At 43.2% G+C, this 288358-nt stretch overlaps 3 protein-coding genes across 8 annotated transcripts; 2 read left to right on the top strand and 1 right to left on the bottom strand.

Moving 5' to 3' along the window:
* Positions 1-12899: 12899 nt before the first annotated feature.
* On the top strand, positions 12900-15326 carry FJX1 (four-jointed box kinase 1). The gene has a single exon (XM_048308142.1). It carries the CDS (start codon positions 13012-13014, stop codon positions 14293-14295), a length of 1284 nt encoding a protein of 427 aa, XP_048164099.1. The 5' UTR covers positions 12900-13011; the 3' UTR covers positions 14296-15326.
* A 101567-nt stretch (positions 15327-116893) lies between these two features.
* Positions 116894-237583, top strand: LDLRAD3 (low density lipoprotein receptor class A domain containing 3). 5 transcript variants are annotated; one of them, XM_048307979.1, is made up of 6 exons: positions 116894-116954; positions 164893-165039; positions 183732-183857; positions 186243-186377; positions 230787-231132; positions 232754-237583. In XM_048307979.1, exons 2-6 carry the CDS (start codon positions 164952-164954, stop codon positions 233013-233015), a joined length of 957 nt encoding a protein of 318 aa, XP_048163936.1. In that variant the 5' UTR covers positions 116894-116954; positions 164893-164951; the 3' UTR covers positions 233016-237583. The 5 variants fall into 5 exon arrangements, with proteins under 5 accessions (XP_048163936.1, XP_048163935.1, XP_048163934.1 ...); XM_048307978.1 differs by lacking the exon at positions 116894-116954 and adding an exon at positions 128986-129100 and having other exon boundaries at positions 186246-186377; positions 232757-237583; XM_048307977.1 differs by lacking the exon at positions 116894-116954 and adding an exon at positions 128986-129100 and having other exon boundaries at positions 186246-186377.
* A 23069-nt stretch (positions 237584-260652) lies between these two features.
* Positions 260653-266291, bottom strand: COMMD9 (COMM domain containing 9). 2 transcript variants are annotated; one of them, XM_048307569.1, is made up of 6 exons: positions 266210-266291; positions 266005-266130; positions 265496-265635; positions 264720-264754; positions 262404-262507; positions 260653-261598 (listed from the first exon to the last, which is right to left on the bottom strand). In XM_048307569.1, exons 1-6 carry the CDS (start codon positions 266258-266260, stop codon positions 261458-261460), a joined length of 597 nt encoding a protein of 198 aa, XP_048163526.1. In that variant the 5' UTR covers positions 266261-266291; the 3' UTR covers positions 260653-261457. The 2 variants fall into 2 exon arrangements, with proteins under 2 accessions (XP_048163526.1, XP_048163527.1); XM_048307570.1 differs by lacking the exon at positions 266005-266130 and having other exon boundaries at positions 266210-266279.
* Positions 266292-288358: the final 22067 nt, after the last annotated feature.

The following is a 288358-nucleotide window of genomic DNA, read 5'->3' as shown; positions in this document are numbered from 1 at the left end:
TTGCTAGGATCCATAATGAAGCCTATTAAGCTGCCAAGCAGAAGCACAAGTAACTAGTAAGGACTGACAGGTAAGGTGATGTGGATCTTCTCCTTTTCCAGGTTCCCTGGCTATTAGTGAATGTGCACATTTCTGGGCAAGTCAAATTAGAGCCTGCAGTAAATACCAAGGGAGATGTAAAACCATTTACAAAATCAAGATGTACATTCAAGCAATGCTGTCTGAGGTTGCACAGCAGAGCTACAATTGTGAAAATCAAACCATGGCTTGAGAGGAAAAAAACTCAAGCTGCATCTAAAATCCTTGGGAGGATTTTAAAAGACCCTAAAGAGGATCCTAAATAAAGATCCATACAGGCAGATTTTCACAAAGATTAGAGACGTACAACCACGTATGGAAACTGCACATTGGAAATCCTCATCCCAAGCTTCTTATTAGCACAGGGCTCCTGACTTACCCCTGGTAGGGGCAGGGCCAGCTGTGGATACATCTTCTCTTCCCTGAGCTCCCTTCTGTACATGACATACTAAAAAGGATTTTGTGTTGCTACCTCCTTGCCAGCCAGCCTAATTGCCCACCTAATTGCCCCTCACCAGCCAAGTTAATACACAAGCTAAATTCAATGTTTGAATTTCCACCAACAGAAATATTTTGGAAATTTAATAGCACAACTGTTCTACTAAGGCTGCCTGAAGGGAACTCGTACCAACTTTTCTGGAGCAAAGACTGATTTCGTCTTCTCCTGTTTTATTTTAAAGATCCAGATCCAGATGATGTCATCTTTTTGCCAATTACACTCCTTTCAGCACAGTCAGCTTCATCCAAGAATACAGAATGTCAAAGGCTCTGAGCTCCAAGAAATGTCTCAGCTGGCACTTGACTCCCCTTGGCTTCTGGACACTGTGCACATGTGCACAGAAGGCTTTTGCTATTTCATCTCAAATCTGATATCCCAATTTGTAGAGCTGTCATCACAAGGACTAATTTTGATTGTGTGGTTTTGACTTTCCCACTCACAGTGATAGCCCAAACACAAATGTCCAGAACACAGCTGGACAAACACATCATGTGATGGGTGAGCAGCTGGCTCGCAGGATGGGCACAAAGGGTGACAGAAAATGGGGTGACATTGGACTGGTGACCTGTCACCGGTGGGGTTCCACAGTGCTCCATACTCAGCCCTGTGCTCTTCAACGTCTTCACAAATTACTTGGATGCAGGACTTCCTCATCCAAGGTGAGGAAGAAGTCTCACAGAGACAAGTTTTGAGAGAGCTGAGCTGTTTACTGCTATGGTGATATTCAGACTGTCAAGCCCTACTAAAAACAATAAATCATGGAATAACTTGCATTTAAGTAGAGATTTCTTAGTGATACACTGTCAGTATCTAAATAACTTTGGACATTTCAGAGCATTTGACCATGAGCAGATTTAACCTTGATGTTTGAAGATAATAAAGTAAGTAAGATGGGTGTTGAACATTAAATATTATTTTGTTTCCTGACCAGAATTCATAACATGAGTTCATCTGAGCATGTCACAGCTGTAGTCTAAATCAGAGCCTGAACATCATCCTCACATTGCATATTTAACTCAGTAAATATTGTGTTTTCTTTGGTTTTGGCAGCAGGAGGCAGGAAGTTCTCAAAGTCCTTGTGTGGGCTCCTGAGTGCTTCAGCTCCTGATGAGAGGATATACAGAAGGAAGGTCCAGGGTCTTCGTACAGGCTTTGTCCTTGTCCTTTGTCCTAGCAGGCAGAGAGAGCACCAAAAGTACTTTGAGGTAATTGCTTCAGGTTGCCTGTCCATACACTGGCACAACACTGCAGCACAGAGTGCTGAGGAGGTTCCTGGTGATGCAACCCCTACAAAGCCGAATTGCTCCTTGTTGCTGCTTAATTTGAGAAACCCTGTAAAAAGGTAATTAGAGAAATGCAATGTATTTCTTTACACTTAGCTCTGCCCCAGAATAACGGAGCATCTGGTATAGAGTTTGTAAAGAGACCTGTAATGCCTGTGTCTGCCTCAGTGGTTTCAAAGCCTAATGCAAAACTTAAAGACAATTTTAAGGTAAGGACTGGAAGCCCAGGTGGTCTGAACAGGGAAGCTGACACAGCACACGTGCCCATGCAGTTGCTTTTCCAGCCCAGAAACACCCAGTACCAGCTCAGCTCCTCCCTGACACCAACTTGCCACTTCTTGTGGGGCAGACTACATTAAGCCACATCTCTACTGCCACTCCATATCTGAGGAAGTTCAGATGTCTATTCAAATCTATCTCAAAGCTTAAAAAATATACAATACACAAATATATATATATATATATACTTTCTGTATGGTGCTTTTGTTTTTTTGTGCTGTGTTCTCTCATCTCCCTGGTCTGTTTTCTTGTGACTCAGTTGAAAAACAGCTCTGTGATGCCTAATGAGCAGGAGGAAGAGAGTTCACTCCAGTAACTCATGACTATGTTTATTTTTCTCATCTTTGAGGGATTTGTTTTATGACTCTCACTAAACTGTTTACAGAAAGTTCAACAGCTAGGCAGAAAGTCATTTGCAAGGAAACTGGGCTAAATTAAAACAAAAATGTTGGTCAGCTTCCCAGAGGAAAAAGGTTTTTCTCTGTTATGTCTTTGCCGCTCTTCCTCTCCACCCACATACTGGAGAAGTTCAAATGGGATAAAATGGGGAACCGGGTAGGGATGAAAACTGAAAGAATTGTAGCTGGTCTGGAAGATAGTGAAACTCATTTACCCCTCAAAACTTCTGGTTTTTTCCAGCCTTTAGTTTGAGATCAGTGAGAAGAATACAGACATGCATAAATCAGAAGTTATGTGAAATGACAGCAACAACAAAAAAGATTCTACTGCCTTGATTTTCTTGAGTATCCACCAGCAATTTCTAGCTCTCAAAGAGAACTAAAAGACCTCTTTAGATACTACCAAATAACTTTTATTCACAGCATCCCATTCTGCAAGTGGAGAAACCAAGGCACTGGCTAACTAAATGTCTCACCCGCTGTCACAGAGGAGAAATGCACCGGGCCAACTGTAGAAACAAACACATTCCCTGTCTTGCCAAACTATTGGATGGAGGAAAGGCTAAGGGGGAGACTCGTGCTTTTGCATTTCATTGTTCCTGATGAAAGACACACTTGTGCAGCACGTGGTATGCGCGACACGGAGCTTTTTACACTGCCCGTCAATTGGCTGCCAGGACTCCTAAACCTGCCCCAGGGTTCTGGAGGAGGATGAACGGCATCTCTTTCCCCAGCAAGGTGGAGGAGGCTTATCCTACCAGAGCACATGGAAGACATACAGCCTAACTGCAGCAGAACTATAAATTATCCTTATCTTGCAGTTTTACAGCCCAAAGCTCCAGCCACTCAGCAGCGTTACTCTTCCTGCTGCGCTGTTTAGTGGCAGCCACAGACTTTGCAGCCTGAGGAACCAAGTATTGCTTTGGGCCAGTTAAGCTATGCAGTAAATGAGAGGCTTTCCTGTTTGTAGATAAACTGGATTCCATTTAGTTAAAATGCATTTTGATTCAAAAAAATGCTTTTTAAGTTCATTGAACGCAAAAGAGTTCATGGCATTTAGATATAGGGCAGATTTCGTTCCTGAGTGTAGTCCTTAAAATTAAAAGGGTACTTTCAGAGTTCCTTTTAAATCACATGCAATAACTATTGCTTGCTTCTGACCTTTTACTTATTCCCTGAGAGAATGCTACATAAATACCAGATAAGCAAATATGTAATCAATAAGATATTTATTTAACGTTAATTAGGCTTAGAATTTTAAATGGGTCACACTAAGATGTAGAGGGTGCAATGGAGAAAATTCTCAATGGCACCAACCCTAATCACAGGAAAATCATGAGTTTGGACCTTCAAAACTAGGTCACCTTCATGACGTGTGTGTGTGCGTGTCTTTTGATTTCTGCTTCATGCTCTTTCAGACGTGAGAGTCCTGACAGGGAACATCTCCACTGCACAATGGGCAGTGGTGTATGCAGCACTGAAGCTGCAGAGACACAGACTCCTAAGTCCACCTGAGCCTTAATTTAGGCTAATCCTGAAAGTGTGCTAATAACTGAACCTGGGCTCCTGAGCTCAGACATCATTAATGCAGCTAGACCACATCCAACCTAGCCTTGAAAAATTCCAGGAATGGGCCAGCCACAGCTTCTTTGGGTGACCTCTTCCTGTGCCTCTCCACCCTCACAGTAGAGTATTTCTTTCTTATATCCAATCTAAACCTACCCGCTTTCAGTTTAGAGCCATCATCCCTTTATCCTATTACATGCTCTTGTAAAAGTCCCTCTCCATCTTCCTCATAGGCCTCCTTCAGCTACTGAAGGGCCCCAATAAGGTCACCCCAGAGCCTTCTCTTCTCCAGGTTCAACAATCCAATTGTCTTAGTCCACCTTCACAGGAGGGAATCTAATAATCTTCATGTCTCTCCTTAGGACTCGCTCCAACAGGTCCATGTCTTTCCTGTGATGAAGACCCCAGAGCTGGACATGGCATTCCAGGTGGGGTCTCACAAGAGTAAAGAGGCACAATTACCTCCCTTTACCTGCTGGCCATGCTGCTTTTGATGCAGTCCTGGACATGATTGGCTTTCTGAGCTAAAAATGTCTTCTTACATCCAGGGTCTCATCCACCAGCATGCCCAAGTCCTTCCTGGCAGGGCTGCTCTCAATCTGTTCATCCCCCAGCCTGTGCCGACACAGGCTTGCCCTGATCCAGGTGTAGCACCTTGTACCTCATGAGGCCTTGTTGAGCCTCATGAGGTTCCCATGGGCCCAATTCTTGAGTTTGTCCAGGTTCCTCTGGATGCATCTCATCCCTCAGGCATGTCAACTGCACTGCTCAGATTTCAAGTGTGCTCCAGTGTAGCCGGCGTGTCTCAGAGCCACCGGCTGAGGGCCCTCACTAGCTCCCCATTTCTCTAACCTTGGTGTTTCATGCCACAGTTTGTCATGGGCAAGCCTGGTATTATTATCCCTCTCCCTCTTCAAGTCTAGTTTAAAGCTCTGCCAATGAGCCCCACTAGCTCCTGAGGGAAGACACTCCTCCAGCTTTGAGAACGATGAATCCCACCTGGTGCCAGCAGGCCTGGTGCTGTGTAGGCTATCCCCAAAATCCAATATTTTGGTGGTGACTACAGCCTCAGAGCCATGTATTTCATAAACTGGGCCCATCTGTTTCTTCCAAAGTCACTGCCTGCAAATGGAAAGATAGGTGAGAAGGTAACATCTGTTCCATATTCCCTTATCTGTCCCAAGGCTCTGAAGTCTCTTTTGATCACCCCTGAACTATGTTGTGACTTCATCAACCTGCCACGTGGAAGAGCAGTAAGAGGTAGACCTTATTCTTGTTTGAAGTCTGAGAGTGTCAGTCAATGACTCGATCCTAACAGCTGGAATATGCAGAACAACTATTACAATAGGTATTGCAGCCACAGTCAGTGCTTTCAGCAGAGACATCCACTGGATAGAGTGAGGAGGAGTGGAAATCTCATCATCTGAGTCACTTAAAATTGGATAAAACAAAACCCTAGAGAATGTGGAAAAAGAAGAGCCCTCACGAGTGAGGAGAGAGCCTCAGTGTGGCCTGATACAAAGGACTATACTGTCATCTGAGAAGGAATTGTACCTGTCCCTGAGGTAGAGTTGCTCCCCAAATGTGCCTGGAGGCTGCATCCTACAGCCCACAGGATGCTGTACATGTTAATGTGTACCTGCATGCTGTTGTACAGCCCTAAGTGCCTGAGTGTCAGGCCAGGGATGCCCCTACGGACAAGCTACAGGCTCCCTGGAATGCCTGGTGTGGGTAAGAGGCAAACAGAGCTGAGAAACCCTGCACCATGCTGGTACAGTGTAGAGAAGACTTCCTCTGGCAGGACCTGTGGGCCAAAGGAGAGGGATTGGGACACTGCCTCTCATTTCTTACTGCCTCACCTGACAGCTTCATGTAGGAGCAGAGGACACCTCCAACGAGGGGAAAGGCTGGGGGAAGAAAAGCAAATGTCCAGGGAATTCATACATTTCTTCTGTCTGTGTCTTCCCCCTTCAGCACTCTTGGCAGCCAAAGAGGGTCCTCTGGCCTTGGAAAGAACCCAGCTGCCTCTCCAGGCAGCACATCGGACAGAAGGTATTAGGGGCCTGGAAACTAGGTTTGCTGTTTAAGCTGGTCCTTTTCTCTGCCTCAGAGACAACTGAACATCTGGCTTTCCACTGGCACAGCTGGGGTTTTTACCTTAAGACTAATTAGAACAGTTTCACCAGCAGTGCAAAAGCTGCAGTTTTTTAGGACTTGCTGAAAAGTTTAGAAGTGTCCTGGGTGTGTTTTTGCAGTAGAAGCTGAATGTTATGACCTTTTTTTCCTTCCTTTCTGTGACAATAGTAACTCTACCTTTAGCCTGGCCCTATTTTTCTAGTCAAGTCTGGTCCACTTCAGTCTTTAATTGGGCCCATCACAGGGCTAAGTGCCTGGAGAACACATTAAAGGGATGATATTTTTAATAGTGACGGTATTTAACCCCTGGCACAGCTTACCAGAAGATGATGAACACTCTCTATCTAAAGACAGTACCTTTCCAAACCATACATACTTCACATAAAATCTCAGGGGTTTGCAGGAGGCGTCAGGAAAAAAGAAGGTCTATGGGCTATTACCAGGGTGGTTTGACTTCCTCCCTTCTGGAAAGACACCAAATCTGGAGTTCTCCTCTCTATTCTGTTCTGTTACACCAGGGCAGGTTCCCAGAATTACTGTATTGAATAATAGAGTTGTATTGACCAATATTCTTCACTGAACAATATTCTTCACTCATGTTTTGGCAGCCAGAGGAAGGAGAGAAGAAAAGTTGTTGATATAGCTGACATGAATATTGTAGGCCATGGGGTCTTAGCTTTCAGGATACCCTACTTGAAAGCAGAGGCTAATACCCAATGTGTTATTTATCCTCTCATGGGATAATTACCTTTTCTCTTCCTAAATCACCTCAGCAATTTCACTTCAAGAGGTCTTGAACCTCTTTACTTCTTGATCTTTAAAAAAAAAAAGTATATTTTGTAATGGACACAAATGGCTACTGTGTTTCCCTCCAGAATGAGGTTGTATCCAGTATTTCAGGGTGAGTGGTGACCTCCAGAACTGTTTTAATGTGCACGCTGCAAGTTTCAGTGAGCAGCTCACCACTGTGCAGCTTTGCCAGTTCAGATCAGCCAAGGATTTCCCCCCAAGCCATGAAGAGCAAGGCCATCATGCCTGATATCACTCATGAGAAAAGTCCTCCCAGCTTAATCATCAGCTGTCTGGAGAGGCTGGATTGTATTTGTATAATGGATGCTGCTGACCTATCATTTCAATATATTTCTTTAATGACAGTTCTGCAGAATCTGCTTGTTGGAGACCCTGAGAGTGGCAGTCTGAGCATAACACAAATGTCTTTCCATCTTTTCTGTTCACGTTTGATGAGGGTGAGAACAAATGCCCTAAAAGACTTCACATCACCAGGCACCTGACATATCTTATGAGCACTTTCAAGAGCCAGGCACAAGAGCTCAAGCACTGACTCATTTATTGCTTTGATATTAAAAACAAAGAGTCACAGAGCACAGGGGAGATAGAATCCATTCTGTGTATGGAAATTGCCTGGCTTCATGTTCTGCATGGCACTTCAGACTGAAAAAAAGCCCACAAACAAACAAAACAAAATAAAACAAAGGAAACAAGCAAAAAAACCCCCTCATACAATCCCATGTGTCCAAGAGCTTTACTGTGAAATCAACTATGGAGTCAAAACAATAGAAAAGCTTCCAGATTTCTGTATTCCAGGCTGAGACAAGTTTGTAAATACTTCCAGAAATTGCCAACAAGCCTGCAGGGTAACATCTCTAATGCACACCTCCCTGATACGAAATGCAGAGCACCTTAACTTCTTCAGCCCTCCCCCAGTCACAACCAGCTATAAATCCTGCCCTTCACTTGTTGGAATATCTCATCATAAGGGATGCATTTTTTAGTCTGAGAAATACAAATCCACCTTGACGGAGCCGATCAGGCATATACATGGGCTATGCTGCTGATAGGTTTGTACCAAGCACTCCTAGTGTGAGAATAACTTAGAGTGACCCTAAGCAGGTAACATTTTTGCACACTAACTTGTTGCCAGTATCGTTTACTCCAAACTCCCCACCTTTCCCCCAGAGAAACAAGCTGTATTGGCAGGAGCAGTGTTTTGAAGGTAACCCTGCACCTGTACTAGGTAGCTTTGCAGGCACAACTCTTCACCACTAGCCAGCTAGTCTAAGCAACTTCCTTGCAACAGGAAGAACTGAAACACACAGGCCACACTTGCAAGAGGATCTGAGCCTGAGCTGCCTTTTCTCCAGGAGGCCATGGGTTCAGGCAGTACAGAAGGGCAGCATAAGGTGCTCTCACCACCAAGTAAGCTGGCACCAGAGAGGCTGCATCAGGAGAAACCCACCATCAGCAGAAAAGGAGCCCTGCAAATCAGCCAGTGTAGGTTACTGGGGTGTGGAGAATCAATACTGCCCTGATGGAAGCTCCTGATACCCACATTTACCCTCATCCAGTGACTCAGAACACAAAGAGAGGAAATGTGGAGGGACAGGAATGTGCAGCACTGAGGAAGCAGGGGCATCATTTTGCTCCAGCCTGTCTGCAGCAGCTTTCACATGGCCAGGGCAGTCCTGAGTCCTACCGGTGGAGGCACATTGTTCCATGTATTCAATGCCCCTCTCCTGACAGCAATCTCAAGTGGTCCCTTTAAAAATGGCTCTCACTACTTGGGAGCTCACTGGCACCAGCTCACTGCCAGGAACCAAAGGTGCTAACCAGGGGTGGGAACAAGCTATTCGTGGACAGTTGAGGAAATGCTGGATAGAAACAGAGGTGTTTGGTAACCTGACTGATAAAGAAGAGAGAGTGCAGATAGAGCTGGAGAAGTACTCCAGGTGGGAGCAAGCTGTATAAAAAGTCTTAAGAGGGTGAAATGTAGAAAAAATATGCCGGAGCAGAATAAAAGGACTCTATTCCCATCCCACCCTGGAATCCTGAACCCCAGTTCAGAGTAAATGAAGGGCTTTGTGTGTTGTGCTAGTGAGAGAGATCACCATGAAGCAATAGCTCAGGCTCATCCCCTGCAGTCTCCAGGAAAGGAGCTCACAGCCCTGCAGAGGTTGATGTGGCTGTCACCAGACCCACAGCTTGGCATTGAGGTGTGTTAGGTGTGGCTTTGGGTATGCACTAAAACCAACGTTGAATGGGAAGTGTCTGTCAGTACTCAGTGAAGGGAGAGAACATTTCACGAGCCTGGGAACTACTGGAGGGGACTGACTAATTTTGGTAGTCCAAAACGGTCTGTGCTGGGAAATAACTTCCATGGCAATGCCTCTGAAGTGTGGGGGCGGAGGTGTTGCACTGAAGCCTTGAGCTGTGGGAGAGTATCACACAAAGATATGCAATGCTAGCACAAGCCAGAACTTGCCTGAGCCAGAGGGTGCCTACTCCTGGCTGGGACAGTCCTCCCTGTGGCAGGCTACAGTTGCATCCCCTCTGTCAGCTGCAGCTCCAGCCATGCAGGATGCTCCCTCCTGTCCTGGAGAGCACTGGCACACCTCTGGGAGCTTTGGAGCTGCTAATAGTTGCAGGCTCTGGTGCAATGGAGACTGGCTCTGTGTGTGGTTTGCCAGCCTTCCTTGCCCAGCAGACTGTTAGCTGAGGCAGGGCCACTCAACTCCAGCATAGATACAGTGTCCAGAAAAGTAAAGTCCCCATCTGCTTCCCCGTGATCCTAACCCTGTCAAAGCCCATTAGAGTTTGGCATTTGTCTTGAATGCAAAATAACTTTCACTGCAGGGGAGAAATCTTCAAGTCTCTGTTCAGTTCCTGTTTCTTCTGCCTTTATTGGGAGGAATTGCTGCCTGCAATGAGAGCTACTCCACATCACTGAGAAGCTGGGTACTGGCATGCCAGGAGGGGAATAAGGAGAATAAAACCTTCACTACTCCAAAAAGAGTGTGAAACACCAGCAGTCAGGTATTCTATGAGCCTAGCTTTGCCAGGTAGCTAAAATCAAGTTAATATAAGAAACAACATGGGGAAGCCAGAAATTATTTTGTTATCTTTCTTCTTGCTAGAATTCTGGGTCTGGACAGTGGCCAGCACTCCCTTCCCCAGTGCAGGGCTGTGAAGCCTGGTGACTTTCTGCTTTATCTTTGAGCTGCTCATTGCCATGTCTGCAAAGCACTAACAAGACATCTGACTGACCCAAATATATCAGTGATCACAGTTTCAGGAATGCTTAACCTGCTGTAAATTGAACAGCTTGGCTGATGTTTAACCCTCTACCAATTGTCTGGTTTTAAAAAATATTGCAGCTTGTAAGCAGGACGATTAGCCACAGGGATGGCTCAGCTAAACTCTGGCCTGTACTTCTTTCAAAGAGTGCAGTTAAGAGGTGGAGTATTTGGGGGAGGTGATGTTTTCCCAGCTATTGATCTAAGGGTGTAGTCACAGTATAGCTTGTTGATTAACTGCTTAGCTTACAAGAGGCAAGCTGTAATTGAAATTAATGTCATCCTTAACCTGGAGGTTATATTCACCTTAACACCAGGAAATGTAGTGTCCTTATCCATGGCAATGGTTCTGCTCCAGGGGGGATTCCCAGTGCAGACACTGGCAGCTGGATGCTCACTAGAAGCATAACTCACCTGAAAGAAACACAAATTCATAGAAAGCAAAATACATGTCCAACCTACATATGGAATAAAATTAGTGGTTTTGCTTTCAATAATTTTCCAACAACCTAGGAGTTTTCTTAAACCTATTTCAAGCTACAAAGTGGCAGAGAACAGAGGAAATTCTGTGTCATTTCTTTGGTAAAAATACTGTTGGATAAAAGCCTCCTGCGCAGGGTAACGGTACTGTTCTCATCGACCACTGTGAAGTGTAGCAGCCACCAGCTCCAAATCACACACCCGGTGTTCACCGCGCAGCTCGTGTGGTTTCAAAGGGTGAAAGTGTAAAGCGTCATCTGGCAATAAGGCTTCAGGGTCGGAACAGCACGAGACCCGAATTCTTGGGTAGCAAGAGGAGTGTTTCACAGCTTGTATTGCCTCTGAGGGGAGCCGGGCTGGTCAGTGTCTCTCATTATCATTATTACCGGGGCCGCAGCGCGGAGCCACGAGCGGCAGGAGGTGCTGCTGCGACACGGCCGCGGCCGCACGGAGCGGCGGGGAGGCGCCCGCCGGGCTCTGCCCGGGAATTCGAGGCAGAAGACAGGGAAAAAAGACACCGAATTCAACTTCTGCCTTTTTTCCTTTTTTTTTTTTTTTTTTTTTTTTTGTGTGTGTGTGTTTCGGTTGGTTTGGATTTTTTTCTGCGGGGCTAGGCGTATGTGTGTGTATAAGTGTGAGTCCTTAAGGTGGATTAGGATAGTTTGAATGCTTTTAACAAAATTCTGAAAAAGAACGAATTCCCTAGTTCTTATACTGAAAGTAAACAAACTGTATTCCATCAAACTTGAAAGACTGGGGTGTGGCTGAAAAACTAGGAGTTGTTGTGATACCTCAAGAGAGCAAAGAGTTCAAGAGACGTGAAAGAGAATTTTTTTCTTTTGCAGTATTTAAGATTCTGTGTGCCGTGGTTTTGCTATGCTGATCCAACTCCAATAACTACTTTGGAGGATAGCCACGGCAATGATAGCAGAAGGGAGAGGTGTTTAATCTCGCTCGGCTCACAAACGTGTTCTTCCCAAGAGAGGTCGCCAGTAAAATACCGAAAAAGCAGATCTAAGCTTCTTTGCATTGCGAAGGCAGAAAAATTGAAATGGGGAATAGAGAAATAGCTACTCTTCTAAACACCTCAAAGGGACACAACTTGAAAAGAAAGGCTGGCTGTCGTTCCGTCGGGCAGGATATCCCGCGAGGTGGGTTAAACCCTCTCGAGGGAGTTAAAATGCCAGGAAAAGCTGGTCCGCACACTCCGTAACCTGATATTGAGCACCGCGCACACCCCGGCGTGTAAGGACGCGAAGGGCACTGCCCTCCGTGCAGGCGGGCGCCCACCGGCCGCCACAGAAGGGGGAAGAAGAGGTGATGCTCCGTGAGGTCTCACTACCGCGCCTCGCCCACGGTCACTGGCGGCCCTGCCCGGCAGGGAGCCCCGGCATCACGCCGCGGTGTCCGGGCGTGTCGGGTCCGGTTCCGCTGCCGGGCGGACAGGTGTCTGTCCGGGTGTGTACCGCTCGTGTTTGCAGCGGTCCCTTTGTGCAACCACCTGCCGGCTCCCGGCCCCCGCGCGGCCCCGAGCGCCGGCTGGGGCTGAGGGTGGTGGAGCGGAGGGGGAGCCGCTCTGCCGCTGACCGCGGCGCGACCCCGCCGTGCTGCCGTGGGCGGGAGGCGGCGCGGCCGCGCCCGGGGCTCCGCGGCCGCCCGTGCACCGGCGCGGGGGGCGGCCCCGCTGGCGTGCGTACCGCCTTCCTCTTCCCCTTCCCCCTCCCCGCTTTTCTTCCTCGGTGTGCAGGCTCCTTTGTGCTGCCCGCAGCGGCGAGGAGGAACCGGCGGGCCAAGCGCCCCCGCCGCAGCGCTCTCCCTTCCCGCTGGACGGGCGACCGGCGCGGCTCCCACGCCATCCGCGACCCTTCCGCCTCCTCGACGGGGCGCCCTGCCGTGTGTGGGACCACCGACGTGGCCGCGCGGGCCATCGCCGTTTTAAGCGGAGGGCCACGCCGGGAGACGGGGCGGGCCGGGCGCGCCCCCCCGGCTCCCCCACGTGGTGCGGTGCCCGTGGTCTCCCGGCCGCCGGCGGAGCTGGGCGCACACGGCGTGGGGCAGCCGCCGGGGCTCGCCTGCTCCTGCTGCCGCTCCCCGGGCGGCAGATCCGGCCCGCGGCCATGCGCCAGCGCTGCGCTGAGCGGCCGAGCGGCGGGGCTGTACCGCCGCCGCGTCCCGCGGTAGCGGCGTGAAGCGGCGTGAGGATGAAGCGGGCGAGGCGGGCCGCGCCGGGGCCCCTGCCCGTGCTGGGGCTGCTGCTGCTGGGCGCCCTGCCGGGGCTCTGGACGGTACTGCTGCGGCGGGAGGCGGCGGCGCTGCCGGAGCCGCGCCTGCCCGCCGGGCAGCCCCCGGGGCGATGGGGCTGGGGGCGCTCCTCGGCGGTGCGGGGCGAGTCCAGCGGCGGCGGCGGGCAGAAAACTTTTCGGACGCTGCTGGCGGTGCCGGCGGCGGCGACGGACCGGGAGGAGCGGGACGGCGAGGAGCAGCTCGCTGTAACCGACTCGCAGCCGCCGGCCGACACCGGCTCTCCGGTGGAGCGGGGCATCTTCTGGAGCCGTGAGCTGGAGGAGCAGGTGCCGCCGGGCTTCGCGGCGGAGGAGGCGGCGGCGTGGCTGTCGGCCGCCCGCGCAGCCCGCGTGGCCTCGCTGGAGCGGGGCGGCTGCGGGCGCAGCTCCAACCGGCTGGCGCGGCTGTCGGATGGGAGCCGCGCCTGCGTCCGCTATGGCATCAACCCGGAGCAGATCCAGGGCGAGGCGCTCTCGTATCACCTGGCCGGGGTGCTGGGCATGCAGGAGCGGCTGCCGCCCATGGCCCTCGCCCTGGTGGAAGCCCGCGGGCAGCAGTGGGAGCCGGTGCGCGAGGAGCTGCGCGGCTCGCACTGGGCCGAGGGCGCCGTGGTCAGCCTGACCCGCTGGGTGGACAATCTCACCGCCGTGGTGGCTCCCGCGCCCTGGGGCGCCGAGGCGAGCGCCGGCCGGCGGCTGCAGCCGTTGTCGGCGGGGGAGCTGGTCGGGCTGCCGCCGTCACAGCTGGTGGAGCTGGTGCAGTGGAGCGATCTGATCCTCTTCGACTACCTGACGGCCAACTTCGACCGCCTGGTCAGCAACCTCTTCAGCCTGCAGTGGGACCCACGGGTGATGCGCCGCGCCACCAGCAATCTGCTCCGCGCCCCCGACGGCGGGCTCGTCTTCATGGACAACGAGGCGGGGCTGGTGCACGGCTACCGCCTCCTCGCCATGTGGGACCCCTACAACGAGCCGCTGCTCCGCTCCGTGTGCGTGTTCCGCGAGGGCACGGCCCGCCGGGTGGCCGAGCTGCACCGTCGCCGCAGCGCTGCCGCCGAGCTGCGCCGCCGCTACCGGGCGCGGGAGCCGCTCTGGGCGCGCCTCGGCTTCCTCTCCGAGCGCCAGGCCGAGCTCCTGCAGGCCCGCGTCGACTTCGTGCACCGCCACATCGCCCACTGCCGCGCACAGGCTGCCGTGCTCTGAGGGCCCCGGCGCGGCCGCAGCGCTCCGCCTTGCCTCTGCTCCCGGGCAGCGGGACGTGCTTGCCCCGGCAGCTGCCGCGGGCCGGAGCTGACCCGGCCTGCCACCTCGGTGCCGCGTAGTCGCTGCGACTGCCGGGGGCCGGGGGTGCTGGGGATGGGGAGGGCCGCCGGGAGCGGCGGGAATAATGGGCTACCTGCCTGCCGGGGCTGTCGAGACGAGCGAGTAATTCGCTTTGTCAAGGTCTCTGAAGATGCAGAGCGCAATCGGTATAATTACAGCCCAGTTCCGCTCCAGGACTCTGCCCCCAGAGTTGGAAAAATGAGAGGGTTCAGCATCTTCAGTGCTTTCCTTAACTACCTTGGTGCACTCGCCCTTGTAGGAGACCCCACAGGAAAGCAGTCGTCTTTGTCTGGATTGGGGTTGAGTAACTTTTTTCCTTCCAACGAAGGCAGGCAGAAACATTTTTTATATATTCTTCCTTTTGCAACGGCATATTTAAGTATGAATGTTGATGTTCGTAGACCAAGAACTGATTTCACAGTAGGGGAGCCCCTAACTAGCAAAACTGCCCTATTTATGAAACTTGTTTCCTACCAATTTTCTTTAACAAGAGTGAACCTTTCCACTGATTGTTAAATCTTGTTGATGAGAAGTGTATAGGAAGCCCATATCCCCTTTGCTCTTAGTTTTTTTGTGGATTCATTGGGTTAAATTGTTCTGATTCTTAAGGGTTTGTTTGTAATCATCACCATCATAGTTTCATCTCACCGGTAAAGTAACTGACTAATGGGTGGCACAAGAAGATCTCCCATTTTAAAAATACTGCTATGTGCTAAGACTTTGACACAACAGTTAAAGTGGAGGAAAAACTGTTTCATGCACTTTACTTTGACTTTTAAATTTTTTTTTTATAGAAGACCTTTTTATTTTACAAAGTCTGCTTTTTATGTACATTATATATGTTCATAAACTTTTCTGTAACATACTAAAGAAACCGATATTTCAGTAAAGTGTGTTAATGTTTTGCCTTCTTTGGCCTGGATGTTTGCCTGAGCTTTGACAGGGAAGCATGCATCTCCTCAGTCTTTCCTGATGTGCGATGCAGGCCACCACTTTGCAGCTTCTCACTCCACTGATCAGAATGAACTTTTACTCATTCCTCTGAGGCAAGGAGGGGTAGCTTTCAAACACTACCCTTCTCTCATTCCTAGGTGTCCCTGAAAGAGGAAAAACTCTTCAAGTGCCTGAAGTAGTGTGAGTACTTCAGCTGAATAGACATCTATCTGGTTTTCAAAGGCTGAAATGAACTGCCTCTCTCAGGACTAACCTTGAGATAACTGAAGCAGGTAGTTTCAGCAAACTGATAGCCCACACTGGTGTGGGCTAGCTGCTGTCAGCCTTTCTGGGTGCTGGGACTGGATACCAGCCTGGTACAGGTCATGTCAGCTGTTTCTACTCCAGAGGCATGTCCAGGGATGGCAGTTGCTTTCAGTGGTGTTCATACTGTCTTCTCTTCCCATTTTGGTTATCTTTGCAATGAAGAGATTGAGGCAGAATTGAAGAATAAGAAAGCTTTTTAATCATGCTGAAATAGTTGGTGGGGGTTTTTTTTCCTACACAAGGTCTGTTCTAGGGCGAAGCAGTAGCAGTGGGTGTACAAAATAAAATATTGGCATTTCTTGCTTGCTTCTTTACGTGTACCAGTATTCATAGAAGAGGCCATTGTATGGCTCGAAATAACAGCCAGAATAAGGACAAAGGATAAACTAATCCTTTTTGACCCCAAATGCCAGTATATGTCCTGCTATAATCAAACAGCAGCATAATCTCTTCTACATCTGGACAGACAGCTCTTGATGAAGGCAGCAGCATGGCCCAGTGGCTGCTGTGCAAGTAGGTGCTGTTTTCTGTGTTGAGCAGTAACCCTCCCTTGAGCTCAGGGAGGGCTGTGCATTCCTACCTGCAGGAGGTCTTTGGTCTATTAATATTCATTATTTAGATTAAACTTCATAGAAAGACAATTTTCATTGGCCATTACAGTGTTGTTGGGGGGGGGGGGGGGGTTGGGGGTAGCTTTTTTTAAAAGACAACAGTTTTACAAACAAAATTAATGGTTGATTAATTAGATGTGTTAGATATTGCATCTTTGTGTATGAGTATTTATTTCAAAATGTCCCAGCAGCCTCCAAGACTAGCTTTCATTCCGCTGCTGAACTGTCAAGGCTTTCTATTGAACTTGTATTTATAGTTCACTGCATTTATCTCTATGAACAATGCACAGAATCCCATGTGACATTCCCTTGTCATTTACATGATAATACACAACTTAACTGTAGTTCTTAATTCTTCTTTAGGATTGCTTTGTAACTCAAGTTACAAAAAGCAGCAGTTTCTGTCGCATTCACCTCATGAAAATATATTTAAATAATAAACTGCTGGCTTACATTTTAAACCACTGTGAAGAGCAAACTGCTGTGCCACAAGCATCTAAGGTTTTATTTCTGTTTAAGTACTTCTATAATTATGGCACAACTGTGGCTTTGATGGCTAATGGGAAGTAAATCTCGTTTTCAGTGTCTTTAGAGCCAGAGCCTAGATAATTACCCCTTTCAAGAAGAAACATAATTTCCTCTTTGGTGACTGGTAACTACCTCAAGTTATATATAAGTTACATGTTCAAAAATGGTGTAGTTGTAGGTTGGTGTGAAACTAGAGATGCTGTGCTAGGGAAGCGGTGCCCTGGGAAATGTGTTCATTCAAAAAGGACAGACAAAACTAGCATAGATGGATGATGATATTTCACTTTGTTGCTCTATTTTATCCTTCTGGTGCGGATCATCTGCTTCTGTAAAAGCTTTGAATTATCATTATATTAAGGCAAACTTACTCTTTTCTGTGTCATTTCTTTAAGGCAAACAGTGGTTTGTAAATTAGTGGTCTCATACACTTTTTGCATGCTATTTTAGCAGAACCAAGGGATGAAACTCTCTAAAACTTGAGGTGGTATAATTTTAATGGCACTCATCTAACTCTGCTTACTTCCAGTAGAGTTTCCTTTGAGTCAGAGTAGTCAGACAGGCAAGGAAAACCATTCAGAACAGGAAGACCTGAGGACCTGAAAGTTGTGAGTAGAAGTTTGTTAATAGTATGATAGGCAGGTTCTGGCTGTGCATTGCCAGCAGCTCAGCAGCGCTTTGCCTGAGGCTCAAGGAATTGTCTGCAGAGCCCTATCAGAATGGGGCTGTAGGGCTTTAGATGTCACTCAGCAGAACACTTAAGGATGCACTTCCCACTGCTTTTCACAGGCTTTCCATGAAGTGTGTGCTGACAAGGGAGGCTGCACTGGTGCCCTGGTCAGATGTGGCCTCTTGTACAGATCTGCAGAGGCTGGGTGGGGGTCACAGCCCAGAGGTGGTCTGGGTCTGTCCCAAATGTGAGACAGGAGGTGCTTAACTAAGTAAAGTAGGTAGGAGACCTAGGTGCTTAACTGATAACAGAAGCTTCAGGAAAACAAAACAGAACAAAACAAAACAACCAACCAAAAAAAAAAAAACCCAAAAACCAAACCAAAAAAAAAAAAAAAAAAAAGGAAATATATATAGAGAGGATGTATTTAAATCCCCAGTTAAAATCACAGTGACTCTCCTGATTTTTTCTTTCATTGGAATCTGAGGAGGCTTGTAGAGTTAGGGAGTTGCTGCTACTCCCAGCTTGAGTTCAGTCAGTGAGATATTACCTCCAGACACCACCACAGTGAAGGGAGGACCGGGTTCACAGTTTCTGAGAGCTAAAGGGTATCGAAATTGTGCTTGCAGTGGCTACTGCACCCCCAGGGTGCACTAAACAGCAAAGCATGTGAATTCAGTGGGGTTCCCACTTGGTGACAAAAGCAAGGATGGCATTTGCAGCACGAATCTCCTTTGCTTCTGTTTGCTTGCATCTGAAGTAATTTCCAGTATGGATTTGTTTTCAGTGAGGATTTCCCTTTGAGAATTTCCTTCACAGCTTGGGAAGTTCTTCCCAGGTGCAGAGTTCCCTTACCTCTCACACAAAGCAGCTGCCCCAGGGATAGAACTGTGTTGACCTCTGGTGCCACACTTCACTGCCCTGCTGAGGCTGTGTCAGCCCATTCAAAGGTTGGGGAAATAACTCAGAGCCAGTGGAAGACAGTGAAAATATAGTTAGTAACACTTTGACTCACTGGTCATACAGCATGCTCTTGACATCACCAGCATATTTTTTTGCTTTCCCTTTGAAGTTTGATGCCTTTTTTAATGTTAATAAACTTAGAATTATCTCACTGACATTACTAGGTGGTCCAGGACTGTGAGATATGAGATTATATTAAAACGTAATCCCATTTTGCGTGTTATTCCTACTTTGCAACCACAGCATGAAATTTAATCACTCCTTCAGAGCTGTGTTCCCTGGGTTAAATGTGGCAAAGCTCCCAGGAGAAGGGGCTGGGCTGCACAGTAAGCAGTGCCTGCTGGGCACCCACAGAGCTGCTGTGACTCTCAGTGACCTAGAAAACCTTTTACCTTGCTGGCTTGGGTGCTAATACAGCTCTCCCTTCTGAAGCAATGCGTGCTCATCTGAGCAGAAGTTACTTCCCAACGGGAAGTATTTTATTGTGGATCAACTGGTGTTTTAACAAACATTAGCAGTCCCACACTCAGAGACTGTTTAATCTGAGTGCACTTCGGGTATGGGGCAAGAACAAGGTGTTAAACTTGTGATGTTTTAACACCCTCGTGTGCTGTGGCTTCCATTGCCCGCTCCAGTGCTGGATGAGTTTATGGGAAAGAAGGACATACACAAGGCTGCATGAATCAGGACTGCTGCTGGGTGCAGGTGTGGCAGGAACTGTGCAGGTGAAGGAGACTGATCCCATCTGAAAGGAAACCAGTGCTGTACTGAAGGAAAAGAGTTCTGGCTGGATTATTGGAGGATGAACAACAGCAATAGGACAACAAAGAGGGTCTGATGTTGCAAATGGATTGTCTGGTTTTGTGTGATTCTGCTATTCAGCCAGTTCTTGTGTGGTTTGGCTTCTGGGGGTTTGTGTGTGTGGCACTTTGTTCATTTCTGCGAGAAAACAAACACAAGGGAAGACAGACTGCAAAATGCAGTGATTGCTGCTGCAAGGAAAATTGAGCAGACATCCTGAAGACCCAGACCCTTCCAGTTCCTATCCCAAGGAGGGACATGCAGGTAAGGGGATTTCAGGTGGAATACAAACAGAATGCAAGCTGGTTACAGGGACAATTAAGACAGGGAGATATAAATTGTACTGCCAGGATGTCACCATGCTTGTCTACCGTCTGTCACCTGGGCTTTTTAAAGTGACACACTGTCAAGCCAGTCTTTGGTGTCAGTCCATCAGAATGTGTTTTATAAGAAGTAGTCAAAGGCCTGAAAATTACAAAAAAGAAAAAAAAGATGTTGAGGCACTTTAAAACAGGGAAATTCCATCCCAGATGCTGCGACCAAGCAGCAAACATCCTTTGATGAAATTGGATGGCTGCAGGGATAGTGTGTCTCCCACAGCCCCTTTCTCTACCTTCTGTGACAGGTTTCTTGCAACAGCCTCTGAAATGGGTCATTTTTAGCCAGTCTGTGTCACAGAACAAGGAGAAAAACGTGTACTGGGAGATTTTTGGCACTCCTGGGGACTTGCCCTTTCCATATGTAGACTGTTGACAATTAGTCATCTTGAAAGAATAGGATCATTTTCAAAATCTCTCATTAAATGTTTTTGTTATCTGGTGGATTTCAGCCTGTGTAACATTATGTATCCTCAATGATTTTTGTTGCCTTCAGCATTTTACTCAACCAATTCAATATTATTTGCCAAAACCCATGAAGTACTTTCCCCATTCTGAGTTGTGAGCAGTTCACTAAAAACTCTCTTTTGCTGCCAAAAAATCCATTATATAATTTAATATCCAAGTATGTACAGTTAAGGTTTTCCCAACTATTTGGACTAGATGATGCTGTCAGCCTTGGGGCATCCTCAGATCTTACACCTGCAGGTGTGTGATGGTGAGGATTAAGAGGTTTGGGATCAGTGTGGTTTTGTTTGGGGAGTGAGGCTGGGATGGTCCCCTTGCTGCTGCCACTTGCTGCTCCTTATGTTCCCCAAAAGCATGTGCAGGAGTTAAAATTACAATTGGTCTGTATGGTCTGAGTTGATTTTCCTCTTTTAACTAAAATATAGCTGAAGGGCTTTGTTTCCAATAGTATCTCCCAGAAAGCAAAAGGCAGCTGTTTTAAGTGTCCATGTCCATCATGTCCTGTCCCTCACCAACTACCCCTTCCTTAAACTCCCTCTTCTGCCAAAAGCCTTCTCCCCTCATGGTGGGATTTTAAAAGATGCCTTGCAGTGAAGACAGACAGCACTTACCTCAAGTGACAGCAATGCAGTAATGCCACCCAGTAATGAGGTAAGGAAGAAGCACATTTTTTATCAGTATCTCCAGCCCCAGCACAAAAGAAGGGAGGTGTATTTCTGCATAATGTATATTTCAGTCAGAAAAGACATCATTTTTTAATGTGCCTGTTTTGCCAGTTTCCTTTCTGTGTCCTGCTGTGGGGTAAAGGCCATTAATAAACTATGGTTTCAAGCTGCTGTTGTGAATATTTTTTAGCCATACATGATTTCTTGTAGGCAAGCTAGAAGTCTGCTCCCAGAATTTATTTGTTTAAGTGATTGCAGTTAGTCAATTTGCTTTAGTTTGGCTGGGTCTCTATCACCCCGAAAGTTTTCAATGTCCTTTACTATATTCAAGCTAAGGGGAGCTAATTGCTTCCTTTGCTTTTTTGAAAACATGCAGGATTTGCTCATCAGAAAAAGAGTTACTTTTTATTTTTCAACGGTGCAGCTCAAAGTGAGGTGGTACAGATTATGGATGAACCTGGATGCAAGGATCTGAAGGATATTAATGGTATTATTTCCTTTCACACCAGCTACCCAGCAAAGCAACTGCCTTGTGGAGTTATTCCTGGTTTGATAGCCACCAGAGATCAAAATTAAACCCTCTGCTTGTGATTTGTTAAATGCAAGTAGCATGCTAAAGTATTTTCTGATTTACAGCCCTGCCGGCGTAAGAGCATGAATTTCCCTGCAGTTTGGATGCAAAAACTGCTCATGAGTATATCTACAATGAGTGTTATTTTAGAAACAACAAGGGGGACTGACAGTGGTGCCTCTTGCTGCTTTCTTTGCTGACTAACCCAGCAGACTGCTGGGATCCCAGCTAACCAGAGCCTGTTGTGAGAGTCAGGATGACAGGAGGTTTTAAGACCTCTAGCAAGATACATTTCAGGTTGTGCCAAAAATGAAGCCATTATCTTCTAGCTCATAAAAACAATGAAGATGAGTGGTTGGAGCTGATACAGTTAAACAGATGCTCCTGGGTTGCCTTCTGTTTTTCTTTAATCACAGAATCACAGAATGAATAAGGTAGGAAGGGACCACCGGAAGTCATCTAGTCCAACCTACCTGCTCAGGCAGGGTCCCCTAGAGCATGCTACTCAGGATTGTGTCCAGACAGCTTTTGAATATCTCCAGGGAAGGAGACAGTCTTCTTTAAGGAAAAAAAAGTATAATTTCCCCTCCTTAGGTTTCTATTGGTGCTTCAGGTGATTAAATAAGAAATGTAATTCACTTACTAGTGAATAGTCCAGATAGTTATTTTACTCCTCCCAGTATGTTGCTCCTCCCAGTCAAGGTGCATAAACAAGGCACTTTTTGTCAATAATGAGTCTCCAGGCAGTTTCATTTCCTAGACCTTTCCTACACAATCAGGGCAGTGCAGTAACTACAATTGGTATTCCTTGAAATGAAGCTATACCCATGCAAATAATTAAAATTAATCACATATTTTATAAGAGACAATATTTAGGATATTTTCCTTGTGAATCTTAACAAAGAGGCTACAATTCTTTTCCTCTTTCAGACTGTCAGGTTTAGCTTCTTTATGCTGAAGGCAGAGGAGACAACTGCTTCATGTGACAACATCTTTTTCCTATTAAACAGCACAGCAATCCTATCTGTCTTAGCAGTGCTTTTGGTGACACCAGGAAGGTTGTCTCTGATCAAAGAGGCACAGTAGAGGTAGGCTACTTACTGAAGTATGGATCTAAGGCTTGGCTGCTTCATGGTGATGTACTGATGCTTTGTGAGTGTATGGAGAGTTTAGGTTAGTATGTAGATCACGGATGCATATGCAGCATCAGAAATTGATGGGAATTGTGACAGCAGTGAATTCAAGTGTTAGATAGGCTCTGTTTCACACTGGGAGAAGAAAACCCTCAGATCAGCCCCACCACAACCGTCTCCCTTCCTCCTCCTTTGCCTCCCTCTCTCTTCAGTTGAAAATAGAAGTTTAAGCCACAGAGCAAGCCAGAGCAAATTCAGGCAGGATCAAAACAGGTGGCCCATGAAGCTGCAATGTCTGTGCTAACCCCAGTGTAATCCTGTGTCAGTGGAGTGGCAGCTGGTGCAGAGGGTGGAGCTGGGCTCCTCCAGGAGCAGTCACCCTGTCTGCCACAGCACCATGTCACGGCTCTGTGCTCTGGCTGGCCACATCGCCAGCTGTGCTGGGGACCAGGAACTGGGACAGGCATAGATCTCTTCCTACACAAGAGGGAAACCCGACGCATAATCTCTAGAAGGTACAAAGTGGCAAAAAAAAAAATTGATGTTTCTGTAAATTTGCTAAAGCAAGGTGTCTTCTTGCTCCAGACTTGGTGCTTTTCCCTGCCAGGATCATCCACAGCACTTCAGCAGCTAAGGCTGCTCTTGAGACACAGTTTGACCTCAGAGGTGGGAAGAAAAAATAGAAGGATCCATCAGGAAGAAGGGAGACATATTGCAAGTCAAGGCTTCAGCTGTGAGCTGCTCAGCTGAAGTTTGTGGTCCTTGCCAGTGAAAAGGCTGGAATAGGGCCACTGCCAAAACATAGAGGTGGGATGGCTGCTTCTGCAAGAGGCTCAGCAGAGTCCAACCAGCAGGAAAGAACATGCTTCAGCGAACTCATCTGTTCTGATGGCATTTAAAATGCTGAAATCCATATTATCTGGAAAGAGAACTGGAGTGTACTGACTCCTCACTTTGTTCAAACTGCTCCACTCCTTCTCCTTGACATCCAGGTCATTTTTGCTGCAGTCCACACTTTGCTTCAAGTTCTCAGATGTCACTGATGTTCACATGTGCTGGTGCCTGTTATACCATACACAGACTAGTCTTTCTGCCCCAGGGTCATGCTCCCTCCTCTTTGCTACTCTGCATCAGGAGGACCTACCCACACACATGGTGCCCCAGAAACACCAGCTAGGGCGGTGAGGAACACATGACATGCTCTTTTATGTTGAAATGCAAATAAGTGTTTTCCTCATTGTAATTTTTCAATCTGCTGTCATTTTAATGATACCCATCCATTTCTTTAAATTCCAGCAACTATCAGTATGTTCAGAGTCATCAAGAGAATTTTTTCTCAGAAAGTATACTCACTGAAAACTTTAAAAATTATCCTGCCTGATATGAATTACTCACAAAGCTTGTTAATATTTCAGTTCTCCGTTTGCATAATAGCTGAAAAATATAGGTGTGCCAGATGGAGTCTTTTGTGCATTAGAAATTACAGAAATTTGACTTCTAACATTTCAGATGTGCATACATCTTCCTGAAATTGTTAGGAAAGGGCATATCCAAGAAAAGCATTTCCAACATCTCTGAATAACTGCCAAGAATCTAAGATATAGCATGGATGCATAATAAAGAATAATATTCATGCTTAATGATAATGACATGGACCATTCAGAGACAATAAATACTGCAGTAATATTGATGATGTGCTTTGAACTTTTGCAGAGCATTTCATGATGGATTCAAAGCATTTTATGAAGATGAGTTAGGCATCACAGTGCTCTTGTGGCATGTGTCTTACTGCTCTCTTGTAACAGAGAGAAAACAGGTATAGAGAAACCATGAGAGGATGTTGCATGACACTGGCAGAGCCAGAGCACCTAACTTAGCAGGAAAGCACAGCCAGTGGTGGGTTAGCTCCAGTAAATACTGCACTGAAGGCGGAAGGGAGCAAAGGCAAGCCTTGCATCCGTGCAGCCAAGACTTGGGCACAGAGTTTGTCCTACCAGCCATGCTGTGCAGGCAGCAGCACTCTCTCACTTCAGTGGTGCTGTCGGTGCTGCTGGATAGCAGGAGCCTTCACCACCTGCCATGGGCAGGAGGGGCCCTTGTTTGTGGCCCCTCTAGTGACCCCCTTCCCCAGAGCCGGCAGCTGCCAGGCTCAGGCTGCTCATGTTGCTGCCAGGAGCCAGCAGAAAGCTCACCCCTGCTGCTTGGCTTCCCCCGAACCTCTGCCCAGTGCCGTGTTGCTGCCCTTGATGGAGCAGAACAGCCACACTGAAGAGCTCCCCTTGTTTCCTAAGAACGCCAGGCAGGCTTCAGGATAAAGAAAAGGTGACACAGTCGTGGAATTATAGATACAAGCCTCATCCTTGCATAATGGCATGTAAAAGAAAACTGTGACACCTTTGTCTCATATTTCTCCCAGAGTCCTTTGTGTGACACGTCTTGAAGGGCAGTGATGTGAATTCAATGGAATAACCCAACTACAAGTACTCCTCAGTATCCAGATGAATTATTTCTCTTTCCCCCATATTTAGACCAGATCTTTCTGTTCTTAATGACCACAAACGTGGCATCAATGGCTCACATGCCTACATCTGTAGGCTTCTGGGATCCTGACCCTGGAAAGATGGCTTAATGCACAGCCTTCAAGTATGCTATAAAATCTGTGAGGTTTTACCCAGCAGTGCTGTATTAACTGCATGCATTTTCTGCCAAGACTGTGCTCTTTGTGCCTGCCTTTGCTAGCAGCCAGACAGAGCATCCTTGGATACACTATTAACAAGAGACCAGGCAGAAGCTCTGTGTTGGTGGAGCTGTTCAGGTCAAGCTTTTCCTCTTTATGTACTGTTCACCCAGGAGTGCCAGGTTTGCAATGTGCGGGTTTGCATGGTGGTTTGTCCAATGTGATGCTCTCCTCCCTCTGGGGCTGTCTCTGGGCTTCTTGTAGCAGGCAGTGTCCACACCCACCCACCACTGGCCCGACCCCATACTTGGGTGTCCTTCGCCTCAGCAGGGGGACACGCAGCCCCACAGCACACCTGATTCCGAGTTGTTCCTGGAAGAGCAGAGCTTTAAAGCTGAAATTTGAAAATTTGTGATTGGAGGAGTCAGTGCAACACTATGTATCAGCACAGGCATGTTCACTTACAGGGGGCACGGTAATGACTTGAACAGATTTGGGATTTCAGTGCCCTTTTTTCATGTGGATGTGGATAGACATTCAACTAGGAAATGGTTTTTCCACTGCCTTGCTGTTGGAGTAGGAATTTGCGCTTTGTGTGGATCATAATGACTGTAAAATTAAACCTTACAAGAAATGTATAGTTTTATGCATTTTATTCATACTCTATTTGTGTAAATAAAACCCTAGGGCAAAAGCAGAAGAAAATCAGGCCATTTTATGCTGATGACAACCTAATTTAATCACTGTTCCCAACTTCGGAATAACTGGGTTTGAAAAAAGAACCGAAACCTTTATTAAGACAAAGTAATGAATTTAAATCACTAAACATAGGTGAGGCTTCTGTAGATCATCAGCTATCAAACACAATTTTATCACAAATGTCACCTAGTATTAGCAAAAATTTCCAGGGTTCAGGAACACAGGAAGGACTTTCCTTTGATTTAAACCACTGCAGCTTGAAAACTGATTTTCTAGCTTTCTGCCAGTAGAAGTCAGATCAGAATCAGGTTTAGAATATTATTAGTCCAAAATATAAATGTTTGATAATGCTTGGTAGGTTTTTATGTTGTTGTTTTGTTGTGATTTTTTGTTTGTTTGTTTGTTTATGGGGGACTTTTATTTTGTTTTGGGGTTTTTTGGGTGAGGGGTTTTTTTGAGTGAGTATTGGGCGTTTCTTTCCTATAATTACTTTCTGAGATGAACTTGTTTGAATGTTTGTCTGTTGAGAGCTGCTGATGACTCTGCATTAGACTGTGAGTACTGTCAGCTGAAACAAATCTGGCATTCATATTCTCCTCACAGAGTCTCAAGTTTTGCTCTATCAACACTTTTCTTAAGTTCACTGCATTAAGGATTCAATATGACAGGTTTGCACCTGGAGGCAAAGCCTGTTCCCTTCTGTCCCCTCCTTCCCTGAAACCCCAAGTCTTTAATTTTCCTTTGTTCAGTTTGAAATGATATGTAAAGTATGTGTTGCCATGGTTGCAAAACTGAGAGCCTATTGATCCTCCCCTTTCCAGGTAGATTTCAAGCAGAATATTTAACATCGGAGGGCACTATGGCATGGATTCCCAGACAAAGACAGACTGGGGCAGGAACAAACTACTTGAAAATTGCAGTTCCCATAGCTCAAAAGTATCCTGGTGAATTAAAGCAACTTGTGCCCCCTGGGGAAGCTGCTGGACTTGTTCCCCATGTGCTTGGCAGCATTCCTTTGCCAGCACTCCCTCTCCTCCTCCATGCGTTCCCACCATGCCAGTGACATGGTTCATTCCCATTTCCCCCCCAAACACGCTCAGATTTGAGCTGTGTCCCAGATAAGAAATTTGGTGTGTATGCCACAGATGGAGTAGCAATGGTGTTTTAAATGCCGTGGGAGAGTGCTGTGAAGGTGGATGTCTGTGAGTGCTGCCAGAGGATCCCCAGCTGCTGAATATCCCAGCAGGGTCAAGCTGCTCATGCAGCTAGGGCAAGCAGGTAGGGAGGGTGGAACACACTGCCACTCATGGCTCAGGGACTTCTGGAGACAACACCTCTGCTGCTGTGTTTTTCTCTTGCAGCAGATGAGAGCAAGCACCTGGTTTTTATGCACAGTACACGGGGTAGTGTTGAGCAGCTGTAAGAGGCAATCATCTCACAAGAGTGTTATCATGCCAGAGAGGGACACAGCTGGGTTGTGGTATAAATAAATACATTTCAAAAGTGGTTTACTATTCAACCTTATTTTTTTATACCTATTGTTTTTGCCATGGCTTCATACCCTTTCCTTTCAGGAGCAGCATACTTAACAGAACATCAATTTTCCGTTGCAATTACATTGGACTGTGGCCTCCACAGAACTCCACTAAAATTGTTTTATTTAATTTTGTCTAAAGAGTGTAGTGTTGCCTCCACAGACTTGCACCAAAATTGACTCATTTTACTTCAGATTAATTTTTTCCCCACAAGATTGCATTCTTACAGCCAGCACTTGTTCTTCGTTGCCGTAAGCACACGCTTTCATCCAGCCTGGGTCATGTGTTAAATGCCTTTTCAGGGGGGTTATACTTTTTATTGCTGGGCAAGCTCTAAGTACTCGTGAGCAGAGCACCACCAGAGCCCTGCTCAGCAGTGCCTGGTTCAGAGTGGAGGAGACCAGAGGTGAGCACCAAGCTGAAATTAGCTTCTCATTCAGGCAGCTCAATGTCTCTGTTACTGGGGCAGAGGAAGGTGAGGGCATTTGCAGAAGCACCAGGGACCATTGTTTCCCTTGTTTCCAACAATCACCCCGTTGTAGGGCCCTTGCTCCTTTGTCATTCATAAGAGCCACTGCTGCAGAAAGGCGCTTTCTTTTCTCTTACTGAAAAGGGCTTTAATAAAGCTATTGTATTTGATCACTGGCTGAGGAAACAATAATTTAGCATAATAGAAAAAGATCATTAATGTTCAATGAACCTAACACTCTGCTCCAGTTTTTTGTTGCCCTAGAGAGATGGAGTAAACTCTTCTTCCTTAATTGAAGACTAAATAGAGTACATTTCATTTTTCATTTGCAGCACTTTTTCCAATAGGTTTGTGATGTTCGCTAATGTGTGCTGAAAGGGGTGGACTGCCTGGCAGCAGCAGAGAAATTGGGTAGGAGGGTTTAGAGCACATAAAAACTCACTTGTTCTTCATCAGACAGCTCTCTAGGGCCTTCGACTTCTTTCTTGACAAGCCTAATTTCTAAAGCCCCTAAGGACCGTGCCAAGGAGATGCAGTAGTCCATTACATTACAAAATAGGAACTGAGGACAGTGCTCCTGTCCCCAAATGTCCCACAGCCATCTCTCCACGGGACACCTACATCCAGGGACACTGCTAAAATTGGGGTCTGGGTGGCATTTTGACTGGAAATGCAATTTTGTATGAAACCAAGCAGATAAAAGCTTACAGGCGTAAGGTTTGCACCACTGCAGCTCCGGATTCACATCCAAGGCCCACTCCCAGGAAAGTGCAGCCATTGTACTTTGCACTGGAGACAGCTCAGGGCTGCCTCCATCTCTACAAATCACTTCAAACACTTTAGCATCATTTGCAGTCACCTGCACTCATGTCCCCCTCCAGAGCCACAGCACAGTTCCTGTCCTGAGCGCTCCCCTCACACGTGTGAGAAGGTGCCTCTGTGTCCTTTGTCAGTATTGTTGGCTGCGAGGTTGGCTCTGGCTACTGTGGCTGGTGTGGGAGTGAGCTCTGGCCACGTTCACCTGTGTAAGACGAGGAGGTGAAACACATGGCAGACACTGCTGTTTCAGCTCTGCCCAAGGAGCTTGCTGAGTAAAATGCCTGAGCTCAGCTGTCATGAAACAAGCAACTCCACAGAAAAGCTGTGGCACAGCTAATAGCATCAGTGTAGCCTTTATTTAGTGCAATAAAAAAGGGCACCGCTAAGGACTGGTTTTCCCCTAGAGTTTTCCTTGATGGGTTTTGCCATCAGAGAATGCATCATCCTCATTCCCTGATGTGCAACAGAACTAGAGGACTCAACAATCAGCAGTAAGAAGCAAACTGAAGCAAACGGGGTAGCAGTGCTGCAGCAGGATCTTACCCTAAATAAATAATAAAGGACTTAACAGTGCATGTTGCTACACTGCCTGATGTTCAGGCCAGACATCACTGACAAAAGCCATGCCAATTGCAGTGATAATTAACAACAAGATTAACGATAATTGCTTGTTCCTAAGCCACAGCAAGTCCCTGGTGATGCAGAGCGGGTTTGCTGTCCCTGAAGAGTCTCTGTGTGGGTGCGACTGGGTGTCATTGCAGAACGCCGCATGTTCGGGCTCCCAGGGTGCAATTTCTGGGGGTGTCGGGCTCTGCCGGGCCATGGACTCCCCACAAACTCTAACCACGGATCCCAGCAGGCAGCATTCCCGGGGTAAGGCCTGGAGGGCCATCCTGGCCCTGCGCCGCAGTGGGAGCACCAGGTGTGGGGGATCGCGGTGCCCCGTGGCCCTGAGCGAGGGGGGTCTGAGGCGGAGCGCCGGCCTGTGAGGGAGGCAAGATGTCGCCATCGATGGCAAAGGGTGCTTTCCATGACGGAAACAGCTGGGAGCTCCTGGCGTAACATATTTGTGCCCGTGGATCTTGATAACCATCAAAGTGATTTCCTGGATGTCTCTGCCACCCAGCCGGCCTCTCCTGAGCACCGCCAGCCCCCTGCCATGTCACTGCTGGAGCGGCTGGGCCTGCAGGCCTGCCCTGTCAGGCAGCAGCTTGAGGCCTGTTCCAGGAACGTGCTAGCACAGGGTGCCCTCATAAACCCAGTAGGTACCTCTGTAATGTCTCCCGAGAAGTTGCTTGATGGCTGCTTTCCTGGAAGTCAACTAAAAGGGCAAAGCAGTGGGAGGCTTTTAGACTACTAACTAGACATGGGCAGGGAGGATATTTGGATGAAGCTCCCGGGACTGGAATTTCATTACTCAGCTGACAGTCATGTTGTTCATTAACAGACAAAACAGTGATTGGGAGAAGCTAGCACCGTCTGTGTTCTGCCATGTTCCTTCACTGCTGGATGCTTTGGGAAGCTCCACTTCAATCCAGTGCTAGTGAGGGAGGGGAATGGAATGGTTCAGGGTGGTCTGTTAGCAAAATATCAATCCTCAAGCCTTCAAGTTGCTTCCAACCGTAACGGGCAGCTGCTGCCATGTGATGATTACTATGGGTAGTGCATACACCAAAAGTGTTGCCTCAGCTGGCAGGGTTATCAAAAAGGCTAATGGTGAGGGGTTTTTTTCCAAGTGCTAGATTAAATCATGGTGTGAAGAACATGCTGTTATTACTTAACATATTTTGTATATAAGATTGTGATTTGAGTCTTCAGGATTTATAAGAACAGCTTCTGTTTTGTGCCCAGGGCCCGTTGTGACTCTAGTGGAAATTAGGCATATTCAAGTTTTTCTGAGAAATAAGGGCTGTTATCTAGGGGAATGAAAGAAATGTAACATGAAGTCTTCATCTAGGGAGTAGGCTGTGGTCTTTCCTTAATGCTTCAGGTTACTCCTGAAGATCACAGCTTTTCCTTATTTCTTAAGGAGGCGTCACACCACAGACCTGTTCATACAAGTAAGGTTTCTGCATAACTGTGCATGTTTTTGTTTGTCCATGTCTGCTTTTAGACATTAAGCAAATCAAGAACTCCAGAAAATCAGGGATAAACACAGGGTTGGATTGAGTTTTTTGGAGGGTTTTTTTGGAGGAGGGAAGGATCTCTTGTTATATTTTGTGCTTTGGTTCAAGCTACTACTAAAAGAATGTTAGAGCCTTTGAGACAGCCTCACCTTCTTAAAGTCTTTTCTGGAGTCTGGTTTGGAACAAATTGACCTCTGGCTGGCTTGGTGTTGCAGTAAGATTACTGACAGTCTTTTCTGTCACTGCATTCCCCCCATGCTTCCTGGAAGTTGTTCATAATCTGCCTTTGATCCATGCTCTTACTTATAAAGTACACAGGTTAAATTAATTGAGTGTTACTGATTTATATTTACCCAAATTTAATCATTATCCATCCATCTCCATTACCAACAAGATAAATAGTTGCTAGCTAAAGCTTTAATTTCCTTGGAGTACCATTTTTCTTGAAATGAGTTTGCAAGCTGGTGTTCATCATATGTCCTCTGACACCTTCCCAGGCAATTGGTGCCTGGCTGCACCATCTGTGTGAGATGGGCTGTGGCTGAGGCAACTCACACAGGTAAAATTGCAATGAGTTAGAAGTGCTCTGTAGGACAGCATCCACATCTATGTGTTGGTAGGCTTCTCGCTGTGGAGTGAGGGTGGGTCAGGTGGAGGCCAAATAAGATGGATTAGTCTGTGCTGGAAAGGCTTTAGTGGCTAACATTTTTTAGCACTGGGTAGATTGCAATGTCTGCAATGTGTGTGTATAAGCCTAAAGGACTCATCTCCTGTCCCAGCAGAGAGGCGCCCCTCTATGTTGTCATTGTGCCAACTTATTAGTTTATTAATGCTTCCTTCAGAGAGAACAGTGATGCCAACCAGCTGGGACAGTATCTCATCCTGCAGAAGAGCCTTAGAGCAAGGGAAACCAAGGGTGCAGAGGGTGCCTCATACTGATCAGTGGTCAGAGCTGTGGAGCCAGGTCACAGCTGAAGCTGGACTCAGGTGGAACTTGCACATGAGTCTCTCTGATTTCATTCTCAGTGTCTGCAGTGTCTCTTGAGAAAAGGAAAAATGTCCATGTTTTCTTCCTCTATCAGTCACTTCATGGGGATGTTAATGGACTATTGGGATGCTTCTTGGCTCATTTGAATCATTCTGCCTTCTGTCTTGGGTATTGCCAGTCCCTCAGGATACTTGACACCAATGCTGCTTGGAAAAAAGAGTATCTGTTTGGAAGCCATCCCGCTGGCATACCATCTGTTAGAAGTTTATGGTTTCCTTTGCTTGGCATCTTGGGGCACCTCTGTGAAAACATTGTGGCTTTTGATTTTTATCTCTTGCTGCTATTTACGCTTGTTATGTCACAAGCTGTTTGCTCAAGAGATTATTGTGCTGTCCAAAGTGGAGGATGCAGTATCTAGGAAGTGTAGTGATTGGCACTCCAGAAGCATCATGACACTTAGGGTGAGAAAGGCGGGTGAGGATCAGGGGAAATTCATTCATTTCCATGCACCAAACCCCAAATACATGTGAAATGGGATTTTATTTTGTTTTGTGACTGTCAGGTAAAGGAAGTTTAGAAGGGCTCTTCAGAAGTGGGATGAGTACCATGAAGTCAAAAAGTCTTGAGGTAATGGTAATTGGTGGTATGGCAAGGGGGCATTCACCTGCATCAGAAGGAATTCTGTTAGTGTCAAACAAGGTGCATCCAAAAAAACCCAGATTGTTGGTTCTGTTGTTGGAAGCCATCAGTGCCCTTGGGAGGTGATCTCCTTTCCTGCCTCTCAATGTCTCCAGTGGTACAGTTAGCTCAGCCTGGTCTTTGCCCCACACTCACTTTGTAAAGCTTCTGTACCAGCACTGATTACCCTCATCTGTGCTGTGGTATGCCCCTGGAAGGTTGAAACCATGGGTAGCTATGGCATCTACACCACTTCTTTGTTTCCACTGGGAGTGGAGGTAAGAACCAAAGTGCCTGATAGCAGATGATGCCTGCTCGGTGTAGCAGTTTCTTGTTCCTGGTGGGCCATGGGGGAAGGATAAAGCAAAAATAGCAGCAAGTTGATCTAAAAATCCAGTAGTCTTGTCAATATGTGGTTTCCATTACTAGGCAGAAACACAACGAGGACCTCCAGCATTCTTCCTGCTCTTCAGTGTGTGAACAAGAGGGAGTTTGTCAAGAGTGGTATCTGTGAGGGGCTAGATTTGGAAAGGAGCCTTAAGTGTTACATCTCCCAGCTTTGGAGTTATTAGGCAACTACTGTAATACCAAATGTTCATCTGATTTAGGGCCTAAGCTTCCCCTGTTATGTGTGAGAACAGTTACTGCCTGAGAGGGTGATTTAGGAAACCCAGAATGTGGATCCATGAGGTCGACAGATGCTTAGGAGAAATATATAGTTTAAGCTTTATCCTTTGTCTTCCATGCCAAGGAGAACACCTGTTTCATCTTGGGAAATACGGCAATGAATCTTCTCCCTTTTTTGTATTCCAACCAATCATCTATGCAGAGAGGAGGAGATACTGAGATATTGAGTCCTGCCCCAGAAGGGCCAGCGTACCAAGAGCTGGATCACTTCTCTTGAGAGGACCTGGCTTCAGGTCTGTCAAACAGACAGCATCACTGACCCTGACCCTTGTTGGAATGGTGACGGCTATGAAGGAAAGGCGATCATGAAAGCATTGTTTAAATTTGTGTTACATGTGGCCTGCCTGTGGCAAAGGCAAAAGAATGCCTCAGTGGATGAATTAGATGGGAAACAATGTGCAAGGCTGCTTCCAGGATCTTTGGTCTCTGAGACTTAGGCAGTCTCTTTGCTAGAGGAGGGAAAAAGAATATCTAGAGTATTTTGTTGGTAGACACTAAAATGATTTTAGGATTAGATGGGAGTTGAGGATTGACATTTTGGAAGTCAGCATTTGAATCAATGTTTAGTTATCTAGGCTTCCCTCTAGCAAGGTGTCAGGATGTTTTTTGGATTCTGTTCTGTTAAATGCTGTAGATGAAATCAGAAAATGCTCCTGGAAGACAGCTCCATTAGACTTTGCCTCAACTCTTTCATTTTCCAGCAAGCTGCTGCCTCTCAAATAAGAGCAACAATTTTTTTGCAGGGAGTTGTTGAAGCAAATTAGACAAATATTTCAGGTATTCCTAAAGTGCCTCACATTTCACATTTTCTCTCCTGAAGCATGAATCCTTGATTGCTTCCTTAATTAGTACTTTTTAAATCTCTCTACATTCCCATTTATAAATAAATCAAAATAGATATTCAGAGTATTAATTTATCAGGCACTCAGTGTGCACTCTAGAAAAGCAAATTTAACACCTGTGCATGCAAGAAATAAGTGCCCCCCACAAACTCCTGATCCACTGACTTTGTTGGTGGCAGTGGAGCATCCAGGAGCATCTCTCATAGCCCAGCTTCATTAACAAGGATACAAAAAAGCCATGAGAAAAAAGAATTGTCTGTGCAATTACATTTAATTTTCTTTCTACTAGTTTTCCCAGTTCACTTGGCAGCTATTCTTTCCTCGTTTTTTTTTTTTTTTTTTCTTTTGCCAATTCATGCGTTCTTTCATTTTTTCCCCATTCTTTCTTGGTCCTTTTGACTGAACAAAAGCAGTCCCACAAGGGCAGGCTAATGTATTCATAGTTTTGCTGCAACTTGGCTGATAAAATAAGCTGAAAAAATTGCTGCCTCCTATTGTTTACTGAGAGTCTTTGTTGTGCTTTGTAGAGTTGAAATGAGTGCTGTCTCCTGCCCTCTGCTCCCCATCCTGACAGAACAGAGCCTGTTGTGTGGAACCTGTTCAGGCTGGAGATGGTGGGAAGGCTAAAGTTCAAGTTCACAGACCCAAAAGTAAGTTACAGAAATGATTGCTTGTTTGAGCATTCGCTTGCTTGCTGCTGCCTTTCATTCTCCTTGATCTAAGTGCAGTGTATTGTTAATGCCTATCTGAACATTGCATTAAACTCTAATTAAGCCTGCCAATCAAAAAAACTCAGAAAGCAGCCTTCTAGTGTGTCTAGTAGTAAGTTGTATTTTCACCCTCAATTTTCTGACTATGAACATGTAATGGGTTTTTGAGGGTTTGTTGTTTTGTGTTTTGTTTGTTCATTTTTCTCTGAACTGCAGACAAATACCTAATGAACTTATACCCCAATGTTTGCCTTAATGGCTAAATTTCATTATAAAATGGCTTTGAACAAGCATCACATGAAAGGTCCAGACCTTACCAGGCTGTAGCTAAGGTCACACTGGAGGATCACAGAGAACTCAAAGCTGTTCTTAGCTCTTCATGCAGTGTCAGAAAACATGCTAGTGCTAACGTGATCAGGAGGGGTGAATATGAAAAATCATTCCATAAGGTCCTTTTGTAAATAGGAGAGTATTGGAGTACTGAATCTTCTATGTGACTTTGGAGCAAGAGCCACCAATAGTTACAGTTAGTGTAAATCCTAATTTGCTAACCAAAATCTAAAAGTGGAAGTATCAAATTATGTGGCTTTGGACCTTCCACTGAGGTATCAGGGGAGAGGAAGCTGGAGGTCAAAGCCACCATCTTGTAGTACCATTTTATAAACAACCCTAAAAGAAGAGAGGTGGTTCCTAGTCCACAACATATCTGTCAAATAAAGCATATTGGTAGGCTTGAGATTACAGTATTTGGTACAAGATTTTCCTGACTTTAAGGAAAAACAAATAGGGATCATACATTACAAAAAAAGTCCCAAACCTCAAAGTAAGTAATTTCCTTTCAGAAAGAAGCTTAGCCGCCTTGAGAAAAAGTGAACAGGATAAAACAGTAGCATAAACTAGAGACTAGAGTGAGACCAGGCAAATTACCCCAATAGCTCTTTCCCATCTCTAGCACTCAGCACCTATATTCCTGTGGAGCACAATGGTGGTTTTGGCCCTTTGGAACTGCTGAGTCTCATATTTCAGTGCTTGTGAAGTTTGCATCAAGTGTAGAAGTGGTATAGCAGTTGCAAACCAAAGCTAGGTGTCTGAAAGGCTGTAGAGGAAGGCTGTGTCTGAAAACATGTTGCTCCTAGATAGGTTATCCTGGCTCATGGACCTTAGTGAAAGATCTCAAACTGATTAAACTTTAATACTATTTTTGGGGAAGGCTGACAGCTCTGCTCTAGCCTGACCCATTTCTCAATGTGCTTCTGTGCCTGTCTGATTTTTTTCCCCTTCCTTCCCCTGCTGTAATCCTTATGGAACATCTGCCCCAGTCAGGAACAAACAGACACTTGTTCTCTGGACACCTCGTCCTTGTGTCCCTGTTGGTACACTCAGGTCCTGAAATCCTTCCACCCTTTGTTCCTCTGCTGCTTCCCCCCCACAACTCCTTAAGACTTGATTAAGCCAAATGCTGAGACCCCGCAGGTGCTGTAGTTATTTTTAGCATTAATGTTAAAGCTCTGCAAAGGGTAGAGGAAAGTTGACGATTTTGTCTCCTACAAATCTCATGGCTTTTCCTTTCTCTTCTACAACTTGGATGGATTGCAGCATCCCCCAAAATACTCCAAATTGCCTTTTATTTCTTTAATTAAAGAGCTGTGAAAGCCAGCAGTTTTGCCTCATGACTGTGGGGCAGAGTGAGTCCCTCATCCCTTGTGAAGTTCAGCATGTTGAGTTCTTGTCTGCAGATATTGCAAATCTTCATCCTGGGAAGAGCCTTTTTAGCACCTTCTGTGGTGAGCTGGGAGGAGAAAGGTTGCTTAAGCATCTGAGCAGCACCCAAACACAACTTTCATAGCAGATGCTTGCATTATTTTCTACTTCAACGTTTTCATCCACTCTTCCATTTCCTTGACTTCAGCAAGTTCCCAGTTTGTACTTGTGCAAGAGTGGGGAAAGACTTGTTTTCATTAAGAAATGTCAAGAATTAATTTGTGTCTCTCTTTGCTTGTGCCTTGAATGTTACTCTCCTTCCTGGGCTCTGCACATTCAAGCGTGGCCATGGTGTTTCAGTATGACCAGGATACAGCTCTCTCCATGGATTTTTTTCCCCCAAGTCAGGCATGCCATACACCATAGCTGTTTCCTGGTACGCCTAAGTCTTACATCCCTAACACAAGTTTACACCCCACTTAAAATGAATTTGATGCATCAGGGAGCCAGATGTAATTATCATGTATTTTCCATCATGTGTTTAGCCATGCAGGTGTGTCCACTTGTGCCAGTTGGGAGCTGCTGTTTTCTCTGTGTGCTGCTCTGGCTTGCAGTTGTTGTCCTCCTCCCCATACACAGGGAGGGCTGCATTCCTGGTTTGTGGGGGCACAGAATGTCACTTGATGAAGAATCAAGAAAAGTTATTGCTATCTAAATTATTCTGCTTTTCCAAAAGCAAAATTTCTCTTTGGTGCAATATTTTCTAAAACCTTGATGATTATCAGCAATGCCTAGTAATGTGTCTTTGCAGCAAGGCTGTAGGCTTTGTGAAGTTTGGGGGGTTTTGTGGCTCTGGACACAGGAGTAGTTGCTGTGTTAGAGCACTCCACTTCTTCCTCCACTGAGCAAGGTTTGCAGGGTGGCTGTGCTGCGGTGCCTGCCATTGTAGGACTAACCAGCTAGGAGTGTCTCCAATTATACATTTCCTCATACAAACATGAAATCAATATGCTGAAGCAATTAACTAGACTTCATAAACTTCATCTGGCAAGCTTTCTGGAGTCTGTTCAAAAAGACAGCTGGGTTGCCTGAGATGGAAGTAAGCTCGGGTCATTTCTTTTGTTTAACTGGTGAGGAGGACACAGGCAAGCCAAAAGGGGAGAAGATTTAATTACTTTGCTTCAACCTCAAGTTTAAAAAAAATTTTTAAAAAACCAATTTGAAGATACCTCTATATTTTCAGTGTTATCAGTGGAGAAATTAATCTTTTCAACATCTGAGTAGGATTAAAAATTTGTTCTTACTTCCTACCATCATCAACACCTCTTTTTGGTAGCAATCAGTGAGTTAATTCTGGTAACTTCTGGTTTTGAAAATTGTGGTTCTTTTGCCTGAAGAGCTGAATGAGATGACTGCTGTTTTGACAAGCAGACCAAAGCTGTCAGGCTCCTTTACCCTGTAGGTGACTGTACTTCATATTCCTGGTGCCAGATAGTATTTGACATTTAATTTAGCACCTTCAGTGCCTGCATATAAAGCTTTACTATGATAATAGTGATAAAGTATCTGAGTGTTGGATTTGACAGTCTTTTCCTTCTCCTGGTACATCTCCATGCCCAGTTTGGGCTGAAAGATCTGACTTGAATTGAGGAGGAGACTTAACCCTGAGTATTTTTTTAATTAATTGAGAAGGCCTTACTTGAAGATACATATCTAAATATTAATCTTATTCTGCCTATGAGATCTTTCACTGGCTCACTCCTAAGTTGGCAGGCAGAATTTATTCAGAGGAGATGGAATGGGTGAGGGATCGGGTCAGCAGAAGGACCTTCTGTATGTAATTCATCCAATTACTCATTTTCTTACAAAACAGCACATCCTGCATTGATCAGCAGTGCATTTCCCATAGGAAAAATATAGTGCTAATAGTATCCACAAGGCTGTGTTTGTACTGAGGAGGAGATAACTGGATTTTTTTCTGAAATCATGTTTAGCTGCATCTGCATTGAGGGTGCTTTAGTCTATCCTGCAGGGGAAAGTAGGTCAGGTCAGTAGCTCTCAGAATCAGAGGTCAGTGATGCCATGGCAGCTTGTCCCCTTTGGGGACCAGGGGCTGCACTGTTCTGGAGGGCGTGACAGAGGAGCAAATGACAGGGACAATATGTCTGTCTTTCATCAGCAGACAAACTGGGAAAGAGCTGAGGTGGTAATGCTGGGGCCCACGCTGTGTCAAGTCAGTGGTGCATTGTCCCTGCAGTTCCTCTCCCTGGTGCACTTCCACAGGCTCTCTGCAGCAGCAGGAGTTGAAGATTGTGGTGTCAGTGCCTTAGGATCTTAAACACATGTTATTTTTATGCCTAACACACATGTAGCTGTCCTGCCCTCTGACTGCAGAAGGCTGTTTTACTCAGTGGTCTTTTAGTTGTGCAAAAGGTGGCACAGAAACAATCCTTGTCTCAGGAGATATAGGAACATAATGGAAACAGAGCTCAATTCTTTTCTCCTTTTGCCTTGCACCATTTAAAAATGCCCTTTTATTGGGATCAACACTGATGCTTTGTCACTTGTGTTAGTTGAGCGGTGAGAAAAAGCTGTGGTGAATCATGCTTTTAATGTGCAGATTAAAATATTATTCATTAGTGTGTTGGAGACAGTCCTGGTAGAAAGCAACTGGGAGGTAAATTCCTACAGGAAGATAAAAATTGTTTTACGGAGTGTCTGGAATCTAATGTGCTTCCCCTGAAGAAGTTATGTACCCAGTCCTACAGCAGGGACTAGAAAGAGTAGATGGATAATGTTGGAAGTCTTTTAATTTAAAGTGAGTGGGCATGGCACAGTATGGGGGAATGGATTTTCTCTGAGCAGAATAAACATTCCACATCAGGCTTTCAAAATAGTGCCTGCCTGCATGAAGGCCCCCAGTTCCTTGTGTCACTTCCAACTACCCACTTCCTCTGTAATTGTGTGGAGTGCACTTGTTTCTCTCCAGCTCTCAGCAGTTGACAAGATTACTATTTTAAAAAACCCAGCCAAAACTCAAAACAAACAAACAAACAAAAAGGCCAAACAAAAAATCTCCACTAAAATTGTCCTGTTGTTCTTGGACAATCCTGTGGCTACTTTAGGATATGTGTGATGGAAAAGGTGTGTAGTTGTTTAAGATGTGGTTAAAGCACAGGAGAGACAGCTCACACAGAGGGGCTGAAAGTTCACTGGTGAAACTTCGCTCCAGTGCATACCTGTATCTCTGGGATTGAGAACAGCCAGTGGAGACTAGCCAGGATCCCCACTGCCAGTCCACATCATAAACAGTCTGCAAACATGATGCTTTTGTGTACATTTTTTGTGTCAATGTTGCTTAGCCTACATTCTTATATCTCAGCAGATATACTTGTCTGAGGGATGGCTGGCAGGTCTTGCCTCGCCTTGCTCAAACCTCACTCAGGAGTTGGTTTTAAGCCACCATCACCTCTTTGCTAAGCTGTTGCTTTGCATACTTTGTAGTGCTATGGCAGAATAGCTCTTGACCATGGCTCAGGCTTTTACAGGAGACACACCTCTGTGATAGCAGGAGAGGCTCTAGTGAGAGCAGGAGCTGAGGCAGTGGGGCTCGCAGGTGACTGCAGCAGGTTGTAGCCACTGCCACATCCATCCCACTGTTGCTGCCAGAGCAGAACACAGAAACCCACAAAAAATTCAGATGGAAAGATGTTCCAGGAAGCATCGAAGTCTGCCCTTCCCTCAGGGCAGGATCATTTGTGAAACAGATATTTGTCTAACCTTGTAATGCCAAACCGTCTGCGGTGGTACTCCACAGACTCTTTGAGAAGTCAGTCCAAGTCTGTTACTACCTTGAGCATTAAAAAGCCTTTCCTAATATCTTTTTTAAAATATTCCTTGCTGTAAATTAAACCACTATTATTAGCTCTTGCGTATTCCTACCACTACCACCTTCCATTTTTCATTAAGAATAACTATTGCAAGTACTTATTCCTTATTAATAAGTGGCTTGTTCAGTGTTCCCACTTGCAAAAGTGCTTCATACCAGAAACTCTAACATGAATTTCAGATTAATTCATTAAGTAAAGTGGGGGGAGGGTTGGTGGGATCTGGCTGAAGCGATCTAGAATAATTAGCTATGCTATTAGTATGTCAGGCACATAGAAGCACTATATGATAGTGCCATTTATGAAATGACAAAGCAGAAAGACGACATTTGCCAGTTTTTGGTGGAATTGCACAGACTGCTGTAAGATTTTGCCTTGCCCGAGTGGGACAGCCAAAAGGAGGTGGAGGGGCTGATGAGTTGCAGGAAGAGGAAGCACTGGGAGTGTTACCTTACCTCAGGAACCATAAATGGATCTTAGTTCAACCCTCAAAGAGAAGTCATCAGAGTTCTGGCTATTTGAGAAGCTTGAGTGGGGAAAGCATCTCACTTTTTAGTGAACCTAAGGGTAAATTACAGGAAAATAGACTGGAACTTGGGGAACAAAGGTTAAGTGCCATAAAAGAGTAAATACACTAAAAGCAGGTCCAAAGAAGCAGGAGAGAGGAAAACAGTTGTAAGAAGATGCAGAGGGCACAGAAGTATAGGGACTGTGGGAAAGATACTAGAGACTTTCTCACTAGCATACCAGGAGCCCATGCTTTTGTTGCAGCTGCTGTACAGCAGAGCAGGGAGCAGCAGGGATTAGGTACAGCTAATCCCACACTGCATGGGTTTGGCATGTGCATGTCAATGTTTTGAGTGTTAATTATGACTGGGCAGCATCACACTGCAGGCCTGCTGGGCAGAGCTGTTCTCAGGCCATGTGTTTCTTTATCATTTCCTTATTGAGGTTTATTAATTCACAGCAGAGAAATTAGAACCTGGTTTGGGATGTTAAACAACTAGATATGCTCTAGCAAGACATGAAGTGTCAGCTGAATAAGTAGAAAATGAAGAACTCTTCAGCTGTGTTGAAAAAGGACTGTTGTTCATTATCCCTGCTTTATACTGGCCAATCTACCTGGCCACTCCAAGTGAACGGCCATCAAATGGTAAAGGGCACATTGTGCTAAGGAAATGCTAAGCTCTTGTTAGAGACATGTTTCTGAGGCAACTAAAGTGTATGTTAAACAGATGAACTTGGATATATGCAAAAGACTGTCCCTGAAATTGCTGAGAGGGGGAAATGTGGTTTTAATTGCCTGCTTTATACACTCATGAGTGTCTGGACCAGGAACAGAGAAGTGTGTTTGTCCTATCCTGTCAGCTGCCTGTAAGAGCAGGCGGGCTGCCTCTGCCCTCTCTCAAGGACTGCACAAGGTGCAAAGCAACAGAGGTGTGAGAGCCAGGAGACGTGAACTCAGTGTCTTGTCAGCTGTAAACTTGATCTGATCCTGGACAAATCACCATACCAGGTGCCTGGGTCCTGTTCGGCAGCTCGGCGCTGGTCGTGTCACAGCACCGCTGCTGTGGGGAGGGCCTGTGGATGAGTCCTCCTTAGTCCTGCAGTTGCTTAGTGCAGCTGCTCTGTGTCTCACTCCTTGTATTATGTGACCTGTTGTTCTCAAGTGAAAGATTTCCTTTTGTAAAGTACAGTGGTTGAAGTCTTACATCGTTGCATCTTATTGAGATCCATGAAATTGAGTATAAGCCTCCCTTCGAACAGCAAGATCTTTTTAAAAGCCTAGTAGAATTGTTAGAGCTATGTTTAAAAATACCCAAAACAAACCACTAAAACAAGGTAAGTCAACTGTTCATCTAAATTTTCCTCTTTGAGAACCCAGCAAGTGTACTGCAGGGGTAGTTTTAGAGCAAAGCAGAATTTGATGTCCTGATTGCTTGCTGGTGCTGCTATGTTTTCATTAAGGCTTTACTGTGTTTTCAGGGCTTTTGGACAAAGGCTGAGGTCTTTCTCTCCTCATTAATGCCCTTGTCCACTGAGGGGCTAAGACCCCTTTGACAATTTTATTTGGTACGTGTGGAGACTGTAGACCAGGGTGGATGTGGCATTTAGAATCATGTGTGGATTAAAATACCTCTGTTGTTATCCAGAGAGCAGGAAGGGGACTCTTAGCTGCAGGGGGGAGTACTTCTTCACAGCAGACAATTTTGCCCAAGAAGGGATTCCCAGCATGGGTGATGAACAATGCCAGGTGTGGATCTGGTGGAGAAGGGGAATCTCCTCACCTGCTGCTGGCATCTGCTCCAGTGGTGGGGCACAGAACTGCTTCAGCAGGACAGACCCAGCTCTTTCAAATATTTAGTTTTGTTTTTCCATTCATTTATTACTTGACAAGCTGCCATTGTTTTCTGAGGAACACAAGCAAGAGAAAGCAAGTTGCCTATTTTTTTTTTCTTCTTATAAAGCAATAAAACTTGGGAGGTACTTCAAGAAGTAGAAAAAAGGTGCTTCACTAGCTTGAGGGCTTTCCTCCATGACATGGAAAAGATGGATCCTTTCCAGGAAGGCATCAGTGCCAGACTTTTCCTGACAAAGATTGCGTTTATCTCTCATTCTGGAAAGTCAAATTTAGGCAGCATAACTGGGAAGACTGCCTGCCTTCCTTCTGTGCATTTTGTTGTAGGTGTGAGTACTCTAATTTTCCAAGGCAGTGCTGAATTTAACCATGCAACAGTTGGTGAGTAATGTGGCAGTCAAAAGTTGTTGAAAGTTACAGTAGTTTTGCAGTAGTGTTGGAAGTAGGTAGCTCTAAAGTGTAAGACATGGTGCTGTCACATCGCTACCAATTCCTTGATTTCTCAGGAAGCTGCATATAGTGCCTCCTGCAAGAGAGAAATTAAATTTAAATTCAGATTGGAAATGCATAGTTATTCAGCTATCCCTGTGTGCAGAGGAAATTTTCAGGTATGTGCTACACGATCATCTGCAGCTCCAAAAACAATTAACTGATGGGCTGATACCCAGTGAGTGCCTCTGAGAAATACCTCCACCTGACTTTGTCTCTACTTCTTATTTTTTTCATTCTCCCAAACAAATGAAGAGAAAAGCTGGACTGTGAATAGTGTAAGGATTGCAAATTCTCTCAAGGCATGGCCCTTACTTAGAGTAATCAGCTTTTATTTTGGGAAGAGCTCTGCGCAGAGGGTATTTTTAGCACTTGGTTCCAGTTACCTAATTAAACTTCTCGAAACAACAACAAAATGCATCACCTCTGGAGCAGACCAGAGTTTTGGAAAGCAGCCAGATAAACTGACTGAGAACAAATAGAGAAATTCCTATTCCAAGTTTATAAACTTTAAAATCTCATGGGGTAGGTCTCCAGTGACTTGTTGCTGCTATGCAGACCAGGCAGGACATACTCTGGTAGGAGGATGTCCCCTTTCTCTTTGCTTACCTTTCTCCTTTTCAAAACAGCAGCCATTCAGACAAGTGTCTGAAGTGATGCTTCTGTCTTGATTTTTATTATTATATCTCCACTTTCAATTCCACTGCCCTGGTAAGCTCTTACTGGAAGATACCTTGTGAGCAGTTGTGAAGAGAACTTTCCACACAGGCTTCCACCAGTATCTAACCACTTTAATTAGAAGCAAACCTATAGCAGAGAAAGTTACGTGCTGGTACCAGCCTTGCCCATCAGTCAGGCTTAACCTGTGCCAGTTCAAAGATGCTGCCTGTGGATAGCCATAGCATGACCTATAAAGAACTTTATTTTTCTGTCTCTGTTGCAGTTGCAGTAAGAAATTTTAGTAGTACACCTAATAAGGTCACATCAACACTCTATCCTAAGAAGTTCAAACCAGATTATATTATTACCAAATAACAAGCACTTTGGCTGAATTTTTCTGTCTGAGCTATCTACCTCACCATGTTATTATTTTTAAGTTGTCATCCAGAAAAAAATGTCCAGCCTTTTTCAGCAATGGGACTAGAAGGAGAGCATTGATTTACATTAAAAGAAATGGGCAAACACATCTTGGCAACTGTCTTCTTAGGAGCTAGAGTGTCCTGAAAGCTTGTTAGCCAGTTTTGGGATTTGGGGCAGGACAGCCTGTGCCTGAGAAAGTGTGCCATGTCCTACATGCTCTGGAGAGGAACCCATGACTGCTGTCAGCCAGGATCTCAGCCTGCTCTGCTGCCAGAACTGGCAGCCCAGCTCTCTCTCTCTCTCTCTCTCTTTTGTCATGTTCCTACTGGGCAATCCAGGTAAAATTACCCAAGTTTTCCTGACTCAAGCTGCCTGACCCAACTCCCCATGACATGACATGGCATTTCAAAGGAAGCAGGAGTACAGGATGAGGAGGCTGCACTTCCCTGCAGACACATGTCCTGTAGAACTGGCTGGCAGCTAGTGCACTTGAACTCTACTGGCAGCTTGCTTTATTCCTTCTCCAGCTGATCAATACAAAGGCCAACTACTGTTCCTCCTGTAAGATGATGTGTTTGCCCAAGTAAAGGAGGTCCGTGAAGCAGGTTGGTAGGCAAAGCACTGCCATTGATCTCTGAGGGTGACAATATGAGATCCTTTTCGGGTACTTTTGTTCTGTGGTTTTTTTCAGAATTTCTTCTTGCAGGTAATTTTGATTTTCTACATATAAAACATATGTAGAAAAGATTATTATTGAGACTGCAGGTAGTTTTGACCATGGTAGACCTACTCTGAGATTAATGATGTTAGAGAGGAATGAAAGTTACTGAATCCCTTCATGTTTGTCATAGAGGCCATACTATAAGCAGTGGATGGAATAGGCAAGGAGGAAAAAATCTAATGATATAATTAAGGCAATTACACAAGTTGGTGTAGGGATTTTTTTCTTCTCTCCTCCCCCCGCCTAAAAATCTCAATGGATGCTTGAAAAATATCTCCTGATTATCTTAATTGAAGAAATTCTTATATTTAAACATCATAATCCTCTTTTTACATTTCCAAAGTGCTCAGCCCTCTCAGCAGTTTCTTGGAAGCTCACACAAAGATACCTCTTTCATTTGTGACTCTGTTCTTAAAGAGAGAAGGGGACCCTGTTGGGAGGTTATGTCCTTTCGTCCAGAACACTGAGTCCCAATTTTATTACTCCTTTGTCCTTCTGAATAGACCCTGAACAGATGAGATTTTACCTCTTGTACTCTGCACAGCTCAAGTGCATGTAGGTGAAGGAGGAAATTAGATCAAAGCTTCTGTTTTGCTAAGTCTATGTTCTCTGTATGTACAAGGCACAAAGACAGTCTCTGCCCTGAGGAGCACTGGAAGCCACTCTGAAGAAAGGTCACACCCCTTTTGTCTGCAAATTTTTCCCTGAGTTCAAGTATCTTTGCAAAATTCACAAAACTGTAAGGCTACTGCACTGTGCTCTTTGCGGAGCAACTGCAACTGCACTGAGTGAAAATGGTGGTGCATGTTTCCTTAGGTGTCCATATGGAATACATTGTAACAGGGCCTAGGAGCGGCAGCTTTGAGTTGAGTTCAGAGTAAGTTTTGGCTAAGAGGATTGTGTTAACAGACTTGACAGAAAAAACCTTCTGGGGCTGAATTCCTGGGTTCTGAGATGACTTTTCTTCTACTAATGAGAGAAGTAAGATGTCCATTTTGGCACTGTTGCACTGGAATTGCTGTAGTCATGCTACTTTCTCCCTGACAGTTGCCCAGTTCTGACCAGTGAAATAGAGCAGCTACTCACAAACCTGGTCCCACTGCTTACCTGTGGGTAATGTGGACAGCAGCCTCTCTAAGTTTCAGTTCATTGTCACATCTCACCTCACATCTTATATGAATGTCTTTTGACTGAGAAGTCTGAGGTCACAGGGTCCAGAAGACATTCTGTGGCCTCTGCAAGCTCCTGCTCTTTTTCCAGAGGAGAATCTGAGACTGTGCATTTGTAGGACACGTTGAAATGCCTGCATGAGGAAAGATGAACACAGTATATAGGCACTGGGTGGAAACTCCCCTTTAGGGACTGGGATAAAGGGAAAAAGGTTTCAGAGTGCTCATCATGTTTTGTGCTGAGCGATTTGGGAATATTGGAGTCAATACAGGAACTTAGTTGTAGAAAGAGTATTGGTAATCTTCTTTCTCTGGCAGATTCTCCTTTCCACAGAGAAGAAGAATATTTTGTAGTTTACCCGCAGGATCTTCTGGATCATGAGACTGCCTGTCTCTTCAGGCTTCCTAGGTAACAGTGAAGACCTGTGGGATTTTTGCTTTATTTCTGGGGCTACATCAGGACATGGAGCCTGCATTGCCCCTAAACCTTTGGGGATGGTCCTGGCTACTCATTATAAAATGCTAAATATGTGCTTGTATCTCCCTAGCACGTTTGTGTTGCCATCAAATGCAATTAATTGCTATATCTAAAGGAAATGTTTTACTGTATGAAAATGTTAAGGGGAAAAAAATGCTTCTTGTTCATGTGCCAGTGGTATGTGTGTGGTCTTAGTATCAAGGCCTGAACTTTGAGAACACAGTGATTTTCTTTGCTATGTACATACAGGAATGTGCGGGTAATATTTAATTAATTGAAGTACAAGGGACAAGCCAAAGTGGAAAAATGTGTGGAGAATATTGTATTTTGATGTCTTTCAAAAGATGTCCTATTTGAGAGGTGTGAATTTATGCATTTCATTTCAGGCTCCTGTTCAGAATGAATATTTATCAGGATTAGCAGCCTCTTCTTCATGAGAGGTATCAAACCAGGCTGCCAGCGTTTTGTTCTCTGGTTTAAGACTCATTCTGTCAACTCAATACACTTTTTAATAACTTCCTATTTATTTATGTGATGCCAATTATCTGCTGAGGTCTGTAGACACAGGCTAGATAGAAAAAGATGGTCATTCACTTTACTGTATTCAGGAATGGTTTGATCCTGTAAGCAGAATGACTCCTAATTTGCCTCTGGCATTACAGATTCCCCTCTGTCAATCTAGCAAAAAAGAGTTTTAGTTTGGCATTGACCCCGTGCTTTCATTTCCACAAATACCAGGACAGAAACATATTTCTCAAAGTCCTTTGTTTAGAGATAAAGGCAATAAATTTAAATTATGTTTCCTAGTCTTGAATATTCTGCTTTACATGGGGAGCCGGGAAATAAAGGATAAGAGAAAACTCTTTGTTTATCCATATCAGTCACTCTGATGAAACCAGAAAATCAGTCATGATATTAAACTTCATGTCCCCGGACCTTTGTGACCCTGCATAGAACGTACTCTGACAAGGAGGAGAATCAGTTTAATAAGCTTTACATTTAGGAGCATGCTGAATCTGTAACTGCTATGTAGTTTTTGAACATGATTTGTTTTGTTCATTACTTTTGCTCAGTGTGTTGTCAAAGTTGTGACAATCTAAGGACATCATAAATCCAAAGTCTGTAGAGGTAATGTTTTGCATTAAACCAGCAGATAGAGCTGGAAAAGAAGAGGACGCTTTCAAACACTCAGTCGGCACTTAATTATGACTTGTGTGCCCAAAAGCCTCTCTGCTTCTCCGAGCTCTACTGTTTGGTCTTATCTGAGATTGTCTGTCTGATCACAAACCCTGGTACTTACAGAGCACAGGAATCTTGCTGGTTTTTACTGGCTAAGGTACAGCCCCTGCCTCTGCCCACTCGCTTATTTTTTTCAGGAACAAATGAACAAAATGGATTTTTCACCAAACAATTTTTTGTAGGTAAGGTAGGAAGCCTTGAAGCAGTGAAGGAATGGCACAGTTTTGTTGGGAAAATACTCCTCCACCCTGCTGCTGCAACTGTTTAAAACTACTTTTCACCACGAGCCCATTTTTTAATATTAGTTTTTGAAACCTTCCCGAGTAAAATCAAATTACTTTAATCAAATTTCTTTTTATTATTTGTAGCCAAATTGTTAGTAACTGAGATAAGAAGTTTGGAAATGGCCATTATCTGGTAATTGACCATGTCAGTTTAGTTAAGCCTCTGCAGCTTTAGCTTATCTCACCTCTGTATCCCCCAGTCTCAAGTCATACATTAATTCCTAGATGGTATTTTTTTTCCAGAATATTTTCTTCTTTGCTTCCCAGAATATCCTATAGGACTCTATGTTTGGTGATGTTCCTCTGAGTAGGAACAGAGACGCAGAAGTACCCTGAAGCACTGGTATATTATGGATTCTGTCAGGTTACAGGGGTTTGCATTCTTCTGGGTCTGTTGGCAGATCTGTGCTGTATCCCAGGAACTGTGAGTGCTGCATTCCTAGAGGGTCCTCATCCTTTTTCCAGAGGATGATTCGCCCAAGGAAGGGGAGAATGAGTTTCAGGGTGAAACTCTCCCGTTGAAGGCACAACCCTGTGTGGACTCAGTTCTGAGGCCACGTCCAAGAGTACAGCCAAAGTCCAGTTATGTGTTTCAGCTGCACTTTATCTGCAGCCAGGCAGTCCTTTGAGGACAAACAGTGTAGACTTTATGAAAAGACATTTTTCTTCCTAAGATCTGCAGGTAACCTGGAGAGGCAAAAATCTATATTCAGCAGCAGCAGTATTGATAAACTGTCTGGCAGGAGGACCAGAATGCTTTCCACCTCGAGAACCTGCAGGAAACAGTGGCTCCTGCTTCTCTGTGGTGCTGACTGGATTCCATGTCCCTGTGGCAGATCTGATCAGCAGAAACCTAAGGACAACCCAGCACCTGCCTTCAATGAGCTGGCCTTGCTCAAACCTGAAATAAAAGAACATATGGCTTACTCTTCTTTTGCTTGTATCAGCATTAAATATGTTCATAAATGCCACTAAGTATCCTGGTTGATAAGCCATGACATGAGTAATAATGCAGGAAGTTGTGCAATCACACTTAGATGCCCACATATTGTCAGTGGTTACAAAGGGCGAAAAGCCAAATGTCTTCAGCCACTTAATACACAATTTCTGGTGTATTGTACATAAAATTCTTGAGTGCTGCTGTGAAGGAGTGCTTTATCATCTTTATAACTCAGATGACAAATAGAGACACCCAGCTATTCAATGCTCCCCTATCGTGCAGTATATATATGGCCTCCTGGCTGCCAAGGCATTGTTGACTCATATTCAACTTGCCATCAGCCAGGACCACCACGTCCCTTTGAGTGGTGCTACTCTTCAGTGTCTTGTTCCCCAGTCTGTCCATACATCCTTGGTTGCCCCATCCCTGGTGCAGAATTCAGCAATTGCCCTTGTTAAACTTCATCCAGTTGATGATTGCCCAGAGTGAAGGAATTTTGCAGGGTGCAGCAAGATTAACACCTCCAGCTAACTGGGTTTCTTTTTATTCCTCCAAAATAGGCATGTCACCTAATAACCACCTTCCATTAGTAAACTTGTCCTTAGAGCTAGCACTATATACAAAATCCTGCCATGGCCCAGTGTTGTCCTCAGTTATGTTAAGGTAGGTTTCTGCATCTGTCCTAGAATATGTTTTTCTTTCTGTTTCCTGATGGGGAGATGTTATGCTTTCATACTTTTTTTATTGCCTGCTCACTTTGGTTGTAAGTATTGGGTAGGTAATATTTGAGTTGGATAAACTATCATCCAAAATCCACTTAAAGCTGAATTTTATACTTCATGCACCTGAAGTAAATCTCCTGTGACACCTCTGGTTCTATAGTTTTGGTCTGAATCAAAACCACAAAGATGTTTAAGAGAAACTGTGGTTGTGGGAAGGAGAGGAGAAGCCTATCCAAACATTTTGGAAATGTACAGTTTGTATTTTCCTTGAAAACTTAAAAAACCTGTGATGTGGTTTCTGTGTTTTCTCCCAGACAGCTTTGACTTTTCCACATTAATCATTTTACTCATGAATTTGTTTTCCTTTGTCTTCCCCTCAGCAAAAGCTTAATGAAACCCTTGCTGTTTGTAGTTTCAGTATTTGTTGCAAGGTGAGGAAAATTGCCCCATTTACATCAGAAAGCAGCCCAAGTGCTGGATACACAGGTATGAGTCAGGGCTTCAGGTTTCCAAGCCAGAGCTGTGGAGCCTGTTCTTCACATGGGGCTCCCAAATTTATGTTTAAATTAGTGTTAAACCGCTAAAATGACTGTGCATATGCTTGAATATCTGTAGTCTTAGTGTGGAATTCAAACAAATTTTCATGCAGTCAATTAAATTTCTATAGGCAGGGTAAGTACCTCTTGTGCATAGCACTGTATAGGTGCTTGGGAAGAGAACAAGAGAGTTTGCAGTTCGATATCAGTATTGCCTGAAGGCTTATATATTTCAACTGGAAGCTTATCATCTCAATAGATGTACTTTTAATTCACATAATTCTTTTAACTCGGTCCTCCAAAACTCAGTGCTGCCGAAATTCAGTTCATTGGACATTCAGTTCACTGGTATTACAGCAGTAAAAGTTGTAAGAAACTCAAATTTGAAAGAGCCCAGCAAGCCTGCACCAGAACTTTAACTTTTCTTAATGCTCTAGGGAGAGGTTAATTCTGCTCAATCACCTTTTATTCACCTGCAGCATTAAAGGAACTGCAGACACTTTAGTATCTGAATTGAAAGGTTGTTGAGTCACCATTATATCTCTGTAGTCTTTGTTCGCTTGCTATTTTGCAGCTGCTTTTACCATTATTCACTGAGTTGCCGCAGAAATCTCTGATAGTGGTACTAAGAGATTTTTATTTCTCTAGCAGTGGGAAATAAAGTGCTAATCCAAATCATTACTGCTAGCACCAGGGGGCTTTGCATTTAAAGTGCAGGTTGTACAGCAGAATTTGTAGCAGCAAGTGACTGTCTCCAGGCGTTTGGGAGCATATACTGGGTTATGTGTGTGAAGGTCTCTGCGATTTTGAATCAGACTTTATAGGACTTGCATGAAATATGCCTTGTCTGGGACTTGACCCCTTGACTACTGCCATATTATAAGTCATTAATAACTTGGTAAGTATTTTGTCACAGCTTTACAGTTCTGCTATATGAGCTGAGCTGGATTTCCTCTTATGTGCAAGCTGTAATTTGTGAGTAGCGCCAGATTAAGTTGCACTGTCCTGCTCATCTCTCAGAGGATGTCATGGAAGAGTACTATATATCTCTATGCAGTATATTATATTATATTATATTATATTGTATTTTGTGGAAAGGTATATAAGAAAGGCAAGTATGTCATGGATCCTGAAGTACCTTCTGCACTTTGGAATGGTACACAGACTGGAGTGCCAAGGAAAGCCAGAATAGGTGTTTGTTACCTTTACCATACTACATCTGAGTAGAAACCCCAGGGTCATAGGTTTTGGGTCATGAATGGGTTTGCCATGTGGGCCACTGGGTTTCCAGTACAGAGTCATGGGCTCAGCTCTTCCTATATAATCACATACGCTGCACCAAGGCCCCTATAAATTGCTACACCATAAAAAAAATCAGTAAAATAAAATAGTCTGAGAGGACTTTCCCAGCCTGACTGAAATAGTGAGGACAAGCTTATCCTTTATTCTGTTCTTCTTCCCAGTGTGTATGAAGAGAGGAGCAAACCAGAGCAGCTGTTTGCTACACCAGGTCTCCCAGTTACCTACATGGCTGCAGGGAACCATAGCAGCAGGGTTACACAGTAAGTTCAAAAGATACTTTAAGCCATTTTTTCCTGTTCAGATAAGTAATATTGGATAAAAAAGACACCATTGTGATCTAGGAGTTTGATAATTAGTGTATTTCATCATCACATTTAATTTCATAATCAGTTTGTGCAACTATGAGAGCTCAGAGCATGTTGTGTCAAGTCAGACAGACCTTCTATGACCTGCTTTCTGACAAAGCAGTCAGTGGCTTATACAGGAGGTGGCCTGCTCTTTTCAAAACCAAAGGAGCAAACCAGTACATGCTTTAAATCTAGAGACTCCAGACTAATTCCACCAGTGTCCCACTAACTGGTATGTCAGGAATTTGGATTCCCTCATGCTACCCAGAACAGTTAATCAGCTATTAAGCAAATTTGCACCTGCTGTCTATAAGCAATTAATGATGCACAGGATTACTCTTTTTATTGCTCAAAAGGGAAGGAAAATGATTTTTAGAATGGTTTGTGGGTTTGGAGGAGAGGTAGAAGAAACAAGTATTTTGTGTATTTTCCTCTCCATTCAAGTAAGTCCAGTGATGTGATTCTTGCAATGGTGCTTGCAACTGAAGCTCGAGTGTCTCTGTGAAGAGACTTCACAGAGCAAAGTCAAAGCAATGAAATGGATTGCACAACTGGATCTCACTTGTGCTCTCCTCTGAGTCCAGAATTAAAATGAACTACAAACAAATGTAACAGTGTTTCCCTTATCCATTTTTCCTGTGAGAAAGTGGAATAAGAAAGGCACACAGCATAATAATGAAAAGAAAGCCATGTTTTTAGAATTCTATCAGTCACAGCCAGCAGTCTGGTGAATAGTCTCAGAGAAGGGGGTTGATTTCTAAGAACCCAGCTGGTTTTTCACTTGTCCACGGGCTTTGTGTTTTACTCTGTATCTCAGGTCTTTTGCAAGCCTTTCCCTCCTACAAGGGTGAAAAATAGTAGGGTGAGTGAATCTACACAGCCAGATTTCTGTCCTTGCCATGATGGATGGTGAGAAATCAGCACCAAGAGGAGAAAATAATCTGCATTGTCATAGTTCATGTAAATGCCTGAATAACAATAATAAAATCATCTGTAAGCAAAGGTGTCTTAATGTAATGTCTTTCACACTGCTGCCCACAAGGCTTCAGCGGGCCTAAAAGGTGGTCTGAGCTTGAAGTGATCTGAGCTGTGCTGAGCTATTCTGTACATGTTCAGTTTCTTAGTTATGCAAAGCATGTTAAATTGCATGTCTGCTTTGGTTTATGTGCCATAATCCCTTTCCAGATTGTCCAAGTACTTAGCAATCAATGCCTGCTTAGTGCAGTTCCATCACTCCGTTTTCTGGGTGAAAACAGTGGAGAGCAGGGGAAAAGGTGTTTTTCATGTGTGCTCACTGCAAGAATTCCAGTCTGCACAAATCTTGTCTGCTTGATGCAGTTACCATCACCTGATAAAAGTAATCTTAATTCCTTCTGTAACATATATGGCTTTGGAGAACACTGATTCTCTTCTGATACTTGCTTTAGACCTCTGGTTTTGTTGACTTGACTGGAGTTCGGTCTTATTGCAATGGATTGTGAGAAGAAAGAATTGTCCCTATGTGTTTTGCAGGATTTGCAGTTTAATTTAAACCTGCTATGAAAAAGAAATGGGATCTCTGAAAAGCTTGGTATCATAAAGCTTCTGGTATTTACACACCATCTGCTTCAGTACACAATGGATAGCTGATCAGCTCCTTTCTGTAGCAGCAGGTAACATGGTGCTCCTGAGAATGGATAATATTGGCCCCAGTCCTCGACTAGTCTAAGAGGAAAGAAAACAGGTCTTAGAGAGGGTGTACATGTATACTCATTCTTCCTAAATTGCTGTGATCACATATTGTTGTGCAACCCAAATGCAGTAATAAAAGCATTTGGCCTGTTATCTCCTTCATGACCCAGTCATCTGTAAGGATGATGCCCTCAGCCATCAGACTACTGTAAGATCTTGTGAGCTAATGACAGCAGGAAAGACTATCCTGTTGCTAAGTGTTAGGTTCAGAAAGAATAGTTTTCCAAAGTGCTGAATCTAACACCCTTGACACTCACTCTCTCTCTCTCTCTCTTTTCTCTTCTTTTTTTTTTTCTTTCTGCCTGCAGAGCCAAAATGCAGGCAAGATACTTTTTTCCCCTGCTATTCTATTCTGGCTTTCTTTGATATATGAAATTCAGTTTTTAGAGGAGAAGCTCTTAGAAACTTGTATGGGCCAGTAGGGACTGGTCACAGCAATAATGTTGTAAAACCTTCTAATCCAATTTGTGCCAAAAGATGCATGTTGTTAAAATGCCCAAACACATCTAAAAGCAGGCTGAAATGGTTTGTTCTTAGCATGTGTTATGGATCCACAGGTCCCACTAGTTTTGTCTGGCCCTGTGCTTTGACTTTTGGTTAGTTGGGAACCAGTTTTTACACTACATTCTTTTACACTACATTTTTTTACACTACATTCTAAATGTCAAGCACATTTAGACTGGAGTGGGAAAGAAAGCTTCTCATCCTCAGATGAGATAAGTCCTTTACCAAAAGAGGTGAGAGAACAAGATACCAAAGGGTTCCAACATTGTTGTGTTTATTAAAGGAATTGTGTGCTTGAATCAAGAAGAAGCTGGCAGAGGGAAATATGAACTGGTGGACACAAAGTATTTTAAATGGCTGTGTTATGAAGGAAAAAATAGCAAATAATGTTCTTGAAGTCTTAGGTGTTTGTGGGTATGGGTTCTTCTGTGGGCAGATTTACTCTCAATTTTATAGCTATAAACCTAAGGAAACCCAGCTAGATGGCAACCCATTGGTCACTAGTATTACATATCACCTGTGCTCAGTCTGAGGTATTTTTCCTTAAAAATGAGGAAATTAACAAGCACAAGAATGTGAGAAACATTGTATATGATTCTTCCCACTACTTTCTATTTTTGATCCTTTTTTTTTTTAGTATCTCCATCCTCTTATCTGCTTACAGAATCATATGTGCTCAAGTCCATCTGCTAAGGTTGCATCTGAGAAAAAATGGGGACTCATTTGAAGCACATCTGATGTGTCATTTAGGAATCTTTTCTTCTTGACTAATGTCAGCTCGTCAGCAATATTTAAGCTGCAAGCTTATAAGCTGACCTGCTGAAGGGCTCTTTCTAGTTCTTTTTTCCCCAGATTCCTGCTGGACTTTTAGAATGCCTTGCTGTTCTGCACTGAACAGCCTACTTTGTTCTTAGTTTCCCCAAGGAAACTGGTAGCATTTATAGACCATCAGTCCAGCCTAGACTCAGGAGGGATGCACGCCTTTCTGAGGACCCACTCGCTTCACGTGGATGAAATCTTGGAGATCTTTGACTTGTGGATAGACTGAATTGAATGCTGTGGTGAGAATGAGCTGGGGAAGGTAACCGTGGGATGGAGCAAATGCAGATCTTCCCGCGCTATCCTTGTGGGACTCTTGCTCTGGTACCATATGTTTTAATGCCATTTTGAGACTAGAGCCAGGGAAGAGGAAGGAGTGCTAACTTCTTAGAAGCCAGTGATGGAGTGCTGCCTCCGCAGAGCAGCCCTGCTACACTTGTTGGTGCTAATTAGTTTGTATCTGTTGAGCTTCCTTATGACACAGTCTGTTCTAATTAACACCTCCCCGTAGATTGCTGCTGAACTCCAGAAATCTCATTCATTTGTGACACACATTTCACCATCCCAGGGAGACAAATTTATTTTGTTAACAAAGGTGCTTATAATACTATCAGACTGCAATTTAATGTGTGTCTCAGAGATGGAGAGAGGTGACAAGACAGCCTGAGTGGGAGAATGAGTTAAAAATAACACTCAGAATTGCAGCTGTAGTTTGTCTACCAGGCTGAATTGTTGAGCCCCAGACCATATACTACTTTATTGGCTACAGACAATTATGGTTAGTGTTTATTCCTCTATCTCTGCCTCTTTACTCTACGTAGTAACATAAAAAGATACAATAGATATAATTGCTAGAATGAGAAGCTCAGAAATTATATACATATCCTATGTATATATTTATAGCTAAGCACACTATACACAGATCTCTGTGTCTCTCTATAGTCTATACATACAGTTTGCTTTAAAAAGTACAAAAATCAGGAGCTATACATAAGTTAAATATAAGCCTTGCAAATAGAATACAGCTGAAACTACTGCAAAATTTGGATCAGAGGCAGCAGCACCTAGGGACCTTACAACTGGTTTTAGAAATAATTTGCGACTAAATATATGAGACTTTTTTTACTTGGGCTGTGGCACCTGTCAGTGAGGCTGGCTGCTGCAGCAGAGAAAGGAGTCTGACTCCATATGTACAATGAAACAGCGTTGGACAAGGAGACTTGTGCTATTTCCAACGTAGAAAAGAACTCTGGAAATTCTGGAAAGCCTCCCCCTGCCACCATAACTCCTCCTGCACTCACAGCATAGCCACAGTCTATGCAGGCTGAAGCCTATCTGAAAGTGGGAAGTGCTGGCCAAGTGTGGGGGCATTTGGTTCCTTCTGCTAGGAGGAGGCACCAGCTAGAAGGCACCACCCTTCTAGTTTACATGATCTCCTCTATGTGAAAGTCTGTATTTTATAGTTACAACCACTGAAGTCAGGAGTTTGTATGGCTGTTAGCATGAGTCCTTCCTGAGATTGGCTTTTCCTTCTCTGCATCTTATATTGCTCCCTTCCAAGTGGCTTTATGTTTTACTCCTGTTCTGTAGCATGACAACAGCTCCTCTGGAAATGCAAAAAGCAATTTTTCTCCCTTAATGGCTATCTCAGAATGACTTGACTTTTGCCATTTCTCTTCAATCCTCTCTGCAACATAACAAATAGCTCATCTCATAGCGTGGTTCCCTCTAGCTGTGTTGGCAGTACTCCTGTACTGTCGTATGCCAGAAACTATACTTTCTTACCACATTCTCATTTTCTTGGGTCCAGTTAGTAATTATTCTAAGCATCACATACATCCCTGAGAAGGCTGAAGAGACCAGAGTAAAATTGGCAAGGACAAAACGAGGCCTGAACACCCTGGTGCAACATGTGGTGTAGGAAAGCTTGCATGGAATTCTCTGAATTTTTCTGATATTGATCTCTAATTCTGTTTTTTATGGCCATGGGTCACTTTTGCAGCCCCACTAACAAAGACTTCAATTTTATATATCAAGGATGACCTCTGTTGTTAAAATAACTTCCAAAAGTGACTTTGGGCACCCATTCCAACCTGGACTGCCTTTGGGGAGTCCAAGCCAAGGTAAAGCTGTCTTCCTCACAATAATGAGATGTTAACAGGATCCCAGCAGAAGAATAAATCATGAACCGGAACAATCTGCTCACCTTACACAGACCGGTACTGAGTAAATAGCTTAGCTTTGCCACTGGGGAGTGGTTATCCATTGACTTCCCATCTGCCCATCTTCTGTCTCAGTTTGATTAGCAATGGCTGCAGATATGGGTGGAAATGGAGATTTAACTAATTCTTAGTCAATTTAAAAGAGTTTTTGCAAAGAACACCCTTGAAGAGTGGCTGTTTAAATACGAAGCTTCCTGTTTTGAAGAAACATTTTTCTATTTCTGCTTTTCTCAAGTTTTCTTTCTGTTCAGCTTGGCTTCTGCTTAATCTGAAAGGAAAATGGTAAATTATGGCAAAAGTTATGGAAAAGTCAAGCAGCCCAAACACAAAATCTTCCTGAGACCATGAAAAGGCAAGTGGTTTGCTTGATTTGGCAGGCTAGTACTTACCCTATGTTTTACATCTCAAAAAGCAATATTGCAACTCCACAGATTTATCTCTAAATAAGCAGTTAACAAATCAGATGCACAGAAAACAAGGTACATTCAAAATACTTTTATGCAGCCATGGCAATACAAAGCTGTAAATGCCTCCTGTCCCACACTGAGAATTTGCCCTGAACTGGAGGAATTTGATTCCTCAAACAAAGGGTCTGTACTCAGGTGTGCAGAGAGCTGAAGGCTGTTATTTCTCCTATCCAATCCATAACTGCTGCTAAAGGAAATGAAAATAAGGGCGTGCATCCAGCTTTCCTCCGGTATTCAAATCTTGCTTCAGACCTTGTATTGGCTGAATACAGCCATGCCCAAAATACCTCTGCAGTGTCTTTAAAAAGAAAATATCATCAATGTAAAAAATAAATATTTGCATAACAAATAGCAGTTAACATTGGTGACCCTTTTTTTTTTTTGAGACCTGGGTGATCTTTTCTTGTCCTACTGAATGTATGAGGGCTAGGAAAGTTATCTTTTAAAATCCCAGCCATAATTGTGCAGCACTCCTTGGAGTACATCGACAGCTCCTCAGGATGACTCTCAGAGATGCTGCTGACAGCAAGATATCAAACAGCAGAAGTAAGGAAGTTTGCCCTCTCCCAAAGCTTCAGGGACCGACCCATTAGCAGGGCAAGAAGAGCCAAGTGTGGGCAGCATCTGGGAAGGAAGTGGCATAAGTCACTGCTGAAAGCTTTCCTGATCCCTTGGCTGTAACCTGTCTCACTGGATCACGATCCTGTGGCTGCTGGAGGCCACCTGCTCCCATGCTCACTCAACAAACAGAGGATATATTCCTGTCTTCCTAGCTGAGTTTTTCTTTTCAGCTGCCTCCCAAAGGCTGAGTAGCTCGGGAAAGAGGAAAGTTCATTAGTTTCCCTGTTGGTGCAGAGTTTTCTGCTCTTCCCTCCTCAGGGGCTGTGTTTCACACGTAGAGTAATAAAACAGGATATTGTGGGAGAAGTTAATGGGTGGGTCAGGCCCTCTCAGTGTGAAGCCTTTTTTGATTAAAGGCTGCTGCTGAGAAACCTCTGGACTCTCACTTGCATGTGCCCTCACTAACAACACAATTAGCCCCTGAGAAAAGGGACTATAAAATGAGAGAGGTGGGAGAAAATAGGTTTGGTGTTATGTGTCCCCCAGGACCTGTGTGTCTTCTGTCTCTCCACTTTCTTTCCTAAGAATGGTTGAACTAGAGCTATTTAGCATCCTGCAGTTGATGTGGTGATATGTAGGATTTGAAGTAACTAGTGGCATATATGATACATAAGGATCTTGTGTGGTAACAAGGCAGAGACGCACAGAAGGCTGCCAGCTGCTCAGCTGTAAGACTGTGGGGACCACACTGAGCACTATGATCAGGTCAGTCTGTCATGAGGGTCTCACACAGGGGTCACAATGTAGCCAAGGCTTTGCTGCTTTTTCTTCTTCAGCTGTTGCTCTTACATGGCAAACTCACTTGAGGCTGTTGGCAGAGACCACGGGACACAAAGAGGACATCTGGGTATGTCGCTCTTCTGTGCAGTGGCTTTAAAGCCACACTAGAACACTCCTTCCCTTTTGCCCCTCCTCCTTTCCCTTCCCCTATTTTCTTTCTCCCTTTTGCCAGGATCTCAGTGGTTGGGGATGCCTTTATTCCTTTCCTCTCAGGCAGCTGTCTCAGCGCCCTTACTCCACAGACTTCCCTGCCGGCAAACTTTTTGTTGCTGGGTAAGTTTTCTGTTTTTAACACAACATCTTGTCACTGTTTCCTGTTTTCACCCTCTTAGAAATGAACTAAAAATGCATAATTTGGTTTCTTATTATCTTTCTTCAAATATCTGCTTTCTTAGATTTTTTTTCTCAAGCTCCCACTTTTGCTTGTCCATTAGCAAGTAAGTGCTTATTAGAAATGTGTTCCTTCTTGTGTACTGTTTCCCAGACTTATTGGGATATGTAGTGTCAGAAATATTCTTCAGATACCCATTCTTAGGAGTTGGTTTGTGTCAGCTGAATAACACTTCTGAACTAAAAGCAATTCTCCTCCTCTTAAATTCCCCCAGGATGGGGGGAAAGGGGAAGCCCTCTGTGGTCTGAAAGTGATATACAGTGATAACCACCTGCATTTCTTGCACAAAGCACCTGCCCAATGATTACTGACCCAAAGCTCTTAATATTTTACTGAGGTCCAAATTATGACTCATGCATTTGCATCAAACCTTTTATTGTAAGCCCCGTTTTCTGATAGAGGCTCAGGAAAACCAGTATTTCATTGTCTTAGGATTCTTGGACAAAGCATTATGCTTTTCTTGCAGTTGAAAGTGGAAGGAAAAGTTATGGCTGTATTTTACACAAAGAAGATGCCAGGTTTGGGTTTCTTGTTCACACTTGCCTGTGTGAAAAAGTTTCTTTCTGAAAGATATCTTCAGCTCCCTTTTCCAGATGGAAAGGTAGGAACCTTTGAAATGTATTTAAGACCAAACAGGAATGCCTCAAATTTAAGAAGGGAGCTGAATGCCCTTTCTGAATTCAAGTTGGTGGCAGGACTGCAGGTGCCAGGTCACCACACTGTCATTTGGATACAAATCCTCTTGCTACAGTAGGTATTACTCTTCCTGTGACATCTCACCTCCCACCTCTGTCTAGCAGCATTCTTCTTATCCCTTCCTGTGTCTTCCCTGCTCCCCTGTCTGAAGACGATATTAGACACTCTCTAGGAAGCAGCTTCTCTCGGTCAGGTCTCTGTGTCTTATCTAAAAGATAACAGCTTGTAACTCCCTCCTGTTATTGCCTTGGTCCTTGGCTTAGGGCTGAGTGGAAGGACATGGGTGTCACCTACTGTGCTCCTCCTTCACTGCTCTGGTTTCTCCTCAGCCAGCCCTTTCAGAGTGCAACTGGGCTGGACCCTGTCACCTCTGTGAGACTCGATGGCTCACAGGGAGCGTGGTTTGGCATCATGGGCCGCTGCTGGGGCTGAGATCTACTGCCTCTGCGGTGCCCCAAGGACAGCCTCCCAGATGGTTTGGGCAGGAGAGGTTATGGGGAGGAGATGTGGAAGGTGGGTGTGCCCTAACAAAGCGACCTACTTCTGACCAACATGCCAGCATGTCTGCAACTCCCACTGCTAAAACAACAGACTCCAGCCAGGCAAAGCCTCCCAGAGCTGCTGTTGGGTTTTACTTAATAAGAGGAACTGCCTGGGTTTCTTGCCCCCTCCTCTTCCTGGAGTTTTACTGCTTGAGAAGAAGCTGCTGGAATTTGGAGAAAAGCAATTAACGAAGGAGTTGGGATTTTTGACTGACATAGTAATTACGCTGGAAAATGTAATTTTCCCTGCATATTAGAGATGGGATTATTTCAAGGAGATCTTATTAATGTGCTGTTCACCAACAAAGAGCCCAGTAACCTCTGTCTTAATAAGATTAGCATGGGGGTCATAATGCAGGAGGCTGCTAGGGTGATATATTCAAGGTTTTGTCCAAAAGAAATAAATTATCTCCTCCTGTCTGGTGAGGGCATACAGGAGTTGATTTCATTTAAAAGACATGTACTCATTTTCTGATAGCTAGTGGATAACCTGTGCCCAAATTCCTTTGTCCAGATGCTGTACATCAGCAGCGAAATCCCACGGTTCAGGGGGGAGCCTGGAGCAGAAGTCAGAGCAGCTGAGAATGAGCAGGCAGGTAGATCCTCTGGCATCCCTTCTTAGATCAGTGACTTCCTCCTGTAAGCATGACCCTCTACTGTCTGCTTCTCTTTCTCCCTCTAAAACATGTGGATAATAATTGTCCACAAGTCATCTAAGATTAATGGCTGTTTGTGCAGCGCTCCAGCTCCCATGGAGCAAGGTCTGCACCCCTCGTCACGGACTACAGCTACTGCCATCATGTATGACCTGTTGTGCTCTGAAGGGACAGGAAATGGGAATACAGAGGGATGGAAAGAGGTGCTGTCGGTTTGGTTGTAGTTTGAGCAACATGTGAAAATTCAGGCTTTTCTGGGACACCATGATGCAGATGCTTTTTCTGGTTACACTAGACTTCTTCCACACCCTGCTGATGGCTGTGGGGTGTTTTTGGGTAAGCCAGAGAGTGACACTGCTAAAAGCATTTCCAGGCAGCTTTCTCCTTCCTGACTCTGCTCACATCTGTCCACCATCTGTTTTGATTTTGCCTCTGTTGTGCTACATGTAAACATCCTCTTGAAATGTTCAGGGCACGGAAAGTTTGGGAGTTCCTCCCTCCCAGCATGGGATGTGAGATGCAGCCTCTGGCTGCTGCATTAAACATGGGAGATGCTGCCCAGTGCCATAGAGGAAAACCAGCTGGTATTTATTATTGACACTGTTGGTCTGTGGGAATCTCAGTTATGGGTCAGGGATCCCTGTCACTGGGCTAAATGTGCAAACAACAACAGAGTGCAGTCCATACTGTCCTGTGCTAACCTTTCCATAGCAAGCTCTACCACCATCCAGGAATATTTTTAAAGTTAAAACCACGAGTTAACTCTACCCCAAAAAGGGAGATATGTCAGATGGTAGAGTCTTCAATGTCACTACTGATTTTTACCTGAATGGTACTGATGTATTGTAATAGAGTGCAGTGGTGTTAAACCCCTTGATAGCTTACCTGGGAAACCCAGGACATCTCATGCATACAAGTTGTGTGCTTAACTGCCTTAGCATTCAAATAAATAAATGAAGCGTTGCTTATCCTCTTGATTTCTTGATATCTCATTTACCTTTCAGACAGTATGCAGAAATAGGGGTAGGGAAAGGCTACTTCAAATCTATGTAGGTTGAAAGTTTGCTCAGCCCAGTGTAGTGAGCTGCAGTTGGGAAGTATATTTTGATGCCGTTTCAGTTTGCTTATGAACTAGATAGCGCCAACTTGTAACATTATGCTTATTATTCTTATAAAATCACAGGTGCAATAAATTGCAGAGTCATAAAGCTTTCACTTCTGGGGCATACACTGGTCATGTCCGAAGGTATTTGTGCAAGGGGAAGGTATTTGTACCCAGGGGAAGGGTAGCATGTCTGAGAACATTGCTTTGGTGGACTTGGTGAAAATTTAGAATACAAGGTTGTCCCTATATCAAAGAAATGCTTTTTGAAAGGCATCTTATTTGACTTAAATATCTTACAGTCTAAACAGATAAGCATGTTAGTGATAAGGCAGAAGAGCTCGGAGGGGAGCAGAGGAGGACTGGCAGTGCTCGTTAGTGCCACAGTTACATTTCTTGGGCAAGGGATAGTAATAGGTTCTCTTTTTCCTCAAAACACCTTTCTTAAAGGCCACAATGAGTTATCAATTAAGTGAAGCAGTTGTATAGCTGAAAAACATCAACTCTGTTAAGAGTTTTTTTAATATACTCTGTGTCTCAGTGGAGTTGCAAATAGGATTTTCATATTTCTCGATAGGGAAATCATGGAAAGAGTTCTTCTGGCCACACAGATTACTTTCTTTTAGCCAGTTGCAGGCATAACAGAATCTCAGTTATGCTGTACTATCTGCTCATCCTCTCTTTGTTAAAGCAGACTAAATATAAAAGACTGATGATCAGGGGGTTCATTGGTGATAGTGGAAGGAATTGATAGACAGTACCGTTTCTCACCATTCCTAAACCTCAGTTACAGATTTTGGAGGTTCTCACTTTCTTCCTCCTAAAATATTGCTGTTGTGTCTGTTTTCACAGAAGTCTCACTTGCCAAATGCAATTGCATTTTCAGTGTAGGTAAACCAGGTCAGAGTCAGTATCAGCAGAGATAACACTCCCCTTTAGTAAGTAAACAGAAACACTGAACATGTTTCTTTCCATTGAAAGCTGTATACATTGCTTCATCATCTGCTCAAATACTGGAGTGTTATTTATGTCTTAACTTATGATTTCAATGCTAAGGAAAATTAATTCCCCTGCTCTTTGTTAAGCAATGCTTCTTTAGAATAAAGAGGGTGTAAAGGCTCCACTGGATTGCAATCCTAAGAAGTCAGTAAAAGCGAATAGCATGATTTCAGTGAGCTACCACATGTTAATGTTACGAGGGGCGGCCAGATCATCCTGATGTCCTCAGAAGTCAAAGCTGGGAATTTTATCTGGTGCTGCTGCACTGGACCTTTGTTCAGCCAAGGCATACCTATCCAGCAGGATCTCTGCATGGGACACAGGGTTTGAGATACCTCTTCAAATGCATTCTAGCCTGGTCAGAACCAGAAGAGTGGTTGATTGGTAATGCAGGATGGGAGCGGCTGAACCATCTCGTAAGACAAATGATGTACCGAACTGCCTGACTGCCTTCTGCTCTCAGGGTCCTCTGTGAGTAACACTAGCAGCCACATCACCCTGGTCTCCTTTGGGTTTAACCCTTTTTGGGGCTTTCACAGTATCACTTTTTTGCCTGTCAAGCGCTTTGGAGACAGTACTTCTATCGTCTGTGTCTCGTGTATCGTTGGATGTTCTCCTGTCAGGGTTTTACTGCCTGCTTGTATGCAACAAAGCAGAGGGAAGGCTGTTACTGGAAGGATACATGTTTAGTGTTTAGATTTTTTTTCCACTGGTTTGTTTTACTGTCACAGTGAGACAGATTTGGGGGAAAATGTGCAAAATGTGTACTCAGCTACTGTTGTAGTTGGGTTGTAACATTGTAGAATATTCTTGCGTTTGAAAGACAGAACTTTTCGGACTATTCTAATTTGACATCCAACCTCCATATCTGGCAGGATTTCCAAGTCGACTTTTTTCTTTTTAAAAGTTTCTAATAACTTCCTTTTTAGCAGTTTGACTCTGCAACATTTGCAGTTTTAGTGTGATACGCTACTCTTGGTGCTTGTCTGTGGTGAAGTCTGGCACTGTGCATTTTTTTTTGTTGCACTTAGGAAGGAGCCTCTCTTGCTTGCACTTCGTTTGCCTCAGTAGTGGTGCTGGCCTCTGAAAGAGGGAAAATTGTGTCTTGCAAAGATAGTCTGACCAAAACCCGAGAATATTACAATTCTCCCTTTGCATCCAAAAGCTGGGCACAGACAACAGGAGAAATATATCTCAGTGTGGAAGCCCCACAGTTTGGGTTTAGCTGGGCACATGGGCCATTTCTGGAAAGGTTATGCCTGTTAGCCTCTGCCAAGGTGGAGTGTAAAGTCAGGCTCAGGTTCTTCTCACTGACTTGGGTCTTCAGAAATGGAACAGGGCAGCTTCCTGGCTGTATTTCAGAACACGGTGAGAGAACTGTGTGACTTGTTGTTTTCTTTTATGATGGGTTTGGAAGCCAGCAGAAAAAAACTCAAAGCAGGGTACCCTTCTCATGAATTCACTAGAGCAGTAATTTTGTATATTATTGAGCAATAGCAGCCAGTCCACAGCCTGCAAATGAACTTCTTGGTTGCTTTCTAGCTCCCTTTTTAGAAACATACAACAGTCTTTTTGGGCCTGATATACAGCTTGTGTGGAATGTGACTATTTTTTACAAAACATTTATATTGAAGCAAAGTGAAAGCACAAAAGCAGAGCTTCTGAATGAGAGCCTTTTTTCTATTAGCACATTCTAACAAATATGAGGTGTTTTCAAGCTAGCTTACCAAGTTCTTGTGAAACTGATTGCAAAAGGAATCATATTTTAAAAGCACATAGGAACAATTTCTTCCTTGTCATCTATTTCCAAAAGCAGCTTAAAACACAAACATCACTAGTTTTCATAGAAACTTAACGACACTTGATTACAAAGATTGCTTTTGTGTACGAGAGCTCAAACCTATCTGTTCCTAGCCTCTGAACTTTTAATTTTTTAAATAAAATTTCTGAGGTTATAAATGTTATTGTTGTGAAAGCATTCTCAGGAGGATCATCTTAAGACAGCACCAGCAAATGGTTCTTCTCATTTCAAGTGCAAAAAGTAGAGTTTCTAGATCTTTTTCAGTTTATAGGGCAAGCTTACAATGTAACTCCACCACCCTGCTGTGGCCTGTCTGTGTTAAAAAAGGAGTTTTGTATTACAGGGAGAAGGTAAGAGACAGCATAAGAGGAGTAGGAAAAAGAGATGTTTTACTGTGGATCACAGGTGTTTAATAAACCCAAAGAGGCGCACAGGAGAGCTGACTTCATGTCCTCTGTGGGGAGAGCCACAGAGCTTCTGATTTCCATAATGTGCTGAAGGCACTCAGCCAAAATTAGCACTGATGGCACTGACCAATACAACACCCGTTTTTCAGTAGTGCTGCACTCATTTACTTCAACAACTCCCAGGTGCTCTGCTTCCTGTTGGGCATTTTTGCCCTGAGTTGTTGTGATGAATAGCTAACTACCTGAGATGCTTTCAATCTTCCATCACAGGAATATGGAAAAACAGAATTGCCAAATGCTGACACAACTTCTGCTAGTGGTGTGATTTGGTTACAGCCGTTGCTGACTGTCATAGATATGGCATTTGCATGGGCAGTCTGAATATTTGTCCCAGGAAATATTTCTGGCCTTACTGGTCTGTACATGCACACTTGTACATTCTCTTCTCATTTTTTGCACTTAGGTGAGCTTCATAGTAACCAGTGCTTTGCCTTCAGTGAGATGAATTTGGTCTTTGCTGGATGGTTTGATGTAACAGTAGAAATAAAACTTGCATGCCTTAGGTGTCTTCTAATCCTGATTGTAGATGAACAGAGAAATGAGATTTGGGTTGAGTTACAGGTGCCTGTTCCAACTCTTAACCTTTCTGAGACTGCATAACATTTTCCAAGGGAATGGCTGAAACCTTCTCTTTTCAGATGTCTGAAAATTAGGTCGGATATGGCACTAGCAAGCATCCTGTAGGGAACATTTTGGCACTGTAAAGTGGTCTACATGGCTCAGAATCAGAGACAGAAAAAGATCCATTAAGTACAGAGCAACATTAATTGTGCGGCTGAGGTGCTAAGAACCACAAGCATTTGCATTTCTCTTTTGAGTCTTTGAAGCAGCAGCTTGCCAGTAGCTGAGTTCCTCTTAAATATATGTGACATAGCCATTTCCTTATTATCACTTTTATAGACAAGGGATCCAGTAGCACATTACTTCTTAAATATCCTGCCATTATGAAGGGATTTGCTGCTCATTGTAATAATGCCAATCATGATGAATTCATTTTGCATTCATGTAGATGTCATGAGCACTTTAGATTATTTTCTCCCCTAATTTAAATCAGTAAAGGGACACTTAAAAGCGGTATCCGTACAGCCATTGCTCTGCCAATGAGCAAAGGAAAAGCATGCCTGTAGATTCAGGCTTGCATAATCCCCTGCGCAGCGGGGAAGCTTCCTCCTGGCTAGAAATTAGCAACCAGCCCTTCTGGATTGATTGACTCTTCCTTGTGACAGCATAGACCTTAATCAATTTGTTGCACACACAACGGGCCCATCTGTGCCTGCCGAAGGCATTCCACTGTCATTTAGTGGCTGGCTCAATTTAATGGACCACTTACGTATCAGATACCTGCTTTGAGGGTCTTTTGGAGCTGGGGAAAGGAAGGAACTCTCTGTATTTATCAGAAGAACCATCCTCTTTCTTTTTTTGTAGTGTGCTCTGGGTGCTTCCCCTCACATAAGTGCACTTTATCTGTGAAAGGTTGGCGCTGCCATGATCAGCCTGTTGTCAGTGGATAAACTCTGTAGTTCAGTGATGCAGAATGTGTGCTCAGTGAACTGGGAGAGAGAAATAATTTGGTGGCAGATGTTTGGAGTTCAAACAGCACTGAACTTCCAAGTGCTAATGTGAATTGCAGAGTGTGTGGGGAGGGTACAGGAGGGGAAAAGCACCGGGGGGACTAGAAGGCTTGTGCAGAATGAAGAGGGCCAAAAGGAGGCATTTAAATTACTCCAGAGCTCTCCTATTTAACCCAATTAATCCTATTTAACCTCTACTGGGTCATCACACTGCAAAGGAGAACATGCAAGTTTTTACATACTATACACTCACATAATTTCCTGATTCTCTCTAAGATTTTTGAAGTTCTGAGCGCTTCAGGTGGCTCTGGAAACCCACCAAAGCTATTTTGTGTATCACTGGGCACATAAGTTACTCAAGTTTCCCAACACTCTTGTAAGTCTGCTGAGAAAACAGTGGTGTTGAGGAATTAAGTCATTGAACTGAGGGTCATTGATGAGGTAAGCTGCAGGAAAGATTGGAATGTTGAAGCCTCAGTCCCCAGATTTCTGTCCTAGATTTCCAGTCACCTCTGTTCTTTCCCCATGTCTTGGTTAGCAAGTCTGGTGCCATGTTATTATACCAGAATGGCCCCAACTGGCCCCAAAATATCTGTGACTTCACGCCAGCACTGTAAGGTTCAGGTCTGTGTCCTGAGCACTGAGGCGTCAAATCAAGCACTCACGTATCCAGCTGGCTGGCTTCATTTTCAGAGGCTGAAAGAGGGAAAGGATGGGAAACAAAAGAACAGGAGATGCAGTTTAAACCAGAGCAGCACAAGTAGGGAAAATGCTGAGTAGAAACCCATAGACATTTTTGATAATGCAGTCACGATCTCATCATGAATAAAACAATGTGTTTCACTTGACCACTCCATCTAATAAGGATTCACCTCCACTGGATTCTATCTTTTTCAAAGTAATGAAATCCCTGCATCACCTTGAAAGAGATAATTTGACCTCTGTGTTTATATGCATGTACATGACAACAATTTCTAGGGGCACCCAGTAGGTCCACTGCTACTTACATTTTTGATGCAGGAGAAAGGCTTTTTCTGGTTTATTGGTTCAGACAGCTAGCTGGGAGTCATGGGCTTGAAACCACCAGTCTTCCCCTGCTGTGATCAACACTCTTGTTCCACACCAAGAAGGCTGTCATGTGGTTCAGGCATAATCGCTTCAGACGCTGAACTGCAAGGAGGAATTCTTAATGTGAAAGGGGAGTGTGCAGATGGGGAGTGAAAGTAAAATAGCTGTTGTACTTCAGAAATAGATTCTTAGTTGATTTGGAAATATTCCTTTATGGATAAGCTCTTCCAGGTACAACTACAATTTATTGCTTTTTTTAGGTGGAAATTTATATTGGTTAATATCTGCTGCTTTGTGTCCATGCTAGAAGAGACTGGGAGGGGGGCAATAAACCTGCCCAGGTCCTGTGGTCACTTCGTCATGTAGTCTTAGCATATATGCATCTTAGCATATGGTGCCAAGACTTCCATATACCTTATTTCATAGCTGAATCCAAGGTTTATAATTTTGGGACATTATTCTCTCTGGTTTAGTAGAAATGAAGGGAGCAGATTTAGTTTGGTCATGCCCCTCCTGTTGTGTAAAGTGGCAGAGCTGTGGAGATTCATCACACAAGCTGCCATAGCTTTTGGTCCTGGATCATTTTTTAACCATTCCCAAAAAATGCCAAGTATTTCCAGTACTGAGGATCTAGCATCCTTCCTATCTCATGTTTCAGTAATTACTTCAGTTGAAGTTCAGGTAAGTTACACCTTCAGATGGAGGCTGTAAAAACCTTGATGATTTTTTTCTTGAATAGTTTTTATGGGGGTTTTTTTGGAAGCATCCAAGAATCAAGTCCAAATTAAATTTAGGAACAGCGGCAGACTGTGCAAACATATGTGAAGTTAGAGAGGAAAGCAGTTTGTTGTGAAAGGAGACTTTAGAATTTTTCACCTTTCAGGCAGTTGTGTAGCAGCAGTGCACACTGAACCTCGAGAGATTACTGTGAGTGAGAGTGTGCCTGCGGTGCTCTTTGCTGATGATTTACTTGAGATGCAGAACTCTTTTTGTGTGCAGTGCTACTCTGCTACTCTGCAAGAAAAAAAAAGGAATCCAATAAATAGGCCAATGTTTGCCCCATTATCTCTTAAATTAAGTTGTTCTTTGGCATCAGTACTTACAGGCATGGCATCAAAGTGCCACTCAGAAATGCTTATGGAGATTACAGCTGGGAAATTACATCCTCTCTTAAGACAAGGCCAGTGCTACGTGGGTGAAGGACAATTTCCTAAGTGCAGTGACAGCAGCATAACCATCAGTGCTGCTTCTGCCAGGAGCCACGCGTTGCCCTAGAGGCAAAACTTAATGGTGCTCAAGCCTTGCAAACTACCTCAGTGACCTGGTGGTACCAGACTGTGAAATCTGTGCAGAAGAACATTTATGGTAATTAATCCACTCTGTCCCCAAGCCACTGGTGGCAGACTGTAATATGTTTTTTGTCCAGTTTTAATCACAAGTGGATTGCATGGGAAATGAAAAAGAAGAACTGAAATCTTATATTGGATCATAGACCTGCTCTAGCTACTTCGCAGGGTTTAGTTTCAATTCCTGCCCTGGCTGTGTTCAGATGAGCCCAGTCAAAGTAAGGAGACTGCATTACAAGAGGCCTGGAGACTTTACATTTCACCACTGGAACTGGAGATGGTTTGAGGATGGAGTGTGGGAATCCTGAGCTGGCCAGTCTATCCGGAAGAACAAATGATGATGGTGAAATTAACCTGAAATACCCTGCAGAGTTTCAAGGGAAGTGTTTTTCTAAACACTTTCTAAATGATTCTCAGCTTTTAAGAAATGTGTATTTTGCAAGAAATATGTAGTAGTCACTCTTCGAACAATAAATGTAAATTACCCTCTTTAGTGAAATGCATTTTTGTATAAGAGAGAACGTTTTCCATTTTAAAGCTGCAATTACCCCTTGTTTTATCTGGTATAAAACCTTTGCATTAGCTGGCAGAGTGGCTCATTAAACCTTCTCCAGCTTGAGTGTGTGTGTGTTGGGCAGGCAAGGGCACATTTCACTGTCAGAGGTGAAGAAAACTGTAGTGCTCCAGCTTCTTGGGAATGGCAGTTCCCACTCCAGTCCTCTCTGCCTGGAGCAGGCCTGGAGAAAATTTTGCTTCAGAGGGAGGCTACCACCCTGGTCTCCATGCCAGGATTGTGCCACTGAGTTACAGCATATTATCAAGAAAGGGGGTTTATCTGCTTTAAGACATCTGGATGCTGAGTTCCAATTAAAAATAGAAGGGTAAAGACATCCATATTACCCAGGCAGCTTCTGAAACATCAGTCTTAGTATAAATTCTAATTCATTAGTATTAATTGTAGAAGTGCTTCTAGAAATGACTCAGAGGTCTAAGAGGAAAATAGTCACTCTTTGAAAGACCTTGGTTAGCCATGTTTATACAAGAGTCCACTTGACCGCAGTGGGAATTCTGGTTTGCTTTGTTTGGGTTTTTGGACAAATGTTTGGATTTGGCCAGTACAACAGTAAACTCTTGCCAGAGTTTTTCTGTCAGCTGCTTTTTCCAGCTATGTTGGAGTGCACATGTCTTCTGAGAAGCATAGCTGGTTCCTGCAAGCAGGTATGCTGACCAGCTGTCTCCTGGGACACCTGAGCAGGGCTCCAGTAGACACATGGGCAGCAGGATGAGGCCTGGGTTAACGTGCTGCATCTCAGCTTTGTGCCTGCACACGTGCCAGTACTTCATGTTGGACGTGCCATTTGTGTTGCTCTATTTGGCTGATCTGCAGGCACGCTACCAATTCTGTCCTAGCTACTGTCGCATGTACATGCAGCTCAATTTCAATCAATGATTATTAAAAGTCAATCTGTACCTTTTTCTGGCATCTAATGGCTCTGGGGGTAGGTAATTTTATTGTCTGGTCTAGAAATGGAAAACTATTGCAGTGCTACTTTTTTATTTATGGTCCCAGATGGAAAGCACTCAAGTCCTGAAAAACATCCAGATGTCTCTGTGGCACAGTTTCCCTACTCTTCTGAGGGCGTATGAGAGGGGCAATTCTATCTTTCATTTAGATATAAATGCTACCCATTTTTCTCATTTCTTAAATACTCTTTTTGAGTGCTTAATAATGGAAAAAAGTACTGCTCAGTTTTTCTGCCCTTCTTACTCTATAAAGTGAGTTGTTGGAAGAGACATTTTCTGTTGCAAAATCATCTTCACTAAATTCACTGTTCCAGAGGAGCCTGAAGACGGGCAGGCTGAGAGCCTGGGACACCACGAGGTACAAGACAGTTTAACTGCCCTTGGAGCTGCTGCCCACTGGAAGTGATGGAGAGCTGCCAGAGCTCAGGTTTGCATGGGAGCCCCTCATAGCAGTCATAGAGCCTGTCCCGAGCTCCCTGGCAAAATGGAGGCCTCATCACTCCAGTGCAATGCAGCCTCAGAAACCCTCTGAGAACACGGATTCACTTTGACATAAACACCTCTTTGTCCATTTTGTCCAGTGTATCTGGAAGGGAAATTGCTAATGAGTCATGGTAATGAGTGTGAGTTCCCAAACATTTAAGCAGAGCTAGTGAGCAAGCAATAACAGCAACCTTTTGTCTTCTAGTCTTCCTATCTTTTCCAATGTGTATTTAGTGGGGAAAAATGTTCCTGGTCCTTGTCATCTTTTATTATTGTTGTTCAATAGGTGGGATCCCTGGGAGATATTCCTGTTTTTAATGTGAGTGAATGTACTACTTAACTTATCAGATAATCATGGAGCTCCCCCTTCGTCACTGAGAGGAAGTGGAAGAATTAATTATGGAGACAATCAACTGTTCAACCTCAAAGACTGAAACAGTATCAGACTGTGGTGTCTAATGAGGAGTGAAGTAACATGAATGAGATTTGTTCTGGGAGTTTTGCCTGTTCCTCTCTGTCTTCAGGTCATCTAAGTCAGAAAATTTTTATTCAGGCTGGATGTTTAAACTACAGTGAACATGATTGTTGGACAATCTCAGCCTTAACATTACTCTTCTCCCAAGGGTGATTCCCACTTTTTACATTAAAAATTCTAAAAATTAGAAATAGAATTTTTAGGCCCTAGGTCTAAATTAATGAAGTAGCTTAAATAAGCACAAAAGTTTAAAACTAAGAGGAAAATTACACGTGACTCCCTAGAGAGAAAGAACTGTCAAAAACTAGCTTGAGCTGCACTCAAAGTAAAGGCAAATAAAGCAAATAGAAAAAAGATCTTGCAATCAAATAATTACAAAGCGAGGGAAGAGTGGGGGGATGGAGGGAGATGCACTGTGCAATAAGGGTGGGTTACAATTAAATGTAACATCAGTGAAGCTCCAAAACTAAGAAACTGCATTGCCTTTCTGTTCAGGAAAGATGATTTTGTTGGACCTGATCAAGCCAATACTTTCCCACCCTTGTTCAATACTGGAGTGGACAAAAGGAAAGTGACAGTAGCTCTGAGGTAGAAAGGGGAGACAACTACCTTATTCTAGGTGGTGCAAAACTTTGGGACTTCAGTGGACATGCCTGAGGGGTTGGCTATGTCTTTCCCAGAATCCTGCTACAATTTGTGCATGAAGTCCTGGTGTCAAAGTAAGAATCCTGTGGATTTTTAAAATAAACATGTGAAATCTGAATTTACACCATTTGACTAAACAACAGGAAATCTCAGGGATAGGCTGACATACTAATCTAACCTCAGTTCCTATTCAGGAATATAGAGCAATTTGGGAAGCAGAGAATGACTAAGAATGGATGCAAAGTAGGAAAAAACCGGAAGATTATCCTGATTTGGAAGGGACCCACAAGGACTGACCAGTTGTTGAGTGGTGTGCACTTTGATTCTCCCGCTGCACCAGTGGAATAGCCTCCTGTGGAGAGGCATCCATCCTGTGCACTGCCGTGCCACACCCTGTTCACCAGCAGTCCCCAGGATTACTTAATGTGGCACTGGAGGCATCCACTGTCCGTCCCAATCCCACCTACACCTCTGCAGCCACTCCCCAGGGAGCTGCCAGCTCCCAGCCGGTGTTGGTGCTCTCTGTGGCTCCCCTGGCTCTAGGAACTTGCCTGGTTTGCTGCAATTCCCTGCTCCACGGCAGGACGTGCCTGTGCCAGAGCTGTTATCCTCGGCAAATGACCAAATAAATATAACATAGGGTTTTCAGAGATTGTGCCAAATTTATATGATACCTTTAAGTAATGAAACAACTGATCATCTTGGCAAAGAAATGCAATAAACAGAAATTTTTTGAAGCCACAATTCACAGGGAGTTGAATAAACTGGAGAAGATGGGGATTAGAAAGTAGCAGAAGCAGATGGGTAACAAGGAGATTCCAGGAAGTGATAGGAAGGTTGGAGGGAGGTTATTGAGACTCTTTCAGGGAATGGTTTGGGGACCAATCTTGCTTAATGTTTTTATTAGTGACTTTGGCTCAGAAAGTAGAGATAGTTAATGAAATAGCTTTCTGTTACTGACATGAAGTTGTGAGACACATCGATAAAAGGAAGATCAAGATACTGTGCAAGAAGTATTGGATGACCTTGAAGATTATGCAGTAGAAATGTTGTAAAATGGCATGGTACCAAGTACAAGGTTATTCACCTAAGGATTAAACATAATCCGCTTTGCTGGAAAATGGGCTCATAACTTAGAGAGGAGTGAGGCACTAGTGCTTGTGGCTTGGTCCAGATAAGACTAGCAGCATTTGTTTTGTCAGGAAATTCAATTATTTTATTGCAAAAAGGGGTTAGGTTAATTTGTGCAATATGTTTTTTGAAAACCTGTACTGTATTTTGCAGCATAAGATACCAATTTGATGCAGCTGGGGAAAGGGCAAATGCAATTCTCTCTGTACAGTTGATAGAGAGGGGAATTGCAGCTGTTGTGTTTTTGGAATCAAGAGTGCAGTTCTGGTCACTCATATTCAAAAAGGATGAACTTAAAAATGTGTTCACTGATGGTTTGCTTTAAGGAAAGGTAATAAAAAGGGAGAAGAAGATTTGTGTCACACAGTAAAATGATGGTGAAGAGGCAACAGGGCTTTGCCCTGTGTGTTGGAAAGAATAATTTAAGCTAGCAGTCAGTCTTGGCACAAGAACAGCAGGGCATAGATTATTGAGGAATACATTCAGGCTAGCAATTAGAAGAAAGTTTTTAACTATAGGAAAGTGAGGCTCCAAAGTAGACTTCCACTTAGAGAATTTGGAACAGCACAATTTTGTTCCTGACAAAAAACAAAGGTGAAAATAGATTAGTTCAAGATGGAGCCTAGTCTGGACAGAATGTATTTACCTGTCATAGATGGAAACAGGATGGTTCAGAGAGAATCTTTGTATCCTGGGTTCTTCATTTTATCCCAGGATGAGCGAAGAGTGAATGGAGTTGCCCTGTGTCCCTGCAGATCTCAGTTTTACATATACGTAGTAGGAAACACTCCACAGTTGTGCTAAAGAGTATGGTTTGACCACACTTGGTGGGGCACTTTGAGAGCTTGAGGGGAGAGGAAGCAATTTGGCTGAGATGTTTGGTGAAGCAGGTGAGAGGAGCATGCTAGCAGGTAGGAAACTATGTGGCAGCAACTAAAAGACAGGTTTACAGTGGTCTTTCTAATGAGAGCATTGTTTGAGACCTTGTGAAAGTAGAAGAATACATCATCAATCACTACTCAGCTCTCTCTAGGGAAATGGACATGTGATGAGCCATTGCATCAGTGCATGATGTGGTTTTGATGAGGGCTAGGTGTACTCTAGGGGTTCATCTCACTGTCTTAATTACGTGGATTTTTTTTAATCTTCCTTTTCCCTCTTTCTGTAATTACCCATCTGTCTAGTTATCAGATTGCATCATGAAATTTCTCAGCTCTTCATTTGCTAAGGAATATATTTATAATTCCTATAATTTGTAGGTGTTCAGTTTTGTAAAAAGAGGCACCTGAGCATGAGCCAAGTGCAGCCTAAATAATTTTCTGATCTGAGGAAGTCAGGGGATTGTTGCTGGAAGAAACCCAAATATTTATGATTTAGCAAACAATCGCATTTCTAGGCAAAGGACTTTCAAATTAAAATAATTTTGAGACAAAAATCAACAGCTCAAAGAAATAATGTTCTCAAGTCATGCTTCTTTTGCCATTTTTAAGTACAGCCTTGCTTTAATGTGTCTTTGTTTACCATAAATGACTTCAAACCTAGTGCAGGCACAGCGTCATCTCATACACTGTCATTGCACCATTTTGATGAATCAAGTAGGCTGAAATTTGGTTCAGAAGAACAGTTTGGTCATGTCTCTTCTAGAAATCTAGCAGGGTCCTGGATATTACAGAAACAACAGTATCAAGCAGTCAGTCAGTTAAGTGCCTGCATCTTTCTCTTGAACTTTAGAAATGGACAAAGACAGTGTCTTGTGTAATAATTCATTTTTCTGCTGGCCCCAGTGCCCCTGATCAAAGGCATCATTCCAAGATGCTGAGTACAACATTTGGAACAGCACATTCTTGTTCTTATGAAAAATTGAGCTTGAATGGCAGCGAATGTGTGCATCTTTCATGAGGCAATGAACTGACTGCTTGTCAGCTGCTCCTCACAGGTCACGTCTGTCAGGCAGCAAGAATGAATTGGAACCAGCCTGACATGGAGAGCCTGGTGGAATGCCCCATGGTGCTGTGAGCAGAAACAGCCACTGTGGGAATGGGTGGGGCAGTGGTACAGCTGGGGGCCTTGTGGACTGTCCCGGTCACTCCTCTTTACTTTTGGATGTTTACGTGCATCTGTGATACGAACTAGAGGATTTCATGCTCGTGCTGGAAGTTGGCCTGTTTTAAAGGAAGCTGGTCCTTCAAGATCATTCTGCTGTTGTGAGTGGCACAAAAGATGTTTCACACTGTTAAATGAGGCAGTGGTTCTTGTCCTGTTGCAGCTCCAACACAAATGACTAAAAACACCCCTGCACCAGTTGCATGGGAGGAATGATGGCTTTCACTGGCTCTGAAATCACATTTCTTGTGAGATGCAGTGACAATACAGAAAGGATCAAGTATAGATGTATGGTATGGTTTACATTACAATTCATGTAGTAGTTCACAGAACACAAATAGGAAAGAGGTGAGAGGTCTGCTGTTCAGCCGTATTTTGTAAATACTTTGAAAAGATGGTAGCCAATCTTAATCCAAAAGGCTCTAGTATCCATATTGTTTGCAAAGCTTTACCCAGATCATCTATTTAACTTACAGAAACAATAAAAAATAATGAAAAAAATCAGTATTAGAAACAGAAATGTGGGATTTTGGTTACTTTAGTTCCCTCTGGTCCCCTTGAACAGTGAACACCAGCAGTACAAATCCAGTCTGCTTTCCCTGTAAGGTGTCTTCCAAAAGCTTTTATCAGCTCCCTAGCAAGCCCACCTGAGGCTTCTTTCTGTGTGCAGAGCAGACATTTCATCCCTACTGTCACTATTTGGACACTTCATCATAAAATGATGCTCTGTAGTGCTGTTGGGAAGTCAGCATTCCCAGTCCTGTGATGTCAAGAGGTTTTTCATAAGCCTGTGTTCGCTGGGAATATGAATCACTTCCTCTCAATTTCTCCTGGTCCAGCCTCAGTTTAGTGGTTTGTAATGCTTAGGAGACACTGTCTGCTTCATATTATGAACTATTATTAATGATCCATGCTTTGTTCACTGAGGTTGGAGCTGGTTTCCATAGTTTGGATCACAGCGCACAGTAGAGTGCAAAGCTGTGCTGGCCACTTTACATGCTGGGGTAGGGTCCACTTCTTTCAGTGTCCCTGTTGACAGCTCTTAGGCAGTGCCACATTCATGGCCTTTTGCTGTGGACTAGGGTCTGGATTCTTAAGTCCTGGACCATAAAAATCACTCCCCATGACTCTGAATGGTCCAGCAGTGCTAGGAGTGTACTGCTACTACGGAAGTTTGAGCTGACTTAAAGGGTTAATAAAATCAAACATCCAGCTTGCTGCTTTCTGGCTGTATATTAATCAAATTATAGGGCACAGCTTTCCTGTCCCAGTCCCATTTTGGAAAGTGTAGATTCAGTACACTGGCTGTTATGTTCAAGTTGCATCAAAAGCAGCCAAAACGGATACTAATTGCTTCCTGTGGATATCTATGGTTTTGTTTCTTTTTTACTGTAAGTAGTTGGAATAAAATTTCTTAGTAGAATTTTTGTCCTTTTTCTGAGAAAAATTATATTGTCTCTCAGTCTGTTGCCATGTGCCTCCTATTTCAGCTGATTGCTGTGATGAAGCACCACTTGGGTATGTTCTCAATGCTGATTCCACTGGGAGCAGACCAGAAATCTTATTACAAAATTGCAAAGACTTTGTGAAGCTGAAATGTCTCCTCTAAAACCATTAGTGTCCCTATATAACTTACTTTCCCTGTTCCTTTTTTTGGAGCTGTCAAATATCTTTTTTGGTGTCCTCCTCTCTTTAAAAACTTAAACATGACACTATATAACTACTTATTCTTAGAACAGTGAAACCATTTGCTCTTTCATGAATTTATAAAATGTTTTTAATTATAAATCAAACAATGAGTAATTTCTTTTCCTTGGCAATCCAAAAGAAGAGTCAGTCAATTGACCTCATGTGCTTGGTGAAGCAGCATCCAAAGGAGAAGCAGTACCTTTGGTTTAGACAAGCACCACTGAGCATACTTGAGCAAGTATCTACTGAACCACCAGCCCTTCAGTCAAGAGTGTAACTGAATTTCAGAAGTCATGGTGTCACAAAGATATTGATCTCTATACTCTGCTTTTTTGCCTAAAACTTCCCTCAAAGGAAATGTTTTGTGTGTTAGCAGCAGTGACAATTTTGGTAGAGAATAGTTACAGCTCTTGAATGGCATGTACACTAACCTGTTCAACAGAGGTCTCAACAACTTTGGCTTCCTCTTTGTCCTTCTTCAGTGGGCAGCTCCTCCTCCTCAGCAGCACACTAAAAACAGAATAGACCCACAAAGGCTGATGCAAATAAGCAACCAATTTAATGCAAACAATGTAAGGGGTTAACCAGACTCCAGGGGAATGGGGCTCTACAAATCTTTGTAAACTTTAGGACAAGGAACAAGAGGTTGGTTGCATAAGACGATGTCAGATTAAAATAAGAGGCCATGGTTCCCTCTGGAAGACAGCCTGTTAGCTCTGACTTCTTCCTATGATTCATACGAAAGGAGTCTGTGACATCCTTCTGGTTATCAGTGAGGTGCAAGTGTAAATAATAATAAGAAAGATGTTCTAGCAGACACAGCACAAGGCAAAGTGTAGATGCCTTGTGACACACGAAAAATTCCTCCTGGCCAAGCTGGAGGTGCATTATTGCAAGAGCAATGCAGCTCATGGTTGCTGAGCCTGTGAAATTAATCATTTGGGGACTTTGCCTTTTGTCCTCCCCTCTTTTCTCATTTTCCAATTTTAATTCATTTCATGATATCTACATGCATATCATAGTCTCATCCCATAAACTTGCTGTCCAGCTGTGGGGAGCCTTTAAGATTGTCTGTCTTTATGAGGAAATGGTAGGATTGTGTGTGTGCTCAAATGAGTGCTGCCACATGCCTGTTTCTGCTGCAGCAGCTTACAATGAGGTAGACTTTTGTCATCCATCTGTCTTTCATCAAGGACCTTGCATATCTATTCTTCTCTTTTCCAAAAGGAACTGCAGGCAATTAAAATCATCCCAAGGTCTCCTTGGCATCCTGCTTCTAATCTATATTCTCAAGAATGAAATAAAGCCATGGAGAGGCAATTGTCTTTGGTCCTATAGTTTTTAGAGGCCTGGAGTGGAAGAGCAAGGAAGAAAAGAAATTAGATACATTTATAAACCAAAGACATTCATCAGACAATTCAAGGTCTTATATGAGCACACACACTGATGTAAAGAATAGGTATGTGTGCAGCGTGTCACTTACCCTTCTTTCCTTAATAAGAGGCTACCGTGCTGTAACTGCTACTCCAAGTGACTTTAACATGTTTTTCCTATTTTGCCTTATTCTTTTGCTGCAGTGTTTTGTATGAAGTTGGGGTTTTTTTTGTTAAAGCAAATATTTTTGTCGTTTCTGTCTGAATTAAAATAGGGAAAATGCAATGAAATAAGTTGCTAGTTTAGGCTAATGCAGGTGTGTTTGGTAGGCACTTACCATTTCTGCTGGGCAGGCCCTTACCTCTGAAGGTGAGTGAATGTTAACAAAACCTGGTTTAGGACAATCCACCACTTGAGGTTTTCTTTCTAAATGAAAAGTGGTTCTGGAAATCAGGTTGTCTATGATCATTTGCACTGCTGAATAGCCAACAACAACAGAAAAAGCTAAGGAGGGATGTTCAGGACTGGGGCTTTGGACACAGAGTCTCATCTCTAGACCCCAGTTAACAATTGCAGTCTGTTTTAGCTGTGGAGACTGAAATGTTGCTGCCTTAGCCCTTCTCCTGCCAAAGCTTCTTTGCTAAAACAACTGCTAAATGGAGTACATTTCTAGTTCACAGCCCTTTGTTTCAACACAGATAGAAAGGAAACTGCACAAACCAAAAATAAGCTGCAGCAGCCAAGGACCATACATTGCTCTCAGCCATCCCTGTTCCACTGGCATCAAAGTCTTAGAGAGTGAGATACAGACAGCTGAAATTAGAAATTTTATCCAAAGGCAACTCTGCCTTTGTCTACAGATGCTGTGAAATTGAAATGGCCCTTTTATTGCCCTTTCAGGCTTCTTCTCTGGGCTGTTTGCTAGGAGTCAGGTCTCTGAGTGAAGAACTGTTGTGTATGATGCTTTAATACAGCAGGTCCCAGATCTGGATCCATAAGGGCCCTTCAGCACAACTGTTGAACAAGTTATCCTATTTACAAATACTTGCAGCTGTCTCCTGGGTGAACAAATAGCACTTCTGGACTTTTATGTAAAGTGATGATTAATTTCCAGGGAGCATGCTCATGTGTGCATTATATGTATTTACACAGAGGTGTGTGAGTTATGCATGAAACCAAGATTGCATTTAATCTACAGAATGGGAAGAAGCATTGCTATTTGTGTGCTTTGGTTTGGTTTTTTTTCCCTGAAACTCACTGGAAACTAAAGTAAGGAGGAATTCAGAGGAAATTCAGCAGGCTTCCTTGGTAAATCATGCCTGATACTGTGATCAGGGAAGATGACAGAATCTGAATTTTCCCAAGCAAGTATGAAACCCCTGACAAATGAGAAGGCAGATAATAGTGATGATACAGGGGGCATTAAGAGAGTGATTCATTATTGGCTTGTCCTTGAAGACACCTCTCCCAGCAACAACCCAACAAGTAGCAGACATATCATTCCAGCCATTTTCCCATTTGCGTGCAAGGTGTAGGACAGCTTTGAGAGCTTTGAAGTGTGAACGCACCTACTTGAACCACTCCTCATCTGCTTTCAGACATCTGTGTTTTTGCTGCCTCCAACAGGGTCATACTGAAAATGTCAGATTATTGAGTAGAGAAAGGGAATTACTGAACCTCAGACTTCTCTCTTTCCTACAGGGCCATAAGTACTGCTTGCTTTCTCTGGAAGATAAGCAATATATTATATTCTCTTTTTTGAATATTTCACCTCTTCTTTTTGCTGGTTTGTTTGGGGTTTTTTTGTCTGTAGTCATACTGTACCAAAATCAGGGTGTTTGAACAAAGCCAGAGCTCAGAGATCAAGTGTGTTCAGCACTGCTGCATAAGTATATAGCTGAACCAGTGAGAAAGGTCAGCTTGTCTGACAGAAGTGATTAGTCCTGGATGAGATTTAGCACAAAGCAGTTGGGTAGATTTATTAGGCATAGTCTCCAACGTGAAACTATCATATGAGCTTTGGAAGTGTGCGGCTGGCATGAGAGATTTTGGTTCTGCTTTGGAGTTGCATGTCAACTGAGACTGCACACAAGCTGATGGAAATAAGGCCTGCCACTGAAGGAATGGGGGAATTTCCACTCCAGCTGCCTTAGAGGTGATGGCCCGAGATGCTCTTCCAAAGCTCATAAGACAAAGGCTTCATTCACAAATGACCAGGCTGGCCTTCTGTCTCCCCAGCTGCATTCCCTCCCTCAGCACTGCCCTATCCCCTTTCTCCCTTTCCTTTCTATCCCTGTCCACTGAGGAAGTTGCCCACAGCACTGTCACTGCATCCTCTGCCCTTACCCCCTTGTATGACTCATAAAAGTTGGGTTGAGTGTTTGTGTTTGTTTTCCTGCTCCAGACTTCCCCTTGCCTCTCAGATGATGGATGGGTTGCAAAACAGACACTGAAGAAGATAAATTTGCCAGGGAAATTTTGTGATGTTGTGGAAAGTGGAGATGACTTGCTGAGATTCCCTGGTGGAGCAATGAGTTGCTCTGCTGCTGTTTACCACAACTGCTCGGGACAGGCCTGAAATTTTCCCTCATGACTGCCCTTACTCCCCCTTTAGCCTCAGGTGCTGCCTCAGCACTTGTTATTGCTGCAGTCATGCCAGCAGTGATTGTATGTGCAAAGCACCTGGGCAGCATTGCTGCCACCTTTAAAAGATATGGCTGGCAATAAAAATCTCCATATTAAAGGAGAGAGAAAGGCAACTGAAACAGTAGCCTTGTTATAAAACATATATCCAGACAGTAATTTAAATGCAAGAGGCTTCTGGAAGAAGCTCTGTGTTCTAAACATTAATTTGTTTCAAGTTGAATCTACTTTCTACAGCAGTAGTGACTATAACAAAAGTGGAAAAGCAATGAAAACCTTTCTGTGCACAGAGTTAATAGATATAACTGGTTTTGAATATAGTGGGGAGAATGTACACACAGGTGTGCAATCAGTATTTTCTGCGCACTGTGTGACTGTCCCTTACCCAGAATGTAGTGGGGTGTAGCCCCACATCATCACCCACAGTGGAAAGACACCCCTGGGGTCTTGATCTTCACTGAGCTCTGAAGCTTGCTGACAAGGAGTGAACTGCTTGCTGGGACAGCAGAGCCTGAGCTGTGCCCCTGATACGGTTCTTGGCCTTAGGAGGTCAGTTGATCTCCTGCCACTTTGGTTCCTTTTGCTGCAAAGTAGAAATGAGGGTGCTTGCCCTCTCTCTAGTGCTGTGGTGGGACTTTGCTAATGAGCTCAAGAATCTGCCAAAAGCCCAGCTAGACTGTAAAGATGGAGCTGTCTGGCTTCCATGCCTTGTGTCCCCAGACACCTTGAGGACAGAGTGGATAGGACAGGTTATGGAAACTTGAAGGGCAGGATAGCTGGATGCCTCAGTATCTCACCTTATGTTTTTTAGATACGGGTTTGAAAATACTTTCCTGACAAGACCAGTGTGCTAAGGGAAACTGCTTTGAAGGATTTCATCGTCCCACAAGACCTGGCTTGTTTTACCCACAGCTTGCATGACTGGAAGGGGCTAAAAAACAGACAACTTTTGATTTTTACTATCAAAGTCCCTGGTGGTTTATTAGCACACAGCCATCGTACCAGCACTCTGGGTGATGTTCATTAGCTCTTGGTAGCTGCTCCAGGAAAGACTAAGAACTGAAGGGTCCTGGACATCTGACCCAGCTCTCACCAGCAGGGCTTTCTTGCAGGGTAGGAGATGGTGCCTGTTTTAAGGCTTAATGAGGCATCGCCTTCCAGGGCTGCAACAGCAGCATGTTTCAATGACTCCGAAGTCAGGCATCTAAAGAAGCAAATGAATTAGTCATTACAAATTAGAAATTGATTTCAAGGGTACAAATTGCAACTAAACTTGTAGCACAAAAGTTATGGGCCAGCCCCATCCTCAGTTGTTCATGGGGACTCTGTCCATACAGGCACCTTTCTTCAGTTAGTTTCCATTTTCTCTCCCCTGCATGTTGTAGTTAGTCATTAGATGCATGTAGTTGTGCATGTGTGTTTGCAGCAAAACAGGAACCAGGCTGGTCCGTGGGTTCGCATGGCTGCTGAAGCCAGGATGTGCACTCTGGGAGACTTCTATTGATGCACAGCATCTGTGTGTGCCTACTTTTCTCCTAGTATTTTTTTGCTGCTGAATTATTCCTAGCAGTAATGCAGTATTCTTTATTATCAGCCCACCATCCACTTGTGCTGCTAGTCCTGCTTGTTTATGAAAACAGATTTCTCTGTCTGATCTCCCCCTCAGAGTGAAGGTCCAGTTGCTCTTTATTTCAGTGTACAAGGTGTTACTGTATACGGTGGTTTGGTAGTCCCTGTGCAATGCCCCAGCTTTACTGATGTTTTCAAGAAAGAGGGGAGTGAAAGAGGAAACCAAACTCATTTTAACTGTCTCTTGGAGAAATCACTGGACATCCAGGCTATGTCTTTGAAAGCAAAGGGGCTGCTGAGATTATGAAATTCTCAAGCATTAGCTCAGCACGGCTGAGCCAGGGCATAAGGAGATGTGTGAGCCCATTAATCATTGCAGGGCAGCTGCCAGCTCCCTGACCTTAATTGTGACTTTCTAATATTTACCCTCTTTGGAGGTTTTTAGGTCCTCGTGATAAAGGATTTCATTCCTCTCCCGTGAAACTGTGCAGACAGCAGAGGTGTGAGCTTAATTCAAGGTTGCTGAATGACTTGCAGCTACTGGGGAAAATTATGTTACTCAGCATTGTTTTCCTCCTGAAATTGTTGCCTTGGCAGCATCTCGAGGAATTTTGCATACCTGTCTCTTTAAATTTCCTGTTCTTCAGACTGCTCTATCTTCACAGTTTCCAGTCACTGCATTTTTATTAAAGATCTCCATGGAAGTAAACAGTCTCAGAGGGTGCATCCTTCCAATACCCCTGGCTTGAGAGGAGGAAGCAGGAGTGGAAGTGTTTCTTAACAAGGGGAAGATCGGAAAGTATGCTACTGACAGTGTAATAGGTTGAAACATCATTAATGTGAACTCAGACTACATCTCAAATAATAGACTATAGAAGATTATTATGCTTAAAAGATCTCCTTTCAATCACCATGATGTGTCTGTCTAGGGACACGCCTCAGTGCTCACTTGCAAACCAGCCAAACACAGATTTGTGAGTTTTCAAGCCTGCATGTGCCTCTTTTACCCCCTCCCAGCTGTCACTCACTGCCTTCTTCCCAGCAGGAAAAGTCAGGAATGTTTGTGGGAGGAGAAAGAGCAAAACAGACTCATTCCCCAGTATTTGCAAGGTGGCAATGGCCTACATAAATTCTGCCTTCCATGGGGTGGTGGATGAACTGGGATTTTCATGAGAAGTTTCCTTCCAGCTTCACCCAGCTGCATAACTGCAAATGCAATAAAATAAATTTTCTGGAAACTGCTTTCTCATTTTGCATTTAAAGTGTTGCAAACTTTATTACTGAGCACACACAAAACAATGGAGCTGAATCTGAGTGTATATGCCAATATATCTGCTTTGATTTATGTGGCATTGATTATCTCTTTATAATAGAGTTAATGTGAGGGTGATCTACCCCCCTGAACACAGGTCGATGCTGCATTGCTTTTGCATCCGGTTATTCTATCAGTTCAATGTGCAGCCCTTTGTCGACTCTGAATATCCTTTGTAGGTCAGCTGCCATGCAGGGAGCCTACATGTGTGCAGGGCTTAATTGGTCTCTCAGCTCTTTCCCATTCTCTACTTTGTTTTGCTTACAGAGCTCATCCTTTCCCTTCCATTTCTCTTTCCCAGGAGGAAGGCAAGACAATGATGATGATGCATCCTCCACTAATGGACCCTGCTGAGACAGTGATTTTGGCTGCAAGGGAGACTTTATGGGCATCTTGCACTTCACATACCAACCTTCCTGAGAGAAAAAAGGAAAAGGATCACACAACTTCCACTGATCTGCCTTTTTTCCAGGGACCATTGCTGAAATTCCTCCTGTCCTGGCAATATCTGCAAATCAGCCTGGACTTGGCTTTTACCCTCCAATCCCACAGCATCTCCCACAAAGCCTAAGGCAGTGTAATCAGTCTAGATTGACTCCTCAGAGTTTCACAGCAAAGAAAATAAACATGAAGGTTATTAGCTGCAAGTTATGAAAGATGTTACATTAGCTAGGTTTCTAAACCATTCAGAGCCAAAAGGGATTTTTGGAAGGCACTTACTTCCTCCTAAAAATCTCATCCTTACCTAATACATTCTAGTTCATAGACAATGCTACAGACTTGATATAACTTCATACGATGAACGAGCAAGGGCTCATTGTTAGAGTCTAGGGATAATCTCCTCACTGTGTTTAAGCACCTTACCCTCTCTCACCTTCTGTCATACTCTTTTTGCCATAATAATGATAATAGATCTTCTTAAATTATAATTATGTTGATTCATATCCCCAGAAAAATGCAGCTCAGTCCTAGTTAATTAGTCAGACATTTTAAAATCTGTTTGTATTTTCAATAATAAAAGGAAAGACAAACAATAAGATCTTACTTTATGTCTAATACTAGTGTGGGCTGTGGATGCAGTTCAAACTCTGCAAGGCTTCTGGTGGGAATGTTTCACAAAAGACACTTTGTCTCCTTTGGAACAAATGCCACCAAATAGTGGAATTTATTTCTCAACTATTTTTTCAGGGCCCCTCTATTTCCAGCATGCTCTCAAACACTTCGCATATTTTTTTCTTTGCAATGGCATGAGGGAGAACCAGCAGTGGGGATTTGCTTTCTATGCATGGCATGGTTTGCCTCATCTGCATGAGCTCTTTCTTGTTCCTAGGATACACTAGCTTGACTTAATTTATGGGCTTGCTTTATTATTTTTTCCCTTTGGCTGAGATCTGTTTTGACTTTCCCACTAAGCTCCTTTTGAGCAGGGGCAAAACCAACAACACTGAATTTATTTAAGTGGAATTAAAGGGCAGTCCTTGTGTATGAGGCTGGAGCTGGGCTGCTAAAGCATGCTCAGCCTCCTGAGGTGCTAAAAAACCTCATGTTTCATTCAAAAGCCAACTGCACTGAATAGCAGAGGACCACTTCTGAGAACTGCAGTGGGGCTCTAACACCAGCAGCACAGAATGAAAGATAGGGCTTTAGGAGATGATGGGATATAAATTGAAAAGAGAAAAGAGTTGACCAACCACATTCCATTAAGGTTCCTAGTTTTGTTGCCCCAGAAGCAATTTCTGGAAGATGAAGTACTCCCTCTGCTCTTATGGTGCAATGGTGACTTTTGAAAATGGGTGAGTTAGTTAATGCACATATAAACATTGAGCCACTTTCATTAACAAAGATGAAATTCACCTTCTTCAATAGCATTATGAATTGCAAAGAGGGACATTTCTGTATTGAATCATCAACTGATTGTCCTTGAAAATTCACCCCTACTTTGCATCTGCAGATATTTTTCTTGTTCAAATGTGTGCTGTGTTTTGATTTTCCTTGTCCCCTTTTAAAATGAGAAGCAAACTGAAGCTTTCATCAGAACCACGTAGAAATGCAGTGACTGGACACGAGAGCAGAGTACAAAAACACAGGGTTTTTGTGAGCATACCAAGGGTACTGGGCATGTCAGCAGTACATCTACCCAGCAAAATAAGGGGTTTCTAGTGTTCAGAGAAGCTCTGGTAGCTGGTTCCTCACTGTGAGCCTGATGCAGTAAATGGAAAGCAGTTTTCTGGAAGATTCTCTTTCCATGTAGTGCCCTTTGTATTGGTGGGTGGAGAGAACTGTCCGTGTATATGGGACAAGGTTTATTTCTTTTCTCCTTGTTTTTTCTGCTAAGAAGAGACGGAGCTGGAGTTCAAGAATTCAAGGAAACATGTTTGTGTCTGTTTATCAAATTCAGTCTCTCTGCCAGATGCTAAATGAAAAGGGCAACAGGTAAGGTGAATTACTGAATCGTTCAGCCCTACCCTTGAAGGGCGCAGATAATGGAGGAAATCCAGTAACTCCAGAGAGGCAAAAGATTAAGATTCCTTCTCATACCTGCAGGATGTAGCTGCTAGAACAAAACTGAAGCTGTTGGGAGTGGCAAAAGAGAAAGTTGTTTTTCTTGTCCTGCACTTCTCCTGCTCTGCAGATTGAAATAGCGGTTCAGCCTCAGGGGTGATTACTCCTACATTTCCAGCTGGCACTAGATTAGTTTGAAAAACCAACAGGACCTTTATATAAATCACCTCCAAAATATCCTTCTGGTGGTAGAGGTCCCAGAAAAGTACTTTTCATTGCCACTTTAGTACAACCACATATGCTGAGGGTTAAAAGTTTTTGACCCAATCAGATGTTGGCTGTGTGCAGCTGGGCTTGTGTTTGTCTTTTCTTATTAAAAAGGTTAGAGAGGAATGAGAGACATCATGTAATACATCATTTGTCTTGTAAAGAAAAAAATACAGTGCGGTCTCCAAAGATTTCCCTGCATTTTCTACTTTATCTCTGTTTTCTGAAGTTATTGGTGGTCTTGGGATTTTTACAAGTAATGAAATTGGAAGCACACGTGTAAGAAAGAAACTAGACAGAAAAGGAATTACTCTTGTTGTACTAGGTGGAGGTGAATTTAAAAAGATGATGACTGGATACATTGCTATTCCCTGAGGAAGAAAGCCCATTACTGTGTTTGACTTTGGGATACTGAGGATGTAGTGCTGGGAATTTTACTGTCTCCTCACATGTGCTCCAACCTGAACGCTGGGGATAATTATTCTTGATCATCAGCTGACAGGAATCACATTAGAGAACCTGAGGCCAGTTTCCCTGCAAGGCAGTGCCTGTACCATGAATCTATGAGGTGTCACAGCTAGTGTGCAGGTGTGTCCACACATCAGGGCAGCGGAATGGCTTTGGCACAGGCAGCTGGCCTGGGGAGCAAAAATGAAAATGTAGCATGAGAGGCTTCAGCACCGACTAACAACCAAGGTAAGGACATTGTCTTCCACACACCAGTGCTTCACTGGGCAGTGTGTGCCGTGTTCTTTTACAAAGTCTTTTCTGGTTAGGGAAAAGCAACCAGAGCTGGCAACCCTGTCACAACCAACCCTTTACGTTCCTAAGGAGACTTTTCTAGCTGCCCTGACCAGCTGGCAGGTCAGTAGGGGGCTCTGAAGTGGATTGGGCCACACAGATGACACTCAAAATTTTAACATTCCTGAGTTTAGTTATTGCTCCGGTGTACTGGTGCAGAGGAGTTTGTATGGTAGGTGTCCACCATCTAGACCACTGACAGACCTGGAAAATGGGATTTTCATGACTAAACATCTGTTCTTTGAATCAGAAAAGGTAATGGCAATAGGAGGACTGCAGCACTTAATTGTTAGGAGCCATTGGACAGATGAGGATTATTTTGGGCTGGGGTTATTGGGTGTGTTCTGTGGCTTTGATTAGATGTGATCTTGATTTCTTTATTTAGGAATTTTAGTTGGGAATTCTTGTTATCCTTTTAGTCCATAAACCTTTTTTGCAGAAGATCTCTTTTCCCTTTACAGAAAAAAATCTACTCAGTCTCCTTCTCGTAATGAACACCAGAATAATGTCTTGCACAATGCACACCCTGGCAGGAGAAGTAGATGATATTTCCTCCTGTTGCTTCACTTTGACATGTCTTTGGTTCATCTAGATAACATGATCTTTTTTCCACATATTTCTCCTTCAAGAATTCACTGCTTGTCACACCTTATGATTTATACACTTGTCAAACTTTTTTTTGGTTGATAAATACCCTGCAAAGATAAGGCACTGGCCTTTGAAAATATGGTGCCAGTAATTAAAATGAAGAATGCATTACAGTAAAGGGTAGAAATATGGATCTAAAAGCCAGACTGGTATTTTTAGTGATGGGAGTAATTGAGAGTTGCCTTTTAATAATTCAGTGCAGCTGAAATTAATAAATGGTATGAGGTATAACTGGTCTTTGAAGACCAGGGGTATAGTTAACAATTTATTTTAGTATATCCTGAAAGATGCTGCTGGAATTAGTGCATAATAACTCAACACAGTCCTACAACTTCCAAGTCAGTTTTGTAAAAGGAGGAACACACTTACTGAGTGAGGATTATGCTAAGTGAAGTGGCCCATCTGAGGAGAAGCCACAAAGGCCCCGTGCCCCAGCCATAGCTGCAGCGGGTCACTGCGCATCGCTGTCGGCTCCTGCACAGGCGGCAGCGCAGGGGGGCTGTGTGCAGGACCAAACATCCGCCCGACCGCACGCTGGGGTGAAGTGCCTCCTAATGACATAAGCCCTCCAGGGCAGGCCAGAAGGAAACCCTCTCCTTCTTTTTCAGGGGTAGGTTGGTGCAGAGAGTGGGGGAGAAAATAATCAATGTAGAGGTGAAATGTGACTGGCCAGGGAGCAGTCCCACCTACTATCTCCCACATGACGAGTTGCTAGAGAGAGCACTCCACAGGTGCAAAGTTCTCGGTAGGTGCATTAGCCATGATCACTCTTATCCTCCTTGCTCCATCTCCCAGGAGTCTCAGGAGGTCCCAGGCTGCCTTCCTCCATTAGTGAATAGCTTTTAGGGTAACAGATCAGCTTTCAGTTTGAAGGGATGCTTGTCTCACTGGAGTCCAGCCATGCAAATCTTACTTGCAAACACTGTAAAATGTCTTTCTACACGTGGTCCCATGGGGTTCATTACCTTGTTGTCTTTTCAAGAGCTGTGCCAGAGCGCATTTTCCAGTTGGACCCCTTAGTTCTTATCATGTCCCACTTGCACAGGAACTCTGCCAGTGTAGAAGCTGTGAGCTTCATCTGCTTATGTTCCTTGGCTCAGCAAACCTATTTGAAAGGGTTAGCTCTGTGTAGCCAGCAGAACCACTTGTCAGAATAATTTGTTGTGTGTTCCTTTACGGATCCTTTAAGCATCATGGTTGTGTTTGATGAGTATTTTTCTCTAGTTTATGAAAAGACTAAACCAAATAAATGATTGTGCTCTCTGATTCAGGTGTGAGGCCAAGCAGCGCTGAGCTGTAGCTGGTTGATTCATAATCTTCTGTTTGACTACAGAGTATCTCGTGATCAGGAGCTGGCCCTGGACCTGCCAAAAGGTAGAAACCTCCAACAGCTAAGTCCAGTTTAGATCCAAATGGAACAAGATGCCGTAAGCATCTGAACAGTTGTCGGGGCTTATTTCTGCTCTGGTCTTGACAGGGTTAAACTCAACAGCTTTATCTTGTTACACTCAGACACTGGAAAAACCTTATTTCCTGTCTGTATGTTAGGTGGGTGAGTTACATTGCAGATGTATGTTACAGCTGGGATGCATATGTTGCATTCTGCCCTGACTTTGAAGGGATGATTACACACATGGAAATTATTCAGGCTTTCTCCCATTTGCTTTGCAAGGTATATTTTCTATACCTTGTATATACCCCTAACTTACTGTTTACAGTAATTGATGGGGAGAGACAAACACTGTCCACCTTTTGAAGTCATGAAGTGATCCTACACGAATGGTCAATTGGTTTGCACATAAGGGAGAGTTTAACAACTTTCTATACTTCTATTTCTCATTTCAGTTTCTGGAATAACCTGAAATTACATGGGAATCTTTTAAGGGAGAATCTTCCCCTCTCTTCTTGAAATGCCAGTTTGCACCACAGGCTGTTTGATTTGGTGGGTTTGGTGGTTTTTTCATCATCTGCCTGACTGTAATTTTTTTTTCCTCATTAGGTTTAGCTTTCTGATACCATGATAAATTTCAAAGCAAATAAGGTTTTTCAATCCAGGTTCAAACATCTCAGCTTCCTCTAAATCAAAATTTGTGGAACACTAAAGATTATGATCTGAAAACTCTGTAAAACTCAGTTACCAGTTAAGAGGCATGGCAGTATTCTTAAGAGAGTTTCTAATATTTTTTACAGTTTAATACTGTCTAGGTCATCTGATAAACTGAAAGCAGCAAGTACATTAAATACAGTGCAATGAGTTATACAGACCAAGGCCAGGGTTTCTGGTTTACTCATTTTATTGGTTTAAATCTATGGTAGTTCTCCTGATTGCCACAGCAGGTACCCATAGGCTACACAGTGCCGTCTTAGCTCTTGAGCATGAAAATCACACTGTTTCCATTTTGTTCCTGGACTGTGCTGCTGGTGCATTATTCAGATTTGGACTGAATTATGGTTTGATTTGACCTGGCCTACATTGCACTGCTTGCCAAAACACTGAGTAAGCCAAGGAGGCAGGTAATAGCCTCAAGTGGCCCGCTCTCCTGATCTCAGGATCAATGATCAGCTTTTATTGTTCAGGTTACTGCTGTTATCATAGGCTCAGTAACCCCAGCTGCAGTGTGCTGGAGCTGTGCAAGCACAGGACAGAGCTGTCTGCTGCCCCCAGGAGTCCTCAGCCTGGGCTTAGTGCAAAACAGTGCTCTCTCAGCAGAACAGCCACTGAGCTCCTCTCCACGTTTCTTTGCTTCTCTGCTAGCTCACAGTATAGACAATACCAAGGAGGAGAATCTGAAAGAAAAACAGCGATGCCACTTTTGAAATGGATCTATCTATACCCTCTGTTTGGCACGCAGCAAATAGTGACTCAGCCACTGTTTGTGTGCAGTGCTTCTGGCCCACAGATGGTACCATACACTTTGTTTAGGCATACAGATCTTAGCCATTCCATTATACCATTGCAGTCTCTCATGTAGGTACATACATTTTTGTGTCTCTGCCAAAAAGAGCATTTCTTCTAAATATTGCCATGAAAAACCCACCTTAAACTTGCAAGCATGCTGTGCTCAGTTTGGCTGGGATAGAGTTAATTTTCTTCAGAGTAGCTGGCATGGGGCTATGTTTGGATTTGTGCTGGAAATACTGTTGATAACACAGGGATGTTTTCTTTATTGCTGAGCAGCACTTACACAGGGCCATGGCCTTTTCAGTTTCCCACTCTCTGCCAGTGAGTAGGTACACAAGAACTGCGAGGGAGCATAGCAAGGACAGTGGATATCCATAGGATATTCCATACCATAGAGTGCCATGCTCAGTATATAAAGCTGGGGGAAGAAGAAGGAAGGAGGTGACGTTTGGAGTGACAGTGTTCGTTGTCCCAAGTAACCATTATACATGACAGAGCCCTGCTTTCCTGGAGATGGCTGAACGCTTGCCCATGGGAAGTAGTGAAGCAATTCCTTGTTTCGCTTGTGAGCTTGGCTTTTGCTTTCCCCTTTAAACTGTCTCAACCCACAAGTCTTCTGACTTTTACCCTTCTGATTCTCTACCCCATCCCACCAGGGGAGTGAGCGAGTGGCTGTGTGGGGCTGAATTGCCATTTGGGATTAAACCATAACACATGCATGGAATGGGAACACTACAATGAAGATTTTGACCACCTCTCTGCACACCTTATGAGCCTCTTTGATCATTAAGCTTCTCAGACTGTTGATTTGAACTCAAATTCATTCCTGTAAAGACCACAAATCAAGCCCTGTCATAACCAGAGAGCATGGTGTGTTATCATTATTGCTTACCTCTGAATGAACCTGAAAAGCAAGGTGATCAATACAGACATAATTGCCAGTGTCACCAATTAATTGTTCCTGAGTAACTGAGGGCCTCTTCAACTGGCAGCCTGTCAGTCTCAGAAAAAGCAGCAGTCTCAGGAACAGCAGAGTAATGTGACAGACTTCATGTGGGATGAAAACACCCTTTTGAGCAAATGTCAGTTATTAGCAGTAGGCTCTTCTTTCACTGCTTTGCTGCACATGTCTAACTTCACCATCACCAGATGGGGATGCCCTGTGCAGCCTGTACCTTTCTGTGTGTGGCAAGGATCAACCAATCTTGGTTAAGCCCTGCTTCAGCCATATGCTTAAACAGGTACTTAGGGTAAAGCATGAGATTAAGTCACACTGAATTCAAAATTAGTCAGATACTTAAAGACTTAATTCAAAAACTACCCAAATAAAACTCATCCTTGCTCAGTTCTTAATCACACAGGTTGTATGGAAATCTCATCCAAGCAGCATCTGGGCTGCTAGAAATTAACACATGAAGAACACAGTATATTATTTGTAGAAGGTTCTAAAATATTTTTGACACTTTTTAGAATGAGGGCTGGCCTTAGTAACCATGAAGGTCATTCCAGCTAACTGGAGTTAATTCCAGCACCGATCTCTGTGTCTCTATCAGTGGAAAATGGAACCAAGAACATAAGGGGCTTTTCAGGAAAGCGGTTTCATGGTAAGCCACGTTACCCTCTAAGTTTTTGAGTTGATTCTGCATTTAGCTTTTATCCCTCAATCCATCTGTTGAACACAAATCATTTGTGGCCAAGGCTTATAGAGAGAAGGTCACTTTTTCATAACATGAGTGTTTAAAAAAACCCTCAAGATTTTGTCATGTGGCTTCAGTTTAAATGTAGTTCCCAGCTAATTAGTCTGGTAAAGCATGTATATTTGCAAACAAAGAATAACTATACTATCCCAGTGGAGATCAGCAGAGGAATGTGGGGAATGGAAATGTTGATAATTGCAGTTCCTGTGCTATAGTTAGCTGGAGCAGACAGACGGCTGCCCTTAAGGAGACCTCTCTTGGTGCCAAGAGTGTTACACACAGGACAAAAGGCAGTAGATCAAATTGCAGGATGAAAGGCCAGATTCTGATGTCCTACCTCATTTTATTCAGTCCTTTCTCAAATAAAGTTATCATGGGGCATTTCCTAAAGAGAAACTAGAAAGATTCTCAGGAATCTTAAGCGGATGGAGACCCAGATACCTAATTTCTTTTCTGAGAGGGCGTAATTCTTCTTTCCTTTTTTTCTTTATTTCTTTTTTTTTCAGTCTGTGTCTGGCTTACTAACTACCAATATCAGTTAGGTAATTCTGCCTGATTGCATAGACATTCCTGTGGGTGCACGTAGGTGCTTTTGGCATCCTGAAGAACTATGCATTTTTAACACTTGCCATTCCTCTGGCTTGGAAAATAAAGATAACCTTGTTTCTCTTTAAAAGCAAATAAACATCACTACCATCACCAACTCAACCCCACTGATAGCTACCATTTTGGCTTAGTTTGCATTGAGCTTTCACTTCATAACATAGATTTTGCCAAGCATAGGATGGTTAACATGTCCCAGATGATGAATGGATGAATCAGATGGACTGATTTCAGATGGGGGTGGGGGTGTATGTGTGTGTGTGTGTGTATTTTCTGGCTCTGCATTGAGAACTGTGTGCTGCAGGCTGCTTGTCCAGAGGTGCCAGCTTACAGCTTACTTTGCTTTCTGAACTCAACAGACACTTTGCCGCTGGTGCAAAGTTGAAGATGTATCTGTTCAGGGAGGCAACAAATGAAGTATTCCAGCAGTTAGTCTTGATGACAGAGGTAGAAACAGGGAGAAATACTTCTTGAATAGACCTGGCAATAAGCCTTCAATGTGGCTTAAACACTGCTGCCCCCTTCACAGTCAATTTAATTTGGTTTTTGCTCTTGCAGTCCAAGTGTGCCTGAGCAAGTGGTTTGTCTCAACCTTGTGCTTCTTAATCATCTATTTCATTGGAATGCAAAAAAAGAGCATGCTGTACATTTACTTCATATTGTCATTTCTATAGCAATGGAAGACGGCTTCTCTCTCGCACCCTAGTGCAGCTGAAGCATCCCCACTGGTGCTGATGCCATATGAGGAGTTCACCATGAGCTCAGTGCCCTTGGGTGAGGCTCTGGATCCTGAATTTGCAGTGCTGCAGCACTCACTCGAGCCTGTATGCACTCTTCCAGCTCCCAGGCACTGTCTGCCTCCCCTCCTCTCCCTCCCTCCTTGCCAGGCTTTGGCTATGACCACAATAGGAAGTGACACTCTCCCGATGGCCACATCAAAACTCTTTAAGCACTGGAAGCTGAATGTTAGACAAGAGGGCTCCCCTGGCCAGCAGCCGTCACTCCCTTCTTCCACTAAGCCTTAAATAATGAAATCTTCTGGCAAAACAAAGAGGTTTAAGGATGTAAAGCATCCCTTATTTCCTCCTTCCTTAGAAAGCATTTGCTTGAGGTTGATTTAATGATACAAATGTAAGGTTCTAGTTATCATTTGATACCTCTATAGGCTTTATACATAAAGGGAGACCCAAAGGAAGGATGCAATTGGAGCAGATGCGTGTACACACTGTGTCCCATTTGCCAGTGCTAGTCAGCAAGCACTGCTGGATGGTGGTGCTTCACACACCAGCTCCTGTAAATCAAACTGGCAGGAGGGGGCACAGATAAAGGCTATTTTGTGATAGCTATGTGGTTGCAATTTCCGGTGACTTCTGCCCGTGTGCAGTGAGCAAGAAGATGGTTTGGTTTCTAAAGATGTGAAATGCTTTGCACTGAGAGAGGTGAACATGGGCTGATGAAGAAATGTAGTGATGTGAAAAGATGCCAAAAATGAACACGACAACTCTTAACCCAAAAGCAGCATCATGTCTGAGCCCTGTTTGTACTTGGCATGCCAGAGGGGGAGAAGGAGACAGGAGATGAGGCTCAGGCACAGTGATCAGCCTGCCACGAAGAGCTGTACTGGGAGATTACAGGCTTGCTGGGCACTTCACTGCCTCTGACATCAGCCCCTACTGTATAGCAGGAGGCAGGGATGGTTTTGCTTCGCAGCTCATCAAAGCCCAGCTTCCGTCCCGAGCAGACGGATGGGTCAGCTGGGGCACCATCCTGCCAGCAGGACCTGCGGCTCCAGCTGCTTTGAAGCGAGATGCAGCTGCCTTAAAGGGACGTTTTTTCTACCTCCAGCCTTTGGATGACTTGGAAGACCTGAAGCCTAAGAGCTGATGAACCTTGTCATTTTAACATGGCAGAGCTGCAGATACTGTTCTGAGCCACTTCAAAGCCGGATCTTTGTTTAAAACTTGCCTGCACGCTTTATCTCCCTAATGGCTGCTGGCTCTCACAGGTCACAGAAATCATCTGCTACAGCAGTCGATACCCAGCTTGTGTCTCTAGTGCCTCCAGTGCATCTCGTGCAGCCTGGCAGCAGCTCCCCTCACTCACATCTGCTGTCTGCAAGGCAGGCAGAGAGCTGATCACAGAGGGAGAGCAATGCCAGGCAGAGGAGTCACGCTTGCCTCCACTTCTGTTACAGCCAGCAGGGATAAGAAACATGCTTCTTCCCCTCGGGCAGCCGGAGAAAAAAGAAACCACAGAGGAGCCCAGAACCGTCCCAGTACAACATCTGTGAATACTGCGCACCGCCTCTAGTGGGCCGGCACACAAGCACACGAAGACAACCCTGTGAGGCAACTTTGCATCAGTTGTGCTGTGGTTTGCTTTCACAAGAGAGGAATTAAATGCAAGCTGACACAAGATCAGAGCCAACAAAATTATGTTTTCAAAGGCAGAAAAAACCCCCCACAGAAACAGAACATCTCATAGATGTGTCCCTTCTCACACAGCTTCCACCTCCTTTAATTGCTGGTTCACAAGCACCTTAATTAGTCCTCAAACCGCAAGAGTGCTTGTGTTCTTCGGCCTGAATCTGTAGCCAAGGGAAGGGGATTCAGTTCTTTACCTGTCCTTTCAGTGTCCAGTCACCTAATGCATAAGCACTTCTCTCCTACAGGTGTTTATTTTTGAATGTACTCTTTGCATTGTGCCTGTGTTAGAGCAGCTTCTTGTTGCAGTTAAATGAGTGCTGTTCTCAAATTCTTTATTAAATGTAGCTTCACCTGCTGCTAGAAGGGTTAAATTGTAATATGCTTTAGTACAATCAGTGGTGGAGAGAGGAAGGGGAGCCTGACTGGGCTCCTGCTTTTGCTTGGGATCTGCTCTCTAGAGCACATTCACACTGCACCCAAAAAATGCCAGGCACCCCTGGAAGTTCTCTAAAGGCAGACAGCAGCCTGTGTCACAAGTGCAATTCAGCAAAAGCCAGGGTACACAGCATGCATGTCTCCTGGGTGAATAAATTCACACTGTTTCAGCTTTTCCCAAGACTAAACAAAAGGTTAATAATTGCTTCTCCAAAGCGAAGAAAGAGGTGGGCCTGAGAGGGGGGTTGAGGCAATATCAAATAGCTACTTTTGGAAAGTTGAAATGCGGTTTGGACAGGCAGACAAACAGACGTGATGATGCAAAGTGTCTGAAGGGAAACCTTTGGTTTTTAACATAGGTGCTCAGTGGCTGCCATGCTCCTGGGGAGCCTAGCACAGGCTTTACATTTCAACTGGGAGGCTTTATAAGCAGCTAAGTATTTGCAGATGGATATGCCCAAACCAGTGAAGTCCTGAGCTGCCATGAACTTAGCTCTCATGTGAGCCCTGGGGTGCATGGGTAGGGCTGCAGCACTTGCAGGGCAGCCGTGCACATGGGGCTGACTGCAAAACTAACTGCATGTGCTGGTGCTGCCACTTCTCTTTTCTATCTAATGCTTCTGTTAGTTTGTTAGTCTCTTTCCTGGAGCAATGAGCTTCCTCTACTGCTTCAGAGGGGCTGGCCTGCCCACCTGTAAGACAAATGCTGCAAGCAGCAGCAGCTGGAGGACATTTCAGTGCGGTTGCTGAGGCTTTGTGCTCTCTTTTGGATCAGACCATGCATTTTTGAAGGTACCAAGATGTTATTTCATATGCTACCCTTATTCTCTGTGGTTGTAGTCCAAGAGCTGGTTTGGGAGTTGGTTTTCTTTCTGTTTTCTCCTTACAAAGCTGCCTACCTATGAATAGTTATCTCCCATGGACTCACTGAGGAAGAGACCTGGTTTCAGGGAGGCAGTCCAGGTAGATGAGGTGATGTCTCTGGCTCCAAGACAGGAATTCAGGGTCTAAGCAGCTGGTTGAGTGCCTAAACCAGGCTGAAACAGCCACTGAAGCTGGAGGGAACAGATTTGGGATCCTGCCTAGGAACACATGCATACCCATCTCCTGCTGTTTCCAGACTTGCCAAGTATTCAATCCTCTCTGGGATGGGACTTGAAAAGGTAATATTTGACCTCCTCTGAATGGAAAATGCTCCTGACAGGGTACAACAGAAACAAAATCAAGTTCAAAGAAAGACGAGAATGTGGCTTTCTAGACTTGGAATTAGACAGCATGGATTTATAAAGATGTCTCCCACCCTGCTATTTGATCATCACTGTGTTGCGACGAGTGGTGAAAACCACCTGTGTATGGTCACGTTTTCCTTCTGCAGCACTGGGGCACCTCTCAGCATTGTGTTGGGAGGAACTACAGAACATAGGAAAAGAGATCTCAGACTTTTCAACCTGGACCCATCAGGGTTTAAATGCAAATATTGCTGCTTTAAAACTTGAAATTCCCTTATATTTTGGAGAAGTCCAAATTTGAATATTGTGCTTCAAGCCCTTTATGGTCCTGCAGTGGTCTGAGTGAGGTTAAACAAACAAAAAGAACCAACCCAGCTTTAAAAGAGCAGCAGCACTGAGCAGACCTTGTGTGCAGTGGGTGGCTTTGTCTTTTCTGTACAGCCAAATGTCACAACTGCAGGTAAAAATACTTCTTTCTGTACCACACATGAAGAGACCATGAGGAGTCATGGCATCTCCTTGCTGCTCTCTGTTCAGCTGCTCTGGGGAGGGTAAATACCCTCAGAGTGCAGATGCCCCAGCTCAGGCCATTGAGAGAGAGCCTCCACTCAGAATATTATCTCCTGCCACAAAATCTCATTGTTAACTAATACCAGTTGAGATGTTTCCATAGGGAAGTAAATAAATAAGGGCCTTCCTCCCTTCCCCAGCTTGTTGCAGGGAAACCACCCACGATGTGTTTGAGGAGAAAGAAAAGAAACAAGCTCCCTGATGTGCACTTCCAAAGAAACTGAAAATGATTGATTCCTCCCTGTTGAGGTATAGTGCAAATAAGGGCTTTGTCTCCCAGCTTTAGAAAAGGCAGTGTCTTTAGACCAGGTCCACTTCCTTGTGCCAGAGGGGTTTCAGCAAGGAACTAGGGGGTGAAAGCAAAGCAGCCTCATTGGGGGTGAGGGAGGAGCAGCCCGTGCCCTTCTGTGGCAGAGGGTGAGGCAGGGGATGCTGATGTGGTTCAGGCAGGGCTGGGGAGCTGCCAGAGCCACCTGCTCACACACCCAGGGAGTGCCATGGCCAGGAGGGCAAGGGTGAACACCCAGGGCCACTGAAGCTCTGTCTGCTGTGTGCAGTCTTGCCCTGGTGCTAATGTGAATTTATTGTCTGAACTGGCTCCAAAGCCCTGTTTAATACTAACAGCCAGGTCCTGTGGGGCACCACTGTGTGTGGCCCTGAAGAGACATGCCAGCAGATGGTTCCTATCCCTGAGAGCCATGCAGCAAAGAGGCAAAACATCCCAGAGGAGGCACAGAAATCCTGTGTATTTCTAATCCTGTGTATTCCTAAGTGGGGAAACTGAGGCATGAAGCAGCAGCCACAGCAAAAAACGTGATAAATAAATCCTCTGCCTCCACTGGCAAGGAGATAGGGAGTGCAGCCATGTGCAAGGGAAGGCTGTGGGGAAGCAGCAGCAGTACCGTGAACCTGGGTCTTAGAATCATAGAGTAGTTAAGGTTGGGGAAGACCTCTAAGATCATCGTGCAGTTGTTAACCCAGCACCTCCATGTTCACCAGTAAACCATGTCCCCAAGTGCCACACTCAGATGTTTTTTGAGCACTTCTGGGTATGGTGAGTCAACCACTTCCCTGGACAGCCTGTTCCAATGCCTGATCACCCTTACAGTGAAGAAACTTTTCCTAATATCCAATTTAAACCTGCCCTGGTGCCACTTGACGCCACGTGCTTTTGTGCTATTGCTTGTTAACCGGGAGAAGAGACCAACCCCCTCCGACTACGACCTCCTTTCAGGCAGTTGTGGAGAGTGATCCGGTCTCCCCTGAGCCTCCTTCTCTCCATGTTAAACACCCCCAGTTCCCTCAGCTGCTCCTCACAAGACTTGTGCTCCAGACCCTTCCCCAGCTCCACTGCCCTTCTCTGGACACACTCCAGCACCTCAGTGTCTTTCCTGTAGTGAGGGGCCCAGAACTGGACGCAGGACCTGAGGTGTGTCCTCATCAGTGCCAAGTACAGGGGGACAATCACCGCTGTTACTGTTTGGTTTTTTAACCTCATTGCTCTTTCCAGCAAATTGTTCTATGTCAGCCTGTGATCTCTGCCTGGTGTCACCCACCAGAGGGGAGTAGGGAGGAGCAGTTCACAGTTTTCTTTTTAATGGGAGCACTAAATTGGGTGCACCATTCCTAAACCATGACACAGGGGTTTTATTCTGCTCCCCATCTCAGTTTTCCAGCTCAGGGGGATGGGTACTCCAGGGTTCTGAGATCCCTGTGGGTGGCTGGGGCCACTCTTGATGGTCACTGCTGGGTCTGGCCAGTTCAGCTGCATCAGCCTGGGCATGCAGCATCTGGGAAGTGTTAATGTTTAATCCTCAAGCCTCAGTCCTAGACATGGCCTCGGTGGTTTCCCTGAGTCCACTGTGACCTCTTTGCTGGTGACTCTGGAGATGCTGGGTTCCCACTGCGTGCAGGCAGGTGACGACGGAGAAGAGGGAAGCCTCATGTTGGAGCTTTGAGAGCCCACCCTGTGTACGCCACAGAGGACATTGTTCCCCCCATTGCTCCCCACCATCACATTGTGCTTCCTCATCAGTTTTGCTGGAAAGACCCTGAGAAAGGGAGCAATGTAGAAAGTGTAGCTGAGGACTTACCCTCTCCAATAAAAAACCCACAGTCCTATGGACCCCTCCAGGGCTGAAGAAACAACTGATACATGAGGTCTGCTGATGCACCCCGATATATCTTTAGTGGGAGGCAGGAAAAATAGCAAGGCCCTTCCCAGCAAGGAGAATCAGCTGCCTGCTTGGCTGAAAGCAGGGAAGTGAAGTGATGGATGCTGCAGTTCCTGCTGAGGGAGGTACAGCCATGCAGAGGTGCTAAAAGCACTGGGAGAGGAGGCAAGTGAAACTGGCAGGGCCAGGAGAGGGTGGCTGTACTGACACTCTCAGGGTGCTGCTCTGACGGACACCAGCTCCCTCTGCTGCAGTGGGACTTCTTCCATTTCTGAAGTTGCAGTCATTAGTCGCCAATCTTGATGGCATCTCATCTCTTATATCAATTTCCTGCCCTAGCTGCTGATCCAGGCTATAATCACCTTGTTTTTCCCAGGGCTAGGCAAGAAGTAGAGTGGAAATGAGTTGAGAGCTGAGTATGATCCCCCAAGGAAAAGCATTTCTCAGTTAATGAAGTGTGAACCTAAATAGCAGGGAAGGGATGAAGAGCAGCAAGCCACCATATTCATTAAACCTCTGAGTACTCTGAAACGTAATGAGGGCCACAGCCATCCTGGTCAGGAGCCACAACATGGGGCAAAGTGGCAAGCCTGGTGCAGTGAGATAGCCAGAGGCATCAGGGTCACATGTCTGCCCAGTTCTTGTGTTCCTGTGCTCCTGTTAATTTATTTTCCACTTTAAGAAGAGGCAAGGCAGGAGAAAAGAGGTCATAGATGCCTTTTTCAGGTGGGAATTGCAATGCCACTCTAGGTAGTGTTATGGAGCTGAGGGATGAAATTCCAAAGCCACAAATCCCACTGGCAGGCAGCTGAGTGTTTAATGCTAGGTTTAGATTAGCAAGCTGCAGCTTTCCCTGAGAGTTCAGCGGAGCTGCTTAGGGCAGTGCGAGCATTGTCGCCTTCCCACAGTCCATTTCAGACGGCTCTGCGCTCTTGTTCCGGCACCTCTCAGCTCTACAACACAGTGACGGCAAAGGAGGCGAGAAGGGTCTCCCCATGAGGGTTTCAGAGGACTTTTAATGGTTACATCTTGTCCCAGCAATCCCCAGAGGCAGAGAGACCTCGTGATCCGGGCACAGGGGGGTTTTCTCAGGGGCTCAAGGGCGGTACATGGGCAGAGTTGGGGTACAGAAACCAATAGGGAAGACCCAAGGGAATGGCCAGGGCCAGGGCAAGGAACAGGGGGGGAACAATGTGAAAGGCATTTGAGAAATGAATCAGTGGGAAATACAACACCACAGCTGAGTGTGTGGGAAGAGGTAAGCTGGCAGGCAACTACTCCCCAGTGTCTGTCAGGTTCAGGGTGTCTTTTGTTCTATCAGGGGTCTGACAGCCACACTTTTCACATGCCAGCCCCTAAAAGAAAAATGTGCCACTCATTTTATGGTCAGGAGTAGCCTCTTGATGCAGCACTGCACTCAGATATTATGCATATGCACAATACATATGCATACAAATATTGTGCCCCCTCTCCTAATGGCGAGACCAGCAGTAACTGGTCTCTTAGTCTTTTTGTAGATAAAGTAAATCATGAGATTAATTTCCTCTCCTTTTTTTGGATACCCTTGTCAGCAGTAAAGTATATTAAATACGTCGTAAGCAAAAGCCCTCATGCTACCCTAGAAAATATATTCATTTAGGGAGACACCATGCCAGCAGGTTTTCAGCATGTGTCTTTACTGCTGGCTGGTTCTTTGTAGGCATAGAGATAGGTCATGGCCACTGGCAGATCACCTGAGCTCCATGGAAAAGCTTTTTTCATAAAAAACCAGCATTTTCAAACAGGCAGCATGAACTTACCAACCTTCTCAAAATGTGGAGGACTCTGGGTGTTGAGCCTGGGGCATTGCTGGAGTAGCAGCAGGATCCCAGAGCACCTCGTTTTCCTGGGGTTTTCCCAGGCTGTGTTAGTGTAAAACCCTCTCATCCACCACCAGTTTCAGAGGGAAGAGCCTTGGGAAGGGCAGGGTCCAGGGAGCAGGGTGCATCTGGCACCTTCAGAAGCTCAGCTCTGTCAAGCTCCGACCCATAAAAACCAAAGCTCCTCAAACTGGTAACAAGCTTTGGCAATGCAGTGGCTCTACTCAGAGTTGGAGTAGAGCAATGTCTCGGATGGGATTTCAAGTGCACACCCCGAGGTTTCATCCACTGAGGAACCTCCTTGCTCCCACCTCCTGCCCAGCCTTTGTACTGCTATGGTGGTTTTCACAGCCTTTCTGGCAAGTGGGGTTCTGCCTGTGGACTTCTGCCACCCCTGGGGTGGGAGAGCCATGATGCTGCTCACAGCTTAAAGAGATGATGCCATTCTGAAGGACCAGGGTGAGCAATGGGGAATTATGAGGACAGCAAAGGCAAAACTCACGGCTCTGCTGGGTGGGAGTGAAGTGGGGGTGAAAGGAGAGTCCTGCCAATATAAACCCTGCTTCCTGGAGGCCCAGGAGCTGTGTGGTACATCCTGTCACATGGACAGCTGTCAGCTTTCAAGAGGGCAGGAGAGGTCATTGGCAACACTAAAGAACACAAAGTAAACCCTTCCCATTCCTCTCTGTTCTGGATCTTGTGGGAATATCAGCAAAGGAGAAATAATACATCAGTCAACTGACAGCTCCTACCAAAAAAAAAAAAAAAAGAGAGAGAGAGAAAAAGTAGATTTTCCAGTAAAAAGTGTATTTCTTTGGCTTCTTCCCCATCTGCAGAGCAGACAAGACAAATATGGCCTAGTTTTCACAGGTGCTGGGCACCCATGAATCCCACTAGCTTTAGCAGGTGGTGCAGATGCTTGGTTCCTCCAGAAGACAGAAACCAGGTCATAAATCTCCCTACCTCTACCAGTGTCATCTTCAAACTTTTTAATTAAAAAACTCTGCCTTCTATTGTTTCTGGGATCTGGAAATTAATTGTCATTAATACAGTTTAAGGTTCTGTTGCTCAGATCCTTTTGTCCTTCAGGTGAGTGGTATGACCAGAAATCTGGAACAGACTGTATCCCTGCTGTCTTAAGGGAAAAAATTAATCTGTTTTTGAAATTCATTTTGCAAGAGTTGTGAGCCTCGTTACACTCTGCGCTGCTGCAGCTCCCCTTTGGTGGCAAGTGGTATTTCAGGTGAGCGGGCTGTGTGACTGTATTAGACCCACATCACTACTGCTGCTAAAACAGCTCCTGTGAATGAAGTGGAGAGGGGAGAGAGCAAGTGAAATGAGATTTATCTTCACTTTGTGAACCTGGATGGAAATTTTCCCAGTATTTCATATCCACATTCATATCTTTCTTTTTTCTCTTTTTCTCTTTTTCTTTCCCTATATGTGTGTATATGTCATCTACAGCACTTTCTGCATTGCTTTGCTCCTTCATCTTTGCCTGTCAACACCTCCCAGACAGAGGACTTTCCCCTGACTTCTTTCTCCCCACAGCTAAGTAACCATGAGTAACCACGGCCATGCCTCGTGCACTGTTCCCTGAGCCGTGTGTGGTCTCTTTGGTATGTAGCCCTTAGAGCCTCCTGCATTTGCTCAAAAGCAGCTGGTAAGCAAAGCGCACAACAGCACACGCTGGGCTGCTGGGGCTCTATCTCAGTTTCTCTCCTGATCTTCTGTGCATCATGGGAGGATTTCTTATTTGCGTGTTCCCTACTTTCAGGCGTGCTACGTGTGCACAGACACACATGCTCAAATGAAAGGCAGTCATGTTTAATGCCTTTTCTGCATCTTGATCTGAAATGCAGAGAACAAAAATCTCAAGAGTAAGTGCTTCTTTGGTGTATATTGCACCAGATACAGCTTTTCTTCACCAGCTTTTCCCTGTCACTTTGTTCTGCCATCTTATATCACTACTGCACTGCTCTGTGCCCTTGCAAAAGGGCATCCCATTAAGGATGGAGCTATTATTCATTAATAACTAATACTTTTTGACATTGGCAACATCTGCAGCATGGCAGATGACTTTGATACAGAGAAGAAAAAAGAGAATTTCCCCATAACCTTTGTAGCCTGCTTCCCTCTCTGGGAAACAGAAAAAAAGCTGTCAAGGTTTCTTCTTCATAGTCAAGGTTTGAACACACGAATGTTGAATGGCCCAGATTAACAGAGATGCATTATCATTTTCAGTACCTTGCAGGATCATGTCCACATATCACACTAAAACATATGGACTTGTGTAGCAATCTGATATGCACAATCACACACTTCTTCTGCTCCCTCTGTCGAAGTGCAGCCCTACCTGTGCTCACATGGTGAGCGTTGCTCAGACCGTGGACATCTCTGTCTACCAGGCATGGGCTGTAACGGGGAGCAAGGGCCAAAGAGGAACTGATGCTACACAGCTCCATTTGTTTCTGTCTGACATCAAGGCTGTTGAAGAAAAATGCCTAGATTTGAGCAACAGCTTGAGGTGTCGTCTATCCATGTAAATTTTCTAAAACACTTACAGGAAAGCAATTATCTTACTCCATGGTTTATAGGCAGCAGTACGTAACTCCCACGAGAGAACACTGTCACTTTTGAAAGCTACACATGGGAAGTGTATGAGGGAGGATTACAGAAGACATTTATCTGTAGTTGCAGGAAACTGGCCTTGGTGGTCCATCAAGTCCCTTCCTTACACTCCTAATAATCTTTAAGAAACTTACCTTGTAGCCAGTAAATGTCCCAGCAGCTTGTGAACAATGGAGAAGCAGAATGTGATAGTTGTCCATCTCTGTAGCCAGTGGGCGGGTGGCTCTTCTGGGACTTGGCTGTAAGGCTCTGGGTTGTGTTTTCCTGTTAGTCTTTACTGCAAATGCAATAACCTTATACACACAAATCATAAAAAATACTTCTAAAGCAGAATACTTTTTTTTTCCCCTTAATAACTAAAGTGACTGAAAATGAACAAAATGCAATCCTTGGTTAGGGATACAGCTCAAATCAAACCAACCAAGTCGTGAATTGGCAGCAATATGAAATGAAGTCGACAGCTGATCAAATCATCAAACAAGCACGTACAAGATTTGAGTAATGAAGCCACACAACATATGGTGAATTTTATGAAACAATAAGCACTGGTCCTTCTTACTTCAGTTCCACTTGTCACGTGCCCACACATACTTTTTTTCTCTTTGCCTTCCTTAAAATCTTTGGCATTTTTTCCTAGGAAGTAGCTGAAGAAGGTAACTTTGTTCATTTTAAGACAGCTAACATCACCTGTTGATGGTGGATATATTTGGTGTGAAACCAGCTGAAGAAATACTAAGAGTTTGAAAAATAGGAGTAGTTGGAGTTGATTCTTGTTATTATATGCAATATGATAGTTTTATTAGATAAGCCTATTTTACAAGATGGAGGATCAGAGTTGTTTGGAGAAGCAAGAGAGGAAACCAAGGGAAACTCTCTATCTCCTTGAGAGCTTAGAGAAGATCGTGACCACAACCAACTGACACAACTTTTTCCTTGGCCTAGCTGCAACCCCTGAGCTGCTCTGGTGCACCCAGGGCTGTGTGGGCTGTCCTAGGTGGTGAAGGAGAGACAGCAAAATTCAAGCTGGAACCCAAAAAAAAACCAAGAAAAAGGAAAACCTAGCTGGCATACGTGCTGCAGTTTGACTTGAGGGGTTTGGTGTGGGGACAAAATGAGACATCTCATAGTCATTAAGCTAAAGAAAGTAGATATGTTTCTAGAAGCAAAGATGAGCTGGGTGAATACAACATTCATACAATACATCCTCAGTTAAAGTCAAATTCTTATTGGCCTAACAGCAGCTTGCTGCGATAGTACCTACTTCCCCACTGAAAATTATGTTAGCTGTCTATACATAATGTTTCTTTTCTCATTCTGATGATCAGAACTGCCCTCTGTGTGTGAGAAAGCTCAAGCTCAAGGATTGAAGATTTCTCAGGAAATCCAGAAACATGGCATTTTAGATGCTATATATCCAACGTTGTACTACTTCCATAGTTTGTAGGCTCTTGCTGTCACAATGAAGAACAGTCTTACAGAGGCCCCTCAGCAGTCCTAGTGCCACAGAGGTTTCTTATTCATTCCAATTTGCACATCCTATTTGCTCAATGTGACATATTTATTACTAGCTTCAGTCTTGCATGGTCGACCTACCTTACAGACTGTGCAGTGCAATGCAGGAGAGAAAACTTAATGAAGGCAAGTCAGATGGCACAAGATATTCCTCCAGGCTTTTTCTGGGCTGAGGGAGAGACGTTGAGTGCAATTTTGTTTCCTGTGCAGATGGGCTAAGACCACACCTGCCAGAATTGCTTGCTGAAGAGATGGGCTGACAGCACTTCACCAAAAAGAGGCTGCTGTTATTTACACTAGGAGAGGATTACTCAGATTCTGAGACTTTGTTGGCTACAAGTGCTTCATTCAGTGACAGGATAAAGGAATGAAATTCAGATGAGAAGACAACTCATGGAAACTTTGTGGGGAAGTAGCACTGCTACATTGAGTTGAACCAGGACTGGCATCAATCCTGGCTCTTGCTGTTACTTCACAACGCTGTCAGTGAGCTCAGGGCTCTGGATTGCTTTTGGTGACCATATGTTAATGCAGAGAGCATTTCACCACTGTGTTTTCTGTTAATTAGCTGTAGTGATGCTTCAGTGATTGAGAGAAGCCAGGACTAAGTGGCGGCAGAGTCTTCAGCCCGTAGGCACACCCCAAGGCAATCACCAGCTACTTCCAGGCTGGTCCCTCCCAGGCTGCTAACGCTGTTTACCGAGGTGACCCTGGCAGTTCTCTCCGCTGTCCAAGGAGCTCAAGAGAACTAACAGAGAGCTGCAGTTTGCTTCTTAGTTGCGCAAATGAGAATTTTCCTCTCAAGAAAATTCTTTTTTTCTGTTGTATGATTCAAAGGATTTGATTCCTTTCCAACAGATACAAGAATCCTCAATATGTATATTGACAGTTATTTGGTATACCAGGGAGGTGGAGCTTCAGGACAGAAAGGGAAGCATCTTCCCAAGAAAGTCTGCAGCAGCAATATAATGGAGACAAGTTTCCTCTGTTTTATACCTCACTTGGGAAACAACTGCTCTCATGGCAAATAGTCACTGTAGAACTATGTTAAAGCAGGAGAAAGACATTGCTTCCTCAGTGAGCAACTTTGACAAGGGAGATGACTGCAGAAACTGAAGGAGGAAAGCAGGAGGAAGGAGGTAATCCATACCTCCATGTAGGTGCATTTGCACCCTTCAGCCACTGAGGCTGGGCTGCATCTTGGCTCCTCAATATTTATCCATTCTGATCTATTCTAACACATCTTCTCCGAATTGCTCTTACTTGCAGGCATGAGCTGGCCTTATTCTCCTTCATATTGCTGCTGTCTGAATGAAAACATCAGTGGAGAAACCAAAGCAGCAGAGCAGGCCAGAAAATAAATTGCGTACCATGCGTGTTTTCCCATCCTGAGCTCCCAGGCCATTCTGCTTCAGCTGCACCCTCTGGCCAGCAGGTTATGAGACACTTGTGCGTTGAGCTGTGTCCTGCTGCCTTGCACCAGCCCACTCCCCTACATGTGACAAGGAAAACTCCTGGTGTCAACATGTCCCCAGTGGCTGCATTTCTCCTGTGAGTGAGAAAACAGAGAGATCCCGTGATGAGGTGAGAAGGAGAACCTCTCAGCCCAAACAGTCCAGCTCCACGATATGGTGTTTCAGGCAATTTGGACTCAGGATCAAGGCACACTGAAGCTGAAATAATGTTTTGGTGGTGAGCTTGTCAGCTCAACAGACAGCCAGGGTGAGCACACCTCCTCCCTGACTTGCCTGTGTGGCTCTGGTCCCACACTCTTGTACTGCATGTGGTCTGGGCTGGCAAACCTGCCTCTCTGGATATGCCACTGAGTGCTGGGAGAAGCTGGCTGGAGACAACGAACATCTAAAGCTAAGGCCAAGGGAGCTGCAAAAATAGTGTTAAAGATTTCATTTAGGTGCATCTTGCATCCCTGTCTTATTGCCAATCCCTGCCCACCTGTCTGATGAAATGACATTTCCCCCAGTGTCTTTTTCCCATGAAAAAGAGGTTCTGCTTGTGGGGATCAAATGTGTGAATGAATTCGGGTAGAGGGGCTGAGGGATCATGCTTAGATCTGAGAGGAAATAAGAAGGAAACAGAGGGAAAGAAACAATCTTTGAGCACTGCTTCCTGTAATCAGGCATCGGGGCTAAAGCAGTATCTTTTTCTACCTGCGTGTGATCATTGGATTTACATTTCCTGCCTGAAGTTACAACCAATTTCAGGACACATTTATAAGCTGATGATGCCTGCCTCTTTGAGGTGTGTGCAGGCCATTTCCTCTCCTGTGAGAAGGCAGCCAGCTTTTTCCAGTAGGATGTACACTGCATGCCAGGCAGGAGCTTAGCCAGGCTCTGGCTGCCTGTAAGGGGGCTATGGAGAGGATGGTGGGGTGTGGAAGGTCCTCACCCCGGCGGGCAGGTGGCCAGCACCAGGAGAGCAGCCCTCTCATCTTCCTGGAGGTAATTTCCAACACATTTAAGGCATAATTGCACTACTGAGTACAACATAGACTCAACTCTGGCTGCGAGGAAGACCCACTGTGGTTGCTTCCCTATGCAGGTGCTGCTGCTGCCCCTGTGGTGGGGGAAGAAAAGAGCTGGAGCATCTGCCTGCCAGTGGTTTACTTGAGAAAAATCACCTTTCTGATTTTCCTGCAGCCTTCCTGTGTGACCCTGGCAGCTTGCTCGGCCCCTGAGTGCTACCCAGGTATCGATGGATAAGGCTCTGATGTGATGTGAGCAGCACTGCCACCAGATGAATGCCCATAAGGCCAAGTAGTTCTTTCACTGAAAAGAGGGCTTTTCTTTCTGTTCTATATAAAATCAACCAGAAGATATCTCAGAAGAAAATTCATTTTCCATGAAACACTTGGGACAAACTATTGCCATTTTGGAGTCTGCTAGGATCTGCTCAGGGTCTGGGTTCTTACACTGATGAAAAGTGGCTCAGGAAAAAGCAGAACATCTTTCATCTTTGTCAGCCCAGCACAAACTGCTCTTTGTTTCTCCCCCTCTGCTCTTTTCCTGCTGCACAGGTGTCCTGTTCTTGAGCTGCAAAGGAACAACCAGTTTTGTTTTCTTCTTGCTTTAATTGTGCTTTCCGAGTGTTGTGTATAGCCGAAGGGCAACATGCACCTGCTTGTACAAACTTCAGATAGACCCATTTGCTCTCATTGTTTAAGCAAGAGATTCAAGGGATGTCAAATGTGGGCATCTGTTTCTCAAAGGAAATAGTGGTGTCAGCTTGTCATAATTCACTCCTGCTCCTGCATCCTGTGTAGCAAAGCAGCAACCCACGCACAGCTGGAATCCTTGCCAACAAAAGAGCTACAGCAGGTAGGTGAAATCCACATAGTGCCTCATTTGGGTCTTTGAACTTGCACTCTTAACAGGATTCCGGTGTTGTGTGACCTTTTGCTAGGTTGCCAGGCAGAGGTGAATTTTTCTTTTGTACGAAAGCAAACAAAAAAATCACCTGACTTCAATGGATTCACTGTCAAAATTCTTTCCATGTGTGCAGTATTCTGTTTGTTATTTGCTTTTGTCTTCTGTTCCCAAGGGGTTAATTAAGACATGTATGTTTCCTGGGCTATATTTTTACTGTAGAGAGACTGAAAACACAGATTTGTTTTTATCTATGGCAACGTAGTCATATGTCCTGGATTGCCGCTGGCAGAGCCAGAAGCAGCTTAGGAGAGCAGCCAATATATCTCCCTCCTGATGCAAAGTTCCTCCTTGAAGGGCACTCCTTGTGTTTTAATCAATATGATATATAGGAACTTCGATTACTTCTCTTGCTACTGCCTGTTTCTCTGTTATTCACAAATCCTAGAGTTATGTGGAAACCCTGATGATTTTGACTGGGTTTAGAATTTTGGCAGTCCAATGAAGTCTAATTCTAGTAGCAATTAATGCATATTAAGACTCATACATTCAGATTTGTTTCACCATTTGCTTTTAAATGCTGGAAAGGCTGTGCTCCTCTGCCGCAACATGTCTGCTGGAAAATGAAGGCTTATATCCTTTGAGTTTTATCTCAAACCATGAAGTTCAATATTTTCTGATTCCATAGAAGCCTATATGTTATCTTGCAGCTTATAGAGATGCTGGTGAGCATCTAAATATCCCTGCCTCAAGGCCCTGGCTAGCACAAGGGCTTGTGCAATCTGTTGTATTCACTTAGAGCCTTTCTCTTTAAAGAAACAAAACTAAGAACAGCAAAAGCAGAAGCAAGGGGGGAAAAAAGAGAAATCAAAAAATCCCCAGAAGGGCTGGTGGGTCAGAAAGAGGTAGAGGAAGATGAACTTATGGCCCTAGTCCAGAAGACCAGAAAACTCAGTGGGTTTTGGCTTGAGTGCTGTATGTAGGCCAAACTGTTTGGCCTCTGCTCCAGTGAGGAAAGAAGGCTTTGTCTTGAGGCTAATTTGGCTGCCCTCATTTGTAACACAAGTACTGATTTTGTGGCAGCAAACCCAAACTATGAGGACCTTCAGGTGATGCCAAACGGAAGACCATGGAACAAACCAGAGGCATACCCACTGCCAGCCAGCTCCAGTTCTGGAGATCATCCAGTGAGATGCCATGAGTGTCAGGTTGTTACAGTCCTCCTTGGCAATGGCCTCTTCCTTGCTGGGTCAAGACATATTTTTTTATGTCAAGAGAAGGGGCTGTATCAGGACTACACATGGGAATGTTTCTGTAAAAAGAGCAAAGGCGGGCTGCCATCAAAGGGAGCCCAGTCCATACTGAAATCTTAAAAAGACCCAGCAGAAAGACAATGTCAGTGTAAGGATTTCTGCAGTTCTATATCCAGCCTATAAAGACCATAGGCCCTACTTTCTGGCTCAGTCAGCAACACGGAAGATAAGGGTGTTATATCTCCATTGAAAAGATTAATGTCAAGCATGAGGATTAGTTCTCTACTGCGCAAGAGATTAAGTTTGGATTTTGCAAGCTTTCCTATTATCAGCTTTCTTCCCAGACAGTCCCCACAGGCCTGTACCACCCTCCCTGGACAACACGGAATTTTGGGGAGTGTCTCTCATTCAGCTGTATTTCCTTTTGCTCCAACTCCACATTAAAGAAACCATTGCACTGAAACTGTCCTTCACTGTGCAGATTTACTGGGCCTCTCCCACACCCCCTCAAGGATTAAACCTATGTCCTGTATTAGAAAGAGGAAACGAGCAAGTTTTCTTCTGCCAGGTGGAGGGCTAAGGCTACAAGTCGTGTCGTCAATCCAGCTGTGCCAGTCAGAGGTGGTACCTCCTCCTCTGGCTATAGCCACCACTGTTCATCAGCTCACCTGGCAAACTGGTTTGTGTGAGCACTCCTGGTCCTGTTCCAGGCAAAACCAACCAGAATAACTCACAGCAACCTCTTACATTTCTTAAATTAATCCAGGTCATTTTGCCTGGAATGGATTAAGGGGTGGTCTGACTGGGAAGTCAGGGGGGAAATCAATTTTTCACCCTCTCTGAACCAGCTGAAGGAAAGGCTTCTCCTGTATTCAGACATCTGCACTACCAAGAGCCAGGAGCAAGACACAGGTGTATGCCAGATGGAGAGCCGAGGGGATGTGACAGCGAAGGATGTGCTGACAGCCTTGAAATGTAAAGTGCCTATAGCCTGACTTCACCCAGGAGCGTATGCTCCAGCAGCTGCGGCTGTTTTGGGTAAGCCTGGGTTCAGGAGGTTCCTCAATCTTCTGCTGTTAAGATGATTTCCAGCAGTGTTTTTTGCCTTACTGGTTAAATAGCCCCCACCTGAGGCAAGGCTGGGTGCAAACCTGCCCCTTGCTGGCCAGGGTACAGGGTGCAAAGCCCACGGTGCTGTTATCTCCTATCATTTCGGCATCGTTCTTAGCTTGGTTCTGTTCTTTGTTCTGGGTCTGTGTTCCACTGGCTGAGTAAAGTGCATAGAGGAATGCTTCTTTCTGCTTGTGTTAAATGCTTTAACTTCTTGAGGCAGAGACCCTGAATAGGAGGAGCTCTACCTGTTGGCAAAGCTGTACTTGAAGGAAAATCAGGGCTTTGTTCACGAATCTTTGAGTTGCTTTGATTGCATAGTAAGGCTTCATATCATAATAGGATCAAATACGCTTTACAGACAGTAAAACCAGAGTCACAGAAGAGAAACAGATGTCTAACTTTTCACAGGAACACATGCCAAGGCAGAGAACATGAATCTCGGTGTAGAAAAGGTCAGACTCCCAAAATAATAGAACAATTTAGTTATCTTTTCATTAATTATGTATTTCTGTGCAAACTTGGGAACATTTTTACTCTGCCTTAAATTAATATCTTGGCAAAGGGAAAGTACTTCATGGTGTGAGCTGGGTGATCATCTCTGATTCTGTGCCTCTCTGTTTCATCTGCCTAAGGAACAGCAAGGGAAGAGCACAGTGGCTGCTCTGACTGCCATCAGGAGGTACCACCATTCCAGGGCCCTCCTGCCCACGCTTGCCCTCTTCATCAAAATCCTGTGACTTTCCCTCTAAAAACTGAAGGAAGGGGAAAGAGGAGAGTTTGTATCTTTATTTATCACACTGGCTTCAAAACACAGTCTTTTTTAAATCTTTGTATTTATTACATTGTTATTTCCCATAGCAACTCTACATCAAGGCCCAGCATTTAGGCTGATGCCAGGCAGCCAGGGACATTAGCATGACTGACCTGTGTCTCCTTTCAAATTACATCACTCTCTCTGCATACTTAGTCTGCAGAACCCCACAGATTTGTAACATGACCTGGAGCTGCACTGACACCATACAGTCTATGCACTGTTCCCATTGAGCTGATGATGTAGCAATGAAATCTGACAGCTAAGAAAAATGCATCCCAAATTGAATAATCAAGGAGGTGTCAAAGAAAAGGTTCTGTTTTATTATGACCTATAAAATAGTAGGAAAAGGCCCATGCATTTTTCTCAGTTTTTAATAGATTGCTTAATGGGTTGTGCTGAGGTAAAGATACATGTTTAAAAATGACAGTTTAAAAGTTATTGTGTCCATACAAATGGTCCCTCCCAGTATAAAAAAAAAGAAATAGATTATGTATGAAAATGCAAATACTTCTATATCTTTCTTGTCAGTTTTCATTTTGCACCTTGTGGAAGCTTCATTTAATCTCTAGCAATAACTAATTTCCCTTGGGTTCTTAGCCTTGTCTTTCCTGCCTCTAACACCAGACTGGCAACCCAGTCACAAATAGTTAAAAGCAGTATCATGGGGTGAGTATAATCATGGCCAGTAACTGGGCAACTGCCCGCTTAATCTGATTACTGGCCTGTGACGCACTGTAGCCCGTTAACCTTGTTTTGACCAGCTTCCTGACACTTGTGGCACAAATGAAGTGTGACATGATTAAATGAGACTGATCAGTTTTGCTCACCATGACAATACCCGGCAGCTGCTGTGCTGAGGATTTATAAAGCAGTGAAAGCTTTGAAGTCCCATGATTTAGCTGTTATGATTGCTCTCCTCTGGCTGGAGGGATGGCTGTCCTCTCCAAACACATGTAGTTCAGTGAGGACATGGCGACTTTTCTGTGGTGGTTCCCTGTAGATCTCTGCAGGGCCCAGCTTGTCTCCCAGAAGCACGTCTACAGAGCAGGGGTGGGTTTGGTACATACCTGATGCAACAGGCAGATGATGAACTTAGCACATGAGAGAAAAGTGGGACACTGCAATGGGAGAGACAAAAAGCAAACACAGCTCTAGGAATATATTTGGTATTCCAACTATATTTTAACATGTTTTTGGGGTAGTTTTTGGCCAGGTAGTTTAAAAGTGGAAATATTAGTCATGTAATAATCCAAGTGCTCTGTATTAGGTTGTTTTCTAATGGCTTGAGCTGCATTTAGGGGATAGGCTTTCTGCTCCAAAAGGATTGTTTCCCTTGCTTGAAGCCTTGCATATTTTAAGGCCACAAAGACTTTTGCAGTTGTCCTGATCTTCTGCATAATGTTTTGGACTGTCTCCACTGGGCACTGGACGGCACTGCCTTTGCTGAAGAGCACACTGTGTTGCCTGCTGTTGGTGCTGTTGCAGTATTCTGAGCAGCTACAGATGCTACATGTCCAGTAAATTAACGTGCTGATGTGCCCTTCATAAAGTAAAAAAATAAAAATCTCAGCTAACCTTGCAATCTCTCTTGTTTACTGGAAAGGGCTGGTAAGGAAAAAGGAAGGAGAAACAAAGAGAGGAGCATTAAGTTGGAAAGAAAATAATTACCATGGATGAGATATGAAGTCAAGGAAAGTATTTTCCTCCCTGCCATGGCCATTAATTTTTGCTAATCCATGTGCATGCAGGCACAGCATGTCATGGGACAGGACTAAACACACATGGGAGAGCTCAGTGCTGGCAGGCCAGGGGAAATGATATCTGGGAAGATGGTAGCTCACTCTTCAACTCTGGTGATTTTTATTAAAGATTTCAGGGCCAAACAGGCACATGTTCAGGATTACCTAGCAGAAAATTGTATGACTGTCAGCAAACGGAATGGTTTTGAGTGAAGATGAACAAGGCACGTAAGCTGAGTCAGAGAACTACTGTTAACTTATCACTTGTCTGACCTTAACTGCTCCCTAATTACAGTGTCTGGGTCCCGGGTGCCTTAGATAAATGCTTATAATATAATGCCTGTTAGAGGAGCACTGGCAGTGCTTTGTATGCAGACACGTCAGGTGGAGAAGGGGACTAAGGGCATTAAGACTTCTGAGACAAAGTGCAGGCAGGTCTGGTGCCTGCTGCCAGCTTCTCCTCCCTGCCCACTGCCTGGGGTGTCACTGCCACAGGGCCCATCAGGACTTGGGGGGGGGCACCCCAGCCCCTGCTTACCCTCCTTGCACCCTTCCCCTCTCCCAGGGAATGCTGCCTCAGAAGATAAAGCCTCAGACGGCCCAGGCATGGACGGGAGCACTTCACTGCTCCCATGACACATTTTTAGTGGGCTCTGGAAGTGCAGGGAGCAGGCAGCGGGCCATGAGGCTGTTTTGCTTGGAAGCAGCCACCCCACATTATGGTAGTCTTAATGTGTAAGCACAGTACCGCATCCAGCTGACGTGTGCCAGGCTGCTGGGCACTGCCAACCACAGCATGGATGGGGTGGCCTGGGAAACTGGGATGGAGCCTCGAATCTGTGAAATCCAGCTCAAAGCAGAACCAGTCTGATCTGATGATCCCCTGGTGGGGTATGAAGCCCTGGCAAGCAAACACCAGGCATCAGTCTAAGCTTCTCTTCTGGAAACACTGTAGGGGAAGAAGCCCTGACAGGTATTTAGCCCAGGCTAGAAAAACTAGAGCCTGGAGGCTTCCCAGAGCCTATGCCCCATGGTCCCTTTCCTTCCCTGGGGAGGGACCGGTCTTTGCCATGTTGGTAGGCTTTGGCTACCTGGGCCCTCACACTGAACACCACCTGAGTGCAGCTCTGCCTCCCCAAAACCAGGGAGGTTGTCCCACCACCTAAGGCAAGCAGCCAGGTGCTGCACCACTTGCAAGAACACTGCTATAGCAGCCTTGAACAGAGGTCACAGTCATGGGTGGTGTCTTCCTTGGGCTGAGCACAGAGCCAGCACCTTGGGAAACTGTCATCCAACCAGGTAAAGAGTAGTGGGGAAAACCGCAATGAAACGCTGTTGGCTCACAAAAGGGAACACGGATGGAATAGGATATCCTCTTGGTCAGCTAATACAACTCACACTGGAAATGGATGCCAGCACATCAATACTCTGCCAAGGCAAAGACTTTCTGGGCTAGTTTTACAGTGTGAAATTATTTTTCCATTCCTGGTGTAAGTCCCCATTCTTCTTCTGAATGCAGGTTAAATACAAAGATTTTTTTTCTCTATTTTTAATACCTTTTTTTTTTTCCAGGTGCCTGCTCTTGCATTTCTCTGATGTTTTCCACAGGGATAGTTCTCAGTGATTCTCTACAATGACACTCATGAAGACACACTGTTAAATAGGAATCACAGATGTCATGAAGAATTCTCCGATATCAGTGCCAGAAGGGAGCTGAAGGAGGTAAGAGTTAAGGGCAAGAAGTTTGTTTCAATCCTACATGCTGCAAGAAAGAATTTTTTAAATGTAATTTTGCAATCTTTTGAGAATATCTCTTTCCTGAAAGGATTTCTTGGAAGCTCTTAAGTGCCTTTGTAAGTCTTTGCATTGCATTTAGGCCATACATCTCTGATATGGATGTTCTGAGAACTCTATCTCCTGCTTCAGAACAATCAGGAAGACTCTAAACATTGGTTTAACTCTTTATCTTTTATTTGGGACAGGATTGATGCAAGATCTGTAATAACATGCCAGACAGAAGTTGACTTGACCAGGAGATGTTAGACTGCCTGATGTTAATAGCTGTTTCTTAGCGTTCCTGTTGCCTGGCTTTCCGTTTACTTACCATTTGCTCTAAAGCATCTTAACAGAGCTGATGTGGTATCAATTCATTAACTCCATCTTCGTCTGTACAGAACAGAAGAAAATTGTGTCCTCCTGCCTTAGTGATGAAGACAGGAAATTTGCCGTGAGGGGCTCATGCTATTGCTACGATCTGTCTCAGTCTTGAAGAAATACTTTTACAACTTGTGTTGTTCTTTTAGAGTCTCCAACTCTGCTTGCCATAGGATTCTCCTGATTAATTTTTCTTTACTTATCCATTTTCTATGCTTTACAAGCTTCACTTACTATATAAAACAAAAACTTATACTCAAGTGTGTTTCCAGGCTGGAGCTTTCTTTTTTTTTTCCCATGGAGAAATTTGAGTGTGGACAGCTATCTTTTAAATGACACCTCTCAGCTTGTTTCAGGCCAGCTTAATCTGACTCGCTAAAACTCAGTGTGAGTCACAATTTAGCCACTAAAAAGGTCAAACTTGCAAATAATTGACTGACTCAAAAATAAAGTTTTGAAGAGAGGGTTAATAAAGATAAATCCCATTTTCATGCCCAGCTATTTCAGACACCAGCGTGTCAAACAGTTCTGCTAGGGCCTGCCTTCTGCTAATGTCTGCAAGCTCAGGGGAGCACTCCCTGTGTATATCACTAAATTTTTACAAGCTAACCCAAAGGAATGCCTATACAGTGCTCTAGTCACCCTTAAAGGGCTTCTAACAATACACTGAATAAATAAACACTCAGCTGCTATCAAATAAATCAATCACCCCTCTGGCCATCTTAGTCCAGGACAAGCCCATGCTAAGGATTTGTACAACATCTCATGCACAACTATAAGTGTAACACAAACAGTAATGAAGCTATTTCATGGGCATTAGCAGCAGCTTCTAAAAAATGAACCTTTTTGACTTTGGCTCATTTTGTTTTCAGATCCAGATGTGCACTGGTTTCATATGAAATTTCAAGCCAGTGAAAACTTCATTTTGTTTTCAGTTTAAGTCTGATGCACATCTATGAGACACTTGGCTCAGCAGAGCTGATCCAGATTCACCTGAGCCCAAGCAAGGAGGTTCTCAGAGATCTGAGTACGTGCTGCTGAGTAGGGAAACCCAAACCTTCTCCCGTACAGTTTCTTCCCTTTCTGCACAACCCCTGTTGTTATGCAGCCACGTGTGAAGGAACAGAATCACTCCTGTATTCTGCTATACCCTCTCCTTCACCTTCTGTTAGACTGGTACCTTTCTTCCAGACTTTTGTGCTGAGGTTTGATGGTAAGCCTACATGACAGAAATAGCTTCCCTGATAGCGATTCTGTGGTGTTTCCCTGTTGCCATGAAGTTTGTCCTTTGTCTCTTGAAGTCAGCTGGATAGTCCTTTATCAGATACCTTGCCACCCCCCTGTGTAACATGAGCTTCATGTTACCACGTGTGGGTATGTGGCTTTGCACAGAGCTCTGTTAACTCTGGCTGGAGCATGAGGAAAGATGGCTTCTCTCCTTATCAGTGAGGCTGGAAAGAACATTTCATAAACATAAGCTGTCCTTTACTGTAACTCAAACCTGCCCTTTTTGTTGGACAGAGGAAGAGAGGAGAGGTTTTTTTTGCTGGGGGAGTCCTGTTGGCCAGTGCTGTGCCAGTGGGAATTGCTGGCTGGAGAGTTTCAGGTGAGACTGGAGTTGCTAGGGATCAAATTCTTGTTCTGGTTTGTGGCAAAGTCATTCATTTTGCTCTTGGCCCTGCTGATGCTGCAAGCAGCTTCTGGACCTGAAAAGTCCTTGGTGCTTCTGGCAGGTGAAACAAATACCAATGGATGCATAAGAGAGGTCACTTTGGATTTCCATACAGACAGGTTTTCTTGTTTTTTCCTTTCTTTCTTTCTTTAATGAGATTTCAGGAGAGGGTGAGGGAAGGTGGGTGTTAGAATACTATGATGAAGCTTGTAATTGCTTATACAGCTTTCTGACTTGCCTCTATTAACAAGAGTGTGATGGAAGAGAGGCAAGGGGCCGACTGCTCTCTGTAGAGTGGGGAAGGGCAGGGATGCATGCAGAGGTGGACAAGGGCTCTTCTGACATTGCATGCATAATCTAATCTAGGCCATAATAATTTCCTACTGGCTCAGCATCAGTCACATCATTAGCCTAACGCTGAAATTAGATCTTGCCTGTCACTGACATTTGTTTTCGTGTCTGGACCATCTCTGTACTGCAGTACTTCCTGGCTCAATTCATTTGGGACCAACAATCCCAGTTATGTTGATCCAGACGTAGCAGAAAGCTTTTACTGAGCACTCCCTGCAGACAAGGGAAACCATCAAAGTGAGTGTTTCAATATGCCATTGCTCTCTTGTGTAAAATAAGAGCAACTCCCCATTACAACTTGGGGTCTTATTCCCATCCAACACCCTGCACTGGTCGCAAACAAACAGTCGATAATAAAAATATCACAGAATCATAACCCTTATTGTCCTGGGTTTGGCTAGGAGAGAGTTAATTTTCTTCAGAGTAGCTGGCATGGGGCTATGTTTGGATTTGTGGTGGAAACAGTGTTGACAACACAGGGATGTTTTCCTGACTGCTGAGCAGTGTTTACAGGGAGCCCAAGCTTCCTCTACTCCTCACCCCACCCCACCAATGATGAGTCTGGGGGGGCACAAGAAGCCTTGAGGGGACACATCCGGAACAGCTGATCCCAGCTGACTATGGGGATGTTCCGGACCGTATGACCTCACACTCAGCATAGGGAGCTGGGGAAGTAGAAGGAAGGGGGTACATTCCGAGTGATGGTGTTTATCTTCCCAAGTCACTGTTAGGCAGGACAGAGCCCTGCTTTCCTGGCGGTAGCTCAACACCTGCCCATGAGAAGTGGTGAATGAATTCCTTGGTTTGCTTTGCTTGTGTGCATGGTTTTTGCTTTACATATAGAACTTCATCTCAACTCACAATTTTTTTCACTTCTACCCTTCTGATTCTCTCCGCCATCCCACCAGGGGAGAGTGAGTGAGTGGCTGTGTAGGGCTGAGCTGCTGGCTGAGGTTAAATCACAACACTTGTCTAAATCCATACCATACCTGTGTCTATAGTGTGTGCTGTCAGGCTGAGACGACTGAGCTGGTGGGACGCATTCATTCAGTTATTGCTCCTCTGCCTCCGAAAGTTCCTCTCTAGGAAATAGAGATGCAGTATTTCTGGCCCCTGCATCAGACCTCGGGTCATGCAAGTTTGTGCTGGGATCTTAAATATTAAACATGATTTAGCCATCACATTTCTCAGTTAGGAAGCATCCAAGTGTTCAGAAGCTGGGGCGAGGAAATGGAAGATGTGCTTTTCCCAAATCAGGACTGCTAGAACCACCACACTAAAAATGCTGCAGATACTGAAGTTTTCCTTTTTCCCATGCACCCAAAATTATATTTCATTAAGGGGTTCTTTCAATAACCAGTGAGTTTTTCATCCTTCAGAAAATTAGAGAAACCTGGACAATTTCCTGTGTGAGTCATAAATTTCTACTGAGCCTCCTGTGCTTCCCAGGGTGCAAACTTCTTGCACTAGTGATGGCTGTACCTCAGGGGTGAGAGAACAGATCTGAGCCCCAGTTTAAGCACCCCCTCTTGCCCCAGAAGGGCTGCAGCTCACAGGGTGTTGGCTCTGCATCTGTAAAAGCTCCAGCCATTTCCAGTGCAGTTGTTTCCACTGGAGCCAGACACTGTGGGCTTCTTTCACATTTAATTGAGAGAAATAGACATTTCTGGGGATTTAGCTCATCCTGAAGCAGACATTTAAAAAGCCAGATGAACCCTAGAAGTGCTTAAGAGGACTTTATCTGTGAACAGCTTGAGGAACATTAGCCATTGAAAAGACTGAATCTTGGGCAAACTCCAAATTCCAGATGATGATTTAAAAATAAAACATTTTAAACACACATTTCAATGTAAAAAAACCAACTTACCCTTGTTAGCAAACACAAAATTACTTAATTCATGGTTTTTCAAATACCAGCCAGGTTCCTGGTTAGGAACTGCAAACACCATGTAGGTTATCTTCTTCTGACATCTTGTTGCCTTGTATTTCAGGAGAGCTTTGAAGAGATAAGATGCATTCCTTCCTTCACCTCTTACCTAATCACAAAGTAATTTTGTGATCCAGACCGTTTTAACGGAGTCTGATTTAGAACCTCAGGGTTCAACTCCAAAAGAATTAATTTAAGATCTGGCACTCAGAAAATTCAGTTTTAGCTTAGAGCTTATTATCCTATGAAGTTTTCAGAATCCTGGCTACTCCACTGCCTCCCACCTTGTGTTTTTAATTACTTGCCGGCTTCTGGTTACATTTCCTATACACAAAGGCATCAGTGTGAGATAGCACCAAATATTTTGTGAAAATATTTAGACAAAGATTCCCACATATGCACTTAAAAGGTGGCTTTCATGATGTGATTTTTTTCATGACCTGGAGCAAAAAAGAGGCACTCTACTTCTAAAATAGGCGTTAAACCAGAGGCAGGAGTTAAACTTTCAGACCTTCAGGTGACATAGACATCATAGGAGGTGTAACATTTTACTTTAGCAGGGGATTTACATGCATAATGTAGTTTTAGGTCATTTTGCTGCAAATTACAGCAAATTTTCATTATCTAGATAAATCAGTTTGACTTTTATTATTTATTTGTTAGACTCTCTTTAAGGGACAGCTGGAGCTAAACTGCTGTGGTCCTGCTAGGGGATATATATTGATCCAGGCATTCATTTATTGATTAGCTACTTTACTGCCAAATAATCCCCTCTGTTTACTTGTCTTCATCTACTTCAGATTCTGGAAGCAGCCTGGAAATTTCACACACTGCCCATTACCTCAGTGGAAAGTATTGATATACTGATTGTCCAAGAGGTGACTGGAAGACTTGGGAACAGCATAATCATCTTGTTGTTCTACATACTGTCTGTGATTACTTATTTCAAAATCATTGGCTTAAAATATTGACATGTTAGGTAATGAATAAAACCCACATAACAGAAACTAAATTACATTTTGAATTAAACCCACCCATTTCCCCCTCAAATGCAATGGATTTTTAATGAGTCCCACCAGAAAACACAAGTACTCAGATGATCAAGTGTAATAAAACTGTAACCTGAGTGGGTGAGAGGTGGGGGGTGAGGAGCTTGTAAACAAGGGCTCTGTCTGGCTTTGTAGCTAGAGAATGGTAACTATAGAACTTCCTAATTGATTTCTATATTTATAGATATGTGTCTTGGTTTAACCACAGACAGCAGCCAAGCCCCACACAACCGTTCACTCCCTCCCTTCCAGTGGGATGGGGGAAAGAATCATAAAAGCAGGAAAACTCATGGGTTGAGATAAAGACATTTCATATGGAAAGCAAAAGCCATGCACATAAGCAAAGCAAAACAAGGATTTTATTCACCACTTCCCAAGAGCAGGCAGGAGTTCAGCCATCCCCAGGAGAGCAGGGCCCTCTCACACATAACAGTGACTTGAGAAGACAAATGCCATCACTCTGAATGTCCCCCTTCCATCTTCCCCTGCTTTTTATGCTCAGCATGTCATATGGTCTGGGCTACCCTGTGTCAGCTGAGGTCGGTCGTTCCAGCTGTGCAACCTCAGCCTGCTTGCTGGTAGGGCAATGCAGTAATCAGAAAAGGCTTGACACTGTGCAAGCACTGCTCAGCAATAACAAAAACATCTCTATTACCAATGTTTTCAGCACAAATCCAAAACATAGCCCCATGCTAGCCACTGTGAAGAAAATAACCCCCACCTCTCCAAAACCAGCACAACAGGTAAGATAGAAAGGATGCAATTTTTTGGAAAGTGTTTTTATTTTGCAATTGATTTTGCTAGTGTAGCCCCCGTCACTTCACAGAGTAGGATTAAAAGGTAAAACAGGTATCAGAACTTTCCACCAGCATTTCTGATTTTGAACTTTGTCGTTTGTATCAGAGTAGTTGGAACTTGGAATTTACTCGGCTTGAACAAGGGATGTGGAATAGTATAGACAGACTGGTGCTAGCAAGTATGTGGGGGGTGTGTGTGTGGGTGGCTGGAAGAGGGAAAACTGCTCTGAAAACGATCCAGCTGAAATTTAACATAGCTCAGAGTAAAATAAGGATGAGGAAAACCAGCTGTGTGCCACCTGAGGGATAAAAATTAGGGGTGGGATCCTGCACCTTTTGTGTTACCAGGAATACAGAAATATCAGCCAGTAATACTCCCAGGTTGCCATCACAGTAGGCAGAGTTGTGAGCTAAGCCCCTTTCCCTGCTGTCAGGAAATGCTGCAATTGCCAAGGCATTCCAGCCTCCTACCATGGCTTTGGCAGTATGGGAGAGCTCAAGACCAAAAGCATCCCATTGCATTCTCAGTCCTACATTGCCCATGTTATGGACAAATTGACCTCACCAGACTTTTCATCTCTGGTTTCTGAGTCCCAAACAGGGAGTGTTGCTAGAGCTGCAGCTCAGGCCAAACAGGAGCTGCGCAGCAAAGGGCCCTTTGCAGACTGGGCAAGGAAAGAAATGAAAATGAATGGGCCAAAGCTTCAGGACCTCTCCTTTCCATAGCACTAGAGCAGAAAAGCCAATGGCTACTGAGAGCTATGAGTCTCTAACTTGCTGAGCCCAGAGCCTGGCAGGAGAGGAGGAAGAGGGTTTCACACTTAAGATAGCCTCATTCATACTAGCAGAACATCCCAGATTTGGTCCATCATAACTTACTTTTTCTGGAGGCTCATTAAACCCCTCTTTTGCACACAAAGTATGGAGTAGCTCATATCTCTAGAGCCCAGTCCTAGAATTAAGCATTTGCATGCCTGAGGAAGCTGTGAGGACTGTCCTTCTGGGAGCACAGAGGCAGGCCACGGAGGTTGGGTAGATGCCTGAATCCAAGCCTGGCACTTCTGGAGCTCAAAGGAAGGTGCATGAGTTTGCCCAGGTGCTTCCTGTCACTGCAGGCTCTGGAGCCCAGGGTATGCAGGGGACAGCAGAGGCTTGTCTCACTCACTCTTTGAGCTCCATCCTAGTTCAATTTGCCTTTTTTTTAGAAGGCTATCAATGTAACTGCACATGTCTGGGAACTGTCCATCGCTTTTGATTTGATCCTTATGTTTTAAACTGGCATAGTGATGAGGACCACATCAATGCACACAGTTAATAACCCTTCACATGTTGAGATGAGAGAAGCAAATGAGTCATTTGGGGCAATCTGAATGCCTGGTATTTCTCCTCTTTTAAAAACTGATCTCCAGCTCTGTTTTCCAGAGAGAATACAGCTTCAACAGCCAGGAGAGCTAGAGATCAGAACATTACAAAGCCATAATGAAGATGATTCTAATGGATAGATGGAGATAGGCTAATATACCTGTTTAACTTGATAGATATTAATGCTGATGACAAATTTATAAATGTATTTGGATCTACATTTATCATTTTGCTGAAGTGTGTTAAAAATTTGGTTATTATTATATTGAATCCTTCAAAAAGCTGTTGCAAACCACAGCTCCAAACTCCCAGGCTTGCTAAGTAGCAGTTCAGTCACATACAAAATATTGCAATATATTATTACAAATTTTTATCCTTAATTAAAACAGACTTGACTTTTCATCATTATCAATCCTGTCACTGGGCATTGCATATGTAAATTACTTGTATTAATTTTGTTCAGAGTACTATTTACAGGTTGAAGTCAGCAAATCTAGATTGTACCTAGAGACATTATTGCATTTTGCTCTTTTGTCTCAAACCAATGTGAACTCCCCAAAAAATCAACTCCTACCTTGTAAGAATGATTGTGAAATTAAATATGGGTTGTATACTAAGCTGATTAGAAACAACAAATGAAAAATTTGAGCTTCAGCTTACAACATGCTGAGCACTGGTACTTCTTAGAGAGGTCAGGTTCTCTTGAGGATGCAGATCCTCTGCAATGTACTTAGGAGCAATCATTTGTCCCCCCAGATAAGACCTGGCAGGTCTGCCAATGTAAGCTGGAGACACTCCATGGCCTGCAAAACCTAAAAAGGAACAATTTTATACTCAGGCTTGCTGCTGCCACATCTGGAGCACTGTGTCCAGTCTGGGCTCCACGGTTCAAGAGAGCCGTGGAGCTCCTTGAGCAGGTCCAGTGGAGGGCTGCAAGGATGATTGGGGGACTGGAGCATCTCTTTTACAAGGACTGGAGGAGGGAACTGGGCCTGTTCAGCCTGGAGAAGAGAAGGCTGAGAGGGTATTTCATGAATGTATCTGTACTTATGTATCTGAAGGGGGTTGCCAAGAGAATGGAGCCAGGCTCTCCTTGCTGGCTCCAAGCACTGGGACAAGAGGCAACAGACAGAATCTGCTGCACTGCAAGTTCCACCTGAATATATGGAAGAGCTTTACTATGTGGGTGTCTGAGTACTGGAACAGATTTCCCAGAGAAGTTCTGGAGTCTCTCTCACTGCAGATACTCAAAAGATGTCTGGACACAACCCCGAGTAATGTGTTCTAGGGAAATCCTACTTGAGCGGGGAATTTGGACCAGTCAGTCCCACCAGTGGTGCTTTTGAACCGTACGCCTTCTGTGATTCTGTAATTCTGTGATCTTGTAGAAACACAAATGAGTCTTCTGTGATAAGCTTGTCTCTGAAGAAAATTTCCCTTTCTAGCCTTTAACCACAGTGCACAAAGCTAAAAGATGTGGCTTTCTTGTAATGGATCCTATGACAGCTTGTCATTACTTCAGCATAATTTACTATGAGGCTAATCTCTTTTTCAGAGTATATTCCTTGATTGTCCTGATTATAGGCTGGTACCCTGCATTACTGGTAGCCATTCAGAATCTAGCCACATTCTGAGCAACCTGAAATTATTTATTTATCCTTTATCTTTGTGGTATAGATGGCTGGTAGTTTCATCAAGAGTCAAAGCATGAGTTGACACGAGTGACTTGCTTGAGGCCACACAAAATCTGCAACAGAGCTGGGATCACATCTTGCTTTGAGGGACAAACCCAGAAATCTCCCTTGGTGATATGAAAGCAGTTCATGTGAGAGTAAAGAGAATCAGCGTGTGTTGACCTGAGGCCTGTGGTCTCATTCACTTACAGATACTCAGACTTGTTTGTTGGCTAATCTAGTTTGAAGTTTGCTAGGGTTCACACATATACCCTCAGAAATGATAGTGCAGATAGCTAGAAACAGGATTTAATTAGAATATAGGATAGGCTGCGGTGGTCAAACACAGGGCTCAGCTAGATCTGGCCAGCCCCTTCATCCCCTTTTCCCTTTATTTTCCCACATTTTTTCCTCCTCCATCCACCTCAAAGATTTCCTTCTCCCTTCCTGTGGTCTTTGCCCTAAACATTGTGTGGGAAGGGAAGAACTCGCAGGTTCCCAAAACACTGTTCCCATTACATCCCTCCAGGTGTCCTATACCATAGGCAATAATCACCTTTAATTTGCAAGGTATCTGGGAGACAGTTTCTTGGCAGACTTCACACCAGCTACCAAGGTTTAATCTGTTTTTCCTGATGTGCTTGGGAGCAGCCAGTGTTCTGTGGTCCATTTTCCCTGATAAAGTTACTGAGGTTTCTCTGCCTGTCTTTGTTCTCCCTGCATCTTTGTGTTAACAGGGATTACATTTTTAATCACGTAACTCAACATCCAGAAGGTACGGAGGAATCACACTGGACCCTTTATTCTGTGCTGGTTAAGAAACTGAGGTGTACAAAATGCTTTTACAGATGGAGAGCTTCCCACTTAATCACTCAGCAAACTAGAAGATCCTGCTTTTTGGGAACTGCTAAGGAGGCTCCCACGCACCTTGCTTTGCCTCTGAATCCCAATTGCTGCATGTAGTCAGGGTGAGTTGGCTGGAGCCCACCAGGTGGTGAGATGGTCAGTTTTGGGTGTCACACTGGGACCCCAGGAAGGAAGGGCAGCAGCCAGTGATTGGTGTCCTGGCAGGCAGAGGAAATTCCCACAGCCACATCCCTCAGGAGTCAGAAACCACCCCTCCTTCTCAGACCACCTTCTGGAAACTAATCCCCAAGCTGACTTCAATGTGGGAATTAGCTATCAGGAGTGAAAATAGCACTGAAAAACTAACAGAAGCTAGATCTAAGTATTCAAATAAAAGTCTTATTTTAAATAAAAAATTAATTCATCCTTCCAAATGCTGTGAAATCCTTATCAGTAAATCTTCTCAAGCTCCTTCTGAGTGTGTTAAACATGAATTGTAAGAATTCTGCTTGAAACAGTATTATTCTGCAGATTAGCTGAGCACAGTTTTAGAAATCATTTGGCAGCTTTTTACTGCTATAAACTGGCTTTAATTCTTAGCTAAAATACTTTCTGCACTAAGCCTTCCTCTTCAGCTCTTAAATACATGCTGCAAGCTTTTTAGAGAGTTAAACTTTATTCTGTACACATGCAGATCTACTTATGTATTTGACACACACACAGGGGAATACTTTACAGCCAAAAGGTTTGGTACCACTTAATGAACAGACCATGATTTTTGCATGAAAGCAGAATGGCACACAGTAACGTGGATTTCTTCCTGGTCATCATATACTGAAAAATGTTGTACCTTAAAACAAGGCCCACTTCTCCCACTGAAGCCAAGTAGGGTCAGGATTGGGCCCCTAGATTGAAAATGCAATATAAGTTTCCCAAATGCCGTGTTTCAGAGCTTTACTAGGATAGTAAACCTCACAGGTGGGCTCTGATTTCCCTTTGTAATCGGCACTTTCCCCTGTACTGGGCACTGGTGAGGCCCCACTTCAAGTACTGTGACCAGTTCTGGGCCTCTCAATTCAGGAAGGACATGGAGGTGCTGGAGCATGTCTAGAGAAGGGCAACAAAGCTTGTGAAGGGTCTGGAGCACAAGTCTTGTGAGGAGCCGCTGAGAGAGCTGGGATTGTTTAGCCTGGAGAAAAGGAGACTCAGTGTCACTCTCTACAACCGCCTAAAAGGAGGCTGCAACCAGGTGGGAGTTGGCCTTTCCTCCCAGGCAACCAGTGACAGGATGAGAGGACATCATCTTAAACTGAGCCAGGGGAGGTTTAGGTTGGATATTAGGAGGAATTTCTTCACAGAAGGTGATTAGACATTGGAATGGGCTGCCCAGGGAGGTGGTGGAGTCACTGTTCCTGGAGGTGTTCAAGGAAAGACTGAACGTGGCACTCAGTGCCATGGTCTAGTTGACAAGGTGGTGTTCGGTCATAGGTTGGACTTGATGATCTCAGAGGTCTTTTCCAATGTAATTGATTCTGATTGACTGGCTATGGAAGTACCTCGTCTTCTAGTCAGGGAATGAAGTTTAGAGGAGCATGCATCAGAGGACGTTAAGAAGAGGCTTTTTGAGGGTACGGCGTGTCTGCCGAGGTGCAGCTCTGACCCAAACTCTTCCAGGTATTCCTAAAGGGCTCCTGCCCGCCGCTGCAAGCAAGCGGAGAGTTTGTTGTAAGATACGCTAATGCCACCACAACCGGCCGTCAAAACTGGCCGGAGGTACCTGATGGGGGACAGAGGTGAGGAAGATGGGGCGGCCCCTCAGCCGTGCGGGCCGGGGCGGCGGCAGCCGCGGGTGGGCACGACCGCCCAGCGGGGCGGGGCGGCGGCGGCACCGCCCCCGGGCCCTCCCCCGGGCCGGCCCCCGCACCGCCGCTCCCCGCCGCAGGCTCCGTCGGGCCGGACTGGCGGAGCAGCCCCGAAGTTTGCGGGGCGGCCGGCGCGGGGCCATGTGGCTGCTGTGGCTGCTGCTGGGCTCGGCGGGTGAGTGCGGGCGGGGGCGGCGCCCCGGGGCGCTGCCCGGGGGCGAGGGGGCGGCTCCGCTCGGCGGGGGAGGGCGCCGGGGCCTCCCCGCTACCCCCCGCCTCCCCGCGCGGCTCGTGGCGGGCCGGGGGCGCCGCCGGCCGCCCCTCCCCGGGCTGCTCTCGCCGCTCTCCCCTGCCCGGGCGGGCCGGGCCGGGATGCCCACGGCGGGGGCGCGGCGTGTGCGTCTCGGCCCCTCCGCCCCTCGGGGCGTGCTCGGGCTGGTCCCGACCCCAGCGGGGGTGAGTGGGGCCGGCGTGAGGCGAGGCGCGTGGAGCGGACAGCGGGGCCGGGCCGGCGTTGGGGTCGGACGCCCTTGGGCCGAACCGGGCGTCGAAGTCGCCGCCGGGCCGAAGGGGCCGCGGCTCCGCTGGTGCATCCCGGGGCGGGCCCCCTTCTCCTTTGCGAGGCCGCTTCGGGGCGAGGGAGGCCGTGGCGGGTGCAGGCGACCCTCCGCCGGTGGGCCCGCGGCGGAATATGGCCAAGTGAAGCGCTCGGGTCCTGCCTGGCTTTACTTGGGGTGCGGAAAGGGGATTTCATACTTCTTATTAATATTCGTCTATATAGAAACTCTTTTCCCCCGCCACGGTCGGCATATGCCTGTCAAAATCGGCGAGTTGATGATGTTTTGTGCAGCTTTGCTGCAGGTGTGAATTATTTCTGCAACATGATCTTAGCGGGCGCTTTTCCAGACAGTGTAAGTAGCCTGGCTGCATGCTGCTGTGTCTGTTTCCGAATCACGCCTTGGCGATGAAGTGATGACACACAGTGTGTAAAACTCAGATTATCAAACTGAAATTATTTTCTTTTCTTCTCTTTTAAGAGTGTTTGTTGTCATGAAGAACTCGTAAGTTTCACGGCTTCCATGGTAAAATTCGAGTTTGGTGTAGATGGGTAAGAAGGAGGAGAAGAGTTACAGGACTTGCACTATTTTGAAATTGCACAACTGCAAACTTTGACTGTGACATACATAAAGGTTATGGAGGTTTAGGTGTCTTTGAAAAACTGTTTCTGCTGTTCCTTTTTTGGGAAGCTTCAGATGAAGCTCAGGTTTGTTTATCTGGGTTGTGTTGTCTTCTTCCTTATTAATTTCCATTTTACTGCTGCCAAAATTTCATCTAATTATTCTCACTAAGTTATGTGTTTCCATGTGTTGAATATATTTGCTTGTAATACCACCCTTAGATTAACACGGAGGGTTCCCGTCTACAAGATACTGATCTTTATATCTGAAGGTTTCCCAGCCACCCACACCCCATATTCCTGCTCCACCTTGGCTTGGGGGCAGTGACCAGGACCTGTTTCTTGTGTGGAAGTTGGTACTTCAGCTTTTTGACTGCTGCCATTCTTGCACAACATTCTTGGAGTTACTTAACCAGAGGCTCTGGCTTACTTTGGGGCAGATTCAAAGAAATTTCTGAAACTTTTTTTTCATGTGTTCTGTTTTTCTTTTAAAAAAAAAAGTAGGGGGTCGTCAGGGATTTGGTTTTTAGATGTTGCTTCCTCTGTATATTTTGGCACCCCTGCAAGCTTCCCACAGGGAGCATAAGTTTGTCTCTGCCTGACCTTCACTCTGTTTTGAATTTTACTTCTGGTAACTCCTGAAAGTACTTCTTTTCCTATTGAATCTTTTTTTGGGTACAGATTGGAAACCTTGAAACCCTAGGGATGAATTTCAGTTAACAGAAGATAAACAGCATATAGTCTCCCTGTCTAAACAGTTGTTCTGCTAGCGTGCAGAAGTAAGCAACTATTGACTCTCATTGGCAGTGAATATTTGCAAGGCAAAGTTGGTCTTTTATTTGTATCTTTATTCATAATATTGTAGTTGTATCAAATAGTGTTTTTCATCCTGAGGGAGCTTACCTGCATGGGAAAGGTTTTATGTTGTTGTGATACTTGAATGTGAACTGACACCAGGCTGGTTTAATTTCAGTTGGTAACTAACTGGTAATTGATCAGAAAGAGACTACTGATCTGAAGTTTTAGCCTCTGTTTCCTGTGCTGGAGCTTCCTGATTACCTTCCTTTCCTTTTCTAGTCCCACCTCATTTCAAGTCTCATCAAGCTCTTGGGCAGCGCACACGCCATGCACACCCAGTTTCTTTCATCTCTCGTGCTCTTGCCAGTATAAGCAGGTCAGGCTGAGCTCCGATCCCCTCCTGCTGCCCTGTACATGTCATAGTGTGACCCAGTTTCTGGTCACAGCGCTTTACTTTGGCTCAGTGTCAGCCCAGGAGTTCCTGGATGTAGGTTAGGTCCTGCAAGGATTCCTGTTTCCAGCTCAGACTGTAACAACATTATCGGGTTAAGTTAATATAGAAGAAGGTCTGTTAGTTAGAAAACAGACATCTATGTTTATCTTCTTCTACTGCTTGTATGGAGTAATGCAAGCTGATCTGCACACAGTTACAGTGAGTTTTGGAAAGGATTGTTTCAGAGAATTGCAAGTACACTATAGCTGAAAAACCAATAAAATGTAAACAGTCCCTAACAGAAAAATGAGTTCTGTAATCCTGACTGCCACTGTACTGTGTATTCAAGACAAATTTTTTATTCAAAGAAACCTAAATCTACTGAATATGTTTTGAACATAGATTTATGTATTTTTTTCTTCAACCCGTATATCATCCATTAAGGAGAGAAATGATGGCAGGAGTCACAAACACTCAGGTAAATTAACTGCTTTTAAAAGTACGATTACAAAGTGAGCCGAAAAGGGACATTGTTTTTTCTGACAATTACAGACCTTCCTATAGGTTTTAAAATGTTAGTCTTCAACTGACTGGAGAATCAAAATGCAATGCACGGCTGGAATTTCTGAGTATCATCCCCAGGTGTAACAGTTCAGTATAAGGGCTTTTCTGATACATAAGTCAAATATATAATGTAGCTATTATGCCTCTTACAATCCACTCAACTTGCTCTGTATTAAGGGGAGGCTTCTGTGTCTTATTCCCTCCAGTCTTTTGGTCTAATATTGTTAGAATCAGGACCCCATTCCACAGACAGCATAAACATGAAGGGCCACACGTGCTTTCATTGCATTTTGCAACTTCGCCTCAAAAGCTTGGAAAAAACCAGAATATCCCTAAAATCAAGCAGGGGTAGGAAGTTTGAAGAGTCATGTTACCACATCAGTCTGCACTGTGTAATATCTGTTAGCTTAAAACTTCCACTTGGTGCTAAGGAAGTAGCCATTATTTCCTTACATGGGTCTTCATTTGTACTGACATTCAGGGGAGTTACTAATAGTGGAAATTCTTTGCTGAAAACCTTATGTACGGCATGGCAGGAGTGATTGGCACTGCTGAGTAGTGGTCTTTACTGTTGGATAAGCAGAGAGAGAGGAAAACCACTCTTTACTTGGAGACTCGTGTCTGTACTGTGTATTCAGTAGGTCTGTTCTGTGTTTTTCAGGCAGTCCTCTTAAAAACTCTTAAACTGAGTCTACTGCTTCATAACCAGTGTTTCTCTCTCTTGGTACGTAAGCCAGCTGTGGGCATGGGTAGCACATCAGTGTGGGAGAGGTGAGCAAGGATTCCTGTAGTTGGCAAGTCAAGAATCTTCCAACTTGGGACAGTAATAAATAACAAGCGCTGGATATTTGCTGAAGATGTAAGTCTGCCAGTGGTCATGATGAGAGCAGTCAGGAAATACTCACTTTAATGCAAAGCTCCACAGCCATGCTGAGGAGAATGTGGGATTTCTTGCAGGAGCCAATGCCTATGGACAAGTTGTCTTGAATCAGTTTCTGGTTATTGGACGTTTGATGTTTGAGGTTGTTGTCAGACTTTACTCTTGCAAGTCCATTTCTTTTGCAGGGACTAAAATAAGCAGATGATAATTTGGGGGGGATGTGTCCTTGGCTAGATTTAAACAGGTTTCTGTTGCTTGCTGAATGTGGGGAGTTACAAGGCTCAGGAGCTTCCATCCATCCTGTCTCACTTGGGATAATTGCTGCAAGTAGTCGGCAGCTGCCCAGTGGAGAGGGTGGAAGCATGACTGCAATGTTGCAGTCACATGTTGTGATAGGAAGTGGAGATTGTTATAAAGAATATAGATAGTAGAAATGCACCTTTTGTACAAATGTGAAATAAATTGTTACAGCATGCAGTCAGTCTGTAGTGCCTGATACACTGAGAGCAGCAAGCTCTCTACCTCTTTAGAGGAAAAAGTTTCCTGGTGATACTATAATATTTTTATTGTGACAACAGGAACCTGCATCCTGCTTTCATTTGTATGCTGATTATCTACTGGGTGAGGAATAAAATGGCTCCCTTTGCTGTAAATCTGGTAGACTTTAACAGGGATATGTTGATTTGTTAGGTAGCGGTGATGAATTGAGCTGAGATTCAAGCATCTGTGTTTCAGGGCAGTGTGGGAAGGCCTAATTAAAAATTAATTTGTCACCTGGTGAAAGAATTTGTTTTGGTTTTGTTTTATTTATGTTTTTTAAATTTTAATTTATTTTTCCAAACAGGTTCATTTTACCAGAGTAGTGTCTGTCATATATCCTGTTCTGTGGTTACTCTCTCTGTCTGTGTGAGCAGAAATGCAGTAAAAAAATGCCTAAAAATCTGTAGCATGAGATCTGCTGTGATGGTAGCAGGGCTCTCCATTTCAGTGTCTTGTCTGTTGTGGAAGTTGATGAGTTTTATGAATTGCTAGAAAGCCTTGTAGGCTGTTCAGTTGTCCTGCCTGCTGCAGACTGGAGCTGTGGATATTCTACCTTTGGTACAAGGCACTCTGTGATAACTATTTCAACTGGCATTTTCAGGGTCTGAATTTGAAAACAGTTTCATGATGAGCTGGCAGGTTTTGAGGATGACGAAGGAGAAAGATCTTGGATCTCAGTAGTAGGGTTTTGGTGTTTTTTGTCTTTCAAGTATTAAAACATAACTCTTCTGCTCTGGCAGGATCCCATAGTGCTAAGATGCAGAATGGAATACTTCAAGTGAAAACAGCTTTAATGGTGTATTTTAAGGTAGCTCTCAAGTGAAATACTGCATAACAGACTGCCCTTTGCCTGCAATGTAAATAGATTGTGGCTGGAGATAATTGTATAGTCAGCCATTAGGATAATCAGTTTATCATACATTTACTGACTGCTATAGAATTTTTGAGGAGGACCTCATATATATTAGAAAACCCAAAAAACCCCAATGACAACGACTGAAAATTAAACAAATAGCTTGAGAAAAACAAGCAAACAAAAAACCTTGGCAGATAGCATTTATCTAAATTAGTTATCTCTGATAGTGAAACTTCAGTTTTATATGCTTAATGGGGTTTTGCATATGCATGGACTGAGTGTGTGTCCAGATACTTGCCTGTTTGATGTGCAGAGTTGTAAGCTGCAGTAACTTGATCAGCTGTTTAGTTTCTTTCATGCAGCCTCTTCTGCTAGTGAAACTGTCAGACTAAAAGGCATTTTAGGCCGATCTCACCTTGCATGCAGTGTTGTCTATCAAGACAGAAAAATTCTTTTAGGGGAGAAGGTGGTGTAATGGTAGCTGGCTTGGTGTGTGTGTGTGTTTTAATTTGCACGTGGGAAGTGCTGAGGCAGTGAGATTTCTAAATGGAGCCATTGGTCTCTTTGCTTGTTCTCAGCTGCTTATGCAGATACCCACTTACCCACTTCTTGGTTGCAAAGGAACTTGTGGAATCACATACTTTAGTTTCAGTTTATAGAAATACGTACTCTTTGGAAGTTTGAGAGAAATAATGGGTAGCTCCTGTTTGTGTGAGAAATGTGCGAGAAGGAACGACTGGGGAATCATGTGGGTGGATAATCAAAAGGGCCCAGATGAACAAAATGAAAATGGAAGCAATTTGGGGGGAATGGGGTGGCTGCTGATAACTTTTTCCGCTGTGTTCCTTAAGCCTTCCTCCAGCCATGGGCTGGACAGCTGTGAACTTGTCACAATTAAAACATATCAAGCAAAGCTGCTCTTTGTCAATGTGTAAATGGTTGAGTAAGTTGCTCTGTCACGGTGTGCCACATGTCACAGTGAACAGAGAGCTGGGGTAATGAATGGAAGGTGATGTGGCTGTGAAACTGCTAAAATGTGGGATTATTAAGAATTGGCAGCTAGTGAGCTCCAAGGCCCTGATACCATGTCCTCTTAGCCAAAAGATGTGTTTTAAAATGGCTTTAGTGTCTCTCAAGCAGCCTATGAGGCTTAATTTATTAAAGATTGGGAAGTGTATAAGTTGAATATTGTTGAAGTATGCTGTTGTGTTATGAAATAGCTTGTTTCAATAGGGGCAAAAATACAATTTTTCAGGTTTTAGTGCTATTTTTGTTCTTTAGTAGGGGTTCTGATTAGTTTTTTCCTTTTAAATTAAAGGAGAAATCCCTAAGTGCCACGCCTTGCTATGGATCTCTGGTGGTGTGTTGTTATCTTTCATCTGCTTAGACAGATTCCAGATGGCTCCTAGGGAATGTGATGGAGGAGATTCCTGGTTCAAGGTTCTCTTACTGAAAATTTTAGATGGAAACCAGTTACAATAGATGAGGTAGACTATGTTGGTCTATTTTGAAACAGTTGCATTTGTTGGATGAAGAGTTTGATTTTAAGTAGCATTTGCCTGTGAGGATTTATCTCCATTTTTGATAAAATGCAATAATGTTACTGCAGCAAGTAGGTTATGGTTCCATTAAAAATTAGGATGTGAATTCTGGCTACTGAGTGTCACTTTGTGCTCAGATTCCTTCATTCCTTGGAGTAATTTCTCTTGCTTTATGTATTTTGGATGAATTTATCACTTCAATTGTTAATGAGTCAGATGATGCTTACAGCTCCCGACAGAACACCATTGCCAGCCATATGTATCTGTGTCAACTGAAGACTTGTAGTCTTCTGGGCAAAGCTGTTCAGGGTTTTAGTGCTGCAGGATCTGCTCCAGGTTGTGTTACTGATCAGCAGGATGACTTTGGGCGAGATAGAATTCTTTCCTCACTGTACTCCCTCCCCTTTTACCTGTTTAAACTTTTTTTTTTGGACACCAGCTCTCCTCCCAACTTTCTCTGATGCTGTTAGTGCTACCCTAGTTTTAATCAAGAGCTCTATGCCACAAATACCAGGCATGTCTTTTTACAGTTCAAAATACTGCTTTTTGCCTTTAAGAAATGTTCTGCCTTGCCTGGTATGGATTTGATATGAAGTAAGTAGATTTTTCATGATATGATGATTTTTAGTCAAGTATTGCTGTTTTCTTCTTTCTTTTTGTTGTTGTTAGTGTAAAGACATTAAGATTCCTCAAACACAAGAGCGTTAGGTTTACAAAGATGTGAAGCATGATAGAGACACACTAATTGATATACTTGTGAAAACCCATGTACTTGTCAAGTTGCACTTTCTCTCCCTTTTGTAAGGCAGGTGAGGAGTTGGCAGCTGGAAGTACTGTTGCTTGTCCAGGGTGCTCTGCACAGGTAAGCCGTGGCTCAGTACTGTGCTGAACTCGCTGATAGCGGCTGCTTCGCAGGGAATGCGGTCGTTGCTCGCACACATGGCTGCAGAAGGCAATACTTGAGCTTGCGGGTTTGCGTTTCAAAGCTGTTAATTCAGTCTCAGGACTGGTGTTCTGCTGCTGCTCTCCCAATGTCAGAATAAGTTATGTTAAGGGCTATTAAATGTTTCTGCTGCTCTTTGTATAAGGTTAGCTAAAATTCTGCAGCTAAAGATAGCCATGATTTCTCAGATTGTGAATCCCTTTCTTGTCAGATTCAAACTCCTTTCTTTTTCTTTCTTTGCCTGTACCCTTGTTCTCTTGTTCTGAAGCTGCATGCTGATGACTTAGTCTTTACATGCTTCTTTTCGTAGATGATTTGTGTCACTTCCTTCCTCCTCTCAGTATCCTTTTTTCTTTTTTCCCTTTGTCCCTTATGACCTCACCAGGTTGTACCCATTGATGCATGGAGCTAGCCATGGACTTCCTCATGGTGCCTCCATACTTAAAAAGAAAGATGCTGTTATGTATACTTATTATATCTTTTCCAAACCTGCAGTTAGGAATTGTTATTTTTCCCTTGCCTCTACCCTACTGCAAGTTCTCTGCTTCACTCTGCCACTGGTGCTGTGCTTGTTTTTCTTCTCCCTGTCCTCCCTATCCATTGCTTAGCTGTGCTGTGTGCTAAGGCCCAGCTTTAGGCTGTGTGGGACTTCACTGCTGCTGAGTTTGGAAGGTGGAGTTTAGTAAGAGCAGACTACTTGGGACTTGGTCTTGCTCAGTTTCTGGTACAGTTTGTAAGTGAATTGTGCATCTTAAGCAAATGCTCTGTTTCTCAGGGATCATTTACGAAGGACAGATAATACTTATTTGACACAGTGCAAGGTGTGATGTATAAAGGGCTAAATAGTTAATGAATGCATTGTTAAATATATGCAGTCATAGAGTAGTTACGGTGTTAAATACATAGAGTTGCTTCACCTGCTTATGCACATCACTTCTTCATGAACACATAAATTGGTAGAGTCAGCATGTGTGGCCTTCAAAGGAAACACATTGCAGTCAATGAGTTTCAAGGGCTAAATAAGTCCTCTAACTTGTTAGCCAGCCTCATGCCAATGGCATGAGTTGCTCTTGTGGCTGGGCCCAAAACTGTCAAGTTTTAAAATCTGGGTGGAACTGCACACTCCTAAACTGAATGCATGGTTAACTGGAACCTGGAGTGCATGGTTTTTGTCTTGAGGAGAATGGCTGTCCTCCAGAAGAGTTTGGGGCTCTGATGCTGATCTTGGATGGGGGATCTTGGAGATGCCAAACTAAGTCTTCCATGATCTGATCAACAGTAAAAAACGTGTCTTCTCAAGGCCTTGGCATCATGTGAAATCTGAACATCTGTGCTTGTTTGAGTAACTGGAAAGGCACAGTACAGATGCTGAGATCAAGATCTACTCGGTCTGGCAGAAAGCAGACTGCACTTGTGAAATCCTGGAGTCTGGAAGAACTTACTGCTCAATCACTTTTAAAAGACAAAATCTTTTAAACTAAGTAGGCATAATTCAGAATTGGCTAATGAGGAACCACAGTGTTTGTGGTGATTGCTGTCTTTCAAACTCAAAAAAGGTTTCTTTTTCCTTTCAGCAAGTTTTTGAAAGGTGAAAAGAAGGTGGAGAGGGAGGAAACAATCCGCATGGCTGAATTTCAGTATTTGATTGTGAGTGAAATGAAAGCATGAATGGAGTTACAGGTAGAATTGTAAAAAAAAAAACCTCAAAACATTACATGCTTTTAAATGAAGAGATCATTCATTTTACTGTGTAACCACGGTTCTAGATGTTAAACTTGCCCTCTATTGAATTGAGTCCTGTTGGAATTCTGATTTACATTCTCTAACAAGTGTTTGGTAGCCCTTTCTTAAAAGGTAAGATCTACCTATGCTTTTTAGGCATTTTCAGTCTTGTGAATATAGTGGCTTTGAATATCAGCAAGTGTGAAGGTAAGAAAAAAGTGAATCCCTGTGATATTTCAGCTTACAAGTTCTTAATCAAACCACAAGCATTTGTCCTTTTGCAGTCAGATGGAGGACTTCCCTCTGTTATCTGCAAAAAGTATTTAAATTTCAAGAACCTATTCTTTTTATCTCCTGTGAAAATGGAGCTACCCTGTGCAGTGTACAAATCAGGAATGTACTTCTGTCCAAAGATCAAAGTGGTCTGCCTAGAACATTAACAGAGCACCTGAAAGATAAAAAGGACGTTGATAGTAGAGTTCCTTGGAATATTTACAAACAGTACAAGTTGGCAGTACCAGTTGTACCCTGAAAATCTTCCATGAGGAATGTCAGCTTCTAAATTGTAGGTTTGAAGTAGAGTGTTGTCAGATTTTTTTTTCCCTATAGGGATTTCTGATATCATCACATTTTTTGAAATGTTTTTCATTGCAACCTTTCTTTTCAAAAAAAAGAGTCCAGAACAGTTTCAGTGACCTTATTATTACTTGAATTATATGTCCATTAAGGTTAAGAGCACAATAGCCAATTTTCTTCTTCAAGTTTTCATAAAATGAGAAACGAAATGTTTTGCAGTGTAATTTCCTATTTGCACGCAATTTCAAGTGATTGAAATGCCTGCCCTTTTCAATAACTGAGGTATTAGACATTTCATGGAATACTCCTGAGTCAGAGGTCCTGGATGTAGGCTCTTTTGAGGTAGCATGTAAAAGCGTGTATCTCTTAGTTACATCAACAGAGTCCCCCCAAAAGTGGTGGGTACTCAATGACATTGGTTTGCACAGCTGTACCTTTTCATCAGTCTCACTTCTTTCCGTATAGCAGAGAAAGCATTTACCATTCTTATGCAAAATTGTGCATGTTAGTTACAGAGAAAAGGCCCAGTGTCTCTTCCTGCTGCAGCTTTGATAACTTTCAGGCTTTCAAAGTTAAAGGCTCTTTACTTATTAATGACTTCTACGTGAGATAGATTTCTGTGTCTAATCAGATTGAATATCCTTAAAATTTCTAATGGGATCCTTGAAAATCTGCCAATAGACTATATAGGTTTTCTGATGAATTGTTTTAATTGAGCTCTGCCTTGCTATTTGGTTAACAGTCTTTAGGGTAGCCTCAGGCTGCTTACTTTCCAATTTCCTTGTGTTATCTGTAGATAAATGTCCACCTCATTGGAGCTTAATGGCCAATTAGCTGAATCTGAAAACACAAGAAACAGTGCTGATCATTGGCAGGATATTCGTGTCCTAACTGAGGTTGAATCCAGAGTTGCTGACCTGCTGACTGCCGCTGTTCCTTGTGAGTAGCCTCATGGGGAAACTGTGTTCAGCCTGTAAAGCACAGTTTAGCTAATTTTTCCCTGCAGTGTTGGTGCTTTATTTATTTTCTCATCAGTAGTTGAAAAATTAGGCAGATCACTAATGTGAGCAAGCTTTCCAGTTGAAGAAGCAATCAGTGTAACTCCCTTTGGGCCTATATCAAAGAGACCTCTGTAAGGCCCGTAGATCCTGTTAAAATTAAGCCTACATACAATCATAGACTCATCAAGGTTGGGAAAGCCTTCCGAGATTGAGTCCAGCTTTTGACCAGGCACCACCATGTCAACTAAACTGTAGCACTAAGTGTCGTGTCCAGTCCCTTCTTGAATACTTCCAGGGGTGGTCACTCCACCATCTCCCTGGGCAACCCGTTCCAGTGCTCACCCTTTCAGTGAAAAAACTTCCTAATGTCCAGCATGAACCTCCCCTGATGCAGCTTGAGGCTATGTCCTCTTGTCCTGTCACTGGTTGCCTGGGAGAAGAGGCCAACCCCCACCTGGCTACAACCTCCTTCCAGGCGGTTGTAGAGAGTGATAAGGTCCCCCTGAGCCTCCTTTTCTCCAGGCTGAACAACACCAACTCCCTCAGGACCCATCACTTCACCTTGTTGAGCCTCAAACAGCTGGCTTTGGCACATCGATCCAGCCTGTCCAGCAGATCAACACTCCTGCCCAACTTAGCACTGTACAAACTGGCTGAGAGGACCCGTGATCCTCTCATTCAGGTCATTGATAACAGTGTTAAGCAGGACTGTCCCCAACACTGAGCCCTGGGGAACACCACTTGTGAGCAGCCACCAGCTGGATGTATGTCCATTCCCCGTGCGCCTGACTATTCAGCCAGTTTTCAACCCAGTAAAGAGTGCATGATTTAGACTTCTAAAATATCTGGTGGCTATCTCCATTTTGGAAAGGAAGCATGTCTGATATGGGATGTCTCAAAGGAGCAGTGACATTGAGGAAATGGAACGGTCTTTGCACCTTTGCCAGTCTGGCCCTTGAAGATGGAATAAGTTGGGTGTTTGCAAACACAAGCCTTCCATGCTACTTGGCACATTCCTGTAAGAAAACTAACCTTGGCTAAGATTTAGTTACTGTTCAGTGTTGTTTGCTTCAGTTTAGAAGGACTATAGACGTTGGCCTGTTGTGTTGGAAAAAATGTGTTACTGAAATGCTGTATGTTTTGGTTAGCGAACAGTTTGAGTGAGCTCAACTGTCAAAATTAAACCCTAGGTGTAAGCAGCTGTACCAAGAGCTAGTCGTTGCATGTTTCCAGGGCAGAGTAATTTTTGGATACTTTGGAACCTACAGATTCATAATCTTGGGTCCTGCCCTTGGGGCGCAACAATCCCATGCGGTACTGCAGGCTTGGGAAAAAGTGGCTAGAAAGATGCCCTGTGGAAAAGGACCTGGGGGTGCTGGTTGGCAGCAGCTGAACATGAGCCAGCAGTGCTCAAAGGGCCAAGAAGGCCAATGGCATCCTGGCCTGAATCAGGAATAGTGTGGCCAGCAGGACCAGAGCAACAATTGTCCCCCTGTACTTGGCACAGGTGAGGCCACACATTGAATCCTGTGTTCAGTTTTGGGCCCCTCACTGCAAGAAAGACATTGAGGTAGTGGAATGAGCCCAGAGTAGGGCATTGGAGCTGGTGAAGGGTCTGGAGCACAAGTCTTGTGAGGAACAGCTGAAAGAGCTGGGGTTGTTTAACATGCAGAAAAGGAGGCTCGTGGGGCAATCTTGCTGCTCTCTACAACACCCTGAAAGAAGGTTGTAGTGAGGTGAAGTAGTCAGGGTAACAAGAAATAGGACAGGAGGAAATGGCTTCAAGTTGCACCAGGACAGGTTTAGCTTGGGAATAAAGACAAATTTCTTCACTGAAAGGGTGATCAAGCATTGGAACAGACTGCCCAGCAAAGTGGTGAAATCACAGTCTCTGGAAGTGTTCAAAAATCTTGTGGCTGTGGTCCTTAGAGATAAGGTGTAGTAGTGGACTTGTCAGTGCTGGGTTAATGTTTGGACTCAGTGATCATTGAGGCCTTTTCCCTCCTTAATAATTATATGATACATAGATGGGCTTTAATATTAATAGTTTGCACTTTTTATGGTACTTCTTAAAAAACAGTTTATATATTTGGCAAACAACTGATCAGTATGTATCTTTAGGTACCCATCTTCTCAGCATCCAAGCAGGGTAGAAACATAAATTATGGATGCTGCAAGTATTCCCATGGGATAGGAGAGCATTAGTAGTCATTAACAGATAAGGGAAACTGAAGGCAAGGAAAGCAGAATAATATGATCATGTAAGACATCTGTGGCCGGATTGAACCCTATCTCCGGTCGTCTCAAATTGCACACAGAAAGCTGCCCTTTCCTTAAAGGCATCCTGTCTGCAAGGCTGGACTATGTTGCAGGTACTGACATTAATCTTCCTTCTCCTGAAGCTTATGTCACCAACATTCCTGTTGGAGAGCTGACTAGGAGGCAGCACACTCGCATGTAACCATTGTGGTGTTTGAAGGGGCATCGTGGTGTTTCATGCCAGTTGGATGACATATGGCTGCTAATTTGTAAAGCTGCATCTGTGTCTGCCTCAGCTCTGGCAGCTGCTGTTGAGAGTGAAAGCTCTAGAAATGTGGGAGACTTACCTTTAAGTGCGTGTAGACAATAGCCTGTCTGCTTTATAAGTTTGATGAAAAACTGTGAAGGGGCAGGATAGATAATAATGTGCAGTGAATGGTCATATCCTCCTTTGTCTGTTTGGTTTTTAATGGTATAAATAGATAACGGCATCAGTTGGAAAGCTCAGGTGTGAAGTATGGTAGGAGTAGAGTGAGTTCTCTTTCCTAGATTAGTTTTATGTGTTAGTGATAGGAAATATTCCTGTGTGGCATTACTGACAGCCGTGAGTGGCTGGCAAGAGTGTTTCAAATCCAAGACTGAATTCTTGGCTTTCTTCTGATTTTCTAGTTGAATATATTTGCATTGGCAAAAAAAGTTGGCTGACTTAAAGACATTTTAAGCATAGACTTAAAGTATCTTGAAATAGTAGGGCTTGAATACCTTCTTTGCTTTCTCAAGGGCAAATTCTGCCACTGAACATATGTTGTTGACCACATTTTAAAGTGGTTTTTCCCTGGCTCCAATTTTGCTGCCTTTTACTTTGAGCAGCCTTTTTCTCCCCACCTCTGAAAAGCTAGTAGGACATGGTTACTGAAATTACTGAATTCTGTACATGGTACATTCACTGTGCCTCTCTGAAGCAGGAATATGTTACACGTGGGTAGAGTGGAACACAAATCAAGGTGATGTGTGATCATGTGCAAACAGAACTAAGATAACATGTCAGAGATAACAGTGATCCTCGGCAAGGCATAATGTCGCGGAATTGTTTGCTGTCTGCCTTGCTTTGTGCTGTCTACAAAATGGTGATAACACCTCAGTTTCTTTAGTTTCATAAATGCTGGTAAGTGCTCAGTTCCCCAAAGTAGTGTCATCAATAATTCATTATCACTTAATTGCTGGAGCTGATTTCCGATGGTTTGCTAAGTAAGACACTAGGAAGTGGTAGTTTCCCCTGTCAGTTCCACTGCTCTGCTTTTGCCAATGTTTTATGGGGTTGTTGTACACTTGCCTTTTCCCTTCTCCTCCAGGAATGCTTTGCCCTCGAACCACAAAAAAATTGGAGTAGCTTACAAAAAGAGTGGGGGAAACATCCTAGCATCAGATGAGGTGGTGGATTTCTTTTTGCATCAGCAAAGCAGCAAGTCTAGGAAAGGCCAAACCACAGACAGGCTGAACTTATAGGACTCAGCCCTGCGTGTGTGACACATTGTCACTGTTTGTCACTTCTGCTTCTTTTCTTTGTTCGAATAGGCTGTTCCTAGACTGCTCTTTTCCTCTTGCTGGTGCTCAAAGTGCTTACAGGTCTGCTGCTTTTGTCTGATGCTGTTGTCTATAAGCTTCTGTGAGAAGGCTCTTTCAGTTGTCCCTTTTATATCACTACTTTGAATTACATGTGAGTTATCTCTGATCGTTTTTCATCATAATAGGAATATGTAGTTTTGGAGTGGATAACAGTTGGATATGTTTTGCTTTTTTATGTGAGAAGTCATATCATCATACTTTCAATAGTATCATCAGAGGTGAGGATTTGGAATTGTGCAGGTTCTCCTTCCAATGTTTCTGATAGCAAGAAGTAAGTGCCACCAGTTTTCTAGGGTGGAATATGGCAGATTTCTTTTCTGCATGCTAAAGAGGGGAACTTTAAAATAGATGTCCTGGAAAATATGTGGTGCTTATTTTTATTAGCACAGGGTAGTCTCTGTTCTGTGTAAGATATGAGCTAAAATACAAATGAGGAAGCAGGGCAGTATCACACTCTCATATGTAGAAATGAGAGGTGGGGAAGGAGTATCCATTTATCTGTATAGCTTATCCCCTAGGACACTGCAAGCATGTTTCATCTACTGTCCTGGATGAAGGTCCAAAGATAAATAGCTACAACTGGACTTTAGTCATAGTGTTTTCTGATCACTTTCTTAAAATTGGGACACTGCCTTACCTTGCAGAATTGGAACTGTTTAACACTTGTGCAGGGTTTGGCAATGCCAAATGTTTTTAAAGACTGTACTACATCCTAAAAACCAGTCTGTTGGAGCATGTCTTTCATCTGAGACTGGTTTGCCAAGGCAGCATTAAGGGGAGAGATATAGTTTGTTTTTTTGGGGTGGGTTTTTGGTTTTTTTGTATAAACATACATAGCTTCCAAATTGATTCAGTTCTATCTTAAACACACATCAAGAATGATTTTGTTACTATTTCTATACATTCTTGAGAATTTGCGTCACAATTCTTTAAAAGAACCTACATGGATTTGTTTCAGTGCATTAATTTTTTCCTTTCAACTGCTGTGGGTATAAAAATGAATTGACAACTCACTTCTTGGTGATCACAGAATATCCTTATTTGGAAGGAACCCACAAGGATCATCAAGTCCAAATCTTGGCCCTACACAGGACACCCCAAGAATCACACCATGTGCCTGAGGGCATGGTCCAAATGCTTCTTGAACTCTGTCAGGCTTGGGGCTGTGACCAGTTCTCTGGGTAGCCTGTTCCAGTGCCTGATCACCCTTTGTTGGTTTTGTTTCAGTGTGTTCTGATGTCTTTAAACTTCATTAAAGGGACTGGACTGGAAAGAATGTCAATCAGCTGCTTTGTGGGATTCCTTAAAGACCTACTACATTCTCTCTTCAGTTTTCAGTTACCAAGCTTCCTTTAAAAAGTGCTGGTTTCAAAATGAAATTTCAAATGATGAAATTTCATTAACACTAAAAAGTTAATCTCTTCAGCCTGCCGCACTTTGTTCTGTTTGTAGTCACTCTTGCCTCTCTTCAGGGAAAAAGGAGGATACAAAAGATGCTGCTACTTTTAGTAAATAGTTTTTCACGGAGGAGTTGTCAAAGTGAGAGTTTTGACTTGAATATGTTGCAGCTAGGATGTTTTGCACAGCAATGTACCTGCATTTTGCACAGCAGTGTACCTACATTATGTTCCTAAATCTGTTCTTCCATGTATTAAAAAGAATATTTATTGTTGACCTTTCTAGGCAGCAAATTGAGAAAGGGAAAAGGGTATTTTTTAAGTCTGAGTAAAATGGCTTAAAACTTTACTTTCTACAAACAAAAGTAATCCTTCATTCTGTGCTTTACTCGAGTGAGATTTTAACAGCTTCAGTGGAGCAGCTCTTTTATAAAGGTGCAACAGAAAGAAGAATTAAGACTTGGGCAGATCTATGGGGAAGGAGTAATTGGTTTCCAGTAGAACAATGAATTTTGTGCTTTTGGTTGGGGAATACATGGGGGAAAGAAACTTTTGCTGTCTTACATTTAAAATTTTACTGTGGTTTTGATCTTGCCATACAAATTTTTTTAGTGCTAAGTAAGTGTTTGATCACAAAGCATCTCTGTTAGCATGTGCTTCTTGTTGCCAAGGTGCTTCTGAAACACAGAAGCTATGTGGGCATACTGGAAAAGTTGTGTCGCCACCCGTCTCTGGCAGTCTCTGTGATCAACAGTCTGCTGTGTCTGTGTGTGATGAAGAATGTCAGCAGGGTTATCTGCAATACACTGAAAAATTCATAATGGCCACTCAAATGATGACAATGATGAAACTGCAAAGTTACCTTGTGCTAGCAGTCTCTGTGAGAACATATTCCTGCCTTTGGGGTGAAGCTTCCAGACTGCTGAAGGATACTCTACCATTTCTGATCATATGAATGGACTTGGTGATCAGGTAAGGCACAAGGAAGCAAGAATTTTCATCCTCATCTTAAGGATGTCTGTGTTTGGGGTGCTGTATCATTGGTCATTTTCACATGACTCTCTTTTGAGTTCACACATGGAATGAACAGCTGTTGTTTGGTGGTGGTAACACTTCAGTTAAGTTTGTTTGTGCAGTTGTCAGCTGTAATGCAGTCAAGATTTAGCATATTACTTTCAGATTTATTTCTTGGAAAATCTGGACAAAACACAGCTATAGTTCAAGGAGCTAATAGATAATATAAAGTGCTTCTGGTTCAGCCATGTCATCTGCTTTGTGTATGAAACATAAGAATATGATCTAGGACACTTACAGCTTGAACAAAGTTTCTTGATCCTGGGTGAATTTTAGCACTACATTGTATTTTCTGTGTCAGTTTTTCCTTTAGACTTTCAGATTGTTCACAGAATATGGGTCACTGTACATGGTCAAAAGTAATACTATTTTTGTGTTAACCTCCTGAATCAGAAATATCCATATACAAAACTTGTAGTGAAGCAACAAATGCATAAATATTTCCTTTCTATGTTATGGACTATATTGTGAATGAATATGTGAAAATTAATTGTATAGGAGATGAGGAAGATAGGAAAGACTATAGTAATCACATTCAGCTTTCCTTGAGTGATTAAAAATGAAGTTAAATTAATTCTATTTATTAATTGAGCTTCACACCTTTTTTCTTGTCCAAGGGACTAACCTTTGAACTAAAGAGAAGCACTGTTGCTTAAGTAGAAAGCAAACACAATTCAAGTGCTTTCAATATAACAGACAGCTGTACAGTTAATTTTTCCTGCAGCCACTCCAGTTGCATGGCTGTTAACAGTTAAATTATGAATGAGGTATTCTGAAGGAAGCCTGTCCTGACTGTCAGCTATCCTCTTGTGTTTGTGCTGGTCACCAGGGTCACAGGGGTCTCATTCCACATGAAGCAGTGTGAGATGCAGACAGGCTTTGTTCCAGACTTGAACAGAATGCGACTGAGTTGTCAATGTCATTCATAAAACTCGGTTCTTCTAGGTCTTGAATGCAAGGAGTTCATGTTCTGTTACAATGAATGATGAGCATCCTCGTACATACTGATGAACGAAGGCCTGTCTGGAATGATCCGGGCTGCGAGGCGCTTGCTTGGGGGGTCTCTGGAAACAGAGCAGCCTGATGTCTTGTATAACATATGAGGTCACAGGTTAGCCAGTGATATCACCAGTCTCATGAGGTTGCTTATCCTGTGTCCTAGACAGTATGGCTTATTGTCTTTTTGTGTTGTGTAATGTCTCCTGCTAATAGGATGGCACAGCTATCCTGTTAAATTCAGCATTAGTGATAATAACAATGAAAGCATGGGGGTTTTTTTGGAAGCATTGTGAATGATAGTGACATTTTTTTGTTTGTAATAAAAAGAATATTAAAAGTGGTCCCAAGTTCATGGTCTTTATGATACAAGCCCAGGATTTGTCTTCTCGGCCAAATATTTTTTCTTTGTGAGAGTGATTATTTTGCTAAAGTACTCATCTCCACATACTTCAGTAACTTGCCAGCATTGGGAAATAAAACTGAAGGGAAAATTTAGGGAAGATAATTGTGATAAGTGAAAGCCCCCTCCTACTTGTCTTGTAGGAGGAAAATCTTTGCTCTCTTTAAACTTTTTTTTTCCATTTGCTTTGCATCTTGTCTGATGCAAAGTATGTGAAACCTTTCTGGAGTGTTTAACTAATTTTCCAAAGTTATAGCAGGGTCTGTTATCTCAGAGCTTTGTACCTCACCTGTGAGACCTGTTTTTCTGATGCTAATGGAGTAGCTTCAGAGAATAGGCAAAGCCTCAGTGTATGGATGGTTGCAGTTTACTGGGCTTTCCAGTTGAGAATGTGGGAGCTGTGACTGCTTCAACAGAAGATCTGAACAGAATGTGTCACCTTGACTTTCAAGAAAATTACTGCAGTACCTGGGAATCAAAATTGGAGAAATGAGTCTGTGAAGAATCTCAGGTGCCTTTTTAAGAACTTTGTTGCTCCTACGTGTCTTCAATTCAGGTTTCCCCAGGAGAAAAGTGAGTTTTGAATATTCAGCAAGATTCCTGTTCTTTTAAATATGGACCTATCTTTTTAAAGAGAGGGTATGTGTGACAGGGCTCTGGTGCTGAAAGTCTGACAATCTTAGTAAGTCTGGAGTAAGTCTGCTTAGGTAATTGGTTAGAAAATCTAACCCCAAATGAGCAGAAGCAAGTAAGGACTGCGAGTGGGTTGAGACATTGTTCTGCCAAGGAAGAATCAGAGTTGTCATAACAGCAGTGATGCACTGACACGCTGCCTCGTGGAAATGCAAAGGCTGGAGGCTGCTTTGCTTTTGTTGCTTCTGTTGCACACTTTGTTAAGTAGCAGAAACCTTGGCTAGTGTCTGTAAGCATTACACTGGGTGGTCTCTCTGATGGCAGTGGCTGTCAGTCTAGCACTGTGTATTACCTACCAAAGTAGGTAATTTTAAGTCCTTAAAAATACCTATTATGTACATTATCTTCTGAACTTCTTCTAGTGTGTGATAAGGACAGAAAGGAAGGTGCAAATGTGTATGTGAATAGTAGTGGGAGAGCCACAATTAGAGCTAGCCAGTTGCTGATTTCTTGGGGCTGTGAAAGAAAATTGAACATTGTTCAGAGAAAATACGTTCTGGTTGTCCTTGTATTCCAAAGATGTCTCCTGCTGCTTGTTTTGTCTTACCAAGATTTGATAGCTGCTTGGCAGAAGTCTTGGCATGGCTTGGCACTAGCAATTCTCTGCTCATCAACTTGAAAAAAATGACTGCTGAAACTCAGAGATGCACAGTTTTGAGCTGCACTGTTGTTGTCATTACCAAGTCAATACAGTTTGATTTTTCTTATTTCTTTGTTTCCAGGGATTTGGGGGAAAACCAGAAAAGCTTTCATAAAGTGTGGTATCTTTCTTTTAATTCTTGTTAATTAAATAGTCTCTAGCAGTAAAAACATGATGTGAGACCCACTGTGCTAAATTTACACCCTGCAATTTTCAAACATTAGTTGCTGCTAAATTGGCAGAGTGACTGGAACCAAATATACCTGCTTTGCAATTATATCTGCTGGGTTGGTATTTATGGGAATAGCCAACTGGGCCAACAAGAGTAAAAACTGAAATTAACCCTTAATGGCAGGATGCTGAAACTGCTGTTTCATTACTGTGCTCAGCTAGGTGCTGAAGAACCTCTGTTCTCGCCAGCCTCAGGTGCCACTGCAGTGATAATGCTTATTTTCCAAGAAGCTTGAAAAAAAGATTGGCAAATTTATGAACTTCATGCATCCTAAGTTCCAGTTTGGATTTTGTGTGAAAACAAATGTATCCTGCCTTGGAACCAAGTGGTATGCACATTGAGAATCAAAAATCTATTACTGAGTATGTAGAATCCACATCTTTTGTCTACGCATTTTGAGTTCTCTGAGATACTAAGAGTTTCATTTTGTTGAAAATTTTCATGAGGTTCTTGAGATGTTGTTGGTTTCTTCTGATCCCAGTCTGTGCAGCTCTGCAGGTGATTGCTCAGCTCATGGGTTTGCTCCGCAGCCCTCACAGCATTTGCCGGTTTGGTGCGCTCTGTCTGGACATATCTTCGCCCCAGCTTCTACAGAAAGTACACTTTGTAGCATACATAGATATCATGGGTGCCAGAAGGAATGTGGGGCTTTCTGTTTGTTAAGCCAGGAAAATGATGTGTGGAGTTACAGCATGGGGTTTTAGAGATCTCCTGAGTTTGATTTGGCTCAGTGGAGAAGAATACCTGATGCAAAAAATGTTGAATGAAACCTTAAAAGGCAAGAATGGTTTCGTAGTTAACCGGAAATGTATTCATTTTTGTTTGCTGGGTTTGTCCCCAGGATTGACTCATCTGAATGAAACACATCCGGATTTGGAAGCTGCAAGAGGGCTCAAGTGAGACACCCAAAATATTTGGATTAGGGGCTGAAGTATGTAAATGCTTAATCTTTATTAACTAGAGTGTACTGGGAAGGTTCTTTCCGAGACTTTTTGTCTCATGGGCACTTTGAGTACAGTGGATAACATATTTTTTTCTTTTGAGACCAGGATAGGTATCTAAAAAGCAGGTGCTACTTTTTTCCTTTTTTTTTCCTTTTTTTTTCCTTTTTTTTTCCTTTTTTTTCCTTTTTTTTCCTTTTTTTCCTTTTTTTTCCTTTTTTTTTCCTTTTTTTTCCTTTTTTCCTTTTTTTTCCTTTTTTTTACCTTTTTTTTTCCTTTTTTTTCCCTTTTTTTTCCTTTTTTTTCCTTTTTTTTTCCTTTTTTTTCCTTTTTTTTCCTTTTTTTTCCTTTTTTTCCCTTTTTTTCCCTTTTTTTTCCCTTTTTTTTCCTTTTTTTTCCTTTTTTTTCCTTTTTTTTCCTTTTTTCCTTTTTTTCCTTTTTTCCTTTTTTTCCCTTTTTTTTCCTTTTTTTTTTCCTTTTTTTTCCTTTTTTTTCCTTTTTTTTTCCCTTTTTTTATCCTTTTTTTTCCCTTTTTTTTCCTTTTTTTTCCTTTTTTTTCTTTTTTTCCTTTTTTTTTTCCTTTTTTTTTCCTTTTTTTTTTTTTTTCCTTTTTTTTCCTTTTTTTTCCTTTTTTTCCTTTTTTTTTCCTTTTTTTTCCTTTTTTTTCCTTTTTTTTTCCTTTTTTTTCCTTTTTTTTCCTTTTTTTTCCTTTTTTTTTCCTTTTTTTTCCTTTTTTTTCCTTTTTTCCTTTTTCCTTTTTTTCCCCCTTTTTTTTTTCCCCCCTTTTTTTCCCCTTTTTTTTCCCCCTTTTTTTTCCCCCTTTTTTTCCCCCCTTTTTTTCCCCCTTTTTTTCCCCCTTTTTTTTCCCCCTTTTTTTCCCCCCTTTTTTTCCCCCCTTTTTTTCCCCCTTTTTTTCCCCCTTTTTTTTCCCTTTTTTTCCCTTTTTTTTCCCTTTTTTTCCCTTTTTTTCCCTTTTTTTCCCTTTTTTTCCCTTTTTTTCCCTTTTTTTCCCTTTTTTTCCCTTTTTTTCCCTTTTTTTCCCTTTTTTTCCCTTTTTTTCCTTTTTTTTTCCCTTTTTTTCCCTTTTTTTTCCCTTTTTTTCCCTTTTTTTTCCCTTTTTTTCCCTTTTTTTCCCTTTTTTTCCCTTTTTTTTCCCCTTTTTTCCCTTTTTTTCCCCCTTTTTTTCCCTTTTTTCCCCCTTTTTTTCCCCTTTTTTTTCCCTTTTTTCCCCTTTTTCCTTTTTTCTTTTTTTCCTCTTTTTTCTCCTTTTTTCTTCTTTTTTCTCCTTTTTTTATCTTTTTTTCTCCTTTTTTCTTCTTTTTTTTCTCCTTTCTTTCTCTCCTGTCTTTCTCTCCTCCTGTCTTTCTCTCCTCCTGTCTTTCTCTCCTCCTGTCTTTCTCTCCTCCTTTCTTTCTTTCTCTCCTTTCTTTTTTTTTTTTTTTCCCCTGAGAAACTTTTCAGAGAATTTTAGGAAATAAAGGAAACAACTGTCAGGAAGCAAAAAGTGGGAAAAGGAAGAAAGTTAGTATACCACAGAGACAGAATCTTGGTCTTTTTGTTTTGTGGCCCTTTCCAGAGACACTGTCTACAGTTGCATCCGCTGCTCCTGGGGAAAGTTCATTTTTCTCATGCACTCATGAAGAGCTTCTCTGCTTTTTGCTGAAATCTTCCTCTGTCTACCTTCATTCCAGTATTCTTTACTCTTTGCTGTGCTGTTAAATGCAGCAAGTGTTGAAAAAGCCAAAATGCAAGATTACCTATATTACAGTCAACCCCTGATTTTACTGCCGGCTTGAAAGCAGTCTGGAGTGTGTGGTGTCTGGAATGGTATCTTGCTGTGGCAGTATTTGCTGGAAAGAGTCAGCCACCAGTGCCTTTCAGGAAGATTGCACAGCCCCACTGTGCACCCCGTGTTAATGTCCTGTTGTGTGGAGGCACTCTGTATATTCCTCTACAGGGGAACAACATCATTGCTCTTGGCTGTGGCTTCTGGTACAATGAGTAAGTGAAAGAGATAAGGTGAAACTAAACTCCAGTGAAAAGAATGAGCCCCTCACTTCAGTATAATCCCTGCCATATATCTGCCTAACAGCATGTTTCCTATTGAAAAAATGCAAATGACATTTATTTTTCTGGTTTTGATTTGCTTACAGAAAGCAGCAGCAGTCTAATCCGTGCAGCAAACACTGAGTAACTTTATCTTCTGTATAAATTTTTATTATTGCTGTACAGAGCGCATCAAAGAGCCCAGTTTGAATGGGAGAAAATCACACTTTAAGTAAATGGTTATAAAAGCTGTTATTTTTCACTTGAAGTGATTATCTTCTAGGTTTCTGGTAGTGATTATGGGAAATTTCCAACTTCAGATAAATAACCATGACTCGTATCCATCTGTCATTCCTGAGCCCCATCTTCTGCCCCCACTTAACTGTCTTTGAGGCTTACCTAGTGGAGGGCATGTGACCAAAGCTACAGGAAAAAGCAAATACACAGTCTTGTAGAAAAAGAAACCTCTCAACTCTGAAGGAATGACAAAATCTCTTCCAATAGACTTAGGCCGTGACTTTTGAAAATGCTTGTGTCCTGTGGTTAATTAGACCAGTATGTTAGCATGGGTCTCCAAAATACTGTGAGAGTGGTGAGAGCTCCTGGACAGTCTGAAGGGTGTTGCTGTGGCTGCCCCATGGCGTGTTGTGTTGTCATATATATGGTAGATGAAAATCAGCTGATTATAACCCAGCCTGCTGATACTCTGAACTCAAGGCTCTCTTTCGGCTTGTTTTGTTGAAATTGTTTTTTCTAACAGGGTACAGATCTGCATTATGCACCTGGTGAGGAATGAGTTGCCTTTCTCCTTAAAGATTCAGGGATGTTCTAAGTTCACTTTGCATCATGTTTTGTCACCCAATACACATGGTCTTTATGTATGCCCTCTTTCCAGTCTCACTCTTATCTCTTCGTTAGATTTGCATGTATTGGAAGAGGTTACCATCTATTTCCAGGTGATGCTTCTGTTTCGGAATACTATCCCATCTTCACTGGCTGTGTGCTGTCACCACCACCTAGTACAGTCACTTCCCTTTTCTTAAACCGCTGCCTTTCCTTGACTCTGATTGTCTTCTGGTAATTCTTCTCCTAATTTTAACTGTTGATTCAGTATATTTAGAAAAAAATTCTTGTTCCTCTTCCACATTTTTTAGGAGCCTTAGGAGAGAGGTTTCTGGTCTCCTGGTTTTCTTTTCTTAGGGCAAGACTTCAAAGCAGGAGCTGAGTTGCCTTCCTAGGGTAGAGATGTCTGCAGATCTGTCTCCTGTCTAGATTAAAATCATGGTTATCTGTCATCAATCTCCTCACACTTGAAAATTAGCTCAGTGTTGTTGAGTGAAAGGTTATGAGTTATTTCTTTATTGTTAAGGACATTGTTGATGTTTTGTTTTGTTACTCTGTCTTGCATCCCAGCCTTTCTTGGACTTGGTTCCTCTGTGGAGCCTCATGCCCAGCTGTTTCTTCCAGGCTCTTTTTGAGGTGTGACCTTTTCATGTAGTCTCAGAGCCCAAGTTCTCCCCTCATTACCAGTACCACAGCTTACCTTCTCCTCCTGATGTGCTGTCAGATCCTAAATGCAAACTCTCCAGATGGGAAAGTCCCTCTGCCATCTCCGTCATCAGGAAGATAATCATCACCATTTCATCTTGGTTTGCTTTCTCCACTGTTATTACACAGTGAGTTTGCTTTCAGAGCCCTGCGCTTTTTGTCTCTAGCACACCTTTGAAATTGTCACTCGCCAGTGCCGAGGGATACACTTGGAGCAGGTACTGGCTGTGCAGTTGCAGTGAGAGCTGCAGGTTGTGTCCTGCGTGAGAGAAATGTCGGGAGCCCCAGACAAGGTCGGGGCTGTGACCTGGTGCTGACCCCAGGAACCGGCACTGACCAGGTGACCGGACACTGGCACATAGCAGGAGCCAAGGACTCAGGTATAAAAGCCCAGGGGTTCCGTTGTTCAGGCTCCCTCTCCAGAGGCACCAGATCAAGCTGGTTTTGTGTTATGCATCACGATTAAATGACTTAAAGGAGCCAGAGATTTGGGACTCTACGATGGGAAACCAGGGTTTATCCGGTAAGGAAACCTTGTCTGACTGTGTAAGTGTGGGGTGTGCAGGGAGTCAAGTAGGGCGCCCATCGGGTCACTGTAGCTACCCACTGTGTAGGGGCTTCAGTCCCAGCAGTGAAAGTGTCTGGTCGTAGGAGTGTGACTGCCAGAGTGACTCCTGGGTAGTCAGACAGGAAAGTTTCTGTAGCACCAGTAAGATGTCAGTATGAGAAACCAGCCTTCACCATTTACATGTATGCTGGGACACAGAGTGGCATGTCTGGTTCTGACATGCAGCTTTCCTTACTGGGGAAGACTTGGATATACAGCTACCAAGAAGAAATTTGTGTTCTTCAAAACTTTGGTGCTTAAATAAGCAATCGTGGCATGGTTGTTAAAGACAAACAACTATTATGAGACTGAGTGGTGTCTATTGCAGTTGAAAATGGCAGAAGTATTTGCTTTAGGTTACCTGACTTAGCCTGAGAAAGGCTACAGTCCTTGTTGTGTTCTCAATCTGGTGGGGGCATGTATGTTCCTTTCTCTCTCTTCTGTGATGGCATAAGCTCTTGAAACTTTGTGGTGGGTTGACTCAGACAGCACTGAGAACTACAGCTCTAGGTTAACTTTTTTTAAAGCTTGCTGCTCACCTGTTGGAGTTTATGCAGTAAGAGAAAGACAGGAATTTATAGCCAGGGTTGAAGAAAGATGGGGCTATTTGCTCTGATTTAGATCAGCTTAAAGCCTGTTGAGGACATGTGCCTTTAGGTAATCACAGCCATGTACACAAAGCAGCAGTTAGTTTGATATAGTGCTTCTGCTCCTGACCAGTGATACCATTTCATACCGTCATCATTGCATGGATTTGGACTCTATGAACTCTGTAGGTGCAGAGGTTGTCATTTTGTATGGTTGGGTTTTTTTTTCTCGCTGGCTGAAACACCATTTTGCCTACCAGTTAATACCTGTTTATTGTTTGTTTGGGTTTTTTTTTTCACATAGCTCTTGCTTAAACTGCATTCACTTGCAAAGGTTGATTCTATGTCTGATCCGTGTGGTGAGACGTAAGACTACAGAAATATTAAATATTCTAAAAGTGCTGAGTGATTGATCATTGGAGGAGGGGCAAGATGATACTTCATTAGCATCCTGCTGAAGCATTTTTTCTGCCCTTCTGTTTTCGTACTGCTGCATATTTGGGCATTGTTGTTTTTGTATGCTGGGATATAAAAGAGGGGGGAATGTGTCCTGTATCGGCTACCAACTCCAAAGGACTTTAGTGGGTTTTATGCCTATAAGTTAGAGCATACTTTAACCACTGCCATAGTGAAATGCTCCTAGAGCAACTGACATTATGGAGGTCTTTTTTTCAGAGAATTAACACTTTTACAGCCTCACAGTTAACTTCTGGCAGTCCTTGTGATTACTTCTCATTGGTGCAGCGCTTTGTGATTACTTCTCATTGGTGCAGCGCTTTAAGGGGTTGTCATGTGACACAACAGAACAGCTTGAAGTACCACTTGCCTGTGGGGAAATAACCTAATAGTGAATTCAGTTGTTTTCTCCAGACAGAAAACTGTGGGATTTTTCTTACATCATGTGTAAGGCCTAGATGAATTTGCCCAGCTAGTAAGGCTGAACATCCCAGAGTTTGCACAGCTAACCATCCTCTCTGAAGGCCCTGAAACGTAGGTAATTCAGTACATCTTTTTGAGCAAGAAAATGTGGTTAACAGCAGCTTTTTATGACCCCTTGCATCTGCACAGTGCAAAAAAAGTCCTTGCAGAAACAAGTCTCAAAGAGCAATTAAAAGCTTTTGATCTTTGAAAGTAAATTTTCTGGTTCGGTGATTGGGGAACTTGAACTTAATTGTGGTAGATAGGCTTTTTATTGACATAGAATATCATGCGAGGAAATTGAAACCTTTAAAATTTAGTCCCTGCAATTGTTAGAAAAACAATAAAATAACCATAGTGTTTCTTGTTAAATGGAAGGGGTTTTTTTCATCACTTCTGTTGCTGTTTGCATCACTCCTTTAAATTTGATGCTGAATGAATCAAACTCAGTCTTGCTGCTGTTGCATTTCAGGCATGATCTCAGTATTTTCTGGGCAGAATGTCAGCTTGGCCTGTTTTTTGGGAAATTGGAGTAGTATGATGGATCACATGAGCTTATTATCTTCTTGTTTACCCTTACTCCCCAATTAATTTCTCTTAGGTACATCTGTTTGAGACGAAAACCGATGGCAGGTAATTACAAGTGTATTGTTAAATGAAAGACAGGAATAATGAAATCTAAATTCTGTCCCAAGATTTCTTGTAGGTCTTCTGCATTATTGTGCATAGATCATTTAGTAATTTGTTTTTGGGAAGACAAAAATAATGTTTTCCTCAGGGTGGTGTTACAGCAGCGTGCCATAGAATCATAGAATATGCTGTGTTGGAAGGGACCCATCAGGATCATCAAGTTCAACTCCTGGCCCTGCACAGGCCACCCCGGGAGTCACACCCGAGAGCATTGTCCAAACACTTCTTGAACTCTGTCAAGGCTGGTGCTGTGACCACTTCCCTGGGGAGCCTATTCCAGGGCCCAAACACCCTCTGGGTGAAGAACCTTTGTCTAATACCCAACCTAAAACTGTCCTGATATGGCTTCAGGCCATTCGCTTTGGTCCTGTCACTGGTCACCAGAGAGAAGAGATCAGTGTCTGTCCCTCCTTTTCAACTCCTGGTAAGTTGTAGAGCACAAAGGTCTCCCCTGTCTCCTCCAGGCTGAACAGACCAAGTGCCCTCAGCCCCTCCTCACGTGGCTTCCCCTCAAGGCCCTTCACCATCCTCATGGCCCTCCTTCGGACACTCTCTAACAGCTTTATATCATTTTTATACTGTGGCACCCAAAACTGCCCCAGCACTCGAGGTGAGGCCGCCCCAGTGCAGAGCAGAGCAGGACAATCCCCTCGCTTGCCCGGCTGGCCATGCTGTGCCTGATGTACCCCGGGGCACGGGTGGCCCTCCTGGCTGCCAGGGCACTGCTGACTCAGATTCAACTTGCCAGTGACCAGGACCCCCAGGTCCCTTTCCACAGCGCTGCTCCAGCTTCTCATTCCCTAATCTACACACGCAACCAGTGTTGCCCTGTCCCAGGTGCAGAATCCAGCACTTGCCCTTGTTAAACTTCACACAGTTGGTGTCCTTCAAAGGTATTAAAAATAAAATGTTTTTATCTTTCCTGCTCCTTTAAGGAAGCAGTGTGGATAGCTTTAGCTTGGATAAGAACAGCATAAAATCTCCATTTGACCTTCTTGCTGGGGAATGCTTCGCTTTCGAGGTGCATTAGTTCAGTAATCTAAAGTATTCCTTCCTGCTTATTTCTGCTTCCTTCTTCTGTTTAAACTGTACTAGTTTGGAGCTGTGTTCACTCTGCACTGTTAATGGCCCATAGCCTGTTTCCCTTCCACCACACTAAGTGTGGCGAGAGCCCGCAGACCTGCGGGATGTATTTTTGGTGTGTACTCAAGCAGCTGCACTGCTGCTGAGACAAGCAAATGTGGAAGCTTTAGTGAAATGCCCAGTCCCCCAAATATAGAATCAAGCCACAAAGTCTGCAGGATTAAAGTAAGGCTGTTCACCTTGGCTCACTTCCTGCACATGTTGTTGCAAGGAAAAAGCAAATGGTTGTTTATTAGGGAATGATTTAAAAGATGATATTTAATTAAGGTGCTTGCATGGCTAAGTGCTGAAATGCAGCCACCTACTACAGGGAATGTGCCAATTGCTTTGACTGATGCTGTAAGATAGTTAGAAGAAGATACTCTGTTCTATGGTGGGGACCCTGATGGATTAATTGATCTCCAGTTCAACAAAGGCAGCTTTTGCAGTGAGGAAGTAATGGGTGAATGATGGGCATTGGATAGTAGTCAGTATTCCTTGCCACAGTAGTTTTTCTGTCTAAATTAAAAGAAGCTATTCATTCTAGTGCTCTGAGAGGGTTTTCCCATTGTCTTTGACTTCCCTCAGTAATATTTAGCCTTTAATTTGAAGTTACCGTAGGAGTTTCTGATCTTTTGGCTAGGACTGATCCATTTTAAATCTTGAAAATGCCAGATACCAAATATACCACATCTCATGGATCGTGGTTGGAAAACTGAAGGAGGGAAAGTTGAACCTGATCAATGAGCAGTTGCCTGAGTAATCACTAATTTACCTGCTGCTTCAGTGAAGAAACATTTTTCAGCACTTATATTGCAGTGGGACTATCAATCTGCCTTTACAAATAACCCTCATAACTTCTAATATAGCATAAGCACTGTAAACATCAGGCAGTTTAAATGAGGATAGGGATTAAAACTGTTCAAGGGGATTTGAGTTGTCAGATAATCAGTAGCAGGTGTCCTTTACTTGTGGCAGATGGCTTAGGTGTTGTCAGAGGTTTTACTGCAGAGCAAGAGAGAGCTTGTCTTACTCTTTGCTTCCCAAAGCCAGCCTGAGTATGCACTGGCATGCTTTTCTTCTGTTCTGGCAAGGACCTTTGCAGCAGAGCGTAGGAAAGCAAATCAAACTGAAGACTGGCATTTATGCTGATTTATATGATGCACTTACGAACCTTCAGCTGCAAACAACTTTTTGAGTAATACCAGAAGTGTTTATTTGAGAGATGGAAAGTACACTTCATCTTCTTTGATGTATTTTCCTTACCTTTTTGGTGCTGTTAATGAGCAATCTTTTAATACCCTACATGCTTGAAGTCAGTATGGGCACCTTTGTCTTCAAAACTAGTGCCTTGTTTTTATTTTAACAAGGGGTGAAGTGCATGCAGTAAAGAGGTTGAGCAAGTTTGTTCCACAGTCTCTCTGGGTGGCTGTGAGACTCCTGACTTTCTCCCATAAGCACAGATCATCTCTGCCTTGTGTTTCAGTGCAGTGAGTGTTAAGCCAAGTCTGCCTTAATGCCACTGGTGTTATCTTGCTGACAACATACTTCTATTGCCAGTGAAGTTTGTGCATGCACGTGCAGAACTGAAGTTTATAGGCAAAGCAGTTTCTTCGTGCTTGGCTTTTGAATTCCTCCTCTGAGTGCATCACCTACATTAGTAGGTCTCTGTGAAGAAGACAGGGCATGAGTCAGATGCTTCATGTCAATATAAAGAAGTTGGAAAAGAAACATTTGTGCTGAAGGGCTAAATTTACAGAAGGAAGTGGACCTGAAAGTAAGTGTTTGTAAGTAGTTTGTGTTCTCTGAGGAATCAAATCTTGTAATAGCCTACCAGTCACTTGACACTGCTTATTTGCAGTCTTAAGACCACAGAGGAACATCAAAAAGTGCTTGTTCAAGTCTGCTAATATTGCTCGTTTTTCTTTAGTTGTGATGTGTTTTCCTGGTGATCAAATATTGGCAGGTATTGAAGGTATGTCTTTTTGATGCCATCTTGCTGCAAATTCCAGCGGCTGACTCGCTGTAGTCTCTCTCCTTTAGTTTGTTTATATCAAACCTGGTGTGGATTTGTACCTGGCAAGGGTTTAAGCAGAAATGAAAAATGAGTATGGAGTATAATGTGTGCATGGTGTGACAGGAAAGTATCATTAGTAACCATTCAGCCTCACAGCTACATACCAGCCTGATCAAAATAATGCTCTTCACATATTAAAAGCTTTAAGCAGCAATCCATTGAAAGTATCCAGTGAAGATCCCGTGATTCGCATAAAAGACATGCCAGAGGTTTGGCATTGAAGAGTTCATGCTTCATCCTTGGTGATAGATACTTTTTGCCAAGAGGCTGAAGTTACTGGCATTGTTCATGAGGGCATTGAACACATAAGTGTCTTGTATTTCTTCCTCAAAACCTCCTTGGCCAGGCTGATTGCCTGTTTGTACTGATTATACTTTCTGGTATGGAGCTGTGTGATCAGTAATGATCTGTTCTGTAATGTGCACAATTCTCTGGAGTGCTTTCAGGTAAAGGTGGTTTTGTGAAGGATATCCTTGACTTGCTTTCTTAATACAGTGTGAAGTGCTTGCTCAGTATGACTTGTCCTTTAATTTATTTTTCCCTGATTCTTTTTCAGGAAATATTAAATATTTAGATACCAACATTTTTGGAAGTGGCTGGTAAAACAGATTGATTTTCCTTACTCAGTCCCCTTCAGAGTGAAACATGAGTCCGTTTTTTTTACATTCAGCCCAGATGGTATGCTGCTTAAAGTGAGCAATGTGTTGCAGTGAAAATGGACTACTTTCCCCTTCTTTCCCTCCTCCTTTACTTAACTGAACACATCCATGTAGCTCCTATTTGGGTTGAATTCAAAATTAATCAAAGAGGCTGCAGGGTAAGTATGTCAACTGTTGGAATGCCAGCTCTGCCAGATTGAAGGAGTTTCTGCTCCTGCCAACAGACAGTGCAGCTAGTTGGCTACACAAAACCTGACATCTTTATGGACCTTGTTAGAAAATGGACACGAGGATGTGGTTTGGTCCTTTCTGTGTCTGTCTTGAGTGTATCTGTAACGCTGCCTCTCCTTGTGCGTGCACAGCCCTACATTGGGCTGTGTGCTGAGTGGGCAGGAACGTCGCATTCCTGAGGGCTGGAAGCTGAGGACTGCACTGAGGATTTCTTTGAGGGTTTTTTAAAATCCATTAGGAGAGACTTGCAAAGTATGAGGGAAGCAGAAGGAGTAATACCATTTAAAACAGTTCCACATGTGCCATTGTTTTGACAGTTTTTTATCCACCAATGGATTTTTTGGGCATGGAGTAATGCACGAAACAAGTTTCTAGATGCATTGGCTGTGGCTCTCAAATTGCTCTCTGTAACATGCAACTCTCCTAGGAGCTGATGGAGGTCATGTTTTAAGAGAAGTATTGGTTTCTTTGAAACTGGATTGAGTCAGAGTTCCGTGTTCCCATTTCGGAGCAAAGCTTGGGTAGGGCTATCTGCAAGTATCTTGATTTTCCACTATCTTTTGTTTGTTTGGTGAAAGGGTTATTAATACATCCTTGCTTTAAAAGAATATTTGGGATAAGGTTATTGTATGATAAAGGAAATCCTGTAAACAACTCACTGGGTAACAAAATTTGATACCTGTTCCTGGAATGTTGCTTCAATCTAATAGGATAGAAGTATGGTATTTACTCAAAGGAGTTTTTGAAAGGAAGAGGGACTTGATAGTGCTTTTTTAGGGAGGTTGGTTCTTGTTCGTGCTTTTTGCTTTTTGAAACTCTAAAAATTTCTACAATTAGTTAGCTTGGTCTAAATTTTTTTCATTAAAGGAATATGGAGATCATGGCTAAAACTTTTCAGGCAAGATAACAACAGTAGATCTGATGGGAGCTGAGCTTTGGTTATTCTGCTCAGGAAGTATTACAGTGCATCCAGTTGTTACGTTTTCTCTCAGGAACACCAGGATGCTTCATGGGGAAAAGGCAGTTCTGTAGCTGGGGCGGGTAGCTGTGAGACCTGCTGTTGGTTCTTAGCTAGCAGCTTGCCCACGTGGAGAAGTCTCACTTAAATGCTCACAGAAGGACTTTTCATTTTGAATAGGTGCTACTTCCACGTGGAAGGGAGCAGGGTGGATGAGAGATACAGATATGAGGTTAGATAAGAAGGTAGTGTAGAGCAATGGGGAGAGATGCCGTGAGATTGGCACCTCTTTGTTGTTGCAGCCTAAATGTACTGCCTTAGTTGCTTAGGTTCTGAGAGAGCAAAAGCCTTGGTAATTTCTAGTTCTCTTGTCAAGCTTGAATAAGCTCTGTTTTATAGCAGAGATTTATTCTTAGCCAGGGCATTCCAGTTTTGTAATATCTGAGAACTTGTAAATTCTAGTGAAAGTTATGGATATTACCAGGAAAGTCTTCCAGTAGTACCATACTGACTGGAAAGCTGCTTTTGAGGGGACTGTGGAGAAGGGAGTTAGAGTCTGCTGTTGAAGCTCTTACATACTTTATGACATAGAGTACATGGTATATTGACTGAACTTCTACATTGCAAAGAATACTGAGATATCTCCTTCCTATCTTGATCTGACAATGGCATCCTGTAATTTTGCAATACTGTGGTAGATTTCCTCCAGAGGTGGTGTTCGTGCAGTGGGAGTTGTTTGCTAATAAAAAGTTGTGTAAATGCTGACAGCTTCACTCTGCAGCTCTCTGAGTGTGGTGGTTTTCATTTGGTCATTACTTAGCAAGTACATGTCAGTGATACAAAGACTGATCTGAATGTGTTCAATTACTGTTGTAAGGGGGAAAAACGCCATAAGCAACAACGAAGCCCTCGCTGGTTGAACATAGAAGTGCAGAACTCGGTTAACAGTGATGCTGTAAGGCTGCACTAGCCTGGGGGTGCTTATTGACGAGCACCGTATCCGTTCAGTGCTTCATGGCAGGAGTAGCCAAGGATAAACTGTTGCCATTGCTGCTTTAAATTCAGGGACTCAGGCACAAGGCAAAGTTGGGGTGTAGCATTTCCCCAGGAGCTGCTGGGAGCAGTGAGGGTCCTGCCTGGCTGGGCTGGAGCTGAGCTTGTTCCAGTGTGCTGTAGGCTGTAACAGTGTCGAGAACAAACCTGCTGTTATCTCCGTGGGAAGAACAATGATGCAGGGAATGAAACTGAGGTTTGAATGACACTCCTAAAAGATGTCTAATTACCAGCCACATGCCTGGGCATGCTTCTTGGTGGCCATCACTCTCTCTCTTTAAGGTGCTACAGCAGGAGAGTTACAGGTAGCTCTGGGTGTGTGGACAGTGGCTCAGATTGCCCCGTTGCCTCAGAAGACCTTATTTCCACCTTTTTTTTCTGAACTACATTATCTTTTTAACAGCTCAGGGCAAATTTCCATTAAGGCATCTGCTCTGTGCTGGTACATTCTTGAAACATCCCCAGGAAAGTCAGCCATTTGCAAGAAATAGCCTTTGAAAGGGAATACATTGTTTGAGACAGACATAGGCGTAAAGAGCCTACCTCCCTGAAGCATTCCTCTTGTGTCTTTTGAAGTAGTGATGTGAATCTTAGCAGTTTTGCCTGTGTCATGGATGGAGCATTTTGATATGTTGTGGGGGAGGAAGGGAACTGGCTACATCTGGCTGATTCAGGAGTTTCTGAAAAGCCTCATGCACTAATCATGCTATAAAGCTTATTATTTTGGTACATGTGTTCTCCAAAGATGCCTGTAGAAAGCAAATTCCTCCCAGGGACTTCAGGAATGCTAGGAAGAAGGTCTTACCTGAAACTTCTTATCCTGATAGTTGTGATCTGCTCTGTGCCCTGTGCAGCACTGAAGAATGGGGCACTCTCCATGTTGTGTTCATAATGGTTTTCCTTGCCCTTGGTGTTCAGGCTTTCCTGGGAGAGGAAGGAGTTGGACTCAAAGAGCAACAGGAAGCAACATGGTGTAGGGGTTGGGCAGTAGGTTGGGCAGAACCAACCACAGCTCTTCAGTTCCAAAAACTTCCCCCAGAGTTCCAAAAATAATGTGCTTATTGTCAAAACAGATAAATGATAAGTAAATGGTTAAGCTTTGTGTCAGCTTTGTTTGTTCTTCCTGGTTCTGAACCATGAGGGTATGCAGGTTGGCAGGGAGGATGTTTCTATGACACCTCCATCCTTACCTGGGAAGGTTTGTATTTCCAGGATTTTTGCCTACTCAAGTGCATGTTGCCTGGGACTAGTCTGGACTATGACAAGAAGACAAGGGGAAGGATACTATTTTTCTTACTCTCTGCCTTGTCTTGTAGCTTCCCCCCAGCTCTGTGACAGGTCATGCCATTTTTATGCTTATTAAAGCGTTTGAGTGTCATTATCCTTCCTTCACTGAAGTTTGTGTTTCTGTGATACCTGCATTCCAAAAAACAATGCACAAAGTGAGAAAAAATTTAATCTACAAAGAGTAGATTAAAATGACTGAGTAGTGCTGTGTTTAACGTTGAAGGCAAAGCTCTAGATTTCTTTTTCTCACTGTTCTCTTGATTTCCAGTATCCTGCTACTGGCAGACTCAGTGTGCCAGCTGCCTTACTAGCCTGTGGACAGATGTATGCTAGGGGACTGTATGAACACCAAGAAGCTCAATTCTGACTTTGATCAGCAGCACTGTGTTTAAAACTTAATTGAAAACCTGGTACGAATGTCAGTGTGTTACCTTGTGCACAGCCCTTGGCTAACAAGAACAACAACAAAGTATTCTGCAAGCTAAGAACCGATCTGACAAAAGCATGGGAGGATAGAACTGAGTTCATGGGAGGATGTAGCCTCATCTGTTTTACTTCTGTTTAGACTGACCCTGTGAAGAGGAGAGAATTTTTTTTAAACAAACATTGCTTTGACCTGAGTATACATAGAGGCCGCATGTGTGTTCTTAGAAAGAAAATAGCAAAAGGAAATCTGCAAAATAGAGTGTGAGAATGGAGAACAGATAAAATGAGAATTTAGGAAAAAGAAAGTGCTAGCAAGTACCATACTCGGGATACTGATAGGATAATGACAAAATAACGAGGGTCAGGGTCCATTTGTTTCATCTTCATTCAACTACTGATAAGCATCTCGCTCTGTGCTGCCTTTGTTAAATCCTCAATAAACTTACCTCTCTTTCGTTTGTTGCAGACAGCCAACTGTTGCCTGGGAATAACTTCACGAATGAATGCAACATTCCTGGAAACTTCATGTGCAGTAATGGACGCTGTATCCCCGGGGCCTGGCAGTGTGATGGGCTGCCGGACTGCTTTGATGACAGTGATGAGAAGGAATGCCGTAAGTGACCATTGCTGTGGCCTTATCATGCTTTGTATCACAGGCCTTGGCTAACTAGTGTTACTGCTGTGTTCTGTAGTGTGTGTTAGAGAAGGAGCAAAGCTGCTGCCGCTTTCCTCATTTAGATCTTGTTGAAAAATACACACAGGCTTTATTGTTTCAGGTCTTTAGTGTTCTTCAGTGTCCAATTTTATTACAGCACCTGGGGAGGTGCCCGAACAGATGGATAAATTGAGATGGACTTGACTTACAATTCTTCCAATATAAGAGTGATGCTCTGTGATTTTTAGGGATCCTGCATGTACTGCTTCAGCACACTGGTCTAGTGCTATAAGCTGACCTTCACTGCCATCAAACCTAGTTCCTTTCATTTTAGAATTGTTGACTGTATCCTGTGATTTTTGTTCTCCCCAATCAAAATGAACTCTATGAACTTTAATAATAACTTTCTAAAAAATAGGCTAAAATAATTTGCTAATTGGTGTTTTTAAGTTAGAACTTGTATTCTAGAGAGCTAAAAAAGTCTGACCTGGTTCTCATCTGTTTCATCTTTTTCTTAGCATTAAGTAAGATTTAGTTAATGTTACTCAGCCATAACATGATACTTTCTAGCCTACACGTGTTAACGAGACAGCAAAATTATGCTGTAGCATAATGCTGTGATTTGAAATCCAGTTGAGAGTGAAAGAAGTAAAATTTCATGTGATTCTAGAGCAGCTGAGAAATTTCTGAGACGTTACTGGTTTTCATGTGGCAAATGTGGTTTCTTTATGTGTGTACTTTACAGAGATTTTCATTACACTTAAACTGAATTTATAAGAAGCTTACCTTTCCCAGGATACTTCTAAGACAGCATTAGCCTTGCTTATGGAGCAGAAGGAAAAAATAAGAGCTTTTTTCAAATTATCTGACTAGAGATAGTGTGTTGTTAAATGCTCTTGCTTTTTAAATTTGATTCCTTTTCTTTAACCCCAGTAATCCATCGCCTTTAAATAAAGGGGCTTTAATAACTGTGCTGTGTAAATCTCCATGTGTAGTTTTGCTTTCAGCCAGTGAGCTTTTTCACTTTCTAAAGAATTAAAAGTATCTGTATGAAGCATCTAATGCTTTGCAGTCTTTATAAATCATCAGGCTTGTGTTGCAACATTGAAGACAGGTTAGTTTAATTTTTTTTCACACTTAAATGTTAACATTAAAGGATAGGCCTGTTACAAGGCTTGATCAGTGTCATGCATATCTGTTTAAACCCTAGCAGAAATTATATCAGTGGCAGCTTTGGCAAGAATAAAAATATCTTAAGTTCAGCCTGTACTTTTCAGTGAGATGTTCCTGATGACAACAACTGTGTGACTCAGGTTCCTCGTTACTTTGCTCCTGAGCAGACTGCTGGCATGACTTTTGGTGTGCTTTTTCTACTTCTTAAAACAAGCTGATTGATGGTACTTCTTTGTATTATTAGGATACACACCAGGAGTTTTTGTGTCTCTAAGAATGTTGTCATTGTCTGCCTTGCATAAATTTTCTTTCATTTGATACAATTAGATGATGTTTATGAAGATTTTCTTAATGAAAGCTGGACTGAGTATTTACTCAGGAATCAGTAACAGGAAAATATGCTTTCTGACTCCGTTCAAAAATTTCCTTACCAAAATCAGTTTGGTCTGGTGAATTACAGACAGTAATAAACATAGTAACTGACAATAAAATATAAATAGCTGTAAATGGCAGTTCATAAAAGCTGTTCTTGTCACCACAGACTCAAATAAACCTCAATGATGTAGGCTGTGCTGCAGCTATGAATTTTAAGTTGCTGCGGAACGGTCCTTCCTGGGTTTTTTTCAAGTACTTTTATCCAGCTTGATTGGCTGACAGTTTCTGGAGGAGCATCCTTTTGATCCTGCACAAATTGATGGAGATAATTAGACTGTTCTTTCCTCTTGCCATACATCTATCTGCTATTGGATCGCCCTCACAAATGTAAAATTAGCATACAAAAGAGACTTGCAGGGAGAGCAATCGATTTGAATCCTATGCTGGCCTACTGTTAACAGGTCAGATAAGTCAAAACAGAATGGAGGTAGTGCTCGTTTGAATCTCCACATTTGTAATGTTTCCAACCAGTCTTTTATATTATAAAGTAATCAAAAGTTGGATGGGCTTATACAGACCAAATCTGGGGTCAGATTTGTTCCTAGCTCAGAGAAAAAAGTGTTGAAAAGCAGCCCTATACATACAAAATTTTATTTTTTAAATCATCTTAAGCTAAACTTTGTTACTTTCCTTCCACTGGAATAGGGCTCTACTTCCTAGAGCTTACCTTGCAGCGAAATTAGAGTCCTTTGTTTCTGCTGTGATTTTGCTTTGCAGTAGCTGAGCTGTTGATGGTGAACACAAAGCCATAGGAGTTGCATTAGCAACATGAGGTGGCTAAGTTCCCAGTGTGTCACTACTCACAGCTGTACTTTAAGCTGCTTTGTCTGTGATTCCTCCTCAAGTAACTATTTCACATTGAGAAGTGTTAACCTTGCTTAAAAATGTCTGTGTGTAAGAGTTTGGTTACAGGGTTTGTTTGTTGTGAAGATGAGTACGCTGTGTTTTGGCATGCCCATGAGGAAGTAGTCCTGCAGACGTGTGTGGTTATGTGGAAAGTCTTTCTCTTTTGGTTTGTCTTACTGTTGGACATCCACATTCAACCATAGTTTATCAATTCTGTTGCTGTAGCATCTCATCCTGTCTGTCCCCATTTAAACAGGAAAACTTTGAACTCAGGGTCTGGTTCTCATTTTTTGTGGTCAGCAAGTAGAAAAGTGATGGTCTGGCTGTGAGGAGGAAATAAGATGCAAAGCAGAATTACCTGCACATTGTCCATCCTTGTCTTACCTCTTTCCTGTCTTGCTTTTGTCCCTTTTCTGTCTCCTCTTCTGCAGGACCATCTCTGTTAACCACGTCACTTTGCTTGTGGCCTTTCTCTTCATCTCCCACACTTGTCAGAACCCACGTGCCCACATACCATCTGTCATCTTCCATGCTTCCTCTGTACCCTTACCCTTACCTTAACGCTTCCCATGCCAGCTGTCTTTGTGCTACGTAGTGCACAGAACATTTCTCATACCCTTGCCTTCACTCATGGTGATGTGATGACTGAAAAATGTTACCTGGTTTTATCTGGGCAGGAGGGTCGAGGAAAGGCATGGAAGGGAGGGAATAAGCTGAGACAGTGACTTCTCATTGTTGTAAATAAGAACCACTTCTTGAAGAACAACCTTGCTTTTTTTTTTCCTGCAGGCCAATAATTGAGCTCGAAAAGGATTAGTTTACCATATCAATGTGAATGTTTTGTGAGTACTTCCAGTTCTCTGTAGTTTGAGTAATGTGCTATCATCAGTGTATCTCCCAATGGAGAACTGCTTTGTAGTTAATCCCCTTGTCTTCTGGTTCTCATCGGCTGGATTGCTCCTTAGCCTGTGTAGTCCAGTACCTGTCATGCATGTTTCTTTGAAGTATTGGTATTACTACTGCTTTACACCTGTGTGAATGATTTTTAAAGGAAGCTGAGGCTCTTCTTAACAAACACAGAATCTTAACCAACAGGACTTCCCTGTGAAGCTTGGAGGGATTGCATAGATCCTAAATCCTCCTCTGCTTGCACACCAGGCATTACAGATAGCTGGGGTTAGTGCTTGCCGTGGTCGGGTTGGGAGCTGCATGCTGTCAGCACTCAGTTCTTTCTGTTACCAGATATGGAAGATCCAAAATTTTCCAAAACAGAGAGCCTGAATGGAAGAAGCCTAGAAATATGTGCTTGCATGTTTTGAAACGTTTTGAGGTAAATTAATTATCTCTAGTGCTGACTTTTATACCTACCTGCCAACCTATTCCTTTGAAGCCAAGACCTGCATCTCGCTCTTGGAAGGATTCTCATCTTGAGATTTCAGAGTGCGCTAATATTCTTAGTTAAGCTGCTAATTTACTCTGTTATCTCTGTTTCCTCTTTCCTTTGCTCTTTGTACACCTTTGTATTAGATTATTACAGAGAGAACATTGTGAACACAGAATGGCTTTTGTCACTAATGAGCAGCAGCTAGTGGGGAGATGGCATGTGCTGCCTTTGTCAGCTAACAAGGAGCAGATGGTGGGGATTCGGAGCATGGCACATCATCCACACTAAGTGCCTGGCATGACAGCAGCCAGAATTAGAGACACACCAAGTACCCAGGAGTCTAGATTTTCCTTCATTGCTCTTCTGAGAGATGCCAAATTTGTATGTTCAGCTATGAGCAAATAGTGGCACACAGTGAATCAGTGACTAGCTCTGTTAATCCAAGGGCTAAAGAGTGGGCTAGAAAAAACCTGTATGCAAGGATAGCCTTGGGGCAGTGTGTTCTCATGTCTGAAACCTCTGTCTCTCTTGTTTCTGTTTCCGGTTGTCACCGCTGCTCATTCAATACAAACGTAAAGGTAAAGCAGGTTTCTGAGTCAATGCTAGAAGTTGTGACTGGGTTGTATAGGTGTCTGAACAATGGGGCATCATCCATGCTTGTAAGGATGTGCTGCCAAAACACTCCTGGGCTGGCTAGCAAGAGCTGGTCTCTAGGGACATCCAGAACTGTGGTAATAAAGAGCTCATTTCATCACCAGCAATCCATCGTCATCAAACCTTGCTCTGATCATCCTTCAGACAGAGCAAGTCTCCTCCATGGGGAAGAATGTCTTTATTAAATGAAGTGCTGCGTGAAAATGGTCCATTATAACTAGGATTCCCCAGACAGGTATTGAAGCCACCTGCCAAGCAGGCTTCCACTAAAGGTCAGTTTTGTCTCTTTGCCTGAGACACTTGTGCTTGCAGGGAACCCAGTGCAATCAGAACTGAAAGTTTTATAATACCTGCAGTCCTGAGTTGCACTCAGCATGGTGTGGTGAGCCAAGCTTTTCTGCAGCTTCATAGCAGCAGGCTAACTCTCATGGTCCTGAACACTGTGACTCATATTTGGGCAATCTGAGAAATCTGTTTAATCCAGGTGTCTAGTAGATCTGGTAAGAGCATTTCTGTTTCTGTGTCAGGGAATTGAAGCCCTTGGCACCCCTGCTGAAGCCAGAGTCCTGGTGACAAATACCCTCAGAACTCCTGCACCTGGTAGGCTGAGTGCCATTGTGCAAGGATGAAGGTGTGAGATGGGAATGTTTTCTGGTTATGGTTGCGATCATGCTTCTATTGCTGGTTTTGCCAGCATTTTTAACTGTCTTTGTCAGGTTAGTTGAATAATATTTGAGATAGTCCTGTAATTACTTGTTCATTGCTGATATGTTGGCATATTAATCTTTGATTTAATCTTCTCTTGTGTGTCTCTTAACTATGTTCTTGCTTTTACCCTGTAGATTTGGAACTGTGTGTTTATATATAATAAACACGACCTATTTTGTCACATTCCATTCTGTATCTGTCTTTCTATGTTGAGTATGTTTGCATTTCCATTTAGTCTATCTAAATGCACACAAGGTTTTGTATAAATGCTTATAGTCTCAGAAGATTTTATAAATCTGGTGTCGTCAGGGTGTGGAGTGCTGGGCTGGGAGATGTGGCACAGCTAAGCCTGCATCATTCAAAGTATTTGTATCTGCACACTTGCTCTAAATCTTCGTTGTCTCTGCACTGATGGAGACTCAACCTGGATTAGCAGTATATTGCACTTTGAAATTGCAGCCCACAGTAACCATTTTTAAGTTTCCCTGTGGTTTGCTATACCTTATTTTCCTTATGTTTGACATCTCCAATATAAAGCTTTCTTACCAGAGAGATGTTTACTGCTCCCTCTGGTGTTCACTTGCAACAGGCGTTGGAGCTCCCCCCGCTGAGGAGCGGCGGGGCCGCGGGTTTGTCACGATCAGTTTCACACGGCGGCGGAGGAGAGAGAAAGTCTTTGCAGGGGAGTGCCAGATGAAACTTCCGCTCTGCAATTAGTAGCCCGGGTTTCCTAGATCATGTGAAGAATGTTTTCCTGTGCTCTAAACCCTTTCATCTGGGAAACTGAAACTCTTAGAGAACAAAGACAGATTAGCTAGGTTTTCTTCAGGTGAATTTTGACTGGCTTAATTTTCAGTTTCAGCATTCAGTTTCTACAAAAGAGGTAGTTTTTTAACAACTGCATCTGAGAGCTGTAAAGTATTTAAAAAAAGAAAAAAATCCCACTGAAACCAAAGTCATGTCTGAGGAAGTTGGTCTGTCATTGGAGAAGCTCTTGAGTGCAAGAACTCCTACACTGGCTGGCACGGGCTGCAGTAGGGAGGAGGTGGATTGAGTGGGGACTGCAAGAGCTTCAAAGCCATGTCATATGCTTGGAAGCCTCAAATGAGAGCTGTCAGACTGCCTTGTCCTGCCCTCTTTGATGTAGGGTATATTTCAGGAGGTGGCTTTTAGATTTGTTGCTGTTCAATGCTTTAAAAAAAAAAAAAAAAAAAAAAAAACATAAATCATGGAGTTTGCCCTCAATCGAGATTATGCTTTGAGTCTGCTCTACAGGAAGCTCACAAGTTGATATACTAAGGCACATTAAGTATCCATGCTTTTCACTTTGTAAGTCCCAAAATTATAATGGAGGCAAAGGCAAAATTTATTACTAAAGGGTCATTACTAACAACCTAAATCATTCTGGTGGCAGTCTGAATTTAGATGTGTGTCCTCTCCTTGCATTACAGTTTGCTGTGAGAGCAGTCAAAATCCTAACTTCCACACTGCTAAGAATAAGTAACCAGCTTTAGTAGCCACTTTAAAAGACAGAGAAAAAAGGTCTAGTAGAGACAATGAGTTCTGCAATCTTTATAAGCTATTTAATGCGTGCTTGTTATGATAGTACAGTTATTACAGCTGAAGACATTTTGCTTGGATTTAACCACTCAGCAGGGTCAGTCTAATGAATGGCTTTCGTGTACAGGAGCAAAGAGCACAAAGTAACTCTGGCTCCTATCCTTTCAAATACTAGGCTTTCAGTTCAACAGAGCTCAGTGCACTGAAGAATGAGATGCAGTGTTTTGTTAAAAAGAAATGTCTGCCCAATTCAGAAGGGGTTGTCTAAACCACTTGAGATCTAGAAACACAGCAGTGGGCCAAGACTTGGGCAGGACTAATCCTACCCATCAGTAAAGATTACTGACATGGAATTAATATTCAGTAGCCCCAGAAAATTATTCTGAAGCATCAGTTAAAGCCAGGTGTAGACAAGGGATAATTCTACAGAAAATGAGGGGCAGGGTGATATTTTCAAGAAATGTTTTCAGATTCCTGGGATTAAGATTCAGCCTTGCATACCTGCAACAAGTTTTTGGACTGCCCCATCATGTGTAAAGGTGAAGGCAATCTCAGCTGTTGCAGTCTGTAGCTGCTAGCCAGGTGCATTTTTAGCGTTGAGAAGTCCTCATTGCTGGTAAGTTGTATTCTGTCTTGCTAGTAAACAGCATATAGTAGTGTGAGCTAAATAGCTGTGAAGTGGACTTGTATCAAAACTCACTACATTTTGGAGAAGATAAGTATTCATTAGTTGCTTATTTGCAAGTAAGTGATTTAGTGACCTGGCACTTAAAAAAAACCCTAAATAAACCCAAAAAATCCTAAAAGGGGAACTCCAGCATCAAGACCACTTTTTCACATCTGAAGATTTTGTTACAACCTTATGATTGTAAAACGATTCAAAAGTATTAGACCTGAATTTGTAGTCTTTAGTTCATCAAATCTCTGTTTACTACTTTGGGAAGTGTGGAGTGGCTGTGATAAGGTTCACAGTACTTACCAGAGGTTTAGGTGGCTGTGAGCTTTGGTCATTGTCTGTGTGTAGTTGTGGAGGTGATGACAAGCCTCTGCTGCAAATGGATGTGTCCCAAGACAGATGAAAGGTTGATACAAACAATGAAGCTAGTTGTCAAATACTGATGGATTTGAAGTGCTCTGTAATCCCCTGTAAGCATGAAAGAGGGTGATACAGGCACAATGAGTAAGGTAAAGGCATAAATATAAAAGCAGTACATTAAAATAACTAGTATAATTACAGCAAATTGAATACTTCATAGCTCTGAGTAGTGCTAAAATCTACATGAAAGGTGGAACTGTGAGGCTTGTGGTGTTTTTTGAGAGTATGATCTGGGAGTTTGACTTTCCTTGTAAACAGGACTAACTGTCTACCTTTGTGGTGCCCTGCCTTACACTACATCTCCATCTAGTGCATTTTAAATGCTTACAGAGAAAACAAGATTGTAAGGAATCACAGAATCTCAGTATCACAGAATGATTGGAATTGGAAGGGATTTCTGAAGGTCATAGTCAAACCCCCCGCTATAGCAGGTTCACCTGGAGCCAATTGCACAGGATCATGTTCAGGTGCCTTTTTAATATCTCCAGAGAAGAAGACTTGAGAACTTCTCTGACCAGCACTAGCTCTGGACAGAGTACTCCCAACACAGCTTCACCAGGGCAAGGTAGAGAGGAATTGGCTTTCGTCCAGTCCTCAGGTACCTCTCCTGTTCTCCATGATCTTTCAGAGATGATGGAGAGTGGCTTCACAATAGCGTCTTTCAACATGTGTCGGTGCATCCCATTGGGGCCCATGGATTTGTGGGTGTCAGGTTTGCCTGATCTCTAACCTGTTCTTCCCCAGCCAAGGCAAAGTAAATTTTTCTCCAGACTTTCTCTCTTGCCTCCATGGTTTGGGATTCCCGAGGGCTGGCCTTAGTAAAGACTGAAGCAAAAATGCATTCAGTATCTCAGCTGTCTCTGTGTTCTCTGTCACCAGGGTCTCCACCTCATTCCCAAATGGGGGGGCCCAGATTTTCCCTCATCTTCCTTTTGCTACTGATGTACTTGAAGAAACCCTTCTTGGTGTCCTTGACATCCATTGCCAGTTAATTCTAAATGGACCTTAGCTTTCTTGTCGCTTCCCTGTCTACTCTGACAGTGTTCCTATGTTCCTCCCAAGTGGCTTGTCCCCTTCTCCACCTTCCAGAATATTTCTTTTTGTTTGAAATTTGCCAGAAGCTCCTCGCTTATTCATGCAGGTCTTCTGCCCCCTTTGCTTGATTTTTTTTTATTCATAGGGATGCACCTGCCCCCTTTTGCATCCCTATGAATAAGAAATCAAACAATCTTGAGGTTGAAGGAAACGTTACTTGAGTATTAACCAACTCTCTTGGATCCTCCTACCTTCTAGGGCCATAACTCGTACGATTCTTCCTCCAGATTCCTTTGGCCTTGAGGATGCCAAAGTTAGCTCTCATGTAGTCCAGGCTGTAATTCTAGTTACTGCTGACTTTCTCCACTCAGGATCTTGAATTCCATGGTCTCATGGTCACTGCAGTCAAGGCTGCCCCCAGTCTTCACACCCCCAGCCAGTCCTTCCTTGTTTGTCAGTGCAAGGTCCAGCAGCACACCTCTCCTCGATGGATCCTCCACCACCTGTGTCAAAATGTTACCATCAGTGCTGTGCAGGAACCTCCTGGGCTCCTGTGTGCCCACGAGTTGTTTTTCCAGCAGAGATCAGGGCAGGAGTTCCCCATGAACACCAGAGCCTGTGACTGTGAGGCTGCTTCCAGCTGATGGGAGAATTCCTCATTGACTTCCTCTTCCTGACAGGGTGGCCTCTAGCAAACACCCACAGCAGTGTCACCCACATTGTCCCTGAGCTCTTACCCATCAGCTCTTGTCTTGTTCTTCACCCAGCCTGAGGCAGAGCTCGATAGAGCCCAGCTGCTCTCTCACATAAAGAGCAGTTCCACCACCTCCCCTTGCTGGTCTGTCTCTCCTAAAAAGGTCGTAGCCATCCCTGACAGCGTTCCAGTCATGTGAGCTGTCCCACCATGTCTCTGTAACTGCAGTGACATCGTGCACACAGACCTCTCATTCTGCCTGGTTTTTCCCCATCCTGTGTGTGTTGGTCTACAGGCATTTCAGAGAGGTAGTTATTCCTGCAGGTTTCCCTGGAGGAAGGGGTGCAGGAGGATGTACCAAAGCCACAGACACCCCTGAGATGGTTTTCCTTCTGTATCTCATCTTGGGAGGCAGATAAGGAACATTTTTTGTTGCTGTGGTTGGCCTGGTTTATTCCCCTGCTGGATGTGGTGTAGTGAGTGTTGCCACTTTGAACCTCACACCCTGAGTCCTTCAGTTTAAAGCCTGCTCACTGAGTTGGCCGGTCTTTGCCAAAGATCCCCTTGCCTCTTCTAGATGGATCCCTTCTAGGTGAATCCCTTACAGGACTATACACAGGGATTATTTTTTATATTGGCTACTTTTGGTGGGGGGTGTGTTAATATATGGAAGGAGAAGATTTAACAGCAGGGCTTCAACTTAGGAAGAGAGACACATTCTACCAGAATTAGCATCCTGAAAAGATCATGGCAATGAAAAGCTGCAGTCAAAGTAGATTTTGCGTATTAATGGAGTAAGCATTGTCATGTGCTAGGATTTCAGGCTGTCAGGTGTTGTGCAAACAACAATCATAGAAAACTGTACAAAACCAATCTTTAGGTGTCTCATTCTTACTTATAATCCAGTAACAATTTGTATAAAAATCTAATGACATTAATACCTCTTTTCTTTTTCTAGATAACTAGAATATATAGCAGAAAGCTAGGAATTTCTCAATAAAAGTAGTTGTATGTTTTGTAGTAGTTGCACATCTATACATAGAAAATGTCTGGACTTCTAGTCACATCTCATAATCACTGAGTGCGTTTAAGTCTCCTTCTGTGTTTCTTGCTGCTTCCTGTCATCTCCTGGCTGACCTGGAATATTTCTTGCAGGTAGGTAAAAAACATCAGAATTCTTAAGCAAAGCTGAATATTAAACAATGCATGAAATGAGCATCTGCATTAATTGGGAAGATGCTGCAAGGCAGCTGCTGATCTTTTTGCCACTTACTCCAGTGGCTCTCAAACTTGGAATGTCAAACTGGAATTAGCTCTTGTTTTTACTCGTGATTAAGCAACCAAATACTTAGTAGTTATAATAAGATTTGTAATTAAGTGACCATGGTGAATGTTTCATTTGAAGCTCAATTACACATGAGTAAGGGCAAATGCGATAGCTGCTTATGTTTGATAGCTTTTTATGCAGGGAGATCAAGAGGGTTTGTGGTGCTAATTATTTAATCCTCTTGATGGGGGTCAGTAAATAACCCAGCTGGAGAGCTTGGAATTGGACAGGTTTAACAGTTGGATGGAATCAGTGGCACAACTGAAAGAAAAAGAACAGGTCGGTAGTGTCTCAGAATGGAGTGAGGTATTGTAGCCCATCAGACACACAGATGTTCTGAGGAGCACTGCTACTGAAGTGCCTTAAGCGTGGTACTCTGTCCTGCTTGTTTGCATCCTGAGTAACTTCACAACTCTGAAATTGTGCATACTTTGTCCTTTAGTATGGTGTTATTGTTCAGGTTGTTTAGTGAGTAGTAACTTCTCAAATACTTCTCTTAGTGAGAAACTGCTTCACTGAATGTCTGAAATCCAAGGTTTTTGTCTGTGCTCTCTTCTGACATCTTGTCTGCTTTGTGATGATTTTGAAGGACTAAAACATAGACTCCTAGACCATGAAAGATTACTTTAGGGCCTTACTGTCTGGCAAGAGGTAAAGGCCACTGACTCATAGTAATTCAGCTCTGAAGTGCTTTCTTTTTTCACCCTTTTAGAAGGAAGCCATTTACTCTTCATGGCAGCAGTCTCCCTTGGCTTTTTTTGCTTTAGCATTGGCCTTTTTCTCTGCTAACTGTAGTGTAAATATTACTCTTGTTAATGGGTGATAGTTTATTGTGTTGGAGGCAACCCCTGGTGCTTCCTACTGGGCTAATTTCACTACTTAAAAAACCATAAAATTGCTTCCTTTAAAATAAAGCACATTTTAGGCTCTTTTTCTCTGTGTTTGCATTAGCAGTTTAAGAGTAGCAACTCTTTCACCTGCCTGGTTAAACAGGGAGCAAAGTCACGAGTGACCCAAGGGCTTTTTGTAGGTGGAATGAACACTCTGCAGTTGGCTGTGTTTTGTATCATAACTCATTAAATTAAATAGTTGTTTTGTTTTGAATTGGAGAAGTTCTGGCATAGTGGACTGTTGGGTGTGTTTTATACTGGGAATATAAGTGCCAGCTTTTTTCTTGATAGGAAAAAGCAAGCAGAGGAAGTGAAACTTCTCTGTGTTGTTCTGCAAGATGACCCTGTTCCAGAGCTCTGTGAGCCAACAAATGATGCATTTGCCTTCAGTGCTAATGCAGCTGAGTGACTGCAAGTAACAGTGGCTTTCCCATTGGGAACAGAACTGAAAATACTGTAGGGTCCAAACAGCAGTTAACTAACCCAAAATAACTGTAAGTGTTAACAGGGTTAGGGTTTATATCAGTTCTTGGGGTAAAAGGAATCATATCCTGGTGCCATCCTGCTTGTGTTACATAGTGTTGTCAAATCAATCCTTCTTTGTAAATTAAAGTTAAAACCTTTATCTCCTTTACATAAAGCCTTCACTGAAATGCTGCATCTCGCCATGCAGTCATAAAAAGAATGTGGTTTTACAGTGCTGTCTGATGTGCCTGTGGCATCCCTTACCTAAATTAACAACAGCAGAGAAGTTTAAGGCTGTTGATTATCAAAGTCAGGAAAATACCAATGGCTTTGCAGTAATGCAGCATCTGCACACAGTGGTTTCTGTCTGGAGAGCTGCTCTTGTCGCATGCAAGTAATCAAGTTTTGATTAGCTGAATAAATCATTATCTGTTGTTGAGTTGAGATGTGTAGCTGTGAAGCAGCATAAAGTTACTTTGCTTGATTGCTACTTGGAGAGGTTCTAAGGTAACAATTTGAGTTCAAAGATGCTCAAGTGCTGTGCAGATTACTTCTATCTGTATTTTGTCACAAAATGTCGACTCTTGTATCTGCTACATCCTGTTTCCTCACTTCAGATTTCAAAATAATTGAGAAACATTTTAAAATAGAAATTTTTGTAAAGTTAAAAGAAGGAACTAGGCTTGTCTACTGGCCACATCGTGTGGGGTGCCCATTGTGTGCTCTCTTTGCATGCTGCATGCAGTAATAAGTGCCCAGTTCACTATAGCTGTGAAATGCTTGAGGTGTAGATTAGCTGGCTCAGCAGTAACGCAGTCATAAAATCACAGAATGGTCTGGTTTGGGAGGGACCTTAAAGATCATGTGGTTCCAACCCCCCTGCCATGTGCAGGGACACCTTCAACTAGACCAGATTGCTCAGAACCCCATCCAGCCTGGCCTTGAACACTTCCAGGCATGAGGCATCCACAACTTCTCTGAGCAGCCTGTTCCAGTGCCTCGCTACCCTCACAGTAAAGAATTTCTTCCTTGTATCCAGTCTAAATCTACTACTCTCTTTCAGCTTAAGTCCTATCACCACATGTGCTTGTAAATAGTCCATCTCCAGCTTTCTTGCAGATCCCCTTCAGCTACAGAAAGGTCACAGTAAGGTCACCCCGGAGCCTTCTCTTCTCCAGGCTGAACAACCCTGACTCTCTCGGCCTTGTCTCATAGGAGAGGTGCTCCAGCCCTCTGGTCCATTTTCTGGACTCCCTCTAACAGGTCAATGTCCCTCCTGTGCTGAGAACCCCAGAGCTGGATGCAGCACTCCAGGGGTCTCACAAGGACAGAGTAAAGGGGCAGAATCCCGTCCCTTGCCCTGCTGGCCTCACTGCTTCGAATGCGGTCCAGGATGCATTTGGCTTTCTGGGCCACAAGTACACATTTTGCTGGGTTATGTCCAGTCTCATCCACCAGAATCCCCAAGTCCTTCTTGGCAGGGCTGCTCTCAGTCCATTCACCCTTCAGCCCGGCTTGACACCAGAGTTTTCCTTGACCCAGGTGCAGCACCTTGCACTTGGTCTTGTTAAACTTATAGTTAATACTGTTAATTACAGAATGCGTTTGATGTCTTTGCTGCTCCATCTCTGAAAAGAAAAATCATCTGCCCATCGCAGATCAGTTGTAACCTTCTAGTCAGGTTCCAAGTCATTGTAGCCATGAATATCAAAATTGCTTTTATTCAAGAGGGTTGTCTGTATACAGTATAAGGTTTTACACAGTATGTGCCAAATCTGATTTCTTTTCCCCTGCTATTGTGCCTCTCTGCTGAGAAGTAATAAAATGGATTATACTTTTTTAAAAATAGTACTGTTTCACACTTGGGATCGTAAAGATAGCAAGATGTTTTTCTGTTACTGCTGTAGAGCTGTGCCTGCAAACTGTCACATCCTTTGTGGAGTGTACTGCTGGTCCTGATGGGAAGTTAGTATTTTTTTTAGAGCTTTGAAAGAAGACGGTGGGAGGATTGGTTTCTGTGTAGCATAAGGAGCCACTTCACGCACTCGCACGTACAAGTGCCAAAATAGTATTTTTGAACTTTAGCAAAGCAACCTGGAGGGAACATTTGGCAAGCTTGTACTGTGGCCAGCAGCTCTCTGCCACCATCTTCACCATTTGCTTCATGTTTGAATTTTAAGAGATAAGAATATTTTAGTGAAGAGCAATTTCTTCCCATGGGTAATGGAGTCACAGGAGGCTCCTCAAGTTCATGGTAGTTCACTGACACCTCTTTTTAAATACCATGGAAATTCCCTTTTGTGTAATGTAAGTACAGATTTATGTTAATCTTCCAGTCCTGGGTCACTTCTGCCATGAGTAGGTAGCAAATGAAGGGTGGAACTGGAGTGAATTGATCCTTTCTGCCATAGGCTCGCAAACTGGTTGAATGGCAATTTTTTGGGGTGTTCTTTGTACTTGCTATATTGAATTCAGTCTGCATCTGTATTTGGGTAGCCTTTCTTTAGCCACAGTTTTGTAACTTGCTCTGTGGTTTCTTGCTGTATTTTACCCCTTCCTGTCCAATGTGTGGTCTCTCAGTTTCTTCCTTTCTGGAGACATGGGTTCAGGGGGACTTGCCTGTCCTTTAAAAACAACCAACTTCCTCTGTTCCCTTTCCTGTAGCTGGTTATAATACCTTGGCTAAATAAGGTCAAACCATCCACACGCGCCTGTGTCCTTTTCCACTTCTCTTCTGTCATTTCCTGATATCCCTGTAATTCTTGATTACCCTGAGCCCATTTCAACCAAGCGTAACAAAGAAGAATATAGATTGCAAAGACAGTGCTGTCCTTGAAAGCTTATTGAGGCTGAAATCACCAAAATAGCCAAACAGATAGCTGCTATTAGATAAACATAAAGCTTCTCACATACAGATCTGCCTGAAAACTTGAAACCTGTGCAGTAGAAGACAATGATGAGCAAAGGGGAGGAAAACTCTTTTTGTAACAGTCATGTAATGGGAGTAGGAATTGCAGAGGAATGCTGGGATAGTGCAGCATGTGACTTGAATTTGCTATAGGCTGTCATGATCCTGGTATACATATCTGTTACTTGTTAAGGTGCCAAAGACCTGAAGAAAATGATAGCCCCTTCATATTTAGGGTATTTGCAGAGATCCTGCAGAATGGGAAGGTAAGGTTTCTGCTATGGAAGAAATGATTGTGCTTTCCATAGGAACTTTATGAGCAGTGACCAAAAAACACTTGCTTGAAAACCTTGGGAAAACTATGCCAGAGGACAAGAAGGATGTCAAATTGAAAAGAAAGCTGAAATTCCTCAGTGGAGTTCTCCAGAGTCAGGGGACGTGACTTGGACCAAGCTATTACTGGTTTCTCATTTTTTCTGCATTTATGTACAGCATATGAAAAATGCATTTTGTGGCTGGAATTTTAACTTGGAAAACTAAGTTCTGTTTGGGAGCAAGACTTGAGTCTCGTGACTGACTGAGCGACTAGTCAATCACCATGGTGGTTGAAATGCTCTTTTGTGTTTCTAGGGTCTCTAATGCAAGTGTATGTTTGAATTGGGATTGGTTTGTGTGTATATCATGTCCGTTGCAAATGTAGAGAATTGCATTTGGGTTTTGTTTATTTTTTCCTTCCCTCCAGTTAAAAAAAATAAAATTAGTGGACTGTATGAAAGGGCAACTTAGAAATAATTTGAAGGTGTTTAGTTTCTTGTTTGTTTTTCAGTCTGTGGTTACTAGTATGTGGTTTTTTATAGACAGATATTCTAAAACAGAATTTTCTTGTTCTCTGGCTGCTGTCTCAGGAGGAGGAGGAGAAGATAGGAAAACATCTGGGAATTAAATGTTGAACTAAACATTATATAACTGTCTAAGTAATACTTACATTAAATAATTGTTCTGAGTGGTTTCCCCCTCTTCATCTGTATGAAGAAGGAGTTCATTTTCCAGAACTTGACTTTATTCCTGGTCATTCCAGCATGTTTTTCTTCCAGATGTGGCCAAACACTAAACTTTACTTACGGCGTGGTAAGCTCAAGGTTACTTACTGTGGTAGCTCAAGGTAATGTCCCAGGTGTGCTTTGTACCCTTTGGGGCCTGAGCAGCCGAGGATGTTGTGACCTGTGTCTGTCATACCTGAAACGGGGCTCTTGCAGGCTCACTGCCACTTCTGGCTCTGATTAGGAAAGTGCAGGCACATGACCTCTCCTTTCCAGAGGGCCAGAGGCTCTGGTGTTGATGAGTCACAATCTGAAATCTCTCACGAAGAATAAGGCTACAAGAGTAAGAGAATGGTCCATGTTAGAAGTAAATAATTTTGAAGCCTTAATTTGTCAAGATTTTCAGAGAGGACAAGGAGCACCACTGTCTATGCTTTGCCAGGAAGTTGATAGCCTCTGAATTCAGACCCCAAGTGACTAAAGTAAACCTGCTTGAAGAAATGGGATCCAGTAAATGTTAGCAGAGGCAAAAGCACAGTTGCTTCCCCCTTTTCTTATTTCTTCTCTTTCTTTAAACTCTTGGAACTTCTTCTTTTTCTCCCCTTCTGGAACTGTTCTGGCTCAAAATACACCTCTTAAATAAGAAGTTGTCCGGAAGCAGTCATTTGGCGTGGGGAATGTAAATTCACTGTGTGGTTTCAAAAGGTTGTTACCTTTTATAGAAAGGAAAACAACAATAAAACCACGACATGTGAAGTATTGGGCATCTCTTAACATACGTGTGCTATTACCACCCTCTTCCAGCAGCGTCTTGGCTGGTTTGTTAGTGTATTAATACAGACTGCTTGCTTTGATGACATGGAATGTTGCTGAGGTTGTTTTGCTGCTTTTGTTTAAAGACTGGGAGTATGATGGTGCCTCACACCTTGTGGTTACTGAATTATTTAGCTGAGATCAGTCTGTCTCAGAACTCTAATACAGAAGCTGCTCTTTGAAGATGTGTGAAGAATTGCAGGGGCTCAAATGTCTCTGCTGACGATTTTCTATTTCCAGGGGTGTGAAGCACAGCAGCTACTACAGGGTAATTTATCAGCTGTTTTTCTGCAAAATAATGGCTCACTTTCTTTTCCCCAAGTGGACCTTGGATACTCTTCAGAAAAAAGTGGTAGTTGAATATATGAAATTTAGTGACACATCTTATTTTACGCTTCATCATTCTAATTGAAAATTACTAATATAATGAAGAAAAACATGTAATAGAGGAACTGCAGGAATTTGATTTTGGAGGACACTAAATCAAGTGAGAATTACTGTAGTTGTGGTTTAAAACAATTTATATGCACTCTGTTGAGTGATGGAGGAAGGCTTTGCTACAGTTGTACTTAGTAGTTAATCCTGGAACAGAGGATTCCTTCCAAATTAATGCTGTTTATCCCTACTGGATATACTTTTTTTTGTGTGTACACTGATAGTCCCTGACCGTGTCCTGGCCTTGTAAAACTGTGCAGGTTGGTGTACTGATGTGCCATAGGGCCACATTAAAAAACTTGCCTCTTGCTGTGATACCCAGATCTGTATTTCAAAACCTGTGAGTTGTAAGCACATCTGGTAGATTTGGTATAGGAGTAGGAAACATTTGTTTTAAAGGCTGGCAAGCTCTGGATCTGGCTTCTCTGGTGTTCTCCCATAGGCGGCATTACCACATTGCACCATACACGCCTTCCTGCAGTTACCAGCATACTCTTCCTGCAGATATGGCCTTTGCTTTAGAGTGGACTTTCTGAAGAGTTCAGTGTCCTGTGATGTGGTCCATCAAGTCATGAGATAACTTGAAAAAGCAGAAATGTAATCATTTGTCTTGTAATTTTGCTTTTTATGTTGGGAGTTGTTTTGTTCTAGGCTGGATACCACAGGACTTAACTGGTGCTTGCCTTGAGCATCATGGTGGAACCATCTGCATTACTCTCTGGCTGAGGGCAGTGTTCTCTTCTTGCGATGAAGAGTTGCTGTGCAGTAAAGTAAAAAATGTGTAGTACTTGAGATCATAATTAGATTCTGTAATCATGTGTTACACGCATTTTGAAGCTGTTGTTAGTATTTAATGTTTTATGAATAGCTGTGCTGGTACTATGAAGTAGATGTAGTTTCTGTCATGAATAACTGCAGCAGGAGATACAGTGGTCCTTTTGCACCCAGTTCTATATAAATCATGTTGAATAAAGGCAGTGTTAATTTGAGTTTTCAGCCTGAAAAATATTTCTATGAGGGTGTCTTGTGTTTCTTATTCTCACAAAGACACTAATTCACTTGGAAGACACCTAACATCAGTGCCAACAGCGCTGCATAGAGTGCCCTTAACTGTACTGCTACAACAGGATCTCTAACCATTGTAAATTGTTTCCTTCACCTCTGCCCACTTCTGTCTCTTTTCACAGCAAAAGCCAAATCCAAATGTGGTGCCACGTTCTTCCCCTGTGCCAGTGGGATCCACTGCATCATTGGCCGCTTCCGGTGCAATGGCTTTGAGGACTGTCCCGACGGCAGCGATGAGGAGAATTGCAGTAAGTGGGAGCCTGCTTGCAAGCTAGGTCACTGCTGCTTATTTCAACTAACTGATGCTACTCAGAAAGGAAACATTCGGTAGCCTTCAGCTCCTGAGTCAAATATTCTCTCTGTCATTTATGACCCAGATGAGCCTTGGCTTTTCTCTTCGTTAATGAGTCTGCCAAGGTCCATCTCAGTCTTACTTTGTATATAATGCCTCTATGATACTTCAAGCCAATGAAATGAGTTTTAAGCTGCATGTTTGCTTTGAACATGTTCTCTGTACTCAAATGTAACTCAAATTGGGCAAATATTAACTATCATTTGTATTGTTCCATTTTTATTTTCCTGTTTCTTGTCACTGAAGAACATGATGTGTTTGGTCATCAGCACATCTAGGTTTCTCTGTTTATACATGTTCTCAAACAACAAAAAAAAAGCAAATAATGGCTTATTTAGTGAAACAGGTTCTTGGAAGGAGAGGGAGGTTCTTGAAGCCAGGCATGCCTGCCAATGCACAGCAGTAGGGAAGTTGTAGAAGAGAGATGATCTGAAGTACTGCATGTTTTGGGCTAAACCCTCTGCATGTGGCTGCATAGATCCTTTTGTATCTGTAAGTCTAGCAGGGATATATCATAGCAGTAGGGAAAAGTTATGTTGAATCCAACAGCTCTGTTGTTACTATCGAGCTGGTAAAAGCATGGGTCTCTCTAGGTGAAAGCTTGCTGCAAAATACTTCATTCTCCTGTCAGAGCATGCTGAGGTTTTGTTTTCAATGACTTTTAAAGGTCAGGAGGAGGACAACAGACAGCAGCTTTCAAAGATAACAAAAGGGGCAATCTTCACAGTAATCTATCACTGTCTGCTTCATGGAGGACTTGCCTTTCTTGTTGGTAGTTGGTGTGCTTTCCCCCACAGCATGAACTTCTCTTATGGTGGCATCTGTTGTTAGCCTGGAGAGTCTGGTTTGGGCCCTGCAAGGACTGTGGCAGGGAGTCAGCACTTCTGTGGAGTGAGTGAAGCCATTGAAGCATCGAAGGCTAAGGCAATTACTCTGGGTTACGCTTGAACGGGTGGACTAAAAATAGGTTTTGACAAAAGTGCTTTGAATATCCTTGAGGTGGTGGACTGACAAGCGGGGAGTCTCAACTGAAAGTGCACCAGCTTATGGAGTTCATTAGGAATTACACCATTTCCCATGAGCTTGTAGTGTGTAGCTCCAATGAGACCTTACAGCTGATGATAACCTGATGCTGATCTCCCCTGTTCTATGCCAGTGAAGCACTTGATGCTTTCTAGCATGCCTAAATGTCTAGCCACTGCTTATGAAGAGGAACAACCATGTAGGTTCGAGGGTGACCTTGTAAATCAATGTGGCGTGCAGTTGTGCAGAAGTTTCAAACCAAAGGAACTTTAGCGTGTTCATGCTAAACATGCTCTTGGGGAGCTGGAGGAATTGGGAGCATTTGTTATATGTCCTGCAGGTTATATGCAGGACCGACAAGTTAAGATTGATTGATTGATTGATTGATTTAGTAAAAACTCTTTAAATTTAGCTCTTACTTTAAAGAATAAAAAATGGAAGCCAGTTAGTATTTGGAAACTATAATCCCCTTTGTTGTTGTGGCAGAGAAGCAGTTGGAAGTAGACAAGACATCTAAGCAGCCTTTTAAAGATTTTCAGTAGGAAAGTTGCATTCCGTTTCAGTCACCCCATTACCAAAAACTGCTTGGAGTTCAATGATTAAGGGACAGAGGCTGATTTATGAGTGGGTATTAAAACCAGCTAAATTATGCGTATCTCAGCTAAGTGATGGCTGTGTTGAAAGATAAGAAGGCATGATGTATACGAAGGGTACAAACACTGTTCCTTAAAAAGGAGTTGAAATTCAAACAGTGAGAGGCTGAGAGATTTCAACATTGCTGTTGTATCAATTCAAGATAGTGAGGAGAATGGGGAAGAGAAGCAGAGGTAAATAAACCACTGCCTGGCAGTTCTCAGTCAGAATTGTTGTCTTACGCTATGAAACTTCAGCTAAACTAAGTCTCCTGTAATGGGATTCAACAGGCAGTGTTTATGGTAGGCAGTTCTACCCTCCATATGTCTTCAGCGTGAGCAAATGTGGAACAGTGATCATGATTGGGCTCTCATGAAAATGAACAGAAGGCTTATCACAACTGTGGGTGGGCTAAATCTCTGCTAATTGTGATGAATCTTGCACGAATTAGAAGTTTCAGCTCTCCCTGTTTAGAGAGCCAGGGCAGGTTTGATTGCCACGTTACTCCCACATACCAGCAAACTGACCAGCTGTGGAGTTGTGACCTGTGGTTGATGCTTATCAGTTGTTTAACTGCCTGGGCAAGAAAATTTCTAATGGAAGATCTCACTTTCTCTTTTTGCAGCAGCAAATCCCTTGCTTTGCTCTACTGCCCGATTTCACTGTAAAAATGGTCTTTGCATTGATAAAAGCTTTGTGTGCGACAGTCAAAATAACTGCCAAGACAACAGCGATGAAGAAAGCTGCGAAAGCCCTCAAGGTAGGCACAGGGGTTTTATTCTGTTCTGCAATATTAGACCGACTCAAATTAACACAGGCTCAGCAGAAAATGTGATTCTATTGGCTTGCTCTGTGTTGGCTAGCGCTGCAGATAGTGAGAGTGAAATATGTAGAGAGCGTGCACATGCATGCATTGCATTCTCAGTGCTCAGAAGACTGGTATCTTTCAGGTTGTAAAAACACACTTTTGCAGGAAGTGCTTATAAACTGTGATCCAGTGCTCACCAAAGTTACTGGGAATCCATTTAGTACTTCTGTGAGATGGATTGGACCCGGGGTGATTGAGGTAAAACCTCAGTTGGAAGTGAATCTGTCTATTTACCAGATGAGTAAATCTTGTGTATGCTTAGAGCTTTAGATCTTCATTGCTCAGTTACCTTCTGAAAGACGTGTTTAACTGCAGGACAGGTCTACAGTGAAAGTATTTATTCCTACCCTTCCCCTGAAGACAGGGAAGAAAATTTTTGTTTGAAAATTGTTGTGTATTGAGTTTTGGGAGAATCTCAAAACACAGTCTTTGACATTTTTATTCTTTTTAACCTATCGTGTACGTCTGCAGCTAGTGCTTCTCAGTTTTGTTTTCTGTAACTTAATGCCACAGTATTTTATAAAACATGAAGTATATATTAATGACTTGAGGTTAACAAACAGTGTGTATTGGGCATGTGCTGCTAAACATTGTAATGTCTGCGTTACTGCTGAGAGACCAGGGTAGAAAAAATATGGGAGACAGTGGATATTTTCAAGGGAGATGTGATGTGCTTCAGCCTATAGAAAGCAGGACACATGAAGAGAGATAAAGTAGGGTATGAAGGAAGAAGTAATTAGTGAAATTGAAGGAGAATTACTTTAATATCTACCTGCAGTGATCAATTAATCGTTTGTGGAAAAGAAAATAATCCTGATCTTAAGATGCTGATAAATATTCTTAACAACTCACAGAGGAAGAGGTAAAACACACAACAGCAATGCCAACAAAACAGGGTTTATGGCAATGGTGTCTTCTGTGTCATACCTCTGCCTAACCTACAGGCTCTTTCCTTGGCTCCACATGTAAGGGTTGGAGGGGTCATCTTGGTAACTCTTCCGTGTGCTGAGCTACATCACAGCCTGGGAATGCAGCTCTGCTTGGATCAGAGCCTTGGAGAGGGTCTGCCCTGCCTCAGCTCTGTGTTGGGAGCGGGACGAAAGGGCTGCCACGGGCCCAGCGTGTGCCCAGGGCTGGACTGTTCCTCACTGCAGCTCTAAGGCAGCCTAATCAGATTAATGCGGGTGGTAAGGTTTGGTGTTAGGTTTCTTTTGCTTTCTCTCTTTTTTTTTGCTTCTGAAGCTTAAAGCAGCAGGGCTATTCTCCTAGGTTGGGATGACTGCTTCCTCTGCAGATTAATTGGCTGGATTGCCTCCAGGTTGTTTGTTGTCATGACAATCTGCTTTTGGAACTGACTGTCAGGCTCAAGAGAAGAAAAGAGCTGTATTTCATGAAGCCATTACTATTGTCTTCATATTTGGTCCTTCTGGAAATGTTAGATTAGTAAAAGGGTTAAGCAAAGTAATTCTTTCTTATTATATGTGTGAAAGAGGCCCAAACAAGGAAGAAGGAACTCTCTCCATTAGGACAAGAACAGCCATGGTTGTGGGCTTTCTAATTTAAAAAAAAAAAAAAGTAATCCAAGTATGGGGTTGGGAATGAGGAGTTCCCAAAGTAAAATGCTGGCTATGGGGAGCCTGTGTGATAGGCTTTTCCCTTTGGCAGCTCAGAGCCTTCCTGGATTGCCATTTCACCATCTGTAAGTGGGCAATGTGTGGGTACCTGTCTTTCAAAGCAACGATTAAAACAATGTAATGTGTTCAGCTTCCCATCCGAATGTAAATGATGATTCCCTCTGGAGTTTGCAGCCATGAGCATGTCTGTCCTGGCTTGCAAACACACCAACTGCTTTGTGTTAATTGGGAATTAGAGGCTACTGTGGACAGTCTTTAATTTCTGACAGTTCTTTCTACAGCAGATCTAATTACTGTAATTACAATGTGTTTGTATTAACACAGTACCCAAGAATCCTGGTCATTAACTAGAACTCAAGTGCTCCGGGTACTTAGGGACAGAGCAAGGCAAATCTGTAGGGTGTTACAAAATGAAGATAGAGGGGTTTTTTCCCACTGGCTATGTTATGTCAAATGTGGTAGCTTTAGTTCAGTGTAATTGAGTGTAATCTGACATATGAGATTGTCCTTGTGTGCTGTTTTTCTATCTGTAAATGTGTTGATTTAGAAGTCACTAAGCTTCTGAACCACTGCATGATAGTGTCATTATCGCCATTTAACAGATGGGGAAGAGAGGGCATAGATCACCTAAAGGAAATGCTCCTGGAGTGCCATCCTGGCTGGTAGGAATAGAGCTTCATCCGTGCTTGTCTGCTTCAGGGGCATGTCACTAGACTTAATCAATGTTTGCAAACTGTTTTGAGACACTATGATAACATGGGAAATAGAAGTGTGAATTATTAATTGATACTTTGCTCTCCTTCTGCTCTTGGGTATACTGACAAGCTTTTTGAATTATCACCTCTTCCTGCTCCCATGAACTTCAAAGGCCTCTTTTATCCGGCTGTCATTACTGGAAAGCTCCAGTATCTTTCCAGTTTGGTTTGTGTCAAATACTCCTCCACACATAAGGACCCTTTCAATCAGGAAGGGTCACTCTGCAGATCAGGAAAACAGGAATGTGGCCTCCTACTGAAAAACATACTGACCCAGCTTTGACATGGACCACTTCAAAATGTGCCATCTTAGCTTTGCTAGCATGCTGCAATTTGAGATGAACCTGAAGACATGCATTTCTAAAGATTAATTTTAGTCATAAATAAGATCAGATTCATTTGAGAGGAGGGAGGGCCCCATGACTTAGTTGTGAAAATGAGAGGAAGATCAAATTTCGGAGGGCGTTCCTGCCCTCCTTTCTCCTTACCACTTGTAACTGAGTGTTGTGTATCTTACAAAGGTTTGTATGTCATGGGGAAAGTGTCAGATTAAAAAGCACCAGTTTAGCAGCAAGTCAAAGAATTCTTCTCTAATTCCTGACAGAAGTTGTCTGTAGCTCTTGTCACTGCCATGATAAAATTCAGAGCTATTCTTTTAATCCCACCCCAGCTATACTTCGGTCATCTCAGTTTTCCAGTAGTGAAGTAGCACAGCAAAATATTTCCCTTAATCTGGAATGTGAAGTATTCATCAAAGTATATGCTTGAGTCTTGGGATGGGATGGAGGATATGATTGCTTGGATTATCCACACCAGTCAAATAAATGAATTGCTTATGAATTGTTCTTTCTAGGGCATTACTCCAGGTTTGGCAACACCAGCAGTGATTAGAAATTTCTGCTCCTCTTCTGTGTTTAATTGATCTCAATTCAGAGGAAAATTTCTCTCCCCCACACACTTTTCTCCTATGCCTCTATTTGGCTAACAGTGCTAAACATTCATAGCATCTACTCGGGTGTACTCCTCAGGCCTGTCTGACACTGGGGGGATTGCCTGTTCTGTGGCAGGCATCCACTCAACTGGAAAGGAATTATTCCTTTTCAGTATCTTCCAACAACCGTGTAAATTTGTTCAGCTCTAGGACTGTGTTTAATTTATTCTCTTAATTGGTTTGGGGTTTTTTAATCTGAATGTGTCCTCACAGTGCTTCTTCTCCTCCATTTTGTACTTTTAGTTTAGAAAGCTTTAACACTAACAAAAGCATACTGGGTAGTTTAATTCAAACCCATTTTTCTTTCATGGCCCTTCTTTTCTTTCCATCTAAATTGCTAAATACCTTTACTAGCTTTAACCCTGTTGCCTAGGAAAGGGAGTTGTATTGCTGCTAGTCTGTATTCACTCTGTCTGCTGCTGTAAAGAGAGGCTCTTGACTTCAGTAATATTCCTGAAATTCTAGCTCTGCAGTTGTTTGTAAACACTACCATTGTGGTCAAGTTCTAAACCAAATGTTTTGCAAGTGTTCAGAAGTTAATTCTTGTCCTGTATATTTGGTAATGTCCACTGCTGTACATGTGGATACTTCCTCCTTTTATTTTTTGCTTATCTTTTCATTGAATTTGCACTAGAATTTTTATGTACCCCAGTGTTCTAAAACAGATTTAGAAGCATGTACAGTTTTAGAAGTCTCTGTTCTTTTCTCTGGGGCATTTATAAATTGCTTATATAAAACTTGTCAGCATATTAAAAAATAAAAAATCTGACCCTGTGTTGAGGAAGTGGAAAAGTGTTCAAAATGTTGACTTATTAAAATGAATTTTTTTGTGATAATACGAGCTCTGTAATGATAATTTCTGTGGATTAAGCTATAGGCAGAGCTGGAAGTGGGCTGGCTGTAGAGGTAAGCACTAAGGCCTTTGCTAATGTTTGCATTATTGGGTTGCAATGCAAAGTGGGTTTTAGAACTGACAGCTAAGTGGAACAGACGTACTCTAAATTTCAATGAAACACCACAAAACCTAATTTATGAAACACAAATAGCTCCCAGACCATCCCACTCCGTATGGAGCTTGTAACCAGCCCTTTGCACGTGGTAAATTGAAATTCTGAAATTCCCAAATGCTGTGGTGTCACTTAGACATCCCAAGGCTTTGTAGTCTCATCCTGTCTGTAGGTTTCCTTTTATTGAGTCTCTCTGACTCATTATTATCTCAGTCTGTAAACTGAAGCTCAGCATGCAATTATTGTGCATAATCTGAGCCCAAATTCAGCCTGCAGCCGGAATTTAATACTCAGAGGCAGACTGAGTAGAAGCAGAAACATAAGGAAGGATAGAAATAAAATGCCACTAAATGTTTTATTAAATGAGGGCTTTGCCTGACCGTATTTAGCTCTCTAATATCCTTCTTTTGTAATACTTGCTAGATGGAAATGTTTTTGTTAGCTGTGAACTTTTTCTTTCCTATGTTCCTCTATTCCCTGAATCCACACTTCCTCTTTTTTCCCTTTTTTTCTCCTCAAAAGATTATTCATTTGAGAGGGTTCTTGTCAAGAAAATATGGATCCATCTGCATGGGGACTAACAGGTGAGGTGAGCTGCAGGAGGCAGGTGTTCCTGTAGTTGGTACTGACCTTTCAGGTGACTGGTGAGTTCATCTGCACGTTAATTTCGGCAGCACGTGGACTCCGTGGTCTGTGCTGTCTCCCAGGCCAGACCATCATTTGTAAAATGGATTATTGATCACTTGATAAGAGCAGCTGATAATAACCCTCATTCAGAAACATGGTAGCTTCTGAGTGGGATTGAGAGAGGAACTCTTACTTCACTGTTCATGGAGGCTTTGGAATTAAAGCAGTTTAAAATAGATGTGGGGATCTCAGGAACAGGTCCAGACAGCTGGTACAAGTGGATTTGAGTTGCTACTTCTCTCAGCTCCCTGATCTTGGGAGTATGACAAGGTTTTGTTGCAGAACAGGCAAATGTAGCTGAGGAATAATCTCCTTGTAGACCAGTATGTTGCTTCTACAGGCACTTTGGCCTGTCATTTTGGCAGAATAATAAAAAACATGCTGCCAAAATGTTATTCTGCCCCTGTTTGGAGAGCAGATGCTCTATTAAGAGCAACTATAATGTGGCAATAGACAAGCAATGACTTCAAGTCTTCAAATGGACAACAAACTTACTTAGAAAGGTGTTTCTAGATCTGGGAGGTGTCCAGACTCTTCACCTGATCTCCTACTCAGCCCATCTTTGATGGCTTCAAGCTCAAAGTTACCAGCAGATGATGACTTGACTACTGTAAAAATCAGTTTTATGACCTAGGTCAAATCTTGGATGGGGTGTTGTGTCTGTAGGAGTCACCATGTTTACCAACAGCTTTATCAGGGGTAATAGGGAAGAAAAATAGGATCTGGCAACAATCATCTTGACCTGAAAGCAATTTCTTGAAGATAGTAAGGACGGAGAGCTGACATTGTGCCTCAAGCACGTTCTGTAGATAGATGTACTTCGGGGTGCCTTCCCTCAAGGCACAGCTTACTCCCATCATGGAAGTGCTGGTCTCACTGGAGTGCTTCATTGGACTCTTATTGTAATACCATGATTTTTTTAAATTTTTTTTTTTTGTTGGTTGGTTGGTTTTTTTGTTGCTGGAACTGAAATTACAGTTCTCAGGCTACTTACAAAAACAGGAGGTGCAGGGATTATTAGACACTTTTCTTTTATCAAGTGGATTATGAGAAGATCTGGGAATTGAGCCTGGAAAGGCATGGGGTCTTCTCACTTGTGCAGAGATGAAATATGAGCTCTTAATGATTGTGTCCAGATATTCTTACCTTCGCTTTGTGGCATTTATGTCTAATTAAAAGTTTTAGAAAGAGGTGATAACATGGATATCCAGTTTCATTGCCTGTGCTTCGAAGCTTCAAAAACAAGTTATAAAATGTCACCCTAGAGGAAGACAAGTGTAAAATAAAGGATATTCTTTTTCCCCATTGATCTTGAGGCTCATTAAATTATCTCTTGAGTTCTCATTAGTAAAAATAAATGAATTCCTTTGAAATACATTTTCCATGAGTTTATAACATCATGTAGGTGTCTGAAATACACTGTATGTATTGGCATGTCATGCCATATCCTGACTGCTGAATTGCATTAACTTTTCATAGATGTCTGTTACAATGGGGATTACTGTAACACGCCTATATCAAACCAGGAGTCCCATGGAAAAGAAATATATACGCACAGATTGTTGCTAGATGTTTCAGAGATGTTTATTTCTCCAGCCGCATGGCCGGGGCTCTGCCGAGGAGCCCTCACAGTCCGGCTGAGGGTCCTTGCCCGCGCAGGGGAACACAAAACAACAAATGGGGAACAAGGCTGACCAGGGCCAGGGAAACCCCGTGCCTCCTCCCCAGGGCGCCTCTCCCAGGGCTACATGGTGGGGGGGAGGGACCCCGACAGATGTCAGTGTGATTTAACTGTGCAAAAGGCTCCTGTTGCTGGACTGTAGGTGCCAGACCCAAGTCCTTTTGCTGTCATTGGAGAGAATCCAAATAAAAGGCACAGATGTTAATCTTTGACTTGCTGTAAAACAAAATCAGTTCCAGGTAAGGTGACCAAGTGCATTTTCTACAGTTACTGTACAAAATGATCATAGCATTTGTATTTAAAATTAAACCTTTTGTTAGTGCAGTTTCAGTATAGGGACAACCTCTGGTTTTTGTTGGAAAATGGGAGTTGTCATAGCAAACACGTGTCATGGAAGAGCCTCAACAAAGGTTTCCTGGGTTAAGTACTGACGAGACGCTCTCCCTAGCGGAGTGGGAGTTAGCTTGGCTGTCTCTTCTGTTGCACTTTCTAACCCTCATTCATCAGACTGGCCTGCTCTAACCTGTAATTCTACTTTCAAGCCCAGCTGGGAGCTAGTCTGCATGGCTCTCCCACCACGTCTGGCCCCATCAACTCTGCACTTTTAGTTAAACCTTGTTGTTTAGCCTGATAATTGACATTAATCTCAGATAAGTAAAAATGCTTTACCCTAATCTGGCTTTGAGACCTGTGTCCATTAACCGGGTCAGCAAAAAATGTGAGGTTAATTTATGCTTCAGTGCCTTTGTTAATCTTGGTCTGGCATTGTTGTGTCTGTAACCACTAGTTAGAAATGATTTCCCAAGATGAGCTTTTGGGGATGGTGGCTGCATTCAGCAGTTTGCACTGGGACTTGAGCAGAGAGCACCATCGTCCCTTTCTTTCTTTTTAGGAGTTGGGCTGGTTTTTTTTGTGTGGCAGTGGAATTGGCAGGAAGACCAGTTTTGCTCCTTATACCTGTGTGTGGGGGGAAAACCAGATCCTAGCTACTTGAGTGTCAGACTTTGGGGTAGGTTTTTTATTTTGGTTTGGTTTCATTTTTTCCCCCTGCAACTGCCAGCAGTAAAGTTGGAAGATGTGGCTCCTAAAACATCAGGCTGCAGCTCTGTCCCCAGCTGTAACTAGTTTTGCAAGTGGTTAAAATCTGTATCTTTTCACAGCTTCAGTTATAGCTGGGAATAGTTTGTGACACGTGAGCTCTGCCAGAGCTTGTGTGTGAGATCTTACTCAAAGGTAAAGCCACAAGCAAAGCCAGCATGACCAGGTATAAAAGTGTCTCCATTCAAGTGCTGTAGCAGTTTAGTACATAGCCAATTATGTGACTGACCTAAAGCAGTATGTTATCAGAGCAGTATGTCCCCTAGAGCAGCGTTACCAAGCTCTGTTGAGAAGTTTTGCTGACATTTGCTCAAAAAGATTAAGTACAGTGACTCCGGGTCAACCGGATGTCCCTTTAGATAGACTCTGTGCTGGTGCAGTGCACTTGGTTCATAGGAAGGAGAGCAGGTAGAAATGCAGAATTGCCCTCAGAAGCGTAGGTGATCCCATGAGTGCAGGACCTGAATAGGCCCTGGCAGTTTGTGCCTATTATTTTGAGAAATCCTTGCTTAGAGTAATTCTTGTTTTTCTCTAAGTGGTTTCACTTTACGGTGCTAGCATAGCTGCAGTTTTACTCTGCCTTACAGAAAATATGATTCTATATCATCCTATAGGACAAATAAAGGCATGGAAAACTGAATTGTGGGGGATACCAAATCACTGAGGTGGTATTAATATCAAAGTGTATCTATATCTTTATGCCTACTCCTTCCAAATGCTACTTCCAGCCAGGTCAATGGAAGCAAAGCATTAACTTTCTGCAGCTGAAGCTAAAAGCATTTGTTTTGTTATTGCAGGTCACACTTAAATTGCTATGCCAGTGTGCTGTATTCACTGTGGAGCACAAATTGCTTGAGGGTGATTTTTAAAGCCCAAGCAAATTGCCAGCCGGGGTTCCAGAGAAAGGTATTTCATACTGCCCGATCTAAAGCTAGCAAATGAAACTTGATAAGTAAGTGGATTATCATGAAGAAGGAAGTTTCTTGCCAGGCTTCTGATTAAGCTGAGATTCATCCTCAGCCAAGCATTTCAGTACCTGTAAATGTGTGAAGGATGAGGCTGTTGAAATCTAGATTTTCCTTCTTTGCTGCTCTTGCATTAAAACTTGTGTCCCAGAGTCTGATCAGGCTTCCTAGCAAAGCTGGGAACTGCAGTGGATTTTCTTCTGCCTGCTGAAAATTGTGAAGTGATGAGAGACATCACACCAGTATTTAGTCTTCATGCTGTTCCCTGAGCTTGCCAGAGTAACTCATGCTCCCATCTCACATTACCAGATTTTTGGTGCTAATTTGCTGTAAAGGATTGTGTTAAAAAATCCATATTTATGAGGGTTGTTAAAACATAAAGTAATTATATGGTTTTCAATTGCATAAACATCAACATGCAATGGGAATTAGAAGCTGAATAATAAATTTTCTGTTTATTTGTAATATAGAGTCTATGCAAACAGTAAAACCTGGAGAATGAGCTGGGGGAGGAGTGTGGAGGGTGTGGTGCAATAAAGTGCTTTTAGCATCTCTGTTCAAGTTCAGATGTAAAAACCGGTATGGGCTATTAAGGGAGGTCACAACCTTGTCAGTGGGAAGCGTTGGGTTCAGAACTCCTGTTGATACCTATGCCCTGTGATTAAATAGTGTTTCCATTAATATGACTGAGGGCAGGGACAGTTGAGAGTGCCTGTTCTCATGTCCTGAGCACAGAGGTGGTAGCAGCTGGAGCTGCTTGATGCTCACTGCTACTGGTGTGGTAAATGACCTTGGGCAGTTTGGGTTGTGTGCCTGGTCTCTATTTTGCATGGGAAAAATACCAAACTTTTAACTTTTGAAAGGTTTATGAAAGATTATTAAGTCATTTGAAGAAAATAAATATAATTAATAATTTCTGAATATTGTCAGTCACCTGAAGTGCACCAGCCAGTCACTGTGGGGTCTGGTCATTGGTGCTGAAGTACATCCTCTGAGGCTTCAAAGCAGAAGCTTTCAAAGCTTCATTTATTCTAACAGCGTTATTGTACTACAGTAAATGCAGTCATTACCAACGAGTTCTTAAGTGGAAATAATTTTGAGGATCTGTTGTTTTTGTTAAGAGATTAAGAAATGTGTTACACTGCACTAAAACCTGTGGAAATTAAAAACTAACTTGTTCCATTTGTTCAAGTGTTTTTTCTTAGATTGTCATTTTCTGCTGCCTCCTTCATGCTGAATAGCAAGCAAACACCAACCTTGATTGAGTAATGACTGTTAGGAAAACACTTTTATACTTTTTGAGGTAGGTTTTTCCATGGCAAATAGTGTTTATGGTTCTCTACAGGAGAAGACTTAGGAGGATGCTGCAGCACAGGTTCTAGACCTGAGAGGTTTTCTGAACTAAAACTTGAACTGTTGTGTCAGATAACTTTGAAGTCTCTGGTTGCTGGAGCCTTGCTGACTGGTTTGTGAAGAGGTGGTTTGGACTTAGTTTGAGGGAAAGGGAACATGATGTGCAATTAAAATGGAAGCTCTGCAAGGTATTTTGCACTGATACTTGTAAGAACCCATAGTTGTAGGAATATTGTATGGGAAAGAGAGTGTCCTTACAGTAAGTGACCATCAAATTTAATTTTCTTTTTTCATACTCTAGAATTAGAGAACAGTAAGTATGTGACTTCAGGAATGCAGTGCTGTGAGGGAAGTTGTATCCTTGTTTAGAAACTGGTCAACTGTGATCAACCACAAAAAGGGGAATGAGAAGACCATATGTTCCATTCAAAACTGAACAAATTCCAAGTTGATTTTTTTTATGTTTTTACTTGGTATTGAAGCCGAATTTGTCTGACCAGATTGGAACAGGTGTGTTGGGGATAGGTTAAATAGGGAGGCTCCTCAGAGATGGGCTCAGACAGCAGGGTGGCTACAGCAGGAATGAGAGGATGGAAGCAGCTGTTGGGATAAAAGATAAGGCCTGGTGGCAGTGAGCAGAGCTTACTGTGGAAGTAGCGGCTGCACATCATAGAGGCTTAAGCCATGCTCCTCCTACTTTTTTTTTAACTGCATTTTGTGGAAGGGTCAGTTGGCCATGGTCTCATCAATTGCTGTTGTGTGGGAGGCAGCTCATGTAATTAAGACTGAGATAGTGGTAACCTGCTGTTCATATGCACACACAATCAGTTTTGTGATGAATTAGCTGCCAAGGTTTACAATCCTGAGGCCAAATTCTTGCTTTTTTCATTGAGTTCACAGCACAAGTGTGATCGAATCACTGAATGTTTGTAGAAGCCGCTGCTGGCCTCTCCCTTGTTTTCCAGACTACCTTTTGCACCTCTTGATATGTAGATCCTAGCTGATGGTTAGTTGGCAGCCACATGAGATCAGGTTCTTGCCGTGACTGAAAATTGCAAGAAAATATTCAGAGAGTGCCTTCCTGGCCAAGGTGGATGTAATTCAAGACACTGCATGTGAAGGAGCGCTGGCTGGAGGTGCCTCAGGAAATCTGCAGCCGTGGTGTTGAGAGCCCACATTTTGGAGACATATCCCAACAGATGCCTCTGCAAGCTGTATGGCCTGTCTGAGGTGGAAACCAAGCACATGGAAAAACACTGTGCAATGAGTTAATCTTTGAATAATGAATTTCCCAGCAAGGTACAGGAGTGCTTTTGGTTTGTGCCTTTGTTACCTGTACATCAATAATATGGTCAATCTTTCCAGAGAGCCTGGCATAAATAGAGAGTAGAGGAAACATAGTGAACCTGTTTCTCCTGTTTCTGTGCTCTTTCGTTCATCATCTCACCCTCACCATATGCTCTAATTTCATTTGTTGGAAAAACTCTTCAAGCAAAGAAATTAAGTCAAATTTGTGCTTCCCCCCCCAACTCTTGCTTCTTTTTTTTTTTACATTGCCTTCTTTCCTGTAAGCCATCAGGGGCTTTTTCTTGCTTGTTTCTGTTTGTTTGCTTTCTGGCTTCTTTGTGTCTTCAGTGTTTGCATCTTGCTCTTTTGTCACATGTAGTTTTTTGGCTTTTCTGGAGGTGCCAGACAAGGGGAACTGTGCAGTAAGCCATATGCAGACTTTGCTCTACTACCTCTAGTTAAAACAGCACAAAGTTTCATTGCTCTGTTCAGGTAAATCTCTCCTACTGAATCATTGTTCTCCTATTGTAGTGTTGCCCTGGAGGGGCAGGAGATCATCTAGGCTTAAAACATAAGCAAATCCAAGAAAACCCTCAAAACCCAGGGGCGGGAGAAATCACACATCTCCCTGAGAAGACTGGGTATACGTTCCTTTCTGTTCCATCTCTGGACCACATCTCTTTCTGATGTGATTGCCAGACAGTGGCCCTCTACAAGAGCATTGTCAGCTGGCAGTATTCATAGCAGTGGTGTGTTTCTTTCAGCAGAGATTTAATGTAAGTTTAGTGGTGTCTGCAGTTCACAGTCAGGTGAGGAAAGGAGTCAGTTTCTGCTCTGGTTGTGCTATAGCTGTTAGAGCAGGAATTTCCTTTCTGCCTTTTTTACCATCTTATTTGTACTGCTTATATTTTATGGCTGTGATTTATAGCGTATGTCATGAGTTTCTCTGATGCTGCTAGCAGTTCCCTGCCTGTGGTTTGCTAGGAGGGGGTAGTGTCCTGATGCTTTTGACATAAGGTGTATTTGTTGGCTGCGGTGCATTCCCATTGGACACCAGAACCAAGGCCTTGCAGTGGAAGAAGGTGGTGGGGGGGGCGTGTCTTGAAAGAGGTTACTGTATTAAACATCTGCTAGAGGCAGAAGTTTCCACAATAAGTGGGTTAATAGTCCACTTCTGGAGTGTAAGCTGGAGGCAAGCCTTTGGGCAGCCCCAGCCATGTGCAGCACACAGCAACAAACGTGGCTTGCAGAGGCTGGGGTGCAGAGCAGGAACTGTTCCCTGCTCATACATTAAAAGGGAGGAGAGAGAGGAAGCCTTTGCAGCTGGGTTGAGTGCAGGCTGCTGCCAGCAGTTGGCTAGAAGCATTCCTCACTGCTTTCGAGTTCTGTGAGTGATGCTTCAGAGAAAAATCTCCCCTGACTTTTTTCAACCACACGTCTTTGTTATGGGTAACAGGGTGAAGTTCTCTGCTCCACTCTTCCCCAAGTTTTTCAGCTGTGGGATATAGGGGAGGGAAAAAATGTAATCAGACTTCTTAAATTTGTTACTTTCCAGGGGCTGCAGGGACTGCGTCTCCAAAACCATTACTTTACTCTTATGGCAGTTGCCTCTGGAATTGCAGTCACATCATACTCTGTCTCTTCTCCTGGTAGTTAGGATGGGCTTCTTTAGCTTCTTCCTTTTTCTTTCTTTTCTCTTTCATACCCTTTTGCCTTCTACTTTTACCATGCAGTGAGAGAGCCAGGGAAATGAAGAGGGTGCTGCACGCCTCTGCCCTTTACACATTGAGGAAGGAATGTGTCTCTCTTATGGGTGCTATGGCTCTATCCCAACAAAAAAGGCAAAAACTGTGAAGTGGATTTTTTTCCAAAGCACATGTTTAGATGCACAAGTAAGGTCAACTTCTAGTAGGTTCTGTACTCTTAGGCAAATTTGTAAAGATCACCCTTTTTATATAATGTCAGTGTGGGTTTTCTTTAAACAAAGTAAATAATGAAGCACCAAAGATAACTTAATACAAGCAAGGCTTCCCCCTGCTTGAAAAAATGCTGACTGGAGCAGATATCCGAGTCCTTTTTTCCACCTATTTCCTTGTTAGATGCTTCAAAAAGGATCACCATATCCTGACAATTCAGTTTGCCCTGTCCTGCAGCACTCTCCTATGTTTTGTTCAGTCCGAGTTTCAACACCTCAGGCTGTGAGGATTTAGTTACTGTTTCTGGGGGATTCTTGTAACTGCAGCTCTCACAGGTTTTCCTGTTCTAGCTTCACCTCTGCTCTAAAGCCAAGGAATGCTCAAGTGTTCCATAACCTGTGGTTTTGGGGCTTCTACAAGCCTGTACTACAGAATACTCTTAAGTTTAACCTTTCCTTTGACTTTTGCATCCAGAACAAACTCTCTAGATCTTTGATTTCCTTAATAGGGTAGTGAATTTATCTCAGTTGTTTTGGGTGAGCTGAGATTAGTGATCTTTGCCCTACGCTGGACTGCTTCCAGTCTTTCTGTGACTTGTACATTAAATGTGCTCCCTCCTTTTAATGAACACTCCATCCCAGCTGCATTTTTCTGTTAAGACTTGGTGGACCAGTTCTTGCTGAGTCTTGCTAAATAACTCTTTAAAGAAGATTCTCATTGTCCAGAGGTAGGATCATGTAGCGCTGAGCTTGTCTTTTAGCTTGTTATTTTTCCAGTGGTTAGATCAGCTGCATTTAGGCCCATTTTGTCAATAGGAAGTTATGAAACTGCTGCCCTGTGGCTTCATCTTCAGACACTGACCTTTCTATTGCCGTTTTGTGCATGATTCAACCTGTCCTGATCTCATTCTGTCCTCTGCATTCTGTTAGAAGGTTTTTGCCCTGCTAGTCTCATGTGTTTGCATAGGTGCTTCATTTCAGAGGAGTACAGGAGGGATACAGATGTTACGACTTCATTTTTTATTATTTATTATACTGTTTGGGCTTTTTTGATCTCTGGAACTCAAAACAATGATCAAACAAGGATTCTCTTTCATTTTTCTTGGCACTAGTTTCTCTCTCCATGGATGGAAGTGACTGAGGTTGATTTTCAGAGTCAGTGACTGGTAAATCACATGAATCCATCCTCAGTCCAGCTGAATTTATTACCTATTTATGTTTTTGCTAGATCTCAATTTCTAAACCTTTCTTTTGCCCTATGTAGTTTCCATTTAGTGTTTCAGACTGAAAGTGTATCTTGTGAGCTGGGGGGTAAATGCATGGGAGATTCTCCCTCCCTTGGTTCCTTGAATTTAGCTTGTTCCTTGGGCAAGATGCAGTTCCAGGCCCTTGTCCCCTGGCTGGCCTAGGGAATGGACAGGGCTGGTTGCAGGGAGGGAGCTCTGCCTGGTGTCCAGCTGCTATGGGGGAAAGGTAGCTCTGCTAGAGCCTCAGCAAGTGCTCAACAGCATCTGTTTTTTTAGGCACTTTCAAGCTGTATGAAAATGATTTCAGGCAGCAGAAAAGTGTTCTACTTGCCAAGTATTGCATGAAACCTCCAGAAAACAGACCTGGTTAGGAGACCTTCCATGGGAGGGTAGGAGGAGAAGAGGAAGAAAAGAATAGAAACTGTCAGAGGGAATTCAGTGAGGTAGAAAGGGGGATCTCTTTGGCCATAATAGTGAAGTCTATGAGTCCCTCTTTTCCTTTCTTCTGCCCCACCAGTATCTCTTAAAACTTCCAGTTGTTGCTGCTGCTGCTGCTTGTTAAAAGGTGTTTTCCTTCTGTCATTCCTTGCTCCATCTCACATTCATTCAGTGTCAGTGCTGCACCAGCCCCTGTCTCACCACTGCTGGTGAGAATCCTTTCCTTTGCCCTTCAGGCAGAGTGCCTGGAAGGGCAGGTGGATGTTCAGTGGTTTTCATTTACTGAGACAGGGGTGCTCTGCTGAAATGAAGGAGTATGTTGTTACCCACTGTAAAACAGAAAAAGGAGTGGTTATTGCTTGTGTTGGTTATTCTGAAGGCGCTCCATTCTCTCTAATTGGAGAAAATTCTCTGGTGTCCCCCACACCAGCTTATTTGGCATTTTCTGGTGAATCTGAAAGGGATGCTGCCTGTTGGACAGTGTCTCTTAGTGACATGAGAAGCTCTAGGTTTTTCTGCTGAGCCTTGTGGCGTTGGCAGTTTGGTGTCACCCTTGCCCTGGGCAGTTTTCCACCTCTGGCAGTAAATGGTGTGTGCAACGGCTGCTGTTTGGCTGATGCGGTTTTAGTCCTGTTGGTGGAGAAGTGGTAGTGGGAAAGGTGCAAAAGTCGGTGTAAGTGAAAGACAAGGTCCTTTATCACTATGCAGTGTAAGAAAGGAGAGGGAGAGGTCTGTTCTCTGACAGTAAAGTGTGAGTGGGAGCATTTTCAGAAGAGATTATCAACCTGTCTTTTCCCTCTTGATTTCAGGCTGCACCTTAGCCATATGTTCTGTCAGGCCTGGAGAAAGCTGCTGCTTTCTCTAGTTTCACTTGCTTAGCCAAGCTTATGAACGTTCAGTCCTTGCAAGGACAAAACTCCTGTCTGTTGTCATTTAAAAGCATTTACTATTATGAATTCCAATGCCACCCATGTTCTGCCCAAGTGGGCTTTTAAATGAAGCACAGGTTTGGTTCATTGAGGGACAACTGTCACTGCAGCAGGAGTGCTTCGTGCTGGTATAGTTCTTGTTCCTACAGGACAGAGGGAATTTCCCACTCTACAGACTCACTATCATTTCTTACAGCTTATCACTGTATCTTATGCTGTGTTACCTAAAATAAACGTCTTTAAAATGCTTCCAAATAGGCTTCCAAAGCTCAGGTTGTTCAGTCTGTCTTCTTTTAGGTACATCCTACTGTCAGTTTTTCCTTGCACAGTAGCAGTAGCTAAATTCGTTGCAAGAGCTTTCTTAGAAGAGACGTGTTCAGAGAAGTCCAGAAGGCAAAGTGGGAGTCCTGAGAGCTCGCAGGGAGGAACTGCTTTGCTTTCTGTGAACACTCTGTGCTGTGGGAGTGGCACTTGTGGGGTTTTTTTCCCTTTCCAGAGGAATTGCATTGAGGGTGATGGAGTACAGACTAAAGGAAGTTGTAATCTGAGTCCTGTGAAAAAATGCCAATAAACTGCAAATCAGGTATTGACACTTAAAATACAGTCCTGTATTTCAGTGAGAATCTTCTGCTTTATCTGAGACAAAGCCTTGAATATTGTGAATCTTCTAGCATGGTGGTGGGGCAGTGTTCCTGATAAATGTGAGAGTTTCACTTGCTGAATTCCTATTTTTTTACCGTTGGCAGTAGCTTTTTTCTTCCCTTTTTTCCTGTCTTGTATTGTCACAGGCATCTCAGGAAACTCATTTACCCTAATCCTGTGTTTGACTTATGAGACCCAATGAGCTAATAGCTTGAGAATAAATTGCTGTAGCAATTGCATTCATAAATATAATGAACAGCCTCCTTAAAGTGGTGTTTGATTACTTGAGACAAAGCTTTCAAAACATTAAAACAGTTTAAAATAATCACTTGGCTAAAGCAATAAAATTCTGTGGATGCGTTTCATTTTTCATAACCCTCTATTTATTTCCTTTTCAGAAAAAGGACAAGAGGCCTGTATTAAAAAGTAATTAAATCTGCAACCCAAGCAAGACACAGAAAATTCAAAGTTTAATGCTAATGCAGTTTTTTCATTTTGCAGATGATTGTTGCCCACTCACATGCATGCAAGTATGCACATCATTAACATTGACAAAGAGCTGACTGTTAACTTTGAAATTCTTGCTTTCCAAGAGTTTATTTCACAATCTTATTATGTAAATGTGGTTTTGTTAACTTGTGCAGTTGCCAGGAGAATTAGCGTCTGTCGATAGAGCTGCATGAGATGCATCTGCAAAAGCTGGGTAGGACTATCTGTTCTCTTGAAAAAGAGTCATGTTGCTTTGATTTAGAACTAATCTTTAGAAGTTTAAAGCATCCTGACAGTATAAACCAAACAAATCTGTGTGATGGCGGTGTGCCAAATGAGACAGTGTCCTGCGTGGCATTCTGTACATCCCACTAAGGCTTGGGGGTTACTGCTGCATAATTGCTGGCTTTCCTAAAGAAAAGGTGTGGGTCGTGAGGCCATGTGAAAATACATAGAACAAAAATTTTTGGCTATTCAGTTAAAAAACAAATTAGTGTTGGGTCCCTAGTTTTTTCTAGTACAACACAGGAAGTGTTTGTCAGGGGAGGGATATTTGACAAAGCCTTATTTCTGTTACATCTGGAGACCTGATGTGTTTGTTCTTGATTGTATGTCTGATCCAACATGAGGGGAATGAGAACATTCCACGAAATACTCCATTGCCTGGAACTCTCCTGCTGGAGGGCAGCTCTGGGAGTTCCCACGCCAGGTAGTTCACCAACCAAAAAAGTAGAATTAGAAGGCTCATTAGAGTCTCCTTGTGGGTGGTAGTCATGTCCAGGCAGGAGCTGGTAGGGACAGGTGATGTGCATGGGAGGATTTATTTGCACTGGGAGAATAGTGTTCTTCTGTGAAGCTACAATGTGTGGTACATGGTTCCAAAATTACTTTTTGTGAAGTGCTGTCAAATGCTGTTGGAAACGGCATTCACAAGTTGTCCCATCTTTCTGTGAAAATAAATTCCTTCTAGTTCTTCATGGTGGGGAAGGGGATTAAATAGGCAGATGGTTCAAGATCATACTTCAAGGCACTTTAGTTAACATGTCTTTAACCTTAAAAGGTTGTTAGTCCATGAATTCTGACTTTGAAGCTTGAAATGGATGAAGCTGGGATTTCTGTTAGGGATAGAAGTGACTTTCATCTGATAAATAGAGAATTCTATGTTTGACAAAGAACTTTCCTTGTGCAGGTTATGCCGAGAACACGGAGAATGCAGCTTCTTAGCGCGCCTAGAGTTGTAGTTTGATTGTTGCACAATATTTAATAAATTATATATGTAGCTAGAGGTGAGTGTCAGTTTTTTAAATATGCAAATCTGATCACTTCCCGTGTGGTTTTAAGCTTCGAGTGAAAAGCAGTAACTTGGTAATTACTCAATATAACCTCTGCAGTGTCTTTACAGCAGTCTGGTTTGAATACTGCTCCTCATCCCCACACCAGCAGAGTAAATCAGTTGCATTTTTTGTTGTCCTGGCATCTGCAGCCATATAGGGATGAAGATAAGGCTTCATTCTGAAGCAGTGAGCCAGCACAGGTTCGTCACACCCCGAGTGCTATCTCGCTGTCAGGAGAGACTTGTGCGCTGCAGTGTGAGTGTTCAGTGGTAAAACCTGCCACCCTCTGGAATGAGCATGGTCTTGGCTTCTGGAGAGCAGCAGATCCAGAGCATGTCTGCTGCTGGTGGGCTCATTTTCATGATCTGGCTCATGCATATTCAACTCATCACTGTGGGCTTTAACAGTTGAAACTTTTCTTTTGCTCCTTGTCCAATACAGAGATTGATGTAAAAGATAAATAATGTTGGAATACTTCCCATATTTTGCCCCAGATATTTTGCTGTGGATATTCCTGTTTCATCACATTTTTATGACTTGAAAATAGGCCACTTCAGACACTTTGCTGTATAAAAATTGAGCTAGACCTTTCTCAAGATGAACCTTTAAAATTAGAAACTTCACACTAGAATGTCAGAGTTGTGTATAATTTCCTGTGCTGACAACTCCATGGCCTCTGTCATGGATGAGTGAAATGTCTTGAGCTGTTGCTAAGTAAGTTTGTGCCTGTTTCAAGAGCTGCTGTGCTTCTGTGGTACAGATAAAGAAGTCAGCTCTGGGTTGTATTGTGGCTCAGCTTTTCTGGTGTGTTACAGTCACTCTACAGGGATTATCAGCCTTTCACATAATTGTGTCATGCCGAGGTTAAGCTAGTTATATTTTAGTTTCTGTTTTGCTATTAATGGTATCATGTAAGTGCTGAGTTTGTTTTGGGTTTAAAATGGTTAAGAGCAAAGGGAAGATCATTTTTCTCTGGTTACACATAGAAAGCTCTGGAATAATACGTTTGATTTTCTATCAGAATTATTTGCCATCGCCTCTGTCACTCCAGTGGGTAATGTTTTCCCTTCTGGTTCCCATTACTATAATTAAATGCATTCAGAGCATTCTGTTTCTGTCTATTAACATGTAATCATGTGATTGATTCTTGTATGCCAAGTAGATATTTTTTCCGAAGGAAATATTTATTTACGTGAGTTTTCAGATCAGCTGTGTAAATCAAGTCCTTATGAGAGGCATTTTGACATGCAGCTTGAACATTGGTATTTCCAGCTTCTACACTTCTCCCTCAGGTACCTCCACCGCTTTCTGCTACTTTAATTGTTAGTTCCCTTGCTGCCATGCTTAGTCGGATGTTTAAAGCACTGGTTATTTAACTTGCCAAGAGAAGATGTTACTGTATCCTGTGGATGTTTTTATTGATCAGGATTTAGTGGGAGGCTGACTTGCCTTTCTGAACAGATCGCTTGTATCAAGGAAAGCTGCTGACCAAGGATATTTTTAGACATTGTTAATGATCCAGAGAATGTACTGTCAAATATTTTCTTTTCAGTCTATTTTATTTCTTTGGCATCACATCAGGTTAACATTAAGCTTTTTGTGTTTGCATCCTTTTGTACTATAAATTCTTTGCCTTCTTTGTGATAACTGTATGCAAACCATGTGACTCTGATTGTTTCTCTACCCTCTATTTCTTTTGTTCCCTGATCCATGGAAATAATAATGCCCCTGAACTACAGTAGGATTTCTAAAAGTAGCCAGTTACTGTAAAAATGAACAAACCTAAAGCACTCATACAAAGACCCTGTTTTTCAACCCCAAAGAATTTAAATGTATGCCCATGGGTAAGGCATTGATGATCAATACTGCCTTCCTTCAAACTGCCTTGTACCAGAGGATAGGATCAGTATGAGACCATGATTCCAGAATCGTTAATCCTGGGAATGCGTGCTGTTTGTCAGTCAGAGGTACAGATTTGGCCGATATTTTTGTTGATAACTGTAACATTGAGTTTAGGTCAGCTGAAGAAAGACTGATGATCCCTATCCAGCACAATGTTTTCAGACACAGGCACTTGATTTGAAGAAATTTCTTAACCCAAAGAAGCACTTTGCATTTTGGCCCAGGTATTTTTGATTTCAGACTGCAGGCTTGTGCTGGGGATGCAGTGGCTCAGCAGAATGTCACTCATCTAGGAAAGGTATTGAAGCCCCGTGTATGAGCAGACACTCACTGCATGCTTCATTTACTACCATCCTGCACTGAATAGACTTCACTTAAAAGCAGGAGCTGTCTTAATCTTCAGAGATGTAAGGAATGATGTTTTAATGTCGTTTCTTTATCCTGAATCTTCCCATGATGGCTTCAGAATTTATTGTTGTTTGTACTCCAGACCAGTAGCAAAGTAAATGAGAACATCCCAGCTGCTTGTGCTTGCAGAGCCGTGGCTGCTTTGACAGACTCAGGAGCAGGGTATTGCTGATGAGTCTTGTGATCTTAACCTACTGTTTTATTGATACTAGAATAATTCTAATGATCTCTCTATAACAAAGCATCTTACTAGGGAGGAAGGATTTTCTAGTTGTATTTGTGGAGCTTAGGTTTTTGAATGCATCCTCCAGAGAAGGAAGAGAGCTGCTAGAGGGAGTCTGACATTTAGTCATGCATTTGACAGTGCAATTCAGAGTGCTTCCTTGCTGAGTATGTGAAGATATTCCTTGCTCTAGATCCTTCTCAGTGTTACTAAGACGATTTGCATTGTTGGCAACTGGTTTTGCCAATCAAGAAAGACATCATTTTTCTTTTTAAAAATACTTTTCTGCAACTTCTATTCTGCTTTTAGCTAGAGGAGAAATATGGGAATGATCTGTCTAAAGGCTCCCTGACACACTGTAATTGTCACCAGAGATCATAAGTTGAAAAAAGGCATCCTTGACACTTGGGCCATCTAATCAAAGAATTGAGAGAATGAATTTAGTTCCTTGATCACCTGTGATCCTACTGTGTGACTTGCAGCAAGTTTCTGTCGCAAAAATTTTTTCCCAAATTTTTAAGATAGAAGTAGTACTTCCTTTATCTTCAAAGGGTATAGTTGGGGATTATATAAACTGTTTGTTGATTGCATACTTAGTCATAGACTCATAGACTGGTTTGGGTTGGAAGGGACTTGAAAGACCATCTAGTTTCAAGCCCTGTGCCAGAGGCAGGGACATTTTCCACTAGATCAGTTTGCTCAGAGCCTCATCCAAACTGGCCTTGAAGAGGATGGGGGATCCATGACTTCTCTGGACAACCTCTTCCAGCGTCTCACCTCCCTCACCATAAATAATTTCTTCCTAATACCTAATCTGAATTTGCTCTCAGTTTAGAGCCATTTCCCTTTGTCCTGTCACTACATGCCCTTGTAAAAAGACATTAAAAAGACAGTAACTGTTAGTGTCTTGTTATTTATATCCACCAGGACAGAAATGTACTGTCACAAGTTCACTTGAAAACATTGTTCAGGAAGAAGTTGGGAATCCATTTCTCCTTTGGACATGCCCTTGGAAAAGTTCGGAGTTAATTCATGCAGTTCCCCAGGGCACGTACACCAAGGTGTTTTGGAACAGGGTGATCTTGATTGGATCCTGCTGTGTGTTTGCAGTTCAATTCAAATTGTGTTTCTCCTAATAGATTATTTCACTTGTAGCAATGTGGAGCTCCTGTAGGTGGAGTTTCCCAAAAAAGCTTTGTATACTTTGTTACCCTAATTGCTGGCAGGACTGCTGTGTGACCTCTGCATGGGTGAAATGGGCATTTTTCTGTTTGTGGAAAATGCTTGTATCAATCAGCAGTTTGAACTGCAACAGAAAAAATGTAGTTCCCCTTCTGATGAACACAGTCTGATTCTAGACATTAGTCTTTGTTTTTTAGCATGACTCTTTTATGCCTTGTTAATCCTCTTGAGCAGCAAGAAGACAGTTTAATACTGAGGATCCATTTCACCTGGGAATTCCCATAAGATAACACTATAGAGTTGTATAAAAAAGTAATGTGGGGACAAGAGGATATTTGCAAAACAAGCATTTACATTATGATCTCAAAATACTCACTCTGACCTCTAAATCTCTCTATCAAATGTTTTTATTCCTTTTCATATTTTTACATTTTCATTTAAAATTAGTCCAGTAATTAAATAGAAGTATCAGAATATGATTAAGTCACTCTTCTGCTTTGTCTGTGCAAGTAAATAATGATGAATGAAAGTTTATTATTTGTCTCTTATTTTCTGTTTTGTTTTGGGGTTTTTTGCTGGGTATCTTTTGCTTACACAGGTAATTTTTGTCTCTTGAGAGGATAAAGTGCTTGGATAGCCTTTTTGTAGTCTTGACATACAATTCTAATGACTCTAGGTATGTTATCCCTGCTTCTGATTTAATACGTTTTTTTTTTCTTCATTAAGATTGGTGTGCATTAGAAAGTCATATTTTTGTTCTTTGAAAGAATGTCTTTATTAATTAAATCCAGTAATTATCAGGAAGAGATGAATACCTGCTCACTAAAACAATGCAATTAAAAGTGTTTCCAGAGTGTTCTTCCTCAAAAGATAAGTTTATTCTCATTCAGATCTGCTCTTCTTGGAAATAGATAGAGAAAGAGGAATTTTTGTTGCAAATCAGTGATGAAGGCCAAAGCATGAAGTAAACATGAGAACAGAGAAGGCACTGAGGCTCATTTGGTAAAATGGCTTTTGTTCTATTACAGAGGTGGGGCAGAATTTTTGCTGTTACTCATTAGCAGCAGGAAGAAGCATCTGGTGTTCTACTGAGGGTTTTTACTTGGGAAGTCATTTCTTTGTTAGCATCTCCATAATGATCATGTTCACACAGTCTGTGTACATGGCAGCCTCTGTTCCCCTGAAGTTACAACGTACAAGCCCCATGGAGTTTGGGGGATGACACAAGTGCTGTGGAGAGGGAGAGGAGACTCATTGCTTCTTGATTTATTGACAATCTGAAGCTGGTATGCTCCTGTCCCCCCCCAGCTCAGCAAAGAACAGCTCTTGTTTGTTAATTGCTTATAATCGATATGTGAGAAGACACTGTTTTGTTTTGGCATCTTCAGAAACTGAGTCTGAAAGATACTTCTAAACCATTAAAATTTAAACCCATTTACCATTCTGAAGACAATTCTGAGTTATATATGTTTCTGTACATACTGAAAAGAATTAATATAAACCCCACATCACCTAAAATATTATTTGGGTTATGCTGTTCATTGATGTGAATTCTATATGCAGTGCTGCTCATTCAGCTGCTTCTGTTCAGTTTCTGTGCATAGCTAAGGGAAACGGTCCTCAGGATACCCAAATTTAAAAGATATCAATAATTCTTTCCTGAATAAATGTGTTAGAAATACACTATCTACCACTTTAAATCATCAGTTCAAAGAAAAGACCAGTAAAGCTGAAAATCCAGCAAATGGGCTCAGTATGTTGTGTGAGGCAAAAACATTCCCTTAATGGTATGAAGGCCAAGTGAGAAGAACAGAGGCTGGAACAGTTATTAAAGTTTGTAGTAGTCAGTGAGCAAATAAAAGAGTTATCTATTATTGCATTTCTTCATGGTGGTCACACTTCCAAACAAGTATGATGTATATATCATATACACAGCTCTGCAATACCGAGCTAAGCAAAAATTAGAGCAATACAATAATCAGCTCTGACAAGGAAATCTGATGCTGGTGGTGACAGCAGTTTTTCACTTACCCAGTTGGGTGCTGAGGGATGCCATCCTGAGTTCCTCTGTGTTGTTTGGTCTTAGATTGCCCTTTTTGCTTGAAAAATAGTATACTATTAGAAGTTTCGTACCAAGATAAATGTTGGGACTTGCATAAATTAGATTTAGATTTTTTTCATGTTTGTAGAGGTGTGGAGGGTGGGAAGGAAAAGAAACAGTGCAAGAAATGATTCATTTATTTAAAACTTCATGAATGCCAGATTTTGAGCCATTTTCTTTCTAAGTAGATCTGCAGTGCATGTCATTACCCACCCATTTCCTTTTAACCCAATTAGAAGAAATGCATAGCCTGTACTTTGAGGGGAAATATGCTAAGAAGAAGGTTCTTGATTTACCCCTCTTGCAATCACTCCTCTCATGGGCCAGGTGAATTTTATAAATGGTGCGGAGAAGACCTGGTTGAATATTTTCCTTATTTTTCGAAATTAAGAATCAATTTGTTGATCATTTAAAGATAGAAACAGGTGTTGGTCCTAACTGAAGCCCAGCAATGGAGGAAAGTGCAGCTGTGCAGGTGTGTGTGTGAAGACATGCCCGACAATGCACTGCTCCTGACACGGTGATTTAAACTCAGCCCTGCGTTCATGTGCACCTCAACTTAAACATTCACCTGGCAGCCCTTGGGTCACTTGGGCTCAGCAGGAGGGGAGGAGGCAGCGTCCCTGCTGTTGTCTGGATAGATTTCCACCAAGGATACCTGTTCTCATCCATATGTCCTACCTGGAAGCTGTTAGCTAACCTGTAGTCCACAGGGCTGGTTTCTTGCTCAGATGGAAGCTGTGTTACTTCAGCAGCACAGCACGTTGATAAATTTACATTTGCGTCAGTGTGAGAAATGAAATGTCTCTGTCATTTCAAGCCTCAGCAAGTGCTTGGAAGTACCATACTAATATTGGAGCATGAAACTGTTACCAATACTGATGGAATTTGTTGTGAGTGCTTGAGAGCCAGTCTTGAGGTTTTGTTGGTGGTGTTGTTTTGAAAAAAATTTTAAAAGAATGGCTTTGGAGATGTTACTGAGAGGAATTCTGCAAGACTAGTTGCCATGGGGGAATCAATATTAAGATTGTCAAAATGTTAAGGACCTGATCTGAGTATAACATACTCCATTTTAAATGAGTAGTAAATCATCTGGTATTGTAGTAATTAATCTGGTGTAAATGAGATTAAAATCAATATCAGATTAGTGGCTAATGGGACACCACTGATTGGTGTGGGTGTGATTTCAGGGACTGGGGAGAAATTCCCATGGCCTCTTCTGCTGTGTAAAGTTTTCTTTGTTCTTTCTCCTGTTTTCTACTATGCTTCTCCTCCGTGCTTGAATTTGCTAGCTCTCATAATTTATATGTACAATTGAAGAGCTCTCCTTAGGAGAGAGCATTTCGAAATTGCCTGCTAATCTCTGCTAGGAAAAATAAACCTGAAACCAGAACAGATGGGGAAAACTTATATTTATTAAATTGATGTTATAAAACTCAAATCTTTCTGCCTGATATTGGTGCAGTTGGCTTATATTCTTACTGTTCTTTGTCGAGCCCCAATTCTGTCTGATTTTCTCACACGCTTGTGTTATTGTTCTGTGTTCCTTGCATTCAGGTTGCAGTACAGCTGGCTGACAGATGAGGGGGAATTGCATTTGTTTTTCTTTGAACAAACTGTATTAATTATAATGCCTCCCATTGGGCTTGCAGTTTGCTTTAAGTAGCACATATCATTAGCTTTTAAAAACCGACAGGATCATAAACTTCATGTTATTTTGTCTTAAATGGTGTATGATTTAAATGCACGGTATAACCACGAGGCAGAACAGGCAACCTGCACTCACAGTTCTGGGTACTACAGAAAAATGTATTTTTCTTCCTGAGGAAGAAGCATCTGAATTAACTAGAAGGGGTATAAAGTTAATTTTTTTTTAGTCAGCAGTGCAGGTTAATTGTTAACTGTTTGTCCAGAGCAATCAAAAGTGAACATAATTGCAGTCTTAACAGATGTGTTCTTTTCTCATATACGTGTACATATATTCCTGGAGAATGGGTTCCTGGCATGTTTTCTTCCTGCCAAAAAGCTTTTGGTAATGAGCAGCAGACTTAATCCATGGACACAGTTTGGCTTGAATAGTGGAGGTCTGTATCTTCTGTTTTTTGCTTTTCAGCCTATTTCAGAATATTCTGCCAGACAGATGAAAGCATTTGCCTGCATCTTTTTATGATATTTTAATGATCAGGAGTTTGTCAAAGTGAAGGGGTGAAAGGAAAATTCCAGGACACCTAGTTTACTATAAGGTATCAAGAAAAATAGTAAAGAGCATGTATTATGTGTTTTATAAGGGTGTCATTAGTTACAGGAGAAAGTCATAGCCTTGGACTATTCCTGTACAATTCAGTCTGAGTTAGGGTTTATTTAAATCACCCCTTGAAGTGTTAAAAATTCACTGTATAGGATGGATAGGAGCTTTTGTGAGCTGGAAAGGAAGGAATTTGCATAAAGTATTTAAGATGTTTATCTTTCACCATGTATTGCCATGGCAAATGCTTATGCTTTGTGGCATGCATTCACCAAGTATAAGTAAATAGAACAGATGAAGTTGGTCTGTAGGCTTCAGATTAAAGGAAATTTTCCTTATTTAAGAAAGTATCTGCCTTGTATGACATAATGCAGTAGATTTTTTTCACTCAGTCCCTTATTTAAAAGGCAGTGCAGTATAAAGGATCATTAAATAAGGTTCATTAAGTGAAATGCTCTATAGCCAGTTAGCAGTGAAACAGCAAGCAGCTAGTAAGCAAATGAATAATTACATGTAGAGTTTCAACAAAGCAACTATGCCAAAGACCTAGTCAGGAAGAAAGTTTGTTGCTAATCTATCCCCCATATGCTGATGGTAATGGTTGAGACAACAGAATGGGAAGGATGTGGTTTTGAAAGATCTGTGCCACTGTATAGCAAGCAGTTAGTCCAAAAAGGTACCTAGATTAATGCAGCTGAAGTGTTCTGTATCTGCTTCCATTTGGGTGGGGCAAAGCAGTTTGGCTTTGGTTTCACACGTGTGTCTGACAGGGATGCTCTCAGCTGGAGTTCATTTACCAAAGACTCCCACGGTGGAGGACTCACATGCACAAACAGGATTAAGTTCCACCTGAAATGTAACATTTGCATCCACTTACCTCAGAAAGACCCAGCATAAGCTGATTTTCCCTTTCATCCTCTATCACGGTTAGTTAAATCATTGTTGGAGAATGGAACACCTTGGAACACCTTGCTTCTCTCATCCTAAAATGATTAAGAGCAAAACATCTTAAGAGAAAGCCTTGCACTCTACAGCTTCAGGGTGTATGAGTGGAAACACTCTTTTTATTACGTTTTATTGCTTTGTAGGAGAGAACTGGAGAGTCCTTGGGCTGGTAAGGGGGAGAAAGAAGAAGGGTGATGCAAAAGATGCATGGGAGGAGGCAACTCTGTATTCCTTTCTCCATGAGTAGGGTTCATGTATTTACATGTTGCACTGTACAGAAAAGCATAAGCAGTCCTTGCAGAAGATATGAGACTTGGCATCTCCTGTTTCCAGGGTGAACTCTGTAATTGTTAAGCCACAACCTAAGGGTTGGGTAGGTTCAGTAACTTGGGGGAGATGAATCACACAACCCCAATTTCCTTTGTTTTCAGATGCTAGTGAAGAAGGAGAATAGAAGAATACCGATTTTGTGTTAAATGTCATAATGCTGCAGTTCTGTTACAGAATTAGCATGCAATGAAGAACATGCATAATATTTATTCTGTACAATGAGTGTCAAGTTTGGAGTGTTTGTGTAAGATGCAGCATTGAAAAGAGGCTGTGCAGCATAGAATATGTCATTGATTTCTCCTTGATCTCTACAGATCCTATTAATTAAAAACTGGTTCAATTATTTTCCTGGATATGATCTCTTGGTACTTATCTTTAAAGCATCATGGGTTTATTCCCAAGGGCAGAAAACCTTTACTGAAATTTCGCAAGTCACTTTCAAAAGAACACAATTTTTCTGAGTCTGAAAACCTGATTTATTGCTTAATCCCCACAGAGGATGTAGAAAGTTTCCTATGTTATACATTCTATGGTGTTTTTGTCTAGACAGAGTATTAGAGTAGGGTTGCAAAGATACTCAGGCACATCTGCAATTTTTAAATGCAAGAGGACTGTATTACTAAGTACCTTCTCAGCTGCCAGTTGCTTTTCACTGAATACTTATGTTTTTTTAATAAATACAAATGTCTGTAGTTGCTTCCTACTAAACAGCTTTGCCCTGTTTTCAGCTACTCAGATCTATCACTAAGCAAGTAATTGCTTCATTGCTTGGGTTTTGCCCAGAACCAGAATCACTGTCTGCATCTGACATACAGCCTTTGAGATTCTTGGTCAAAAATCTTAGTGCAGAAAAAGGGTGAAGACATACACAGATTTTCCTTCACAGAGGCCTGGAAATCAGTGGGTGGGTTTCAGATTGCTGGCAGCTATCCCAGAGGTCCCTGTAGGACGTAACTCAGGAGAAAACAGAATTCTTACCATCATTGTGGTGGGTGTGTTCTTGGTCTGTTCCAAAGCCCTGGTGTGAACAGGAAGAGACTCTACTCAAGGTGACAATCCTCACTCTCTTGTCTGATGGGAAGTGCTTTGAACTGACGACATGTGGCCTAAAAGACTCCTCTTTTCTTTCCCCTTTCCTGTACCACGCATTGTCCCCTATGAGAGCTCTGTTTCACTTGTAGTGACCTGACCCTGAGTACCGAGGTGGCTGAGTGAAATGGTCACAATGATGAGTCAGAGGAGAAAAGTATCAATCAAACATGAAGATATTTGGGGACTTGTGCATCAGTCCACTCTTACTGAGCTGACAAAGTTAGTGCTTAATAGGCTATTTCCCTAAACCAGGTTGATTTATTTCCATGAAACACTCAGTTGCCATAGGCCTCAGGTATGTTTGGATTAAACTTGTTAAACCAGTGCTTCTTTGTAAGCATTGTATTACTGAGAATGGTATTTAAACTGTGCCGTAAGGGACAAATTCGTGTCCAGCATCCTGCCAGATTGAGGATTTTCCATTATACTGAGGTCATCCTGCTAACCTTCACTGGTTTCAAGGGAAAATAAGCTCATTTTAAACCACAGCAGTAATTAAATCTGCATGCCTACTTGACTGATTTAATGTTTAATTAAAGCAGAAGTATTGTGGTGGGGTAGTTGAAATAAATGACTGTTTGTAGGACTGACAGAATCTGATTTTTCTTCTTTTTTTTTCTTGGTATTTTTTAGGTTTTAAAAATGCTTCTTAGTGTGGTATGTAGGTGTACACTGAGAAATCCTTAGGAGATCTGAACTAGGATTTTTGAAGCATGTTTTCTGAGGTTTGGATAAGAGCATAGAAGACTTCCATCAGATAAAGATGCAGAGTACAAAAAAATCATGAATTTCACACCAAATCATTCATTGTATTTTTGTGTATACACCTGTGTAACACTTGCTAGTCGTTAGCAGAATGAAGTTTCTTTGGTTAAGAAAATTTGAGACTGATTTACAAAGAGCTCTGCAATTTTATGTGGTTAGAAGTATTTAACTATAGCCAGTCTATGAAAATACACAACGGAATTTATGTTTTGCCTCACTTTTAAATTGGACATAGCAAACACATAGGGATTTTTCCTCATTGAATTGCAAATTATCTGTGAAACAGAAATCATTGCTTTCTGACACTGTACCAGTCTAGTTTGTTCAGAACCTCCTAGTTAATAATACACATGTGGCTCACAGGTTCACAGCAACTCACAGGCAGCTCTTAGTGTACAGAGACAGAACAAATACTGTATTCATTTGCTTTACTGGTAAGGATCACTTGTCAGAGGTCTTTATGACACTTGCTGAAAGAGCTTTCTTGGCATTCTTGGGCTCTTGACTTTCAGTGCTTTTTCTTATTAATTACTTTTTTAATTATTCCCCAGCCACCCTGATTTTTGTTGCCACAAGATATTGAACTACTGTACAGAATTGAAAGATTCTACAGAATCTGAAAACAAAAGATTGTAAGAGAAAATTCACCCATTGAGTCAGTGGCTTATAGAGATTGTGGAGGCGTAAGGAGCAAGTGCTCTCTTAGCAAACTTCTCTTGTGCTTTTGAAAATTGTCTATCTGATGAGAAATTTGCAAGATTTCTTGACAGATGAAAAAAATAGATTTGATTAAACACAGCAAGATTGAAGCTTTGAAGTTAAGATTGAAAAGGTGTTTGAAATACAGACTTTGTTTCATTTAAAACAATAATGAATTATTTTAGTGGGCAAAACCCCCTAATATTGCCACTAAGATCCCAAGGACATAGGCTTAAATGAAAATAATCTTAATAGTGGATTGAGTTACATGGGGCTATATGGTGTGTGCCCCCAAAATCTCCTTTGGTTTGCTGAGGTGTGTCACTGGTTCTCTTTGTGTTGTGGAAATTGCTGGGATCCCCATCCAGGGGTTCTGCATCTTCTCTCTGTTGTCACAACATGGGGTTTGGTCGGTTCCTTAGTCGGTTGCAAGATTTTGCATTGTACAGTGTCCTTCACTGAAGGCACTCCCAAATCAATAAGTCATAATTGATTACAGAGACTACCCTAGAAAATGAGGAGACTGTGTGCTGCTGGGCTGAGTGAAAATTTTTCATGCAATTATTTTTCTAGACCAAGTCAAACTTTGGCTCTTGCCCTCTTCCCCTACTTCTTAAGGGAGGAAACGTTCATTACTTTTTCAGAATCGACTGTAGAACTGGATATCCAAAATCATTAGTTACCCTTGAAATATTAGGCACAATGCTTAAATCATAGTCAGATAAAATTCCAGGTCTGAGCTTGATCTAAGCTAACTGTGGCTGATAGTGGTCTGTGTCTCAGGTGGTGGCATGCTAACACACTGCATGACAGGCCAAGTGGCGCCGGGCAGCCTGAATGTTCTGTGAAGAGTGTAGCACTACTGAGCATATGGTTCATATGTATTAGAGCAACACTCTTATTTTAAATGATAAAATTTACAGTACTCCTCTATGCTATATTACTAAAAGCCATTAAAATCACATTTTGGTTATGGCACCATCTGAGGTAAAAGCACCATGCTTTCAAGAATGACTGGTTTGAAAAATTTTAATTTTCAATTAAGCTTGAAAGGACAAAGTGCAAAATTAACTAACTTGCAATTAATTTCAGTGGTAATTATGTAAAAAATTCCAGGCATATAGAAGATGAGAAGCATGGCATAATTAGTTGTGGAGGTTTTTACTGCTGTAATTACGGTGATGAATATGCATGAGGCTGTTTGGGGAAGGGAAGCACAGCAAGCAATTGTATTTAATTAAACTTCTAGCTGGCTTAGTTATGGAGACTGCTCTTTGTTTTAATCCCTTCAAAACTGCAGTGACACTCCCAAGGCAGGGTAGTTACACCCCAGAGTGTGAAAATTGCATTTTAGGATTTCTTTTTCCTGGGTGGAGGTCTCCCAGGTCATCTGCCACTTTACGAATCACAGGTAACCATTATGTTCCAATTTTACAACTCTTGAAACTTTTGTGAAAAGCCCGATGAAAGCAAATTGCAGCATCTATTGTTTGTGTGTTTAAAATGTTCAAAGAGAAGGATGTTGAGTTGCACGGGTAAGCATGATGCAGAGGAGCCAGCAAGCACAAGGCACGAGTGACTGCTATACAGAGTGATGTTAGGATCAGTCAGGCCTTTAGCATCCAGAGGTCTTTGTTTATGGGGTCCTTATCTACTGGAACAAAACTAGCTGAAAAATTAAAGAAAAGTTGTTTGTAAAGGCAGCAAGGAGTCATACAGACCGAGTGTGTGTCTGGGGTTTGTTTTGCATTTTTATTCAGTATTTTCTAGATATTTGGTATGTTTCACTTAGTCTAGAATCCAGTGTGATTTGGACCTTTTTTTTTCTTTTAATTTTCTTTCCTAATTTGTGTTTAGACAAGTTTTTAAGCTCAGACATAAACGTATTAAATCAGCCTTCATCTTCAATGTGTGAGCACTGTATGTAGACAGCTTGTTCAAATACCACAGAGTGTTGGGGAGGACAGTACTGGGTTGCTCAAGGATAATTAAGTGCACCTTAAGAATGAAGCAATAAAGCTGCCTCCTCTTTGATAGTAAAGAAAAAGTAAATAATTCATTAAAGTGTGTGTGTGGAGAGCAGGGTATGGCTGATGGAAGCTGAGAACTCCCAATTTCTGATCCTTGCTGACAATCTTTAGCTATGCAACTGGAAGCGAATAGTTTTATTAATTTAAGTCTTGCTTTTTAGGTAAGGAATAGGTTTACCTATCTTGTTGGATTACTGTAACATTTATGTGATTTGTCTCTAAATACTTAAAGGAATAGTACTGTAAAAAATACTGGAGTTGGCTGTTTGCATCTGTACTATGAAGGAGTAGTAGTAAATGGTTTTGTTTCTTCTTCTTTCAAATTAGATAAACTCTTAACCTTTCTTGCTTTAAGAATGGTTTTTAAAATTGCAGCAGATGCTCGTGTGTGTGTGTAAATGGAAACATGTCTCAGCTATTACAAATTATGCTCCCTAGAAGCTTTTACCCAGCCCACAGTCCCCCAGCTTTTGTTTAAATTTAGTCATGAAGCATCATTTTACCTATTTTCTCTTCTTCCTGAGAAGTGTTTCATTAAATTTGTCTTGTATCTTTTCCCTTTTCCCCTTGTTCGCCTTTAGTTCTGATCTGCCCAATAATCTAAGAATTAGTCACTGAGCTTATTTTTTATAACCCGTGGCTATTATAAATACTTCAATCATGTCTCCTCTTCAGAGTATTTTCTCAAGACTAAATAAATCATGCTTTTTTCTCTCTTGATATTTAAGCCCTGTTTCCCCCATTCATCATCTTTGTTTCTCGTGCTGTACTCTCATCAACCTAATTCTGTCTTCAAGTAAGCTGGCCAAAACAGACTGCCAGTGTTCGGACATGGTTTCATTGGGGTTTTGCAGAATCATGCCATAATACAGTTCATATCCTTCCCTTGTGATAAGCCAGTTTTCTATTAACCTTCTTTACCACTGCTATGCATTAGCCGAAGTTTCTGTCAATAAAGGCTTGTTCTCATGTGACACATTAGCTAATTCAGTGCCTTTTAAGCGATGCTAAGCCGTACTAATCATTATTATTTGCCTCCAGTCTTTTCACGCAGAATGAGAACTATAAGTATGCCACCAAAAATCTCTTCATTTGCCCTTGCATACAGTAATTATCTTGACATAGTGATTAATAATTATTATTCTTGCCTCTTAATACTAATTTCAAAATACATTTTTCTTTCTTGCATTGTACACATGCTTTTCATTTCAAGAATTGCACAATTCAGTATGACTAGTTTAGTCAGTTAGCCAGGGTCAAAGGGAAAATAAATGTTTCCACAATTTCTCTGGAAACAAAAAACAAGACTAAATCTTCAGCAAGAATAAAATCTGGCACTCTCACATTCATTAGGCTGCATTTGACAGTGCTGAATAAACAACCTTTCATCAAGTGCAGCAATTTCCTTCGTTCTATAATGAAAGATATTTTTTGCTTAATTTATTTATATGAAAACTTGCTGAAGTGAGACCAAAATTTTTATAATGCATTTTTCAAAAAGAAAAGTTCTGGATAAAGTCCCAGGTACTATAATACCTTGATTTACTGTCTGAAATGTTATGCTAAGTCCATCCACAGGGGAAAGGTATCCAAGTGTCCTCTGCACACTAAAGAAGGAGATGAGCTCCTCCTTCCTTTATGGATGCATGGCTAGCTTCTAAGGCTTATAGAATTTATTGGTTTGTCAATGAAGTATGAAATCCTACTGAACTTGGCAGAAGAATGGGATCATGTAACAAGTGATAGAAAATTCTTTACCAGAGGAGCTCCATCCTTACTGTTAGAAGGCGTTTTTCATCTTTTTTCTGTTTATCTGAAGACAGGTTTGGTGAAACAAACACAGGTTTGTCAGCTCACCAGGAGAAATAACCCAAATTTAGGTTTTATGGGGTGTTTTGGGCTATTCAATTGGCAGGGTGAAAGCATTGCTATTTCTTTTTTGACTACAGGCCAGTGTATACATTCAGGACTGTCAGAGGTGTCAGGGTACTTGCAAAGCGTACCTAGACTGTTGTTGGCTTGAGAGGATCTGTTCCAGTGCTGCATTCTCCTTGCCACTTACCAAGTTGCACCTCACACCAGAGCTACACATGTGGGTAGTAAGTTATTGTGGTGCTTTGCCTTTGGGGGTAAGTGGTTCAGATTCAACCTGGATTGTAGATAGTTAAAATTTACAGGATTTTTTATACTCTGCAGAAAAACTTCAGGTAGGTCTCCTGAGTATGTACAGGAATGATAGTCCCTATGATAAAACCATCAGAGTGGTCAGGGTATCTGGAAATCTAAAGGCATGGAGGCGTGTGGTGCTGCTACTGTTTATTCACTGACAAAGGCAGCAGCTCTGATCAATTAGACATATGAAATAAAGCTGTGATCTCTCATGTTAGTCATGTGGTACACTTCCCTGCAGTGTTTGAAAGCCCTGCACTTATATCGTTAGAGCAGGCATGGTTTTGATTCTCATTCATTTCAAACTTCTGTATTTAAAAATGTTAAAAGCTTCCCTGCAATGTTGTCTTCAGCCTAAACAATCCTGATTCTTACAACCCTTCTTGGTAGTTAGTGTCTCTGTGGGCGTCTGGTAATTCATGTTGTTCTCCACCAAGCTCTGATTCACCTTTGCTTTTTTTTTTAAGTGTGATGTCCTGAGCTGGATAAATGCTCGAGCAGACACTTTGCTAGACCTGGATTCTGTTTCAATTGTATTTTTCACTGCCAGTCAGCATGCTGTTCTCTGCTGACTACATGTGATCCTGCCCATTTCTGCTATTTTTTGAATAATTTTTAATTTTGATCTCATCTAGCAGAGTTGGTATTGCCTAACAGCAAGCTGAATAAGCATTCTCAGTCATTCAGGTAATTAATGAATAGTTTCAGGTTCAGAGGAGAGCCTTTTGGACCCTTCTGAAAAGCTTTCCATTTTCTAATGAGCCCCTGGCAGCCACAGCCTTTGAGTTTCCCTCCCACTCCCTATTTTCAGTGTCATCTTTTCTGATCAAGTGAGATTTTTATCAGAGGATGAAAAGCACATGTTTATCTTCTTCCTGGTGTTAATGCCTTCCAGATGCTTGTTAGTGTCCCATTTGTGTACACTGGCTTTCAAATGCAGCTTTTTTCTTTTTCTTCTCTTCGCCTCATTTGCTTCTGCATTCTTTCTTCTCCCCTCTCTCTTTCTCTGGCATTTGACAGTCTGGGTCTTGTGATCAGGAAGGCCAAAAAGGGCTATGAAATAGCTACTTTCACAGCCAATTGCTGTCTTCTCTGCTGTTGTATGCTACTCTTTTCTTTTTTTTTTTTTTCTGTATGTATATATAATATTTAAGGAAATATTTAGACTTTGATTTGCAATCAGGTACAATGTCTGTGAAGACCTTCCTGAAGGTGGAACCTGAATGCAGTGAAGCTACTAAGGCCACTGTTTGGCAACAGTTTCTTGAGTTTACAGAGCTTGTGGCTGAAAGGAAACATTAGTTTGTATGTCAAACAATTGTAATGCAAAGTCAGGATAACTTTAAGAAGCAAAGCATCTCATAATGTAACTTCACACAGGTGCACTGTTTTGTGGAACCAAGAACTGAGCTCCATCTTGGTTTGGACTGAGTCTCTACCCACATCCACTCAGTTGTTGTAGTCTTGATTTCCTCTCCAGTCTCCTTTGGCTTCCTAGAGCCAGAAGGTAGCCTGCAGGCTCGTGCTGGAGTAGATTTGCTGCTGGTTTCTTCTGTGGCATCCTAGAAGCAGTCATTGAAGGGGGGCATTGAGTAGGTATGAATGAATGGGTGATGTGAAATGGGACCCGAGGGAAGGGATTAGGTGACCTGGAAGGTATTGTTGTCTGTCTCTTCAAATTTGTTTCTTTTTTTTACTCAAGATCACAACCTGCTCATGTTTTCTAAATTGTTAGGATTGTTAATATCTTGAACAAGTGAAGCTGTGTGCACTGTGTATCTGGCAACATCTCCTCTTAACAATTCTAGAAAAAAAATAGGATTGACAATAGTAATATGTAAAACAGGACATGGACGTTGTACTAACACTTTCTCAAAAATCAGAGCCATTAAAATACAGTTCTTGAACGATTAGCCTAAATTTATAAACTGCTTATAAACTTAGTCTAATATAGATTTAAATCACATTTAAGCACTATTTCTTGCCATGTATACCTGACTGCAGGCTCCATAAATCCTGCACTGCATTTCTTCAAGCCTTATTATCCTTCTTACGCTCCAGCTGTTCATAGCACTAATCAGCACCCAGGAAAAAGTTAATGTGCACATTCTAGCTGAGCACTGTGTGTCTCTTCTTGCCAGCCTCCAGAATAAACACTACAAAAATGCAATTCAGCTGTCCTGCACAGCATCCCATGTTCAGCTTTTTCCAGACATTCTATTGAAATAACATGCATTTTTTTCAGGCATGCAGATCACTCAAACTGGTAACAGTTTTGCAGTGGGTGTAATTTAGTTTCAGAGTTGATAGATGATGAAAACACTAGCATTTCATCCACACATTTTCATTTTAATTAGTTTACTTTTTGTTTTTATTTGTTGGGTTTTTCTGCCTTCTAGATATTCACATGATTGCAAGGAGTGTTAGTGGAATATGTCATGGAAACGTGGTTTCTAAGCACTTAAGGTCAAGACTGGAATAGGAAAGGCAAAGCCACCCATGGCCTTTGCCAGACTTGTTTTTCATCATGCTTTTGACTTGGAACTGTACTGAAGACCTTTCAGAGTTAATCAAGGTAGGGCATGCCTTTGTCCTGGCAGGGAGCTGATCCAATGTCCAGGCTCTTTCCTGGCTCAGAGCTCTGATTAACCTTCGCAGAAGACAGCAGAGTGCACTTGCACATAAGTTTGCCAGTGTTGCCGAGGGGATTTGGTAGAAAATAGCATGCTTTAGTTAAAGAAGTGAAGCTGATATTACAGAATCAAAGAATCATTAGGGTTGGAAGGGACCTCTTGAATGTCTCCAGAGAGGGAGATGCCATGATTTCCTTGGACAGCCTGTTCCAGTGCTGTGCCACCCTCAGCATAAAGGATTTCTTCCTCACGATGAGGTGGAACTTCTTGTGTTTGAGTGTATGTCCATTATTCCTTAAATATTGGAGACTGAGTAACTTGGGTCTTGCTGGTTGAATTTCACAGTTCTGTTAGCTTTTCCATTGAAACCTTCTATTGTTTTAACTTTCAAGACTATCTTATGCTACTCATTAATGATACGCAGGGGAGTACACAGCAACCAAAGACCCCAAACCTGGATTTTTATGCAGTTGAGGAATACTGTTTGTGCCTGGAGCCAGGTGAGACTGGAATATCTATTGGGAGATTGGGGGAAAGAGCAGGCTGTGCTTCAGGATCAATGGCTCTTATCTCCAACTTAGGCACCTTGCTTTAACTGGAGCTGGAGCCTGGGAGGTGTGTAGTTGTCACGTGTATTGGTAAGAGCACCAGAGCATGTTTATGCCATAAAGATAATACTGTTTTTTTCTTTGAAGCACATTCTTGATTTCTTTCGTAAGCTTGGTCTACCAAAGAGCCTTCTGGTGGGTACAGCTTGAGATTTTTCTTCTGCAAGCAGGTTTAATTTAATGCTTGGGAGGGGCCAGTAGTAGCACAAGCCCCTAAAGCTTTCAGTGCCCCAGACTCTTCCTGAGTGGCATCTTTTGTCATAAAATGTTACAAGAACTCTATAGTAACTAATTTCATGGCAGCCTCCTTGATGGTGGCACTCCATTTCCAAAGGAGAAAGAGGAGACAAACAGAAGTAACTGAACCACTGCATTTAGAGAACATTTTTAGAACAAAGTTCTTCCTTTTTATGTTCTACCCCTGCTTTTGGTATTGGTTTTTGTACTGGCTATGATTTAATCAAAGTACACCACTATCCTATCACGTGTCCAGGAAGTGCTGCCTAGATCAATGCTGGAGTAATCCTGAATTACATTGGAGTAACACTTTAATTTCCTCCTTGGGCTCCATCCAGCTGCCAAGTCTGGACCTTTTGTTTCTGTGTTTTATGGCAGATTTTGGCTTTGCAGGTTTTTACATTGCTGCCAAGTTAATTTTAGAACTTTAGTTGCCATGACTACTGCTAAGTATTTCTTAGTTCTCTACATATTTGCTCAGTTTGCTGCTTTTCTTTTCTTTGTGTGTGTGTGTGAAGTGCATGGAGTAATTATCCTGCCCTGCAGAAGATAAAAAAGGATGGCATGTGAGAGGTGAGGCTCTTGATCTTCAGGCTGACTCAGCTGCTCTTTTAGAGCAGCTGCAAAGACTTGAAAGCCCAGCTCTTGTAGTGCATGGTCAGGAGGAGGATTTAAGTCTGGGGAGGAAGGCACTGGTAATGCGCTCATTCTGGTGCACTGAATGAGGCATGCTGGCACTGCTTCTAATTCTGCTGACTGCTACTGTCCTGAGGTTTATCTGTGTCTTGCTGGCTACTTGTATAACTATATATAGCTCCAAGTCTTGAACTTAGCTGTACATTCTTGGGAACATAAGCATTGTTTTTCTCAGAGCCTCTAAAGTGCATTATACAGAGAAATCCTATTTCATTGCTCAGAGCTCAAGTTGTTACACTAATACCAATAGGGATTTTAAAAAAATTATATGTATGTACAGCTAATAAGTTCTTCATATCAAGAGGTCCTACTCTGTTTATGCAGGCAAGATCATGACTATCTTTTCAGTCATCTGAAAGAATAGGTAAAGACAGAGCACCCAGTGGTATTTAGACTTCTGCTTGATATTGAAACACTTAGACTTTTGAGGAAAATGCAGTTCTTGTCAGCTTGGGAGGATGTCCTGAGAATGTAGGAACATCACTGTCTGGTTTTCAGGTGGCGACAGCCTGGCAAGGAGCCGGCAGAGATGGAGAAAATGACCTGATGGACAACTTCAAGAGCTGGGAATAGATACGCCCTTTGCTCCAGCTTGTTAGATCGAGGGCTGTTGTGGTTGCTGTGGTTCTGGTCTCTGAGCATTAGGGACAGTGATTAGCAGGGAGTTAAACACAGGATAACCTGGTGCCATTTGAAGCCAGGACATCTGTGCAGATACCTGTTGTCTGTGTCTGTGAAGTCATCACTGTTCTAGACATGCCTGGAAGGAACTTCATCGTGGTGGTTTCCCAGAAATCTTACCCATTTATCAAGTACCTGTTCAGCAAAGATGTAATCATATTGTATTCCTCTGGCCAATTCCCATAGATAAGGTCTGTTTAGTATGTGTAACACCTCCATTAGTGAATCTCTCTCCTGTGCCTGAAACAGAGAGAGCCATAGCAGGGCAAAAACATGCTTTGAATACAGTTGAAAACCAATCCTTTTTTCTGGTGTCTATGGGAACTGTGAAGCTGTTCAGGAGGGGAACAATGGTAACCTAGTATGAGACTGCATGAGGTCAAGGTGCTGTGTAGTCTGGGAGAGATCTTGTTTGTAGCACTGAGAAGGGCAATAGGGAAAAAAATAACTCAGTTAGAGAAACATCACTAGAATAAAGAGTATTCTGAGAGTTCGGTGCACAAAATCTATGTAAGATTTGTTTTAGCGGGATATAAAATCATCAAGGGTGAGAAATTTAGTAAGAGTTTTGGGAAACTTAGCTGGATGCCCTAAGAACTCCAAACACAGAAAGTAAATAATGTGCAGAGGCTCTGCCTGTCTGCATTTGATTTTTGTTGCCTTTAACCTTCCAAGCTGCAGCTCTGCACTTGAACCAGTTGGAATTTCAATGTGTTGTTACAGTAGCATCTTTGTTGGAGATGGACCATGACTCGTGCTCATTAAGGCTACAGATGTCTGCTCAGATTATGTATTTCAAAAGCTTTTTCTCCAATGAACTGTGAAAAGCCAGGCTTGAGCAGAGGATTGTGAAAGATAAAATAATAGCCTCTCATGCCTATGTCTGGCAGACTTAATGCAGGTACTCTCAGATCTTTTTTTAAACTTTGAGACAGCAAATTTGTTCACAGTCAATAAAATAGACCTCTGAGCACAACCCGCTATGTTTCCTTTATCAGTGTTTTCCTAAATTATTCACAAGGCTTTTTACACTCCAAAAATCTCTAATCTGTGAATTCAGCATTTCCCAGATACTAGGGTTTAATAGGTATAAGTGACATTGATAAACTGTTTATATGTGGCTTGATAGAAAATGGATCTTCTTAAGGGGAAAAAAAAGCACAAAATAAGAAATGCTCCTTGAATTTAAATTAAACTTGCTTGCTCACTCACTCTTTTTCATGAATTTGCACTTAGTAGCAGAGCAGACAGAACTTTTTAAACCTACCTGGATAATACCTGCTTCTCCTGGGAGAAGATAACTGAATTACCGAGAAATTCAGTTCAATGGCTTCTATGATGTGTAAACATTTGCTGAAAATTATTAGAGCAGAGCTGAAGAGTAGTGGATTTTGTTTCCTTAAGTAGTTGTGCATGTCCAGCTGAGAGTTTTCAGGTGTTCTCCATATCTCACCTTCTCCCTTTTACATCATGTGAAAAATGGATAGAGGTTCATCAGGCAGTCTCAGCTCAGTACCCCTCATTCCCTTCCACACCTCTGAATATTCACTGGGCTCTACAAAAAGACCTCCAGAATGTTATCAAGGAGTTCTAAGAAGTTACTCACTTCAAAGTGAGTAACAATATATGAAGACAAAGCAAAAACTTTATGTAAGAGTCTCCTGTATGCAAAACTGTCTCATAGTTCTGCTACTTTTGTTTTAGCTGTGCCAAAGAGCAGTTTTGTTGCCAAAGCATTATTTTGGAAGACCATTAAGGGCAGTTCACCTCTTTAGGGCTGAAAGCCAAGCAGTGTTGATAGGCTCAGGTAATGTTACTTTCATCTTTTTTGGGTTTGGATTTACTGACCTTGCTAGAAAAGAGAGGTGAGGTACGGGTTGGTCTTTCATGGCATAAATTATACCACAGCAGAAGTGAAATGCCACTGGACTTTACTTGTGAGCATGGTTTGCTAAGAGACCTTTGGTTATATCTTCTTGGCCCAGAAAACCCACCTATAAGGCAGGAGTAAGGTTGTTACTGTGGGGAAAGAAGACTTAGTTTCAGTGATAGCTGAATCTTCCTAGTTAGAACTCCATCTCAGGTACAGTCTGTTCCTGGGCAGGTATAAAGGCTATGCATGTTTAAGGAGCTGGATTCTCTGCATGGGCAGGGTGTCTCCATGCAAATCCTCAACACTGCCTGGGGCACAAGAAAGAGCACTTGACAAATGAACAGATTCTTTCCTCTTCACAGCGTGTATCTGTACTTCTCTGTGCAGCTTCGTGTTAGAGACACATGGGCTAGAATTAGCTGAACTGATGGAGATGCTAATTCCAATGCCAAATGCAATATTGCTGTGTTGGCCGGTTCAAAGGTTGCACCAGACAGCACTGCTCAAAACAGCACCCTAATGGCTCTGCTGCTGGCTCAGAGACCTCTACACACATCTGCAGGCATGCCCTTAGATTGCTCTGGGTTTCAGAGGGACATTGAACTAAATGGGAATACAAGGAACAGATCTAAACACACCTGAAAAGCAACAGAGTTAACTGGTAAGTAGATGATGTTTCATTAGCCACAGTAATCCCAGATCTCCAAAACAGCATGTTAACTGCAAAGTTATTCCAAATCTCTGCAAAAGATGTCCATGGTTGTTGTATGAAAAGGATTGTAAAAGCAGGTAAGAGATGTTTTGTTTCACCCTGTTCTAAAGCTGGTCATCAGGTCCCGTCTGACTTTCGACAAAGTAGTTTTTCTTCAGCAGTCTGGTTAACCTGTTTGGATTTCTAGAGCTGGTTCTTGTAGGACCTGGAAGATGCTATCCTAAACAGGTGGATAACTTTGAAAGTTTGGAAAAAAGTTGATGGATAATTCACTTCTCATGTTTCTTCCCTTTTAGTAAGATGGAGATTATACAGAGAAGGGACTGTGCTGCTGCGGAATGAGCCTATGGTAACTAATTAGGTCTCATCAGGTCTGCAAAGGCATCCTGTTTGCAGCCTTATGCCAATGCACTGTAACCAGTGAGCCAAGCTGAATGAGAGTCTTGTGGTATTTTAGTGGGATGTCATAATAGATTGACCTTCCTTGCACTTGCTGCAGGAAGTAGTATTCATGCATGGGTCAGTCCTTGCAAATAAATTTCTTGATGTTTGCATAGAAATGATCTGCTTGTCATTATATTCCCTGTGTTGGCCCTTGTCTGTGGTATGTGACATGAATTCATTTCTTGGCTGTTGAATTTAGGGAGTGTATTAAAGGAGCCAGAGTAATATGTGATGAGCTGTAATTAAAATTACTAATGCATGTCAATTCCTTTCCTTCCTTCTGCTTTCATTTACATTCCTCCTGCAGACTTGGTTCACTTTGCTGAGTGAGCCAGAGACCCAATGTTGACTGGAAACAGTGATTTTTGCTTTCTCTAGCACAGTTGCATGGGGAAATAAAGTTAGTGAAGATCCTCCCTGAGGTGTTACACTAAGGTGTTACACTAAGCACCAGGAAAAGTCTGTGGCTTGTGGCTGGCCTGCAAAGCTCTGGTGTGTGGTTGTAGTGGCATCATCAGTAGAACAGATCTATCTGAGTGGTAGTTTTCATAGTTGGTAGCTGGACCAATAATGACAGAATGGTTTGGGTTGGAATGGACCATAAAGAGCATCTCGTTCCAACCCTGTGAGCAGGGACACCCTCCGCTAGACCAGGTTGCTCAAAGCTCCATCCAGCCTGGCCTTGAACACTTCCAGGGATGGGGCATCCACAGCTTCTCTGGGCAACCTGTTCCAGTTCCTCACTACTCTCATAGTGAAGAAACCATGTTTCTTTGTTCTGGTACAGTCTTTTTTTCCCATCTCATCTCTTCTTATGAAAGCATCTATGCTTTAAAATGGAGATGTTTAAAGGATTAGCCATTTTATGTTGTATTATCTTACTAACAAATGCAGAAGCTATTTTTAGTGATGCTGGAAATTGTTGTTTGGTGTTTAAGTATGGAAGTGAGTTACCAAAATCAAATATTCAGAGATACCTAAAGCATCTTGATGAGAACAATGGGTGCTTGAGTAAAGCTCTCCATTATGCTGGGCACAGTCAGTGTATATTTCATTATCTGTTGTTAGAGAAATATATTAGTGGCTCTGTTGCAATTCTAAATGACTAAAAAGCAGTTTTGCTTGATAGGGAAAAGAAAGGAAAATCATATGCTAAGACTTACTGTGCCAGCCTTCTGCGGTAGGAAATTAAGAATTTGAATGGATCATGCTGTTGTAATTGTGTGGATTTGGGGTTCTGTTTGTTTGGTTTGGTTTTTACTCAGCCTCATATTTTTCTTGAGGTAGATGAATGTCAGAATAGCCTGTTTGAGGCTGTAAGGAATTACAGGCTGCACAGAGACAGAAATTCCTGCCCAAAAAAATACTGCTCAATGGCTGCACGATCTTGTGAACATGGGGCTTAAATGGCATCAGGGGAATGTAAAGTAAGAAAAAGAAAAGTGAGTATTGCACATTCTACATGTCTGATTCTAGTGAGCTTTGCCAGGTGCAGCTGAGGTACTGTGGTTATGGCTTGGATCTGGGTGTCTCACCTGGAAACAAAAGTTCTGACTATTAAGTAGGGGTGGGAGAGATACTCCCATGATAATGCTCATGCTTCCTACTATGATGTGTGTTTTCCTCTTTCTCAGCTTGTCTCTCCCTAGTAGTTTATGTGCTGGCACTTGCTGCGGGCGAGGATGGACTGAGGGATACTCTGCCAATCTCCAATTTGCATGCATGTGCTTTTAATAAGCTCGTTTTCCACAATCTGAAAGAAAAAGGAAAACTTCCTTCTGTCACACAGCGTGTTAGCAGAAAACACAGCATAGGCCAAAAGCAGTTGTATACTGAAACCAATCTCAGGCTTCCTTTTTCCTTTTGTCTTGCAGAGGCAGGGAGCGGCCAAGATTACGTGACGTCCGAAAATCAGCTGCTCTACTACCCGAGTATCACCTATGCCATCATTGGCAGCTCTGTCATTTTCGTGCTCGTGGTGGCCTTTCTTGCCTTAGTGCTGCACCACCAGCGCAAGCGCAACAATCTGATGGCGCTGCCGGTGCAGCGCCTGCAGCACCCCGTGCTGCTGTCCCGCCTGGTGGTCCTCGACCACCCGCACCACTGCAGCGTCACCTACAGCGTCAACAACGGCATCCAGTACGTGGCCAGCCAGCCCTACCACAGGCCAGGGGACCTGGACTCCCCACCCTCCTATTCAGAGGCCGTGCTCGACCAAAGGTATGTACGGGAGCTGATTCTGGGCCCTCCAAAGCGTCACTCTGCTGACTGCAGCTCTGGTAATCTGTGCTGCTGCCCCCCACTTATTGCTGCTTCTGACAGAAGTTCAGTGTTGCACTTCTGTTGCCTGCGTATTTCAAGTAAATCTGAGCTCCTTCTGTGTATGAAAAGTTCATGGTCCTCAGGTCCTGTTACTGGTATTAAAGGGATTTGAGGCTAACTCCAGTCATGTCCTCTTAGCACATGTTGTTGGTTGTAATATATTGAGAACGGCAGGAGAATGTATCATTTTTCTAGTAGTGATATCCTGTGCCAGTCTGGAATCAAAATGTGAAAACGGTTTGGAGTTTCACCAAAAAAACCCAGCTAAGGTGAAGGTCATAGCACTGAAAAAATATTGCCCTGTTCATTTATAATAAGTATATAAAGGTGAGAGAGTTCTTCAATTCTTGTATAAAGAAATTGTGTCATTCTTCTGCTCTGCACTGCTTTCCTTTTACCAAGAAAAGAACAGAACTCTGGAACGGAAAGAACTCGTCTTAGTTTAAATAGCTGAAAGTGCTTTGAAGTCTGGTGTGGGTGTGGCTTGTTTATGATGCTTTTGTAGTTATGGAGTTATGACACTGTTTTTATTTGTAGATAATTAACCTTCATTTTAACCTCTGTCTGTAAAGCCTTTCCAAACAAAACTTGTAAACAGACATCCCCTCTACATGAAAAGGACATAGTACAAACTTTAACAATTCCGATTATTCACAATCACCCTGTTGGTATTTTTAGTACAAACTGTAGGATTTAAGAATAATAGTAAATTCCTATTCTCTGCTGCTTTTGGCTGCAGGTCCCTTGTCTTAATGTTGACTTTCATAATAATGATATCTTTTCATTGTTAAGGACAACTAAATGAGCAGGTGTCCAGACTGTAATCACTTCTCACCTGAGCTGATAAAACCATCAGCAGTTTTGGAGCTAATTGCCCCCAGGGCCTGTTATCAGTCTGCTCAACCCTTCAGCTACTTTATGTGCTTGCTATCAGAACCACAGAACAGTTTTCCTGAATGCAGTACTCATCTTGCCTGTACCTACTTAGCAGTTGCCCTGCATGTGATCTCATGACAACCAAAGTGATTTGTCAGTGTGGAGAATTCAGTTTGTTATTTATTTGTGGACTGTAAGCCATTAATCTCTGTCACTTAGTGGAGGTTTCCTTGGAGCTTTCTTCTGTTCACGTCATCATCTATAGGTGTAAATCCACCACTTAATGTTATTTCTGTTAAACTTGTTTTCTCTGGTGTAAATGTTAAACAGAAAAGTTCTTTACCTCTTGCACAGCTGGCTTTGAGCCAGCTTTGTTGAAGTCCATAGCCAACTAACTCAGCGTGTGGATTGTTGAACAGGTTGTAATTACTGTGTTGCACCTTGGCCAGAAACCTTGCTTCCCAGTGGTGGTGTGGATATTTTGAAATGACCCAAATGATGTAGGAAGGTCTGAGATCTCTTGATATGTGTCATAATTGAAAAGCTGAGAAATACTGTTTGCTTTTTTCATAATTGGAATACCATGTACTATCTTCTGTCCCAATGTTTCCAGTAACTTCTTACTCTGTTGTGTGTCTTACAGCAGACCACCTTGGTTTGACCTTCCTCCACCACCTTATTGTTCCGAATCGGAATCACTTAACCAGGCGGACCTTCCTCCTTACCGCTCTCGGTCGGGAAGCTTGGCCAGCACAGACACCCCCATGGCAGAAAGTCCTGTGGGCACATCCGACAGTTGGACGAGAGATGTCCATGGCAGCATGGATGGGCACAGAACTCTTCTGGAGAGGACAGTAGATCAGAGTGATTCTCTGCTCAGCCACATTGCTGAAAGAGAAGTGTAACTGCTCCAGTAGCTGGGATGGCAGGAAGGCATTTACTGTGTCTGTGTGGGTTAATCTGCTGTGGCTAATAGGTTTCAGGGGGACATGTGCCTGAATGATGACTTGGTTTGAATTCACACTGAGTTAATACTTGAATTCAGCATTTTGGGCTCATCAAAGGCAGAGCAGGGGGGCTAAACCTAGAGTCACATCAGCTCTCCACAGTATTTCTGTGAGCAAGTTCTGGTTCAGCAAGTAAGAGAAACATCAGTGCTTTGTCAAAAGAACTGATGTGCTGTATTTATTGAACTGCTTACTGTATATGAATGTATATATGTGTGTGTATAATATTTACAGAAGTGGTGCACGAGAACTCTGCCAGAAGGACTCTTGTTTTCAGACTGCCTTCCATTCTGTCCACGTGGGAGCTGTTTCTTCTTACTGTCTGGTGTCAGCTGGTGGTCACTGAAGCACATGAGAGGCAGTCATTCTGCTTGGAGGTGTGGTGCCCAATGCCAGCCGCCTGGCAGTGCCCAAATTGCAGAAAGTCTCCTACTTGACCCATCTCTGCATGGCCTGGAACATTCTCACTGTGAAGGAGTTTTAAGCTTGTGAGGATGCAACAACTGTAACTAAGCAAGGGGTTTTTTTCCAGATGCCAGTATTTAGGCCATATTTGCATAGGTTGTCTCAGCAACACCACAAAGGTTGGTTTATCTGTCAAATGTCAAGGCTGAGTACAGAGGCACTGAAGCTTCTCAAAACAACAGAGCAAGACTTCTTTTCCTGTGCGGCAAAACATTACTCCATGTGTTCCCTCTTAAAAAAACCCCACAACTAAACAACAAAACAAAACCCAAATTGTTCCAGCTAAATCTTCAACACCAAAACTGGTGTGAGGCAAACACCCAGCACAGAAAGCTTTAATGTCAGTGAGTAGTTTGTTGTATTTGTAAAATAGCTGAAAGCAGGCAGGTCATGCAGTGAAAGGCATTGGGCTTGTCATCCCACCTCCATCATGTATGTGTACATGCATGAATACATGTGTGTAATGCTGTGTGTGGGTATGTGCATAGTGTATCACGTGGGTGTAGTTCTTCTGCACCACAAGAACTCTAAACTGTCAAAGTTTTGTTTTTGATAAACTCATTGGTTTTTACAGAGTTTACATTATTCATATTCATTTGGTTAAAATCCTAACTTCTGCAGATAACCAGAATTTATTTCTGTCTGTTCTGTCCTGAGTCTTGTCATGGTCTCCTGTCAGATGTGTTTCAGTGCACCTTGTTGAATCACCCATGTGAAAGCACCTTGGAGGTAAAGGTATTCAGAGTAGCAAGAGGGAAGAAGCTAGGAATTTAAATGCCACTGCAGTGCTGTGCTTGTGCTCAATATAGAGAAAACAACGTCTTTCTCTTGTCTGAGGGGAAAATTGCCTTGAAAAATTATTAATATTTGTCTATCCCACATTTCCCACTCCTTCTGTGTAAAAGAACAGTGTCATTAAACAGACCTTGCTGTTTAAAAGAAGTGAAGGAAGCTGACTGCCCGCACCTTCTGCTTTCTTTCTCCCCATCTTTCTAAGGTAGACTCTTTTGCCCAGAGGTAATATGCTGAGAACCCAAGAATTTGGAGTGTAGGTAAGGGAACAACTCAAGTTCAGTCTCAGTTCTCATAAATACACCTGAATTTTTAGGGAGGCAGGGGGTGTTGTTGGTTTGGTTATTTTTCCATTTCCAGCTCTGGAGTCTGTTGCCACGATATGCAAGAGGCAGGGAGAGATTTACAAGCACAGGTCATTCCAGGACTGAGGACATGGTGGGGAGTCCTGGAGAATTCTGATACTGATGGGCTGGGCTGATTTTGGAAGCAGATGAAGGGCTTTCATTACAGGCTTAGGCAGCCTGTGGTGAAATGCATTGCTGAAGATGCTCTTAGGTCCTTGCAAAGTAATGTGCAAGAGTGGATCTGATTTCGTGCTTGCTGAGAACTCAAGCAATGTAGTTATGCTGTCCTGCACAAAGCAGGATTTAGCTGTATTACTGACTGACTGAGGTCATCAGCAGACTGATGTCTGCACAGAGCAGACAGTTATTCTTTATTTTACAGGTAGATCAGACTCAGGTACATGAATGAGTTAATAGTACAGGTGGGTGCAAGGACATCTCCTGTGGTCACTGGACCCTGCTGTCCCTCTGGCCTTTCATTAAAGTTCTTCTTGGGCTCCGTAAGAGAGCTGTGTTACGCTGTATGAGAATTAACCTTAATAGTTTTCTGTTGCAGTTTCTAAAACTTTATACTGCTCTTGAAAACATACCTTTGAGGAGTTTGCAGTAGCTTCATTGTAATTGGGTATGTTTTAAAGTGGCCAAAAGCTGTATAGTGAAACAAAATCATTGTGTCCAGTATCCCTCAAACAAGCCTTGCACAGGCAATTGCATTTCCCCATGTGTATTCTAAGACACCAAGAGTGTGTGCAACCCAAATACTGTGTTCCTATGGCATCTGAAAAACATTGCCTTGCGTTGCTAACAAGTAGGAAAAGAGTGAATATAGCCTGTTTCTTCTGTCTTCTGTGTCAGTCACTGTCATATATGTACATATATATATATATAAAAAAAAAAGATACTCTTCCAGGATGTATATATTCATGTAATTTTTGCATTAAGATAATCCATTTGGACTTTACAAAAAAAAAAAAAAAAAAAGGAATAAACATTCTAAATGGTGTGATGTTTTCCCTTCCAGCTAAGGGTGTATTTATCTTTGTAAAGGAATCTTCTAGTTTATGAGAACACAACTTAAAAGGAGATTGTGCCGTTCTGTTTGAATCTTGATTGGAGAGGCTGTTACCTGCATTTCTGGGTGTTGTTAGGTATCATTGTCTAGAGATCCAAAAAGAGCAACAAGTCTTGTCTTCCTCTTCGTTGTTACTCATGGGGACCACTGAACTTTGAGGACTACAGCTGTTCAGTATCTTGTTCAAAAAAGGCGTGCTAAAACCTGGGGTGACTCGTCTTACTCCAGTTTTCTGGTTTGTAGAACAGGTTTGCTAGGCTGGCTTCTTTGGAAATTGCTGTAGTATCACACAGAAATTGTTTATGATGTGTCACTTCTAGAGTGTTAATACAGCTCTACGCTGCATTATTCAGTGGAATCTTTGGGAAATGTGCTGATGAAATTAAATATTTCATTGGAAATCCTGCAGCTTGTAAGGCTGCAGTTAAATGTTCATCCAATACCACATGATAGGGTTTCTTTTCAGTAGCAGGTAAAATTGGAATTGATCATCCTATTGTTTACAATTGCTCTTAACCTTTTAGTTTGATGTTAGTCATCCAAGAGCTTTCCTTTCTATTTAATGTTTAAACAAATTGATGTTATTACAAAGATCCATTCTTACAAAAGTAAAATCAGTTAAAATTTTCTTCCAGAGCCAAATTCTGTTTCCGCATCTGTAGTGGTTGGTGACCACTGTGTTGAGTAATTCTCAGTGCAGTTATTAATATATTTGAACAAAAGAGTTTGAAGAAATGACTACTTGAGGTAAATGAAGGCATGTTGAAAAGAAGGTCATTTAAAAATAAACAAATAAATAAAATTTAGGAGTTTTAAGTGTCTGTACCCTCTGCTGAAATCAGAGTGCTGTGTATTTGAAGTTAAGCCATTAGTGATTCTGCTTGATAGTAATCTGAAGTTCCCTGTAAAGCAAATTACCATTTACCTCTCTGGTATTGGAAATGGAAAACTGGCAGTAATGCTTTTAAAAGAGAGCCTGTGAATAATTTTCTTGGCTCTTGTCTGCAGTGACACACACAACAACACCGACTGCATCACAATTTTTAAATAACTCTGCATTCCTTCTTCCTCTACTTCTAAGCCAAATCAGTTTTATTTACAGCACTTCACTTTGATACAGCTAATAGGGCCCTTGTGATAGATTTAGACACTGAGTGGAGGAAAGAGATGACTCTCACTTTAATTAATGCTGCAGCTTGTTAATCTTGTGCTCTTTACTTTTAGACATCTTAGCAAAGACAAATGGTTTTAGTAGATAAGAAAAACTATTAACGATGAAAAGGATGGAGGGACACTGATTTGTGATTTTTAATGAATATTTAAAATTGTATAAATGAAGAAAAAATTTAATGCTGTATTTTTAATGTGGTGATCAAATGACAAGTACTGTTTTTAACTGTTGCTTATTGGAAGCTACTTTGCATATAATGCCTGGAATTAAAATGGTAAGACAAGGGCTTTTCTTGCAGTTCTTACTAGATCTGCAATATTTTTTTATTAACACAAGGTTATATTGCACCCATGGACTAAAATACGGACTGCAGAAAGAATTTCAATACTGTGCTGGATTCTGCCTGAATGTATCCCAGTGCAGGACTGTGGCCTTCATTTGTCTTTTTTTTTTTTTTTCCTGATTTGAGGGGTTTTGTTAACTTGAAATGGAGAAGTTACTTAAATGCTTTAAAGGAGGTTGTATGTTGAAAGCCAACCTTGTCGTAAACTTTGGTAAACTGGAAATCTTCAAAAATGTATTCTGTATTCCTGAATAAAGTTGGTGTTTTAATACTGTTCACAAGTGAGCGTGTCCCCTGTCTCATGAAGTCTCAGTTGTTTTAAAGCCTCCTACATGAGGCCTCTTTTTGCATTCCGTGATTAGTTTTGTTAACTCTTTGTGGGTTTTAAAGGTATTTTTAAAACAAAGTGATACTGGAAACTCACATGTACCCGTATGTATAAAAATATACTGATCCATGTGTGTTCGTATTTATACAAATGAAAATGATTTAATTTCATAACTTCTCATTTTGCTGTCCTGTTTGTGGCATCAAAGATGAGGCATCTGAGCCAGTTTTGTTGTCTGCTTTGTCGCAAAGCTCTAGAGGCCGCAGCAGAGGTTGGTGCTCTGTGCTGACTGCTGTATATGGATTTACCAACAGAGGTAAGGGGCTGTCAGCATCAGCCTCTCCCTCCCCCCTTCTGCCTGCCACTTCCCCCCACTCACGTTGCCAGCACAATGTCCCTGTTTATCTCCAGGTCCGTGATCCACGTGCTGGACGCGTGAGCCAGATTCAAGTGGAGATGCTCCGTGGAGGCAGCATGCCTGGCTGCAGTCCCAAGTCAGATGCCTCATGCAGGCACCACTACTATCAGGGGAACCACCCAGCCCCAGAAAGTCCAGACCCGCTTCTTGTCCAAGTCCTGTTAATCAAAGGATTACTGTAAGAAGTACCCCTGATGTTATAAAATTATTTTCCCAGACTAAGGAGAACTAATTCAAATGTTATGTCTAAGTAGTTGAATCTCTGTAAGTATACAGAGGTTGCCATATCCCACTTCCATGATTGTTCTCCACTTGCTACCTTCACAAAGGCATGCCAGTTTTATTGTTATCCTCATTAATTAAATGACATGCCCTCACTCAGATTCTCAGATGGAAATCTTTGTTTGGTGCTGGCAAACTGCCCCAAAATAGCTGTGGATCCAGAATTCAACACCAGTGGCACAAGGGAGACGGAGCTGTTGAGGCTGCCACAATGGGCTCTCTGCAGGGGAGGGAGTACTGGAGTCTCAGAGCTGGCTCATTCAGTCTCACATCCGAGCAAGAGCTATGCTTGAGCAATGTTGATAATAAATACCATACTCTCCAACTAAGATCCCTAATTAAGTTTTTTTATTCTCTCTGCTTTGATTTGTTTAAAGATCCTAATTTTTACACCTTAAAAATGAAATAGGCAGCAGTGATTTTTAAGAGCAACATCTTTTCTTGATGGTTTGCAGGCACTCTGTTAATCAGTCAGCCTCAGTTATCTGTTGGAGAGAGAACTGAGCAGCTTTTCACTGTTTGGGGAGCTGTAGTCCAAAATTATTTGCTGTTATTAATTGAAGCAAAGACATCTTCATGTGGAAATTCACAGCTCTTCTTTGCTTTTCAAAGCAAAGCTGAGGGTATGTGTACTGCATAAAGCACTTTGGAAAAGTCCTGGATTGATCTCTCTAGGAAATTTACTTTTCTCTTTATCTGCCAAACATACTGTGAATAGATATATTGAAACATGATTCTCTGCTTCCCAAAATCCTGACAGTATTCCTTACAGCCTTATTGCAGGAACCACTGAAGAAGAAGAGGTAGAGCAGTTTTAGGGTTGATCTGACCCTTAGTATTTCTGTGGGAATGAATACCAAGTGTTTCACTAGGTGCAGTTGCTTTGATGCTGGATACCATGCAGAAGACCCCCATTCACTGAGAATTGATTTGGGACCATCACTTCCTTTCTGCTTCCCAAGAGCCACTCTACAGGTGGCTTTTTCTTTTTTTTCCTAGTCTCATCTTACCTAAGGTTAATTCCTATCAGTTACCCTGAGGTGAAACCTTTCATCTCTCATTATTTGATACTACAGCCTGTAACTCCTTCAAATTTAAACCACTGTTGTTTTCCAGCATAAAAGTGCAATAACCTTCACCTGTGAGGAACAACAGGAGTAACAGCTCATCTTCACCCAAACCTCTCACTTCTCAAGGAGTGCCCTGGCAGCATCAATTTGGCTGAATGAGTCTGACTCTTTTATATTTATTTGGAACACCTTCTATTGCCTTGACAGATGCTAGTCCTGTTGCAGCACAGGGATGAAGAAGTATGATGTTGTGTTTGACAGGGTAGATTTTTCTTCTCATTTGTTTGTGACAGAGTTATTTTAGAAAATGCTCCAAAGGCTCCTTGCCCAGTGCTGCATCCAAAGTAGCACTATCTCATGGAGGTGTGGGGTAAGGGGAGGACAGGAAGGTTGGCTGTTTAATGTATATGTATATGTGTCAACTGCTTCGGAGATTTCTTATGTGTTCCAGCTCTTGTACCTGAATAAGAAATATTTAAATGCTGCTCAGTAAGTGAATTTGCAGACTAAGGAAGTAGGGTTGATACATGGCTGCTCTTTTGCTAATTTCTGTTTACTCAAATATGATGCATAGTCAAGAGCAAAAATTCTCCATGCATCTGTTGCTGTATTTACTGTTCTCCCTTGGCACTCTGTGCAGAGCAGTGGAGTTAGCAGAACCAAAGAATTACCCAAAGTGGATTTGGAGAGTGCTTTGCTTCAGAAATAAGGGAGCTGGCTTACATATCCACTTGCAAGGTGTCATGTTAGGTATACTGGTTAAGATGTGAATTACATAAAATAAAATTGTACCTGAGCTTCTACAGGGAAAAGAAAAAAAAGTGTCAAACCTGTGAATCGGAGAGACACAGCAGATCTTCATCAGCAAGGCCAGTCTAGGAGTTGGCTGCAGGTCAGTTAGATATTCCTGCACTGTGAGCCCAGTGGAGCTGCAGGTGCAGCACTCACAGGAGAAAGCAATAGTTGTTTCAGGTTTGGTAGCAGGAGTTGGTCTGTCTGGTATGTGATACCTGAACTATGTGAAAATCATTCTAGACCAATTGTCAGCTTCCTTCGGGAAACTATGTGGAAATTGTTTGGCTGCTTTGTTTAAGTCATGTTTCTCAAGCAACTAATGACTCTCTCTTCTTTTTTTATCCATTGCAGGGATGGGAGGAAGATTTGCACTGTTTTTAAAGTAGGGACACCTGAGACAGGGAGAGACATCAAAATAAATTTCAGGAATAACAGAAGCTGCATCTTCCAAGATCCAGTTTCCTGACCTCTGGATAGTGCCATCTTATCCATATATTTGAGATCTTTTAAATCCTTTATTCCATTTAACAGAAGATTTTTTGCAGATTTAAGGAGAGAAAAGAAAAAGAGGTAAGTCTGGATATGCAGGTAACTGTTTCAAGTTCTTTTTCTTTTTGCAAAAAATTCTTGCAGTGATTAAAAAAACATGAAGAAATGTTTGAATTCCTTATTTTCTTCTAACTTTTTAGGTATTTGTTAGCCCTATTATTTCTGCAAACTCATTGAAACAGTTACTCTGTATAGCTCTTCACATGGAAGAGGACTTTGCTCTAGAATAAGGTTGTGGGCTGGATCTTCACCTAGAGTAGGTATTTCTGTAGGTTTCCACAAAAGAAGGTTGTAGCTTAATGAATGTGTGGACTGTGAATGTCTCCCAGAAGGGAGCTGGAGGGTGTACTGGAAATGGGTTGCTGTAAATAATGCTGGTTTAGAAATGCCCACTGGAATTACAGTGTGTGGAGGGGAGGGCCACAGGTTACTACAGGCCCTGAAGGAACACTTCATCGGGTGGCTGGCACCAACGTTTTCTGCTTTATGGAACTGGGGAAAGGAGGGGGAGGAGGTGAGAGGGAGAAATGTCTTTTTGACCCTGAGTTTCTAGGTAGCCCAAAGTGATACAAGGAACTACAGAGAGAAGAGTGTGACCTGGCTGCCTTTCATGCTGGCATTTGAAAAATTAGCTCAAGAAGTGCTTTGAAGGGTAATATTATTTAAAAAAATAAAAGAAGTCCCCACTTTCTTTTCTTGATATTGATACGAAGAAGGAGATGGCTAACGTGGGTGAGAGAGTGATTCAGAATGGTTTTCGGATGGCTTTTTTTTCTTCCTTTGAAAATTTAGGTGAAATTAATTATGGAATGGCAGCAGCGTCCTAACTAAAGTGAGTGCTTTCATGTCACCTCCTGCTTTTAAAATAGCTGCTCTTATCTCTGCTTTGAGGAAGGGGATGTGGGGGGGAGAGCACCCTGGTCCTCTTGCAGCCTGACAGTCACCAGATGAATGGGATGCCTTAGAAGACCTGAGGCCATTAAAGCCTGCCAGCAAAGACATTAAGAGCCTGCCAATGTGCTGATAGCATGTTTTGTGTTAATCTGATGAAGTAAGCAGAGGAGCTGTTCCCAGCACAGGCCAGGTGCAGCATAGGGAAGCCCTTGCTGTGCTCAGCGAGTTGCGCTTTGAGCTGCTCTGGGCTGTAAGGGTGTGGTGTGACACCAAGACAGGAGCAAATGCAAGACCCTAAGAGGATGAGGCTCTGGCTGGGGAGGAGAAGGCAGACAGGGAGTTGGAGTGCTAATAGCATTGCTGCTTGCTAATCCCATCAGGGCAGCCCCTACTCTTGTTATTTTCCCTGGGACTGTGTGTATGCCATGTGTGTGGTGAAATCCCAGGTCGGGTGAGAGCTGAAGGCCATACCACTGTGTGAGGGTGAGCCTCCCTCCAGCTGCTGGGTAACGAGCCTTATAACCCCATTGTAAGCAGAGGTTAATCCTGCTGCATGGTGGGCTGGTAGCACCAGCAGCTCCAGGGGCTGTTCATTACCTCTCAGTGCACAGGACATGCCTGCACAGGCACACCCGAGGATTTCACATTCCTTTGAAGAAACAGGCATTGATTTCAGTGGATGCAGTCTGACCTGGCATTCTGCAATCACCTGTAGCCAGTGGTTCCAGGATCAGTGTGAGGGGTGATCTTAGGTTGCTAGATATGCTCAAGACAGGGGCTTTGGACTTCAGCCCTCTTACAGTGATTGAGGATAGTAGCTGAACCTCTGTGGCAGCCCCAGGACTAAGTCTGTCTGAAAGCCCTTAAACCACATTATGGGATCCAAGTAGCTGCTTCAAAGGAGGCAGCACAGATCATTTTTACCAAATGGACTGTGACAGGTCTGAAGGCAAAGGGGAGGAAATGAAGGGGAAGGGGGGATAAGTACATGAAGTGTCATCTGGAAACAGGCTTGTGCTGTATTCTTTGGCGAGTGTATGACTTCACACCATCAGTCACCTAGGAAGGATCCCTGAGGCTATGGGGAGGCTTTCCCTCACCACTATCAACTGTTAGGAAAATGCCAGAGGATCTGTCTGCCCTTATCTATGTTCAGTCTGAGAGTTTATTAAGATGCCCTGAAGAATTTTGGATTTTATTTGTGCCTGTGGTTAGATCTCTTCTGTCAGCTTGGTATTCCATGTCCCTTTCCTGAAGGTCTGGTGCTCCGGTGCATGCTCCATCTGAAGACTGCCTTCTGCCCTTGCTTTCTCTTCAGCTTACATGACTGCTTTACAGTGCCCTGCTGCTGGAATGTAATTCAAGGATTAAAGTCACCTCTGAACTTTCATGGGATATTTTCACAGCCCAACATTTCTCTAATATCCAATCTAAACATCCCCTGGCACAACTTAAGGCCATCTCCTCTCATCCTGTCGCTTGTTAGCTGGGAGAAGAGGCCGACCTCCAGCTCCAGCCTCCTTTCAGGTGGTTGTTGAGAGAGATAAGGTCTCCCTTGACCTTCTTTTTCTCCAGGCGCTAAACTCCCCCAGCTGTTCCTCACAGGACTTCTGCTCCAGACCCTTCCCCAGCTCTGTTGCCTTTCTCTGGACATGCTCCAGTACCTCAGTGTTTTTGTTGCAGTGAGGGGCCCAAAACTGGACACAGCACTTGAGGTTTGGCCTCAACAGTGCCCAGTACAGGGGGACAATCACTGCCCTGGTCCTGCTGGCCACACTGTTGCTGAAACTATTCCTGATAATTTTGTCCCAAGCTTGCCAGCATGGAGAAGGTCTGGCTGCACTGTTGTGGCTTGAGCAACTGCTTGTGTCTCTGCTCACTGTCTTTAGGCAGCCTGTGAAGCAACTAAGAATCCCTCTTCTGAAGTGGCAGGTTGGGAAAGCCTCTCCCTAGCAGCACACTGGTGATGGCTTGGTAACTGGAGACATGCCTGGCATCTGAGGCACCACTCATCCTAATGCAGCCATATTTTCAGCCAGCAGCCCATGCAAGGGGTAGTGTGCTTCTCTATAAGCAGGACTCTGCATTCAGACAAATGAGCAGTGCATTAGTTATGATGTGTTTGTGTTTTTCAAGTGTCTTGTTTTTTCCATGGGGAAATTAATAGCTTCAGCTGTAGTCTGGTGAGTCTAGGAGTCACAATTTAAGGAAGAACCTTTCAAAGCAGGGTTCTAAACCAATAAAACATCTCAGATGGTTACTGCTGAGTTAATGACTCAGTGAATAAACAAATCACTGTGCGACCCTTCATGTTTCTTGTCTGCCTGATCTTCCTTTTCCCCCTGCAGGCTACCTGCATCACCCAAAAATCCAACACAAGGCAATATAATCAAATGCAATGCAATAGCCTCCTTTTCATTCTCCGGCAGGGCCTGTTTTTCATCCTGTGCTACAGAACAAGGCGGGCATGAAGACATGAAGCTGAATTTGTTGCCCCCCCTCTGGTTCAGCAAGAAATTACTCAGATTTTTTTCTAAGATCAATGAGTTGCCATCATGTCCCAACAAGCTTGCACTCTCTGGTAGAGACATGAAAAATGATGCTTTGTCTCTCATGTGACACTGGCACTGTGGGTGACAAACGCTTCCCTCTTCATGCCTGCTTATGTTTCAGCATTGTGCATTTTTCTGGATAAGCTGTGTGGCAGCCCTCTCATTCATCAAACGTGGTGCTGGCCCATGAACTGCAGGCCTAGAGCACTCTCGGTTGGATTTGACCCCACTGAAAGCAGGGTAAAAGGAGCTGGTGGTTCTGGGGGGACTGGGATTGTGCCCAGTAAAATCACATTGCTTTGCCGAGAGCCGTGCGCTCAGATAAATAAGTGGACCCATGGACTATTAGCCTGATTATTTAGCAACCTCTCCTTGAACTGTGTGAAGCATTTAGTCTTTAGTCTGCAAGTAAAGTAGTGATTCTCAGTTAAGGTAAAAGGAAAGGGGAAAGTATCAAGAAATTGGCACTGGGTTGCTTTTAGACAAGCTTCTGGAAAATGCCAAAGAGCAGCACTTTATAATTTTCTAGTTGAAGAATATTAGTTCCAAGCTTTTAATTTTGAAATGTTGAATGACCTCCTCAGCACACCCCACCCCCCAAGTGAGACTGCTAATGAAACAAACAGATGGTGATTTGAATAGAGTAAAAGGACATCATAAAGATGTGCTTTGAAACAGCCAGACAGAACAAATTACACAGGAGACTGTGGAAAAGAAAGTGGTGGAAAACTGAGAGCAAACCACCATAGTATTCATATAGTTCACCAAATGGCCCAGCATGCGAATGGAAAGCTGTTTAATTATCTTCCATAATCTGATATTAAAAAAACGTTTCCTATGCAGAACATGTTGGGCTGATAGTTAAAGAATTGTACTCTTGATCAAGCACAGAGGCCAGTCGCACGCATCTGTCTGTGTCTGTGCATCTCACTGCTGTCTGCAGGGCTGTGCATGTCAGCAGTGACATTTGTTTGCTTTCTATTTAAAGCAATGCCTGGGAGAAAACTATAACTTTTTTTGTTTGCCTCTTTCCCAAACTAATGTAATTTGAAATGCTGTGTCAAGGAGTCTGGAAGGCCTGAGGCAAAAGTTGAAACTGTGACCTTCTGAATATTAAACTGTATCATGGCAAGCTGAGCATCCTTCAGTCAGGGGAGGGGCTGGGGAAGATGGCCCTTGGGCTGGTTGCTTCATCACTCCCCTCTTTCTGCTCCCTCTGCCCTGTGTCTGGACTCCTTGTGCTTCATGACAACATTGGCTGAGGCTGCTCGCTGGCCTCTCAGTGGTAGTTTCTCTCTGGGAATTGCTGACTGCTTTGCAAACACTATGACTTCGGCTTTATAAGTGAGGAGAGAGAATGACAAAACCAAATCATTTACTTATTTCAAGTTCAAAGTAAAAATAGGTAGTGAAATCTCTCCCAGGACTGCAGGCTGAGGAAAAACGCTGAACTGATTTTATTGCTGCTCTTCCCAAAGGCTTCTGCTGCTGAAGCAATGGAGTGTCTCCCCTTTACACCTGTTTTCCTTGTCCTAGTTCATTGCAGCCTGCTTTGTTGGCCCCTGCCCTGGCACTGGAAGCAGTTACCTAGGTGTTGAACTTAGGGAAGTTGGAAGTGATTCATTTAAACTTAGATGAAGTCCCTTAGGATGGGAAGAGGGAAGGTGACAGCTTTTTTTGGGTGCAGCTGCCAAAGCTGGGAGGAAAGGAATGAGCTACACTTAACTACAGAGTAACCCCTACCTCATTTGCACTGACTACAAGGAGGTGACAAGTAAATCAATATAAAGCTCCAAAGCTTTGATATTTCCATGTCTGATGTTTCGATACTTTCAGTAAAAATTAGTTGTGCTCTTGTGTTGACCGAAGTCTCCACAGCAGCCTCATTAACACACAGCCAAAAGTTTCTCTCTTCCAGCTTGCTGAACTGGAAATCAGTTTTGTTTGCTTGGCTTTTTTTTTTTTTTTTTTTTTTTTTTTTGCTGTGAACAAAATGCTTCCTTGTTTCTGCTGTACCTACAATTGCACCCTGAAAGGAGAAGGAAGGCAAAACAGCCTTCAATCTCTCCATAATCATCAAACAACAGTTTTGCAGTCTTTGAGCATCTTCTTGCACCTTCCCTTGCTGTATGGCAAGTTCTCTGGATCCCTCCTGCTGCCTTGTGTCAATCATTAAAATTGCTGTGATCACATCTCCCGCTGCAGAAACAAGTAGGAGGCGTGGGTACCCTGATGGCCTGGCTTGCTGCTACTCCAAAACAACTGTGGCAGCTGCTCAGTCTCAGAGACAAACTTTGGTGTCACTTTGTGCCTTTTACCAGGTTTAATGAATAATAAACATGTAACTTAAGAGCAGATCCTCTTGGGCAGACACACATCAGTTCTGCGTGCATGCACCCACTCCTGTCTCTCTGGAGAGAAATTGAAACATCCTTCAGTCAGTCCTGCCTCAAAATCCTTATGCAGGCTATTATAGTCTCTTACAGAGAACTAAAGCTTTTCAGCTTCTGTGTGTAAGCTAGGAGCAAATTATGATCCTGTTTTTACCCTGGTGTACCTCGTCAGCAGGGAGAGGTGAAACTGCCTGAGCACAAGGCTTGCTGTGTGAGTCAGGACAGGAACCCTGGATCCTGGCTTGCTCTTTCAACATCTGAATTGTGTGCACTGGCTTCAGCTTAAAGGCATGATGATGGAGAGATCTTTGAAAGCATCTGAGGGATTTAGAAGTGCATTATGTATTCCAAAATGTAGCACTTCATGCATGTTCAGTGTGCCACTGGCATGGCTCTGTGTTACTACAGGATGTGTAAAACATACATTGCCCACAATAGTTTTGAGGACAAAAGGTGGATTATCAAACATTGACCATAACTGAGTGTCTAGTCAAAAACCTGATCAGCACGTGGTTGTTTTTCATTACATGGAATCAGCTTTTTGCTGCTCTGGGCATCATAAGCTCAGTCCTGCTGGCAGTGCCTAGACAGCTGCTTTTAGCAAAGGAAATGTCTCCGTTTTCCCCGTGTTCACTGCCTGCCACACTCCGATGGCCAAGGCATCCCACCAGCCACTCACTGTTCCTAGCTCTGTGTATTGCTGTGTTTCTGCAAAGAGTAGGGAGTCATCACAGTGATGTTGAAAAGTGAATTTTGCTGTACTTTGGAAGACTCTTGGGCCAGCAGCCGAGGTCAAAACCTCAGACTAATGTAATTTGAGGTTGGATTTATTACGTACACTTTCCTAAAGGTTTCTGTGCAATGCCACTACTTTTTAACTTCATTTCAGTTTGCCTTGCTTAGACAAACTTTTCTGTGGTCTTCCTGAAGAGCCAAGGCCTGACAGGACATCTCCAGGATGGCTGGGACCTGCCCAGTTGTCAGGAGTGTTTGTTTGTGGCCTCTGGTGGCATATCTGTGAGCTGGATTGCAGATGAGGAACAGCGTCTGCAGTGCCCAGGAGGAGAGTGGGGAACAGGGACCAGAAATCTCTGTGGCCAAGATCACGGACCCATGGGGAAACAGGAGTTTGCTTATCAATGGTAGCAGTGGTGTATTGGAGCATAGCAGCTGGCTCAGCTGGCAGAGCTGGTCTCCCTCTGCAGTGGGACTGGGATGGTGGGAGGGGTGTCTGCCAGGCCTCATCAGTCTGTGTTGCCTTGGCCAAATGAGCTTTGAGGGCAGGGAGGGAAGGAGGGAAGACCCTACCACAGGGGCTCCCTGTTGTTTCTGCCTGTAGAAATGGGTCCTTTCTTAGGGGTGGTAATTGCTATGGGGATTTTAGTGGGGCAGGAGGCAGGATGGGATGCATAGAGCAGGATGGCAGCAGCTAAACTGAGACTCCGGCAAGGGGCAGGGGGAAGGCAGGTGGCTCTGAGCCTCCAGAAGGATGGTAAGGTGTCAAGGTCAGGATTTCTCCCTGAGGTGACCTTGAGGAATTCAGTGTGTCAGCACCTGCTCATTCCACAGGGCCCTCTCAAGCAGCCTCAGGAGCTGAGAGGGAGACTTCAGTGGCTGCAGGAAAGGGAGAGAGAGTCCCTTCATCCCACCTGAGTGGGATGAGAAGCAGTTGGTTGAAAATTCACATCCAGGCTGGGGACTGAAAAAAATACCCTTGTGAAAAAGGCAGCAAGGCATGACTGCAGGAAATGTCTTGTGCCAGCTGAGGGAGACTCTTCAGAGTCTTGCAAGTGCCTTCTGCCCAAGTTACTCTGCAGCACCTGCCTGCCAGAGTCCGTGTGAGCTCTGGTATGGCTCTGACCACTGCTTAGTCACTGCCCTTGCCCTGGTGTTACACTTGCTGTGGAGTCTTCTCCAGACATCAGTACTTAGGCTGCTGTCTTGCTGACCTTTCTGGATGTCCACTTATTTCATGGGCTTCAGCCAGTGGTGTGCATGAAACCAGAGCATGGTCTCTAAAGAAACATTCCTTTGGGCAGTTGCCAGCCTGGCAGGGTGAGATGCAGGGAACAGTGTATGTGAGAAGTAATGCAGCCATAGTAGAGTTAACCACTGACCCTTTCAAAGTGTTGTAATAACCTGCTGATGGAGAAAGAATAGGGAAAAAATCAAACGGTCTTTACACCAAAGGAGGTGAGAGAAGCAATTAACATGTTCAGATGTGGGAAATTTGACAGGGGAGATGACCAGAACCAGAATTTGCATGGATATCCTCCTCCTATCAATCTTGCCAGGGAACTTGACAGGCAAAAAAAAGTCAAAGAGCAGCCAAGGGATTCTGAAATCAAAGGGCTTTGAAAGCTGGATCAGAGAATAGAGCAGTTTTTCCATCTGCTTTGAATTTATTGTTGTTAATGAGGAAGTAGGCTCTGGTCTGACTGAGCATGTTTGACCAGGGGGGTCACTTGACATATCCATCACATAGGTATTGAGGGACTCTCTCCAGGTTAACCCTTTCGCTGCCAAGTACTTACAACTGAGCAATTCAGAGGAGGGACAGATGTGCTGTTTGGACTATCAGATCCTGTTTATCCATCTGACTGGTGGGAACTCCTGCAGGCAGAGCTGAAAACCCCAGCATCAGCCCATCCTGCTGATCATGCCCTAAGCAGGTGTGAGTCTTCTACTTCCTTGCTGATGTTGGCTGTGGTCAGTCTTATTCTCTGCAGCTGTGAATCCAAGATCATGACTGAGCATGACTTTGCTCAGTAATGTATAGCTCATTTATACACAAAGCTGGAAATAGTTGTTTCAAACACTTACAACAAGGCCCCCTGTGCTGCTCAGTTTGGATGCTGTCCCTGTCAGCAGGACTTGCATAAGGGGACTGACTTCCCTCCCCCAGCCTCCCCATCAGGGTTCCTAAGCAATGGGGAGTGCACCGCGTTTGGGTGAAGGAGCAGATGGGAAAATAGATTGATGAGAAAAAGAGGAGAGTTGGACTTAATTAGAGGCCTTTAGCAACCCATGAGAGCTTATCTTGAAATTGGTAGCCTCATTATCTAAATACCAAACACCAACCTTCCCATTCCAGATTCCTGAAAACTATTCTGTGTTTCCTGCCCTTTCCTGCCCTAAATGCTGATGCCATCACATCTGATTTTCTCTGACTCCTGATAATGCTGGAGGCACAACAGCCAGGGGATCTGCTCGCTGAGGTTGTGATCCCCAGTTATCATTCCAGGCTGCTGCCTGTCTGCAAGACAAGAGCTGTGGATGAGGCTCACAGAGCTGCAAATCTTCAGAGTGGGACAGAGTGTGCACGAGGAAGTGCTGGCATGTGAGGCATATCTCTGACTCATCACTGAAGAGATTGCCCAGGGAGCCTCAGTTACAACAGAGAGATTGGTCGCTCATACTGCAGAATTACACTCCATTTCTTCTCTTGAGCAGAATTACACTCCATTTCTTCTTCTCTTGAGCACTGCAGAGCTCTGAGCCAAGTTGGCCATTGGAGCAGGTATGGGTTGCAAAGGTAAGTTCAAGGGTTGTGTTCAGAAAACTTGCAAAGCATGTGAATGGATGCTTGAGTGGGTCCATCTCCTGTGAATCCTCTTTAGCTGTTAAGAGTACAGAAATCTGGCAGAAAATGACCCCCCCTGCTTTCCAGATGGTCCTCAGAGATCAGAGGGGCTGGGTGTGGGCAGTCTTAATTTCTGGTAAATCTGGTTGCATTCAGTAAGATCCCAGATGCACAAATCTTGTGGGCCACACTGTAAGTCTGGTCACATTTGCTATCACAGATGCACAAATAGTGCAGTTTTTTGGAGCAGCAGATTATGGATTACTGTGAGATTGATGGAGATAAATTCACCAGACCTGCAAAATATAAATGGATAGCGCTATGTACAAGTGTTCCTGGGTATACTCCAATGCAGTCAGAGACAAAATCTTGTCAAAGAGGCTCCCTGCTTTGGGGAGGAGAGAGGAGCAAGTCGATGTCTGCAAGGTGAGGTTGTATTGTCATCTTCTGCCACTGAGGATTTCAAATGCCCATTTATACTTCTGGCAGAAGTGGAGGTGAAACTGTAGTCGAAATACCCTGTTATTGGCATCATAAATGGGAGGGGGGAGGCAGCGATCTTATGTGTAAATGAGGGATATGGAGAGTTACAAAGAGAGCGATTACACAGTCTGGGGTTTGTGCATGGGTAGAACAGAACCCTGATGTGTTAGTGTGTCACTCCCTCTTCCACCAGTTCCAGACATAAGGGTCCTCCCACCTGATAACCTATCAATCAGCAGGCCATCATGCCCACTGTCATGCCAACATAATCCCTTCACCACATAATCTCTCAGCATATCTGATGGAAAGCCCTTCACTACTTATCTCATGGCATATCTCATGGTTTTAGGCTTTCTTCCTACACTGCAAAACACATTTAAACCTTTAAACTACATTTAAAGCACAGGATGAGACAGATTAGTCCCATCCATTCAGAAGGGGATACAGCATGGCCTTAACTTGGCATTCCAACCTGACCTCTCCTAGGCAGAGGGTGCTGACCTGCCTATGGCTGCAGCTGAGGTCAGTGCAGCTGTGTGCGCTCTCAGGCACTGGGAGCAGAAGGCACCGTGAGTTAGCACTGCTCAGCTGACGTGCAATAACATGAAAAGGTGGTGGGCTGAGTGTGTGGCTGAACCCTGAGATTTGCATGAGCTTAAAACCATAAAATGCAATTTCTCTCTGGGGATTCATTTACAACCAGTTTCAGTTTGTGGTCAGATGAGGCCATGTGACAATGTCTTTACTGTACCTTGTCATCTTTTTTCCCTTCTGGAAGACTGCCTTTCCTGAAGTATTTCTACTTTAGTTGTCTCCTTGAATGTCAGGATATGTCATTTTAGGGCGATCTGTCATTTAACTTCAGCAGTGTTGCACAGAGTCTCTTAACAGCACTTCTGGGCCTGCTTCAGTGGATTGTGATAATGTGGTAGATATCAAATAGAAAAGGATCCTGGAGTGGATGAAGGGTGTTGTGGCCATTGGTTAATGAGATATTTGGGATTATGTTTTCAAGTAAAGTGTTGGGAATTAAAGAGAGAGTGAGTATTCAAGGGCATTTTATCTACTGGGAGTGTTTAAACCTGCAAATACACAGTATTGTTGATAACACAGCAGGATTAAAGTTTGCTGCATCAGATTCAGCACAAATTTGGTTGTCAGCTACCAGCTAGAGCACAAAGTCCTTAAGCAGCAGTTAATTCTCTTATTTGGAGGCTTTCTGCTTGCTGACTGCGAAATTCCAAATACTGGCTGACAATTGTCTGTTTAGAGCACTGTCTATTCTTAAATCTCCCTTCTGAACGGCTGCCTGGCTCCCTGCTGCAGTACTGGGTCTGGCTCACTGAACAGCTGACTGAACTCAGCACTGGAATCAGCAGGACCAGGTGCATTCACTACATACTCCAAACATGGCATGGCTTGGGGATCTGGCCTTTTTGGCCACAATTAGGAGACATATTTTTAACGCAGATTGTTTTTTCAGCTGAATATAGGTATTGTTCTTCTAAATCCAAGGCTTTTCTAAGTCTAACTGGAGTTAGGTTAGTTAGCAGTCAGGTCATGTGTGTTAAAATAGGACCATGGTGTGCGTTGCTCTCAGCCTGCCATTTCTCATCACTAGGCTGACTGGGGAATGTCTTCAGTCTGGTTGCTCGCAAGGAGCAGAGCACCATTGATCCTTCCCCTCCCTGCATCAGTCTCTCTCTCTTTTCTTTTTTTTTCTGTAATGCACCTAGCACCAAATAAAAAAAAGGGAAGTTGTAGTCACTGGAGCAGTATTGATGCTGTAGTTGCCTTCCTAACAGCACCCACCTGGATACAGAGCCCTGTGCTGCCTGCAGTCATGTCACAGATTAATTAACACCAGACAGCCCAGTCCTGTGTCCTCACAGCAGAGCTGCCCTCCAGACTGTGCTCCAAAGTGGACAGGAAGGTGCTACCACGGCATGAAAAACAGCTGGGGGTAAGGAGGGAGAATCTGTGGAGCTGGCTTGGGTTTGCCTTTGTTTGCAGAAGCGCAGTAGGAGTGCGTGGCCATGCAAAGGCAGTACACAGTGACAGGGACTCTGGGGACAAGTGATCTTTTTGGTGATGCATTCAGAGGACTCCTGGTGGAGGGCTCCTGAGGGGTGTGAGAGGAGGAAGAGAGGCAGAAACACTGGTTAAGGGGCTGGTTTATAATTATACAACAGCTTGTGACATTTTCTGTGTAAGTTGACATACAGTAGATCTCAAGGGGAAACGAACAGACCCGTAAAGTTCTTTGTAGGCCAGCCCAAATAAAGGATAATGCCTGAATAGAACTAGCTCATTGCAGGCATTTCTCTGTCAGGTGTGGAATGTCCAAATATCATGAATGCTATAATAAAAGTGAGTTAATAAGGCAATAAATGGCAATGATGAAGTCCCTGGTTGATTTCAGAAAAAACAATAAAACCCTATTTCTATTTCACTTAGGATGGCTGAAGGCCCCTTCACTGTTCCCTCCATCTGCTTCATCTCAGGTTTATTTGAGCAATACGTCATCACTCCCCCCATGAGACATCCCTGGTATCTGCAAGCTCTGCAGACCTCCTAAAGGCCTGCTGAGGCTGTACTGCCTCCCAGGGCATATTTATTCTGTACCATATCTTACAGTAAATGCCTGGAAAGCAGCATTTTAAACAAAAATAAAAACCAAAACACCCTAGGCAAAAGGGGCCTTAGCTATGAAAATGAAATGAATGTCAGTGAATCAATCAGAATCATCCAGGCTTGGTTCATTCAGAAGTGCCATAATCCCTTCCTCACTTCTGCATGCACATGTGCTTCATACAGCGGGGACTTTAGATACATGGAATTTATTTCCTGTGCCCAGTCATCTGCCCAGTCACAGCCACAGGAAAGGAGAGACAAGGCTAAGGGATAAGATGCTACTGGAGAGGTGGAGAAAGGAAGCGGGGGTATGCAGGGAAATTCTCTGGATAGTTGCTGATTTACATGGAAGGTCTGAAATTGAGACAAAGCAAAGGGGTTCTTCCTAAACAAACAGATGGGCTGGTCTTTCACTGTGGCCTTTATTCACAGTTTCCTTCTGAAGCCTTTCGTATGAATGAGGTAGAAGGACACACTGTTAAAGTGGGTCAGGGAGAGGTGAAGAGTTGCAATCAGCTGTAAAGCCCAGCAGGATGCGATTCCTTTGAAGAGCATTGTGATAGTGATTTAGGTCCAGCAGTTGAACCCCGTTGTATTTTCAAAGCTGTGTGGTACTGTGCTCCTGAGGAACTTGAGAGAGAGAAATTCTGCAAAACACTCTTTTCTTTGAAGGCAGCAGAAAATCATTTCAGCCTTTGCTGTCGTAGGGAACACAGTACTCCAGTATCGACGTCTTTGTCTTGGCAAAAGGCTCAGTACACTTGTAGGTTCCTTTATCTGCATGCTGCAAGAGGCTTAATACCAAGTGGATCAGTTAATTATTCTATCACCCCCAAAATAGGTGTAACATAGCTTTTTACCTGCTAGGCAGAAGTCAGAGGTAAAGTGAGGTGCTCAGAGTCACTGCAGAGACAAGCACTCAGCTCAGAAGTCTGTGGTTCCAGGCCCCACTCTCACCCCCACCCAGGCTGCCTGTTCAGGTTTTACTGGGGTCCCAGAGGTGACATCAAGGCCTCCAGGTCTGCTGTAAAAGCCAAACTCAGTCTCACTATCCAGGGCTGGACATGCTGTTGAGCCTGGAGAGCTGCAGCTGCTCCTGGGCCCTGTTTGTTTCTGCAGTCAAGGAGCTGTGAAAAGTTTGATTTCTTGTAGGGCATGCAGAGCTCTCAGCAAAACCAGGCTGTGGTCCAGAGTTGCACCAGTGCCTGCTGTTAGAACCGCCCTATGCTAGAGGGTACTCCTTCCCCAGAACCCTGCTAATGTGAGTAAGCTGCCTTTACTTAAGAATAAATATAATTAATGACCAGAATGTTGATTTTGTATGCAGTGATCGTCCCCAAAGGTCTTCCCCCTCTCTAGAGAAATACTAATTAGTTGAATTTCGTCACCTCAAAGTCAAGTTCATTTTCAGTTACCAGAAGGCTTCATAGCTCTCTTCACCATTTCAACAAAGGACCATCTCTGTAACTGATTTTGTTTTTTAATTTTGGTACTTTTCATTTATTCTTGCATTTTTGAAATAGGATGGTGTTCTTTCACTGCCAGAGTGTAGTCTGCTCTGGAGCGGAGAATGACAGTGTGTGTGATACAGAATGATACAAGAAAATGGGATTGTAGAGGAAGAAGAAATTTTAACCAAAAACACCACAACAATCACTTCTCTTGGGGGAAATTGTACCGAGATCCCTTCTGACACTGCAGATTAGATGGGCTCAGAGGGAGGGTTATCAGAAGTATATCAGAAGTATCTGAAGTTCCAAAGTATTCCACACCTCTGAAAATTGAACCATTTCTCTGTGAGCTGTCAGTGGTGACACAATCCACCCATTAAACTGCATAGATCAGCCTCATTTATCTAGGAAAAGATAAGACTGCTGCTGTGTCAGGCAATTGGAAATCTGATCCTGAAATAACTATAGTATTTTGGTGATGCATGAACACCAGGAGACAGGCTCCTTGGTGTTACTGATGGGAGTACTGGTGGCAGTCAGTCTCCTGTATGGGGCTGTGAAGACAGGGTCACTGCCTCAGAGAATGTGCAGTCTGGAGAGGTGCTGTGCAAACCAGAAGATGGAATGGAGGTTCACCTTGACTAGATTTCTTGCTTAGCTGTTCTATTTTACTGTTTTGAAAGCATAGGAAAGGGTTTTTTTATATTTTACTTGCCTAAGGACAAGGCAAAAATGTGGCCAGCTTTCATTTTGTTTAAAGGGTCTTTGCTTTATTGAGAAGTATGTTACCACACCCACAAGGGAGCTTTGAATGTGTCTATTTCAGTGCCTTTATATGAGGCAGAACTTCCAAGACAGCACCAAAGGGAAAAATGAGGTCACTGTAAAGCAATGGCTAGAAATTGTAAATAGGATTGCGTACAGGGCTGATGCAGTAGATGGGAGTGATAGTGATGTTTGATGTTTACCATCTGTGCCCAAGAAAAGGAAAACATCCTGAGACACAGATGGCCAAGTACACTTTCATGCTGTTCTTTTCAGAGAGGAAAAAAAAAGTAGTTTCTAAATGCAGTTCTCTTAACTTTCAGTTATGCAGTGCACTAAAGGCATGCCTTTGTGTTTCTTTGATTTCACTCTGATCTTCTGATTACTTATTTGTCATCAGACACAAAAGTGTATCAGTTGTCTGTTGAGATCCAGTTCCAACTTTTTGGATTTTTACCTTTCTGGCTTAATAGAGCATGGAATAATACTGGCTGGCACTAGTGGATTGAAAAAAAAATAATGTTCAAAAGTAGGGGCCATGTCTCTGTGTAGGCATAAAAGTAAGATAAATGCAGAATTGGGCTTGGGAATGAGGCCCCAATGCCTAAATGCCACCAAGCACTGAGGAACCAGAATACTTCAGACAGTAGGTATCTTACTGATTCTGGTCATAAATCTTCAGTGAGTTTTCTGTGGGTTGAGGCCTGCCACTGTGTGGAGTAGAGATACAGGTTAGGGAGCCTTGCTGACCTGTACAGTGATTTGTTTGGAAGTGAAGATGCCATTTGCCTCAAGACTTACTGATACAGATTGTGTGTTTGACACCCAGGACCTACAGTCAGTGACAGAGTTGTAAAGAAATCAGCATTTCCAGTTATCCCTATCAGTGCAAAGGTATTGATACACTGCAGTCGTCTCATCCAGGTTTCTTATCACTTCTTTTCAGCACAGTGCAGAATGTCAAAGCAAACTTGATTTTTTTCTTTTTGCAAGAAACTAAAAGGGCCCACTGCAAGGTCCAGATTTCGGTGTAGAGTTCCTCCTGCATCTTATTTGCAAAGCTGAGTTATAGCCCTCTAAATTACAAACAAAAGCACTGGCCAACTCTAGCTAACAGCTCTGATGGATGCTATTATATTTCTGCTGCTAGTTGGCACTCAACCCTCACTATCTCATCAGCATAAAGGGATGCTGTCAACTTGACAAATTGTGTCTTCCTTAGAGGAGGGGAAAAAAGCCGTACCTACTATTGTTCCAAAGCAGCCTTTACAAGAACAGTGACTAGAAGAGAGTGAGGATGAAAGCAGGGTGCTATTTCACTGCCTCTGTTCTGTGTGTTTACTCTGCATATTTGACAGCCCTGTGTGGTGTGTCAGTGTTGCTAGTGTGCATTAGCACTTCCCCTCCCAGACTGGCAGGATGATGCCTCCTGGGCGGAGGGGGTGCAGGAAGGTCATCGAGGGGAGGGAATGCTTTCATCCCAGGCCTTGTATTAACAGCAGCAGCAAAAGTGAGTGGAAATGCAACAAGAGAATTTGTATATACATTGCACAGGATGCCATTGTGCTTCGAGCACTGTTTTAAATTGGTTTCTGACATGCTTGGGAAAGAAGGAACTCTCGCCCCCCCCAACCCCCCATCTTACTTCCTTCTCCAGATGTGATTTTTACAGTGTCCTGCTCACCACTATTTAAAGATAAATCTGTGCAAAACTTGCACTGTCTGCGAGAGGCCAGTTTGGAAACATTCAAAGTTGTCAGCATCCCTTTAAATACAACATTTTTCTTTCCCTTGCGAGTGCCAAAGCTCTCCCTGGAGGACTATGCATCTAACCTGGCACAAAGAAGGGAGAGTTCCTTCTTCTTTGTGTTTAAAATGACTGGCACAGTGCAGAGAACCGTCTGCTACTTCCATCTCTGCCAGCTTCCCCTAAAATGTGCTCAGCTGCCTCAACCCGCAGCTATGGGAGCAGTTGGGAGATCTTTTGCTGAGCAGTGAATAATATCCCCCTTCTGGTTTGGTGCTCTTTGGACTCCGGCAGTCATTGATTTGCTTCCAGATTATAAGGAAGACAGCCCAGACTGCTGTGTCCTGCCGAGAAACTGAGGAGGGAAGAGAAACGGGAGACCGAGCTCGCCATCTCCTGGGGAAAAAGAATTTACGCTTTCAGGAATGTTTCTTTTGTGTGGCACCCTTTGGTTCTCAGTCTCCTTTCATTCGCACGTCCCCAGCGTGTCGCCGAGAGATGGTCAGGTGCTTTTCCGAGCCCAGCCGGGCCGGACTGGTCAAGGTCTAGCAAGGCAGGGCCGAGCCCAGCCGGGCCAGGCGGTCCCAGCTTATCAGGCTGGAAATACTCACCTGTGGTTATGTCCAATTCTCTCAAAGACAGTGACATTTAGGCTTGAGTGTTCTAGCGAACTAGGAGGACTGTAAATCTCGGCTCATTTTCTTGTTCTCTCTTGAGGTTTGGGCCGGTTATTCAGGAAAGGTTCTTCCCCCAGGGTGGCTGGGCACTGGAACAGGCTCCCCAGGCTGATCTGGGCAGGATCTAGAACACCTATATTGTTAAAGAAACTTTATTATATCCAGTGAAAATTAGATACCAAAAAACCAGAAACTAACATTTTAAACTTAGGTCAAAACAATTCTAAACCAGATTACTAGTAACAAAATAACTTGTTTGAAGTGAAATAGTAAGACCTCAGTTAAAAACAAAGCAAAAATTTTGTACAGATGGTAGCTTTGGAAGAGCTTGAATATATAAATTTCACATATTAAACTCAAAACTTTAAATTTGGAGTAATTATTATACCTTTACCAAGCCATCATGAGTCTTATCAAGTCTTCTACTGTTTTAAACCAGTGTTTAAAGATCAGTAATTGAAGTAGAAGCTACGAATCTTAGAGGCATTTTCTTTCTAAGCTTTTCTTGCTCTCAATCACATCTACACCACTTTTAGTCTTAACACCCTAAAGTGCACATTTTCTTGCAGTAAAAGGAAGCATTGTTTGTATTGTTTTGAATAATACAAAGTAGGCTTTAATGTTTTTAATGCTTTTTCAACACTTTGACACAGATTCAACACGTCTGATTGTGAAATTACAATTTCAATTTAACTTGCATACTTGTGTTTTACAAATAAATTTATCACTGTTTTGCTTACAGTAACTGAATTAGCACCATTATCAAGTGTACATGTAGAAAATGAATTTTCTATTTCTCAAATACTGGAATGAGGATGGAGCTTTTAAGCTCCACTTCACAATGAAGGCTTGTGCTTTCCTGGCAGGAGTTCATTCAGGTGATGCACATACTATGACAATTCATTCTTTAGTAATGTCCTTGGACAATCCTCCAGAAACACTTGTGATGATGACCCCGTTCAAGGGAGATGCAAACTGTTAAGTGAAGAATTCTGAAAGGCACAGAACACAGAGCTTACAAGGCTTAGCCATCAAAAGTGGAGAGGGATTTTACTGCTTCCTAAATAGGAGGGAAAAATGGAAAGGCAAGAAAGAAGTAAGCAAAAGAGGACAGTGTTGGCACAGTAACAAACTGGTAACAGGGATGAATACATCATCTCTTGGGCTAGCCCTACCAAACAGCAGCAATATGTGCAGAGAGGATGAAAATCTAACTCATTTTAAGAGAGCAATAATTTTATGAAAAAGATCACATATGATTGCCTGCAGTAGCAGGCAATTTATTCTTTCAGTGTAGCAGCCTCCATAAAAAGGACTTTAATGTGAAGTTCTCCTGCTGTCTGGATAATGACAGTCCTACTCAGCCTCCCTTGTTTTATATACCTTTTTCTGAGCAGTCTCAGCTCTTATGGCTAAGGAGATTAGAGCCAACAATAAAATACCTAACAATTTAGGCAAAGATTTGAAGGCAAGCTCTCACAGCATGCTAAATCTTGGCTAGAAAATACCAGTGTCTTCTTGCAGAATGACTTGAAATCTACCCCTTGAAGTCACCAGATGTTTGGCATGTGCCATCTGATCCAGTGGGCACACTCCTTTTCATTATGACTCCACAAGCAACTTTTAGCTACCTGCAGAAAGCTCCACTCTGCCACTGGAAAAGCCTCTTCATTTTCAAGTCTTTCTTTTCTTTACAACTAGTCTAGTTGTGTAACTGTTTTACATGACAACAACTATCAGTCCTTCATTGCGTTAGACCCTGCATTTTGACTGTAACTTCAGTATTTACCTCAAGGATTTCCACTGTGTTTTGACTTCCTCAGCTCCTCTAACACTGCAGTACTTCATCCTGCATTATTTGCCTCCTCTGTGATTCTCACCTTCTAAAACAGTACTATATAAACTAGATGAGATTTTTTTTTAAGGCTAGGCTGCAAAGGCAACAAAACTTCCTTGAACTGAAGTAGTCTGTTAGAGATGTTTTTCACAGCTTGACTCTTACAGAACATACTCTTAAATATCCATCTTCTGTGTTCAGATGTCCCTATTATACGTGAAATGTACCAGTTTGCCTTGATACCATATTAAGCATTATAATCTTTGCTCAAAGTAGACCTTGACAAGGGACTCGTCACACAGTTGATCTGGATGCACAAGCTGCATTTCACCAGTATCTTTTAAAGGCACAGCCTTCACTTATACTCTAGCCTGCACTTTGGGGGATGTATAAAATTAATTAACGAAGTTCTTGTAGTTAATGCACCCTTCTGGAATGATTTTGTGTTTCCACACACAACAAACAATGTTTTGTGTCTTGAAGGAGAGCCCAGCGTTGTAGGAAAGATTGGATTTTGCCATAAATACTTTTGGATACAGACTTCTATAGAAGCTCAGCAGAAAGAAGAATCTGAATGTTGTTGATTTTCTGCATTTAACTCCTCCCCATTCTCAATGCACATATTTTTATAAACTTCTAGGTCAGGGTCATCACCTCTAATATTGTACAGAGGTGGTGCCCATGGAAAAAGGTGTCCTGAAATTGTATTATAATGAAGAGAAGGAAGTTCAAAACATGAATCAATTTGAATAGGAAACAAAAGATCCTTCTTCAGCAACAAACATGAACATCCATGAAACTAGCCTAGAAACTTGGCACCATCACAAAGAGACTGAGGTAACCCAGGAAAACATCTCCTCCAGACTGAAAAGGATTCACAAAATCAATTAGCAGTTCATTCTTTAATTAAATGAAGATTTACACAACCAACAGAACACTTTGAAGAAGTATAGGCATGTATTGCCACAGAGGGGTTTTCTATAGCACAGAGAACAGCCTTCAATTCTTTATTCTCCCAGTATGGTTTTTGTGCAGCAAAGGCAAAGCCCAGAGTCCAAGAAACCCCAAACATGAATTACCTGAACTCTTTTTTCCCTTTTCAAACAGAAGGAGGAAATGAGTTCCTGCTAAAGATGTTCAGAACCGTCATTTTGCAAACGGTGCTATGAAGCTGATCAGAAGGGAATGTGTGGCAGTGTCACTGCCCTATTTCCAAGCAATAACAACCATCTGCAGCACGGCTGCGCTTCACTGAGAGGGAGAGTGCTACATGCAGCAGGCACCTCAGTCCATGCACGTTTCAGAGAAGCACCTTTTCTCATGTCAGAAGGCAGCCCATTACCCAGCTTGAGCTTTTTAGATTCTCATTTCAGGACACAGATAGAACTTGCTTCATTGGCTGCAGCTATTTGCTGTTTCCAGTTATGACCCTTGTGATTAAGCCAGAAATCCTCTTCTGAAATGGTGAATAACTTTTGTTCAACAACACCATAGGAAAGCACTTTTTGGCATCCAACCAAATGAATATTTAAGTGTTAGCTTTTCAAGAGCTATCTCATTCATCCAAGAAAGAAACCTCTTTAGTTTTGTTTTGCTGAAATAGATAACATGTTACACTAGGCTGCAACTTCAGACAGCTGTAGGTAGAGAATACTTCCCGTCCTTGCTGCTGGAATCCATGCCCTTGAGCACTCATTTGTTTGCAACGGCAGAAAGTTGGTCCCGAATCCTTCCCAGCCCTTCTAACATAGTGTCCAGGGTTTCTTTGCTCAGTTCCACAGTCAATGCAGAAACAACAGGATTATTTCCACATAAGGCAGCATCTTCCTGAATCTTAAAATAGGAATGCAAATGTTAGTTGTAAAGAAATTCATTCACGTGTTTTTCCAGGGCCACTACAAAAGTCAGTGTTTAATACATAGATTAAACAAAATGGTTTGAATTTGGAATCCAGCTCCATCCTGAAGAACCACAGCACATTTCCTAAGCTGTGTGCTCCACTAGTGAAATGCACTCCCATTGACAGAGTGCAAGTGAGCATCCACTGCCATGAGTATTGGGAAATTTTGAAGATACTTGTGGCAGGAAGCCACATCTATATCAAAAGCATCTCAGCAGACACCACACAGGATACTTAACCCCACCCCAAACACAGAAATTAGATTTTAACTCCTCCTCTGAATCCCACCCATCTGATTTTTATTGGGTTGGGGGGGATCCACAACAGAAGCAGTAAGTTAGGTATACTCCCCAAATGATAGATGTGCCAGTGAAGGAAGTTATTAGTAATCTAAAGTCATTTCCCAACTAATGAAGCCAGCTAAACATGCTGATGGAGTGCTTAGACTTAAAGGATGATGGCTTCAGGATGTATCTTCTTTTTTCTGTAGAAAACAATAGTGATTAGGAACAAACATGGTGACTTCTCACCTCCTCATGCACAGAAAACTTCTGCGCAAGAGAGCTTTCATCAGAGACATCATTCCCAGGCTCTGTGGCATTTCAGGTATCATCTCTGAAAAAGTCTAACTGCCCACCAGGCAAGAGGCAAGCTCCACATGCCTGTCTGAGCTGGTTTGCCCTTGCAAGTCAGGTGCTGGACTTCATTATTTCAGTCCTTCCCAGCCACTGCCATTACCTTTAACTGCAGCAGGCAGGTAGGGACTGCCATTCTTACGATGCTGTCTGAAGACGTCTTGATGTCCACCCTCCAGTCCATGTCCACGAGCCGAGGCAGGGAGACTGGGGGATCAAAAAATGGCTCTGTTAGGTCCAGCAGCACAGGATGATACCAGACCCTGGAACCTGTGCCTACCACCATGCACACGCCTCTCCACTTCTGGCCCTGGGAAGCGTACAAATTTAGTGCTACTACGTGGTTTCACATCATTTTGCTCTGGAATAAGCCAGTCTCTGAAGGCCTCCTCATGACACTGAAAGGGTAAAAAGGGTTCTCCCATCATTACATGCAATGATAGTTCAGTGCAAGAAGCAGAGGTGAATTCCCAAAGCAGCTGGGAACAGAGAGCAGTCATGTCTTCTCCACACCTTCATCCCCTGCCTTGCTGCTTGCTACACTCAACTAGTGTTTCATCATGTGTTGCTCTTGCACCTGCATGCTTATTGCTCTGCTGTAAGAAAGCACACAGGAAAGCTCCTAAAATCCAGCAATATAGAACATGTTATTTCAAGTTCCCCAACCTAGGAACCAAAGCATCCTGTAGTACAGCAAACATACTGGCAAACTGCAATCTTCACATTCCTTAAAAATACTTCAAGTATCATCCTAATTACATGAAACTTAACAGAAACCATTTAACAGTCTGGTGCAATACTGACATCAATAGCCCAGAGCTGGAGACCTCTTGAGCCCTCCCAAGGAAAAAAGGACAGGTCTAACTTGGCTGCTTAGGGAAGAACTGTCTCAGCAGGCAGTTGCAGACTGTCTGGATTCTGCCTATCCTAAGATGCTTAGTGTCCTCCCCAGGGGTTGATTGCCAGCCTTCCTACTGACTACAGACACTCAAGTTGCTTCCTCTCTGTGCTTTATTGCCTAACTGATTTTTTTTCTGTCTGGGGAAAGGCGTTCTCTCCCTGCTCCTGCTGCTTCCTTGAGCAGAGCTCCAGGGGGCAGTGCACAACTGGCTGCCTTGCTCCTGCTTTTGGAACAAATTCCAGTTCACAGTGAGTTAGGGCCGGCACTTGGCAGCATTTGCAACAACACAAAATGCATCTGTTTAGCCTCGTATGTTAATTTGCAAAGATTGATTGCTGGTGGCTTGGGAGGGGCAGGAAACCATTCACTTTTTTTATGTTAACACAGATCAATCTGTTGGAATGTCTGCCTTGGAGCAGTGCCCTGGTCCCTATGTAATGCATGTCAGATACTTCATGAATACAATACTAAGAGAATCCATTATTTCCTAGGAGACAGTCTCATTCCAACAGGGTTAAATATTCATCTAACACATACAAAGACATAAGGGTCTGAGCAGAGGTCCTGGGTGGTGCTCCAAGAGCCACACAGCCAGCCTTGCTTCAGGGCTGTGAAGACATAGCCAGTGTGTTCTGCTGCTCTCATCTCTAACACATGACAGCACTAAGGACACAGGAAAAAGCATTCTGTGCTTTGGTAACACTAGAACACTGTTTAGTGTAAGCAAATCATTAGCATTAGGCAATAGTTTCTTTCCCTATTCATATTCCATTAAAACTTTGAGGGACAGTGTATTTCCAGGTCTTGCCATACTGTTTAGCTGTTGGACACTACCTCCTCTGCTGGCAAAGCAAAGGGTAAAGAGGATCCATGCAGACCTCGGGGTCCTCTGTTATATGTCAGCTCTCAGTGGCAAGCCTTTAAATGCTACAGTTGTAAAGAAAATCTCCTGGGGGAAAAACCAAGTGTTGTAGCTGCAGGAACACCTAACTAGCCATGATACTGTTGTTAAAGTTGGCACTCCTTAATTACATCAGTATTTAGAAAGGCAAGGAAAAAGCAAGTTACAAATATATGCAGTGTGCTTGCTGATGCATGGAAATGAAAGAATGCACAGGACTGACATAATATGCAGGGATGAGGTATTCCACAATATATACACGTCCTTTACAGTGCAGTTATTGCATATGAACATCCCTTAAAGACCTGAATGGGGAAGTCAGAGTGCTTAAGTTTCAAAAGTTTTGCAAGTAATTGCTATACACTGCACTCTGCAAGGCAGCCACAGACTGAGCTTTGAATAGGATTCCTTGAGAGCTAGAAACAATTTAGCACAGGAGCATGGATCTGAATACAAGTGTGTTGGCTTCTGCTAAGCTCTGCCATGCCACAATCATACAGCTCCATCTAAGCCCAGCAGGAATAACCCTGTGCCACGCTGGGATGCACTGCTCTAAACTCCAAGCTCAAATGATTTCAGGAAACATCAACTGCATCAAGATGGGAACTACTACTTACTCTGACTTGCTTGTGCTTCATTCCTCCAAGCAGAGCTGTGAAAAAGTGGAGAAAAACAGCATCAACAATGCTTTTAGGGAAAAAAAAAAAAAAGAGCCAAGCATTTAGCATGGCTTATCCCTGACTGAAGGGTCACCAGCAGTAAGCAGGGGACAGAGACTGCCTATGCTACTGAGTGCCATGGAAAGGCTGGGACTGGTGGGTAATGGCAGGCAAACTGCTGACCAACTATGGGTTCTTCTGGAAGGGCAGCTCATTAAAAGCCTGGACCTTTATGCCTGGTTTTATCAAAGCAATGGGCTCCCAAGCATTGAGATGTACAAGCAGAACTGCCCTCTGCCACTACCTCATGTATGCTCTATCCCCTACAGTGCCTTTGCACCTGAGCCACAGTGACAAATGGATGGGCATCTGGATACTACCTGGATTTTTTACTGGGGAAATCCAGCCCTCTACGTTTTATCGTCATCAGGACCATTCTTCCACCACAGAGCTGTTAAGATAAGAGGGGCTTTGCATATTGGGAATGTGGCCCACATCCACTTCAAAAGTCAGGGGAAAACTCTGTGTGCCCATGGCTGTGTTCTGTTGGCCCTTTCACTCAGATGACATAATCTGTTCAACTCTTCTCATCCCAACCTGTGTGGCTGTGCCGAAGGCACACACAAAATTCACCGAAACAAGACTCTGCATGTCTCTAACTATCCATGTATCAAACCACATACGCAGGCTTTAACTCTCCAGCTGAAAGCAAATGGCAGGTGGGTAGCACTCACGTATTCTCCAAGATTATCTTAGTCAAGAGGTTTTTCAGATTTTGGTGGAAGTTTTCTGGGAAAAGACAGAGGATGTCTTCTGCCCTGGTCAAGCCTCGGTACACCACGTGCCGGGTGAGGTTGTGCAAAGCAGACACCAGCTGTCAGGAGGGAAGAGGAGAAGGGGCTCGGCTGGGTTGAAAAGCATTATATACAGCACGGGACGGGCCTTCACAGCCAGGAGACAGCTTCTGCTGCGAGCCGCACACCACCAGAGCCTCGGGCATCCAAGTACGGCCCGACAGCCTTAGCAGGAAAGGGGCTGAGCTCCTCGGTGCCCTCCGGCCCTCAGCCTCAGCCCGTTCCCTTCTGCCCCGGGCGAGTGTCGCCGTTACCGCGCACACCCCGTTCCAGCAGCGGCCGCAGAGCCCCGCACCTTCCGGAGGGCCTGGGCCACCCCCGTGCTGGCGCCCGCACAGCCCCGCTCCCTCGCTCCCGCCGGGGCCCGCGGCTGCCCCGCCCGGCCCTACCTGCTCCGCTTCCTCGGCGCTGACGGCGAGCCCGGGGCAGGCGCGCTGCGCCAGCGGGCCGAGCGCGGCGGGCGGGCTGGAGAAGCACTCCTGGCACAGCTGCCGCACGGCGTCCTTGGACGGCGCCTGGCGGGGAGCAAAGCGGGGGCGCTCAGCCACGGCCCGGCACGGCGGCCCCGTCCCCCCGCGGCCCGGCCCCGCTCACCTTCAGCAGGATCTGCAGCGCCGCGAAGTCCCCGTCCCGCAGCGCCGCCATCTTGGCGCCGTCCGCGCCGCCATCGCTCCGCCCGCCGCCATCGCTCCGCCCGCCGCCATCGCTCCGCCCGCCGCCATCGCTCCGCCCGCCGCCATCGCTCCGCCCGCCGCCATCGCTCCGCCCGCCGCCATCGCTCCGCCCGCCGCCATCGCTCCGCCCGCCGCCATCGCTCCGCCCGCCGCCATCGCTCCGCCCGCCGCCATCGCTCCGCCCGCCGCCATCGCTCCGCCCGCCGCCATCGCTCCGCCCGCCGCCATCGCTCCGCCCGCCGCCATCGCGCTCCGCCCGCCGCCATCGCGCTCCGCCCGCCGCCATCGCTCCGCCCGCCGCCATCGCGCTCCGCCCGCCGCCATCGCGCCGCCGTCACCGGGGCGGGCGGGCCGGGGCCGGGGCCGGGGCCGGCGCTGGGAGCGGGACAGCCCTCGGTGCGTGGCGCTGCCCCTGCCCGGCCGCTCGGGGCCGTCTGTGCCGCCAGCGTGGGTCTCTGCCCTGGAGTCTTGCTGGGAACCCGCTGCCTTCGGCCAGCGGGAACGGAAGACAAAGGATTTATCATGGCACTACCGCAGCGATATGGACCGTTATCTTTGAGAGCTGCGTCTTTTATTTTGTAAGGGTTTAAATAAGTCGTCTTTCTGAGAGAAGTGGTCTTCTCTTTGCCTTGTGTGGTTTCCAGCACATCTGGCTCCAGGGCATCACTGATGTATGATCTTTCCCCATCACTGCCTCTGTCACAGCATCCCCATCCTCATTTTCATATGTGTTGATTTGTAAGCAGAATATTGCACGGTGAGAAATGCAAACATATAAATGCTTCTTCCACTGGGCTTCACAAGCTTGGCAGGGAATAGTGTTTACTCTTGCAGAGGAACAGATTCCATACTATGCACTGGGATAGAAGAGAAGGTGAAGGGAAGGATGATGAGATCTTAAATTTTTGTTTCCAAAGCGAAAGGGTTGCAGTTAGTGGGTTAAACAATAGCGTCCCAATAGAAAAAAGCATGGGGTAGTGGTTAGAGGTCAGGATTTAAGAGCTAGGAAATCAGAATCATGTTCTCTTGACCCTGTTTCAGTCTTCAGATGAATCAAGGTAAGTCAGTTTTGTCACGAGTGCCAGGAAGGTAATGGAACTCTCTGTATAACACATAACATCCTGCAGTAAAAAGCGTGGGCATTTATGAACATCAGCAGTAAGCGTGGAGGTTGTGGAAGGATAAACAGAACGAAGGCACGGTGAAAAAAGCAACACTCTGTTACAATCTGAGCAAGTATGCCTAAAGGAAACGGCTGGCTCCAAGATGGACTTGCCACTGGCCAAGGCCAAGCCCATCAGTGATGGTGGGAGCACCTCTGGGATAGCAGGGCTAAGAAGAAAAGACAAAAGTTATTGCACAGAAGTAATTGTGGCCAGAGAAGAGAGGAGTGAGATTATGTGAGAGAAACAGCTCTGCAGGCACCAGGGTCTCTGGAGGAAGACGAGAAAGAGGTGCTCCAGGTGCTGGATCTGGGATTCCCCTGCAGCCCACGGTACAGCCTGTGGTGAAGCAGCTGTGCCCCTGCAGCCCATGGAGGACCATGGGGATGCAGAGATCCACCTGCAGCCCATGGGGATCCACAGGGATGCAGAGATCCACCCACAGCCCATGGAGGACCACAGGGATGCAGAGATCCACCTGCAGCCCGTGGAGGACCCCACACTGGATACCTGAAGGAGGCTGTGAGCCCGTGGGCAGCCTATGCTGGAACAGGCTTCTGGCAGAACCTGGGGACCCATGGATGGAGAAGCCCATGCTGGAGCAGGTTTGCTGTCAGGACTTGTGACTCGGGGCGGGGGGGGGGGGGGGGGGGGGGGCATGCTGGATGTTTCTAAGGACTGCATCCTGTGGAAGGGACTCATGCTGGAGCAATTCGTGAAGAACTGCAGCCTGTGGGAAGGACTCACACTGGAGAAGTTTGTGGAGAACTGTCTCCCATGGGAGGGACTCTGTGCTGGAGCAGGGGAAGGAATCCTTCCCCTGAGGAGAAAACAGCATCAGAAACACCACCTGGTGAACTGACCATAACCCCCATTCCCTGTACCCCTGCACCACTGGTGGGGAGGAGGTAGCGAATCAAGAATAAAGTTAAGTCCAGGTAGCAGGGAGGGGTGGGGGGAAGGTGCTTTTAAGATTTGTTTTCTCCTTAATCCTGCTCTGATTTCGACTGGTAATAAACTCAGTTAATTTGTCTGAGTCAAGGCTGTCCTGCCCACGATGGTAATGTGGTGAGTGATCTGTCCCTGTCCTTAACTCATGAGCTTTTTGTTACATTTTCTCTCCCCTGTCCAGTTGAGGAGGGGGGTGATAGAATGGCTTTGGTGGGCACCGGGCATCCAGCCAAGGTCAAACGACCACACCTGGGTTAAGGACTTAATTGTACAGAGTAGCTTTGTCAGACAAGTAGGTGGAGAGTTGCGAAGGGTGGGGAGAGTAGATAACTCTCATTGCCACCTCTCACAGGAGTGTGTGGCAAGAGAACATTTACCTGTGAGTCACATGCTCAGAACAAAGAGGCACAGCTGGCATCCTACTGAATTCGTTTTCCAGTCCACCTCCTAATGTTGCCATTTCCTCACTCTAGGAGCCTTATAATTATGAAGAAATAATGACAGGTTTGATTTAATATCAGAATTGAAATGCTGTTTGTTTAATATCAAATTTGAAACAGCTGAAGCTGACAGAAATACTTAGTAAAATGCCTTATCTGAGGGTGGTTTGATCTTTTCTTCTTCCCTCCCTTCCTTCCTCTTGTCCTTCCTTCCTTCCATTCTTCTTTCCCTCCTTTCTTCCTCCATCTTCAAGGTCAAGGCCTCCAAAATCAAATTATCAGGGATGAAGTGTGAGACTGCATCCTGTAAGGAAGGCTGGCCCTGTGATCAGTGTGATTATCAAGAAGGTTTGAGAAACACCAGTTCAATTATTTGCTGTGCCAGAGGCACTTTTCTCTGAGTTTGAAAAAAGAAACCCACTTAGGGGAGTGAGATGGATTGGATGACCTCCAGATATCTTTTCTCACAGCCTTTTATTTACCATGATTTCATGTTTGTATCACCCAGGGGGACTCAGCTGTGAGTTCTGAGCCTGCAGATAAGTCAGAGCACCGTGTGCAGGAATTGGGTTGGATCTCATGAACCAAACTGTCCAGTCATTAAGTCTGAAAATTAACTCTGCCTCTGAGCAGGCAAATTTGCCTGTACCCAGGCCTTGGTGATACAGCTGGAGTACTGAGTGATGTGACTCTCTCTTGGCTGAGCCAGCCTGGGCAATCTGCAAATGGTTCTCCCTAAAGTAGTGCAGGTATGTGTGTACAAAAAATGTGGGCACTGCAGGGAGCTGGACGAGCAAGGAGTCTCCAGACTATGAGATTCTTAGATATTCATTTTCTAAATTTGTGATCTCCTGGACATGGGGGGAGATACGCGTGTACGAGTTTATATGTATGGGTATGTGCTGTCTGCTGTTCTTGTCTCCATGCCCAGAGGTGTAAAAAACCCTGGAGAACTGGTGTTTTGTATGGGGAGAGAGGATCAGGGATCCTGGCTGGAAATCACTTGAGTGTGAAAGGAGAGGAGGCAAGAAGGGATGACTTCCAGGGGTTAGGAGAGGGGTTTCCTGGTGGGAGTGGAGGACCTCCTGGGCCTTACAGAAGAATAGTTCTTCATTTGCCTTTTCACTCCAAATAACAGTTTGTCCTAGTTTTCTGTGTCTATTGGTACTTGGCAAGCCATAGCCAGGGGGAATTCCTTGTTGTCAGGTACATGCACAGCTCTCTGCTGGACTCTGAGGCATTTATGCATCTCCCTACCTGGAAGATATCAGGAGGTAATTGGCCTGTGTGCCCTTGGCCTTTTCTGATGGAGAGGGACTGACAAGCATGTTTTTTTTTAATGAGATGGAGGTATATGAGGCATTGAAAGAACTGTCTGCATTTCACATACAAAGTATTTATCTTCAACAGAAGTCAGCTATCATGACAAAATAAATCCCATGATATACTGCAAGGCAAAAACCCAGAGCTGGAAAGGTGAATGAAAGAATTTCAATAAGTCAGTGTACAATCCACTCAGTGTTTTATACACAGCTGTATAACTCCAATCACAGATAAATACTTCGTAAAAATGTCAGTTTTGTGATAGTCCATCAACTGAAGCGAAGGCCAAAATCAATATATCTGAAAGAGTCTGTGTGTTTAGGAAAAGTCAGTCTTGCTCTTCCTAATATGTTCAAGGTAAAAAAAAAGGCATAAAAAGGCCAGAAAATGATTTGACAAAAGCCATTTGAACCAGACCAGTTTCTTTTTCTTTTTCTCCTCCCCTCCTGCCCTTTTTTGTTTCTTTCCCTTGAAAAGTAATAAAAGGAAATAATACATTAGCTTCTCTGCAAGTCTTGGCTGGAGAACTGTAATCTTTCACACTTCAGGGAAAGAAACACACTTTGTCTGTTCAAGGGTCCCTGGGAGAGAAATCCTTGGGATATTAAGGATTCGATGGGACGAACTGTTAGTTTCTTCCCCACAGCATAGCCTGTATTCACTGGAGCATCTGTTGCAGAGCAGCGGTCTCTTCCTTAAGGGCTTCCAGCTGCAAGGCAGGGCTCTGCTCTGTAACTGCTCCCTGCTGGGTGTGTGCAATTTTAGTCAGAAAGTTGCCTATCCTTTTCCAAATTAGAAAGGCCGGACTTAGCTCCTAAGGGAATGCAGTAGAGAGGTGACATCAAGTGTGTGTTCATGGACCTGGATGTAGACTGTGTGAGAGAGGAAAGCTCTGTGCCCCAGACAGTCTGTGGCTAAGCCCTGCAGAGCTTCACAGAACAGGATTTCCAAACAGTCACCTGTAATTAGTATTTTGACACATTTTTTTCTGCAATTCAGACAGTCTGAATTAGGTCTAACAGGTCTGTATTATTGGGGAGTGTTTCTGAACTGATCACTGGACTTGATAGGTAATCCTTGCTTTAACAAACTTAGGCAAGTCTGTTAGGCTCTTTTCATCTTCCAATTTCCTACATTTATTTCTGTTGGTGAAATCCATTAATTCTGTGATAGTGAGAATAGGGTAGGAGCACTTGGGATACACTGTGGGCATGATTAGCAGTGCTGGCCTGGCTCTGCATGGCTGTGCACCCTGTTCATTGTCAGTCTGTTGTCTCTTGCAGTGGCCCAACAAAGTGCATGTAATGTGGAATCAAGACCTTTCCTATTTGCATTCATGTGGCGTTTGGCCCCATCTCGACTCACTAAGGACCTGTCATCCTGACAGATTTTTATTGTTAGGGTTTTTTAAGAAGTGGGGCAAAACCATGTGGTTAACACTCGGGTTTGTACTCCTCTGTGTCAGTTCTCAGTCACCTTTCAGATGACAGTATTCCTTCCTCCCTGGCCTCTCAGCTGAACCAGCTGAACTGCCTTTTCAGTTTGGATTGTTGATACTTGAGACTCTTCAAATGGGACTGCAAATTAGAGGGTAAGACCACTGCTGACAGATGTGATCTGTAAGGCTCGTGCTAACAGATACTCTCTGTGTGCTATGGAAGTCTGTGGACAGTTGCATGCATTACAGCTGGGAAGTGAGCAGCCTCACACTGCTGTAAATCTGTATTAAAACTGGAAAGTGAGCAGCCTAACACTTGTAAAGACGGCACTGCACATTAACAGCTCATCTAAGGTAATTTTCTTTGCCCCCTGCTGCAAGACAATCCCTATGAAATTTGATAGGCAGCTCAGACTGTTCATGAGATTATGAATGTGTTCAAACTGCAAAGTGCCATTGGGACAAAAAGAAGCAGAGTGTTTTCCAGCCGAGAGCATTTGGCCTAAGCATCATACCAAGCTTTTACTATTTTCTTTATTCAAGGTCTTGTCCAGATGTAACAACCATTCACTGATGCTCACAAAACTCCTGGGAGAAAATTCTATGTAAGAATGAATGGAACTGCATCTGGTTTTATAAAACAAACTAAAGCATGCATCAAAACATTTTCCATGAGGTATTTATGGCCCCAATGCCATAACAGAGTTATTTGTGACAGGACAGGAGGAGCAAGCCAGCACGGATAAAAGCCAGGCATTTAATATGTTTTACAGAAGCGATAAAGTAAACAAGCTTTTCCTCCCCACTCTCCTTTTGAATGTCAGCGTCCCTCAGCATGACGTGGTGATGCTGAAGCTGAACAAGGAGGCAGAGGCCAGCACCAGCATGGGCTCCCAGCTGTCCCTTTTGGCTGCTGGAGGCAACCACTACTCTGTGCAAGCAACCGTGCAAATACGGAGGGGAAGGCAGCAAGGGTAAGCTCAAACATGCTGGAGCTCATTGGTAAACTGGGTCACAACAGCTACCAGAAAGTCTCCTTTGAGACATGGGATGTAAAGCAGCAAGCCTCAAGCATGCCTGTTTCAGTTGCATGGCTTCTTTCTTCCAGCAGAGGAAGTTACCTTCAGTAGAAAGTAGCTGGTGAGATCCCTTACTGGGAACCACTGCTGGCAGGAGCAGTTTCTGCACATCTGTGGGGCCTCGGGCCATCTTGGTGACTTCTGGCAGTTTAACCTTTAGAGTGAAACATCAAGGACCAGCTCTGGAACTGCAGAGATGCCAAGTGTCAACAAACCATCTGTAGGCACAAGCCATCAGTTTAATGTTCTGTACTCATTACAAAGTCTCGCTGTAGCCCAGCCCGTTGCAGCCCAGCTGCAGGTACAACCCAGCGTTGCTGTGACACAGCCTAGGAGCTCTGCCTAACCATTCTCAGTCTGTTACGTTCTCTTGGTTCCCTTCGCCTCTTCCCCAGCCTCAATCCCGCTTGAGCACTGTCCTCTGCACTGCCTGGCTTTAACCACTGGGTGCCAGGGGCCTCCCGGCAGGAAGCCACTCACTCACCGGCTGCTCATTCTGCACCAGGAGGAGAACCACCAGCCTTGGACCACTTCACCCAGCTGTGCATGTGCTCAGTTTACATTTGTGGTGAGGGCAGGTGTGTGAAACAGCCAGTGGCAGATCAAGGCAGCCTCGGGCACTTAGGGACTTCAAGAAATTGCATTGTCTCTGCTCCGGCAGCTCAGGCTGCCTGCAGAGAGGGAGGTAAGGAGAGCTGTAAGGTCGTGACTGTGACCCAAAACTGCAACAAGAACCCCATCAGTTCATTTCGTATGAGAATAGCTCACAGAGAGAGAACAGTCACCATTAGTTTAAGTTCATCTCAGTAAGGCAAAAGGATTCATATCCCATTATCAAGGAAATACTGGCGTCATTCAGGCCCCTTTTGTTACGATTGCTGCCTTTTATTGGTTTGAAATGACACTTTTGGAGGGCTTATTTCTACCTTACTAGCTATGATTGTCTTTTCATTCCGTGTTAATATGCTGGCTAGTTCAAAGAACTCCAGATTTAGGTGCTAAGAAATAGCAATAAAATCATAAAGCCACAGTTTATTTCAACAATGCCTTGATCACACATATAGTTGCAACAGAAAACTGTTTCAACAGCAGTTTTCAACAAAAAGCAGTTTCTTTCTCTATTTTAAATAAACTTAAAACTCATAGAAGAGATGGTATAACACAAACATTCAGAAAATGCCCCAAAACAGAAGAGCAGAATTGTAAAAACTAACACACTGGAATATAAGTTATTTCTCTTTCTCTAGAGAGGTAGAGCTAAAGCTCTACCTCTCCACAACCACATGCTTAAATTACCAAGCCATGATAAGGGTAAATGTCAAGATAAATACTTTGAAAATGTCCTTCCCTGTATTATTAACATCACTATGGACTATTAAAATTAAAAGGCTCTTTAAAATGTAATTGACTTTTTCATTATTTATCTGCTGCTGCCACTGTTCACTTCCACGTGTAAGTAGTAAATCCCCAGAGGGGTGTTTCATATCTATACAAATGTATATTAAATGCTTTGCCTCTGGCATTTTAGAAATAGCACAAATGCAGCTGTGTTTGTGCATCTATAATTTCAGGACATGAGCCAGCCTCTCAAAGAAGTTTCCAGTTGGCAGCTTACGTTGTCTTCTCTGGAGTTTTGCAAAATATCCAGTATTAGTAACAAGGGTGTGTGAGGCAACGTCAGAACAGCAGAAATTATTTAATTACATGAAGACTTCAGACCATGTTTATGTGAAACATTATGCCACAAGTAAATTGAATCCAGCTAGCTGTCTGCTGGGCTCTTACCAAAAGGATGAGGATGATATGCAAAATAGTACAAACTAATTACTTTCTTTTAAGGGAAGCTCTTCAAGAAGATTATGCAAAATACATCAAAACAGACTTCATCCCCAATGCCTGTCATCTATTACATGGTAAATGCAGCATGTGTAACAGAAATTAATACTTTCTCTAGAAAAAATACCTTTAACCATTTTGTGTACATTCATTGTAACGCAGTTCCCATTCCCAAAGGAGTGGTTCAGATGGAAACATAATGAGCTTTATTTGAAAGTAGCAGAGCCCTAAAATTTGCATTTCTTTTGGTAACATTGGGGCTATTTCAGTCAGAAGCAGGGTGGGATTTACAGTGAGCACTCTTGCAACATGGAGCGCTAGACAGACACTCCAGCAGCGTCCCTACATGGAACACACTAAGCAGGGCAGGTGTGCCTGGTAAAGCTGGCCAGTGAACTCTGTCTGGGCAAGTGCAGCATGAGGAAGGAGCATGACCTGGCCTCTGCAGTGTAGGACAGTGATGTAGGACCACAGTTAGGATCACCAAGGCAGAAACACCACTGTTGACTTACCCTGGGCCAACCAGGACCCTAGTAGCAGGCAGTAAAAAACCACAGAATCATAGAATGGTTTGAGTTGGAAGGTACCTTAAAGATCATCTTACTTCAACCCCTCTGCCAGTGTCAGGGACACCTTCCACTAGACCAGGCTGCTCAGGGCCCATCCAGCCTGGCCTTGAACACTGACAGGAATGGGACATCCAGAACATCTTTGGGCAAATTGTTCCAATGCCTCACCACCCTCACAGTAAAGGTCATCTGATTCCAACCCCATGGCAGTGGGGTTGTTGAACTCAATGACCTTTAAGGTACCTTCCAAAACAAACCATTCTGCATCAGTCTATGTCTTTCAGAGCTGCAGGGACCCTTACTCTCTCATGTGGACAGGCACAGTGGGGGAAGCATGAGAGAAGTGCTATTTGGAGGTGCAAACGAAAACCTGCGGTTCTGCAGGCCACACAGTCACTCTGTGCTGTGCCCAGTAGCTCTGTGTCTCCAAGGGATGCAGAGCAGCAGCTGTGACCCTGTGAGCACATGAGGCGCAAACCAAGCTGTGGTGTGGCGGGAGGGAGCTGTGGGTGGTGTGACTCTCATGCTCAGCGTGTGAGCTTTGGCAGGTCTGGTTTTTCAAAGATGGGAACTGTGTATTTATTGGTTGCTTACTTCTGAAAGCAGAAAGTTCTGGTGTTTATATTCTGTGTGTCCTGTTGGCTGTTATTAATTTAATGATTTTTTTTTCTTAATTCAGAGCATTTTATGGCTGTGGTGTTTTATAGCTGTGGTGTTTTATGGTTTTTTCCTCTCAGTAAACTGCAGAATGGAGCTTGCAAAACCTCCAGCCTCTTAGGACATGCTGTATTTAATCCTGCCATCCCAAGGTTTGTAGTTTGATGAGTTAGCTGAATCTTTTGCTATGCTGAAAAGAGCACCTAAGCATTGGTGTGCTTGTTGTTCTGTTTCCTCCTGAGTAATACATTCTGCAAACAATCCAGCTTCATTCCTTGTCCCCACAATGACAGCATTGTACAGTGCCACAGATCAGCATCAACTGATGTGTGATGCACGGTGCCTCATCGTACCAGAGACTGAATCCAAGGGCTACTGAAGAGTGCCACAGCTTTAAAAAAATTATGTAGCTGAACCTAGAGTTTGTTTTGTTTTGATAGCTGTTGTTTAAACCAGGCTCCCCAGTATTTTTTCTGTTAAAAAGATCTTTTGACATGGCTATAAAATCACCTTAGTTGAAGGGCAAACCAAATGATCACGAGTCTAACATTAACCCTAGGAAGTAACTCCCTGGCTTATAGCTACTGGTGTTGCCCTGTCACTGGGGTACTTGGTTGTTTTTACCCAGGCTGTGCATCCCCTCTCTGACAGGTTGTATTCACTATGGGGGGAACCAGAGCTCAGGGGAGACAACTGCAGGCATGGTTTTCCTGGGCGAGTGTTCCTGAGACAACAGTGTGTTTGCTGAGGATTTGTGTCAGCTCAGGAAGAGAATCTGTGCATGCAACAGCAAGGCTGGACAGTGGTGGCTTTTTTTTTTTTTTAATAATTTCAGTGTGTCCACATACAATAATGTCCTTGGTTGCAGTGTATTCTATTACCATCCTCATGAGCTGTTGAAATCAGGTGGGGCAGTGTTTCCTTGCCTCCTCCCCCCAGACTATCTTTCTGTTAATTGCCCATCATTGTCCTGCCGCCTGACTCAGAGATAATTCCCTCCGGACTATCTTCTGTTAATGAGCCTAATCAACACTTGGCCTCATGACTCATTACTCCATTGTGAGATGCTCCACCCAGAGGGAGGAACCAAGCATCCCATCATGGATATAATCTGAGACTGAACAGCAGGACAACCCTTTCCACTGGATTTTCAGAGGACAGGAGCTACACAGCCACCACTGGACCTTCTGAGGAAGAGCAGCCCCTTTTTTCTGCAGGATCACCGCTTCAGAGGACTGCAGCCACCATTCTACCAGACTGCTACCACCACCCTGACTAACAGGGACTGAGGTTGTATCTTGACTCTGTCAGTTTGAACCAGTGTTTTCTTTTAGTTTTTTTTTTCCTTTTCTTTAATTTCCCCATTAAATTGTTATTCTGACTTGGTGCCTCCCACTGGTTTGTTTTCAAACTAGTACAAATACAAACCTGTGATTATGAAAGGCATATAATATATGAAATGTAAATACAGACCTGAAAGGATTCTCCACTCTCACTGTAATTTTTCATGTTAGTGCCACACAGGAGCATTGCTGCCTGAATCCTCCTGGTGCAGTATCTTGCCAATGTAGAGTGATGTAACATCATGCAATTTCATTATGCAGTGACACAAATACCATGGAGCTGAAGCACTACTTTCAAGAAAAATTTCTTCCAGCAGTAAAAACAATGTTTAAATCAACACAAACACAGTAGTTTTGGTAATAAGGTAGCTCTGGGTCACCAGCTGCTCTGAATCAGCGTGTCTTGAAATGAAGCAGAATGAATTCTCATACCTTTAGATACAGACTGTCATAGTTTAGAGAAGTGTAGATGCTTTGCACCTCAGGAAATGTGCCTAAAAGCAGGACCTCGTATACCAGTCTGGAAACAGCAGAACCATGTGTCAGCAGCCCTGCCAGCAATGCTTGTGGTGCAACCCCACTGGTGTTTTGGTTTGGATCAGGGGTGTATTTTTGATGCAAATCTCCTGACCATCTCTACTGCCTGTGTTTCATTTTGCATCAGGGGCTGATTTTGAGTGAAATTGAAGAAAAGTGTTCTCCAGAAGTGTACCCATCATGCTCAGACCTCATTAGGCATTCAGTCCAGGGGATCCAAATTAAGGTGATTTGAATAGAAAAAAACCTGAAATATGCATAGTGTGCCTGTCAGATCCTCAGCAGCAACTGTTTGTGTAGAGCATCTATTCTACAGGTTCTTGGTCTGCTTGACCTTACCATGCAGATGTAACTGGACCTGATTTTTAAGAGGAATTGAGAGAACCTACTGAAAATTAGGCTCCTAATTTTTAATTTCATTTTCCCCATAAATGAAATAGACCATGTGAAATTCTTACTCCTCCATAGACTATGATCATTAGTGAATTAGTGCTTACATAGTATCACTGGAAGTGATTTGTCATTTCTGTAAATGTGCTGGTAATGGTGAGGAAAAGATGCTGGTTTATTCTATAATATTCTAAAATATTTCACAACTTATACAAGCGGTGAATATTTCAATTTTGCTGAAAATGGACTCTCTTCAAGAGTGGAATGTTCCAGCTGAATCAGCACGCAGAATTGCCATGTAACTATGGGAAGATGGGGGGGGAAAGGGGAAACTGCATAAAGAATCCCATGTCCTAGGTAAAAATCAGCATATTGCAACCCAAATTGCATTTGGACTAGCATTTGCCTCTGCTTTTATTATAAGATTCAATGTGATTTTTAAGTAGTCAGGATTCTCCCAGCTATATTTCATTGGGAAACAGTCTGGAAATGCTCTAATTCCATAAACTGAGGCAGGAGTCCTAGAGAAAACATGTTTTCTACAGTAGAACATCAAGAGTACTCACAGCACCCTTGAGAATTTTCCTGTCTGCATTTCTAAAAGGAAAGGCATTTGAGATACTGTTTAATGTAAGGACTTCGATTGATAAGTAAGTGTTAAACAGTGTTTGGAGAAAGTTGGATGATAATTAGTTACAGCTGCATTTTCAACAGTTCATACTAGAACTTTTTCTTAAGCAGAAGCAAACAGGAAGCATAACTCTTTCAGTATCACCCCTGATTCAGATTTGATTCAACTAGGAAAGAAAAGTCTATAGTAACAAAAATTTTAAAACCCTATTTCCTTCCTGCAACAGGAAATGTAAAAATAGGAATAGTTTACTTCCAAATCCTGCTAAAAGAAGTGAAAATATCTCACTTATTTAAAAAAAAAAAGCACTTTCCATTGTTTTTGAAAAAGCAAGTACAGTGACCTAACCAGCTTCAGATATGAAATTGCAGCATATTAAAAGAATGGACAGAAAACACAAAAGCACACAGAAATCCTAGCTACCTTGGTTTTCAAGACCACTATTACAAGCTCAAAACCAGTATCAATCAATTTAATCACTGTGAACTATGAACTACTGTTGATCCATAAAATGTAAGGGTCTAGACATCGGAATACTTGCTGATTTCTGACTGCTGGAAGTCAGAGAGTAGTATCAGTACTCCACTTAAAATCCCAGTCAAAATGGCTGTGCTGTAACATGTAATTTAATTCTTCTAATATCACAACACTTTATTAATTAGATGTCAGATGCTTTATTTATTGATCAAATTGACAAGCACTATTAGTATGTAGAATGTTCCAGAGACTCCTACTTTTGTTCGCCTTTTTTTTATTTTCCCCTCAAACGCTATTCGGCTTGTTAATTACAAAAGGTTGAGAAACTGTTTTCTTACAACCCAGGTTTGGGCTTGGATATTGATTCTCAGCTAGAAACTTCCTGTCCCAATTCTTTCTTTGCCTCAGTCAGTTTAAAGCCACAGTTTGAAAAATTGATGTCTTAGTTTTTCATGTATAGAAGAGAAGCTTCATGTTTAGGAGACTTACTAATCCAAATATGTAAGCCTCAAATACTGCACAGTTCCAACCCCAGTCATCTTGAAGTGGGAGCCTCAGAGTCTAAAAATCTTCTGCTGGAGTCATGAAAATCACTGTGTTTGGACAACCATTCCCATTTCTCAAGATAAGGAGGCAGGAGAGGAGCTTTGATTTTTCTTAGGTCTGATGCATGGTCAGCTACTTCACTAAAGAAGCACTGATGTTTGGGGGCACCTGAACAGAAGAACCTCTCTCAAAATGCTGAGGCAAACTCTCCTCCCATCTTAGAGCAAGGAGGTTTCTTCCAGAATACTTTCTTGGGAGCATCCAGCAGCCTGCACTCACCTCCTTCTGCAAATACGATTTACATGATTAGCTGGAACTGAGTCAACACCCCCAGACTAGGGCACAGGATACAGGAGGATTTTAGTATGAGTTGGGTTTCCTGGAGGGAAGTCCAGCTAAAGAGGAGTCTTGCATTCTCCCCAGCCTATTGTTCAGTCTGACTTGGACCCTGGCCTTTTCTGTTTATTTGCTCAGACAGCCCATCTCCCTGCATACCAATCTGTGTGTGTACAGTAAACACTGGAAGCTCATTGTAGTGGTAATAATGCATTGCAGCTATAGGAATCCAAATCTTCCTGGGTCAGCTGCTGACCTTGGTTCTTTCTGCCGTCTTGTCCCCGCTGGCAGGCTCGTGCAAGAAGGTAGGTGCAGGCAGTCTCTATCCTGTGCATATCCTGAGCACTGCTGCATACTGCAACTTTCATCAGATGAGAAAAATACCTTTATGTCAGCAAAGTGTCTTTTTCAAGGCTAATGGAGCTGACAGAAATTTTGTTGTTTAGACATATATTTATAAGAGAGAAAACCTTTTATTTGGGTAATTTTGTGACCACCGTGTGTAGAGAAGCAGACAATGTGGAATCACATTAAGGCTAGTTAGAACTGACTTCACTGACTTTGCAGTTCAGGCTGTGGCTGTGTATTTGGCAGCAACTTCACTCATGTTAGCACTGTTCTTTCTCTTTGCCTCCTATCAGGAACATATGCCACGGAGTTTTCTCCAGCAAGACATCTGTCCTTCACAGACTTTGGAAAAACTACAGACGTGAACATAAATTTAAAGGTACCTGCAATTATAGAGGAAAAGTGATTGAACTGCAGAGAGCACCTCGTGCTAGCTTTAACTTAGCTAATACAGGTTAAAATAGCAGTGGAGATGACTGAGTGAAGTCATCTTTCCATATGCTTTTCCTGTTCCTATGGTCCACCTAAGGCATCTATGTTTGGCTACTATTGGAGACAGAAATCTGAGCTAAAGGGACCCATTCTGGCCCTCAATATGTTACATTGCCTGGTAGCCAAATGCAAGCTGGCTGGGATCCCTGCTAGCTTACCTGAGCCAGATTTATGCAATCAGACATGTTTCCTATTTCCAGTTGCTTGTAGCAATTGGATAACTGGACTAAGCGAGCCTCTCTTAGTGGTAGAACTACTAATTTTTAAACAGGCTAATAATTCATGGTGATAATGGATCTGTCAGACAACAGGTAGGTGCCCTTGCTTTTGCACCTCACTCCTAAAATCCCCTGCCTAGTCCTGAACATCACCTCTCCTGCCCTGAGCAACCCTCTGTGCTGGGTGCAGCCTAAAGCAGAGTCCCTCAAGGAAGCACATTCCCAGGCTGCAGGAGAACACCACAGTCTGTCACTGTCACTCTTTGTACCTTGCTGGGCAGAGCTCCTAGCCCAGGACGTGACACAGTGCCAGTCAGGCATTGCTTCACTGAGCTGTCACCAGAGCTGTTTGTCTCCACAGTTCAGGACTGTGCCTTTCCTTAGCCATGACCTAGCAGGTGCACTTTCTGCTGCAAGGGAAAGATGGGAGAGAGGCTGCCTGCTCAGGGCATGGTGTGCATGGATCCAGTGAATAATAACCCAGAGTAAATGACTGTTTCCTTGGAATGTTTTTGCCATTTTGATTTCATATGTTTCAGCAAGGTGCAAAAATAGTGGGGAAGGAAGGAAAGGGGGGAGGTGTAGGTTAGGGGGTTCTGGGGTTCTGGTCGGGACGGCCAGACATAGACGGTGACGGATGGAGACGAGAGATCTCTATAGGCAGGTCTTGGGACACAGTCGGTTTATTGTAAAGGGCGTGGGTATTGGGGCACTGCTCAGAGCTGGTAGACTCAGCTCTGAGCAGGCCCAAGAGAGCAAGAGAGTGAGCGGGTGAGAGAGAGAGTGTAAGAGCAAGAGTAAGAGCAAGAGTAGAAGTGGAAGAGAGAGAATGAATAGAAGTGGAAGTGAGGAATGGAATGGAAGAGAATGTCTGAAGTCCTGGTTACAATACAATAAATCATCTTCTGTACTGAATATTCTAATTGTCACTAACCAATCTAATACAAGATACAAATCCTATAGCATTTACATACAGCCTATAAGAGTTCTTATATTACCATAGAGTGTTACATCTTAACTTCTAAAAACTACTCTTTGGACCCCTTCTGCTGAGCTAGTAGGGTCTGCTCTGACCCTTGGACCTGCCTGCAAGCAGAGGGTATTGTTCCATCAAGAGGGGATTACTTCAGTGGCCATACCATTGTTTTCTAGTTGTTCAGTAACTAAGACTTGGTATTTCAAAAGTGGCTTTCATTTCGATGTTGCCTGTAGTTTTCATATTCCCAAAATCTTTTGTCAGGCAATCATATTTCCAAGGCTTTCCTGTTTCATCTTCCCCAACAGGGAGGGAGAGAGGAAGTGAAGGAGAACAGTCAAGCTGGTTTATTTGCTGAATTTTATTGGTTATAAAGCCCAAGTGTTGTCCCTGTGTCTGTTCTAGTGAGTTGGCACCACATACACACACAAAATCTCATATTTCCTTTAAATGGCAGAAATTCCAGTCTGGCCTGGCAGAAGGGTAAATTCCACATAAAGAGCAGTCTCCATGGAGACTTTTTGAAAATAAATCAAAAACCCGAGAGACTGATAAAAATTTTGAGAACTGGTGATGTGTCAAACTGATTTACCCAGCTTCATATTAGCACAGTTGGGATATGACTGCCCCCCACAAAAACACAGAGCCTTAGACACAGATTCCACAGCTGGTGTTCAAAAACCTGTGTTAGCTCACTGGAGAAGTGTGTCTGTACACACAGCCATGTGGCCACCACAAAGTGTTGCTCATAAGCCATATGAACATGTGCATATGGGATCCTTGAGTTAAACGCATTTATTCTGGCAATCACAAGCTGAATTCCACAGGTGCACAGACCCTTCTGGCACGCAAAGACTCATCCTATGCAGAAGGTCATCTACAGTCTGCATCTTCCTTTATGCAGTGCTTTTAGCATCTTGTATCCTTCCTCGTGCTTGTTGGTGCGTTTTGGTACATTCTGACTCTGGCACCTGGCTGCATTCTATCATTCCTCCATTTATCAAGGAAGGCAGGGTCACCCTGGGGAGGTGAGGAAAAGTTGTCAGCAACTGTGCCAAATCAGCAACATAAGCCAAAAAACGACAAGTAATAATCTGCTCCTAGAGGAAAAGGCACGTCTGCCCATCATCCCACCAACTGTGGGATGGTTGAGAGCGTTCAAGTCTCCACCATGTTCTTTCTGAATATAAATATAGGCAGAACTACTCTGATACCTTTTGGTACAGCACATGATTTCCTCATGGCCCCTGACTAAACTCATTCTTGTGCCAATCAGCTCAGGAGGTGAACATGTCCTTCTTCTATGTGCACACAGATCTGTTTTCAGCTGGCTCTGAGAGCTACATCAAAGTGATGGTGCCAAATGCATTTAGGTGTTTTAAGGAGGAAAGCCTGTTTTTTTTCTCACTAAGAGAAGTCCACCCGCAGTAGTGACTTTCACTGTGTTGGAGTGCTTCTGCCCTGAAGAGCATAGCATCATCTGCAAATGAGGTGTAGAAAGTGAAAAAAAGACAGACTGAAAATCAAGAGATGAATCACACCAAGTCAAGGATGAGTAAAGGAAGACACCTTAGAAACCTCCTGTAATTAGAACAGCGTGATTTAGCATCCATTCACCAGTGTTCACTCGTTTCACCTTGAGAGCGATGTCAGCTTTCAAAGACACTATAACCCAAAGCTGGTGCCAGCAGACAGCTGATAAATGAAATAGCAGACCTCTCTGCAGCTGGTAACTGAGCCATTGGCCACCTCACCAAAACTACCCAAAGTACCCCCTGTGGTGAGCTCTTTACTGGCACAGCCTACAGATCCTAAATGGCCACGGAGCTGGCTCACAGCAAGGTAGCACACATGGCAGAGAAGCTTGCAGTGCTACTTCCAGGCCTGTGCTTACACTGAGAGCACACAGTGAGGTTCTGCTGGACTCTTAGGCTGGTGTCACTGTGGGACTCGCATAACACTGGGTCCAGTTGTCTTTTTCAGATGCCACCAACAGCACAAAGTCAGGTCAAGCTCCCTTGGAGCAGTGAAGGCAGTGTCATTTTTGTAACCCAGCTCATCCTCCTGGTCCAATTTGCTGTGCAGTCACAGGGATTGGTGGCACAAGGGAGGGGCAGTGCTAGGCAGAGCTAACAGCCAAAGCCAGTGTGAGATGGCTTTTTTCAGTGGCAATCGCAGCTGACTTTGGTGAAACTAAGAGATATAAGAAGCTGCAGTAACACGAAGACAGGATGGGAACTGTGGTGATAAGTAGAGAAGAACAGGCCAAGAGAGGGATAGAAAGGAAAAGGTAATGCTTTCAATGTGAGAGGTGAGTACAATGAGATTTGTAGCACTGTTCTGCATAAATATGAGTGAAGATTGTATTTTTGAAAGCTGGAGGAAAAGATATTACAGTAATTTTGATACAAAGTCACAAAGTCAGACTGCGATACATTGCTCTGTGGGTGAGAAAGGACATTATTTGAAACAAGACACCCAGAAAATATCTGGAAAATTTAGACATTGCCTGAAAATGAGAATCTAGGGGAAGAATAGTCTGACTTAAAAACAATGCCCAAATAAATGTATGTGTGTGTATTTATAATTGGTATAGTAAGTTCAAAAAGGAAGAGAAGGGACTGAAGTAGAGAATACAGCCATGCACCAGTAATTTAATTTGTCTGTGTATGTGAAATTACCTGAAGTCAAGATGAAGAAGAATACAAGTGACCAAAAGAAAAAAGCCCTCCCAGAAGAAGCCAAAGGATGATAAAATGAGTAAGCAATTAAGGAAGAAAAAGAAACCATAAGATGGAAAATGAAAGGCAAAAGGACAGCCGTGTGATTCAAAGATTGCTGACATGCCAGACATGATGGGAACTGCTCTGAGGATTCACTGAAACATGGTAGTTAGAAAGTGTGACACACCATTCTGATGCCTGAGGTATAGAAACAATATTGGGGAGGGTTTAGGTGGGTGTATAAGATTCCAAATAATGAATTTAAAGATTCAGTTTCCTGACCTCGGGGATGAAATGCAAGAGGGAGAGGGAGCAGAGCGAGATGCTGGAGAGACAAATGAAATCAGGAGTGGGATGGGAAGACTTAAAGGAAGAGGATGGAAAGAATGGTTTGTTATGCTTGCTTGTGACCTTTGGAAATTTATATTACGGTTTCTAGCAGGGGTCAATGTAAGGAATACTGGTTGCCACTGCCTTTGCCTGGCTCTGATTTGTGGAGTGACTGTAAAGTATCACACACAAACATACTTCAGTTATTTTCTGTTTCAATAGATCTCTGCCCGTGGGCTATTTTGTCTTCTCGAGGTTTGCCACTGGCGTGACAAACAGTGCTCTACAGAGGAGGAAGCTTTAGAAACACAGAAATTAAAGATGGAAAATTCCTCTGTAAAAGATCAACTAGCCCACTGTGCTTGGTAGGCCAAGGGATAAACACTGTGTTGTGCTTATTTAAAATACCGCAAGAAGTCTCCCACAGCAACTGCTCCACCAGGCAGTGGATCTTACAGCCAAGCCATTGTGACAGTACTCATCCTAATCTTTCTGCCTTGTTTCATCCTAGTTTCTCCCTCCTCATGATAACAATGCTCTCACTTCTGTAAACTGACATAGTTTTTCGCCCGCAACTGCGTCTATTTTTTTGTGGCGTTGTGTCCTACACACTGTGCACAGCTGTATTTAGTTCTTTCAACTCACGTGACAGGGTCTCTAAATCAATCTTTATCGCTTCTGCTTTCTTAAAAAAATAATTGATTTATGTTTGCTGATGTCTTTTTGATGAGACAATAGTCAGGACTGAATGCAGTATTCCAAAGAGTTTCCACTAGACTACCAGTAACAGAGGCTTTTGTTACAGTTTCTGTTTATGAACTCTACTATCCCATTGTTTTCTTGTTTCTGTTTTTTTTTCCCCTCCCATCATCTCAAATTATGGGCCTGTCTAATTTGCTGTCTGCTCTCCTGCTATTTTGGGTCTCTCTCAGCATTACAGCTTCTGAGAATTCGTCTTCCTAATGAATAGCTGTGATTTGAATTATTTTTTGACAGATGTAGTAGTATAGCTGCACGTCTCCCTGTGGAACTACATTTTGTTTCCTGAATATAATTTGTGCCAGAGCTTTGACTTGAAAAATTAATAGAAGAGTGTACCCTCAACCCCACAGCTTGGAGGTGTTTCCTTCCCTTCCCCTTCCATCCCCAGGCTTGAAACCATAAAAATGAACATTAAATGGCAACTAAAGAAAAATATATTTTTTTATTCTCTTTCAAAGAGTTGTTTAAGCTTCATGGCATCACTGATACATGAAATTGTCTCACTACAGTTCCAAGAGAAAGAAGAATTGCCTTGTTAAATAATTTCCAGTGTCACTGAGGATTATCAGACATGTCATCCCTGTCTGAGATGTGACAGGAAGTTTGCTGCTCCCAGCTTATCCCCATTTGTCTGTCCCATACTCCTTGCTAGAATCTGCAAGGCAACTTCAAATGTAGCTATTGCCTAATCCTTTGTTGTCAAAATCATCCACTTTAGTTGAAGTCAATTTTTTTTTGCTGGCCCCTCCTCCCTGCCACACATTGGACGGATGCAGTAAATACCTGCTATCCTTGCAGATGGAAAGGGCAAGAGATGCTTGTGGATAGGACAAGAATAAAATGTAGGTTGGTGACTTCTTAGCATGTTTCAGCTGCAACCCTCAGCTATTTGAAAATTAGTGCCAGAATTGGCAATGCTCTTCAGAAATGATGACTGTCCTCACTGCCCTCCTCATAGACACCACTGTGGGTCTTTTCCCAGGACTCGTTTCTGGGAAGCACATGATGCTGAAGACCTGTTGGATCACGCAGCCAAAGCAAAGGCGATACATTGTGGGTTCATCCCATCATCAAATGCATTATAAGCAAACCAATAAAAGGTCATATCTGTTAGTCACAGCTCTTGTGGTTAGGCTCTTACTGAACAGCAGGCTGTGTGAGAGCAGGACGTGTGTGTGCTCAGTCCCGCTATAGAGTGTGCTGCAGAGAGGGTGTGTGGTATTAAGGCAGAGTAGCAAAAACAAAACTAAGGCTGTAGCTATTTTTCACAAATCCATTAATTATAGAAACGTCTGTAGCAACATTGTTGATGTTGGTTTGCCTGCTTTTCAGTTCTCTGAGATGATGCTGTAGGACAAGGTCGTGGAAGAGCCCATTCCTCTCACAGAAAGCACACAGCAGTGCATTTGTGCCACGCATTGTCTTTGGGGCAGAGAGCAGACACCTGTGAATTATCACTCATCTGTGTAAGGCAAGGAGCTTTCTTTGAAAACCATACTCTTCTCTTCTTGCTCAACCCACAGCTAAAAGGGGAAAAGGTAGTTTTTCTCATCTGCCAACCTGAACGTAAGTCTTTTCTCTTCAAATCCCTTTCACTGCTACGTCATTCCACTTGGGCAAGCTGTAGGGCAGGATTTACCTTACCTAACTTTGAAAGCTAGGTATGTTTTGCATAGACTCAGCTAAAGCTAGGTAAAATGAATCCCACCTAAGTCTTTTATCTCTTTCTGCTGCTAATATTTCTAGTTGTCTTTCTTGTCTGCCCTTGCCATATATTAAAGTCTTCCCAGTACCTGTGCTCCTGCATAACATAACTGGGGGCCCTCATTCTCAGTGGCAAAGACTATTTCACAGAATCCTCACTTCTTCCTAATGAGGAAATCAAAAAGGACCTCCCCTTTCCTTCTGGTGTGGTGGCAGGGGGTCTTTCCAGCTCTTTCCTTCCTCTTCTCCCACAAGTGGGAGTCCAGCCATGCATCAGGATGGTCACAGTAGATCTGTGTTGTGGCAGTGATGTCCCTCAGTGGTAGTCCTGAAGCTGGAACCACATGGGTACAGCAACCAGCTTTTCCTTCATAAATCTTATGCAGGAATTTGTCCCACACCTGAAATGCATAGTCAAATTTTGATTCATAACCATGTAAGTTCAAATTTGGGGAAAGATGCCAGCTTGTGGGATGGCATTTTGGTTTTTTTTCAGAAAACCTGGGAATTTCTCTCAGCTGGAGCATGCCACCTAAACAAATAGGTCACCATTCTCTTCACCTAAAAATTCCTTAGGATCTTTGCTGGCCCATGGAGAACAGTTCAAGTACATCAAGATCACATCCTTGCTTTGCACTTGATCTACACACAGTTACAGTCACTTCCCAGTTCTACCATGAGTCACGGATAGAGATCAGCACTGAAACTCCACTTCAGCAATGCTGTCTCTGAAAAATAAGTAACTGTTGGCTTGAAAAGCAGGTGCAGAATGAATGACAACATGTCCTTTTAATTATTAG

This window comes from Corvus hawaiiensis, chromosome 6 (assembly GCF_020740725.1).
Source record: "Corvus hawaiiensis isolate bCorHaw1 chromosome 6, bCorHaw1.pri.cur, whole genome shotgun sequence".
Classification (NCBI taxonomy): domain Eukaryota; kingdom Metazoa; phylum Chordata; class Aves; order Passeriformes; family Corvidae; genus Corvus; species Corvus hawaiiensis.
This window is presented reverse-complemented; position numbering and strand designations above follow the sequence as displayed.

Coding starts and splice junctions, on each gene's coding strand:
- COMMD9 (XM_048307569.1), bottom strand. CDS start 266,260: ATGGCGGCGCTGCGGGACGGGGACTTCGCGGCGCTGCAGATCCTGCTG. Junction 264,755..265,495: donor AAGATAATCTTGGAGAATAC/GTGAGTGCTACC, acceptor ACTTTTTCACAG/CTCTGCTTGGAGGAATGAAG. Junction 261,599..262,403: donor CCTGCCTGCTGCAGTTAAAG/GTAATGGCAGTG, acceptor TCCTATTTTAAG/ATTCAGGAAGATGCTGCCTT.
- FJX1 (XM_048308142.1), top strand. CDS start 13,012: ATGAAGCGGGCGAGGCGGGCCGCGCCGGGGCCCCTGCCCGTGCTGGGG.
- LDLRAD3 (XM_048307975.1), top strand. CDS start 129,067: ATGTGGCTGCTGTGGCTGCTGCTGGGCTCGGCGG. Junction 165,040..183,731: donor CAGTGATGAGAAGGAATGCC/GTAAGTGACCAT, acceptor CTCTTTTCACAG/CAAAAGCCAAATCCAAATGT. Junction 186,378..230,786: donor AAGCTGCGAAAGCCCTCAAG/GTAGGCACAGGG, acceptor TTTGTCTTGCAG/AGGCAGGGAGCGGCCAAGAT.